At 41.6% G+C, this 235,860-nt stretch overlaps 3 protein-coding genes and 3 long non-coding RNA genes across 8 annotated transcripts; 5 read left to right on the top strand and 1 right to left on the bottom strand.

Annotated features, from left to right (window-relative positions):
- The first annotated feature begins 403 nt into the window (after positions 1 to 403).
- On the top strand, positions 404 to 78,922 carry PLB1 (phospholipase B1). The gene is made up of 58 exons (XM_048299612.1): positions 404 to 529; positions 4,297 to 4,334; positions 5,436 to 5,499; positions 5,981 to 6,039; positions 7,471 to 7,502; positions 8,383 to 8,426; positions 9,378 to 9,462; positions 9,958 to 10,009; positions 11,155 to 11,241; positions 11,726 to 11,788; positions 13,095 to 13,177; positions 15,575 to 15,641; positions 16,296 to 16,400; positions 17,883 to 17,972; positions 22,244 to 22,312; positions 23,124 to 23,204; positions 24,695 to 24,761; positions 25,440 to 25,498; positions 26,566 to 26,639; positions 28,134 to 28,177; positions 29,024 to 29,132; positions 30,019 to 30,070; positions 31,997 to 32,077; positions 33,610 to 33,675; positions 34,372 to 34,472; positions 37,188 to 37,269; positions 37,922 to 38,026; positions 38,677 to 38,772; positions 39,224 to 39,295; positions 39,913 to 39,972; positions 40,372 to 40,432; positions 41,154 to 41,212; positions 43,046 to 43,113; positions 44,111 to 44,154; positions 45,386 to 45,494; positions 49,183 to 49,234; positions 49,380 to 49,460; positions 50,567 to 50,632; positions 51,034 to 51,134; positions 51,991 to 52,072; positions 52,494 to 52,598; positions 54,247 to 54,342; positions 55,451 to 55,522; positions 57,114 to 57,185; positions 59,445 to 59,505; positions 60,216 to 60,274; positions 62,774 to 62,832; positions 64,024 to 64,067; positions 65,277 to 65,376; positions 66,768 to 66,819; positions 68,580 to 68,660; positions 69,622 to 69,687; positions 70,241 to 70,335; positions 71,509 to 71,590; positions 72,920 to 73,024; positions 74,125 to 74,220; positions 77,710 to 77,784; positions 78,251 to 78,922. The coding sequence occupies exons 1-58, from the start codon at positions 481 to 483 to the stop codon at positions 78,470 to 78,472; spliced, it is 4,401 nt and encodes a 1,466-aa protein (XP_048155569.1). The 5' UTR covers positions 404 to 480; the 3' UTR covers positions 78,473 to 78,922.
- Positions 78,923 to 94,889: 15,967 nt separating this feature from the next.
- Positions 94,890 to 95,734, top strand: LOC125324073. The gene is made up of 3 exons (XR_007202785.1): positions 94,890 to 94,979; positions 95,073 to 95,139; positions 95,578 to 95,734. It is a non-coding gene; the product is annotated as an uncharacterized LOC125324073 (long non-coding RNA).
- Positions 95,039 to 112,849, bottom strand: LOC125324074. The gene is made up of 3 exons (XR_007202786.1): positions 112,785 to 112,849; positions 108,904 to 109,029; positions 95,039 to 95,357 (listed from the first exon to the last, which is right to left on the bottom strand). It is a non-coding gene; the product is annotated as an uncharacterized LOC125324074 (long non-coding RNA).
- A 6,682-nt stretch (positions 112,850 to 119,531) lies between these two features.
- PPP1CB (protein phosphatase 1 catalytic subunit beta) lies at positions 119,532 to 150,629 on the top strand. The gene is made up of 8 exons (XM_048297596.1): positions 119,532 to 119,842; positions 133,716 to 133,847; positions 137,209 to 137,439; positions 137,787 to 137,891; positions 142,661 to 142,732; positions 145,812 to 145,963; positions 147,518 to 147,652; positions 148,273 to 150,629. Exons 1-8 carry the CDS (start codon positions 119,791 to 119,793, stop codon positions 148,375 to 148,377), a joined length of 984 nt encoding a protein of 327 aa, XP_048153553.1. The 5' UTR covers positions 119,532 to 119,790; the 3' UTR covers positions 148,378 to 150,629.
- An 18,170-nt stretch (positions 150,630 to 168,799) lies between these two features.
- Positions 168,800 to 217,085, top strand: LOC125324097. 3 transcript variants are annotated; one of them, XR_007202802.1, is made up of 4 exons: positions 168,800 to 169,304; positions 191,596 to 191,752; positions 200,730 to 200,890; positions 216,636 to 217,085. It is a non-coding gene; the product is annotated as an uncharacterized LOC125324097 (long non-coding RNA). The 3 variants fall into 3 exon arrangements; XR_007202803.1 differs by lacking the exon at positions 168,800 to 169,304 and adding an exon at positions 173,295 to 173,631; XR_007202804.1 differs by lacking the exon at positions 200,730 to 200,890 and having other exon boundaries at positions 168,807 to 169,304.
- Positions 217,086 to 221,989: 4,904 nt separating this feature from the next.
- CALM2 (calmodulin 2) lies at positions 221,990 to 235,520 on the top strand. Its single transcript, XM_048297262.1, has 6 exons — positions 221,990 to 222,164; positions 226,507 to 226,537; positions 231,475 to 231,618; positions 231,691 to 231,797; positions 232,670 to 232,805; positions 234,268 to 235,520. Exons 1-6 carry the CDS (start codon positions 222,162 to 222,164, stop codon positions 234,294 to 234,296), a joined length of 450 nt encoding a protein of 149 aa, XP_048153219.1. The 5' UTR covers positions 221,990 to 222,161; the 3' UTR covers positions 234,297 to 235,520.
- The last annotated feature ends 340 nt before the right edge of the window (positions 235,521 to 235,860 follow it).

Consider the following 235,860-nt stretch of genomic DNA (forward strand, 5'->3'; position numbering starts at 1 on the left):
GAGGCAGGTAGGGAAGGAGACAAAAGGAAGAGCACAACCTTCCTCTTTGGGTGGGTCTGGGCTGCTACATAGGGTTCAGTTGACCTTGTTGCCTCAGGAGCAGAGGCTCCTTCCTTGCCTGGCAGAAGCAGGCTAATGCCAAACTAATGTGTTATGTATTGCCTGAAGAGCCTTGACCCTGCTGGAAGCTGACTCATGTGATCTTGGTCCTTAGATTTGCTGAGAACTCCCCTGAAAAATGGCCACCTCTCTCTGAACAAGTGAGAGAAGCTGTACCCATTCTTTGACCCTTGGATGGGCAATGAAATGAGATATTATTGTCGCTTTGCTTTCCAAAGGTAGAAGCAAATAAGTTTTATGGCTGCTGAGTTATCAACTTTTAAGATATAAAGGAGGGAAGAGGAAGAGAATTTCTTTCTTCTCAGCCCTAACATCTAACACACAGCACTCCAGGATTATCAATTCATAGAGGTAGTTATCATGAAGCTGTTGTTAGGTGTGCTGTTCCTTTGGTTGCTCTCCTCAGAAGGTAAGTTTTGAAAAGTCCTCTGAAAATTTGCATTGCACAGTATTTGGGAACCTCTATTTTTAGTTGTTGCAAGGTGGGTGTGTAGCAGGAGTTTTAGAAGCAGGATGGAGAAAATCTGTGAGTAAAACTGTGATCTTAAATGCAGTTTTGGGTATATTTGATCATTTTTTGATAAAGATGTATGCATTGGTTTGCACTGTTCTGGGGATAGAATGTATCTTATGCACTAAAGCTTTCTGGTGAGAGAAACATCAAACAATTAGACTAGCAGTGAGATCTGTGCCAAAATGGTGCAGAAATTCAAGCAAGGAACAGAGGTTTTCTCTGAATTTGTAACTATGATAATCTTCAGTGATAGAAGGTTATGTGAATGGTTAACCATCATCCTGGCATTCAAGGCATTGTTCAGATTTCTGTAATATTCAGGGTAGGCTGGAGACCTTGTTCCCTATACTAGGTCTCTAAAGTCCACGTTTGGTGCCAATGACAGTTTTGTAGGTGCTCAAGACTGAAAATGTTGTGTATGTTTTGGCTTTACTGGCTCTGTGCTTCAGGTCTCAGCCTGTAAGACAATAATGATAACTAGTAATAGTGCTTTACCTTAGCAGAAGGCTGTGGTGTCAGTGTCTTCAGAGGGTTATAAGGTGCTCTGATAAATAATAAACTGTTAGGTTTTGGTTCCTAAAGTAATCAGAAGAAATTATCACACCTGAGCTTTTTAACTTAGGGAAAAATATGCATGGTGACTGCAGTTCCTCTGAAAACTTAATCCAGGAAAAAATATGTTGATTGATATGAGCCTGTAAGAATTGTTCATTGAAACACATTAACGATAAGAGCAAGGGAGGAAGGAGTTAGAATCTTTCTCCCAAATTTTGGGAAAATTGTCTGAAAAATACTTCCTTTTTTTATGTCAGGAAAATTGAAAACACACGTTAGAATTATTCCATGGTATAGTAAGGGAGTAAGTATAGTACTGGGAGTAACAGGAGTTTAAAAAGTTGCCCTATGGAAAGTGTAAATCCAAAACAAACTAAGAAAACTGGAAAGGTTAAAATTTGATCAGCTAAGCCAAAAATTAATCTGAAGAGAAACAATGAATTATTGTTGAAGGAATGAAAACCGACACATCCTCTTTCAAGTTCTTCTGAAACATGGAGTCTGTAGGACTGACTGATGTATAAAAGAAGGCTGAAGCCTGACAATTTCTTTTTTTCTTTGGTGTCCTTACATAACAGCTTAAAAAGGGCCTTGCACTCCAAGCCTTTCAGCACAGGGGTCAAGAGGAGTAGTGACCAAATCCTTGAACAAACTGATGACAAATATAGAAGGACTGCCAGGATTAAGTGATATCCACCCAAGGGAGTGAGCCAAGCAGAAATATGAACATGTCCATTTCATTAACTGTGATGTTCATATTGATCGGTGTTGGGATGTGGGCTCTGCACGTGTTCAGAAGTGGTCTGGATGAAGGGTGGGTTCCAACTTGCTGGTGCAAAACTGTTCAGGATGTTCAGAATGAAAACTTAAACTAAGTTTTCCCCTTGTATATTACTCTTATCTATGTGTACACTATGGTGAACTCTAAATAGATACTGCTTGACCTCAGAACACAATTGTCTGAAGACATCCGTGCTAGTGACAGAGAGAAATTAATTCAGGAGTTAGCGAGAGAACAGCATAAAAACCATGTTGCTGCTGCTGTGTACAGGGCCACAGTTCACCTGCATCTTGACAGGCATCTGGATTTTTCCTCTCAAAAAAGATGTGGTAAAATCTAGGAGGAGGGTAGAGGGGGAGAGTAGTCAGGCTTATGAAACAGCTTCGACATGAGATCAAGGAAACTGACTCTTCAGCCTGGAAAAAGTAGGGATAAGTATATTATAAAGACATACAGGCACATGCAAAATGGCAAATTTTGCAGAAACAAGGGAATGACTACTCTTTATAAGAGCAACAAGGAAACAATCAGGTCATTAACAAATGAGGAGTACTTCTTTTCAACATGCAGTTAAATGATGAAGCCCCTTTTGCCGCAGGACTTGGGGGAAGCCAGAAGTTGTGAAAGTATTAGAAAAACAAATAGGCAAATCCATGGAAGAAAGATGTCAGGGAGTTCTTCAACATTAAGTAATTGCTTGCTCAGGGAGCACAATAGTATGGATAGCTGGGTGGGTAGAACATGGAAGTATAACTGTATTTTCCTTGTTCTTTGCCTAAGCATCTGTATTTGGATATTGTCAGAGGCAAAATCCCAGATTAGATAGACTTTCAGTCTGACACGTTATAACTGTTCCTCCAACTCCCTGAATCCTGGAAACTGGGATTGGATCCTCTTTCTCTCTCAATGTAACCTAAGGAACTATTCTCAAATATAGTTGAAATTAGTGTTAAAATTCTCAGATACTGAGTTTCTGCAGTAGATTTATGTGATCCAGACAAGTCCCTCATTGCTTGTGCCTCCAGGAACCCAAACAGAGTTGGGGTTCTGGTTATTGCCCTGAGTAAAGCATCATCAAAAACCACAGATTGAACAGGCAGAAATTTTAAAAATATGTCACACAACAGCCAGGAAGCTGTTTCAACCTTCTACAAAGTAATGTAAAAATAATATAAATTTGCAAGAAGCTCATGGCTGAAATCCAAGTAGGGGAAAAAACCGCATGTGGAAGTTGCTGACAGCTACTGAGTAAGGTCATGTAGTGTGGCACAGGTGACAGGCTGAGGTGGTCATGGGGGGCAGTAGTGGTTCTGTGTCACCTCACTGACCTGTATGCACAGGTGCCCATGTCCCCAGAGGCTGCCCAGTGCCCCCTGCTCATGCCAGGCACATCTCCAGGCACATCTCCTGCAGCATGAGCACCGCTGGCTGCCTGACACCCAAGGATGTCTCACCTGCTGGGCTGAGCCGGCTCAGCTCTTACTCTGTCATTGACATGGAAAGAAAGGTGTACAAGCCAGAAGTACTCAGAAGGGCTAAATATTCCAAAAATAGCTCCTGACTCTTAAAGGACAATTTTTAAAATTCTGTATAAGACTTGCTGGGTGCTGATGGCTTCGGTGTGGCAAGCAAGAACAGCTGAGAGAGTGCTTTGAAGTTCAGCTGACCTAGGCTTTGTGGAAATTTTAGAATAAACCAAAATCTGTTTGTATAAATCCAGGTGTATGCTCAAGGAAAGAGAATAATTCTTCCTTAACAGGAAACAGCTACAGGCCTGACTCCTGGCTCCACAGGCTATTTTGTCTGCCAACACTCTACTAAGAGAAGAAATTGCAGCTGTTTCTCTATTGCTATGGCAAACTCACAACAGTGTCATGCTGCTCCCTGACTGTGGAAGATGCAGATTAACGTGAATTGCTCCTTTCTAAGGAGTTTCACCTTGTATCTGTTCAAATTACTCTAAATTTGGACAAAATAAGACTACAGCAGTATATGAAATGTGCTGAAGAGGAAAACAGGTAGAGAAGACCTGTGGAGAATGGGGTTGTTTGAGGGGATGTGCACGAAGTTCATCACCTATTCCTATAAATTCCAGTGATTTCAACAGATGTCACCTGTTTATAATAACTAAAAGCTTATTCTAGTATAGCAAAATCAAAGAAAATGATTTGGTTGTTGGGATGAGCCTCATCTTTGGAAAGCAGGGCAGATGAGAAAGGTGCCTCCTCTCCAGATTCTGTGCTTTTAGGTATATTGAGTCTTATGAAGCTTTTTTTTATCTAAGGTAAAAAAAAAATAGCATAACCATTTCTTTAATGTTTTTAAGGTAATGCAGATGATCTGGAAGAATATGGGGAACTAGAGGTAAAGTATGAGTACAGCTTTGGTTTTTTTCCTGTTTTCAATACCCATCATTACCTATCAGGCTGTTGCTTCCTCTGAGGCAAGCAGTAGAAAGAATACAGCTTTTTGCTCTAAACTGCTTCTGCAAAGAAGAAATGCAAAGCCAATGAGTCGGCAATGTGATAGTGCAGCTGCAAGATTACAGAATGTAATCAGGAAATGAGGTTTTCTCCGAGCAGTGCTTGTTATTAGGTTGCTATCCTGTTCGTAGGTCTTTTGTGGTTAGCACTTGTTCCTAGATGCTCTGTTGCTCTTTTAGAAACACAGGATTAAACTCTTCTTTGCTTTATAACAGTGCAAAGGGTCTGCACCATTAAAGTCCTCCAGCTGGGCTCTAGGGAATGTATGTGGACCATGGTGGCCCTTGTCATTATACAGATTTCACCTTTAGGTACTGGTGATGGTCAGCCAGCCACTCATGGTCATTGCAATGAGGGAACTCCTTGCCACCTCCTGAGGAGGTGAGGATTGCCTTTCATGCCCCTTTAAAGCACTCAGTGAAGGGCTGTGCCTACCGTAAGGATATAGGATGGCATTAAACAATGTTCCTGCTGGTACTGAGCTCTCTCTCACACTGAGTGAATAACTCACATCCTCTGATCACCTGGCCAGGTGTTGCTAAGGAGCCAGAACTGGTTCATCCTGCCTTTCCTGTTGCATACTGGAGATGTAACATTTTGCTATGTCAGTCAGATGCCCCTTGGCACACAGAGATGCCTGCAGTAGCTGTCCTTATGACCTCTTCCAGATTAAGCAGTCACTGCAGCAATGGATGTAACAGGATGTATTCAGCACATTTCACCATTTGCTCAGGCCCAGTTCTATGGCAATCAGTAAGAAAACTGAGCAGAAAATATCATGTTCTGGAAGAGTTAATTGAAAACACAGCTGTCCATATCTGTGTTCCCATGTATTTCTAACAGAGGTGTAATCGTTCTGTGAAATTGTTTACGTGAGTAGAATCTTGGTCCTGTGTGAGAATGGAGCCCATAGGACCCCTCATTCCACAAATTTCCTTGTTAGGTCTAAGCAATCAATCGTATTTATTTGTTTATCTCAAAGGCTCTAAGAAGATTGCAGTTTTCATGTGAGCAGGTGGTGTTCCCTGAGACCCCTTCATCTTCAGGTTTGTGTTTGATATTGTCTCCGCAGAGGCTTTCCCTCCCAAAATTATTTGAGAATGGGCTGGGGCAGAAATCAGATGTTTGCAGAGATGCATATGTGTGGGATTGACTGAAGTGGAGCTAGGCTCTACAAACTCCTTAGGTTTTTGTTCCATTCATGATTACTTTTCTACCTTTGTTTCTTCAGCTGCTAATTGGGGATGCCACTATTACTTCGATCATTCCCGGAAGTGTTTTTTGATCTTTTCTTGCTTGATAGTTCAGCATATCAGTGCCTCTAAACACCCAAAGTATTTACTGAACACCTGAGTAAAGTTTCCCATCCTTTCTGACTTATTTAAAACCTCCAATCAAAGCCATCAGTATAGACTTCTTACATTTTAGACGACTTTGTTATGTTTTAATGTACTGCTGAATGTAACTTTCTGTTAGGGTTACTGTTTTGGGGTCTTTTGTAACCTGAAGTCTTTTAATTTTCTGCAGTTCATGCTCTAAGGCCGGCTGACATTAAAGCAGTCACTTCAATAGGAAGTTTGCAAAGAGTAAGTACAGGCAGGAAATGTGCTGAGCGTGACCCATTTCCTCCGTTGTGATGATGAAGTCAGCTGATGATGTAGTTTGGGGTCTCAGGCTGTTCAGGACTTGAATCTTTCCACAAGCATCAAAGAATTCTGGTGAAAAAATGACTGGAAGTACCTGCTGTTCAGTGTTGCAGTATACCCTGAGTCTAAAAATAGCCAGCTGACTTTGTGCAGGAGGAAATGTGATCACAGTGCTCTTGCAGAGAACCATGATATTTGATTAGAGCACGTTAGATTTCCTAACAATGAGCATAACAGATTGAATAACTGGAAGAAGATGCTGGGAAAATTCAAACTGGAACAAATACAAATTATTGAGAAATGCAGTAGATTTTCCACTTCATTAAGTGTTTTCTGTAGAGACTGGTTTCTTACCTAGAAGGCAGGAGGTCTACAAGGATCCCAAAGATATGCTTCTGATGTATAGATCAGTGGGTAAAGTTCTCCTGCCTGTAATAATATAGTCAGATTTGGATGATCTTTATTTGTCTTAATAGTTGGAAGTGGATATCTGAAATAGATTTGAGGCCGAATTAGAAGCATTTAACCACAATTCTCAAGCTTTGAGGAAGTGTAGAAATGCCTCTAGAGCAAAAATTGATAGCCATTGGAGAAGCTGTAACTGTGAATAATGGGGTAGAGTCTCCCTTATTACAAAGCAACTTTCAGATTTGAGATGGTATCCAGCAAGACATCATACTTTTCCTTTAGAAAATCAGCACTTCTGGACTCCTTGCGAGTACCTTTTCTTTTGAAAAATTTATTGTCTTGAATGCAAAGGTGCTTCACCCATATCAGATACATGGCCCTTTAGAGCAAGTCTTCTTTGTGCTGGTGTCTTTGTTGCTTGTGGGGGTGTCATAGGAAAACATGTAAGTGATCTTTTAAGGAATGTTTGCTTTCCTAGAGCAAACATCTGTCACTGTCACCTCTTCAAACTCTCTGAAATCAGTGAAGTTCCTCTATTGATGTTCTTTCTTGTTAACAGACACTCTTCTGTCTGAGTGCCATCTATGTAAATTATCTAAATGACTTCAGGTCATGTCCCTTGTTGGAAAGGAGTAGGAGTAGATCCAGAGAAAGCTGGTCTAGAACAGCATTTCATTTTATGGAATTTGATTTCAACTAGTCAAATTTTATTTTACGCCATATGTGAAAAAAAATCATTAGTGAAAGCAGTAACTAAGAAAGGATTACCAGACTATGAAAATGCACTGTAATAGAGAAGTTCTGGAAAATAACTTAAATCTGTGAGTGATTACAACACAATGGAGAAGAGTATGTAGAAAACAGTACTGTCTCTAACAGGAGTGGAATATGGTAGGGGAACAACATATGTAGGTCTAGTTTATGCTTTGCTTAATCTTATTCTTATTTCTTCTTTGTTCACAGACACCAGAATCTGGTGAGGATTTACTCCGAAGGTAACAAGTTAGCTTTTATAAGTTTCATTATCCCAACCTCTATACTATCACGGTGCAGGAATTATGCCCAAGCAATATTTTTTATTGTTCTATAGAGAGGAGGAGAAAGCTTATGTAAAATGGAAAGTATTTTGAGACACTGTAACTTTCCCTGGTCTTAGGTAATAGAAATTTTTTGTACTTATGCAGCATATATAATTACCTTAGGGTTGCAATACCATTGATAAAGAATCATTATTGCATGATAAATCCTAGGTAGTAATCATCATAATTCACTAGTTAGAGACCAGAAATGAGGGATTTATCAGAGCTAGGAAAGAACACGGTAATCCAGATACCCTTTCCTCTGCTTGGCTGATTCCCAGTGCTTCAATGGACAAGCTTTACCCCGTTTCCTTCTTCCATGCCCCTTCAGAAGATCTAGCTCAGTGAGTGAACACATGGCCAAACCTTGTAGTTGCAAGTCTCTGCAGATCTTTTGAGTCATAGCATTCCAGATGAGGATTTAGCACTGCACAGATAAACTTTAAGAGACTAAGTTTCTTTAATGGTTGCATAAACATCTGTGTGCACTTGTATGTGGGTATACACGGAGAGGCCCCTGCATCACTTATACCTGTGTATAAGCAAGCACAAGTACTGTAACATGCAGAGGGTACAGAGACAGAAAAAATTGAGATGAGAGACTATGTTCTTACTCAGCAGTAGCTGATGACATGACAGTTTTGGGGAAAGAAAGGCCCCATTCTTACTTGCAGCAGCTGCCATGAATTTACATTCTGAGATGCAGCATAACTGATAAGAATTTGTGGCTGTGATGTAATATAATTTTTCTTTGAGAAATAGAGTAACAGAAACTTCCTGTTTTCTCTTTCTATAGCACAGGAAAGAACTTCCTTGAAGTAAGCATGGCAACTTTAGCAGGTGTGTCTTGCTGTCACACTAAAACTTCAGAAATGAATTTAACAGCTTGCTAGCAGGAGCTCCAGGGCTCTGCTGGGCTGCTGAGCAGGTGCAGCACAGGGGTGTAAAGGAAGCCTGAGAGGTGGTGTACCTGGGGACATGAGTACAGCCAGCTTGGGTTATTGTGCTGGCTTTAAAGAGACTGTCTGGGCAGACAAAAGGCAGTGAAGAAGGGGTGTGACAGATGGCTGCAAGATTCTTAAATGCCCAACAGGGTTTTTTGGCCTGTTATTTCTACCTGCTCCACAGTCTCTGCTGGTGTGTGCTTGCGGCCCATGCTGGCCTGGTGAGCTCTTGTGTGGGTTTGCCTGCCCAGAACTGCCATGTGCTTAGGATTTATGCTGGGGCTGCCATAGATGCACCACATCTGTGAATTCATTGTCTATTGGCTGTCTTTGAAGGCAGCCTTTACTTGCTTAAAGGGCATTGCAAGTAAAACTTTCATGCCCACTGAAATGCTGTGTAAAATACAGCTCCAGGGTCCTCCCATCCAAATCATCTTCCTAATATCTTAGCTCCTTGGTGTCATGTCCATTTCCCTGTAAAAGGGGTTTAAAACATGGCAACTCGTTGGTGTTTCATGAGTCTCCCTGGGTAGCCCTTCCCAGTAGCTTCATTTCTACAGCTACCTCTATTTAAGCCTGCCTCACTACTTGTGGCTGACGTGAGATGGGGATGGAGGTTTTTGACCTGAGTCTGGAGGCAAACTCAGACATCAAGCCTTCACTTCAGAAGGTGAGGAACAAAACCAAGAAGAATAGCTGCAGAGGGGCTTGGGCATACCTCTCATGCTTGCCAGGAGGTGCTCAGATTTTACATGTTCTGGCTGTTTTAGTTCCGTTGTGTTTAATGAATCAGCAGAGTAGCAGTCTGTTGGATGCAGAAATGGCCTAACCTGTGTGTGTCATTCAGCTCTCATTAGCACCTTCAACCCCTCGGTCCTGCATCTGTCCCCTCCGCCTGGCACGGCAGGAGCAACACCAGGCAGTCAAGCCAGGTGAGTCTGAGGGGCTTTTGGCTGGGCTGCTGATGTACAGCTGGCGACGGGGAGGATGGAAGTCTTTGATTCTGGAGCACTTCACTGGGCACAGAATATGCTCAGTACTGCCAGAGGCTGCCATTGTGGCTCAGTTGGCACCTCTTGGAATCAGGAGGAACAAAGCCCAGCTTTGGGGTCTGATCACCTGAGTTAACGTCAGGTCTCTTTATAGCTGCAAAACAAACTTTTGGCTCAAGTAGAAGTTGAGATGTGCCTACTAAGGTGCTGTTTTCATCTAAGTGCACATGTCTGAAAGTCAGAGAGCTGAATATGAACTAATCACCCAAAGCTCTCTGGGTAGCACAGTCAATTGTCTAATCTTAACACATTTAGGAGAGAAAAGATTAATCCAACCTGAATCCTCAAATGTTGTTTGATTCAATGCTAAAAATCAGCCAAAGCTTTAACCTTACTGACGCCTTCATAATTTCTCTTTTCCTTTCTGCTTTTCAGAGACCTCCTGCATCAAGCTGAAGAAATAGTGGAGCTCATGAAAGAGAATCAGGTTTGTTTAAAGCAAGGACAATTCAGAAAGCATGGTGTTGAAGCAGAAAGAGGCAGAAAAGTGGTTTAATACTTTAAACAGCACTCAAAAATCTTTTCAAAACAGAAAATGCCATTTCTTGAGGTTAACGGACTTTGGTCTTTCTGTTGTAAATAAGAATCAATTCTGTGCCTTTCAAGTGCAGAGTTTTGTTCTGAAAGTATCCCACCTTTTTTTACTTTTGTGAAAGCGGCTGAAGAGCTTGGTAGGGAAGCCAATATGTTTGCTTTCTGTTGGCTAAAGATGTGAGATTTCTGCTAGCTACACTCTGTAACTGTGCCAGTATTTCTGAGAAGCCAACCCAAAATAATAATTCTCAGTATTTGTCTCTTCAGTTCCTTTTTGGTCTTTTGGGAACATATTTTCAAAAAGGACAATAAAGACTTAGATATGCTTTGGCTGATGCTGGTGAGAGCTTGAATGCTCTCTCATGGCTGAGTGCTTTTTAGGTCCCATCCTGGAGCTTTAAGCATTCATTTCTCCTTTATTCTTAACCATGAGGCATGTTATTTTGTAAAATAGTCTTGAAATAATGGGAAAATGTAATTGCCAAGGCAATTCTGATGCTGCCTCTTTACTCTGTAGGGATTTAGCATGCATGTTTGTGGTTCTCACCAAGGCTCTTCAGGATTGTTGAGCATTGCCTAATAAACATAGCACAGCTGAGCAGGGCTCTAGCTCTCAGATTTTTTATTCCAGTCTTTGTCCCACTGGTGTGACTGCTTCTCAGCAGTTCATGTACAGTAATCCTGTTGGCAAGATGCAACAGTGATGGAAAGAGGCAGCATCAAGTTCTGTGCTGAGCTGTCCATGCCTGTCTTTTCCAATAGTCTCCTACAGCAGCAGCAATTCCAGGCTCTATCCTGAGCTTTTTGTAGGTGTGTGTTCAGCTTTAATTGCAGCACTTGATGCCTAACCACCCATTTGCTGTCTCCTCTAGGGAAAAGCTGGGTGGCTTGTCAAATGGAAGGGATCACGGTGGCCAGGGCTGGGCCATGGACTGCTGCTTGGTCTCACTGGTTTTGAAGCCATAGCAAATTGTGTGTGAGAAAGGAAAACAGCAAATAGATCACCTATCATCCTATTCCTTTATTTTTTTCTCCCAGATGACGGATTTCCAAAATGATTGGAAACTGATCACAGTGTTTTTTAGTGCGGAAACCCCATGTTCCTCCTATGCTCCCACACAACTGGTAAGCACTTTGTGGGGTGGTTTCACAGTCAAGGCAGGTAGTTCAGACATTTTCCCATGCTCTGCTCTCTGCCACAGTGAACCAAAGGCATAGTTAAGTCTGGGATGTTGGGACACCTCTATCCAGTGATGTAAGCTCCTGGCACATGATGTGTTTTGTATTTATAAACATCTGTGCCTTATTTGCCGTCGCTAGTCTGAAATGTCTTAGTGGAACAACTGTTTTCCACCTCAAGTATAAAGATACTTTTCTTCCCTATCCCTGTCTTTTTTTCAATATATGTCAAGTTGTCTATTTATAGGCAGCTAAATTACAAGACTAGTTCCCATGCTATTTACTTGTTGCTGGCTAAGGCTGAATTTAGAAGAGAGTGGTTCTTAATAACCCTTCTGTACACAGCTCAATACACAGGGTTTGTGACTTCTAGGAAATGGATAACTGGTTTTTCTAGTAGTTTTGATGGCATTTTTTTTCTCATTTGCAGAAGGACTGCATATCAGAAAACCTGGAAAAACTTACAGCTGTCTTGGATTTTTTGTATGAGAAGGTAAGACGTATTCATCAGCCCTGAATAGCTGAATCCTTTGTGTATTTTTCCAGTCTCCCTTTCTAGACTAGGGCTTGTACCACTCTTCACATGGCTTAGAACACCAGTCTCATTGACTTCAACCCACTGGCTCCAAATGTTTTCAATAAGTGCTTTACTCCTGCTTTTAAAAAGCTGATGCATGCAAACAGAAAGGATGGATGGGTAACTGCTCTGTTTTGCAACACAAGATAATCTCTCACAAGATAATCACTCAGTCTTTGGGTTTTTTAAAAATGATTTCTGTGAAAATTGGAGTACATCTGTCTAGGTCTGAAAGTCATGTTTAACAGGGCTGTTGGTGAAAGTAACTGGTATCTAATTACTGGTGTGGAACACCTAGGCAGTGTACAGGCTGCTAACTAACTGGTGATGACCTTTACAGACCAGGGAAAACACCCACTAAAATATGTATCATAGATCTTCTTTCCTATTTTGTGTTCATTTTAAAATCTCAGCCTTTATAAAGGTTTTCTAGCTGGCTGAGCTAAGAATTATCTGCTTATCCAGGATGGTTTCTGGGAAGTGTTCTGTGTTGTGCCTTGTGAATAGTAGACTAGATGAGGATAGATTACTACTAAAGCAGACTATAAACCGTTTAACTGAATTATTTCAATAGCATCTTCCAGTAATTTTGTTTTGCTGCATTGAAGGCCTACAGCATATTCTAAACCTGCTACGGTTCAGTTGCATCAGGCCATAACCACTCGTTTTTCTCCAACTGACTTCGACAAATGTTGTGTTTGGGGGAAGTTCCACCCCCACATTCTCTTCAGATTCTCTCCACTATTATTTCCAGAATCTGTTTATGTGCACTTGTAAAAGTGATATGTCATTATGTAAATGAAAAGCTGCTTTCTGCATGGGGGAGAGGTGTGGTGGGTTGCATGAGTGCTTGTGCTGTTACACAGGATGTTTCGTCCCCAGCTTTGCATTGCTCTGTTACCACAAAAACAGTAGTTCCAAGTTCATTTGAGTTCAATTGAATTGGCTGGTGGCCATTCTGGTTATGTAAAATGAATTGCTGTGTCTCAGTCAAGAAATCACGGTCATAAGTACTTCATAAATGATGATACTACATAGCAGGCCTATATAGGAGCAGGGTTCAGGACAGAATTGCCGAAGACTTAGATCATTGATTTTATGTAGGCAGAATCCCAGGCCAGAGGTAATACATGTGAGGTTGTAGATGTAGTTTGCCATAATTGCTGCTTGCTGATCTTTAATTGCAAATCTAGCATGAATACTTTTTACTTTATTACTTCAGGTTCCCAAGGCCTTCGTAAATCTAGTGGATTCCACTGAGCTCACAACTGCCTCTCTCTCATGCCAAAATTACAGTAATGTCAGGTAACAGGTTTCTTTAACTTCTTGTCGCTGTCTCCTGCTGGTGTTCAACAAACAGCTATGTATATGCATTGACTTTATGACTGAGCCACAATCTTCTGAACTGTTTTTCTGCCCTTAATACAAAAGTATGTAAAAGATTTTAAGTCTTTGCTTTGTTTCTGATATACTCTCTCTGAAAGATATATTTTTACTAGGAAGCTAGTGCTTTTAATCCTGTCATATTGGACAGCTTATTTAAATATGGGGTCAGAGTGCGGGAAAAAGAGAAAGCCTCAACACTGTACAGGCACTGTTCACCAAGATCCAGAGCACTGGTTTGTTATCAACAGTTTTAGCCACAAATCCAAAACACAGCACCATATGGGCTGCTATGAGGGAAGTTAACTCCATCCCAGCCAGACCCAGCGCTGAGATTGTGGCCACAAGATTGCATGGTCTAGCTGCCCCCAGTTTTTTATTCAGTGATACTTTTGTTTTGCAACTCTCAAGTCAAAAGCTTCAAAAGTTTAAGTTTCTACATATCAGTGTTCACAAAATGGGTAACTGATTTTAAAGGACGTTATTAGGCTATTGGAAAGATACTACTTGGGCTTAGGGTATGCAGGGTAGAAAACATCCAAGCTGCCAGTTCCTTATGGTAACTGCATCTATTTATCTGTCTTTCTCCGTACTTTGTAACAAAAGTGTGAGTAGTTTGTGTCCCGATTTAGTATGGAGTAGGAGTGTGCACATGAGCAGTTATGATGGAGTAGTTTACAGCTGGTGAGATTACACTCCATCTTACTCCACAGTAGTTTTTTTTCCCTGTGCTCATGGCATAGGACACCATATGTACTAATATAGTCATCCTGAAGCGTTTCACAAGCTTTGCAAGTACACAACCTTGGAGACGTTCTGATGGAAGAGGGGAAGAGGTCTGGCTGCTATGTAACCATGTGCTTAACAAATACAAGCAGAGGAAAAGCTTTCCTTGTCAAAAGCAACTGCATGGGGCACTCTAGCTTATTTCTCCTGCACGAACATGAAGGGGAAAAATGTGAGAAATATGGAAAAGATGCGTTTAGGAATATGGGCCTTACCATATATAAAAGACCTTAAAAAATAAAATTAAATAGATCTATTTTTCTTTTCCTCTGAGGAATTTTTATATTTCCTTTTGTACTTAAGGCAATTTGCTTTCTTATTGTCAGCATGCTCTCATAGCTGTGTTTATCTGGTTGAATGGTCCCACAAGTTTGCAAGTCTCGGACTTTACTGCTTGTTAGACAGCCTGAGGCCCAGGTCCTCTCCCAGATAAGGACCTCCAGCATTTGGTTACTAAGTTGTCATTATGAGGTGTGCTCTGAGAGAAAAATATAAATCCATACCAAAATGTGAAATTTCAAGAGTCAAAGAGGATAATAGTGGTTGACAGTTTCAGTCCCATGTCAGTACTGAACTTTAGGCATTGAAGTTTGGGACATAATGGGGATTTAAAGGTCCCTCCTTTACTAATTTCTTACTTACTAGAAGCATCTGCACTAGAAGTAGTGCATGAACCCTATCTTTAGGCATGTAACTCTCTTCATGTATTTTATGAGGTTCTTTTGTTAGGCTTGGGTAAGATTCTGGTCCTGAGTTCATATTTCTTTCACTCACCAGCAGTGATAATAGCACTTCATCAGAAAACTCTTGTTTTATGGATTTAGCTAGAGCTCTGTGAAAAGGATCCTGACACATACTTATTGCTTGTATCTGCAAACCCCCCAGAAACTTTCTCAGATTCCAGTCCATCTAGGAAATTTTAAGGGAGTATATCTTTGCTGGAACCTGACTAATCTTTTGTGTATCTTATATTGTTCCTGTCTACAGCTTTGGGAACTCCCAGAGTTCTCCAGCTAGCCTCAAAAATACGCAGTATACACATCTCACCTTGCAGGTCAGAAATCTGACTGTGCCAGTCATCCTTTAGCATGTATAACCTTCTGCAGCTTCCATCCACATTTCTAGGTGCAGGTCTTCATGCCAAATACTAAAGAAAAAGTTCCTGTGGATGTATTTTGAGTTTGTTCAATTTTTCTGTGTGACTACAGAAAGGGAGATGTTTGAAAACCAGTGCAGCTGCTATTTTAGGCTTGAGCATGTCGCTAGCTTGTGAGATCCTGTGCTAATCTAAGTCTGGCGTAGTTGTCAACTGACTAGGCTTTCAAATCAAAAAGAGATACAAAGCTCTGGATATGGGAATATATATCATTCTATGTTTATATCAAAGATTAGCATGTTCCATGTAGCCTTTTCTACCCATAAAACAATTAAGTCTTTAGCATGTGCTTGTCAGTGGCTCAAAAGAAGTCATGCCATCCACCTTGTTTATCAAAAGTTCATAATGTCTTTCATGTTTTTAACTCTTTTCTGCAGCAATCCAGGCAGGAATCAGCTCAGTTGCTCTGCATTAGGTGATAACATACTGAGGTGGTCCTATCAGGTACGGTATCTTTGGTGTTGTTTGGCTCTCATATTGCTAGACATCTCTATTCATTTTCCAGATTGGCCTGAAGCAAGGAGTTAAGGGAGGAATAGCAGTGAGGAAGTTGAGTGACAGCCTTTCTGTCACATATCCATAGCAATCCTGATCCCATTTCTTACCTCAGGAATATTGACAATAGGTTCTCTCTATACCTGAGTGATCTTAGTATCTCTTGAAGTTTTAAATGTCTATATAACTTTTGGCAACCTAGGATTTTTTGTATCCCATCAGAGAAATGATCCATCTTGCCCAGTAAAATGCCACATGATTTAGAAGAGGGAAACCTTCTGTTAAGACAAAGACAGTTGTGCTAGAGTTTCTTTTAAACGTGCCAGGGTGGCAATAAACATGACGTTTCATTGCCTTGCTAAGCTTGCCTCCCTTTCAAAGAAAATGATGGTAAACCATCTTTCTTATAGCTACAAGGATTTTCCAGTTGTTGTGTAACAAGATTTCATGTAATTACTGTCTTTGTTCTGAATTACACAATTTTATTTCTGTGGTTTATTAGGAATGGGGATAATTTTAATTTACTTTAAGCCCTGACGAATCACACATACATTACACTCTCTACCTGATAATACTTATCCCATTAAATGGTTGTCTACTTAGGATGCTTTGGAAAAACTGCTGGAGTCTGAGAGTTTTGATCAAAAGGATGACTTCACTGTTGTTCTTCAGCCTTCTCTCCAAGAAAGAAATCTGCTGCTCAGACTGGTGAGTAAACTCAAGCTGCTGCATTCTTTCTGGTTTGGGTCTGCTGAGACTGAGTGCAATATTCAGCAGGCTTTCCTGTCCTAGGCTGTGTAATGCTGGAAGACAAGGATAGTCAGGCACAGGAAGAACACACCTCAGGATCAGACATAGAAGTTCTGAGAGTGGAACTTGATTTAAACAGCACCAGTCAGAGGTCCTGTGTTTTGGATGCTATGCGCCTGGATAAATCAAGCTATGACACCTCTGCACCTAAGGTCACAAGTGTGGAAACTGTCAGTGCTGCTGATTTTTCCATATCTTTGTAGTCATCACCATATTCATCCCTGATTATGCTCAATGTGTTTGACAACAAAGGCAAAAAGTGGGTAATGTGAAGTATTTGAGAGTTAGAGGGACAAAAGATAAAGGTGTTTGTAAACTATATTGGAAAGTATGGTTATTTCCCTGCAATGAGTCTGGGAACTTGGGAATTAATATTTCCTGGTGTAGCCAGTAGGGAATGAAGATGGGATTGCCTACAATGTCAGGCATGGTTTTGTCCTAAGTGATTTTAAAGGGAAGTTCAAAGGTCAAGGTTGTCTAAGATCTGGCAATGAAGAGGGAGAGTCTTACTTTTTAGAGAATGGCTCACTTGGAGTGAGGTATCAAAATCCAACACATTAGGTGGTTTTTTGTAAAATAGGTTGGTAGTGAGTCATGGTCTGGTTTCTGAGCATCATAATAGCTCCATGAATTTGAGGTAATTCCATTGCTCCCCTCAGCTCAGTATCAGAACAAAGTGAACTGGGAGAAGAAATTTTTCTTCCAGGAAGAGCAGTGTCTGCTATGTTGCAAAATCATCTTGTTGCTTCTGAGGTCATCTTTTGCCAGGCTTTTTTTTTGTTGATGGCTTGTCCATATGCAAATAGCAGACTTCTAACTTTCATGGCATTACTTTTTATGTCAGTAATTTGCTCTGTTATTTCTTTGAATGCCATCATATGTCATAGATAGATTCTCTATTTCGTATGATTTGTGGTATGCCTGCAAGCCACCATGTGTAACCTTCCAAACTCTTCCAACAGTTACATTTCATTTAAAATTCAGCATGCTCTCTTAAGACAAATTCTGCGTGTTTCTAATCTTTAAATGCATGTTTTGGCTAGAAGAAGTGTTGTTTGGAATCATTATTCCAAATGATTCATGTGTTCACACCTGTGTCTTCCTGCTCTACTGTGTGTCACTACTGCGATCATGCTGTGCTGTTGCTCTGCTCTTCTTCTCCGGTTGATGTGCAACAATCATTTACAGAAACAGCATCTTTCTGTCTTGACACACCAGTAGTAACTGGGATCAATGGCAAGTGGCTCTGTGAGAATACCAAAGATTGATTTTCTTGTGGATATGAATATTTTTTTATAGATTGAGAACTTTTGTGACTGAATATCACATCTTTCCATACTCTTAATTATTTTATGATGCTCAAAGTACTTTCTCTTTCAGGGCAAGGATGGTTTGATTACCACATCAAAGACAGAAGTGGAAATTCTGGAAGATTATCTTTTTGTGGCTGTGGGCCTATGGAACAACATGGTAAGCAGTACCACAGAGACTGTTTCTTGCTGAACTTGCCACGGATGCCTGGTAGCAACCCTGCACAAGCCAGGCTTTGAGTAGCAAAGGGGGAGGGGAAGGAAGAATATAACAATTATCCCATGACTGCTATCTTCAGCTGTGCAGGGAGATTGCTCTTGAATAATGCTAAATGCCCCACACTTCCAAGACAAATCTCATTCTGTTCATTGGCTGCTATTTTCTACCAAGGACTTTTTAGAAAGGTTTTCAAAGTAGCCCTTTGGGAAGCTTCGCGGAATAAATGAGCTGTGACAGGTCCTTTTTTTGCTAATCGTACCTCTTTGACAGCCCAGCACTGGGTGACTGAGGCTTGTCCTAACCTGAGATTATAGCAATTATACTCCTGTCTACTCTGTCCTCTATCCTGTATCCCCCCACCATTCTTACTAATGAGTCTCAGACCTCTGTCTCCTCCTTAACCATCATCTTTCTGCTGCTGTTGCTCATAGTGAAAAGGTGATAGACAACCTTGAGGAGCTCTTGTTACATCCTCAAGAGCTGGATGTCCTATTCAGCTGAGGAAAGCCAGCAAATTGTGTCTTCTATTAGGTGAGAGAGGTTGTCTGAAAGAAATGTGGACTCTCTGACCCACTTGACTTTGAACACTATGACCAGTGTTCTGTAGGGGGCTGTTTCCCACTGCAGGCTTGAGCTGCTGACACATAGCATTTGTGTGTGTGAGACTGAGTGGATGCATGTACAGCTGGAGGAGTTTGCATTTTAAAGTTGATGATAGGGGCAAGTGAAGAAATGTGAGCTGCTTTTCAATATGAATGAGACAAAAAAGCAGGCATGTGGGTTTGGACTCGACGGAACGAAGCAGGATGTTACTGTTTGGATATGCCCTTACATCCATTGTTTTAGACAAAATGTTGATTTTACTGTTTCTTTTTTAAAACTTTCAATGTTTCCTGTTTCTTTTTCTAGTAACCTTAGAGAGCACATGCAATCTCTTTTTTAATTATGAAGAACATTTAATGGCCAATTAAGTTAGATAAAATATAAAATACTTTTTTCTTGTTTTGCAGTCCATGTGTTATTAAGGTTTTCTTTGGAGAGTACCTGTTATTCCTGTGTCTGTCCAAATTATCCTAAGCATGAAGGAGAAGATGTCTATACTGCAACCACCTTTTCATAAACCACATTTTAACATAAATTCATGCATATTGGCATGTTCTTGTTTTCTTTTATGCTAATTCAAGCAGTAATAATGCTGTTGTAGCCCTGATCATTTAAAGAAGCAGAATTTGTAGAAAGAGGCTTCTCTTCCACCAGATGATATATCTAGAAGAACAATGCAGTCACTTTAATAAAATACATTATCTTTTAGTTAAAGTTAGTATGACTTTAGTTAGTTAGTAGAAGGCAAGGAGGTAAAATTGGTAAGATGTTGCAGTGGTAACCTTGGTACAGCCATGCTGTTATCTCCTTTGCTGTTATCTGTGATATTCCTTGTGATGATGTCACAGTTCTACCTCAGTTCTTCCATGATAAAATAGATGCCCTCTCTTTCATTCTTCCGTCTCTTAACCTTTTCTGCACAGACTTTATTTGTCCTCCTGTGCTCTGTTCTTGAGCAACCCATTCAATGGCATGTTACCCTTTTCTTGTCACTCTAATTCCCAGGAGCATTTTGTGGAAACAGCAGAGATGAAAAACCATAAGCAAAACGAGGCTGTGCTTTTAAGGCTGTCTGCAGCAGGGCCAGTTACCCAGACTTGGGTGGTGAGCATGCTGTGGAGCCACCAGGACCAAAACATTGTCATAAAGGAGACAAATACCTACTTCGTTTTATTTCAGTGTTTTTTCTCAGTGTGAGGCAATTCCTCTAGTGAGGGAACAGCCTAGGTAATCTGGAGGAAGAGCAAAATGTGGCAAAACCACATCTTGCCACTGGTTTGAAGAAAGATTGCAGGAATGGTAACATTCCCCTCAACTCGTTTTGCCATCTTTTTTCCTGACTTCTCTTTGATTTAGTGGAGTTTTCATGGTACATCTGGCAGTCATCAGAAAGGGGCCTTTCAGGGTTGTTTCTTTGTCTGCCTGTGATTGTCTTGTCTGCCTGTATTCTGCCACAATGTAAAAGCAGATATGAAAGACAAGTTCAGCATAAAAAGGACTAGCAGGTGTCCTCACCTCATAAAGGTCACTCCAGTTCTACTGGGAAATCCAGCCAACAGTTTATGCTGACTTCTTTAAAAACTAAGAAAAAAACAACCTATTAACGCAGTCTTGGGAGCTGATAGGAAATCAGTTGGCTTGCAGAAAACACAGCAGAATAAAACTGCATTCAGAGGTTTCCCTGCTGCTCTCTGCCAGGCTGTCCTTACCTTGTTTTGAAGTTTGGTTTTCCTGGAATAATTACCTGCTTATTGGCCAAAGGGCAAAACCTTGAAAATCTAGTGGCAGTTGGCCTTAGGGCTGCACTGCAGCCTGGCAGAGAAGGAGCTGTGCCAACAGATCCTAAGGGCTTGTCCTAGGCAGGGCTGCATATTTCACCAGCACACTTCCAACTCTTTAGGATCAGCAATTGCAAAGCACACCAGAGAACAGTCAACTAAATGACATTGGAAAAGCTGAGAGAGGTTGGCTGTGTACTTGGACAGCTTCGATGTTTACCACAGAGAGCCTGATCATAGGCATTTGTCAAAATTAATCAGTTTTACCTCTGGCCATTTATCTGAGGGCAAAGCTCCATTCGTGTATGTAAAAAACTTCACAAGAGTAAGAGCTTCTTGTCTTTTGGCACTCTTTTGTGTAACAGAAATAAACCCCAACCCTATCGTGCAACCAAAAGAGAAACTAAACCCAGGCAAGAACCCACAAGGGAACAGCGCGGCAGGAGGCTGCCTGTGCCTCTCTTCTGTGTTCAGGGGTTTGTGCTGCCTCAGACCCTGCTGAGTACCAGGGCAGACCCACACACTAAGTGGCCTGCATGACAGATGTGCTGCAATTCAGGGGAGGCTTGGTGGCCACCGTACAGCCCTGGTGCCCTATTCCCTGACCAGGACCGGGCAGCTGAGCTGCACGGGAGCTGTCAGTCTTTGCTGGGAGAACAGGGTGGCGGAGCCAGCTGGAACTTACTGCCTTCTCGAGAAATTTGTTCTTGTCACCCAACTCCCAACAGATGCAAGAGTCTAATACTTGTTTGATCTTAATTTCTGGTCAAGAAATACCACGTTGTAGATATCCCATGTTTTGTGGGATGATTCTGTGTTGGAAGTATATTTTCTTTTAAGAATGGAATTAAATAGCTACTTTGTTTCATCCTAGGAGGATGGGAAAGTATCCCAATGTATCTTTCCTCTGAGCTTCATTATTTTGCTTATTTTGGGGAAATTTGTTTTATTTCCCCCTCCTGTCTCAAAAAAGCAGACTGTTTCTTCAAATGTTTCTCTCAAAGAATATAAACTCTGTAAGCCTCTTCTCTATTTCTCTGAATTTTCCCATTGTTTTTGTTGATGGAACAATCAAAATAGAATATAGCATTCCTGCCCAGAGTGTATTGGTGACATCCAGCCTGCTGCTGTTGTATTTTCTAGTCCCTTCCATCCTGTTTCTTGTGTAGGCTGCTGGTCCTGGCAGCTGCTGATGCCAAGCTGAGCAGACATGCACTGAGGGATCTAAACCCTCAGCCAATTCCTCAGTGTGTGATTGCAATTTAATTAGCACTCAGCAAGCTGTCTGAACAGGTGAAGTGATTATTTTTGGTATTTGCCCCTTTGTGCTGTCAGTATTTTCTGAATAATTCCATAATTTTTCATTACAATAATCCCCTCTCCATCTTGTTTCAAGAAGGTCAACAAACATAAATGTTATTAAGTCTCTATATGGAGTTGGAATGCACCTTTTAGTGTTGCCTAACATGTATGAGAGTGTAGATAATGAAACAGTTCTGAAAGGTAGGGTAAACGATCAACACTTATAGAGTCAACATTCCCAAAAGCTGAATTAATGTTCGGATGGAAGTTTTAGTCGTGATGGGAAGACAGTCTGCTCGCGTGAGAGGACTTGTTTTCAGTTCCTTGCTTTGGAAGGTATACGTGTGGTATATTGTGTCTAGATAAATATTTATCATAAGCAAAATAAATTTTTAAATATATGTTTTTAGATATATGTATATGAGCCTGATGGAAAACTCCAGGCACTAGAGCCTTCACATTGCTGCTGCTCTCCCTTCCTTCCCACACACAGCATGTGTACAATTCCTCTGTTCTCTCCCATTCTAGATGCAGCCAGTTGGACAGAAGCAGCCTTATGGTGTCACAAAAATTGTTCAGGTCCAGTGTGCATCTCAGGTAAAAGGGCTTCCTTGTTATTCTGTGATTTTATTTACTCTTTGCAGAATTTCCAAGTTTTCAAATACTGTTGTTGTTTTCTGAAGTTCTTGGGAATGTGCTCTTGCCCAAGTTATTGCACTGTTAAAAACTGAGTGTTCCTAAAGTTCATTGACACGGAGTCTTTATTTTCTACAGATGAAACTCTGAAAAAAAGAATTTCTGACAAAATTTAGTTAAATCATCTTTGTCAGATATTTTTTTGGTTCAAAATACATCTAGCTAATCTGAATTTATTAATTGCAGGTACGAGGTTCATTATCAGTATTCAAATCTGTGTCACCAATAAAATCGAATCCATGTATTTTATATACTCTAGCTTTTCTAGATTTGCCTCTGCTGCCAGATTTTACTCATTCGGTCCCTGGAGCTGTCAATAGTCAGGACTGGAGCATCTCATGTTGAAAGAGAAGGTTCTTGAATGCTTTTGCATTTAAGCTCTGACTTCAATAATTTGATAGTGATAAAATACTACTGGCATCCAAAAGCTTCTGAACAGCAATTAAAATATCAAAGAAATAGAATTTTATGTTTTGTTTGATGTTAGGTTTAAGGCAGGAAGTGGTGCTGTGCCTAGAGCATACCTAGGACCGGGCTTCAGACCAGGGCTTAACTTTCAAGTCTAACCTGGTTTACTTCACTAATGCAATGTTCATTCAAAAATTAATACTGTAAAGTTTTTTTTCCTCACGTAAAATATAGCCAGAAGACTTTAACATCAGCTGACTGTGTTTCCACTAGCATTGGTAAACATACTCTCTTCACTCTGCAGGAAAATCCGTATTTGTTTACATATAGAAATAGTAACTACTCATCTTCCCTGAGGACATCAAACACCAGAGAAACATCTCAGGTACAGTAGGACTGTTTGCATGAGATGGACTGAGTGTATTCCAGGGAGTGGGGCAAGTGGGTTAGAGTGGGTTGTAGCCTAAATAAACAGTGCTACCTGAGAAAACTAAATGCAAAGCTCCAACTTTTTACTTCCATGCTTGACTAAATAGTCAGTTTAATATCACATTTTCTCCTTGGTGGGCTCTGTAGAGTTTGAGTAAGGTAGATGTGTTCAACTAGCCTGAAGTGGGTCTTGCCTTCACTGGAAGAGCCTATGTTAAACATCTGGATGAAAGTGTTATTTTTCCTGGGATAAGAAAATAGTGAAAATGGAGCTGTTTAGTCCTACCATGGAAGAAACTAGATCAGATCCAACCACTGTGTTTACACAGTGATTCATCTGTGTTTATGATTTCATCTTATTTATGCCACAGTAAAACTGAAGAATATGGGTTTTTCTTTTTTTTTTCTTTTCTTTTTTGTGAGGTAGTTTCAGATTAGATGTGTGGAGAAAAAGACCCATGATTGTGTTTTATAAGTCAGAGTACTCGATTTTGAGCAGAAGTTGATGTTCTCAAGCAGTTACAAAGTGAGCTGATAATGTTCATTTTCATGCCTCAGAACACAGTGCCTGGGCCACATCTAGACAAGACGGCCTGTTCATCACTGGAGTTGTAATATGCATTTCTGCTCACATTTTAATGTAGTGTCATCTGTTTTGTTAGTTACCTGGGGTGTACAGACCTCTCCATGGGGCAATGGTACCTACCACTCTAGTTTTTGGAAATAGCTGTAGTGTAAGGAGGTGTTAAGGAGGTAAGGAGCAATACTGTGTTAATGTTTGTGGTTGTTTTGTTGGGTTTTTAAATTAAAAATTAAAAGCCCAATCCAGAACAATGGGACAAGACATACAAGTATCTTTTCCTGAGGCAAGTTAGCCTACTTAAGGAATTCTGCAGAGAGATTTGGAGCAAAAGCACATCTTTGAGTCTTGTGTGGTGGTTTGCTCTGGTATACTGATGGTCAGCCCTTCACTAACAGTAGACTTTGGGGGTATTTCTGTCAGTAGGCTGCAACCCAAAAGAGCCAGGAGGGCAAATCCCTGGCTGCACATACAGCACTGCGTACGGAGAAGGCAGGCTCATGGCCTGCTGACAGAGGTATGGTTTTGTGCTAGGATATTCCAGAGATGGTCAGTTTCTTGCAAAAGTTGTTCAGGGTATGGGCACACCAAATGTTGCATAGCTGAGCACAGCATGGCTCAGAGTCTAAAACGACTGACCCCACTGGTAGGCAGGAGTTGTGCGGCTCTCGTAAGGCTGCACGACTTCCGAGCAGGCTGAGCTCGTGTCCACCTTCAGAAGGCGCACTCTGAGGGCAGGCCTGCTGGGTAGTTGTATGCAAAGTACGTGGGGATTTCATTGATCTAATGCTCTGAGATGTAAATGGTTTATCGTGCCCAGAGTACAGTGAGACTGATGTGAAATCTCGCCCTGTCTGTCTTTGCAGGAGAGGAGTTATGGAACAAATATTCCCTGTAGTGACCGGGTTCCCTCTGATACGGTTCCGGTTTCAGGTATGGTACTAAGCCTTTTTGTCACAGAGCTACTTCATTTGATGACAGAAGGAGAATAGAGCTGGATTTGCTCAGGAGCTCTGGAGAAGTGCACTTTGTTGGCTGTGGCTTTTAAGAGCCTTTTTGGAACAATGTGAGTGGTTGTGTAGCAAGATGCGAGTTCACTACCTCGAGGGTGATGCAAGTTTATGCGACTGCGTCTTCCGTGTACAAACCAAGAAGTGACAGTGGAAAAGATAGGAGGCAGTCAGGTCTTTCACTCCCAGGGTGGAAAAACTGTAGGGGGCTCTTGTTAATGCAGTCTGAGGTACAAAAACCCTTATGGAGTTCTGTCCTTGGGTAGGTTTTGTCTTTCCTCAGAAGCGGTGATGGTGCCAAATATCCACCCTGTGCTGGCACCAGAGCTCTGCCTGTTTTTCAGTCATTTTCACCAGTTAAAAGAAATTCAAGGACAAACAAATGCAAGACTGAAGTCTTGCTGCCTCCTTTGTCTCTGTAGCTACTGCCCAGCTATGGTACCAAGAATCATTTCTGATTTGATGAGCTGATGCTGTCATGAATATTAAAAATACTGTCTTTGCAATGCTTTATTATACTTATTATGAGGAAAACTTCTAATAACCATCATAATTTGTAATTTTCTTTCTTTCCTTTACGCTACCTTTATTTTTTTTTCAGTTCATAATTTGAAACCCGCAGATATTCGGGTGATTGCTGGCCTGGGAGATTCACTCACAGTAAGTAAAAATCACTGGATAGCCACTGATAAAGCTAGCAATTAAATTTCTTATTTTTTAACCCGGGAAATGGAATATGTACAGTTATGCCCTATTGAGCCAAACACGTTTTTCACTTTTTTTTTTTCCATACTCCACCTTGGCTGGCTGATTGGTAATCAGATCATGAGTCTGATCTGAGTGCACAGTTCCCATTTAAAGTCCACAAGAGTGCCACACAAGGAAGAGATGTAAGATTAGATTGTGCAGCAGCAAAACTAGTCTGCTAGAGAGGACTTGCAGCAATTGCTTTCCTTTACTCATTTTTAGCAGCTCCCAAGGTATTGGGACTGAAAGCTATCAGTAAGCAGCATGAAGAGAAAGAAAAAGTTCTGCAGCTGATTGTGTGTATCTCTATATCTATGTAATATGATAAAATATATATATGATAATACCAAAGCCTATAAAGCCATAGTAATTTATACTAACTAAATATATGATTAAAATTGCAATAGAACACCAGATGTGTCAAGTGTAACTTACCTTGGGAATTTTTTTATTTTAGCACTATTCCTGGTACTGTGTAAGCTCATTACCCCTACAGTGGCGTGATTCTCCAATCAGTGGTGACTGCTTCACTGCTCATGTCATAATTCATGTTTCCTATGTGTTCTGTGCTAATTATCACATTAAATCCTTGTAGTCTTTCCTTGGAGAAACTGGGAAGGATGTAAAATCACTGTACAACTTTTTAATGTGAGGAACATTATAATGAATTAATTCAGGACCACTGCTATCTTATTTACTCCTTATGTAAATTTAGAATTATATGGGTATTTTGAACATTCTCAAGAAATTTTTCCCCACTTGATCTAATCACAAAGTTGGTAGAAGAGGGTAATTCACTGAAACAGACTTAAAATACCTTCAGCCTTTGATCTTCTTGAGAACAAGGATCTGTTCTATTTTGGGAAGATGACATAGCTTCCTTCATTAATATGCTTTTTAATTATTCTCACTAGGATCAGTCAGAGAACTAGTTACTGTAGCAATGCTTATTTTCTGAAGGTGAACTCCTCTTCTTCCAGGCAGGTAATGGGGCAGGATCCAAACCCCATGATGTTCTGGATGTCCTGACTCAGTACCGAGGTCTTTCTTGGAGGTGAGTTGCAGGAATTTTCCCCCCAGTGGGAGAGAATCCATTGTCTTCAGTTTTGACCTATATAGTTGTTATTGTAGCAAATGGAGGCTTGTGGAAACTGGATTTGATGTCACATTTTGCATGAAGGCACATGGCTGTACTATTACTCATGATAAAGAAAATATTCAACTAGTGGCTATCTAGAGTACAATGTGGCATGGCTGGAATTCACCTGGATACGTGGGAAAATGGGGTTCTTGTTAAGAAGTTCTTTTCCAATCTCACAGTTGTAGGAGATCCTGGAAAGGGGTCGTCTAGACTCCATTGCCATTACATCACTTGTCCATTCTGCATTTCTGTCCCTGCTCTTTCTGTATCCTGTCTGCTCTTGCCCAGTGTGGCCCACATCACCCGTTAGTCTCATTTAAAATTGGTGGTCTACAAAAAAATCTTTTCTGCTGTTGTTTCATATGCAGTATCTCTTTCCTTGATCCTTTTAAGTACTGCTTACATCATGGAGAACAGTTTATCAGTTATGAGTCAATACAGGCTTTTACATATGCAGCATGTTGTTAGACACATCAAAAAGGCTCTGAAGAAGGGCAATCACGTTCACATGTTAATCTGCAACTGCATGATTTAACACCAAACTTGTCAGGCTGATCTTCTGTTCATCATTTTTTAAGCCACTGTAACTCTAGAAGAAGTTTGGATATATTCACAGAATCGTAGAATGGCCTGGGTTGGAAGGGATCTTAAAGTTCATCTGCTTCCTACCCCCTGCCATGGGCAGGGACACTTTTCACTAGATCAGGTTACTCAGAGCCCCATCCAGCTTGGCCTCAAGCACTTCTAGGGATGGTCCTAGTGCACCTCAAAATCTGTTCCACATTAAAGGGATACAATAGAGGTGTTCTAAATCAAACATTTAATATTTTTATCTTTAATAGTAATCTATTGACATTTTTTTGCAACAAGTCTACTAGTATTTTCTTCAGCATGAAGGAGAACAAGGAGCACACAGACATAACGGTCAATTTCACCAGTCTAGTAGTATTCTTCAAGCTGAGTGAAATGGGAGAGGGGGGAAGGCAATGGGGGAAGGAAAAGGTACTGGTTTTACTTACCACTCTGAAATAGATGTTTTTAGAACTTTTTGTTGTGGTTAGATTTGTTAACTAAAAATGGAAGCTATAAATATTTTAATAGGTACAACAATAGCAAAGGTGGCAGCCTTGAAAAAAATCGCATTTCTTTCAGCTCGGTTTGAGCGTGTGCCAGAACACATGAGAGAGCTGGAAGGACAGCTGTTGTGCAGGGCTTCTAATATGATTGTTCTGCTGGTGCTGACAGTGTCTCTGATGTTGTGACCCGCTGGGGACAGGCCCCCAGAGTCTGGGTGTGCTCTGTAGATGTGTGGTAACCCCAAAGGGGCGCACTCTCCTACCTTGTCTGTTGCCTTGCCGAGTCCATCATACCTTGGAACACTTTTTTCCTGTTCTTTCTTTTTAACAGTGTTGGAGGAAATGAAAACATAAGCACAGTCACGACACTGCCAAGTAAGTGACTTTTCCTGTAAATTTCACAAATATGTGGTGCTGTTTATTGTTAGAATACCTACTGTTATAAAAGGAGACAGGAGAGAAGGGTTAAAATGTGTAGCATGACACAAGCAATCTCTTTGTGTTCAATGTCCAGTGCTGAGTAAAAGTTGCAGAACAACCAGGCTGTAATATGCTGTGCATGACTTAAATATGTATTTTGTAATTCCTAGGTTTTGGTTGTTTCAGTGTTCTTCTGCTGGTTATAGTTCTGTCTAAAATGTGTTTGGGATAGATGAATCAAAGATCTTAGGTCATAGCCTAAAGAAACCGTTTTGACTGTATGAGAAAGTTGTTTTAGGCAGAAGCAGAATCACATTACAAGATCAGATTTTACATGCTTTTTAAAGGTCAGGACACTTTACATCTGAGGTGTTTGTAAGGCTGGTTTGTAACCTAAGATCTAGAAGGGAATCTGGGGTCTTTGGGGTTAATACATCTGGGGCCATCAGGCTAAAGGATTTGATTCCAACCTGTCTGCAGTTAGAGCATGATGGCATGAGGATCTCCTGCCTGAGTATATGGTTACCCAGCCTTGCTTACCAGGCAAAATGGCATTGCTAGCCAAGATGGTCATGTTAGGTCATGAGATCTCTGAATTACTGAAATTCAGGAATCTCGAAGGCGGGGAAATGGTCATATGGTGATGAATCTCCATGTTTATTATACTTAAAAGGTCAATATTTTTTTGGATAGCTATCTCCTAAAGCTTTATAATGGTCTTTTGCTAAAGTCTAATCTTTATTGCCTCATTTGTTAGCTGCTGATAGAAGCAATATTTTAGGGTGCTGTCTTTTTCTGCAGATATTCTTCGTGAGTTCAACCCATCCTTGGTAGGGTATTCCATTGGCACTGGAAGAGAGAATTCAAACAATGCTGCATTCAACCAAGCCGTGGCAGGGGCTCGTGCAGAGTAAGAGGGAAACTTTTAACAGAAATTTGATTTTTTTCTATAAAATTCCTTGTGACTAAAAAAGGCCCAAGCCCTGGACTTTGGCAGGAGCACAGTAAGTCTAATAGGCAAACCCAGAGACATTTTTTATCCTAACTGTAGCACGAAGGCCAAGAAATGTGATGAGGACTTTGCAGTGTTTCTAATCTATGTCAAATAAGTTAGGAACAAAAGCAATACTTTCTCTAGCATTTTCAACCAAGAAAGCCACATCATTTTACAAGCACTACTCAGAAAGCTTTCCTGTTGTGAGACAGACAAAAGATATCTCCACTTTATAGGAGGTATATTCAAGCCTGCTTGTCCATCAGGACCAAGAGTTCGTGTAGAGACTGAGAAAATTGTGGATTGTTTAATTCCTGGTCTGCCAGAGCTGGGAATTAACTAGAGACTGCTGTGCACTGTCTTCAGTGCAATTCATATCCTACTTTTTTTTCCACTGGTAACAGTTCTTATAAGACCTACTTCAGTGCCTTGAGGCTATATAATAACATTGGTATGAGCACAGATGCTTCAGAGCTATGTCTATTGATAGCATCTGTCTGATGGTGGGAAGAGAAAAGTGCATTTTCTATATAGCTTGTAAAAGAGTAACTATGCAGCATTTGCAAAGTAGCCCAGTGCCTGTTGGATGCTAATTATTTTCTCTTTTTTCTTTTTTCTTCACTGTCTCAAAATATGGGCTTTGTTGGCTATATCATATATTCCATTCAATTAAAAATGGACTTTCTCTGGGGTTTTTGGGTGTTTGATGTCCATTCATCAGCTTTCCTCTTTGCTGCTATCTATGCAGGATTCTTTCTTTATATTTTTGTAAATTTATTTTATGATTTTGTTTTATTTTTAGCGGTGTTCCTGAACAGGTTAGGAAACTGGTGGACCTCATGAAGAATGATTCAGTGAGTTTAACATGTCATTAATATCTTTAGAATGAAGTGACATGGCATCAGTAGTTTCTAACAGACCAAGAGCAGATCTCAACAGGGAATGCCAAACTTTAAAGCTGTAGGTAAAGCAGGGTACAGTGTAATTCTTCTCAGTGCAGAGTGTAAGTCAGCACAAAATAATCTATAATGACTCTTAATCGAATTTGTACCAGGCTATGATAGTTACTATCAAACCAAGATAATTGTAATCTTCTCATCATTTTTACTGCAAGTGCTGTAAATGCTTCCCCTTCCAACCTGTGTCACCCTGTAAGATAACAGAACCTTTTCTCTGTGAGGATTTTGCTGTGGTGCTGTTAATTATCTTGTAAGCAGGTGGTTTTTCCAGCAAAAATGATACATGCTAGGATGTTGAGGGCAAGCTTTTCAAGTAGCAAATCATGTGGAGTGAACATGTGAAGTGAGGAAGGGACTGTTTTCTAGAAAAACAAATGAATCCCTTCTTTCATCTAGTCATCAGCTGATTTTTGACTTACACATTTATTGTTAGGAATTATTTGATTAATGGTCTGTAAAATACACATTAGGTTGAGGATTGCTTGCATATTTCCCACCTCAGTTCGTCCTTTCAGTGTTTGCTATTTGTAATTTGACAAATGTGCTATGCAATCAGTGACCTAAATTACATTTTAATAGTTTGGCTTTCCAGTTGTGCAGCTGGAAAGCAGCCAAAAAGCCTTCAAGATATCTGTGTGCATGTTTAGTGTGAATACTTTGGTGTGTAGATATTGGCAAAAATATTTGCAGTACCTTCCTTTTTGGTTCACTTTCTTGTAAACAAGATTTCAATCTGATGGCTGCATCTGAAGTGAGATTAAAAGGAACAGCAACTAACAATGAGGGGTTGGATGGTTTTCATTCAAACCATTTAAGGCTTCTAAGCATTAGTCTGTCAAATTTATTGGCTTGAAAATGTTAACAGAAATTAATGGAAATATCTTTTATTTAACTAATAAACATTTTTATTTAGCTAGTGAAGTCTTTTCTGACTAGAAAGCATGCTCATAGTAGAGGTCATATATCTTTGATTTAAGAGATCCTTTTCCCCCCCTCTTTTAAAAACACTTGTTGAGTGCAGGAGGAAATTTTCCCCTCTTTTTGATTTTGTACATTTTGAGACCAAACTATTGAACAAGGTGTATATGAGCTGGGATATGTTGCCTCCTGCCTTTGAAGAAAGATGTTTTCAAACAGCTTGAGGCTGATGCACTATTGGTGCTTTTTTTACTGGTGTTTTACACTGAAATTAAAGCATTAGGATATTGAGCACAACATCCACAACATGGTACTAAGCATATCTGAACCTTACCTCAAAGCTAAAAAGGTGTTTATTTACTGTAGCACAATTACATTGATTTAGCTAGCTGTCCCTTTGCAAAATCCTTGGAGAAAAAAAAAGTGCTGTAATGTTTTACCATTATTGTTAGATAGAGTTAATATTGCCCCACTGTTCCTTGCAGTTTGTCTCAAAGCAAGACTGAAATATACAGTGCTCCTGGTTTTTCCAGCAGGATAGCTGCATTATTTATGACACAGTAAAACACGTACCATAATTTTTGCCATGAAGATATGCTTCTAGGGCTGCAAGAGGAATCACTATACACAAGATATTACTAAGAGCATACAGATAGATTTTGAGCAATAGTTTTCTGAAGCAAATAGTTTTCCAAGATGCCATTGATATTATAAATCTGGTTTAGATCATAGCAGTTTCTACATCTTCAGTCATGACTGCAAACTTGTTTTTGTTCTGGATGCCCAGGGAATGATAGCCATGTACTCTGAGAAATGGGAAATTTGTGTTTAGTACGTTGCCTGCATCTCCCTCCTTTTCTTTTTTAAACTAGTAACTCCTGTTCCATCTCCTCCTCTGTGTAGAGAATAAATTTCCAGAATGACTGGAAGCTCATAACACTTTTCATAGGAGGAAACGACCTCTGCAAACACTGCGAAGATCCAGTAAGTTCCCTGCTACCTGGAGCATGAACTGGGCCAGTCAAGTCACACAGTCTTTATGCATTGCAGGGGGTGAGAGGGAGGAACTTGGTGGGCGAGGCCAAAGTAAGGTAGGTCTGAATTGTGCAGCTCTGGAATGTAGCTGTACTGAGACCTTCAGGTGGCTCAGCATAGTGTTTTGATAATGTTAGAGATACCCTTAGATCACCTGTAAATACATAACTGTTGCAACTTTGTTTTGCTGTTTACTAGGGTTACTTTTTGTTGCATGGTCACTTTATCTCCTGTGGATAAAAGGTCAAGAGCTTTTACTCCTCTTTGCCTTGCCTTGCCAGTCACCCTCCTAAGTCTTACTTGGTACTCTCTTAATATTTTCAGTGCTATGGGAAAAGTTCTAAGCACAGCTCATGCTAGTTCAGTTATATGTAATGTGTACATATTGTGTATATGTAACGTATGTACAGTGTCCAGCCTTTGGTATGTGTGACTCTAGATGAGGTGAAAGGCTGTGGCAGACTCCTCACTTAGTGATGAGGGTTACCTACTCACAGGCAGTTGAGCACATGACTGTCATTATCCATGATTCATTTTGGATCAGGAAGAACAGCAAAGCAGCACAGTAAGATGGTTATAAAACAAGGAAGGAGCAAATTAACCATTCCTACCTTCTGCTGTCAGCCCAAACGCAAAGTGCCTGTTCATGTGACTGGGGTGGGTGACAAGGAGAGAACGTGTTTGCATCCAAGGATCACAGTGGTCTTTGTGTGGCACAAGTACAAACAGTGCCAGCCACAATGTTCTTGCTGAGCTGTGACTTAGGAAATGAGTAAGGGATCTGAGCTGTCTACTTCTATAGAGTAAGCAAGTGGAGCTCTCAATGAACTTCTGCTTGAAATTAAATGAGAGAGAAAAAAGGCTGAAAATAAGACAGGCATTTCTCGTAAGAAAGTTTATTGGACTGTTATAGTTCCAAAAGTGAAAAAATAAATGTTGGATTACTTGAGACAATAAAATTAGAGTGTTTAAATCACTAAAATGGAGCAAAGAAATTATGGCGCTGAAAGACAAGTATATGAAGTGATTTTGTTCCCAGATAAACACCTAAGTTTTGCCAGTTATTATTCGTGGCAGGCAAGGAGCATATGGGAAACATGTTCTAATATTCCATACAGCAGAAATAAACTTACTTTTACACAAACTGTTCTCTCCCAGATATGGCCCCTGTTAGCAAGTTGTTAGCCATGCTTTTAAGACCAGCCCAAGCAATCCCGGGAGTTGAGGATGTTGTGATGTCTGATAATACCCTGTGAATTTTCACCCTCACTGGTATCCAGTGGCTGCCAGATGTTTTCTTGCCAGTGAGATAGCTGTGATGGGAAGGAAGAAAAGCAGAAACAGGACAGTTTTGCCTATGACTCTGTTACTTTTGACCCAAGAGTAGGAAACATGAACACTACTGTGAAAGACACTAGCTAGTCATTCTTGTCCCTGCCTGAATAAACTAATAATAAAATTCAAACCTCTTGCTTTAACAGGTACACCATTCTCCTGAAAACTACACCTACAACCTGCAAATAGCTTTGGACTTACTTCACAAAGAGGTAAGTCAAACTTTTCTAGGATGCGGGAGCAGGGATTTTGTTCTGTTAGCAAAGCAGTCACTGATTATTGATTAAGAATTTATTTCCTTGCTTTCATCTGCAGAGTACTACTGTATGCAGAGGTGTTTGCTTGCAGGAAAATCTTTGTGAAAGGCAAAAAGGGCTGGAGAAGTTTTTTACCAAAGGAATAAGGATGTTCTTAGTTCTAGCTGATGTGCTGTGGACAAATAATAAGAAAAAATGTTATAACAAAGTTAAAAAAACTATATTAATTGACTAGACAATGCTTTGCTTGTTTTTTAAACTGCAAATAAGTATATTTTTGTGGTCATTAAGAGAGAGATTCTAATATTCCACATAAAGGTAAGAATGATGAGAGTACTTGAAGGGTTAGCAGATGTCTGAGTCTTGCTGGGACCTATAACAACTTGTTTGGACATTTTTGAAGCCGTCATTTTCAAGTGACCAGCTATCAACATTTAGAATAGAACTAGGCAGTGCAGGCAGGGGCTGTAATTTGGTATTGCTTGTGTGGGGGATTAGTTATTGAGAAAGCACTTTGAACACCTCTGTTATAAATAATACATGATGCTTCTATCAGCAGGCTGCTACCAGGGTCTGCTGTGGCTGTGTAGGGACAAAAGCAGCACTCTGTGCTCCAGGAGTTTGCTCTGGATTTGTTTGTTCTCTTGGCAGGTTCCACGGGCATATGTGAACCTGGTGACGTTGCTTTCCATAGAAAGCCTCCGGGAGCTGCATGCATCGGAAAACAATAGCTGCCCAAAAGTGCTGATGAGGTTTGCAGATGATTTATGTTACAGATCTCAGTGTTGTCACAGAAGGCTGCAACGTCTTCTTGGGAAGTTTTGTCGTAAAGGGAACAGGTTCTAGTATTTCAGACCACCAAACATCTTTCTCTGTGCATGTGCATGTACCTACATTTTGATTCCAACACAGCATTTAGAATAAGCTCTCTCTGTCACTGTCTCTGTATCTGAGCCCTGTTGTTACCACTTCTTATGAAGGTGCCATTTTTGACTCCTCACTTAACCTGCAAGTGAGTTCAAGCCAGAGCAGAAAGAGCTCAGCTGGGCACTCTTTGGTGCAGGTGGAGAAGACACTAAGACACAAGGTTTTCTAGTTGCATTTACAGATTTACTTTTCTGCACTTAAAACTCTCCCTCTTGTTTCTGCAATTTTCAATCTCTGTAATCTCATTGCTGATAATTAGTTTTAGCTCCAATTAGTCTCTCAAGTAGTTGTTTTGGATGCTTAATTATGCCACCTGCTGCTTTATGGCTCAACAATCCTTTCAGGCCAGTGTTAGTCCACTACTGAGGTGGCAGGTCTGCACCCTCAGTGGACTTTTGGTGACTCAGATAGGGTCCAGCATTGTCCCCTGAGTCGCTTCTGGCAGGGCCTGCTTGTTTTCAGAAAAGCAGATCTCTGCTCTTCTAGACAGATGGGGAGAATAACCTTGTCCTGTGAATGTAGGCAGCCACTGGCTTTACAAGAGGGACAGAGATGCAACCCTCTTGCTGTGATTTAAGGGCTTTCTCGTGGCTGTCAGTGGAAAGTTGGTTTTGAAACGCAGGGTGCTGGTGCTCCCAGTAGCCAGTTGTAGTTTTATTTATTTGTTTGTTTGTTTGCTTATTTTTAACAAAGGTTACTGGTTAGAGTTCACAGGTATCTCAAGGTCCTAATCATTGGACAAGGATAGTTAGTGAAGCCTTTAAGATTATATTATCTCATGATAGCTGTAACCTTTTCCCATCATTTCAGGTGCCATGCTGACATTTTCCTGTCTGGCAGCAAGCCAAGTTTCCAGGGTGATAAGCAGACCCTGTGTGGGATAATAAATGCCATTCCACTGAATGGAAGAAGAACTGAAGGAAGATTTTGATCTTGAAAGTAGTCTCTTTTTTCCTGAGAGTAGCAAGCAACCTGAAGAGAAGATGTTTCTACTAATGTTGCCTAACTTATGTTTCTGAAACTTCTGAAACCACGATTTAGATTTGTATTGTTCTCATATAGATGTACTGTGGAAGTAAAATCTTCTGTTAGTTGGTCTCCATTAAGTCAAGTTTGGACATGGCAGGGATCTGTGTATATTTTACATGTATCAACTGCATCTCTGTAAGAGGTATTTCTCTAAGAGCTCTCTCAGGGATGCTTTACTGTGGTCATACGGTCAGGATTTTTGAAAGGAGTCCTTTTTCTAATTTGGATTTCTCAAGTAATGATGATACATGCCCAGGAAGACAGAACATCCCAAGAAAAATATCCACGTGCTAGGAAGACCAAAACTTCAGGGGAGGGATAAAGGTGACCAACTGGGGTTCACAGAATCTTAGAATGTCTCAGGTTAAAATGGCTCTCTAAGGATGGAGAATTCAGCATCAGTCTGGGTGACTGTTTTGGTGCTCTACCAGCCTCACTGTGAAACATCCTGTAACCTCTGATTCTCTCAGCTGATTAGAATGAATTTGTGGGAGCTCCATCTTGAGGGGTGCTTGCACAGTTCTGCTGAAGCAAGCCATGTTGCACAAGTGTACTTATGAGTAGTTTTTTGTGGTGAGTTGGCCCCACGTGCCAGCCAAGCACTCCACACAGCTGCTCATTCACCCCACCCTGGAACCATGGGGAGAAAACAAGGATTGTGAGCAAGAAAATTCATGGGTCAAAATAAAGGCAGGAAAGCCACTTATTTACCACGTATCACTGCAGGCAAAACAGACCTGATTTGGGGAATTTAATTGTATTTGTTTTCCATGAGCATAAACATTTAATTACTGATTCGGGTATTGGGAAATGAACAAACAAAAAAGTTGAACAGTTAAAGCACCTGTCCTCCCTCCTTCTCAGGGTTAAACTTTGCTCCAAGAACCTCTCCCTCCACCCTTGTTACTGCTGCAGGGTACCCTCAGTCCCTTCAGTGAGGCATGGCTTGGGGTCTGGGTCTGGTATCTCTCTGCCACTCCTTCCTGTTCACTCTTGTCCTGTGCTCCAGCATGAGTCCTTCAGTCATGTCCATCCACAGAGTGCCTGTTCTGCCATGGAGCACCTCTTCCTTGCTCCTGCTGTTGTTCTCTCCTCTCCTTCTCTGGTGTTTTCTGCCCTTTCTTAAGCAAGTTTTCACAGAGACACCACCAGCTTGGCTGAGAGGCTCAGCCATGCCCTGTGGTTGGTTTGCTGGAGCTATGTCCAGAGCAGGCAGCCCTGCCCCTCCTCACAGAGATCACTCCTGCTGCTGAAGCCTTGCCATGGGCATATGGCGTGGTTTTTGCTTGCATGGAGCCTTTTCCTCACTTTCTGTTCATTAATTTATCCCCAATAAATGTGTTTCTGCTCAAGAATTGAGACTGTGCAGAAACTCAGGGGTGAGAGGTAATGCTCTCATTCGATGGCCTTTCAAAGACATCCCTCTTAGAGCTTTTAATCCTGCAGCTTGTCAGCTCGGGAGCAGGGGGAAAAAGAAGAGCAAATCTCAGTGCCATGCTCCTATTCCACAGGATGCTGTGCCCTTGTGTCATAAACCCTAAGGACAATTCCACTGAATTAAAGAAGTTGATCTACTTTAACAGAAAGTATCAGGTAAGGCACATTGCATTTGTTAGAAGTTTAATGTCATCCTTCTGTTGATCAAGGGGACCATAGATGGGCTAATTTAAAAGTGGGGGACAGTTTCCACTCATTCTAATGACATATTTGTAGTTGTGATTTTAAAAAGTAGGATCAAGATCTTTACAATTCTGTTTCACTAAACCAACAAAACAGATGAGAAGAAAAATTGTAACAGAGCCATAGAAAGGAGTGTATTTTTGTGGTCATTAAGAGAGCCAGCAGAGAGCCAGCAGTTTTTTGATCTGTTATGTTATTGGAAATCAGGTTAAGCCAAACAACATGGTAACTCAGGAACAAGCTTTCAGGCACGGCATGTCAGCCAAACCAAAAACACTTCGGTGGTTCTGGAAGGACATCTTTTTGACAGAAAACCTAATCCCTGAGCAGGCTGTCAGTCCCTGTCAGTCAGGCAGCCATTCCCAGGCTGCCCCTCTGCAAAGAAGACCAGGATGAGTGTCTCAAAAAGGCATCTGCATTGGCTGCCTGGCACAAGCTGAAAACCATGGTCATGTCTGAGCTTCTGCAGGAGGGAGGGGCAACCCCGGGTGAGGGGTAAATGGGTGGAACAACTTGATGAGCTGAGGATAGAAGGAACAATGATGACTTTTCCTTGACTATTTAGGAGAGAACCCGCCAGTTAGTGGAGAGTGGAAGGTATGACACGAAGGATGATTTCACAGTGGTTATGCAGCCATTTATGACTAATATGGAAATGCCAAAAACACAGGTAAAACAAGAAAACCACACCTACATTAAATCCTGGTACAATGCCTTTGACTTGTCAAAATTTTAGCTGTAAATGTAGCCAGCAGTTTTCTGACATAGTAATTATTATATTCAGTTACCATCCAAAACTGCAGAAAATGTTTATGAAATAGTGGAGATAATGGGCAACAGGAATACAGACCTTGATTTGGGGCACTGCACTTGGACAACCGTGAAGTAGATATTGTAGTTCAAAGTCTTCATCAGGAAGCACTTGCTCTAAGTTCCCTACACATCAACTCCTTTCCAGTACTTTGGTAAATGACATTAGGTATGAAAACCCACATGTTTCAAAGCACCGTAATGTGTAAATCTCAAGGGAAATAAAGAAAGAACACAGTTGATATCTGTGCCCATGTATTTCTGTACTCAGAGTCACAATGGTCTGTATTCCTTATTACTTTGGGAGTACTATATTAAAGAGTTTTAAAAGGCTTCTTCATTCTGAGTTACTAACTTTCTCTGGCCTGGTTTAATTCTGTTTGCCTCAGAGGCCTTTGCAGATACTTTGTTTAGGAGCCCGCTGGGTTATCTCACAGGAAAAGAGAAGACATAATGCACAGCTTGTTGCGTGTTTGCTGCCTCTGTGACAGCACCTATCTTGTTTTCTAGGAGGGGTCACCAGATTCTTCATATTTTGCCCCAGATTGTTTCCACTTCAGCCAAAAGGCTCATTCCCAGGTTGCACGTGCTTTGTGGAACAACATGGTAAGGTTTTTAAAGGTTGTGTTGGTCCCTCCTTGTTCACTTCATCCTGGCCTTGGCAGCAAAAAAACCCCAGGGAGCTACTAGGTAGCTAGCCATATCTCTTGGAACAGTGTTTACGAAGGAAAAGTGTGATCACAAGGAGAAAGGTCGCCTGAATTGTTAAACCAGTCATGTCACACCAGTAAATCTTGGGGTGTGTTAAGGCTGGGTGTGTTCAGGCTCTGTCCCTCAGGAAGATGATGCCTGCCAGGCACATTGATCAGCAGGCCCCATTCAAGGTGTATGGGAATTAGCCTCTTCAGCACACAAAGAAACAGTGCATGGAGGCAGCTGCCAGCACTGGTGCAGTGCCCTGCAGTTGTCTAGTTTCCAGTGACTGGCAGCACAGCATCACCCACTGCTCTCTGGTACTCATCTGCTTTTCCTCTGTGCACTCCCCTTTTTCCCTCAGCTGGAGCCTGTAGGGGAGAAGACAGATAGTCAGCCCATAGAAGATGAGATTGTTCTCAAATGTCCATCTGAGGTAAGGGTGTCTGTGTTTATGTGGAGGTTCTGGGGGTGACTGGGAGTCTGTGTGAGTCTTTCCCCAGTGCCTGGAGCTCTGTCTCTGTGAGGGTGATCTGCTCTTCCCCACACAGTTTGCGCCACTGCCACCAAGAGCAGTATGAACACTCACCCAGGAGATGATGGAGGGCAAGCAGGAGTAAACTTCCTCACAGTCACACATCACAGCTGGCCAAAACACAGGGGCAGGGTGTTTGGCCTACCTAATCAAATCATCAAGTACCCACACTGATTGACAGAGCTTCAGTGGGGGGAAACAGCAATGATGGTACCACTCAGCACAACTCTGCAGGAGTTACTGGGAATACCTTGCAGTGAGGCCACAAGCTTCTTGTGAGCCACACACAGCTGGGTATTCTCTAACTTCTGTTATAAAAATATAGCCCAGATTTACATTGTTGTTATACAGATTTTAAAAAGGCCTTTTATTATTATTTTTTTTTTTAAATCCCTGGGGTTTTATTTGCATCAAGCTGCTAATCATCTACAGACGTCTGAGAATGGAAGTTTGGAGAATGGAAATCTCTGCGTGTTCCTCTGATGCTTTGCATTGATTCAAATTGCTTTGTTTTGTAGGCTCAGCCGTTCCTGAGGACGTATAAGAACAGTAATTACACATACCCTAACCAAACTCCAGTAAGTGTCAACATCACCATCCCACTGTTACTCTGCTGCATCTATTCCTGTGTGGTAACCAAATGAGTTATGTTCTGCAGCACAGGGGAAATCAGTCTTTGGCCAAAGGGGCTTGGGAGGCTGAGTGTGTGGCACAGAGTGGGGACATACTCCCTGAGTTAGACAAAATGCCTCTGGAAACACCTGTAAGAACACGTGCTCAGACAGCACTGTTGTCAGTACAGGACGCTGTGCTGTTCTGAGCAGTTCTGAATATGACTATTGAATTGAGCAACCTGTCTAGTTAATTACATGCTAAAGAGGCTCTGGTTTATCCACCTGGCCTCTGCTGGGAAGATCCTAGTTACTACTGACTGTATTTGCTAGCCAAATGCTATTCAGCTTTCTTTTTCTCTTTAGAATTATGGAAGCCAGCTGCTATGCGAGGACAGGTCTCCATCCTCCCCTCCTGCAACTTCAGGTAGTCTTGCCTGTTTTATGTTAAGAAGTTGCATTACCTTCAGCCGTCCTTCAAGGTGATGTTAATTTTTGCTGAAATGACTGCTGGACTGTGAAAAACACTGCTCAGAAAGGATGTCATGTTTTTCAGCAGATGCTTAAAAGATACAATGCCACATTGTCACGCAAGGTAGCATTCTGACTAAGTAGCTTCACTGAACTCACTGCCAGTGGAGAACTTCAAAATAATTTGTGATAAAATCCAAATTCGAGTGCTGACATAGCTTATAAGATATTCTACCTAAATCTTATGGAGAGAAACTGGAAGTACAGCTTAATTCATGTTCATCTGGAATTTTGCAATATTTGATTTTTCAAATAACTTCATGCTGTCTTCTCCTTAGTCTTTTTATATCTTCAATGTGCTGCTCCTGCTTTGTGTAATTCTGCATTGTTTTACCTTCACTTTGGTGCTGGATATTGTTTGCCACTTACTGTTATTTGCTCCTTGCTCTTATATCAGTTCAGTAGCAACATTAACCATTGAAATACTGAATAATATGCGTACGTTGGTGCTACAATCACAGGGGATGAGCTGGAAAGAACTTCTGATTTATCACTTGGGTATTGCAAAAACAACGTGACAGAGCATCACAATGTGCAATGGAGTATTTCACACACACAGTAGAGAAAAAAAATAGCTATTTCCTAACCAGGTTCAACTGTATCTCTTTCCTTTGCAGTGCATTCCCTAAAGCCAGCTGATGTGAAAATTGTAGCAGCCCTTGGGGATTCTTTGACGGTAAGAAGACAGTGTTTTTACAGTTCTCTTGGTAAAGCTACAAACATGTGTGCACTCCGGTGGAGGGGAAATAGCTCTTGTACCCAGAAGCAAAGATCTGTTCATTCATGGATGATAACAGATAGATCTAGCAGCCAGATCCAGAAAGAAGGTGTCAGTCTTCCAGCACTCCATTTCCCTGACACACATATTCATGTGCTTTTGAACTCAGGCAAAAACACAGGCAAATCCTTTAAAGAGGTGCCTAAGTAGTTTGCTGAATTGGAGCCAGAAGAGATCAGATGCTGTTGAAATGAATGGGACGTAGCACAAGGCTTAGGTTACTGTGCTTTCCAAAGTTTTTTTCTGAATGGGAATGGACTGATGAGCCTGTTCTTCAACCTTGGTTCTTTCAGGAGCAGAATGCAACTAAGTGGTGTTGGATAATAGCATTTTAATCATTTTAGCATTAATGAGATAAGGAAGTATGGCATGAGAGCCCTGTGACTCAATGCATTTCAGAAGATATTTAGTCATTTTATTGTGCCTATTTTAACTACTAACTGATTTCTTGATCACAATATAGTTCTTGCTGCTGATGGTTATCTTCGGTAGCCAAGAAGGAATGTATCTCAAAATCCAGACATCCTCAATTCCAGTTATGCCTTTCTGCCTCATATTTTCATACTGGTCAAAGACTGAAACTCTACAGCCATGTCAAAGGAAACACTGGACAGAAAGATGTAATTGGAACATAGCTTTCACTGAATCTGAGCCTTAACAACAAAGACATTGTGTACACAAACCATGAACCTTTACAATGCTCTGGCAGACATTGCTACAACTTCTACACACAGGAGGCTACTGAAACAAATAGAAGCATTTTGATGTAAACCTGCAGTATTAACAAATGAAAGATATTCTGTATATGTTTGTGGTTGCTGTATTGTAATATCTAGGGTGCTGTATTGTAATATGCAGGTGCTTCTGCTTCTAAGTATAGTCTGTAGGAGCTAGGAATAAAATCTGCTTTCGTAGAACATGCAGTGGTTTATCGCCTAGTTATTCTGGACACCAATCTTCTATTATTTCAATAAAGTTTATACATAGGAGAAAATGTAGTATTTTGGTTTGATCTAAGGTAGCAGCAGATAGGCTGCCTGGTCTTGTGCTGTACTGAAGTACTAACCTGCACCTAGATTCAGAATGAAAATATACAATCACAGCTGGCAGGAACTCTGCTTCTGAATTCTGGAGGTTTTAGGAGGGATGTAGTTGCTTGTACTTGTAGAGGAGTAGCTTGCCTCTTTCTTCAGGGTAAGTGTAGAGAGTGCTTCCTCCTGGCTCCAGTTCTGCTATAAGTCTTTCCATATCTAGCACAATGGTTTTCAAACTGGTATGTATAGATGTTTTATGGTGCTTCTTTCTGATACATGTTTATTTTCTCTGCTGAGTTCATATAGTGCTTCATATCATTAGCCAGAAAGTTTGATGTGTTTGAGATGTTTTCATCACTGTTGAGTAATGCAACCATAAAAAAGTTATCTATCTCATCTAGACCCACGTCTTTGTTCCACAGCTCCATCATACACTTTGTGTGTCATATATACAGTATGATGCTTGTAAATAATTATGAAAGGTATTTTGTTGTGTTCTTCAGGAGAAAGGTTTGGGAAAAGTCAGATGCCTTTTAAGGCTTTGGAAGACATCCATTCAATTCAAAAGTAAACAAAACAACTATGTAATTCTATTTAAATTAGTAAATTGTATTTGTTTATGTATTGGTGTTACAAGTTACTATTGCATTAGTAATTGTGCTTTAATTTCATTTGGTTATTGAAAAATAACGTCCAGGCTGGTTCGGGAATTGCCTCAGACACCCTCCAGGATGTGACCACTCAATACCGGGGACTGTCTTGGAGGTAAGTCTTCAGCCAAGGTGATGAAGAGATGTGTTTGGGGTCTTACAGCTGTCAGAAAGTTGAAAAAAAAAGTTACTTCTCAGGCTAGCATTTCTTGAATGTGTATCATGATCCAGGATTTGTCATAACAGTAGCTTGACAGAAAGCATTTTCAGCAGTGGATTTTAAGCAAGCTTTTTGATCTCTCTCGTGCTTTTATTTTTGGCTGCCTGCAACAGTTTGCATTTTTATGTTGGGATGTCAGGTTGGAAATCTACAAAACTGGAGAAGAATCACTGGAACAAACAAGTCAGAATTGGTTGGTTTTGGGACTTCTTCTCAAAGTTTTCTATTTCTGAACTTTTTGTAGTGTCATGGAAGATAGTTTGGCCAGAGAACTTTTGCCACATACAGCAACACACAGTCATAAAAGACTAAACTGTTTTTCTGTTGTGATAAAGCTCTATTGATATTGACTGAAGCAGTTCTGTGCTGTACTAATACCTCTGTGTATGCTGGAGTGTGGCCTCAGTATGTCCTGTCAACACAAAAGCTGGAGAAATATATCCCTGTGCAGAAAGCAGGAGAAGAGAGTGAGGAACCACTGCTGAACCTCTCTGGTCATTCAAGGGCTGTCTGTGTTTGGTGTTGCCTTAGAGTGGTTTCATGAGGCTGGAGTGGGCCTCAAAGTTGACCTTCTAATCTGCAATACTTAAGGCTTGATCATTTAAGTATGAAGCTATGTCAGGCATTTTTCTTCCACTTGATAAATGATTGACTATTGATCCTGTACATCTGCAAGAGCATTAAATCTTTCTGACGGGCATCTTCACCACTGAAACCTCACCTGTTCTCCCCAATAGCACTTCCACTTCTGTCCTCTCCATGGATTCTGACCAATAGTTACTAAATTAATAACCCTTTGCTCTTCCCCATGATGTATGGCAAGTTTTCACTTTGTTTATTGTGTGTGTCCAGATAAGAGATGAGTGACTGGGATTTTCCTTTCTCATTTTAGTATTGGAGGAGATGAGTCGTTGGAGAATGTGACAACTCTACCTAGTAAGTAAACGCTTTGCTAGATATAAAATATGGCAAGATCGAGGAGATGCAGTGGGCTCATTTCTGATGGATTTCTAGAGAGCTTTTAAGTATCTCAAAGCTGGTTTAGTGTAATTAACAAGAACTACCTTTAAAAGAAACAGTATCCTACGATTAAAAAATAAAACGTTGCCTTCATCAATGAAGCTGAGAACCTGATAGAAATTCCCTTACTTCCTTTTCCCTCTTCCTTTTCAACTCTTTGTTGAGTATTATTTGAATTTCTAAATAACCTTGCTATGTCCGTGCTCATGATGTACTTAATATTTGCTTTTAATAAATATTCCATCACAATTATTTCCAAAAGAAATATTTGCATAGAGTAGGCCTCTTTGGTAAATAAAGCTGCCTACTCATACACGTCTTTTATATACATAATTTTAACTTCCTCTTCATTGAAACCTGCAACTTTTCATATCTCAGTCTATTGTTAATGTAAAGCCTCTCGAGTTTCAGTTTGGATCAGCTGCAATAATAAACTTCCATTCGAAGAGGGCCAGTAAACTGTTCTTTTGTGTGTTGACCACTATTTTAAGCAGAATGTAACAGGAATATAATTAGAACAAGCAATTAATTGATTCATTGAGTCCTATTACATTTGCTAAAGCCCTCATTAAGACGTGATTAAACTCAGTCTTTGAGATTAGAGTAGATTTTATAGTTTGCAATGTGGCCATGTTCACTCTCAGCTGTAAATGACTGTCAACTTCCTTTTGGAAACTACTGTGGAGAACATGGTGGGACTTCATCAGAACCATGCATCTAAGGCTTTGTTCCTCACATTTGTCAGTAGCATGAGATTTTGCACAGCAGTGAAGAAGACCCAGATCCTTTAGCCGAAAACCAGCTCCTGCTGGGCTGAAGGACCCTTTGCACTCACTTCACAAAGTCAACATCGTATGTCTGAGAATTTTATTTTAGGCTTTAACCACTACAACATGAGAGAGAACTGCACGTGGTAGTCCTCAATTCTGCTCATCTTATCTGCTGGTGCCAGTGCAGGGCACTGCAAGCACACTGCCGTCTGAGTCACTGCCAGCTGGTGACCCCCTCCGCACTGCTTGGTGAATCCATCTAGCAGCAGCAGCTGTGCTGTCAGAGACAAAACTGTGGCAGTGCTGGTGTGTGCTAGTCCCTGTAGGCAGGGAGCAGCTGGAGTCTCTTTGCCTTCATTGCCACCTTTGTTTTTCAGACATCTTTCGAAAGTTCAATGTTAAGATCATGGGCTACTCTACTGGTACCGGGAGTGAGAATGATTCCAATGCATTCCTTAACCAAGCAGTTCCTGGAGCACAGGCTGAGTATGTAGCTTCTTGTTTTACATTTTTAGGTGATGGATGCTTTATCTAATTGCCTTTCAACTGTCTCATGTGCTGTCACAGCTTGCTCTGAAGAGCAAGCAAAACCAGTTGAGTTAGAGTTGAAAATTGGCTCAAAACATGTTAAATGTATGGGTTTATTTCATAGCTGAACTTTCAAATGAAACTAACAATCCTGGTTATGAAATCCACAAACAAGAAACCGGTAAGCTCTCTTTGGAGGTTTCTACCCTTCCTGTTCAATATCTATTCATTTATCTATTTATTGGTCAATAAATCTCTGAGAACATGAATGTTTGTAGAAATTGAACATGCAATGAATTGATAAAGAGAAAGTAGGAGTGAAACAGGATGAAATCTTACATAATTATGGCCTCAGGTTTTTGGATAAGCAAGCAGGAGAGGACAAGAAAGAGGCAGGGAAAAAAACAGTCTGGAAGCTTAAGAAAAGAGAATTACTAATGGTCATACATGGGTTTTGGTGCATTGCAGACCTGGTGCAGTTGCAGCCTGTTCTGCCAATATAATAGGGATTGTAATGTCTTGCAGTCATCTGAATTTGGCTCTTTGCTTTTAGTCACACCTGGGAAGCTCCATGAGTTGAGCTTTGCTACATTGCTTATCATAGAAATCCCTGGATACTTATTCAAAGTCAGTGATGTTTAATTAACAAAACAGATGGCTGCTTGAATTCAGTCATAGTTTGGGCACAGAATCTGGCAGACCATGCCTGGATTTGACATTGTGAATTGATATTACCCAGACCTTAATTTGTTTGTTTAAAGAAAAATTCGTCTTGCTTTCTGAAGGAGTCTTGGAAGTGAAGTTCTGAAGCCAAGAGAGGTGTTTGCATTTGCTGTAGCTAAACAAAGATTATTAGGATTTATCAGGTTTTTTTATTGCTCTCCTGTAGGCCTTGAGTAACTTCTGAGTCATTCTGGTAATCTCAGTAAATACATGGATTTCATGACAGAAATAGGGTACTAGGTCCCCTGCTATATCCTACAGCCCCCCCAGAACTGAGAGAAGGCCTTTTTTTACCTGGTGATGACCAAATGTATCCATGTATGTCAGTGAAATGTGCATCAGCCATTAATGAGACTGTATTAACATACTGTATTCAGCATACATCCAGATTACCTCCAGCTTTTGCTTGTTGCATGAAAGAACGAGATAGGTGCTTGTCTTGCATTCTTTATTGGCTAAATCCCTAAAAAGTCTTTTTGGTTTGGTGGGAGGACTTGAAGCAGGATACACAACCTCTTAAGTCACCATTATGACTTAAGACAACTTGTATCAGCAGCAACCCAGGCATTGCTATTAAATAGCTATTTGTTAGCTGTTTGAAATGAGTTGATCCATGCCAGTCTAATGAAAATTGCTTACTTCATCTACACCAATTAATTTTCTCTCTTCCCCTGCAAGTGACTGGTCTGGATAAACATCATGAAATCGAGCTATCTTTGTTTTGTAACCATGTTTTGTAAACATTCAGCAAGGAGACACAGACAACAATCATGCCAGACTTCTGCTTGTCTTCTGATGTTTCTCTGTCTCATAATTGTCTGCAGAAAGTTGTGCAAAAGTAAAGTCTTGTAAACTACTAGCCCTGAGCTCTGAGATACTCCTTTTGGGGCTCTGTTGTATAATGTTTTGGCTCTTGATGTACCTGAGAAGATTAATTCATCTACTGGAATGTATTGCAACATAAGGAAACTTTTCTCCTGCTTTAGGTATTTGACCCGGGAATGATGATACAATCCAGCATTTATTCTCTGTCAGCCAAAACCATCCATTTTCCAGCGATTCACAGGGCACAAGAAGTCCACCAGCTAATGCTGGTATTTAAGAATTGTTACCTGGCCTGTCTTGCTTTATGGTGCTAATCTGGAAAGTGCTTTCCAGAGGTGCTGGGACATTTCTGAAATCAGATAATTTTGCAGCCTTACCAGTTTATGGAAACCAGGCATAAGAAATGGCATGGCTGCTTTGAAGAGCTCTTTATTGAACTAAGTGAAAATGTAGTAATGCAGGTCTCATTCAGCAAAAAAGCCTATCTGCATTCATTAATTACATGATAGAGTTAAGTATCTTAAGTACTTAAGTACATGACAGAGTTAAGGAAAGATCTGAATAATGTTGCTGAAGCAGAACCTGGCTGAGGGATCTGATTTCATGTGAGAAAAAAAAAAAAGGAGGTTAAGAATTTAAGAGAGAGGAGAAAACAGGTGACAGGAACTGTGAATATCTGTATAACCCTTTAGCAAACTTTTTCCATTGGTCAGGATCTAAATTTGGTTGAAACTGCAGTTCAAGGATGGATGATTGCTGGCACTACTTCATTCAAGATGTTATTGGATCTTGCTGACTGCATTGGCTCAGGATGCACCAGCACCTCACTGACTGCATGAGAAATCAAATATGTTGTGGACTGTCAGATCAAGAAGTGATGTTTTCTTCTGTGTCAATATTGAAGTCAATGCCCTAGCTTAGGGGTTTCCACAGTAAGAACAGAAGGAAATTGTGGTGGCTTGTGATAGCTTTGGGATATAAATAAGTAGGTTATGGCATTGGACAAGGGTAATGGTGATAAGAACTACTACATGCCCGCAGTGTCTGTGTCACAAGTAGATGTATGACAGGGCTCATTCCTTAGTAGATGCTCCCATGCCAGTGTTAGATCAGTATTCAACTGGACAAGGGTGGTGAGAGGCCTCTCTTTTTCCTACAGTAAACAAAGCATTGCAAAGGAGAGCTAAACTCTGGTTGCCATACAAAACAAGTGTCAGCTGATATGCTCCCAGAAATGATAGACAGCTGGTGTCTTTAACAAGAGCCTGGAGGGAGATGCAGCTCATTCCAAACCACAGACCTGCCTGGAAGGTCAATGATTTCTGACCCCATTCTCTTCTCTTCTCTATGCATATTTGAAGACCAATGTGTCAGGGCAGTGAAACAAAGCTGAAGCATTCAGCCTAGGTAACTCAAAACTCATTGCGCTTTAGTTATCTATCTATCTAATCTATCGATATATATGTGTGTGTACAGAAAAAAGAGAAAGAGTGCTCACCTGGCTATTGGAAAGCAGCAAGGCTGTCATCTTAACTTGTCTGAGTAATCTTGAAGGGTTTTTTGATTTTTAATTACCCTGGAAAAGTTGTGTGCACAGAGCTGTTTCACATAGTTATGTACTGATTCTGGGTGCAGACTACAAAAATGAGGACAGTGTGCACAGTGAACTCTGAAACGTAAGTTTTTCAGGGGCATGTTGCTCAGGAGGTCAGCTAAATATTGGGACTGGGGATTCCCTTCTTTTAGTCTACAAAGAATAGGCTGGTAGCAGCCTAGCTCTGCAGAGGCTCTCTGTAACAACTGTTGCCGTGTCTGGCTTTTCAGCTGTTTGAGGTGCTAAGCACTGTAATAGGAGCTGAACTTATGGTTCCAGATAAATTACTGAACTTGAGTAAAATCTGTATTCAAGTTTGATTTGATGTTGATTTTATCACCAAAATGTGAACCTGTAATTTGATCACAGCAACATGAGTATTGTAATGTGTCCTCACTCAACCCTTCCGGGATCTGATAACTTGACTTAAGATGTCTGAAGTGTGGTAATGTTGATCTCTCAATACCGGAGTTTCTTTCTCTCACTAGTTCTCCTTCTTTCCAGGCACTTGCCAGCCCAAGCAAGAAATCTCGTGAGACTTATGAAAACTGATCAGGTAAGTTGTCTGAGACCCCTTTAAACATACAAGTGTGAATAGAAATAGGTGTTGCTTGACACAACAGATGCACCTGCAATGACCCCACATGCATATCACAGAGTTAAAGAAATTCAGAGTCGTCGTTTTCTTCTTTATTGCACAGAGAATTGACTTCAGTGCTGACTGGAAGCTCATAACAGTGCATATTGGAGGCAACGATCTGTGCAACTATTGCAAAGACCCTGTGAGTAGTGGAAGTGGTTGTCTGAAACAGGGATGTCGGTGTAGAAACACCTCGAGGGAAACCTATGGATCCATAAAGGCTTCACAGAGATAACATGAGTTATAGATGGGCTGCTCTATGTTTTGACAGGGGTTGTTGCTGGCAGTACCCTGATACAAAAAGTTACCAGCAACAGAGTAGGATGGTTTTGTTTTCTCTGGCTTACTCCAGGCTAAGAACCACTGCTTTGGCTACTGTCTTTTGATCATAAGCAAAAAATGGAAGGGAAGAAATGCCTCACTCCTCTGATGTGGTAACTGCTCTGCTGCTAGCTTGGCCTCTTTAGACATCCAAGAATGGTAGTGGTAGTTCAAAGCAGTGCAACCCTACAATTGTCATCACCCCATAATTCACAGTGTAGGGAGGTGCTAGGAGCAGGTGAGGTGTATGTACAAGGGGAGTTGCTGCAGTGCTCAGTCATATTTGAATGTTATGCTTCTCTGGATTGTGGAAAAGCCTTTAGGGCTGCCATAAGGAGATCATGGGAGTTGAGTGGGCAGGCGGCAGGGAGAGGCCACCTTTCACTGCCAGCTCTCACTCTCTTGCCTTTAATATGCTAACTTCTTGTGAGCATTTTCAATTCTCCTGCAACCCCTTGTGCTTGAGAAATGTGCTGCTTCTGCAGGAGCCTTGCTAGGCATCTTTGCTGCTGCTGCCAAGTTTTATAGCCTTATTTATAGCTATGACCTTGACAAGCAATGATTTCCCATAATTTTATGAGAGCTTATCAGTGGCTGTGAGCATGCTTATGGCTGTTTGGTTTGTGCTGTTCAGCATGCATTCAGATTGGGCTCCTTCCTGCATTTTTATGTGAAGGGCCCAGTGGATTTGGGTTAAATATGCTGCTACTCAACAAGGCTTATTTTAAATCCAAACTTTCACCGAGCCTCCCTATGTTTTAGATTAATTGCAATGTTTAAAATCCCTAGTCTCTAGAAAGAAGCAAGAACATTCTACTGACCACAGCATTGTAGGGCAGAAGAGGAAGTGAATTAATGTGATTCTCCAGCCTCCAACCTAAATTCTTCATGTCTCCATTTGACAGTAATCTCTTCTGTTTCTATCAGGTTCACTACTCAGCTGGGAATTACATCAAAAGGATTCAAGAAACTCTTGATATTCTGCACAAGGAGGCAAGTAGTGTGAAATTATCCCAGCATTCTAGCTCACACTGAGATATGACTGACTGATGCTAGCTCTTCTGTTTGTTTGATTTTGTGGGGTTTTTTTTCCATTCTGGTACCAAACATATGCTGTTGACTTCTACAAAAACCATTTTCTTTTGTCTTGTCTATCTGCAGTAGTGAGATGCAGTCTGAAATGACAGATAGTAACACTGAGGTATGGTGTGGGAAAAGAATAGAAAGCTGAGTTGGGGGAGTTTGTTGCTTTTTCATTCTTTTAAATTTTTTTATCCTTCCAGTGGTGGAGAAAGGGAAGGGGTGTGTCAAATGGCTGGACCTTGGGGTAAAATAAATGCACTGTGGGCTGTGTAACCTGTTCCTTCTAAGCTAAAGTCTGACTTGCCTTTCAGGTTCCAAAAGCTCTAGTGAGTCTGGTCGATGTGATGGACATCCTCCCTCTAAGGCAGTTATTTGTGGACACTCCAGTTCAGTGCCCCACTTACTTGGCAGAGTAAGGCTTGTCTTCCTTTTGTCCCATTTGTGTTTTTATTCCATGCTTCTCTCATAATTTGAGCTGATGTTTAAAGGTAGCAGCACAGTCCTGTGGACTTCCCATGCAGTGCTGACATCACCCTGCCTGATAGCATTTCCTTCTCTTGGCTTTGACCTGTGTTCCATATCTAGAACTGTACATGATGTACACCTCAAAGGCTATGGTTAAAGTTACTGATACAGGGTTCTTCAAGATGGGGTTGAAGTGCACAAACATTTGAATTTGCAGGCCTTTTTGTGGGAACATGGTGTATTTCCAGAGTAAACAGGCTTCTTCTGTTTCAGAGGCTTTAGTGCAGTTGGTAATTTGCATTCTTTGCTGACCTTTCAGACAGAGAGAAATTCTCTGTCTTGGGAATGCAAAAGGAATTGTTGATTGGAACAGTATCAGCTCAGAGGTAAAGCAGGCAGTACATTTCAAAGACCTGTTTTCTAGTTCCCAGGGGGTCTGGTGTCAGACCTCTGTCAGTCTGCAGGGCCTTTGGATGCCAGGGTGTAATTAATAAAACAAACTGCCCTCTGTGCAGTGTGCACTATTTTGATATATCTGGGTGTGAAACCAAAATTCCTTAGAGTATTATCATTCATGTGAGGCAGAAAATAAGACTAAGTAGCAAGGACAATAAAACGTTTTCACAGAAACATGACTGGAACCACAGGCAACATTATGCTCTGCAGTACCTTCTGCACAGCTGTGAGTTCTGAAAGGATCAAGAAGTAATGTCATGAGGGCATTGGGTGGCAAAGGGTGGCTTCTGCATTATCAGATGTTTAACTGTCTCTATTCCTGTTCTCTCCTCTAACCTCCCCCACAGTTATCTGTGTAGCTGTGTTCTCACAGGAGAAGAAAACTCAGAAAATTTAACGATGGTGAGGGATGCCACCAAAGCTTACCAGGTATGACTATCAAGAGTGGTACAGTTACTTTATTTCCAGTGGAGGTGAGCTCTTAATTACCAAGTATATATCATATTAGTATTTCATCCAAATTATGAACTCGGCAGGAGGTCATTTGCTGCTATCCAAACCTATCATGTGACCAAAACGAGCAGCAGAGGTCTTCAGAAAAACTATGTTTCCTGGTAGAGGTTAATCGGTGGGGGTTTAGTCACCAAAATCCTGTCCCTGACAAACAGTTTCAGTGTTCCAGCCTTCTCAGCCCCTTTGCAACATCTCAGCCCTCCTTTGGCAATGTCTGCGGCTATTTAAGTTCACAAGTAAAACTTCCTTTTGATTCCAGGGCTTTCAGAAAACCCAAAGAAAGTAGTTGTGATGTAGAGATGTTGAGGTATGGCTGATGGTTTTTTGTTTCTTGCAGCTTGGCGTTCAGAGACTGATAGAGTCTGGCAGATATGACACTCATGAAAATTTCACAGTGGTCATCCAAGCTTTCCTCCAAAATCTCGAGACTTCTCTTGATCAGGTATGATCTAAAGGTGACTTCTGCATTTAAAGGACTAAGGATGGGTCTCTTACCTGTAGAGACCATATGCAAAATAGTTTCACTTTGTTCTGTGCTTTTCTTATGAGAAGTTGCTGCTTTTTGGTATAGTACAACAGATTTCTTCAGATAGTCAGAACTTCTTAGTTTTACATGTTCTGTCAATACCAATTACTCTTTTGGAAAATGAGTCAAAACCTGATTTAAGAGGTTTGTTTGTGTATGTTCTTTAAGGTACATAAATATTTTTATTCCTGAAAATACAACCTGATTAATAAAAGAGTTATTAAGTTACACTTCTTAAAGCAGCATAGCTGCATTGCTCAGTGGAGACTATGGTGTTAGCTCCCCTTTATGCCACATAACTCATTTTTCTGTGTCTGACAGAAAGGGAAGTTTACCTATGATCTCGTGGAAGTAGTTTTATGTAGTTAATATGTATATGTTGATGTATATTTCAGTTCCTTGAATGGCAAGTTCCAGTAAGCTGTAAATCTAGGAAAAGACTCAAACTTTCCCTAAAGCTGAAACTATTTTCATATGTACCTGGAGCTAAGAGCAAATGGGGCAAAATATTGAGCAGGGATTGCTCTGGCATAATTGAACTGGTCTGATTCTGAAAATGTTCCCAATAGCTGGTGAAATTTTGAAAAACCAAGATGCTGCTACAGGCAAATTTGGAAAACTGACTGAAAACTTCACAGGCCTTTTGTCTTGTTTGTTTGTGCATGAAGCTGGTGCCTATGAAAAGTCATCCCTAGGGATCTTGGTACTGAGAGTAGGGAACACAGAAATAAAAACAGAAGCAGCAAAATATTTTTGAGCCATTTTTTGTAGTCTCACAAGCATTCGTTCAGATTTTAAGAAGTTCAGGATGCTCTTTTTCTTATCTCACACAACATTCAGATGTTCCTGAACTGAAAACTCTGTCTCTAAACATGGCAAAAGATATGGTGCAAATTTTAGTAATAATCCTCTAAAAAGCAAGCCAAACCACACTGAAACAGAACCCGCTCAAGTTTTGAGGAAGAACTTCTCTGACCAAAAGTGTTGTTTCGGTCATGTGTGACCCTAATTTCGGTATTTGTGTGATATTTAAATATTTAAATTTTCAAACTCCATTTCCTTCAGACCCTCCAGTGCTGTATTAAAGTACAGTTTTGTTCAGAAAGGAGACTGCTCTGGTGTGCCTGGTCAGCCCAGCTGCCTTCCATCAAACACTCGCTTCTTGATCCTTTCAAAACTCACAGCTGTGCAGAAGGTACTGCAGAGCATAATGTTGCCTGTGGTTCCAGTTCTACTGACAGCTGGAACCAAGGAGAGGAACCCATCCTAACTGCAGAACCTGAAGAGGAGCTGTACCTGTAATTGAAAATGGTGGTTTTGCTGCTTCTGGGTGGATCTGCCCATGGAGGCATATAATCATCTCTAGCTAAGTGTTTCTGGTAGCTCACGGGTCTGCTGAAGTACAGTTTGTATTACCAGGTAACCAGGATCCTTCCTGCAATGGAGCAGGGACAACAAGTGACACGAATCTCTCTTTACTGGTTGTGATTTGGCCTCAGCAACTCCAGGTTGGAACCGTGGGGATTCTTCTACACCCAGATGTCCTTTGTGCTTTTATTTGTAGAATGGGAATCCAGATGTCTCCTACTTTGCACCTGACTGCTTCCATCCGAGCCAGAAAGGCCATTCTCAGCTTGCCAAGGCCCTCTGGAATGCTGTGGTAAGGTGACAGGTTCTGCATATAATGAGATCTTCACCTAGACCTGACTACCATTAAAATGATCTCTGTAATAATCATTGCAATTAAGGCCTGGGTAGTGCTGGACCTTGTGTTTGTCTCTTCTTACCTCGTTAAACACCCTCTTGGCTTGGCACTTCTCTCTGCCTAGAATCTCTTGGTTCTTAAAGCATGTGGGGTGCTGCAAGTGCACAGTCACAGTCATTTTGTGGCTTCATCTGGGCAGCTTCATCTGTCATCTGAGTCGTCTTCATCTGTTTTCATGCAAGGCGGGATAGCATTTTATAAGGATGATGTTTCTATGGGCTGCTATGGGAAACCACCAAATAAAGAATTGTAACTGCATCCGTCAATTTAAAATGGATTGCTTAGAAGTTTGTTTTAAATCCATGTGTTCTTAATGTCTCATTAGGACTTAAAGTGGCTTTAATTCAGTTCAGTTTTACTACTTTTGGAAATGAGTTAAGCTCAATGAAAATGAGTCACTAAAGACTGCTTAAGCAAACCCATTTTACTTAGCATTGCAGTGCAGGAGTACCCAGCAGTCAGAGGCAGTATCTTGGATCCTGAACAGTAACTTCCATATACTTTGGGGTAATATTTTAACAGCTGACATGATTGCAAGCAATCATCAAGCAGTACCTCTAATTAGATTTGGTATTATCTTCTACACATAAACAGCCTTTTGTTGGAGATGCCATCATGCATCTTAGCTATAAAAAATTGAGGGACTCTTAACGTCTTTTATGCAAGAGAAGAAAGTTTATGACCTTGCTTTCTGGCGAAGTTCCAAGGTACTTCATGTGCCTGCCAAAATCCTCCAGGAGTTTAAACTGTTCTACTGTAGCTTTCCACTTCCCATTTTAAGCTTCTTTCTAGAGCTGCTCTTTTGTTTTGCAGTTGCCATGTTCTTTCTGAGAAGTAGATGCCTTTCAGCCTTGGCTGTAAATCTAGGTCTGTAAATGCAGGCATCTTTATATAGATTTGAAAGGTATATGTATGTCGGAGTTTTTAAAATTAGAATTGTTATGCAAATTTAAGATGAGCTGACATGGTTAAAAAAACAGGTTCGTTTGTCTTTGTTTTGTAGTTACATCCTGTAGGCCAGAAAGCTAACTCATTTGATTTCTCGGCTGACATCGTCCTTGGCTGTCCAGCTCAGGTAAATATACCCACACTTTGGAAGGTGGCTATCAGGAGGCTGTACTGCTTGTGCTTGCTGCAGAGAGCAGGCGTTTGGTATATGTGGAAGCAGTTTACTTAAAGCTTTGTTCTCTGTTTACCTCTGAGTGAGCAGGTGTTCTTATATACCTGCGCTGGTGTCCCATGGCCATTTTGCTGTGCTGTGAATACTGATTGACAACATGCTGATTTGTGTGTTTGCAGTTGTAGCAGAGGTTGTTTTTTGTTGTTTGTGAAGTACAGAGGCAGCTCAAGCAGCAAACAACAGAATATGCTGCATTAACTTTCCCGTCAGAATCAGTGGGGTTTGGGCACCGCAGCAGCTTTGAAAACAGAGAATCTATCTTGAATTAGTGGCAGGCTGGTTTTCCTGGCCTGATCCATAAGAGGGATACTTCAGACTCTTTGGAAGCTGCTTCTGCAATTACAAAACAAGCTGCTGAACTTGCAGTACAGTTGCTAGGTACCAGCACGTGGAAATGACCACTGCAGGCAGCAGTAATTGGCTCCCTTTCTTCAGCAGTTTCAACAAGAAGGCCAAAGAACTGAACAGATCAGGGAGCAGAGTTCTGAGTTCTCTGAATTCTGGAGACAGGCATTCAACTTATACACGAGGCTTTTGTCCATACTGTGTCCATCCTGTCGGACGAGGAAAATCTGCTGAGTTATTAACCAGCATATTTCAGAAGTCCTCAGATTCACTCAAATTGATCCTACTTCATTTACCCAGCACTCTTTCCAAGCAGCTTAAATTAACTCAGCAACTTCTTCACTGCCAAATAATGTGGATTTTATACTTCTTTCCCTTTCTTCACTCTTACTCAAAGATGTCGTTTTTCAGAAGTAGGCAAAGAAAAGTTTTATATGCCTTGAAAAGATGTATATAGATCTTTTTGCAGAAATGGTAAGCCTTTAGTAAGCCTAAGTGCTATGAAAAGTTCATTGATGGAAGTGCCAGTAGCCACAGAAAATTATTTGTTTTGAGGCAAACTTCAGTACAATAAAAGCCTGCCTTCTAATTTTAGTATTTTTTAAGACTTCCTTATGCAGATACTGGAGTTCCTCTCAATTGAGGTAAGTGGGCCTCCAGGTGAAATTTTTTAGCCTATATGATGTGCGTGTCTTCCTGAATGCATGCTGCATCAGTAGGGAACAAAAATAACGATGAAATTTCTACAGCCTCCCTTGGAGGGAAGAATGATGTTTTCAGTAAGCAATCTTTCACCTCCCTGCTGCTGACACAGAAGATCTGCCCAGTTTTGTCTAGATTTTAATTCAGTGCTTTTTGAAGGGACTAAACATTTAATAAAGTCTAATTTGGAACATTAGGAGAGGAAAATGTTAAGCTGCAATTGGCATCTGGCATATGTAATTTTTATGATAAGGTTCTAAAAACAAATGTTAGGAATTTTAAGGAAGGAGCATGGTTCCGAAGTCCAGAATCCAATTTTACAGCTTAGGCAATTACTTTCTTGGTTATATGATACGTTGGTATCACTTGCTGTGGTTTGTGCCATGTCCTTATTGCCTAGTTTCTCTTATTTCTCTGATTTTGTTTCCTCTTTCTCCAGAACAGTCCATTCCTGGGAACATACAAGAATAGCAACTACACACCTGTGGAGCCCACTAGAGAGCCAATAGAGGTAATTGTTACACCATTTGCTGCATTTTAGGCAAACTATGCAAAGCTGCATCTTGTCTCTTAACACATCATCCTGAATTTATAGATTACATAAACTATTACCAGTTTTTGGAAAGAGAATTCTGCCTTACATTGCACTTTTTCCAGTGTAAACAAATGTTTTCCTAAAAGCCAAACAAAATTAATTACATTACTGGTGCATTTGTATCAAAACTGCAACCAGAAGTAAGTAACCTAGAATGCATAATTAATTTAGAGAGCAAGTTCCTCTCGGTATGGAGAAGTTATCTTAGAATCCTGACCCCCAAATAATCTGAGGAAGATTTAGATATTCTGTTCTGGAGGCACCGTTCTTCCTTGCACTCAAGTAAGCTTAACCTGTAGAGGGCAGTCACCTTTACATATTGGATGTGTGACTCTGTGCAAAGGTGATAGGAATCCCATTTTCAAAGGGACTTAATTTCCACCATGATTGAGCAACTATCATGAGGTATGTTAAACAAACTGCAAAAACAAACGTTGTGTGTAGGACTTGAAGAAATGGAGCAGTTATTTGCTTGGCAGTCAAAATGGGCTGGGCTAGTTTGACATACTGGGGGTGCTCATGACTAACCCAATTATCAAAATCTTTGTATGTCTTGAGGGTCACAAAGAACAGCAGTTATTGTCTTAGAAAGCCATGGTTTTCAGGATTGAAATGGGATTTTTATCTGTAGAGCTAGAGTTATGCTTTTAATAGTGTTATAGGTTAGCACAAACTGAACCCGCGACAAATAGGTAACTCTTGGACTTCCAGTGAATCTGAACAGCAACAGCTTTTGAAGTGATAAAGGAAAGAAGTAGAGAGACGGTAAAGCAGCACTTTCCTCTCTGATCTAAAAATAAGCCTATCTGTCCTTTCTAGCCTCTGCAACCACTTTAATGATTGATAGCGGAGCCTATTTGCACCATTTTTTTACAAGAACAGATGAATTTGTTGTGATGTTTTTTAACAGCAGCCATGCTTTCTGAAGACCACTGGTCCATGTAGTTTTAGTCTGGTAGAACTGTGCAATCACAGAATAACTGAGGTTGGACTCAGGACATCCCTAGCTTGACCTCCTGCTTGTAGCAGGGCTGGCCCTTCGATCAGTGTACACAGCTCTCATTGCTCTTGCAAGGGCTGGCCACTATAACAATTGTAGTTTTTCCCTTGCTGCCTTCTTGGCTAATATGGTTGCTTGTTACCAAAAAGCAGCAGGGGACATTCATCAGCTCTCTCTGCTGGTGAGCTAAGGTGTTCTGCAATGTGTGTTTGATTCCATTTCTTCAGTTGGTGGAATATACATAATAACTATTATGCCACCAACAAATGTATGGTAAAGTACAATTATTTAGAGCCTGACAGTTTTCTTTACTGGAACTTTTAAAGCCTTGAAGATTTTTCAAATTTTATATTCAGTAAAAGCAAGCCCTTTTTGAAAGTTTCTAGGAAAATAATAGGGTCCTGGCAAGGTATGTGGGGAATGACAATATAGTAATAGAATATATAAGGTTGTTCCAATGTTTGACCACTCTTTCAGTGAATAAATTTCTTCTAATAGCCAACCTGAACTTTCTCTGTTGCTACTTGAGTCCATTTCCCCTTGTTCCTTCACTAGTTGCCTGGGAGGAGGCTGACTCCCACCTCACCACACCTCCTTTCACACAGTGGTACAGAGTGATAAGGTCACCCCTGAGCCTCCTTTTCTCCCAACTAAACAACCCCAATTTCCTCAGCTGCTTCTCGTAGGACTGATGTTCAGACCCTTCACCAGCTAATATAATAATTTATTAATAATATAATGCATTAATATAACATTATAACTTTGCAGGGAATTTTATTATTGATTTTTATTTGCTTTTACATCTCTTATCTTTTGAGATAGAGCAAAACTTCAGACCTGGAGACCCCAACTTCTAGGTCTTGGCCAAAATTTCTAGGCTGCAGAGAGGGAAAAAATAATTCTTCTTCTGGAACTTTGTCATAAGCAGTATTTCAAGATGAAATGTTTTACCTTTGGAAAAGTTTTATGCTTTGGCTAGAAAATGTCACCAAAAGTAATTATTGTTTGGACTGTATTCCACAAAGAGGTGCAAAAGACTGTTGAGCTACATAGGCGCCAAACTAGGATGTATGTTTTAACTTGGTTTTGCCCTTCACTGTACAACTAAACCATATATGAATTCCACATTATCTTTTAGCTACAAGATGAAACAATTTTGTAACTTGTCATTTCAGAATTGGGGCAGCGAACTGTCGTGTCCCGGACATACTCCATCTAGTCGTGTCCCAACATCAGGTGGGAAAGAACTCCTAACCTAAAATCACACATAGGAAAAATTTCATCTTTTGTTTTTAAAGACAGTAAGATGTTGAAATTGCACATCCTAGATGGAAAGTAAACAATAAAAGCTGATATATTTAGCAACAAAGGGAAAAAGTCTGTCTTGCCATTCACAGTAAGTTCTACATGACAGCAGGTATGTCTCTGTGGATAAATATGATCACATTTATCATATGCATATATAATATACATCATTTATCATATAGCAACATGGCAGATTAAAATTGACCTTTTAGTGTTTTAGGGGTGTTAGTGACTTAGCAAGTTGGAATTTACTCTGATAAGCAGTGCAGTGCAAGTCCTGTGTGTAGTTTAAGACTTTACAGGGAGATTTTAATAGGAAATATTGATCTATGACCCAAACCTGTAAGCCAATTAAAAGTGATTGAATGTATGCATCTGTAAACATATCTAGTCTGTTTCCATTTTTTACCTAAGCTGTTTTAAGGTCCATTTCTTTCCATGTTAGTGTAATATATTGTTGCAAGCAAAGGCAAGAAGTTACGCATTTTGCCTAGCTGACACACAGAACCTGAGGCTTTTTCTGCCTTAAAAGTCTGCAAAAATGCCATCAGATTGGAATCTAAGACTTGCATATTTCTTCTTCTAACCAGTATTTTGTCAGTTGTCAGTAATCCTGGTTTTATTCTTCTCCTGTTTTACAGTACATGAGCTCCGGCCTGCTGACATCAAAGCCGTTGGAGCACTGGGAGATTCCCTGACTGTGAGTACTGCTGTATTCCCACATTTAGAATGAGAAGAGCAGTTGTCGTTTTCCACCTAGATGTTGTCAAGTCAGACATCATCAGATAGAAAGCAAATTGCTTTGGCTTGGCAAAGCAAAACTCATCTTCCTGGTTCCCTTTGCAAAGAAATAGCCTCCAGGGGTATGAGTGACACTGGCAATTGTGTAATCCAGCAATGAATAATTCAGGCCAGGACAGAAATGGGATCCCATTCTCTGTTGCATACAGTTTATTCAAGTGTTTTTGAAAAGGGAAGTGGCTGTTTTATAGGAACAGTCTCTTCTGACATGAGGAAAAAAAAAAAGTGAAAGCAGTTGATATTTTTGATGCAATAAGACATTTGCTGGAAACTCCCATGGAAATAATTTATTGCAGAATGAAGTGCTTCCCACTTGAGATAAGTCTGATACTTCTGTATTTCAGAATTTTGCTTTCAGTTGTTGCTTCCTGAGTTAGATGTCTTCCAGTTAAAGCTCTGATGTATTTCAAGTACTAAGAAATGGAGGTTGAAAACAAAAAAGTAGATACAAAAAAAAAAAAAAAAGGCCCTAGAGAAGAATAGCAGGGAATACTGCAGATCTGCACTGAAGTTTTCTGAGAAAAAGTTCTAGAATTCCACAGCCCTACAGAATTGTTCTAGCATGGGATGAAAGCAAACATTTGCATCAACAGTTCCTATGAATTTTAACTCCTGAACTAAACCAGTGCTCATTCTAGCAGCTTCTGTTCCTGTTGGGTTCAGAGGGACTTGAAGGGTCTGAAGCCCTTAAATGATCAGGCTTATTTTACAGGCAGGTGTGCATGTCTTCATTATGCATCATGCACCTTCTCATTAGCTCTGAGACTGATTTTGCTTGACCTGCTGTAATCCTGGCTTTCCCCCTGCTGCAAAGCTTTGAGCTTTTCTTAGAAGAAATAAGTGAAGACCCTACGAGTCTCCCTCCTATCCATTGCCATGACTCTTAAAATTAATTGCTTTATTTCCTTCCCCATATTGAATGCTAGGCATGACACTATCCCATACCTCTTATTTTTAAAATATAAGTTCTTTTAGTATGTGAAATGTCTCAGAAAGCCATAGTCGTAGGGGCTGGATTATGATGCTTGAGGTCTCTGGTCTCAAGAGCTGAGCAAAGTAGGTTCTCATATTGCCATTGTTCATGCAGTTCCTACCAGTTACACTGCCACAGTAAGATGTGTTTTGGGGTTTTATAAAGTGAACTATTTGTGGGGGCCAGAAATACTGGCAGAGTGTTTCCCACATGTGTACACATACTCATACCTCCCACAGCAGCCACGTGCACTTCATATGGCATCCTTGACACAGGGGGACTGCAGCAGCCAAGTCCACCAAGGCACTGATTGTCCTCCTGGTACTTCCCACACGATCCCTGAACGCAGTCAGTGTTTATGGCTGAATTGGTACCATGGCTTTTTGAAGAATACAAAATTAGGTGAGACGACTAAAAAATTGTAAAGCTTCAGAAGAACCCCTTCTCACAGCTGCTGCCCTGAATGCGAGTCAGGGTGCTGACCCTGCTAGAGGTTTGTCCCCATCCTGTGAGCTACTCAAATTCAGCACAGAGGTGTTTGTTCTGATGGCTTTATGTATTTATTTAATTTTGAAGGATATGAAAGTTCACAGTGCAGGAAGGAAGGCTGTCTCAGTCTAGATACAGTTGGAGATTAATGAAACATTGAGCAGTTTAGTCATGTCACTGGTTAGAATTCATCTGTCTGACTTCTCAGCCCCAGTGCACAGTGAAAGCAATAGACACACCAACATGCTTATCTATACTGGCCAAAAAAATCCTGTCTACACCTCATCAAGTTTGTGTGTTAGACTAGCAGACTGGATCCAGGAGAGGAAAAATGGATTGTACACCAAAGATTTGTTTTCTTGGCAGATTAAAAAGCAGCTCCTCTGATTTATGTACAGCTAAAACTGGATGGGAATTTTTCATCAGTGTTTGGGGCTTTTTTTCTGGATTATTAAGTCTCTCAAAATCATCTTTCTTCAGGAAATGCCAGGATGAAGCATTTTCCATCAGAAAAAAATCCAAACAAATACAAAGCTGTTGATGTTAATCTGGGTCCCACTGGGTTGCTAAAACAGTATGAATAGTAGCTTTAGCGTCTTATGTCCTTGACCTTACAGTCTGATGTCCTCTGCCTGGACTATATCTCCTCTGATGCTCCATGGTTTACTATCTAGGTGAATTCCTTTTACATATGAGGAGAAGCCCAGAAAACTGAAGTATGGGAGATGCAGGGCTGCCCACAGGCCAGTGTGTGGTGGTCAGTAAGGACACGGACCACTTATGCTAGAACTGGGATATTGCAAAAGCTTGGCTGGATGCAGAGTAATGTTACCAGATTGCTTCAGCACTTTCAAAACATGATGTCTATCCTACCTAAATTCATAGGGCTTTTTTTTCTCTTAGTATTTTATCAATTGTTATTTCCATCTTTTCCAGACTGCAGTAGGAGCCAAAGTACCTGACCTACAAACAGACTGGAGGGGACTTTCCTGGAGGTGAGTGAGAATGCTCGTTTTTTTCTTTCTCTATTTTTGTGCACATAGTTAAAAGTGTGGGTCACCTGGTTGTGTAGTTACATCTTTATGTATGTAAATTCAGGGCAAGGATGCTGACACAGCAAGTATTGTTTGGTAAGGACTGGAGGAGGCAGGACTGGAAGAGAAAAGGAGTGATTCTTATGGCGGGTGGGGGGGGTGGGTTGTGTTTGTTTTTGTGGGCTTTTTCTTGCTGCTTTTTTTTTCTTTTTTTCTTTTGGGGTTTTTTTTGTGTGTGCGTTAACCAGACCTGATTGCTACAAGCGTGGTCCTCTGTCACAGTACCTTTTAGCCTTTTGCTAGTCTCTCTGGATCTTATTCAAAATGTTGTTGTTGCTGTGATTATCTACTGCAGTGTCTAATGCTAGAAGGTCTGAGTGAGTGTGGATTGGCATGAACACGGTGAGAGCACTGCATACATACATACATACTCAGTGAAGACGCTCCAAACACCTTTGCTATTGCAAAGTGGGCAAACAAGGCACATCAGAGGCTGTGAAGCTCAATATCCATGCTAGAGTGGAAGGAAACTGCCTGCTCCCTATGGGCAGATGGATGGTTGATAAGTGTGTGCATGTATACATTGTCCTCTTTGCTCTTTTTGCGTCCCTTTGCATGTGTCTGCAGGCATGGATATTTTCAGGAGGGGCTGCCAGAAGTGGTGCAGGAGTGTATTGGCTCTGCACACGGGCAAGTTCTGAATGGCAGAGGCAGAGGCTCTTTGTCACTGGCATTGCAGAATTGCAAATAGGTAGTTAATTAATATTTAATGGAGTCTCTCCTATGTATAACTGCATGCAAATGTAGTTTCAGCAAGGTAACATGGAGCAGCTTTAGTGAGGACATATGCCTTTCAATGATAGGTATCCCTGCATGTCCATATGAAAAATCAGTTCTTCCAATATGGTCTGTTCCCAGCCTGAAGGCATAGCTTCTATCTTAGCTGCTGCCCTGCTTTATTTAATGTGAGTTATCCTTTCACTACTTTCCCTGAATTCCTGTGGTTTATCTCCTTAGTACTGTTTGAAGTAAGTATTTTGGGCGGGGAGGTTGTTTTTTCCTTCTTGGGCCGCTACAACAACATATGGTGACAATAAGACAGATGGCTGCAGGATTAACCCTACTGGGTGATTTTGTTCTTTCCCTTTGTAGTATTGGAGGTGATGAGACCCTGGAGATCCAGGCTACTTTACCCAGTGAGTATCCTAGAAAAGCAAAAGTTGGGTAGTACACTGAAAGTCGTTTAAGTGGATGCTAGGAAACATCTGGAAATGGTCATTCTCTCCTTGCAAACAGTGGGGATATCCGTCTGTTGTGGGTATGAGCAGTTCATGTGAGTCACAGACGAAATCCAGACTGACCTGATCAGCTGTAAAGTTGATTCACCCCCTCTGCATCACAGGACCTGCATGTGATTGTACCATCCTTTTGACCAAAAGAATTAGGAGTAAATGTGCTGAAGTTGACAGAAGTTCATGGCAGACCTGCTCCTCCCTTATTTTGTTTTGTGCTTTCTAGTGACTGACTGTAATGTCTGTGGACAAATGAAGGGTTATGAAACAATTAGCAGTCCATCTAGCCAGGGTTGTTGACAAAGCTGTGGTTCTTCCTGATGATTTCAAGTTGCTACATAGCAGTGAAAAAAAAAATCTAAAAATACTATAATTTTTTTTGCCCTAGTAGTTGCCAGAGAAACCATTAAGTGGTCAGTGTGACAATAAATTGGAAGGGACTTGGCTTACAATGGTTGATCTATTTGTATGTGATCTATGCTGTGGAGCAGTTTGACAATACCTGACATTGTTAATAATAAAATCTGATGTGCTTTGCCTTGTACCAGGCATATCACTGTGCTTGAAGAGAAATAGAAGGCGCAATTCATTTATGCATTATCAATGAGATTCTATAAAGAGTGTTCAGACAGCACCACAGACACAGTAACAGTAACAGTTTTCAGACATCGTGCTTCCCCTCTGAAGGTTTCAGTGAAATGTAGAAAAATGAAAAAAATTCACTGCCACAAGTAGTATTATCTAGCTGGAGGAGTGAGAGGTAGAGGGCCATATTCAGGGCATCTGCTTCTGGTACATGAAAGAAAGTAACCACAAGTACTCTGACACTTAAATTCAAAAGTGGTGATGTGCCTGAGATCCACCTGTGCATCTCCTGGGCCATCAGGCCCTGACTTCTCAGGCCCATGGGGAGAAATAGTTGCAGTGATGAAATTTGGACAGTAACTAGAGTCTTCAAAGCAGCCATGTCTCTAGCTCCTGTGAAGTCACACGAATGAGGGGAAAACACAGGTCCGTATTCTCACCACTCAACTGGCTCCTGCTTCTGCGCGTGGGAGGCAGCGCTGCTGGTTGTACTGTGAGTGGTTAAACACTGTGGCTTTTCTTTTTAAGACATCCTGAAGAAATTCAATCCGAACCTCTTTGGCTTCTCCAGTGGCAGTTCCAAGGAAACAGCTGGATTCAATGTAGCAGAGAGAAATGCCACAGCACGGTAAGGACAATTGCAAAGGAGTGAGATGTGATGGACTGGCAGGTGACCTTTGTGATGCATGTCAGGGCTGAGGTAATGCTGGTGACCTGCTGGTACTCGGCATGCTTCTGTGATCTGATGTTTTTAGTTGTGAGTTTCGGGTTTTTACTTTTTAAATTCAATTCAGTATTTGGGGGATTTATTTGTTATCTTTTTAAAAATTAGACACAAGCTTCCTTTCTTTATTTGATTTCTGCCCATAGTTTTTGAGCCAATGCTTTAGTTATGCTTCTAATTCAACCAGTACCTCTTTCTGTCCTGTCTTCAGTGTGCAGGTCCCTAATTCACTGTCAGGCAATATCTGTAATGAGAAAAAATTCATGAGCATCTCTTTTATTCCTTGATTTCTTGAAAATGTGCCTGAAACTAACTAATAGAAGCCCACTGCTACCCTAATGGCATTAAAAACTATACCTGTTTGCAGAGCAAAGGGGAAAAAAAAAGAGCAGCTGGGAAATAATTCCTTTCTCCTCCTGAAGAAAAAAATCTGCTAGTCTGTTAAGAACCAAAAGGTGAAAGAATTTGTATGGCTTACCCTGTGCCTGTTCCATGAATACTCACAGAATTTGTTTCCAAAGCTTTTTGTGACACCTTTAACAACCGTTAAATCTGCTGCAGGAGAGATTTAGGATAGCTATCAAAGCCTGTATAGCTACTAAATATTTCATAGGTACCCTGAGCAAAGCTGACTCAGCGTGATCAATATGGTTCTGGGAATCCAAATAATGTAACTGCATTTGTGTAGTTGCTGGAGAGAGGCAGGGCTTATTAGCTCAAGCACAGTCTTATTCTGGTATATCAGGAGCTCATTTCCATCTGGTGTCTCAGCATGGTTTTTTGCTTTGGCCTGTTGATGTTGCATCCTGTCCAGAGCTGGACTGGGACTCTCCAGCCTGGCAGTCCCACAATGTAAGCAATATCTTCCAGCCATAAGACAAGCAATAGGAATTTAAGGCTGGATCAGGAAGGCTGGTTAGGTGCCCAGCTTATGTGTCAGCACCAAACTCCCCCAGCAGATCTTTGAAGAGAGTTATGCAACTCAATGTCTCTGTGCATCTGGGCATTAGTGTTTTTTCCAAACAAAATGCACTTAAGCCAACTCTGAGATGGGAAGAACTCATACCAGTTGCATGCCACTTGGCAGCCATCCCAGCTGAAAAGCTGAAGGCTTTTCAGATCAGATTATTCACTTGTGCAACTTGGTCCTTCAGTGTTTGCTCAGCCTTTTGAGGCATCACTTTCCTTATACTGATTTCTGCTGATCCTGAGATCCCCTGAAAGGAGGAGTGAGAGATCAAGAAGGTGACGTGCTTTTAGGGCACACATCTAAAATCTTGCGTTCTCTCTCCTAGTGATATGCCAGCCCAAGCACGTGCGCTGGTGGAGCTGATGAGAAGCAGCTCGGTAAGTGGGATTTGGGCCACGCCTCAGTGCTCCCGTGGTCTCTGGGAGATGACTGTAATTAATGGGAAGCTTGAGTCATGAAGAGTGCTTTACTGATGAAAGAAAAGTCCTTGTTTCTGCTGTGCTTTCCAATGAATGTACCAGATGAATTACCCCTAATGTAGGGTGCAGTGCAGCCAGGAGATGTAAGGATGGTAGTGAGGAAGGGGAGAAATCTGAAGGCTCTGGTGAGATCACAGGATTGCTTTGTTGAGCAGCAGCCTTCAAAGTGAAGGTTGTAAAGGTTGAGTGTAAAATTGCTGGAGCAGGTACCTGCAGACCAACATGAGTCACGATATTCACAATACTGGGAAGAGGGACTACTGAAGTCTGCAGGAGAAAAAGCCCTCTGGTTTTTTGAAAAGTCTGGTTTTGAGCAGGCAAATAATTAATCAGTGACCAGAAACCTCAGGACTGGGTGAATCTCTGTCACACCATAATCTTTTAGAGAATTAGAGGGGATCTAGCATTGTGGACCAGTCTGCTATGCCAACTCCACTGAGGGCTACAAAAGGCATCAAAAGTGAGGAGGGGAAGAAATCTATGAGAAACTCAAAGCTGCCCTGCTCCGAGCTTTGGCTGAATTTGAGTGGATGACTGGGTGTGAGCTGCTGGTTCAGGGAGAGCATTCCCTCTAAGGGAATGGGAGTGCCTGGTGCTCCTTGGCTCAGGCTGAATGGGAAAGGGAGGCACTGAATAAGCAGGATTTGTCAAAGCATGTGTCTCTCCATGCCAGAACTCTTGATGGATGCTGCATGCTCACCCCACTGTCAGTTGCTCTGCATTGCCAATTGTTTGGCAGAGTGAAGGGAGCTGGCGTGGCTTTTCAATAGAATAGAAGAGCAGAGGCTCTTGTACTTTGTTTTATTCACAGCTTTTAATGCATTTTTTTAAAAAGCGAGAGGGCTGTGTCCTTGCCATAACATTGCATTGCCTCTTCATGAAAGTCCTTCTGAGCAAATTGCTGGTTAAAGAGGAGAATTCAGACCTGTGGGTGATTCCCAGGCCCTCCCTCTATTTGTGGGATCCTTTCGCAGATGTTTGTTATGTCAATGCACCACACTAAAAATAGTTGCCTTTGATTCCTTTCTTTGTACTGAATGTTACAAAATGTTTTGATGAGATCCAGCTCTCAGCAGCACCTATTGTTAGCTTGTGGTGACGTGGATGCTGCAGCTGCCCTTATATGAGCTCAGTGAAGTCACCAGCCTCCTGGACTCTTCTATTTTAATCCAGCTGTCTGTTCCCTGGGGCACCCCTTGCCCCTCCTGGCCACGGGATAATTCTTGCCCAGCTGGCAGGGATCCCCAGCAGCTCCAGTTCCACAGCTTCATGAGTCACTCCAGCCTCCACTCCCACACGGCTTTATCCCCACGCTGCCTGCAGTGTGCAGCCATGGCTGGCAAATCTCTCCTGTCCATCCCTGTCCTGACATTCATGTAGGGATGCTTGCTGCCACAGACACATTTCCATGCTTGGTTACCCTGACAGAGCTTGTCTGCTGAAGGGAATTTCCTCACAGAAGCCAAGGTGAATTGCAGTAGACTAGCAAACAGTTCAGATTTTCCCCCTGGAGAGATGCTTTTCTTCTGCCAGCTTAACTCAGCATACCTCCTTTGTTCTGCCCTACTGTCTGTGCCCCGTTTAGCCCAATTTGTGAATGTTACCTCTGCATGCCTAAGCAATGGGTGCTGCAATCTGTTTATTTTATGTGCCACTAGAAAATTAACTTCAAGGAAGACTGGAAGCTGATTACCGTCCTTGTTGGAGGCAGCGACCTATGCCAGTACTGCCTGGACAAGGTTTGTATCTCTGAATCGAGGCATTTGGCAGGTGACCAGCCCTGGAAATATAGCCTTTCTCTCTCTCAGGGAGCCAAAGTTCCTCTTTGTTTAAGAAGTGCTTAGAAGTCCTGCCCCTTTCATCTGTATTGTATCAGAAACAAGTACACAGCTTTTAACACCGGGGCACTGCAGCTCTGGAGAAATGCGTTTTTTAAATACTGGGAACCTGCCCATACTGAACAAAACACCAAGATTAAGATGAAGAGCTCTCCCTGCTTAACTGGACAAAGCAATCAGTGTGGTATCTTAGGCATGTTATGGGACACAAGTGAAGTCTTCTGGAAAGCATCTCCACACAATAATTACTGAGGATGCCCAATTCTTGCTTCAGAATGACACTCAAAATAATATCAGTTTATAGTGAAAAACATGTCTTTTCTTTAGCTGTCAGTGGTCACCCCCTCTGAAACAGTTCATGTAGCACAGGTTGGGGGTCTGGACCCAAGCTTGTTGAAATGACCAGGTGCTTTTCTCTGTTTTGCTCTTTACTTTATAGGCTGCTACCTGGAGCCTTTGTCCCCACAGCTACATTTCTAGAGCTACAGTCACAAAGTTGTTTTGCTTATGGGCTTTGTGGGGTCTGACTGCCTTCATATCAGTTTCTCCAGACTGGCAGTTTGAAAAAAAAGATGTTGTTCTGTTCATAAGACAACGCAAAATCCAAAAATGTGATCAATATAGTCATTATCAGGGAAAGGCTCTGGCAAGATACCTCAGGATTTCCTACAGAGATTAGGGGAATATATTAATGACATAAAAACACAAGCACTATATAACCTCTGTACATGGGCCAATAAACTTCTTGATCTGGAAATATATCTGCCAGCAAAAGAAAAAAGGAACGTTAAGTCGGTGTATCTTTTCACAGACCACCTTCTTGGTTCATTAAAAAGACTGATTCATTTTTTTTTTTAAACAGGAAACCTATTCGGTGCAAAAGTATATAAAGCACCTTCAGGACACTCTGGATATTTTCTATAAGGAGGTAAGCTTTTCAGATACCCTAGCAAGTTATGTTCCTGGCAAGTACACTGATGTTTTTCTCACCTCTGACAGACTGTCAGTGATTATGTTTCATACAAGATCATCTTTCAAATAGCTGGAGTCAGACTGTTCCTCCGTGCTGCATTTCAACAGCTGTATTAGCTCATGCCCTGAGAGAGGGCTGCAGTTTCAGAAAAACTGTGTTTCACCATATTTATGCTGTGGACCAGACATACCATGACCCTACAGCCAGTTTTCATGGCTAAACCAACCATAAACAGTTTCATTTACCCTAGAGCAAATGGAAATGTCCCAGGGAGTGAAGCAGCATTTCGGCTGGTTTGTACTAGCTGCTGGAATTTTTTTGGCTGACATCCACTGTATGTCTCCCTCCCCCTCCTTTTATACATCATCCTTGCACATGCCACTGGCTGCAGCCAGTGCAGTTTGCCCTGACTCCCTGACCTACGGATGGCACTTCTCCCTCTTTGTAGTGGTATCATGTTCTGTTATTTGTAACATGTCTGTATGTCTGGTTATTATAATCCTTGCAGCTCCCAAGAGTCTTTATCAACATGGTGGAGATGCTAGAGTTCTCTGGACTGCGTCAAATCACAGCAAGCTCTTCAGAGTGTGCTTTGAGAGCAAAGTAAGTGAGCAAAACAGCTCTTTGCCTAGAAAGTGATACTTTTTTGGCTCAGTCTCAATTTCTACAGGAGGACATCCACACTGAGCTTTCCAAGCTTCTTGCATTGCTGCCTTTACCGGATGCACTAATTCTCATCAACTTTCTATTACTTCTTCCAATATTTCAACTAAAAGGCAGAGTGGATAGCAGAGTTATCACTTCTCAGCTCTAAGGCAGCATAACGCAGCACAAGTCAACAGTCAACATATGATTGTTGTGCTGCTGAACTTTGAAGGCTATTTTGCCCAGCCATCCCCTGGTCAGCAGCACAGGCTGACATCCCTGATGCCTCTCTTTGTATCCTGTGCTGCATTACCTCTGGTGCAGGCTGGGCTGCATACAGCAGAGCACAACCAGGAACTGCTCCTCACATCTAATGAAGGAGACCAAAATCTTAACTCAAAGAAGGTCGAGGGACTTTATTTAGAAAGCAGCAGTGTCTTTAAAGGCATCAGAATGGACATGAAAAGCCTCTTTAGTCTTGCAGAGAAAGGTGTAACAAAGACCAGTAGCTGGGAGGTGATGCCAAATGAATTCAAATTAGGTTAGGCACAGATTTTTAATAATACAAGTGATTAACTACAGGAACACACTGGAAGAGAAAATAATGAATTGACTGTCTTGCTTGATGTCTTCATATTCATTCCAAGGACATTCTTAGAATATAAATTTCAGTGAAGCACAAGTTATTACCTCTTGTTATGAGGGTAACATAATAAAACAGAGTGGTGCGAGGACTCAGACTACATGAAAAATTTGTCTTTTCTAAGTTCAAACTCCCAGATGTCTAAAAATCTGCTGTAAGCCCATTCATAGGGTGGGTTTTCTTCTTATCCTAATACATGTGATTTCCTGCTAATGTGTGGCATACTAAACACTTTTTTGTTTGACTCAAGAGTTGTGGATCCTGCAGCTCTTTCTGGCTGCAACAGGTGTTTATTTTGAAAAGTAAGTCAGTAGAGATTTTTCTTTTCTGAAGTATCTGTCCACTTGTAAGCCACTGAGGTGGCTCTCCCTTCTGCATGTGAGCTTTGAGCACCTATCCTGCGCTGCTTGAACAAACACACACTGCCAAAGAACTGTGAATAGGCTATTCTAGACTAGCTTTTAATTCTAGTATTTCTTTCATTGAAGGAAAGTTTGCCCATGTTTCTTAAACCCAGAGGAAAATTCGTCTGAATTACAAGAAATTAAGAGAGTTAACAGAGATTTTCAGGTAATGCTTTGATTCTGTAACTGGTCATCTTCACTTGTGTCTCTTTGTATTGCTTCCCTCACTGGCCTTCCTCTCATGCATATCTTCAGCACTACAGAGAGGGATAACTGGAAAAAAACTTGGCTACAGCCTAATCAAAACCCTACCCAGCTAACCAGTTAGTAGCAGTGCAAGTCTTTCCATGTTGCCTTACGATTTGACCTCGGTTCTGAGCTGGATGCAGATGGAGACCAGCTCTGTTTCCAACTGCTGTTTCAACAGCCGAAAAGGAGTTAGTAATGATGACTGCTTTGTTGATATGTGTTTGTCTGTTATGAGCCCAGTGAGTAGCTCACATGAATTAACATGTCACTGCAAGAGTGACAAATGACCTTGCATCAGCTGTTTCGTGAAACAGCTTAGCAGAAAAAATTAAGTAAACCAACCATGGGCCAGCTTAATATCTGAGAGTAACTTTTCATAGCCTCAGGCGTAAGATTCACTCAAAATTAACAGAAGCTATAAATAGCCATTGGAGCAGAAGCTTTTTCCATCAATGTTCTTATGAATACAGGAATCACTGTATCAGATCACATTATGTTCTCCATTCTGGCTCTGGCAGTGGCTGTTGTCCAACGACTCTGACAAAGCTCAAGAAATTCACCCTGGAAAATGCTTGTATAAGCCTACTAGAGGGGTCATTTTTCTTAACTAAGGAAGATGGATTAGGAATGTTTTGAGATACCACTGGGAGCATTAGCATTTGTAGCCATAAGATGGCAAGTTACAATGAGATGGGGTTTTTTATTTGTATGAATGTCTGTGACCATAATTTTTGAAAGTGGCAGGTAATTTTTCAATGTTTAAGTTTTATTTTAATTCAAGCACACCTTTCTGAAAAATCAAGTGCACTTCAGCCTCAAGTTGGCATTCTGGACTCATTTGTCACTTCTAAAAATGTTAGCCTTATTCCTCTTTTTAAATTTTCTGTAAATTTTAATCTCATTGCAATTGTGCAGCTTTGGTTTCTATCAGTAAGGTTTGAACTACTTTTTTTTCTATTTTTTTTCCTTTTTTTTTTTAATTAAGCAATCTATATCTTTTATGTCTTTTTTTTTTCTTTGAATTAACCCAGCTTCTGGGCATTTTCCTCATGAAAATCTCTTCACGAACCAAATTATTTTCTCAGCTGTTTTCTTGACTGCTTTATAACATTTAGCTGGATTTACACTAACTATTTACAGCTTCCTACACTGAAAGATGTGTAAACTGCATGTTTCTGATAGCTGACAAATGTTAGATGAGCCTTGTGAGTAAGTCTTCTGTTCTCACTACTTCCACCGCATCCAGGCTGAAGCACTGCAGCTGATCAACAGTGGTCGGTACGAACAGCGGGAGGACTTTGCAGTGGTCATGCAGCCATTTTTCCGGAACACCTTGTTGCCCCTGGATAGCGTGAGTCCTCTTTTGCTTTCCCATTATGCAAGGGCCAGTATCTTGATTTCTCTTAAGCCAGTAAGATCCATGCCACAAAGGATTGTGTTTTCTTCTCTCTGCACGGTCTAGTGGCGCAGCGTGGAATCTGTGGGTAAGAGTGAGAGAGGAGAAGACAGGAAGTCTCACAAGAAGGCAAGAGGATTCACAGTGCTGCCTGTGAATCAAAATGGCTTTAAGAAACATTCATAGTGTGCACCCATAAACGAGGCACCCTCTAACTTCCTCTAAACTGCATGTTGCTTCCCCTGTTGAGGCGGTTGGTTAGCATTCACCACAGTTTCCCGATTTAGGTTACGGAATTTGTTCAGGTTTTCTTCAAATGGAGAGCAGCACTTGAATCTGTGACTCATCCAAGCCTAGAAACAGGAAGCAGCCTTTGAAACCAAACACTGATTCTCCTTTTCTCAAGCCTTAGCATTATGTATGCTGTGTAGTTTGGGATACAAATATCCAGCATGAATCCTGGTCAAAACAACCCAGTTTTGCATAGTACTGATCCTTTTTATGTACCATCCGCATTTTTTTTTTCTGGCAGCCAGAAGATCAAACAACAGTCACCATACAGGTAGTGATGAGGCAAATTCCCCCTAAGAGAGACATTTGCCACAGCTGGATAAGCCCACCATTTTTATTGTTATCTGAAATTCAGCAGACATTTCAACACCTGAAAGATTGTAAGTCTGAGTCACAGAAGTTTAAAAAGCAATAATAAGCAGTTTTCTATCACTTCTGTACAACATGGAATGTGGGTCAATGGCAGTGTCCATATAACAGCTGTGACTGTTGGCTTAATGACAGGTTTAGTTTTGTTATGAAAATTTCTATGTGAAGTTGAGCAGGCTACATTACACAGAAGGTCTCAAGGTGCAGTAATCAGCCCATAGTTAGGAGCACCTGAGTTTATTTTTTACCTAAGTGTGAAAACATGAGCATATTGCCTTTAGGAAGATACCAAAATTGTGAAGTGGGTATACCAAGTACAGTACACTATTAGATATAGTATGTCCGATCTCAGAGATTGAAATCTGATGAGAAATACATTTTTGCTTTTATTGCAGACCAGCAAGCCAGATATGAGTTTCTTTGCTGCAGACTGCTTTCATTTCAGTGTAAGAGGTTATGCTGAGATGGCCATGGCTCTCTGGAATAATATGGTAAGGGGTTACAATTTAGATCCCTATGTGTTTGTGGTAGCAGTATCTACAAAAGATCATGAGAAAGGTGTCTGAAACAAAAGAGTAAGCAAGACATAAAACTGATATCCTAACAAGAGGGGGTAGCTCAACTCTGAGATTCTTCTCACTCTGCATTGCTTAGGAACGTAATCCAAAGTGATCATGTTGCATGAAACAGTGTAAGCCTTTGGTCTTTCAAAATGGGAAGTCCTGAGAGTCTTAATATAATGAAAAATTCCTTTCTGATTTGGTAAATAACTTGCATTAAAACAAAAAGTCAGTCTGAACAGTTAAACATTCAGTTCTGTAGGTTTGCTGAAAATGTCTATTCAATAAGCTTGCCCTTCTTCTGTGTATTCTATTAGGTATTTTATTAGGAAAATGTATATGTGACTGAATTTTTGCTGCCATTAATAGTGTGGACATGTTGTACCACCCACTCTTGTATCTGAGGCAGTTTTAGTAGAGTCACTAAAAGTAATGGGGGGCTGAAATTAAATGTATGATGCTTGTAATCACATTCCATCTGTCATTTTGGGGGAGATGATAGCTTTCAAATAGTGTTGGAAGAAGGTGTAAGAGGCACATGCTAGACTTGATAACTCCAAGGTCACAGTTGCTTTCAGAAATGTTTCCCCATGTTGGAAGGAAGACTATGGCATTTTCATACCACAGCAACATTTCCTCCCCTTGTCTTGTAAACACCAGTACCCAAACACATTGTGCTAGCAGAACTCCTGCGTTCCTGTTTGTACAAGAAACAAGCATAAATGGAGGGGAATTTCTTTTCCATCCGAGTAAAAGTTTGAGCAAGACAAGAAACTTACAGGATACCCCAGAATGAGCTTGAGCAGAAGGACTGGAAAACTCAGGGCAGGAATCTGTGCAGCTGCCCAGTATGGCATATGAGCTGCAGGTCCAGGGTTATAGAATGTACAATGTACACACATGCTCAGAGTAATTGATTTGTGCATGCACAGCAAATCTGCCTGTGTTCCAGCAGGCTTCCCTATCTGGGACTCCAGGTGACAGCAGGCTGGTACACTTCGCTCTGCTTCTTAGTTTAAACAGGGCTAATGGTGGGCCAGAAACTCCAGGAAAATGTAGAAAAATTCAAATTGAGCATGGCTGAGGGTTTCAAGAAAAAAAAAAAAGAGGCAGTACCTGGGCATATGGCGGTCTTAAATTGGGTTTCTGTTGCCATGTGGTATTCCTACTGGCCATTACTCATTCCTGAATCACCATCAGTCTTTTTTCCTATGCCACCAGTGTTTTTTTCTGTCCAGACTGTCATTCATTTCCTACGCGTATAAGGATATCGACACAAAGCTTTCTACTGAGGTGGCAGGGATGGGGTTCTTACTGATGCAAAGCACAGCTATTCCCTCCCATAGAGATCTGTCAGTCTACGCCAACTGAAGATGTTACTGTTTACTATTTAAATCTCGTTCTTGTGGCACATCCCTGCTTTTCCCTCGCAGTCCTTGTACGGCAAGGCTGTGCAAGCTTACTGTAAGGCGGTATTGTTTCCCTGTTCCCTGAAAAGCTCGGCAGGCTGCAGGCTTGTGGCCAAATGACACGGATTCTTGTCAGTGCACATCAAGGGCCAGACTGTGCCTGGCCACTGTGTGGGTATGCAGGGTTTGGGATGGCTTACGGAGTCTCTCCTTTGCCGTAATGTTCTTTGCCCTTTTTGCTTCGTGCAAAACAAAGTGTGCTCCTGCTCTCTCAAGTCAGAAGATTCTGGCATCTTAAGGGGTTTCCACTGGTCCCAAACCCACCTTGTCAGGTCTTTGGCCAAGATGAAGAGACACATGGACAGAGTTTTTGGCTTGTGTTCTGCCTCCATGCTTGCCACATGCTCTAGAGGAGCTGTGGGTTTCTTCCAGAACTTGTCCTCTATGCTCATGGACTTGAGGATACTGTCATCTTCAAAGCTCAGAAGCTAATGCTCCTGAAGAACAGATTGCATAGAGATGAAGTAAGCAAGTATGGTTACAGAATTTTATATTTTATCATCTTTTGTCTGGGCTCTGTGCCAGAATCCTTACCAAGTGCCCTGGCATGGGAAGAATTACAATTTTCTACAAATAACCAGTTGCCCTGCAGGCAGAATGCTGCAAGATATGAGCCACGCATCATACAAATAACTGTTGTTCCCTTTAAGGTACAAAAAAACGACCAAATTCAGTCTTCACTGCATTAGCTGGTGGGTGGGCCAAGTGATTAGGAGTCATAAAAGAGTCCATCAGGACCCTACAACAATCAGCAAAACTTGGCATCTTGTTTTGCTTCTCATCTTCTCTTCACTTGCTAGCTTTCTTCTCTTCCCTAGTTATATTTTTCTGTGGTTCATATCTTTTTATTTTACAGTCTCTGCTAGCTTCTTTCTATTTTTAAAAATTTTTTATTAAAAATGAACTAAAGAGAGAAAATATTCCCTGTGTTTCCATATGAGAATCTTACAGATGGAATTAGTTTTTTCCCTGTTGTGTTGGGCTTGTTGCTGTATTGTTTCTTTTCAGCATACAGCTGACACTTTAATCTCTTGAGGACAGTAAATGCTTTTATGGACAACAGCAGAAGCAACAGCTGTCCTCTGTGCTGTATTCCCAGAGGTGCTGGATGACAACTTTGCAGTTCTCTGTGGACCAATCTTGAAGTCATTACTTCAGGCATGTCCATACAACTGCTGTAAACACTTCGATTAACATGACTGAGCAAGCCTCTACTCGTTAGCTTAACTATGGCAACCGGTGGTATGTGCACTCCTAGCCAAGCACAACTGCCTGCTATTAGCCTGGGCATATTTTATGTTGAGTTGGAAATGGGCTCGGGGTGAGCCTGTGGTCAGCTATTGCAACTTAGCTGACAACTGATAGTATAAAAGGCTCTGTTTAACTCGCTTCTTGCAAGATTGTGAACCCAGCCTCAGCTAAAACTCCCAGGGAATTTCTTGTCTGAGTGAAGACTGCAAAGGTTGGCGCTGTCCCATCCTCTCTCGCTATCTCTGTCATTTCTGAAGCAACTCCCATCACCGTGACACCTAGGCATCTTTCTTTAAGTAATGTGCTAAGTCATATGTCTAACATCTGTCATGTGGGTTTTATCCTTTGTGGTTTATACTGCCAGTTGAGATGAGTAATGGCAGAACTGGGTGTAATAGTGAACTACTTCACTTTAGCGGAACATTTAAAATATGTTGTATTCAGAGCAATGCAAAAGGAATAAAGACTTATCCTATTCCTTGCTTCTGAGGGAGTTAGTCTGCAGCCAGTACATTAGATTGTCAATGTCTTCAGTTCATGACTGTTAAAATGTTTGCAAGCTTTCCTGTGCTCCTTCTACCACACTTCTTCGTTACTGCAAGCACCAAAAGATTGGATAAGAAGGTGTAACTGTCTGAGTCAAGAGAGTCTGAGAATAAAAAATTCATCATTATGTTTAACATTGCTTTTTCTTCTTCAGCTGGAGCCAGTTGGTGAAAAGCAGACTTACAACAACTTTACCCATGACAGATCAAAACTCAGGTGTCCAAACCCTGTAAGTAAAGGTCAAGGTTCTCCCTCCATTGATTATCTCTATTCTTCTCCTTTTTTCACACTTGTAAAGCTCTTTAAAAGAGTATCTTTGTGAGGGCTACAAACAGCTAAAATATACTCTTGTTTTGTTACAGACAGGGAAATCTACTTAAGATTTAAGACAAAAAACTTTATCCTCACTGGAGTGTAAAGCCTCTCATGAAAGCCAGTTCTAATGAGTCTATGTATTTCCATTTGGTTATTTGCAGCAAGGAAATTGGGAAGAGATGCCACCACTCCTGATTATGAGGTGGCTTCTATTATGTGTTCTCAGAATTTTCAGGAAATAGAGCAGGAGAATGTTTGGGCTAAGACAGAGAGAAGGCAAAAAGAGCAGATTGTCTAAAGAATGGGCAGTGGCCTATTGTTGTAATACTGCCCACATTGAGTGGTCTGTGGTCAGTAAAGCCTTTGCTCTCCCTTTGTAGGAGAAACCTTTTCTCTCCACGCGAAGAAATAGTGGATTTGGAAATTCAGATCTCAACTTGGAGAAAACAGAATCTTCAGTCCCCTACTGGGCTGTCATTGTGACTGCAGTAGCTGGGGTCCTGGTGGGTTCTTTACTTGGCTGGGTTGTGTCACGAAGAAGAACCAAGAAGCGCCAACGTAAGGCTGACACAGAAAACAACCTTAAAACAACCCCTCTGTAACACAAGTGGAGCAAACATCTTTCTCTGACAAGGGTGCTCTCTGGCTCGACACAGAGAGCAGCAGAATGAAAAACCTGTTGGATATGAATGAAGCTTCTTGGTTGCCCAGGGATTTTTGGGCCAAATAACATTGATCAGTAATGTACTGTAGAGTTATCTTCTGCACACCAGTCGGGTGGAGGATGAAGTTCAAAGTCTGCTGTGGTTTCACATCAGCTGGCAACTGAGTACCACACACCTGCTCACTCAATCCCCCTCAGTACCCTTCAGTGGGATGAGGAGGAGAACTGGAAAAAGGTAAATCCCATGGGTTGAGATAGGAACAGTTTTAATAACTGAAATAAAGTAAAATGTAATAATTGTAATGAAATGGGAAGTAACAAAAAAGAGAGAGGAATAAAACTCAAGAAAAACAAGTACTGCACAATAAAATTGCTCATCACCTGCTGACTGATGCCCAGCCTATCCTTGGTGAGTAATCAGCCCCTCCTGGATGTCTTCCCCCCGTCTATATAGTAAGCATGATACTTTATGGCATGGAATATCCCTTTGGCCCGCTCAGGTCAGCTATCCTGGCCATGTTCTCTCCCAGCTTCTTGTGCTGTCAGAGCGCAGGAAACTGGAAAGTCCTTGGTTTAGAGCAAGCACTACTTAGCAACAACTAAAATATTGATTTGTTATCAACATTATTCTTGTACTAAATCCTAAACACAGCACGGAACCAGCTATTATGAAAAATTCTAACTCTATCCCAGCTGAAACCAGGACAAAGGGTTAAAAGCTTTTTCATTCTGGGGTCCAGTTCCCTGTTTCATGAATATTGCTCAGGATGTCGATTGCACAAAGCAAGAACACCTGTTCACACATCTTGGCTTCTTAATTGTGCACCTGTCCTTTTCTCTTATAAACCTGTATTTAAAATGTTAGAGACAAGTCCGTGATTGCAACCTGGTATTCCACAATAGTAAGGTGTAAGTGAGCTAAAGAGCAGCTGCAATTTCACGTGTTAGATTCCAGCAAGACCATCGCTTTGAAGGTGCTAAGGTGATTCTACATGGGCAAGCACAATGCCATGGAAACATCTTTAAGCTAGCTTCTGAGGAACTTGGATCCACATGGCATTCCTGACAGAATTGATGCCTGGAAGTGGCTGCCTGAAAAGAGAGGCTAAAGATTAAGAGAATAAAAGGAGGTATTTATTTGAAGGGCCTTCAAAGGTACAGCCTGGGCAGTCAAAAGACCACACCCAAGATGGACCCTGGGTCACAGGTTCTTCACAGTTTTTTAAGTTTGGTTCATTTGCATACCAGGGTTAATTCTCCAATTATAATTTCAGTTAATGATGTAATTACCCCAAGTTTGCCCTCCCCCCCCCCACCCCTGGCTTTAGTTTACGCATTTTGGGGCTGGGGACAACACGGTGTCCTTGAGTTGAGGCCCAGAGAGGGTTTGTCATGTCTAACCAGCATGAGAGAACAGCAGCTAACAGGCTGTATGAAGCTTCAGAGTTACACACTAGAGCAGTACAGGATTTGAGAAATATAAAAGTTAAAAGCTAAGGCATCAGAATAACTGCAGGCTCTGTACCCCCTCGGACTCCAGGCTCCTCCCATCTGGGATTGGATGTGGAGCTGGGCCATACCTGTCACTTCTCCTCCAGGGCTAAATAGCCCAGGGACAGTCCTGTATCCTCCTGCCCTCCCGTCTCTGGGAGCTGGTTCCAGAATGACCCTTCCTGTGATGAAGGAATTTCCTCACTAGCATGTAGTAAGGGGGTCTAAACAAAAATGTGGTACCTGCAAGCCACCTTGGCTTAACCCTTCTTATAGGACCTCTGTTGAGTTCAGGTCTCCCAGGCTGGACACTCCACAGCTATTATCTGTAGAAGAGCTTGCAAAGTTGTTTTTCACTTTTTGGTTTGGTTGGTTTGGTTTGGTTTTCTTTAAAAATTCTGATCAGGAGTTGAGAGATCATCCTTTTTGGAAATTGGATTTTCCTTGTTTTAAACCTGCAGGCCAATTCATATGATCTATTAGTACAAAAGATAGTTCACATGTTCCACATGATCTTGTTTCCCAATATTTCTTTTTTTCTATGTTAAATACTTTACATTTTAATTTTATTGAAGCCAAAGTGAGATTTGCACTGGTGCAGTTTTTTGTGTTGTGTACTACATTTCCATTCCAGAAATGCAAATGAGTAGAAAATTATAATGTTTCCAAGAAGAAAGTGTTCTGGGTTTCCTAAATTTACTATTATGCACGCAGAAGCTGTTCAGACTCCTCTTCTCATTTCACTCCTGTCATTGTCCTTGCTAAGGTAAAAAGAGCTGGGCAGAGTACAAGTTACATAGTCAGGATTCAGAGGCTGTAGTTGCTCTCAGCTCTTCTTTGATCTGCTCTCAAAGGTAGGGCTATTAACAGTAGGACTTTTATTTACCTGCGTCTTACCCACAGATGTGTGTCTGTGACCTCTACAGGCAGCACAAAATGGGGATATATTTAGAATGTAAAACAGAAGCACTTGCATCTTGTTCCAGTGCAGCACGGGATGCTCTTCCTGTCCCTGTCTTCACTGTGGGTCATTAAGCATCTACCTGATATTTATTTAGCTTGGGAAACGGAAGCAAACATGGCCTCCAACCAAGGGACAAGATTTCAAGTCTATTCCATAGCACCTACACCTCAGACACATTGGGAAACATAAGCTCATGTGAGGAACCAGAGCAAGTATCCGAAGGCTACTATCTCTTCTCATCCCTAAATGCTGTTCTTGTGGATCGTCTTCCCTACTGGGAACTTTGATAGCCACTGCTCATACAACTCTCGTTTTGGGAAGAAGTAAAAAGGTAATAGTTCTCTACAGAGCCTTTCATCAGTACTAGGTATCTCAAAGAAACTCAAGAACAGTAGTTCAGCGCTGATTTACCTTTCCAAATCATGTGTGCATGCAGGAAGTGGCATGGGAGTCCTGGAGCATGAATTAGAGTCACAAAATGCTGCAGCCTCTCACATCAGGCTTGTCCTGCCTAGAGATGGGTACAAGCACTTCTTGGGTTTCATGTTTGTGCCACCTGCTAGAATAACTAAACATCCCCTTTTCTTACTTAGGATGATAAACTCTGTTCTAAATTTTAAGACGTGCAGCCAGTTGGGAAGTGAGAGGAAAGATGGTTCTTAGCATGGTTCTTAGAATCCTGAAGGATTCTAGAGTGGAAATAATTCTTGTGCAGGAGCCTGGGTGATTCTGCTTTGGAGTGCACTTCCCTGTGGCATTTAGCCCTGTAAGGAATGCTGCCATTACTGATGCTTTTGGGAAACCATCAAGCTTAAGTTATATTGGCTCTGTTCTGCTAATGCAACAGGAGACTTCCCCTACTTTCTGTAGTTTTGGTGTAGCTTGAATGCAGGAGCTGGAGCAGGAACTGGCAGGTTTCTTATTTAGTCTATGGAAGTATCTTCTGGCATCTTTCTTCTGTAGACTAAAGTAAGTGATGAACTGCACCGGCATTAAAAAAAATAACTCAAGAATTGTGCAGTTTGCAGCTGTTCCAGGAGCAAAATTATTTCTGTGAAGATGTTACTGCTGAACATTCCCTCCATGCTTATTAAGCAGAGGTAACATTAATCTGGAATGAATGACAACTGATTAGGTCTGGATACTTTGCATTCAGTATTACATTAAATCAGGCAGTAATCTTACCTGTCAGTTGTCCATCCCTCTTTTTTTTTCTGTAATGACATGCCCTTGGTTTCAAATGCCCTTATGGCATTTTGCCTCAGTGGATGCAGAATAGACAGATTGCCTACTGAAGCACAAAAGAAGAGAGGCTTAGAAGGAACTTCAACTCCGTATGGAAAAATGGATGAATTGGTTGCCATTTTAGCCAAGAATTTTGTTTTGACCAATGGTGGTCTTGCCCACCACTGAAAAGCACCTCTTCTGTATGAAGTGATTGTCTAACACCTTGAGAAAACAGCCTTTATGAATGCTCCCTCTGGAGAAGAGCCACAGCTCAGCCTGCATGAGTGGCCACAGTCCAAAGGACCTTTGTGGCTACTGGCCAACAGCTCAGGTTGTCGAGAAGGACATTGGGAGTAAATGTTACAGTGTTCCCTGGTCTTGAGAAATAATCTGTTCTTCAAACAGGGAAGAGATGAAGCCTGACAAGTGTTGACAAACATTTGCCTGCAGCTTCAGCAGTTCTGGAGTTTAAATTCTGGCCTTCTTTGTTACTGCTGAGGGACATTCCTTTCATCATGGTACAGTGCCTGCATCCTGCTTTGAAAGGTCTAGGGTCAGTTTGCCTCGAAGTCCAGTTTAGGTGCTCAGTGAACTTAGGGAAGAGCGGGAAAGTTCAGAAAAAACAACTGCAGAGAATTTTGCATGGCTTTGGAGACTGCTAAATGTTTCCTCCCACCATCTTCTAGGTGGTGAGATGTGCTAATGACAAATGATGTCATTTTAACGGCTAGGCAGTATGTGATAGCCTGGGACATCTGGGCAAGAATTTTGTTACTTTGAGGGATATTTAGCTAAACTGTTGAGCTGAAACCACCCCACCTAAAGAAAGGAAAAGCTCTGGATTTTTACAACTCTTCATTTTTGTGATTCATGCTCCCCGGAGTATTTAAAGAATTGCTATTGGAGGATCATAGGTTTGCAATGCTTGCTCTTCCTGCCCTCCCCCCACCTTTTTTTTTTTTTTTTAGAAGGAAGGTATCGGGGATTTTGGGACCAGTAGGACAAAAATTCTATCCATAAAGTAGTTCATATATTAATTAAATAAAACAAGTTTTCTGGATATCATGGATCCTTGAGCACAACAGGGAAGCATGCTCCTGTGAACTATTGTGTTAAAACTAATTCTGTTCCAAGGACCCAGTTTGCTCAATCAGGGCCTGAGAAGCATCTCTAGCAGGAGTCCAGGAGTCTGTATCTAAAAAGGGGGAGGTGGAAGAAGGAGAAAGAAAGTCTGGCACATTTTAGCTTATCACATGCTGAGTATCTTCCATTTACCTGTCCTTGCCACCACTTAACTTTGGTGGACATCAGATGTTTCACTGTCTTTCTGAGAATGGTAGATTTCTCCTACTCATTTTGAAAATTATTAACTTTAGCTGCTTTTGATGACCATTACAGCACAAATGAAAAATTGTTCTGGTTTTGACCACTGGAGACAACAGTACCCCAAGGGAAAAGACAGAAAAGCACAGGGCTTGAGCAGTTTTAGAAAATAAATCAAATTAAACACAGGTGAGCTTATTTAAGGGGTGGCTGGAACTACTCACAGGCTACAGGAAGTTTCCTTATGTCTTTCCATTTCTGTGACCTATGAAACTGTCACTCATGATGAAGTCATAACTACATTAAGTTCACTGAGAAAATGTCGTTTGCTGAACTGTGTGGGTTTTCCCTAATTGCAGGCCTTCAGCAGGATTGGTAGAAGCTGGGTATGGAAATGTGCTAATGTCCTCTGTTGGATGAAGTATGGGATCCATGAATGTGTTTCTATTGTAGAGTGTTTGTAGTTTCCAGGCCTTCTTCTTCCCTACAAGAAGGATTTAATAGTCCCTTTGGACTAGGGGTGCTGCAGGGACATGGTTCCATGAGAGGCAGTCAGGAATTCCTGCTGCTGACCCTGGAGTGAGTTATTTCAGCTGGAGAAACCAGCTGCTTCCAAACATCTAAGAGTGCTTTCTCACTGGTGTAAAATTATTCTGGCTATGAAGAAAAGGGGCGTGATACCTTCAAAGTATCTCTATCATAACCATCAAAGATTTTATAAAAATTCCTTTTGGTGTTAAAAACTAGCTATGGAGGAAAACCCTTTAGCTACCATTTGTGTTGCTTAGGTGACACAAAGCACCACCTGAGGGCCCCAATGGGCTTAGGCAGTGATAGGAGATAATCCCCAACATGAAACAGCAGCCAGGGTTGCTCAGCAGTGGCTCAATTTAACAACGGCAGGGAAGCTGGGCCTTGTGTAAGGGCTTCACAGTGGGTGGATGAGGCAGAAGGTACTTTCTGTGTTCTTGCACTGGTTAAAGACACGGGAATTGCCTGGTTCAGCAGCTCTCCACCCATGAGGGATTTACCTACACAGGTAGGATTTACCCACAGGTTGCCCACAGGTATCCTCTGAATCAGCTTTCAGACCAAAGTAAAACACAGGAGTTAGGAGTAAGTGGGGAGGACACAGCTGGGATGGATTAGACAACAAAAATCAAGGTTGCATCTTCTGAAAGTTTCTAGGTTCTCTCTCTCCTTAGCTGTCTCAGCAACCATCTTATATTACTTCAACATAGACTTTGGAACCCTCAGAAACCTTGCCTGTCTGCAAGTACAGCCTCTAGGGCCTGGGTTGCAGCAGCTACTAAACATCCCACAGCCAAACTGAGTGACTGTATGAATCATATAGTGTCCCTGAGTATTCATCCCAGACCCTCTGGAGATCAGAGGCGCTGACACACCCAGGCTGTGCTTCCCAGACAGCCTCAGGTGGAGGACAGACAGTGAGATGCTCACTGTAGGCAACAAAAATAACACCTCCGGGAAGGCACAAAAGCAGAACTTCAGGTATCTAACTGCTTTGAAAGTCTAAACCCAGAGTTCAGCGTGTACTCTGGAGAAATGACGTGGGACTTTGTGGAACATTTTTAACAGGATTAGACACACGTATTGCATCACTGTGTCATCTGCATAAGCTGCTTGTGCATCTGAGCTGAAAATGCCACCAATGCCACTTAGCCTTTGACATAACATTTATCTATCACGTACTTGTTTTTGTGGCGGGAGCTGACCTTTTCCTGCTGCTGCTCCTACTGCAGTAGCCAAACAATCTCTTCACCCTTTCCCCTACCTGAGATACCCTTTTGCCAGAGCTACCAGAAATCTCTGGTACAAGGTGAGTAAATAAGCCAGCCTGACAATTAGGACATTCCTCTGGCTGTTGCTTATTCAACAACAAAAAACTTAATGCATTTGCCGAAGCATCATCTAGAGAATTTCACAAATATTTATGAGGGTAATTTGTGTGTCCTAACATTCCTGTGGGATAGCCTTATTACCCCCCAACTAAAGATGATGAAATTTATGTGCAGAGGTGAAATGATGTTCTCCAGGCTACGTGGTGAGTCAGTGACTGAGCAGGAGATTAAACCCAGCAGTCCTGGCTCCACAGACACAGCCCAGTTGTGTAACCACTGCACAATTTATCACTCAATCACTAACACGGAGCAACTGGTGGCTCTGCCAGCTTGACGCCTGTTTTTCGCCTTAGATTGAATGCAAATACGGCAAAATATTGGCAGCTTGTTCCAGGGGGGAGAGAGGGGTGGGGAGCAGCGAACTCCACTGAGTATCGGGTCCGCCCCATGCTCCATTTACACGCAGAGACACTGAGCGCTTGGCAGCGCTGTGGTGGCAGCCCGGGCCGTGAGGATGGCGGGGTGGGGAATGGAGACGACAGGGAAGTTCACTGCCCTCCCATCGTGCTCCCGCTTGCATTCCACACCCAGTAATTAGCTGACTGGGTTCCACCTCCAGCCTGCAAGGTGCAAGGCTGCAGGTTGCACTAAGCTCTGAAGGGATCCTTGCACACTGAGTAGAGCAGGAAGGGTCAGGATTTTCAGGGATCCGATCTCAGATCTGTTTACATGGTGGTGGTATGTCCTCCAGAACAGAAAAAAGTGGATGCTATTGAGAAGAAATTAGGTTCATGAAGTGGAAATTTTTTATTGTGCTGTTGGTCTGTCATTTTTTATTTGATGAAAGAAAAATGATGGGGAAAAGTGGACCTAAAGTGAAAGTTTTCATTTCAGAATGTTATTTCAAAGGCTCTTTAGTTTCAGAATATTTAACAATGCAGGATGTTTGCCTTTTGACTTATTTTCCAGTTGAAAGCATATAGTTGAAAAATACTGCTGATTTGGAACCTTTTGATTTGTTTATACTGCCATCCTGACTTTTGAAACGGGAACTAACACTAAATCATCATCATGTCTGAGGAGGAGGAAAAGTTGTTTCTTTTGAATAGTTCCAGTAAATGCAAAGCTGTTATTTCAGTGTTTAAGGGCCATTTCACTGCCAAACTAACTCCAGTATTGATCAACATGAGCTGTCTCTACCGAGTAATTTTGCTAGCTAAGAGAGTGACCACAGACCAAAACCACTGTTGTGCGCAATCACCATCCCTGCTGCATGACAGTACCAGTTTGTAGTTGTAAAACCAAATTATCAGTAGCCATCTCCAGCAAGAAACCCTGCAGTGTAATTGTTGGAGCAGTTGGAGCATGTGTGTGACCACAGTGATTGGTTAGCCTTTCCCACTGACTCCAACCGCAGCTTAGAAATAACATAAAAGTCATGGAAAGAGGGAGTTTGTGGCATTCCCTGTGCTGCTCAATCCTGGGGAAGGGGAATCTGCTTCAATAGGAAGCCTGGTACTGTCTGTGCTTATCCTCTACCCCAACCATGGAGTTGGGGAACTGCTTTTGGGTGTCTTCCCACCAGACCATTTTTGGCAGAAACCTGTAGCTTTTTTGAGTTTTGAAACATCATAACTTTATATTAAACAGTTGTGGGTTGAGGTGAATCTTATTGATGGGAAACAGGGTTGTCCCTGCAAGTTATCAAATCCTAAGAAGATGTTATTTACCCATGTGCCCTCCTTTGGTCTTCCTTTGAGCTGCCCCAGCTGACTGTTTGCTATGGTAATCTAATTATGATTTAGTTTGGCCCAAGCTCCAGCTGCCTTCGGTTTCTTTTATCTCACTGAACTGGGCAAGCAGAAGTTAGATGTTTCAGAGCCTGCTCCCTGTGTGAAACCGAAGGAATTCAGAAGTGTATTAGAAAGGCATTAGCTTCTCCTTTTCCCTCTTTTTTTTTTTTCCACTGGAGCCCATCCAGATGGAGCACAAACAAGGAAAGGATAAATGCAAAACGCTCTGCCACCCTGAAAGCACTCGCTGACGTCAGCTTTCATGAACTGGCACTTTAATCATTGCATGGGGAATGTTTCTCTCTCCCTCTGCAGCCTCCCTTTGGATTTCTCAGTGCACCAACATTAGCATTTATGGCAAGGAAGATTTATTTTCTTTGCTGGATAAAAGGGTAGTAAATTCAGAATGTTTTCACAAGCTGCTAGACGGAGAGCTCTGGAGACTCAAAATCCTGTAGGCTCAATCTAGGTGCATCAAGGGCAGCAAAAGGGCAAGCTTCTTCCTGGATGTATTTCCACTTGCATTAACAGCTAAACTGAGAAGCAGGGGACTAGTCCATCAGCATACACAGAGAACCTGTCAGCTTCTCCAAGCCAAACTGCACAAAATGCTTTCAGGGACGAAAAAAGTATAGGGTACCAGATGCAAGGGACAGATCAGCCAGGAATCTCCAAAGGTCTTCTTGAGGCATATAAGCTAAATTTCTCAGAATTAAGCACTGAAAAATAGCAGACTCATTTTCTGTTCATGTGTCAGGCCTCAAAGAAGCACCTTGCTCTCTTCCTCTGCCCCAGTCTTCCTGAGAGGACAATGGGTCATTGCACTCTGACACCCTCTCAGAAGAGCCAGGAGTGATGAACTCACTAAAGTGAGTGAGGAGCATTTTAAGCCTGATGAGGAAGAGCTCTGTGGAAGTGCCTTGCATTTGTTGTTATCCTTCTGCTGGGATTGAGCATAGTCTACTCCTCTGCATCTATCACTGCCTAGTTGTATTTTCTGTATTTCCTCCATGTCCTTCACACATGAGGGAGCATGTGTGAAGCAGGAGTAGGATGCAGCCATCCTTTCTTGGCTGTTTGCCATAGGTGGGCCCAGAGATTAAATTCTCCCCCCCATACCCAACATAGTGGCCATCACAACACAGAAATTCAGGGCAATTCTCAGCATAGCAATTCTCTAAGGATTTTGGTCATTATGGTGTGGGAGGTTACCTCACCCTATACATTCAGAGATGTGCTGGGGTGGGGGGGAAAATGATAACAGATATTAATGATGCTATCAGGCTCTTGTCAATATAGATGCAGTCAGCTGGTTTCATCAGCTGCTTTCATTAGGCTGCCTGCTTCACAATATAGTGGTTTCCTAATTACAGCCTTCACTTCACACTCTGTCTGTCCTCCACGGTCCTGTGTCATCCAGTGCTGCTGCTCCCTTTACACGTGCTGGAGCTCTCTGCAGCACAGAGCTGTCTCAGCGTTAAGGCCCCACTGGCCTGTGTAATTAAATGAGGATTAAAGATGAATTTGCGGCAGCTACATTCCTATTTTTACCTCCTGCATGTTGTGGCTCTTGCTTCGTACAAGGGCCTAGGTGACTAAAGGGTTGCAGACATTTAAAGTACACATATACATATATGTGAATATATGCACACATGGATATGTGTATATATATCTCAGTTAGTGATGCATTTCCCAGGTGTCCAAAAACTTCTGTAGTGTCATGTAAGAAATATATGAAAAAGATAGGGAGCAAGTAAAGATTGTCATGAAAGCTAGTATCCACTTTTAGTCTTTCTCCTAGCTCCATCCCTTAAACACACAAAAAAAAGCCACATGAGAACTACAGCTATTCCTTCCTACCAACCACACAGCCACTGTATTTTAGCCTCTTATCTTTAAAAACAGATACCTGCTCTTAGTCACCTTCCCCTCAAGAAAATCAAATTTTCTCCAGTTGAGCAGCCAGCACTACCAGCTCAACTCAGACCATCACACAGCATGAGATGTGTGCTTGAAAACCCTGAGTTTGGGGGAATTTAATAATTAGTTTGATGTGCTTTTTTATTTATGTTTTTTGGTTTGGAGTGCTTGGTTAATGTTTTCTAAACTTTCAAGGCTGGAAATATTTTTTACGTTTAAATGGGAATAGGAATGTTCATGTAATTACAGATTTGCAGGAGCAAGAGCTGTAGGAATCTGCACCAAATATTGTGAAATTCATGATATAATCATCACCGTGTTCCTGACATCAGTTCAGAATTTGACTGGCTAATACTGGAACCCAGTTTTGTGTTCGTGGTCTCTCTCAACCTTCTGCTTGCTGGCCAATTTAAAATGCAAAGTTGTTTGAAATGACCACTCTGCCCCTAATCTAATATTTTCACATTGCCTACTGCTTCCTAGAAGAGATTTGATGGTACAGCTCTTCCTGCAGTTCTTTTAGCATAGGCTCACCTGGTGCCCACCAGCCTTTTGCAGATCTCTCATACCATTCCCACAGAGTGAAATAAACTACATTTACCAACCTCACTCTTTTGTCATTACAAATACATTATAAGTACATTTTTGCCCATATAATACCATGTCGTTTTTCAACACACCTTGTTGGATATTGCTATGCTGATTAGAATTGGACAGGAAAACAATAACCAATTATAGCTATAGCAGGCCAGTAAAAAAATACAGTTCTACAGAAATTCATGTTTTGCAAAGTTTGGATGGTGGTGAAGTGTCTCGCTTTCACTTTTGGGGACTTTTTAGAATAAATTTCTTTCTTCCCTATGAAATGTTTGTTTTCATGAAGACACAAAAACTCCATAGGCAGACTCAAAAAAATTGTTTCTGCATTATGATCAACCCTAAACAATTATTTTCCAGGGGGTTGCAACATTCAGATTTATTACAGTGTGAAAAGAAAATGCATTCCCAACTCAGCATTCACACAAGATAGGTCTTATCCTCCAATAAGCTCTGTTGGTGGCAGATATTCTTGCTAAACTGGCACCATTCTGCTCAGAGCTGGTAGCAGCAGAAGTAGAGAGTGCAACAGTACCTTTCTGATGAGGGCAGAATAGCTGGTGCAATTGAGGTCTTTGGGTTGGATGGGACCTTTAAAGGTCATCTAGTCCAACCCCCTTGCAATGAACAGATAAATCTCTATCCAGATCAGGCTGTTCAGAGCCCTGTCCAAGCCAGCCTTGGATGTGTCCAGGGGTGTGGCCTCTACCATCTCTCTGGGCAACCTGCTCCAGTGTTTAATCTCCCTCATCATAAAAGAGACTTCTGCAGTGTTACGATTCTCCCCCAATATTCAAGCTGTTTAGACCAAAGGCTGCCAAAATTTAAGTTGCTAGCACCCAAAGTAGCTTCTGCTGCAGTGCTGAGCCTTTGCCACTTTCATGGGTTTGTGGCACCCTTTGGGACAGAGGCCATGGTGAAGGAGCTCAGGCAGATTCTTGTTCAGTTTTCCTGCAGTACTAAGTAACCTCAGAAACACTTGATGACTTTACTGCAGCCAGCTGTGACTGTGTAAACAGTTATCTAAAATACTGTGTCCTGAAATACCCATGTCTTGATCCAGGGAAACAGTCATATCCCGTTGCTGTGCAACACCATATAATCAAGGGAACTGCCCGGCAGGTGACAAGCATGGTGTCTTCTGGAGTCACATGGACCTAAACAGGCATCACTAGAAAGCAGTGGAGAAGTGGTTGTCAGCATTTCTACCCTTACTGACTCCTGCTGGGTAGCTGGTGCTCCAGGATGATCTCATGCCATCAGTCTTAACTGACCATGTTGGCATTGGACTTTATTGGCACCTATATGCTGGCAAATTTATTTCCAAGAGCAATAGCAGCTGTTCAGCCAGAGCTGCAGACTAGTTGATGGCTCACCCTGCTGAAGCTGGATTCAGATCTCTCCTAACCTGTTCCCAAAAACTGAATGCCTGAAACCTTTGTATCAATCCTGCCATCTGCCTCATTTGTGTTCCGTGCCTTAGGAGAGAAATCCTTGTTCCCTTCTCCTCGCTTTGACAGTTTTTCTGGATGAAAGAACTCCAGGAAGAGTGGGACCAAGCAGAAGTCACTCGTGCTGCACGTGCAGCTGTTTGCATACTCCCTGCACCTGTTTACTCTCCCTATTTCTGGCCATAAAAAATCCTAGGAATTCTTCACTAAAGGGTTTGATTTTTTTCATCAGCTATCTCCTGACAGCAGCCAAGATGGCAATCTGTCTATCCAGAGGGAAAAGAGAATTGGGCATGGTGCTTTTCTTTGTTCTGCTGTTCCCCAATCCATGGCCAGAGCTCTTTCTGAAGGTGTCCCCAGTTTCTGCTTTGATCTGGGCCACTGCGTGCAGGCTGCTGCTCGGGTTCTGCTCTGCGTCTTTCCATGTGACACAGTGACCTACATACCTGTCCTTGTCGGTAATGGGTCATATCCTGGCTTATCTGATCCACCCTTTTCAAGGGTGATAAAGAGAGATCTTTAATTATCTGGTGGTTTCCACCCACCAGTCCCCAAGTTAAATGTGGTGCTGTCCTCCATCCTTGTTTGTGTGTTTTTGAATAAGAACTAGCTAACCTAGAGGGTTTCCATCCAGGCATCTCTGAGGAGTCTTAAATCTTAATCCATCCACAATCTTAACTAATTGGATTTGTTTGTAGAAGAAAGGTGACTGTGGTTTGACTTTCTGCAGAACAGTTAAAAAAAAAAAAAAAAAAAAGAAAAAAGAAAGAAAAAAGAAAGAAAAAAAGAGGGGTTGAGTAAGGGATAGAAACAAATGACATTAATGAAGAAAAAGCAAACTGCATCACAGCTTACCCTGTTGCATGATAGGTATGGGCATTGCTTAAACTTGCAGTGGAGATTTTGCATGAATAAGAAAATCAGTGACCTACATGGTACTTAATATTCCTCCACGCTTGTAGGTTAGTTATGAAGGGAATAAGCAGCATTACTGCAACTTATGCCTTATTACTGCTTCTAGTACCATTGCTCCAGTAAAACTCAGAATGAAAAATGCTTCTTCTCTTGAGAATAGCCTGTAAGCGCTATCTTATTTTTGCACGCAGCACTGACGAATTGGTAAACACAAATAAAAACATAAGTAGCCAGGGAAACCCAAACTCAAGAGGTTAAATAACTTTAAATAACTCATTTTAGACCTGAGAGTCAAAATCAGGATAACAATATATGTATCCACTGACGACTGAGGTACTGTGCCTATCATATTGCTGGTATACTGGCACTGCCTGCTGCTATCCCTGTGTCCTTGGCTCTGGGACATCTGCTACAGCTGTGTAAATTAGGTTCAGATGACCAAAAAGCCAGCTTTAGCCAAAGAAACTGCACCCCTGTGAGCACTCCAACAACTGCCTCAAATGCCACCACACCGAGAATGAAAAATACTGCGTACAGCTCATTTAGCAAGGGCTGTAGCTCACATATGTTTTCTGTTTGTTGCCTCAGCCTCCCCCCGGCTGGAGGCAAGCGGCGGGCGCCCAGCTGTGCCCAGTTATGGTCAAAGACAAGGAGGGGCAGGTTGGAGTTTAAAAACGGAGCAAGAGGTCAGCTGTTTGCCTTGGCTTAGAGATAGGGCTCTGTTCCTGTGCTGTCTTTTGATTTTTACCAATCCTGAAGGTTGTGAGACTGATTTTTAGTTTATTCTACACTAATTCTGTACTGATGTTATGCCGCTGAATCTTGTTTTGTGAAGGTAAGGGAATTGTGAGCCCTGTTCCCTGTAACAGAAAAGGTCAGTCTGAGCTTGCTTCCTGCTGTCTCTGTTCTGCTCTTTGATGGATACCGGTGTCAGGCGCTGAGCCTCAGTGTGAACCAAACCCTGCTGAGCATCAGAGATCTACTTGAAACCATGAAATTCAGGAGAGGGTTATAGTGATATCATCTTTTTGAGCTGTTTTTAGGAGTCTTGAAGAGCACTGATCTTTAAATGGATTTTTATTCAATGCATTTAGGGTCTCTGTAATTGATGGTGTCTATGAATAACATTTAAGCTCACAATGGAATTTTTAACATGCTGTCTTTGGGAGGTGGTGAGCCAGGGTTGCTGCCTTGCTCCTGCAGCAGCGTCCCTTGGCTGTGGGGTGACCCTCTGGGTGGCATGTCCTTGCCACCAGGAACATGTGATTCTGGGGTTCCTCAGCATCCCCTCCCCCCTTGTTTTGGCAAAGTTGTTGTCCAAGGAGCATGCTGGGCAATTGAGGTACACAGGGCTACTTGGAAGGGCATCAGGGGATTTCTGTGCCCACAGGACAACTCCAAGTCATGGAGAAAACAACCCAGAGGGCAGCACAGGCAAATGGGACAAGTGCCTCCAAGCAAATAGTTGTGGGACGCACAAAACAGGATAGGGACAGGGAGGAAGAGGTAGAACTTCTCCCCATCCTCTGCAGCCCTTTCTCAGAGATCTTGATGGGTTTATTTATAATATTAATGCTCTTCTTGGGGAAGGAGGGGAAAACCATTTGATAAGAATCTGATTATATGTTTCTATATTTAAGAAGGGAAGCTTTCTGATGCTGAAGTAGGAAAAAAATAGTGGTTTACTGTATTAAATTTGGTAAGTACTTAGCATAATCTAGTGATTAAAGCAGTCTTTTCCTGGTACACTTGTAAATCATAAATTCCCACTGCAAAATGGCTCCTGTGGCATTTTGCCAATTAACCTTTGTGTGCTTTGATCTCACTTTGACTCCAGAAGTTCAGGCTGTTCCCTGGCTTGTTTAGCTGTTGCTGTTAACAAAACTCTTGCCACTTGAAATACGCAGTGCTTAGCATCCATGTATTTCTTAGCCTTCAGGTCTCTGAGCACATGCAATATTGATGCCTTGTGGATCATAGAAAAAGCCTGACTCATTAGTGAAGAGATATTAAATAAACATCCCCAAAGAAAGCAAACAAGCTTGGCCATTACGAAGACTATTTTTCAGCCTGAACTGTGCTAGCAGAGGCATAGGAAATGAGGGCTTAGTGAACTGGAGAGAGGAAAGAGGAATCATGGTATGTTCTTGGGGAGCCAATCTGTGTAACCCCTGCCTGCCTTGCAGACTGGCACTGCAGTCAGCACTGGGGTGCAGCTGGGAGGAGCAGGGACCCGCTCTGCCTCCTGTCCTGCCTTTCCCAGAGGTTAGATGCTGAGGATGGGGCTTTGCACAAAGTCTTCCTGCCTGGTGTCTGGCAAGAAGCAGGCAGCAAGCACAGCCTTTCTGCAAAGCACTGCAACCACGATGGCTAATGTGTGCACAAGTCCATCCTCATTTCTCCTGGGTCTCGTCCAAGTTCTGTCTTTTGCTTGCCCCTTTTCTTTTCTTCACCTCTCAAGAGTATAATGTATGATACTTACCTTTCTCCTTCCCTCCCGTAGGCAATTCTGAGGCCAAGGGCTGAAACCACAGTTAAGATAAAAATACTCGGAGGTAAAAAACTTACCGCAAGCATTAAGTACTCTTAAATAGGCTGGATATATATTTTGCAAGCCACGTGATGTTTATTATTTATAACTAATGACTATCTGACAGTTTAGAAATATGAAAGACTATTTGCCCCCCATGTTCAGGGACTCTCAGTTCACGTGAGTCAGTCTCAATCTGGAGTCTAAGAAAGGTCACTTTGCAATCTGTAAGCAGCTTTAAAGCCTGCACAGGCCTTAAAGCATCAGGCTTAGCCAGTGGGGAAAAAACTCTCCTGGAACAAGGTAGCTATGACAGCAGAGAGCTAGAAAAGGGAAAGAGCTGATATGAGCCAGCTTGTGCTCTTGATGCAGGTAGAGGAAAAAAAGCAGCTTTTCTAGAGGCAAAGCACACATGTCTGATTTGTCACTGCTTCAGCTAACAATTCTCACATTTATTTATTCCAGGACCATCTTCATTTGACCAAATGGAAAATGTGACATTGCCTTATGGATACGTGAAACAGCCAAACCTGTGAGTAGTCCTAGCTCCGCAGAATCTTGTACTCTGTCCTGTCTCTATCATCGTGGCCTACGTATCCGTCCATTCAGCCACCAGCACCTGTTTACTGCTGCTTTTCAGTGGACCCACATCAGCCAAAACATGCTACAGAAGCTCTTTAAATTTGAGGTTTCTTTCCATCCAAACCTCCAGTATCCACCCATGCAGAAAAGGGAGAGCCCAGATGTCTCCTGTAACACAGAAAATGTCAGAAACATGTTGAGATGTCTCTCAACACACATTAACTGCCTTTCCCTTCCCCATACTGAAAAGTGCAAGCATTTCACTTTTGTAAAGAAGGTCCTGAAAACACAGTCCCTCTCCAAGACCTCCCCTCCCTGTGGAGGGTGTGGGCAGACACCCCTTTTGCAAACAATGGAAAAAGTTACTGTGTCTCCTGACTTTCCACAGGAGCAGCTCTCCACCTGCTCATGTCTGAATTTATAAAGGAAGCTTCCCCTTGCTCCATTTGGGTTGAGGCAGCAGGATTGTTTCCATGAGATGCTCAGCTGGAAGATGAGCCCCAGGCTATGGCTGGAGTGAATGGCATGTCATGGGGCAAGGCCAGAGGCAGGTTAGTCTCCTTGGATCAGCACTTGGATCCAGGGGTAAACAGCTTGTCCATCTCCTACTAGATCCCTTCAAGGGGAGTTTCCCCCCACGCTGCCTTGTACATATAAGATGATTTGGGACCAAACCCCACCTTGCCACCTTCCTCCTGGCTGCCCATCCTTCCTTTAAATGCCTTGCCTGGTTGCAAAGGAGGTGCAGCTGTCAGCATTGGACTGTGACTAATGTTGATTTTCTTGCACAATGGAATGCTCGGCTCTTTATTACCTAACTTCAGCCTTTCTGCCATCTTCTCTTTTTCCCATTTATTTCATATATCCATTGCAAATGATTAGCTCTTAGAAGTAGGAATTGCTAGTCTGGTTTCCTCAGGAAACAGGGTGGTCATGTTCTGTACATCTTCAGATAACTGTTGAACACACCAGTTGATTTAATTTGGCTGCTGGAGATGGGCTCAAAGCTAATTGAATTTCTGCAAGTTTTGTGCAAGTAGGCAGCCAGCTGGAGCAGAGAGGAACCCTGAAGTCACATGCCAGAAAGAAAAGTAGCAGATAAAATGTATCTTAGTAGATACCAAAAAATTCATAAGGGAGGTACAGTAGTTAGGCATCAAAAAAAGTGCCTCAGTTTGTACCTCTGAATAACCATGAGAGACAAACCCGTAAGAAACCTGGACTCTTCTAGTGTTTATTAAGTTACTTCTAGGTTGTTTGCACTGCGATTAGGACAATAGTTTTAGATCCCTGAGAGGGATTTTTAACGTGTTACTATAGACCATGAAAAAAATAACTGTAATAATACTGATAAAGGCAGACAAAAGAAATCTAATCACCAAAGGTTCATCTGGCAACTGCAGGGCACAAAATCTCACCCCACAGTTCTGGGAGTTTTTTTGCCGGCAGCAGATTCTCAGCCCTCACCCACTCTATTCCCTTTCCATGGACAACTTTAAAATTAGCCAGATGATGTAAAGATGTGTAATCCCACAAGAAATGAGCTGGTTTGGAAACGGCAAGTGCTGGATCTGAACCTGGCTCCAGGTTTCCAGCTCCTGACTGCTTACACAGCAAAGGTGGTAAGTACAGTACTGAAATCAGGGTGATTTGCATGGTGACACATGCCTGCCCAGAAGTGGACAAAAGGGAGGATTTAACCACAGATTGTCTATTTCTTTTCTGTAAAAAGGCATTTTTCCATTGTAAGGTGATTCCATAAAAAGTAAAAACGGATAAAAATGAAAAGGTTTGTGCAGCAGTTCAGCTGACAGGTTTCATGCAGTAGTGCCGTGTTACAGAGATAAACATCAGTGCTTAGCTTACAGATTGTCTCAACACCTGGAAGGCTGTTACAGAGACAGGTTTAATAATTAATTGCTGTTTCTCTGAGACAATGTATCCTGGATCTCTTAAGGGGCACGCTGCACACTAGGTAACAGGAGGAGTAGGCAAAAGAGACAAAAGCATTAGAAAAGATAAAAAGACTGAGATCAAATGACATTATTCCTCATGTCGGTAGAAATGGGGCTATACTCAGCTGATCCTGCATGGAGGTTGCCTAGAGGTGTTTTGATATACTTGAGGTCAAAATACTTGAATTCCAAAGTTGCTTTTAAGTAAATGACTCTCATACAGCTGGTGGCAGGAAAGAAGATGCAAGCAGATCAATTCCTTGATACTACTGTGTTGGGTTTATGTCATGTCTCCATGCACAGCTGGAGATATTGAAGAGTTATTTTATAATCAGAAAAATATGATATCTGGAGATGATGTTGAAAGGTCCCTACAGGATATGTTTTCTGTATGTACTATATATTTTGTCATCTGTGTTTAGCAGGACATTTTTCTGCGAGAGCTATAAACCTAACAAAATTGATGCTACAGTGAAGGGAAAAATAGGAAAAAACATCAATCTGCTGGGCTCCTTAACAACCCAAACCACAAACCTGGGCTGTATTCTGGCAGCAGAGGAGCACTAACACCAATTCTATCTGTGCCTCAGTTACTCCCCATGTCAGCTGCCATCACTTACTACTTGCTGGGGCCCTGTGTGTTATGACAGGGGCACTGAGAACAAAAGTAATGGCAGCTGATGGCGCAGAGCTGCACGTTCTGGGAGCAGTGCTGTTCTGCAAACTCCAGTACAGAGTGTAATCTCATCATACAAGCTTATTTGTCCAAATGTGTATGTTTACTGATGTGAACATTCTCATCTTAATGAAATTGATGAAATGAGGGAAATTATGAACCCATTTAAGATATCTACAAGGACAGGACTAACTGCTGATGCCTGCTGTGCTGGGTTTAGGCTGCCAGTGATCAGTGTGTCTTTTGTCATTGAGCAAATCCTGTTGACATCCTGGGCAAGATGCAAATCCTCTCTTTCCCCAGGTTTTTATTGCTGAGGAGGATCTTGATTTCAGTGAGTCAGATAGTGTTCTTTTGTTAACGTGTCAGCTCAGATGGCTTTGAAAAATATGTTTCCTTATGAATTGAAGCTGGCTCTCAAGCTTCTTTGTTAAGCACAGTACACAAATTGAAATACTAATCATGGATCTGTGTAGTTAAACTACTCGTGCAGATGGATCTGATGCTGTTGGTTGCATTTTCACATTGCTGCTGCAAAAGGAAGGAATTCCTGAGCTGGAACAGGGGTTTAATAGAGGAAATTATTTGGGATTGCAATGGCCTCTCTAAGAGACGGTTGCTGAGGAAAAGCTCTGTTGGCAAGCTTCCTCTTGGTTTGTGTCCAGATCCTCAAAGTATAAGTCAACCTAAGCCAACTGAAGAGTACTTTTATACTACCTGAGCTTCTTACCCTGTGCTTTATAATAATTTCTGGTAGCTTTCATCTGTTAATGTGCAAAGAAAAACCATCCTAGGCTGAAGCACAGGACTTATCAAGCAAGTTTGTAAATCTCCATAAGACTTTTGGACTAATTAATTTTGCCTGGCGTAGGGATTTTAAAATATGTAATGGCAAGTTGTATGTGAAGAAGCAGTAAAAGCAAGATTGAAGTGTTTGTGGAGATGAGGGAGTCACTCTCTTGCTTTTGAAAAGCAGCAAATAGGTTGTGTGACTTCACAATGTTTTAAGTAAGTTCTGGAACATGCAATTGTGAAAATTTGTAAAAATATAACCCCTTTCAATTTTGGTTCTCTCTCAATGAAAGAGATTTTTTTTCTATCTCTCCCTTAGCTAAAAGGGCTGGCACTCTTACTATCCACCACTGCTCCAGCACTAGTGATAACATTCAGCGTTTACTGAGTACTTTACATATTTCCTCTGTTGGAAAAAATATTAGCTCATTAAATCTTCCAGTATTTCTGTAATAAGAGCAGTCATTAGAATTGTCTTTACTTTATGGGCAGGAATAAGGGAGAATGGAGAGTTTAAGTGACCTAACCATAGCAAATTAGCAGCAAAATTTGGATAGTTCTACTGATTTCTGTATATCCTCTAATGACTCATGAAAATTATATTCCTTACTCATTCAGCTGAATAGCTGAATAACCTTAAGCTTTCTCTTAAAAATAAACAGGACTAGTGTGGACTTGGGTCTAATAGGTAATGGGATTTCAAGTTCCTGGCACAGATTTTTTTTTCTTCAAAACTCTTAGACACTAGCTGTGAGGCACTGGAAAAATGTTCAGGCTGTTGAGTTTTCATGTTTTACTTTGCTAACTCTTGAATGGAGTAGCAAATCCATTCAAGGACGAGTTACGGGTCTTTGCACATCAGTGCTTGTAAAGCACACTGTTCCTGATGGAGCAATGGGGGAAGCTCAGTGGTGTGGCCACTTTCCCATGGAGTCACACTGTGTGTGTGCTATGCCGAGTGGTGCTAACAGTATGGGAAGGGCAGTATGGACTCCCTTGGTCCTGGAAAACCTACCCCCCTACACTGAGCCTCATGGATGGGAGGGCTTGGGACAAACCAGCTTCGTGTTCATTCACTGCCCTCACCATTCCAGAGGTGGTATGCCCATACCAGATCGTGGCTTCGTGTCATACATTTCCTTGGGAGGCAGCTTTTGATAGGTGCCAGACTCAAAGCAAAGGCTGGATTGGATTTTCTGTGTTGTCACTCATCTGACTCAGCCACTGGCATGTGTCTCCCTTATCTAAATCACAGTTGCCCCGGGTGGGCTCTTCCTTGCATCCTGAAACCACTGCTAACTACATTAAACCAAAAAATGTTTCAAACTGTGGGAGCACTTCCAAATCAGTCCAACCTTTTCCAACTACCCACCTTGATGTTTCTGTGAAACATGAACTTTTAAAGTTTGATTGCCACTCCAGGGCCATCTGTATTTCACATTGAGGCCTGTGCAGTGATTCACTTTTTACCTGGTTGGTACTGATAAGAAAGGACCCTCTTTAGAATTTGATTTCCTCTATGGAGTTTTCTAGGAACTGGAGGTTGAGTGATTAATTTTATTGGTACAGTAAATTCTAAAGGAAAGACTATGTCATTCTTCAACAGTACTTCTTTCTGAGATGACAGCACAATAAATTGCAGGTGTACAGCAAATTCCTAAATGCAATCAGTTGACTCATTGTGCTGGGTGGATGGAATAAGAGCAGTGGTGAAGGGTTGGGTCACTGAAGTCATGTGGAAGCTTTACCACTGCCTTAAGTCAGCACTGAGTGATCTACTTTTGACAAACAGTCAAAATTAAAGCTCACACTGAAAACAGTTTCTTTTGTCAAAGGCAGCTACTCTGTGTGTTTTTGACAAAGAATTCTTCCAATCTACCATATTTTAAAAAGTTTGCCTTGCAGGATCAAGCCATTAACCTCTTAAGATTTTAATCTTTTTAAGTGATAGGACGAGGGAGAATGGCTTTAAACTGAAAGAGGGCAGATTTAGATTAGATTTTAGGAAGAAATTCTGTACAGTGAGGGTGGGCAGGCACTGGAACAGGCTTCCCAGAGATGGATGCCCAATCCTTGGAGTGTTCAAGGCCAGGCTGGATGAGGCTCTGAGCAACTTGCTCTAGTGGAAGGTGTCCTCCTGCCCATGGCAGGGGGGCTGGAACTCAATGATCTTTAAGGTCCCTCCCAAAGCAAATCATTCTGTGATTCAGACTAGAATAATCGTCAGTGTCTGAGGCTTCAAAGAAAAGAAAGGAAAAAGGTTTTAAAAAGACTGGAATCAGTAAACACATAATGTCCCACTGCATTTATCCCCTGTCATACATTGATTCATGGATATTAAGTCCAGCAGGGACTGTTACGATCATCTAAGCTGAACGTCTGCTTACATTGTATAATTTAACCTTTTTTCCTGCATCGGACTGAACAACCTGTGCTGCACAAGTATTTTTAGAAACACCATTAATCCTGATTTAATAATTTCACATCATCAAGAATTCTGCAAAAAAGCCCCAGCTTTGGAAAGCCATTCATGGGATTTTCCTAAATGTAACCTGGAGATAATGAGTGTGCCCAAGGTGATGCTAGAAGTTGTTAGCTAAGGCCAGGGAACAGAACCAGGTGAGCACACTCCCAGCCCATGCCATCAGTATAAAAAATCCTTCCACTCCAGTGGCCATAGGGTGTTCTCAATCAAATTGAAATACACAATTTGTCTTTCTTATACCATTGGGTGTTAGTTTCATTAAATGCTCCTGTATGTGAGGCTTCACTGTGGAGTCTCTTACTGTTCTGGACTGTGTTCTAAGGTGAAAAGATGCTTTTTAGAGAACTGACAGCCAATGTAAGACTAGGGTTCAGAAAAGCTTGACTGGTTTTGTTGCCCTTTAAATGGCTGAACAATTAAGTAGCTGTGCTGCAGTCTTCTTTAACATCAGGCATTTTGGATGTGAGGAGGCAGGGGACACAGCTGCTGGCTTCTAGGCTTGATCCCCTAGTTTGTACTATTTATACTTTTGAACGAATTAACCATCATAAGGCGTGTTGAATGCAGGGCAGGTACTGATCAAAAAACAGAAATATATTGGTACTCTTTGTCTTACTCAAGCAGATTTCCACTGTTTCTTATGCCAATGCATCATAATTTAGCTCACTGGCTCTGCTTTCTAAACAAATGTAAACAAGCAGACACACTCCTCTTTGTCCTTTTAAGGGGATATAATGTGTGTTCTTAAGAATTTGGGCCACAGGTTTTGAATAGAAAATCTGCCTAGTGGCCTAGATATTCCTAAAGCTGCTAGCAAATATAAAGAGAGAGATGAATGACAGATGTTCAGATGCAGTTAGGAGGAATTGTTACGGGCATGAGAGTTGTTTGTGGCTGAGTGTGCTTCCCTGCTCACTCAACCCACTTGCAGTGTGCTCTCTGTAGGGTTTCATGGGGACTGAATGCGTTTACTCCGAAGTCCAAGTAACAAGTGTTACAGGGTGAAGGTCTTTGATACCAAAGCTAATAAGAAAAGGAAGGGGGAAGGAAAGAAAGACAGGCGTATCAAAGTCTCCATGTATTTATTATAGTCCTAGCTTGAGAACCCTGAGCAGGAGCTTTCCCTAGCCCCTGCAGGTGAGATCTCCTTGACAAAGCTACAGAAGTGGCCATCATGTTATGGTTGTGGGCGCTTAGTTTCTCTCACACGGAGGCAGTTTTGGTGTCTAAAGGCAGGTATAGTATTTTAGTAATTTAACAAAACCAAAAAAACCAAACCAACCAACCAAAAAAACCCTACAACCAAAAGCAAGCAAACAAACAAAAACCCAGCCAACCAAAAAAACCCCCCAAAACCCCAAACAACTTAACTCATGATTTTACTAATTTAATTATTGGTCAAAAGTCTTTGTCCAAAGCACCAGCTGAGACACTCATTTTAAACCTCAAATCTTTTTCCCACTTACAGGTTTGAGACTAGACTAGCCTACCATCTTTTGTATATGGGCAAGGTTCTTTAATTAATTTTTTAACCTCACTGTTTGCAACATTGAAATATATATTATTTCTTTATGCCAGCTTTATCTTCTAGTAGTGATACCGTTATAGTATTTTCACAGTCTTTGAGTGTTTGCTGCAGAGAAACCTATTCTGAACCATTTTTTTCTCCTTCTAGGCTTCTTTATGGTTACTTACTAGGTAAATCAGAAGAGAAAAAACCTTTCCCATACTTAACAGGCTTTGATAAGCCATAAATTTAGACTCACCTCAAGCTTTCAGTGTACTGGGAGTGAGGACTCATATGGACAAGGGACTTTGAGCCACAAATTTCCTTTTCCTGGATTAATAGTGATAGTAACACAGAGATTGCTATTCAAAAAACAAACATTCTTAAAAGTAAGCCATCATAGGGAATGCATGTATGTCTATAAAATAACACTAAATCAGTCACATCAGGCTGTATACTTTTTTTTTCAGAGACTGCCTCCAGACAGTATAAAGAAATCACTGCATTTATCTGATTAAAATTCTCTCCAGGAGCAAGTAATTTATTGTATTGTAAATCTGGCCACCTACCAGCAGTGAAAGCCCGGGCTTAGAGGAGCCCAGATTTCCAAAGGACTCAAAAGCTGAGCTGGCATGCTAGTTCTGACTAGGGTAAGTGTTTGCCTTCCTTGGAATTAGACCATAGGATCAAATTTTATCATTGTTTCATCTGATGAAGCAATATATAGCACAAAGATTGTGAAGCAAGTATGTTTAGTAATTCAACAAGCTGCAAATGTATTGTAGGATTTGATCCAAAGCCTGCTATAGTCCATGGAGAGGAATGGTTTCTCAAACACAGCTTGAATGAGAGAGAGGGAGTAGTAAAAATAGTGGAGAACTTCAGTAAAAGAAGAGCAAAGCAAAAAAGCAGAATAAAGTCATGTGCTAATCAGCACTATGTCACAGCTCTCTCTCTTTAATCCCAATGTACAGTGGATACTATTTATATTATTTTTCATGTATTTTGTGTGGCAAGGCCACAGATAGGACCTTGCCTGTTTCTGGAAGAGAAGGCCTCTGCACTAAGAGCTTGGGCAGCTGCCTGTAAGGTTCTCCTGTCCACATCAAACCTTGAAAGAAAGACCTACCTACTACTTTCCCCTACCTCAGACTACCCTTGACAGGCAAATGGTGATGCCTTTGCCTCTCCTCAAGCCTGCCCCTATCAGTCTCCTCCCAGGATTGTAGGCTCTTCATTTGTCTGCTGTTGTGCCATAAAACCTCTCTTTTGTCCTCTTCTCATTGAGGATTCAGTCATGGCTCAGAAACAGAGACAGCCAACCACTTTCTGTAGGAGTTCAGAACTAATCTTAACATAATCTGTTGGCACCAAAAAAATAACTTTCTTGAATGAGACTGAATAAAAATTAATGGGAATGCTTATCTGATAAAGTACCTTTTTTGTTTATGGAATTATTCTTCAAGTCTTTGCAAGTTCTCAATTTGCCCTTCTTTCAAGCTGAAATTCAACCCAGGTCAAATAACTTTAACCTCCATTACAATCACCAAACTTTTACTTCACTGGACTTTTTTTCCTTGGAGCCAAAGTTGGTTCTGTGTTTCAGTGAATTTTATTTGCAGCTCCAGTCAAAAGCACCAAATCTTCTTCAAGCACACAAAACATATATTTGGTCCACTGAGAAGCCAGAGTCACTAATGGTTATGGAATTGCTCATTGACAAGATGGGTGTTTGCAAGAGAAAATGCTGTTGGGAAAAGCGACATGTTACTTGAGTAAATCCCCCTTCAGGAGTCTGGGCTGCTAAGCCCCTGCAGAAGTAGGGTACTCAGCAACAGAAAAGCTTTTGGGAGGCTATGTGTGATCTGCCCCTTTGACATCTGAGTCAGCAGATCAATAGGTCCCTGTGCCTCTCCCCCAGAGTAACATTTCTTTGCTGAAAAAAGAACCAAGCAAATGCTGAGAAACTGCATAGCTCTGTGGCTGGGATGAGATGCTTTGGGGTTTTATTTTTTGTCTTGTGTGTTGAAGGCTCTAGGCAGGTGAGAAGGTATGTGGCACCCCATAAACATGAAATGGCAGAGATGGAAAAGAGACATTAGAGGATCTCATTTAGGAATACCAAAGGGTAAACATGGTGCTGTTTTACCAGGCTGGCCTGTGCTGCTCAGATTGACAACAGTGCAGGCCGTGAGCCAGCCATGAGACATGGCCCCCATGTCAGGTCTGTCTCCACCTCATGTTCTCCATGGGGAGATGCAAATCTTCCTCTTGCCCAGGCTCTCTCCCCAGCTTGTCTGGGTGCCCTACAGCACTGAAAACACACCCACAGCTCCGTGGGTGTGCGTGCCTCAGAGGCGTGCTACAAATGGGGAGTTTGGCCAGCGGCCTCATTCACGTGGGTTTGGTGTCCCCTCCTCTTGCCCACACTGGAGCAGAGCTGAGCCACTGGGGCATTACGGCTCACATCCAGAAAGCCAGGGCAGGGAAACATGGGTTTTGTATTCATGTTTGGAGGAGTTTGGGGTTTTTTCATCTGTTTGTTAAAACATTCAGTAAACATTCATAAAGCTCATATTCTCAAAATTATTTATCATTACTTTTTATTAATTATAGTAACCCCTGTTGCTTTGTCATATGGGAAGTAAACAACTGCTTTGACTAACTAAATACTCAAATCAGGTTGGAGATGGTCTTAGTTCATCTCATTAATCACACCAGCTATTTATTGCTGTTCGTGTGATATGAAGGAGCAGAAATGGCTGTTCTTAAGCATGAGACTGCACCTGTGTTGCTTCCTTCAAGACAGTTAAAAAAGGTGTTCTGCCCATGTATTGAAATATGTAATGACAGGTGTACTTTTTATTAGGTTGGAGTTTAGAGTTCTTAGATTTTAATACCACTAATACCTGGTGTATCATTTGTTGGGGACACATATCGTCCACCAGAAGCAGAATGGGTTATGTGATTTATAGAGGCAAATTAAAAGTTTGCAGTAAAATGGGAATTCTGAGTGTACTGTAGTATGTCCTGTTCTTATCTATCAAATGTTGAAAAGGACAGAAATATCAGAATTTGAGACTGGATTAATGAATGCACACACAGAAAAAAAAAGAAAAGAAAAAAACCCCACCCCACTTTGAAAGTACTTTCCCAGCAAAAATACCATAAGGCACTATAAAAAATCTAAACCCATGTGTTTTACTCAAATGTGCTGTAAAATTAGTGAAATCTGGTATAGCAAGAGGGTGGAAAAAATCCAATGCATTGGATATTGATTGATTGCAAGTGATTTGAGAAACATATTTTGTACCTTTAAAAGATGGGAGAATTAATCTACAGTAGACATATATAAAAAATGTATGTAATGCTCACAAAAAATCTGCTGGCTTCCATCAACGTATATAAACCCTGTTGGGCCAGCTCCTCAGCAGCACAGGCGATGGTAATCACTCTGAAATCAATGACCCAAATGGACAATTTGCACTGCCTACAGGTCTGCCTGTCCTCATTTTTCATACAATAAGTGCAGAAAGGGCAATGGTAAGACTACTTGCCATGCAGGGCAATTGCTTATCTACCCCAATCAGAAGGGATTATTCCCAGATCAGAGTCAGATGATTAATCTGTGCACACTGTTCTGTCCAGAGTCTTTGTATTGTGGTCAGCAGCCCATGAAAAATCTGAGTGGGATGGAACACCACGTCTTCTCCTCTCGTCTGCCAGGTAGTAACAACTTTCTGTCACTACTCACCTGGTCCTGATTCACACAGTGGCCTGGAACTAAAAGATACATAACCACTAATGAATCTTTGGAATTGTGTAGTTCCCACTTCTACACTTGAATTACACATTTAAGGCTATTTCCCAAAATTACACAGTATTCTTTGAAGATGAAAGTTTCTGCTTTTCACAGGCATAATTTTTTATGTCCTCTCTTGGAAAATTGCAGGTGGATTATGTAACTGTTTGGGTGTTTATTATTATCTGTACTGGGAAATCAATTGGTGCTGCAGAGGATAACAGTAAACACTTAGAGCAAAGAGGAGATGACACTCTCCTGTGGTGATACAGATGACAATGATAGATGATAAATAGATGGTCAGAGAAAACCCTACTGTTAGCCTGGCAGGATTGACCTTAAACAGCTATGTAGGCTCGTATGTGTTTGCTTTCAGCTAGCCACCAAAGCAAAAGTAATGGGTGCAATACACATGGAGGCTGTGTGCCAGCAACAAAATTGCATTTGCTTTTGTTTGTGTTTAGAAAAAATGCTCTTGGGTCTGTTTGCTTGAGTAGTGAAGCAAGAATTTCATTATTTCAGTGTGAGGCTCTGGCCTGAAGTGGAATATCAGCCAGTAGTCCTTCACTGTTTTTGCAGGCAAAAAACAATGAAAAGTATATCCAAGTGTTTGACTTTCTCATGGTCCTCTGAAAACCTCAGTCACTGTGTCTATTTAGTATCCCATGACTGAAAGCATGTGCCAGTGTTCTACTGCACTCCTGGTTCCTGGTTCAGCCTTTCAGTTCGTCCTTTCCGTAGCTTTAAGTGCTGGTGGCAGGGATCTCTCCAAGGATTATCATCACATAAAGTCCTACAGAGGTCACAGTGACACAACAGACTCTCTTTGCCAGACGCAGTACGAATGCATCATGAGCCACAATACCTGCCTGGGATGAGGAACAAACCCTCTCTGTGGCAAGCAGGAAAGCCCCAGTGCTTTCTGTAAGAAAGATACAATGCCTGGTTTAATTCCAGCTTGGCTATTTACGTTGTCCAGTCACATTTGCCAGTGGAATCACCAGGATATAGCATTGTGCATTTCCTGCTTTGACTGTTGCTTAACAAACTGTTCCCTGGTCACACTGTTAGCTGGTACTTACAGCATGGTCACGGGTATTCTCGTGCCTGGGAAATAAGCAGGGCTGGTTGATCTGGTCCACATCACACTGCAGAATTAATTGCATCTCAGAGAAAAACTAGGTTTCTCTTTTACTTAGTGTAAGCCTAAATCTACCTCCTCTGAATGCAGTAACAAACTGTGATTGATTCCAGGGCAAATCTGGCTCCAGTCCTTCATTAGCAGATGGACTTTGGGTATCAGTGAGTGAAACTTGCACTGCACGTGTAAGATAGTATTGATTTTCAATGGGGCCTAATAAATAAGTTTCTGTGACTTCTTCAGGACTAGCCTTGCCAATTATAAAAACTTGTCATTGTTTTCTGAAGGGCAGCATTAGCATTGTTGGGGAAAGCTAGCAGCATTCATGTGAAAGAAAAATAATTAAAATGTGGTAGACTATTAGAAATGCAAGATCAAATTACTGTCCACTGGGGAAAATGAATCTGAGTGTGCCTAATGACATCCTTTAGAAAGTGATATTCAGCTAAGAAGATTTATTGTCATTTGTATTGATAATCTGCTATATTAATGCTTGAAAATAGTTTCACTTAGGCGATGAAAAAATTTTAGGGGGTCTGCATTTAAAGAGTCAGAGGAGTATCAAAGTGACAGATGTTTCTTTCCCATTGGGATCTCAGATATGCTTAGAGTTCATGGTATCAAAAAAATGGAAAATAAAAAACACACTTAATTGAGATGACAACCGAAGTAATGGATGTCAGAATAAATATGTTATAATGCTAGTGAAAAATAAACTGGAATAAAGCAGATTTCACTCCGGCCCTATTAAAATTTAATATAGTTTAAAGCAAGCCAAACAGTCCCTGTCCAACCACAGCTATGAAAAAGTCAAATTAGATTATACCACTCTGCATATATGGTTAGCTCATATAGTGCTGAGTGGGATTTAACTTAATCTCTGATGACTGTTCATTTGTGGTCAGCACATTCTAACAACTTTACCTTGATTTTCCATAACTGTATTTAAAGCATAGTAACATCTGGCTGGGTAGACAAGGCTCCAGTTTGTGCTTGAAGGTTTTGTGTTTTGTAGGGTGGTTTTTATAACATAACTGCTTCAACAAAAGCCCTTACACAGACACAAATACACCAGCAAAAAAAAAAAGAAAAAAATGTAAAAAAAAAAAAAAAAGTGGTGGTTTTGATGTTATGGCTTATATCACTTGCCAGACTGGAATGCATCTTATAGGCAAAAAGCCTCTAATTATGTAGGAGGAGTTTACTGGCAGAACTCTACCAGCATGACAAAACTTTCAAGCGTAAATGCGAGCTAAGTGCTTATTTAAACCAGCGTGTCTTCTAACCACTTAACAATGTATAATTTGTTTTCCGAAACCTCCCCTTCCCCAGCCACACGGTGGGTCTGACTCTCACCCAGTTCAAGTCAGCACAAGGATGCCAGCCTTGTGGAGGGAGGATCAGGCCTGATCCTTTAGAGGAAGGCTGCATTAATGGGATTCCCCCACCAGCAGAGAGTGGTGTGATGAGACAAGCAACACCCTGGGAAGTACAAAAACATGCGAAAAATTAGTCCTGCCTGTCCTACTCCTACTTACTTGCACATTTATATGACTTTTCACTCTCTCCTGCATAACTCATGCCAGCTCTAACTTCCTCACTAATCGGTGCATGGGTGCAGCTGGGACAAAAGGGATTTAAGAGAAGATGTTATGGGACACCAGGCAGGCTGCGTCCTGCACGGAGCAGGTTCTCCCTCGCCCCATACAGCTGCTGGCTCTGGCTGCCTTACCCAGCTGCAGGAGACTGTTTCCTTGTCTGTGGATGGGCTGCTGTGGCTACACTGCATCTGTGTGATGCTGTGTGAGGAAGCCTTACCAGCTCGGGTTGTTGATAGCTTGGCTCATTCTTCCAATTCACAGAGCAGGTGTGCCCAGGAAGGCTAGGCAGGAGGTCAAATTTAAAGAGTTACAGCAACTGAGCAGTACTCTAACTGCCTGTTGTACTTCTGACTGTTGACATCACTAATTTAAATAAGTTCTGCCTGTACCCTTTCCACTCTTCCCCTATCCAAAAAGAATCAACATCAACTCAGACATGAAAACACCTATTTTGTACTTTTTCTTGTATTTGGGTTGAAAAGGGCAAAAGAAAAAAAAATAAGAGAGAGAGAAAACTGTAAGATTGCATTCCAGAAATATTTTGAAAATCCACAGGCTTAATGAGAGAAAAGAACTAAATGCATGAATGTTGTCACTGACAAGCCATCTGGAGCATGCAAGTGAAAAATACTTTCAAAATCTTGAAAGTAAATGATCGTGCAAAGGCACGGATAGTCGGCACTTGAGGCAAGAGGTGTTTAATTAGAATGGGAAAAGTCTTTGTTCTAAGTAATTAAAGGCAAAATTCCAGAGTAGATGAGAGAAATCCAAACTCCTTAAACATTTGACAGTTTTAAAGAGGAATCTGCAAGGGTTCAGGCATAAACCCACACAAGGAGAGGCAGAGGAGGAGGCCAGACTGCTAAGGCAGCTCTACTGAGACATTGCAAGGGCTGAGAAGTCAGTCCCTGTCCATGTAGGGTGATTCAAAGCACTCAAGTCAGGCATACAGGCATTCCCAGCAACCATAGAGTAGAATAAGCAGCCTCCAAAGGGTGATGAAAAATCCCACATGCTCATCAGTGAGCTGCCTTGAATTAGTCAGGCACCTCAGCTTCGGTCCTTGCTCTCAGAGCTGTTAATGGATTTTATATTAGATGGCATCTACTTGACATAGGACACAAATAATCCTGGCATCAGGGACACACAATACAGCCAAAGGAATGATGAGTTCAAGGAGCCTCATGAAACAAAGGAGTTGGAGTATCAGTACTGCCTGTGCTGGACCATCCCTGGATGTTCTGAAATGACTGCAAGCACGTGGGGGATGTCACAAATCTGAGATTCACCAACCAAAGCCTTCATTTGGAGGCTGGTAGGACAACTACAGGCATTAAGATTTTGGAATTTGGCATGGCCAGAAGGAACTGTCTAAGGAGTGAGGCACCCCCATAATTTTGGAAGTCTAATTAAAAAGATGTACATACTACAGTGACTGCTTAACATGACAAGAGGTTTTATATAACATGGTCCAATTTCCTAAGTGAAAAAAACAAACCCTGGAAAAATCCTCATTGTGCTGTGAGCTGAAAATGTTCTTTTTTCTTTTTCATTTGTTCTGGGCACACTAAAGTTAGGTATTAGTAGTATAATCTTTTGATTTCAATTGTTTCCAATAAAATCCACACTTTGCAACAAGTTTAGCTGAATGAATGTAATGACTAAGCTTTGAATAATTTGGGTTCTATTACATTCTTAATAGCATTTTCCAGTTTAGTGCTTTTTCCCTTCTCTGTAATGGTTGCCATTATAAGTTTATAAGCAGATTTCCCAGGAAGAGGATTTCTTATCACCCAGAGCTTTCCTATGGAGACACTCATCAATATTAGCAACCATTTTTTGAATTATACTTATGACACAATTATACAGCTACCAAGTGCCCGGCATTTCGCCTCATTACCAAGATCACTCATGTTTACTGAATTTTATTTAATTGAATTTATGGATATAAGAGAGGACACTGTCAAAAACTATTTTTTCTCAGTGTTGGCCAAGACAAAAGCTTTAAGATTCTATTCCAACTTCTGACCAGCATGTGTGAACAGACTCATCATTTGCTTTGAAGCCTAAACCATTTTCTAGCTACATATTTTAAAAGAGCTTTCCAGAAGTGGAAGTGTGATTACCTAGGACTACGTAGTGCAAGCTAATCATCTAAAGCAGGTACCAAATTGTAAGAAAAATACACAGATGGTTACCAGGAATCTTTCCTTCCTGGTGGAAGAGTTAATTTATACACTAGCAAAGAGAAAGTCATCTCACTGCCCTCGGAAGAAAAAAGACAAATGTTGAGTCTTATCAAAGTACTGCAGCGTGTTTCTGACTCTCAGGAAGGAGTTAAAACTACCCAGTGGTGGCTGAAAGCCTGTTATTAAGATCCCAGCCAATTACAGTTTACTCTGATCAGAAAGTGCTTTTATTTTAAAGGATGAGTACATGAGATTTTAACTCTGTCACACTAACTTTTCTGGTCATTTAATTGGAAAGAAGTTGCTCAAGAAAGTAATTAATTTTTGTGATTCCTGGGGACAATCCCAAAGAAGAAGCTCAGCTTTGAATGAGGGACTTGCACTGCTTAGCTCTGAAACTCAGCTTGTGCAGAGTGTTGTTTACAGAGCACCAAACTCTGCGAGGACCACACCTCGCACAGGTGCCACAAGTGCCTGCACTGCAGTACACAGCTAACATCTACAGTGCACAAACAGAAGTGTCCTACCCAGCCCTGCGGTGTTAAACACAGCCAAAGTTCTTGGGGAAAAGTAATAGCTTTTTGCTGGTTTGTTGTTTACAGTGTTAGTTTGGTTTGGCTTGGGGTTTTTTGCTAAGTGTCACTGCTCTCTCTTTTTTTCTCTCTCTCTATGTATCTCAATGCTTTCCTGTTGCCTCAGACTAAATGTTTTGGTTTCTGAGGCCTCATTCAATGACACAACTGCCTCTGTCCCAGGTACAAACTTTTTTTGGGATCCCTACAGGGGCAGAGGGCTGCAATGCTTGTCACACTTCTGGCTTTGGACTTTACACAAAATGCAGCTCTATCCTTTTTTCTTTTACCCCTGTGAAAGTCACGGAAGTGTTTGCAAGAAAATGTTTTCTCTTCCACTTGTGATAGAGACTTAGTAGATCAGTTGAAATTGCCTGGATATTCTAAACTTATAAGCATCATCCCACCAGAGATGTGTTCTTGAATGTTAAATTTAGGCTAATTGGAGGCATATCCTTTAATTTAGCAAGCTGAGGTTACTAATACAGATCAAGAGCTAAAAATTAACAGTGGAGCTGATGTATGCTAAATGCCTAAGTGATATCTTAACCTATAATTATACAAGTTCTGTTAATAGTGAATAATTCAAATCTTCAGGGATTTCAATAGTCTAATGGGCTGTAGTTATTTCCAATTTACATTATGGTTGCTAGGTTTCATTAAAATGAGCAAAAGGCTGCATAGCGTAGCAGAAGAAAATTGGTGTTTGAAGTTATCACCCAGAAATCAAAACATGAAATTTAAATTAGAAGGTGTCCAAGCAACACAATGACACCAAAGCCAAGCACTGGTAATGAAAGTAGGAAGACAGGGAGTTTGCAGGGATTATTAAAGGAAGACAGCACTACTAGCAACACACTCCATAACAGCAATACCTTAAATTCCACTCTACTGTATGTAACGAGTCCAAAACGTATTACAAACCTCCACTAAGCCTTGCTACATTCTTCTGAATTATTTAAATTTTGTTATCACTGATTTGCAGGTGGCAGGCTGAGGCACGATAAGGCACATGGCTTATCTGGAGTCATGGGATGACTCAGTAGGATGTGAGAGCCGCAGCTGGGGGCTGTAGCCTCCCTGCTAGCCCACTGATGGTACAGCCACCCCACACCATCGCTCTGGGGGACAGCTCAGCCAGCCCCCTCCACCAGCAGCCACTGCCAGTTTCAGCCTCATACCACAGTCTCCAGTCTTCAGCCGGGCTGAGACATGTGTCTTTGGGAGGTGTGCTATACACCAGATCACCCAGAGCAACATGGGTTAAAGCTACTGCTTTCCAGAGAGCCAGAGGGAGTTGTTATTCATCTGGATCACTGCAGGCACCTGACTTTCAGTGCAATCCCACAGACACATCAGCACGGTGGCAAGGGTGGCAAATCACAGTGGGGAGGGAGAGCAGGAGCTTGGAATGACCACCTGCAGCCAGTGCTGCCACCAGGGAAAGCACAGTGTGGCCACCACGGCCATGTGTGTGTCTGCAGACCTGGGACACGCTTTTGGGAGACCGTGGTGTACAACCCCCAAACACAAATGACAGCTATGGCCTCCTCTGAATCAAGCCCATCCAGGCTTTGAGAGTAAGGCCAGGTTTTGCTGACTCAAGGCCTAAACCTGTCAGTGTGACTCACTGCTGTGGTCTCCCCATCTCCTGTTCTTCTGAGCCGTACTGTATGCAAGTGAACTATTTTTGGAACAACAGGGTTAAATTAGGTTACTTAATAGATAATAAAAATGCTGCATAATTTAATAGGAATGAGAAGTGTTTGTTACAATTGGGTAGAAGTCAAGCTGTCTGATATATTTTGATATCTAAATTTTACTTTAAATTTCTTTTTAGTTCTTCTGGAGTGTACTTTAAATATAGAGTGTCTCTGCTTCTTATGAGCAGATTAACGACTAAAATAAGTGTTCTTTCCTACCTAAAGATTAGCTATTTCCTTAATGTTTAGTTAGTTGTTCACACTGCTTTTTCAAAATTCAACCTCAAATTCCCCATTTGTATATAATTTCAGTTTCTGAACCTACATTTAAGTATCTGAATTTCTTTAAAAAGACAGAAGTACAGACAGGTTTTGTTTGGTCTTTTTTTAAAAATTTAAACTCTTTGAAGCTCTGCAGTTTCTATGTTAGTGAGTAAGCCATGGGATGAAGAGTTATAATTAAATAGTTATTTCTTTATAAAATAGGTCTTTCCAACAGCTTCTTTTTATTTCATTCTGAATCAAAGTAACCTCTTAGATCTCAGTCTGAAATACACATATCCATTTTGCAACATATTGCTAAATATCTCTAATTTACATAAGAAGCAACAGCAAAACGCCACGTACATTATGTTAGTTAAATTATTATTATTATGTAATTACATAATGGAGAAATAGCAAATTCAAACTCTCAAAATGCTGATCATGAAGTATATTAAATTATAGCATTGCCTCAACTGCAGGACAGGTGTGCTCGGTGGCACACCCTCCATCATGCAGACGATGGGATAAACTGGAGCACTGCACAACTCTTCTCCAGGAAACTGAAGGAGATAGTGCAGGCCTTTGCTGTCTCCTGATCCAGGACTAGAATCCCTTTAGGGCTTATGGCTGTAGGTCTAAGAAGAAGCAATACCTAGTGATTCACAGTAAATACATATTTCACAAAGTTGTCCAGAAAATGCTTTTGTGGGAAGGTTCCCCCTGAAATTGCAGGTAAAAAGCAATCCTTCCCAAGGCTGCTTTTACATGCAGCAGACAACAGGGAGTTAGTCAGCAGGGGCGGGTTTGGCTCAGGAACTTGTGCTGCATCCATCAGTGACTGTGATGTCCAAAGCTCCCGTAGGCTTGCCCTGCAAGGTGTGAGTACTCTTGAGCAAATCAGCCTCCCAGCAGTCCAACAGAACAGTTTACCTCTAAGAATCACACACTTGAATAATTCACTGGCTGGAAAACACTTTCAGATTGATAGATACCTTGTTACTACAGTCATGTTAAGCAATAACAACACAAATCAATAAAAATCATCAAATAATTAAGAATCTTCAGTCACTTAACACCCACTGCAACTGCCACTAGCAAGAGGTTTGAGGGCTGCTCATAAATCTCTTAGCACATTATAAATTGCCCACAGAGCACTCAGATGCCCCAGCTACGGTGATCTATGCTGCATACACTGCAATCCTGTCCCTGTGCTATTAACTGTAATGGTTTCACATTTAAAAACTGTGTCCTGGGAATATGGCTGAGGACACAGCACACTGGAGACACATTAACAAGAAGAGACGTGGACAGTCAGAGCATGCAGGAGACCAGACTGTGACTCACCACATAACCTGGAGGAACTTATTTACCTTCTCATTTTAAGTGTAACCCTCTGTGAGAAATGTGTGTCAAAATTTAATCACTTCATAGTCTGATTATTGATATTTAGAGAGCACTTGGAGATCCCTGGATATAGGTTTTGTCAATCTGTTTTTTCTGCCTTCAGAGCTTTCATTTCTTGTGTCAGGTCCCAGAGTTTAAAGGAGTTCTTTCTAACTCTCTGCATGCACTTTGTGAAACTGGCTGCTGGTGTCAAATGCCAGCATACTCACAGGGCGTAAACCATCTGGTTTTGCTGAAACTAAATATTCCCATGTTTGCCGAGGAAAATAGATGCAGACACTTTCAGTTCTTGCAGCTGTTTCTTCCTGGGAAACAGTAACAGAAGATTTTTTTCTCTCCAAAGCAGAGTAATAGTAAGCTTGATTGACATTCTGCAAACTGCAGATCTTGCAGGCCCAAATTATTTTCCTTGTTTTGCTTCAGAAGTCCATCCCCCTTCCTCACTTGGGGAGTAACGCCTCAGCAAGTGTTGTGTATTTCTCACAGTTTGTGGGCAGTAGGACAGGCTGTCAGGGGAATTGAAATTGTATCACATGCTAATAAACATAATTTAAAGAAAATAAAATAAGACAACCCTTCTCACACTTTTAAGTGTGACACAGAGAGATGAAGTAACCTGTTGATACATACCCATGGTTATGCCTCACCTTGTCCTTATTTTGCATGCAGCTCCCAGGAGGCTCTCTCCTGCCTTCCAGACTCTCTAACCCACCCGGGAGCTGTCAGAATAGGGCAGGGGAGGTGCTCTTTTTTAAAAAACAAGATTTCAATATAGGTCTTAGTATAGCTATTCTAATTTTTAAAACTGTTTCAGCATTGGTTCTTGACATAAACAATTTGTTTCCCGGGAACATCTAGACCTGCCCTGCCCTGCCTTTAAATATGCATAGAAAGCAATGATGGCATAACTACATTCACAGGAATCAAGGGTCAGTATTAATCTACAAAACCATCTTGTTCTTCAAAAAATCCTATTGCCAAAGCGTTTGTGTATCAATCAAAGACCTCATGATGTGTTTCAAACAAAAGCTGTATCAAGAGAGACAGAACAGCACTACGGGGCATTCACTGGACACAGACCCAGACTTGAGTCCCTGGGCCATTGGGTATTTAATTATTATACCAAGTGTTGCAGTTCCAAGCAGGGATACCAAGAGAACCAGTATGGATGTAGCAGTTCAGAGAAGAGTTCTTCACATCCTTGCCTCCAAATGCAATCCACTGGATACTTTGGGACTCTCCTCCTTAATTTCTCAGGAAGGTTGAGAAAGTCTTGGTTTTAGCTCAGTGTAGAAGAATGATTATTTTATTTGTACATCCTAAAAGATTATAACCAAAACCAGCTATTTACCCAGTTTTAGTGCAAATACTGAGAAACAAAAGAGGGTCATAAAGTACTACATGGTGGGATCTGTTAGTTTTTCTTCTTCTATCTCTTAATCTACACTTTTTGGGCAAAACAGGGATAATTTATCTGCAGATTTTGTTTATTTTGAGATTACCTTGATACAGTTTCTTGCCGTTTCTGACTAAAGAGACAGGATCTATAAATATTTGTAAACAAACTCTCCTAAGAAAATACACTGTCGATTTGGAGATTTGGATCACTAATTTCTGTTTCAAGCAAGAAGCTGGAAAAGGGCGCTGAGGAGGCAGCAGTGGTTTAGCTGTTGCCACTCAGGGAGGATATGCTCCTAATTACACACTGGAAAACTAACCACATGGCTCCTACTGGCCTCTCCCTCCCATCCACATAAGAGCTGCAGTTAGCCCTGAGTTACAGTTTGCCAACGTGATAAAGTACATTAGAAACGAGCAGTAGTGATGGGATAATGCTGTAAAATACTACCATGTACTGTCTACCCAGGTAACTGATGACACACCTAGGAGGGCAATGGTTTTTGAAAGTTACAATGACATCGTAAATAACATAAAAGTGTATGTAGTGCACTAAGTTTAAAATGCAGAGAGTAGCAAAAGTTCTGTCTGAACCAACATAAGGTTACCAGGAAAGAGTAGGTAACAGCAGAGATGCTGAGTCAGTGCTCTGTAGCTGGGGAAGCAACTCTCAAATTCGCAGTAGCCTAAGTGAGAACTCAGGTCTACACAGTCACAGTTTAGGGAATGACATTTGCTAACACATAGTTGTTTTGCCATTTTTCTTTGGAAATTTCTGTCTTTCAGATCTGACAGACTGAACAGAAGAGCAGTACAAATCAAAGGACCTTGAAACAGCATGCGGATAAGGAGAGGAAAGTTGACACAATGGGGTATTTAGGGTATTTACTGAGACCAAGTAGGGGAAGGTTAGGAGCAAAGCCATCTTGGTGGACATGAGAGGAATTTTCAAAATAACTGTAAGACAAGTTAGAAAGGTGAGCATTATTAATGAGATTTTGACAAAGCATCAGTCCAGTTCCCCCTTGTACTTGAATCACCAGTTAGCTGTCTTTGGCCTGTATCTGTGCATGGTACAATGCCAAAAATTACTGACCATCTACCCTTGACCAAAGAAAATGCATTCATTCCACATTAACTATTTCTTTCTGTATGGCAGAAGACAATGAGCCTCATTCTCTGATCTTTTAATTCTGTTTACTGTACTTGGATTATGCCAATGGGACACGTCAAGTTTTAACCCACTGAGGGAGAAACACACACATTTGTGTCCCTGCTCAAGCTACAAAGGAAGGGGGGTGCAAACTTTACAGGCTTATGCAGCACAGTGAGGTGACCTTCCACCCTCTTGACAACCCAGGTACAGCTGGGCAGTAACCGTCACCCAGCCACGTTCCCAATAAAACAAGGCACTGGCATAGAATCTACATGGAAAGAAGCGAGTTATTTTTTGCAGCTAGTTCTTTTTCATAGCACCTCTGCTTATTAAATTATTTTGTTGTTATGATATGCTGCTGAATTGTTTCTGGAACATGCTGACATGCCTAGTAAAAACAGTTGTTAGGGGATTAGGTTTTGCTCAGTGTACCTGAAAGTGTATCGTTCTGTGGCACTTGGGAAGATGTATTAATTATATTTTTATGCCACAGTGAAAGATAATTTCATATCCCCGTTTAATTGTCAATGCAGAATGTTCTGCGATAATGTATTATTATGTCTGAACCTGATGTTTTGATGGCTTAAAATAACCTTCAGGGCAGTTCGGTTGTGTGAAACAAAACTGGGACAATTCCTAAAAGCTCAAGAGGGACTGCAGATCTATTAGTTTTGGCAGCAATAAAGTAGTTGGGATAAGGATGAACTTTTAAAAAGTGGAATAATTATTTTTCCTAGTTTAATGAAAAATGAAACAAAAACATTTTAGGATCTTTTTATTTAGATTTCCACTACCACTAGCAGAATTTGAAAAACAAGAAAGGATAGCTGTATGTGCTTTTAGCAGGTGAGTTGAAGTTATATTTCCATATATCCTGCCCACCTGTGTAGGCATTTCAAAAGAGTGTTCTTTCACCTGACTGTCTGGACACCTAGCATCATCTGATACCTAATCATGGCCCCACCTTGTCCTAATTGCTTTTGTTTTGCTCATACTCATTTTCTTCTAATCAAGAGATAAAAAACTGGGTTTCGACATTATATAAGGTGGCAGGACTTTGCTGGCTTAGACGGACTGATGGAAAAATTCAAGTTCAAGCTCACAGAGATAAGTTTCTACATCAACGTCTATATTTTGGCATATAAAGGAGAGGTCTGTTTTTTCTAGAACATCTGCACTTTGTTACTTTGTCAACATACATGTATTTATCTGCTCTCCGAGTTCACAGTGGGCTTTCACCACCTACATTTTAAAGCACTTCTCTGTCCATCCAAGGCAAGCATCTGTTGACAGAACTATGTAAACATGTCTTCAGAGAGCTCATCTCAAAAAAAAAAAAAAAACAACTTCCAGAAATCACCAAAAAAGTACTCTTAGCAGGTCCAGCCGCAGTGAAACAGGACCCACGGAGTTTTCTCTGGCAACTGCATTAGAAGAGCACTCTAAAGAGCACGACTCGTCATTCCAGTTATGACAGATTTTTTTTTAATCTTTAATAAACGGCGAGATCTCACAGGTGCGGTGCCAGCAGGCGCAGGGGTGACCCTCGGGTGACGCGGAGGCTCCCGGCACTCGCTTTCCGGCGGCCCGCCCGAGGCCGCGGGCACACGCCGGGCGCACGGCGGGCACCGGGGCACGGCCGGGCCCGCTCCGCGCCTGCGCCGCCGAGCCCGCCGCGCCTGCGCGCTGCCGGGGCGCGTAGCGGCGGCGGCGGGCGAGGCGGCACATGCGCCCTGGCGGCTCCTGAGGAGGGGAGGAGGCGCGGGGAGGAGCGGTGGCTGCGTCCCCCCATTTAGCTGCGAGGGAGCGGGAGAAGCCGGGCGGCCGCCGGGGACCGCCGGAGGGGGGTGGGGGGAGCTACTGTCGCTGCGGCCGCCGCTCCCTGCTCCTCCTCCTCCGTGGAGCGCCCTCCACCCCGCCCTCTCCCCGCCCGGGACCGAGTCTGGTGGCCACAAAATGGCGGACGGGGAGCTGAACGTGGACAGCCTCATCACCCGGCTGCTGGAAGGTGAGCGGGGCGCCGCGGGGAGCCAGAGGGCACCGCCGCCGCTCCCCGCGGGAAGAGCCGGGGCTGCCGGTGCGGTGCGGGGCAAGCGGGGGCAGCTCCTTCCCTGCGCCGGCGGGGCCGGGGTGGCGGCCGGGAGCGGGCTCGGCGCGTCCCGCCGGTGCCCGGAGCCCCGGCCCTGCAGCCCCGCGGAGGGAGGAGGGGCTGGTGTGCGCGGGGGTGCCCGCCCTGTCTGGCTGCCTTCCTATTTAACAGCAAAAAAAAAAAAAAAGCCTCGTTTTCTATCTTCCCTTCTTCACCCCGCTGCAGCTGCCGGGCTGAGGGGCGAGCTGGGGACGCCTCGCTAGCTGAGCTCTTGAGCGGCCTTTTCACCCCCGCCCCTCCGGTCGGGTTGTAGTCACAGTCCTCCGTGTGTAAAATTACGTCTGCGAGCTGCGTTAGGTGTGGGGTTGTGTGTACGTGAGTGTCGGTGGGAGCAGAGGGATTTAGTGCGCTGACATTCCTCAGCGTGCCTACGGGGCAGTCTCCAGAAGTGGCTCTCGTGATGTAGGGTTTTGTGTGTATTAAATAGTGATTTTGCCCTTTAAAGTAACGAAGAAGCTGACTTATTGCCTGTTTTTGGAGAAGCTGGGGAATTACTGCTAGCGTTTTCCTTTTATTTAAGTTATGCCGTGAATGTTTAGTCTTCTTGGGCCTCTTCTCCCATTAGTCTTTCTTTCCACATTCAACAAATAGCTGGTATGCTGGAGGTGAGACGGGGGTACTTGCATGGGTATGCGCTCTTCATTTATTTGGTTGCTGTACTCCTTAGATAGTTGGGTCACATTGCAGAAGGCTTATAGAAAGGAATTTATGGAGCATGTATAGTTCGGGAAGTGAAACAAGTTTAGTAAGGCTGAGTTTTGTTCAGCCGAGTTACTACAAAGCAGCGGGTTTAGGGCTTTAAGGACTTGTTAGTAGCTTCTATCTCCTCTTTTTCGATGTGAAAATTATGAGCAGCAAAATTAGTATTTAAAAATATATAAAGTCTTTGAACAGTTGTGCTTATATTTGTGATTTAAGGTGTGTAGTGTAGTATGAAGAAACAGGTATCAGTTGAAGTTTCTCTTAGATTGCTAATGCAGATAAAACTCCCTTTTTCTGGATGTTGAAACCCAGATTAATAGGTAGGCTTTTAAGACTAAATAATAACCGAGTAAATGTTGACTTTTTAGGGCAGACTTTTTAGGGGGACATCAAGATACATATATATTTATGGTTCTGGGGTTTTTGAGACACTTTAAATAATATATCTGAAAGGTACTTGTTCCACAGTAGTGTAGTTATTTAAATATAGATAGCTTTAAGTGGAGGGGATTCTGCAGTGTTTTGGCATGCAACTTGTTGGATTGTTCTGTTCCCTCTTAAATATTACTCTGCTTTTTTTTTTTTCTGAAGACTTTTAAAGACTGTATGTGTTCCATACAGTTTATATACGCCATAAATACTTGTGTTGCAACTTTGTAGCTTTTTGGGTTATGATTCTTACCTTGTCTTTGAGCAGCCTGTGCTTTTTGTCTTCCATAGTGCTTTAACCGTTAGGGATGTATGTATGTACAACTTCTGAACCAAGCCTTGCTTATAATTTTTCTTTGCTGTTTTTAACTGAGCAGAGATTAGGAAGATTTTTAAGGGGAATGGGGTGTTTTCTCTCTTCTTGTCATCTTCTAACAGTAGAGGAGTGTGTTGTACAACTTCTTGTGTCTGAGACGTAATAGGTAATTCTTACAGGTTTTGTTTGAAAAAAATTGCAGCAATTAAAGGAACGCATTGTGTGTGGATTATTTTTCCTTTTTTACATCTTTTATTTGTTGCACTGCTGGCATATAGCATTCTAAGCTGTGGTTCAAACAGTAGTGTTCCACAATAAAGCTTTTTTCTTTTTTCTTTTTTTTTTTTTTCTTTTTTTTTTTTTTTTTTTTTTTGTACAATTGGCAGCTCACATTCTGGAGCTCATGCTGTGTTGCTTAGCTGACCTGTTCTGGTAAAGTGAGTATGAATCCCTCCCCACGCTGGTTGCGCAGAAAAATATCTGTTGACTGTTATCTCCAGTTAAATTGTTCGAAGCAAGTTGTTTGGCTCCATTACTCACACTTCAACTTTGACTTAAAAGGATAAGGAAACATGGCTTTTGTGGTGTAAATGTAAGCACAGTGAAATAATAAGAAGACGCTTTCATTAAATGTTGTCATGCAATATGTATTTAGTCCTTTTGGTTGCTTTAAGTGAAATGTATGGCTTTAAGTTTGAGTAACAGTCTACAATTGCCTCTAAGTGCCTGCTACGCATAATTTTTCAGAGGTAGCAAATACGTATCAAAAGCCACAGCAGCAGGAAACTTCACTGCTGTCATTGGGTTGCTGGGTGGTGACACCTGTTTCTAGCCTGTGATACTAACTGTCAGGAGATCTTGCTCCTACTTTAATAAGGTTACTCTAACTGTTTTTATCCTTATTACTTCTAGGTTATATGACACATTAACTTGCCTTTTGTTTGGAGTTACCTACTTGGATTTTCTTTCTTCATGTTTAATTGTGATTTTGTTTTGGGGGTTTTTTTTTGAGATACCAATATGAACTGGCCTACAGCTGGGCTGCTTGGGAGAATTCATCAAGAACATCTTCCCAGTCCTCAAGGAGTGTGCCTGTATGCTTATCTTGAATGTACACTTACTTACTTTGGAGATCTTTTGAGTCCTGAAAGACAGATTGATTAACTCTTGAGTTGAATTTGGGGAGTTTCGTAAAGACTTACTTGAACCAGAGTGTGATGCATGTTGATTGTCTTCTAGGACACTAGCTTTTAATTTCCATGTTCTTTTGCACATACCAAGTTCTTACCCTCTTTTCATTGGTTAAGTGGTGAATTTAGGAATGGTAAGAGCTCTTTTTGAATTCACTTTCTTTTGCAATGTCTAGTACTTTGTCACTAGTTAGTGATATATAAATAACCACTCTTTGGAGGAAAGTAAAACTCAAGTGTATACATAAAGTCTGAACATAGCAATGCTTTCTTTTGTTTTGTCTCTGTCTACCAGGTACTGTCTACCAGATTTAAAGTAATTCCTGTTGCTTTACTAGAAGAATGAGGGAGATGCTGGTGCTCTGACATGTCTGCCTCACTATCTTGGAGACACTTTGACTTTTATTGTCTGTCATGAGTCAATCTGCAAAGATTTACAGGTCATTCAAACACAGAATTCCACAGCTTTGCTAGAAGACTTCTAGAGTGATAAGTGACCATGAAAGTGAATAAGCCAAATTTGTTTAAAGAGTGTTTCCTTCTTGTACTGGTATTCAGAATCACGGGGTAGGTTTAGCTATGTTATGTTACAGTACGCAAAGATGATGGTCTTATTTTTGCTTCAGTGTGTGTACTTTTTTCGTGTTTTTATTTTTTCCTTCCTACCTTCCCAGCTATGCCATCTGGTGGATAGATTTTTTTCCCAGTCCATTCTAGCTGTGGATAGCACAGGAATATGCACACACAAGACTGCCATGAGTACGTCAGATGTGGAATACAGAATCATAAAATGGTTTGAGTTGGAAGGAGCCTGTAAAGGTCACCTAGTCCAGCCCCTCTCCAGTGAGAGGCACAGCTTCAACTAGATTAGGTTGCTCAGAGCCCTGTCCAGTGTGACCTTGAATGTTTCCAGGAATGGAGCATCCACCACCTCTCTGGGCAACCTGTTCAGTGTTTCATCACTGTCATAGTAAAAAAATTTCATCCTTATATCTAGTCTTAATATTTTTTTTTTTTTTCAGTATAAATCCAGTCCCCTTGTCCTATCACAACAAGCCCTACTAAAAAGTCTGTTCTCATCTTTCTTATAAGCCCTCTTTAAGTATTGGAAGGCTGTAATTCAAGAGTCTTCTTGAATAATACTCTCCAATGTGAACAGAGAAATTTTTTTCTCAATGTAGTTTTTTCTCTTGGACTCTGCAACTGAAATTGCTAGTTGTGTTTTGCCTAATCTAGAAATACTGTGTATCCCTATCTGGGATGTGCCCTGAAATTGGCAACAATGCTGAGCTAAATGGGTGCACTAGGTTCACATTTAAGCCAGATTCTGAGCTACTTTAAATTTAGTGATGTGTGGAAAAGATTGCCTCTATATCAAAGCAAGTATACTGGAATTGGTGTAACCTTGACTTGTAAAGAGTGCTGTGAATGGTGTTAAGTAAGACTTTCATATTTCTTTTAGGGTGTTGGGCTTCCTGTACTGTCTGTTTCTTAAAATTTCTGCATGTAAGGCAGCCCAGCTGGAATGAATCTCTGCTCTTTTAAATTTATAGGTGTCTGTCTTCGTAAACACTAGGGAGTTTACCATATGGAAGAGAGGCTGTATTTAGGGAAACCCAGACATAGAGTAACCTTAGGTACAAGATGGCTTTCTGCACTGAGGCTTCATTTATATTGCTGTGCAAACAAATTTGCCTTGTCTAGGCGAGACTCCTTGCTTGCCTAAATCTAGCTAACCTAATCAAAATTACAATTTGAATTAATCTGACTGAACTTAATGTGGATCTTTTCTAAAACAAAATTATTTTGGGTGAGACTGAGGGCTACTAGTTCTGATAGTACCAATGCACCAAGGAAGCTAGGAAGTACTTACCCAAGAAGACAATTGTCAGAGTACTAGTAGATGTAGAGAATGGTTATTGCTTCAATGTTCAGCTAAAAGGGTGATTTTTGTGATTGCCTTGGTGTTCTTACTGTGTCATGTGATGTCTTCTAAGAAAGCTGCAGGCTTCATTTTCTTGTGATTTCAGTGGCCTTACAGGTTGTGATAAACATAGAAATTTGAATGTAAGTTAACTTTTAAAATGAAAGTTAGATTTTAAATTCTTATGAAATAATTGAGATTTTTCCTTACTAGTTTTAAAGGGTATCGAGCATACTGGTCAAACATGCTATGGTCAATAACATATTTCTTATTTTGTTAGTGTCCTAACTAATTAATATATCCAGCCAGCCTGACGGTGTGGTATTATGATATGGTAGTAGTGCTTGCAGTTCCAGGCTCTGTAACTGATGCTGAAAAAGAGAGGCAGTTGTAGAGAAGAAAAATAGACATTATCGATCTCTTGCAAAACAGTGTAAACAAACCATGGTGATGAATCTTGAATAAACAAGAGTTATTACCTGGCTTGGTGTGAAATCACTGGATAATTTGTTACTAGAAAAAGAAAGAATAACTTTTAAAGGAGTTTCTTGCAAAGGATTTTTTTTAATATATATATTGTTAGTTTTTAAAGAGAGAAAGAAAATCGATGGTTTTGATGTTTTTCTAGGAGGGTAGGTATTGTATTAACCAGAGAGGAGGGACAGAAGAATTAAGTTTGTTTCTGGGTTTGTACAGCAGTGCAGATATCAGCTACTTCATCTTTAGCTTTAGAAGTGCATGACGAATTGAATGGTTGGCTTGAAAAAGTGCACTGGAGGCCAAGAGCCCAGCATCAGGCAATGTCTGCTGGGATTCTTTATTCTATCTGGCTATTTGGCCACTTGAAGGCTGCATGATTCAGTAACTGTTTCATTTAGATACTCTGCAGCACAGGTTTTACTTGAGTCGTTCAGTGTCCTGCTCACTGCGCAGCGAAATGATAGTGTAAAAGGAGAGAAACACTGTTCTAATTTAAGATAACTGTAACTATTAAGTATTAAAGTTGTCTTAAATGCTCAGTAGTTACCAAGAAAGGTAGGTATGTAACTTTTTTTTACAAGGGAGGAAAGCACCCTGCTAAACCTCAGACTGTGGAGAAGGCAGCATACTATATTTGGCTGTTACTCAGTAAGGTCAGATGCAGTACATAATGAAGGGGGATGTATAGGGGAATCTACTCTTAACTACGGCCTGAGGTGCCTCTAGATGTAACAGGTATCTGGTTTATAATTTGAACATTGAAATGAACCTTCTGTTGTGCGATTTGTCTTAGTACACGGCCTAGGACATCTTAGTTTCACAGCACCATCTTTTCTGTGTTTTTTGGGGGTTTGGGGGGGTGGGGGCTGGGGGAAGGTATTTTGTGTTTGTTTGGTTTTTTTTTTTTATACCAAGCTTGATACAAAGCTCTTTGTGTTTATATCCCATGTAACTGTATTGGTTAAGTACCAGAGACAGTGATGTTCAGAAGTTACACCAAGCTTTTTGTATCATAGCTTCAGTAACTTCTCTCTTTGGTACTTCTCAGAAGTTATGAAGTAACTTTGTAATTTACCTTTGCTTTCCTTGAATTTTAGGAATTTTATTAGTCCTGTTTTAGGGGAAAAGAAAGTCAGCCTTTGAGAAAGAAGCTAAAATTCTTTGTTTCATGAAATTTTTGCGCTAGGTTAGCTTTCCAAGTAGAGTAGGACAGGAATTGCTATCACTGTATAATACAGCTGTAGTGGTTTGGTCCAAGATACTCATTACTGTTTATCTGCTGTGAGATAAGAATTAGGAGAAATGCAAAGCAGGCACCAAACTTGAAAGAATATAAAGAAGTTTATTAACAGACCTAAAAGAAGGAAAAAAAAAATTATACCACCTTCAGAACTCTCCTCCTCCTCCACCTTCCTCCCTTCTCCCACTGACAATGTGAAAAGACAACCCTTAAGATATTCAGTCTGTTTACCACTGCCATAATAACCTTGTTCAGTCCATTTAGAAAGAAGTCTCTTCTTGCTCATGCTATGAAAACAGTATCACAACGAGACAGCTGCCCACTTCCAAATATTGTTCAGTCCGTTTAGGAAGAGGAGTCTCTCTGCCTGCATGAGTCCCTTCCCCCGACTTGCAGCTTGTTCAAGGTCACACACACACAGATAGCAATTGGTTTTCCCACGTTCGAGGGTCCACTCTTGAAGTTTTTTGGGGTACAATTTTAAGGTTGAGCCGTTCAGAAACAAAAACAGAGGCCCTTCTCCTTCCCTGGGAGCAAAGGGTCTTCCTCATCTTCATTGTTAGGACTATCTCTGGGAGCATCTCTAGGAACTGAGGTTTTCTCCTTTCCCATTTGGAGCAAAAGTCCTCATCAGGTTCATCTCTAGGGACTGAGGTTTTCTCCTTTCCCGTTTGGAGCAAAAGTCCTCATCTGGTCCATCTCTCCCTGTCCAAACTTCTCATGAAATTACAGCTGCGTCAGCATCTGCCTATCTCAGCGCAGGTGCTTTTGCTCATGAGCTGAACACTCCACCCCCCATATCTTCATGGAATTACAACGGGATACTCTGATATATCATAGCTTCACAACAGAATTTCAGCTTTAAGCATCTCCTCTCTCTCTTCCCTCAGGTTTTCAGCTCTTCACAGCAATAAAAAGGGTTAATCTCACCTCGGCCTTGCAGCTTTGCAGCTGGAATGTTGAATTTTTCTTATCGCAGTGGAGAGGGGGGAGAGCCGAGCCGCTCCAGCTGCCCACGGCAAGGCAGTGGGGGGGTTCCACGGTTGGAACAGGTCCATGGCTTCAGGATGGCCGTGGCCCGGCCTGGCCTGGCCCAAGCAGGGCCTGGCCGGGCCCGCTGGCCCCCACACGGGCCCTGCAGCCACCTGTCCCAGCGCCGGAAACGAGAGAGAGCTTGGAGGGGGAGTTTGCCTATTCTTAAATGTGGATCACAGAGGCGGTCACAACTTTAAGTGGCTTAGAGAATTGTCCATATTCAAACTGGCCAGCTGATAGGTTCTTTCAGTTCCCAGAGGAAGCTGTAAGCACCCCTTAGCAAGGACATCCCTTCCGGGACTATGCTTGCTAACCCATGACAACAGCATAGTGAGAGGCTTCTACCTTCTGTTTTGCTGGTTGCTTGAGTTTTAGGTTCAAGTGTACTTAAGCAAACAGTAAATGCAGAACATGTGATCTTGTCCTTCAACATTGAATTCAGCAATTCTTGGAACCATGTATGATGCGGAATGACTGGGACATCAGTTAGTTTATGGATCTTCTGTGTAAGGAAGCAGGTGGTCCATGAAAAGCTAAAGGAATGGGTAAAGGTTGGTGTAGGTACACTTGCATGTTTTCATGGGCTTACTGGGGCATCCCCTGAAGCAATTTTACATTCTGCTCCATGAGTATCAATTTTGCTGGATAGTATGTATTTTAAGAATGTAAATTCAAGTTTGGGTAGAACAACGCCACTTCATTGCTAGGGGTTTGTTTTTTTTTTCCCATTAAAGGCTTGGGCTGTCTCTTACTCTGCAGTGAATTTGTGTTTGATGTTAAATAAGCCTGCTAAAATGAGTTCACAGGCAATTGCTGTTCTTCAGCAAAATACTTAATGTCAAGGTCATCTGGTGAAGGCAATTTTAGAAAGACTTTAAGGTTACTTGGATATAAAAGCACAGTTTTTCAGGAAAAGTAACTCCCTAGAAGACTGATTGTTTTATTTTTAGTGGGAAATTTGGGTGATGTATGGTAGGAAGGGTACAGGGCTTTGCTGGGTACACTGCAGAAGAGCTGTGTATTCAGCAATATGTTCCTGCTGAATTGAGCAAAGCTCTAACGGGTTCATTTATATTATTGTTGTCCACCAGTGTAACTCGTGAATGAGAGCCATTCTAAGCTTAGTTCTGTCACAGCAGTTCTGAAAGTTTAAAACTTGTGTTGCTGGCTTAACTCTGTTTAGCTGCAAGGTAGGGAGTGGCCGCTTCTGGATGGCAGCTGAACAAGTTAAATAACAGAAGATATTTTGAGGGAGTAGAAGTTTTGCTTTCAAAATTGAGAGCTGCTTTTAAAACCCAGTATAGGATTCCTGATTTAAGCTCACAAAAGTATGTAATTTGGATGTTAAAAATACTGAGAGCAGATAACTTCAGAACGTGCTTCCAAAATCAGTGTGAGAACTGCTTGTTTTTTTTCCCAAGTCATAGGTAATGCCACCTTTAACTTCCAAATCTGTTCTGCTCCTACTACTGGCAGGCTGTTCAACATTTGCCAAATACTCCAAAGTACTTTTAAGTACAAAGAAAAAAAGTTAAATGTTGGAACTGTTAATCACCAACGATTACACATGCCACAGAATGGGGGGGGAGTGTAAGCTCAAGGGAATTGCTTGTGCGCAATTTGTAAAATTGCATGCTTGCAATCTTGTGTTGTAGTTTGGGGTTGTTTTTTTTTTTTTAGATCTGCTCTGGCAAAATAGATTCCTAAAGCCATGATTTCAGAAATAAGCTTGACTGCAGGTACTGTGAAAAGAAGCAGAACCAGCTGCTTATTCTTTCACTAGCCCCAGCTCAAGTTCACAGAGGATGTAGTCTTCAACTTGGGGAACTGTTTAGATTACACTTTTGATTTGTTGTGTCTTTGTTCTAGAAAGAAAATATCAGTTCACTGATGCAGTTTACTGTGTGGCTACTGTGTGGCCACATAAATGCCTGTCTGCAAAAAAAAAGGAGAGTATAGAGAAAGGAGAGTGCTTATTAGCAGTAATGCTGACCCAATTCTTTATGATACTAGGGAGGAGTCTCTGGGTTTTTATGTTATGGTAGAATTGTCAGTGTTACGTCTAGTAGGCGGGGTGCTGCAATCTTGGAGACCAACACCATGTAAATGCTTAGGGTAGCTGTGCATACCACAGCTGACTTAGTAATTGAAGAAACTACTAGTGATGGCACAAAATGAGCAACTTAGTTGCTTAGAGAGAGGCACACCAGAAGCTGTATGACAGAACAGGTTAAATAGATTTTTTTCCATTTCATGAAAGGCTATGGAAAGAAGCGATGTAAGTGGCACTTCCAACAGCCTATTTTTGACCCACTTTCCTTTTTCTTTCCAGTATTGGCTTACATAATCTACTACTCTCTGGCATGAGTTTGGAGGGATTAAAAAAAATATGTTCTTTTTTGTCGAAGTTTTTCTTACCTGCAGCTGTGCAGCTCATGTCTTAGATTGCTAATTACTGTTACTGGACTTCTTAAGGTTGCTTACAAAAGATTGTGTAGATGCAGAGATTATTCTAGTATCAATTATAGCAGCTTTTGGATGACTATAGGATCTGTTGTGCTAAAATAAGTCTCAGTATTCAATGCATATATTTGCTTTTATTTCTTTTAATTCCTTGCTATGTCACTCTGCTTGAAGCTCACTTCAGGAAAGGCTTGTTCTGTCAAAGCACTATGCACATGTTTTTGTGTATTTCAACAGGAATTGCTGTCCCTACTGTCCATATCAAAAGGCTAATTTATGTAAATCAAAGCTTGTTTACAGCATCTGCATTTTAGATTAAAGAGAATTAATTTACCTTAAATGTTGATACGGTATTTCTGCTCTGGGTAACTGTCAGCCGTTAAAAATGGTGGTTTTCCAAATGTTGTTAAAGGCTTTTTGTGAGCTCCAGATTTTGCAATGTGTGAAGCTATGACTTGAGTGGTTAGCTATAGTAATTTGTAAATGAGTATGAAAAACATCTCTTACACTCTTGATCTGGTTCTTAGAACCTCCCCTTCAATCTGTTCTTGGGGATTTGGCTTTTGAAAAACTAAATGCAGTGTTGTTTACAGTACATACAAGGCTCAGTTTAGTCAGGGGAACTTGAACAAAATTCTAGTTGTAATGTAAGCTGCTGAAATAAGTGCTTAGTCGTACTTGTACCACAGCTGTGGCACATCTGTTCCAGATGACTACTTGGCAAACCTTTCAGTGTCTTTGTGAATCCAGTGAAGTGCTGAGGCTTTCAGGGTCACAGGAGCCTCTCATTTTTCAATATGTAGTACCCTTTTTGCTGATCAGTGAACTGTGGGAGAAAACTGCTTTTATCTTAACTAGTATTGATGATTATTCGTCATGAAGCCCCAGGTTTTGTATTACTTCAAATGTAACTGAACTTATGTGTTTTCTCTGGGGCTGAGGACTGTTTGGGTGGAGAGTGCCTTGGCAAAGGTGCGAGGGCTCAGATCTGCACCCTTCCCAAAGGATGGAAGTGACTGATCATCAGGTGTGTGTTGCCTCCTCTTCTGAGAGTGATACACCTGTCAGAGTTGTAGAAGTGTCTCTTAGCCTGGAAAATCTGAAGTGAGGTAATAAGTTACTTGGTTGATTTGTCTGTTGAGGACTTGCAGCATTTAGGGCTTTACTGTTAGAAGTAAAGAGCTAGCATCAAGGCACTGACTGGCGGTTAATTATGAAGTCAGGAGCTGCATGTTCACTGTGTCTTCTCATGAAAAAATCCAGCACCACTCAAAGCATCAATCCTATAAAGCAAATGTTCCAAGTTTAAACCTCCATGTGAGTTTCAAAGGGAGCTAAAGGCTGGTGTTGTAAGAAATATTGACTGGATCCAAGTTATTTTAAGTATTTTGGGTGCCCTACATGAACTGTTACCTCAATTTTGATCTCAATGCTTAGTCTGGTGCTGCTTCTGGTAACATTGATGTTGTACATAGCGGGCTTTCCCAGGTTTGAGTTCCAAAACTAGAGTGGATATAATAAGTGTGCAGTTCCACTTCTTAGTTTTGATCTGTATGAAATGGCATAATTCTGGTGTTGGAAAACATAATGAAAGTAGTTAAATACAGAAGAGAATGTCATTGTTTATGGTTAAAAGAATCCACTGTCTGTAGTGGGAAGACATGACTGGAAAGCTGGTTGTGCTCCATGGCTCTTTGGTGTGACTTTTTTGCAAGCTATGGGTCTAAAATAGAGCAATTGTTTAATTAAAATTATAGCCATTGTAATATGAAGACTCTGCTTGTTCAGGTGGGAGCTTATGTATAAAGGCAGTTCATTGTGCCTATTAAAAGGAGTTTCAGGTCTCCGAAGGGGATCGTTATAAGCTATTGGAACGTAAGCGTTTGAAATGAAGTTCATTGGAACATTTTGGTACCTCACAAATTGGATCGTCACGTCCTGTACAAAGCTGTCAAGCTTGAGTTTTCTGGGGTTTTTTGCTAGTAATGGGGCTGAAGATGTGCCTGTAAGAACATTGCTCGGATGTTTGAGGTGTGATGAAATGGAAGCCTGTAGGCATATATTGCTTGCAAGCCACCTTGATTATTTCTGACTTTGTATTCTTCTAATATGTAACTCAACATCTTAATGCATGAAAAATAACAACATGAAAAGTGTTACTAAAACGCTGTTTGTTTTCTCAAGTGTAGTTGAAATCTTAATTAGCAAGAGCAATGTGACTTACCATGTGTTAACTATCACCTGGTAGTGATTCAGAGCTTCACTGAAAGAAGTCCCATATGCCTCAGCCTTTTTCTTGTGAGGTTCTAATGAGCTAAGCATTTCCAATATATCCTCAACTTCAGGTAGACTGTTCTTTCTGCTGCTTTGGCACTCAGACTAGCTGTCCCAGGATCTAATTTCACATCTCTTCCCTGCTTTTGAAAACCACTATTCAGTTCTGCCTTTTCACACATCCCCATGACTACTTCCTAACTTCTGTTTAATGCATGTCTGGTGTTTATTAAAAATAAATATTTATAGCACTGTGTTGGCCTGGTCACATGTGCACTTACACTGGGACAAGTATGCAGTGATAACCAGAGCAGAGCTTTTTGAGCTTAACACTTTGGACTGTAGTACTAGGTGACCTAGGACAAACCATTTTCCCTCCTATCCTTTCTTCCTCATTGCACAATGTAGATAATGCTACATGTAATTATAGTGATCTCCTATATAAAGTAGGTTTTCTAGGAACTAAGCAGAAATAAAAGGAAAAGGTTGTGTTAATTTAAAAAAGAAGTTGCAAGCTTACTCTTCTGTTTTGGAGAGAATAAGTAGGTGACCTAGGAATTTGCTGTGCATGAAAAACTAGTTTTTGCTCTTCTGTTCACAAATTTATTAGACTAACTGAAGTTGCAGCTAAAATTTTTATGGAGTAGTGTCTTACTGTGCTTGAATTTGAAAGCATTTGGATTCGAGCTGCGGAAGTTTCATACTACTTTCCCTTGTAGGTACTACCATGGTTTAATGCTGAATGTTCTTTTCATCTAAAACAGATGGCAGGACAGGATGTTCGCCTGTGGTAGACAGCAATAGATTCTGGCTTATTACTTTGAACTCTGAAGTTTGGTTTATGCTGAGATGCAAGACTGAACTGGATCGGCCGAAGTGAAGACACATTTGTTCTATTTTGCTGCCTCATTAAAGACACATTAAAGCCTCTGACAGAGGAATCATACAGATACTTGTAGAAAGAAGCAGCTGCAGATAAACTTGCCAGAGGATGTTGGTTGGAGTGCAGTGACATGAGAATGCTTTTGAAAACTTATGCTAAATATAGGTCTTGAGTACCTGACTTACAGGTTTTGTGAATTCAATTTCATTCTAATTAGAATGTCCTTGGCTGTAAAGGTTTCAGTTATTTAAGAGCCATTATATATGAAAGTTTCATATGTAGTTTTAGTGTGATGCTCCTGAAAGCAGCTGAAAGTGTAAACATAATCATGCCTATGATTTTTTCTTTGTATTTAACTAGTCCTGTTGAACTTAACAGTCCTAAAGAAGTTTACCTTGTGCTAATGCAGAAATGTTTTCAGGTTTTCCGTTCTCAAGATTTTTCTTGAGAATTTTGTGAATTTCTTGAGTATTTTGTGAATACTCTAGCATAAAAGGGATTGTTAAATTAAATACTTCTTAGAATTGCTATTTATACAGATATGGACAAAAGCACAGCTTAAATTGTTCTCTTCTGAGAACCTGGATGCATAAAGATCTTTAAGCACAGATTACACAGTATCAGAGATTAATTTTACAATTCATTGGACAGCATAATTCCAAGGTATTTGGTACGTATGTGGAATGTGATGCTGGCTTTTTGTCAAATACAGGTTTTATGTACAGATCATCTGCATTTAGCTATTGCTGTATATCTGTGTGGTAGTTACCTTGAACTGTTAAATATCTCATTTCAGTACGAGGATGTCGTCCTGGGAAGATTGTTCAGATGACCGAAGCAGAAGTTCGGGGCTTGTGCATAAAATCACGGGAAATATTTCTTAGCCAGCCTATTCTTCTGGAACTAGAGGCACCTCTGAAAATTTGTGGTATGTAAACTTGATATGTATGTGTTTTATGTAGGTGTTTTAATCTAGTTCTATGGTCGGGGGATTGGAAGAATACTGAGACAGGCAAATGATCTTGAGATTAGAGGGAGGTCTTCAAAATCTTGAATATAGTTTTCAATTTAGATTGGATTAAGTGAGGAAAAGGCAGCTAGCACTTGGTAGATTGCTGATGCTCTTCACACTATTCTGGAGCAAGTTTCCTTGACAGTAAGGGCTGCTTGTGCCCTCATGTAGTACAAATTTTGCAACCTGTCCCTTGCTTGCACAGAGCTGCTGCTCTTCTGATCACTATTTCAGAAAGCAGTTAGGTGCTTTTAAAAAACTCAAATGTTGCATGTTGCAGTTGCTCACTTCAAAGCATCAACAAAACAAAGGCCTTGTGAAATGAAACACTTAAAAAATTGAAAGCGTTGTTAGTCTTTCAATTGGGAGAGTAAAACAGAATGGAGACTATTAAATTAGGTTTAGTTACCATGTAACAAATTCCTTGTGCTTCACAAGTTTTAGCAAACATCAGTATTACTAAGAAACACAAAACTAAAACATGGGTGTTTTTTACCTTGCTAAGCCTTTATAAGATGCTAGACTTCTTCCGAAGTACACTGTAACTACAAGCTTGTAGAAAATGTTGAAAAAGTGTTGTAAATACCAGACTGTAATCATCCTTCAACTTGCTTGTTAACAATAGGCAATGTCTTCGAAAGCTTAGTATTCCTTGAATTAGACTTGTTAAAGTGTCATAATATTAAAGGGGAAACATTCTTTGTATTCGTTACTTCTTACATCCTCAAACATAGATTAGCTTCTTCCTGGCAGATGCAATGTCTGCAATGTTTCTTACATTAAGAGAGGATATTACCAATTAAAAAAACCAAAACCCAAAATAAAACAGCAAAACCCACAAACAAACCACTAATGGCAAAGTCATTTTTAAATGACTAATTGCTTGGTAGGGTGGGGAGGAAAAACCAGCCCAGCTAGCCTAATGACATAAAGTTGAAGGTAAAGTGCAGCTTTATCACATTGTGTTTTCTTTAGACTTTTCACTGTAGTATAGTCTTATTGTATTCCTAGATGAAGAAAACATGGAAACTCAGGTAGATTGTACATAAGTCAAGGACTGCAAAGAATAATCGGCCTACTTCAAAGTTAGCTTTTCCTCATCTGCTTAAATGGAGGCAATTGAAAGCATTGTTAGGTGTGCAATAATAGGGTAGCCAATGCACAGTTAAATAGGGCATTTGTTATCTTTAAATCGGATTCCAAACACAGTGAAAGCACCAGGAAGTGTCAGGTGCATCTAAATTTAATATTAGAACAATTGTCAAAGCTGCATTTCGATAAAAGTGAAAGAAAGATGATTGCTTTCACCAAAAGCAAAAGATGCAGCTGGTACTGCTTTGAACTATTATTTTAGTGTGTTCAGGCAATGCCTGAGGAACCATTATAGGATTGTCTTGTCTTACAATCAAGTCAGTTCAAAATAAGCTCTACATCTTCAATTGGCTGTGTTTTAATGTAAGATGAAAGGTGCTCTTATGTAAATGTCCATTTTAAAATAGATGTGGTTTTTAACGTAAGTCTTTATATCTGGCAGACTTCAACTTCTGCTCACACGAAGCTGTATTTTAAAATGCTAAGTGCCTTGAATGGAATGGTAAATGCCTTGGTCCCTTTATAAAATCGTTTCTGTAAAATGTTTTTACCCATTAAGTGTATTTGTCCCTTTGGTGCACGTGTGTAACTGAAAGTAGTTATAGACAACACAATGATAGTATTTTCTGTAGTGTGTTTACTTGGTAGTTAATTCTGTTAGTGCTGGAGTCTGGGGATTTGATAACATGGTTCTGGAACCCTAGACTCAGCATAGAAATGATTCGTTGAGGAGTCTTCTGGTTTTGTCAGGCTGTGACCTGGAGACTTCTAAGTATCAATTAGAATACGAATCATTCTTGTTGCAACATATGTTTGAAAAAGATTTTAGACAGTGAAGCTTCAAGTTGTCTGAAATTGAGTAGTAGATATTGATCACCTTCATTAGAAGAAAATTGGAAAGTGATTCTTCTCCCCAAGTGAGAAATAGTTATGGAAGAGTGCTGCCTAAAGGAAGAAGTACTGCATTTTTCATGGAAAGTTTAAAGGAATGTAATATAGCATGTATTCTTCTTACCACTGTATGCTTTAAGAATTGAACCAGGGAGCATACAGGTTTGGGAACCTTTTTTTTTTTTTTTTTTTTTTTAGGGTGAAAAAAGTTGTGTGGGTTGTTCTTTTTCCTCTTTTGAGGCCATAGTAGCTCGTGCTCTACTGGAAAATAACTCTGGTGAGCAAAGTCAAGATTTTGCCACTGAACTAGCAGCAATAGTGAAAATACATTTATGTAGTGCTTAGTGTAGAGTACCAGGAGGTACTGAATCTAAATAGCATACAGCTTGTACTGAAGGCTTTTGGCATATCTGTTTTGCATCCAGTCACTCTGGTAATGAGTTTTCCAGTCAGCTGGAATATGCTGCATGTGTGCTGCAAGTTACTGTAGAGCCACTTTTGCATCTTCACCCGTGGGGACAGCTCATGGATAGTTTAGCTTTGGCTGCTCTGATGTGATACACTGTGGTGGTATAATTGCCACACAGAGCTGTTCTGTGGAAAGCCTAGTTAATTTTAAAGCTGGAAGTGTGAAGAGTAGCATGACAGGTATTTTTCCTAAGAACAAGCTGTAGGGTTGAGTATCTTGTAAGGGATGGCAGTCTTTGAGTCTCTGTATTGCTTGTTATGTGCGTCAAAGGAAGATTTAGCCTAAATGCTGGGGGATGGGATTCTTAGTACAGCACTGTTATGGGAATTGACCTTTGAAGTAAGTGTGCTTTGCCATCACAATGTTCAGTTTCTCTCCAGTCTGTTTGAATTCTTTCTGATCTGTTTTTGCAGTAAATAATGTGACTTTTTCCTGATACAGTTGCTTCCTGGTCATATACCTGTTCAATTAGAGGTTTTTTTTCTAACTTTGTTTTAATTTATACAAGTTAAGGCTTGGTTAGAAAGCTTATGCTTTATTGTAAAGACTTCTGTAGCTTTTGGGTTTCAGATTGACTTCATACCTGACATAGCAGTTCTGCAGATATGGCAAGTTATTTATATCCTGTGAGTACTTCAGCTTTTTAATGCTAGCATGGTTCTTACCTTTGTGATGCATATTGCCACTTTTTGAAGGTAATATTAGTGCCTTTTTTAAGATCACTGTTCACTGAATAAAAACTTAACTAGCTGGCTTAAGTTCTTGACTTGTGTAAGTCTTTATGTTGTTGCACTAATCTTCAGTACACATTTTGTTTTTATTCAGGTGATATCCATGGTCAGTATACAGACTTGCTTCGATTATTTGAATATGGAGGATTCCCACCAGAAGCTAATTATCTTTTCCTTGGAGATTATGTAGACAGAGGCAAACAGTCTCTGGAAACGATTTGCCTATTACTGGCATATAAAATCAAGTACCCGGAAAACTTCTTTCTCCTAAGAGGAAATCATGAGTGTGCGAGCATCAATCGAATCTATGGATTTTATGATGAATGTAAGAAAAATACTATTTTTGAAAGACTGTAACAGACTAATACTGTGTTTTGGAAACACTTGTAGTAGTGACTCTTGTATTGCAAGAGTTTCAATATTCTGTGAACCTGCTTTGAAACTTTCTAAAAATACTTTCCAGCCAAGGTTAAAGTCACTCTGGAGCATTACTGTTTTTTCTTCTACTGTCCTTGAAATGCTGTTGTAAGAGATTGAGACCTAAGTATGCTAACAGAAATAAAACCCTATGAAGACAGTTTGCTAACATTTTTGTTCAGGCTGTGATATGTATTACAGGTTGGCTTTAAAAAAACAGCTTTCTCTTCCTAATGTCACACACTGTTCTCGTAGGCAAGCGGAGGTTTAACATTAAGCTGTGGAAGACCTTCACAGACTGTTTTAACTGTCTGCCTATTGCAGCCATTGTGGATGAGAAGATCTTCTGTTGTCATGGAGGTAAGCTAATGGCTTCTTTTAAAGGCTGTGTCTCAACTGATTTTGGGTTAATGCTATACCAAAATGGAGTGTGGCTGTGCATACGTGATATTTAGCTGGAGATATTTAACCTTGTATTGTCTGTAAAGGTCACGCTTTTCTGTGCGCTTGTCAGTAGACAGGTGTCATTCTTAATGATACACGTGGCCCTCTTGTGCCTGAGGGGAAGTGCATCTGTAAGCATTCCCTCAGTGTATCTCTCTGAAGGATACTTAATGATAGAATTATTGCCTAATTTGCCACATGAGCTGTTACTGTATATCAGTGCAGCCTTAGCTAACACTAGCATCCCCAGCAGTGAAGAATGGCTTTCACAAGTAACCTTGGCTCTCTACTTTTGGGTCTATACTTTTGGCCTGTTTTCACAACACTTCCGTGGAGGGGACCTCTGAGGTTACACAGTCAAGCCTGCAGCCTGAAGCAAGACATTTGTTAACATTGGAATGGACATGGCTTGCATGGACTCCATAAAGCCTTTGCTGCTAGACAGTCTGCATTCCATGGGTACCTGTCCCAGTGCTGCTCTGTTCTTGTACTGAAAAAAGTGTTTGATGTTGATCTGACTGAGGGCTGTGACTTGTCTGAATACTGGAACTTAGTTGGGCTCTCTTCTTTGTAGAACAGGCCTCCCCATGATTTTACAGGCAGTGATGCTTAACTGGTTTTCAGAAGCTTGCAGTGTCAAACAGTTGTCAAGAATTTGAAATTACTTGTAGTAGGAGCCATCCTGCCAGTTTGCAGCTGTATTTGCAACTGCCTCCATTAATAAGCCTTGCACTGAGTGATCTAGAAATGGTTTGGTAGGTGTCACACCTGTGTTGCCAGTGAAATGGAAATTAGTGGAAATGAAAGCACTGCAGAAACATCTAGTTTGAACACCTCCCTTTGGAATTAGAAACAGTGTTTGCCCCAGATTTCCTGAGCAGACTCTTCCAGACTTCATGAGGTTCTGTTGATGGCTGCCATCCTGCCTTTATTAATTACAGGTATCAATGCAAGATATGCCTGTATGGAATGTGCTTTAAAAATGATCTGGAGTATTCTTGCATCCTGTATTGAAAGCTTCTGCCTTTAATGCCTGCTAGAGAAAGCTAACGGAGTTGTACACATAATATGCTCTGAGATGTTAAGTCCCTGTAAAAACATAATTAATGCAGTAATACAGTTCGGTCTGCCAGCCTCTGGGTAGCATTGACATGTTAAAATACTTCTTTTTTTACAGCTCATCTTTTAATCTAGTTCTCAAGCAGTGTGGTGGTGGGTTTTTTTTGAGAACTGATAACTATCTTAAAGACTAGATCTCATAGTTTTAAGAATGAGATATAAAGTCACTTCTGCACCTAGGTAGACAAGTATCAGTGGCTAAAAACCCATGTAATAAATTTGCCTCCAAACCAGCGTGTAAAAGAATTACTGTTTTACTATCAACATATGTTTTTGAATTTTGGGGGGTTTTTTGGAAAACAGTGAAGGAATAGCAACAAAATACTGTAGTGTTTCAGGCAAACATTTAAGTTTAGGTGGAAGATAATCAAAGCAGCTTAGCAGGTAGAGCAGAATGCTATGACAAAACTGGTAGTTTTGTGTGTATGCATTTTGAGACCTGCACTATGAGAAAGAAGCCTCGAGAGCTATTTTTCAAGAAAAAAGATTTAAAGTTTCATTGTAATTGGGGGGGTGGGAATTAAGTTTTCCTAATTGACTAAAGAAGAGGTTATTTTGTGCGTAGTACGCTTTAAGGATCCTCTTAGGAAAAAGCAGTATTTACTTCCTTACTCATTGCTAATTGCCCCTTAAACTTGTACGGGCTTAGTCTGTAACTGAAATTATTGTCAGTCAACTGATCTGCAGCTGTGAAGTAAAGTGAAAAGGTTACTAATGTGCTGTGTGCTCCTAATAAATGGAAGTGGACCTTCAGCACAGAAATAAGTTTTGCCCTTTTTCCACTCTTCTCCAGTCCTATCCAAACTGCGTTCCAGATCCAATGAAGTAATGGACTGTCAACGCCTTTTCATGATGTTACTACTCTAATAGACACTGAGGCAGCAACACAAACCATTCAACTCTGCTGGAGGTTGAAGCTAGCATGTAGATATAAGGTAGGTGCCTTTTTTACTATATTGCGCATTTTTGCATAGTTTATTTTAAAAATATTGTCCTCTGGGATATAATAAAACTTTGCAAAACCGCATAACATAGTAAAACAAAAGGCACCTAACTTCAACCCCTAGTAGTAGGCTATCTACAATAGCTTCATATCCTGAGTCATCTCTTTTACCTAAACTTTTCTGGGCATCTGTTTTGAGTTATCCATTTTACAGTATAACTCAAACCACTCTTGCTATCCCCGTCTCTAAAAGTTCATGCTACTGAAAGATCTTTCATCTTATCTTTTCCATCACCTCCCTCTCTTCCCATGTTCCTCATACATCTCATAATTTGTCCTCTTTTTAAGGCTGTCCTCTCAACTAACTTCTGACTTTACTCTTTATCTCACTTCATTAAAGCTTATTCCATAACCATTCCTGACTTCTTCCTTTTTTCTCTGCATTGTATTCTGTACAGCTTTGGTCCTCTTATCTATGACACCACTCTCTAGCTCTGATCTTTAGAGAACTTACATGATTAGTTTCAAGTTTCTATAAACGAAGTCCATATTGTAGTGTCATATTGATGGAATACATTGGTCTTACCACATAGGATTTAAGCTCTGAGATGGGAGTTGTGTTTGTACAGTAAAATACTGCATTTATGTAGTATTTTCAGGCTCTGGAATTTTGTTTTTCTTGTGGCATTAATGACAATGAAATGGATGTTGATGTTTAACTCTACTTGATTTACATAGTATTCAAAGATTACACAATAAAGTCAGTACCCATCACACTTACTTTACCAATTCTGCCCAGTCAGAGTAGTTCAAATCAAATTTGATGAGTCTGCCAGGAGTAATGACAATTTTTTCTGTTTTCCCTTAGGGGAGAGGTGGTCTTATGCTTCAAAAAGATAGGGTACTAAGTATACTGAAAGATATTTATTCTGTGCTTAGCTGTTGTGACAAAACAACTTAATAGTATACTTTTAGTACGCTGTAGGTTTACAGCAATCACTGTAGTGGCAGCAGCTTTAGAGTGAGCTTTAGCTTGTGTTTGCATTCTTATATCCTTCATTTAACAATGATCATGTAGGACTTTTCTCTGTAGGTATGAATTTGAGACATTAGCCATTTCTTTTTGTGCAGGGGGAGTTAGGAAAATACTTGGGAAAAGAAATGGTTGCAAAGAAGCCTGCCAACCTGCAGGCAATTCTGTAGGGTTTTGTTATTTTACAGTAGTGTAAAATAGCACAAAAATCGACAGCCACAGGGCTGAGACATGGTTTGTAATAACATTTGCTTTTAAAGAATCATAGAGTGCTTTGAGTTGGAAGGCACCTTAAAAATCACCTAGTTCCAATGACCCTGCTGTGGGCAAGGAACCTTCCCCTAGACCCGGAAGCTCAGTTCCATCCAGCCTGGCCTTGAACACTTCCAGGGATTAAAGATGTATTTTGGGTGCAACGTGAAATGCTGAGAGCTGTAACGTCATAGAAAGTCACAAACTAGTTGTGCTTATTTCACTGAGACTGCCCCTTACAATCTCTGGGTATGGTGCTGAGTGCTAATGTAATGTGTGTGCAAATAGATCAGATCTGGGGAAGGGGAAGTGATACATTCAGTACAGTTTAAAAGCTGTTTGTCTACTTGAATTTACATTATTATTCCTGTATTGCTGTGTTTATAGACTTGACTAATACTCCCTTTAAGTAGTTCACTGTCAGATTTCTGCTGTCCTTGCAACCTCAAGGTAATAGCATAGACAGCTTTAGCAAGCTGATGATGATAGAAGGCTTTTACCATAAGACTGCTTCAAAAAAAATAATCTAAAATCTTCATGCTTGAAGAAAAGTTCCTCAAGTCTGTATCAAATGCTTTGGTTCCTGTCAGATATCATTGTTCTTGTAACATACACATTGCCACTGTGCAAACTAGCTGAAATTATTTTACATGGTGACCCCTTTCCAATGACAACTTTCTTCTGTCCTGTTCAGAGTTCTGGACTGAGTCAGATGGATATGGTTTGTTAACATGAAATATGTTTCATCACAAATTAGGTCTTCATGTTCTATTTTCAAATTTGCAGCTTTCTTAATTAGATACCTTGGCCTAAGTCATTTAAGACACCTACGACCCTTATTTAAGGACATGTTAAGATGCTAGGGCATTTAGTAGGCTCTCTTTTATGCCTGTATGCCCCAAGCAGAGGAGCTTTAGGGTGTGTAAACTCTTCAAAGGGTGGCTTTGGAATTCCGTGCTTTAGTTGCAATTAGTTGTAATTGCATGTTAATGGCTAAACTGTAGAAAGATAGCTGTGTCTGTACTAAGTGATTTTTTTTTTTTTTTGAGTAATCAAAGTACTGTGATTTTATAATTGACTTAAGCAGCTGAGCTACAGTAGATGACAACTTCCATGGCTAAAAGGATGGTAATTAGAACCCCTTGCTAATTTCACTTGCGTTATTCTCTGTCCCTCTATTCAGCAATGTAATTGTCTTACAGCAAACTGCCTTTTGTTTATGTTGCAGTGGAAACAATGGATGCAGTGTGCCTTTGAACCTCAAACCTTGTGTTCTCTGGAACCCTTTCCACAGGTAAAATGTGTATATGAGTCACTTGTTTTCTTGTACTTTTACAGGACTGTCTCCAGATCTCCAGTCAATGGAGCAGATCCGGAGAATTATGAGACCTACAGATGTTCCTGACACAGGTGAGTGACATGGAATTTACTGTAAATAGGTCTTAATGGTGAAACAGGTTTGATCAATTTCTGTGCAAGCAATGTAGTGACTTAACACAGCCTCTGTTCATAGTACAGTATTCCTTGGTGCCTGTGTAGGGTGTGAGTCTTGTTCCTCATGATGGCTATGTTGTTGGATATGTTCAAAGCTGTTGTATGTGTTGTTGTTGTTTGTCATAACAGAGTAGGGTATGTTTTTCAAGTTTGGATACATTATTCACAAGTTTCCCTAAAAACATCTTAGAAATCTAATGAAAGATATAGGAAACTGAATAGCTAGTCCCCTTGCCTTGGCTGGGCACACAGAAATCTTTTACTCTATCCAATAACATAACTGTTCAAAGCTTCCTGAGTGTTGAAGTACCTGGGATTCTCTTTATTTGTCTCCTTCCTCTTTAATTTTGAGAAGTACAGCTCTTACTTCACTGCAGTTGGGATTTCAATTGCATCTATCAATGTATTAGTTGTGAAATTTTATTCTGATAGGTTGCTGTTCTGTTTATAAATGTTGGGTGCAAATTGCTAGTGGTTTCTGTGCAATGTTCTTTTGAATGGTTTAATCAATCTTGCTCAGTGTCTCATGTATTACAGATTTTTTACTAGTGGATTGAGAAGACTATTGAGCAGTACAATGGGATAGTTTTTAAAGTGATGATTTCAACAGTGGTCTGAAATTAACTTTAAGAGGGAGATACAAGATCTAAATCTTTTTTTAAACATAAGTTACAATTACAGTTAAACTTTGTAGTAGAAGAATTCTGTTTCCTATAATGTTCCTTAATATTGATGCATGGTAGTAATTCAGGGACTAATGTTAATATATCTACTGTCCCTTAAACAACACCACTTCTGTGCAAGCCAGTATATACAGTCCTGACAGTGAGAAGCATTGTAGACTGGTGAATGGTTGTTTTGGGAGTATAAATTACTACACTGCTTGTCCTTTTATGCTACTTATTCACTCAATGCATAACCAAATAAATGTCAGTACAAGCAAGCCAGTCTTTGCATAGATCAGCGTTACCAGAAAAGATGGTTCTATTCAGCAGGCGAATAATACTGCTTGAGCCACCCCCACTTCAGGAATGCCCTTACAGAATGTAGTTCTTGTTTCCATGGACACTCCACTAAAATCATCTCTCTTCTTAGTACCTCCTAAAAATAGGTATAGAGATTTTTTTTTTAAAGGCTCTTGTTTTGTGTAGTGTTTTGTTGTGTTAATTTTGCTTTCAGAAGCAATAGCTGTGTGTGTATTGTCAGAGTGAAAATGAAATGTCCCATCAGAGGCATGTGTGCTATGCTACAGTGACAAAGGTCTTCATCTTTTATTTAAGGAAACCAGTTTTACGTAATGGAAGTAAATCTCATGGAAAATGAAAAATAAACTGAAGTAGTCTCACTTCCATGAAGGTTTCAAGCCCTTCAAAGCTATCCCTTTGTGAAGGAGTGTCACTCAGGGAATGTTTGTGTTGATACAGAAGTTTTGGTAGGTGTTCATGTGGCTGTGCCAGGATTAGATCATTATGATGGCTTCTTCTAGCCTGATGAAAAAAGCCTTTTCAACTTCAAATGCAGTTTAAAGATCTCTTAGGACAGATTTGCGTATTGTTGTGTATGACCCTAAAGATGATTTGATTTTGGGGAGAGGATAGAAGAGGAAGCACTTGCTAAGCAGCTGAGACAAGCAGCTTCTGTCACTTGCTGGAAATTCATGGTAAGAAACCATTAGGGACTGCAGTGCAACTATTGTTTTGAAAAACAAGTTACTCAATACAGAACTACATTTCAGTAAAGTTAAGTTTTTGTCATGTACTGTCTGTATTCAGTAGTTTATTTCTAGATAGAAATGTTGCCTAAAATGCAGTTGTACTTGTTCTGTTCTTTGTCTTCTAAAAACAAATAAAATCTTAGCCTGTTGTTAGCGAGGAGCTGTGTCTGGCGCCAAAGACCATTTGATAAACATATGTAAATATGAAATGGTCTAGTTGCACAATAGGTTTCAGACATTGGTTTGCTTGATTACAGCTTGAAGGATCTGTTATTTAAGAAATAACGTCTTCAATATTTTGCTTAGCAAGTAACCAGATGTAAATGTAAATCAAACTTCTGATTGTCAGATGAAGGAGATTGTGAAACAATGCTGTTAAGTACTTAAATACCTATGGGTCATCACAGGTAAAGAAAGTACAATTTCATGGAAAGCTATGAAATGCCTTTCAAACGTTTGGGGGTTTGTTTGTGTTGTGTTTGGATTGGCCTGGTTCTTTCTTATGTGAAAATTCATAGAAAGTTCTATATGTGTAAAGGCATTGCAGTTGATCTAGAGAAATCTTTTTAAATAGCCAGTGTTAACTCCAGAGTTAGCTGACCTTTTGTTGGCAGCAAAAAAAAATATCTTGACCAGTGCTAAAATGCCAGAGAGGCTTATTGTTCTAGTTTAAATTCCAGACTGGCTGTCACGAGGCTTTTTGAAAAAGTCAACAGGGGTCCAAGCAAATTGACAGCGCTACCTGAAGCAATATATCAGTGTTTTGCTGTGTTACATTTTGTTTTAGTCACCTAGGGTTCCTCCTGAATGGTAGGAAAGGTAAGAATCAAAGCTGTTCCATGTTCATAAATGTAATGGTACAAATTTACTTGCTGCATTTGATTGGCCTTGCATAGGACTTTTAAATTTGCCGCAGCTTTCACACTAAGCTTTCTTTGTGAGCTGTGAAATTGATGGTTGCCTTTTAATACACATGCACTTCAGTATTTTTAAACTCCTCAAATGTTCACTGTAAACACACTGACTATTAAAAAAAAAAATTATTTCAGAGAACTGTTTGGCTCTGACTTTTTTCATCTAAAGGCATTTTCAGTGGTGAGGGGGAAAACTCCAAATTGACACAGACTGTACTCTTTATTTGAGTTGCAGTTTAAATATTGCTGCATTTATTGTTAAGGCTTATTTTCTTTAGGAGAGTTACTCTGGTAATTACAATAGAACTGTTTTACATCATAAAATATCTCCTAAGACTGGCATCTTCACTTGTGCTATCTTTCAAAGGTTTGCTCTGTGACCTGCTGTGGTCTGACCCAGACAAAGATGTGCAAGGTTGGGGTGAAAATGATCGTGGGGTCTCTTTCACTTTTGGTGCTGATGTGGTCAGTAAATTTCTGAATCGTCATGATCTGGATTTGATCTGTCGAGCTCATCAGGTATGAATTTTGCTGCTGTTGCTTCTTAAAACCTCTCCTGCTCCTTATCAGTAGTATATATTTGAAACTTAATTTGCACTGTGTTATTTCTAGAGAAAAAAGGTCTTCCTGATAAAGGGTCTGTAAATGCTGTGTCCTTCTGTTGGCTCACGTTGAACTGTGTGTCTAATGTCAGTGGAGTAGAATACTAATGCTGGATTTCTCAACTGATCTCTTCCTTCTGTACTGTTAAATGTTAGACGGATGTATGTGAACATCAGAGGTAAAGTCGCCAGGCTCTAAAGAGGCAGAGTGACTTGAATTTGAGATTTACACTGAAGTTTGAGTTTTTCAGTTTCAGCAGTAGACAGTTCCCTGGTAGTTCTGGCTTAAACTACCTCTGCTTCGCTTCATTGAAATATTAAATGCATTTTGACTGTCTCTACAAACAATTCTGTACATAAAAACTTTCACTGTTGCTTGTATTTTGGTTCAGCCATCTGGAGTACTTTGGCATGGATTGTTTTTCTTTCTGCACGTTTCAGTCAGGCTGTTTTTGCATTGTCAATCTTTAGTACACTTTTTTTATTAGGTTACTTTAAGCAAGAGTGCTAGTTAGGTGGACATCAGGTTTCAATTTCCTGTATAACATTTCAGTTCCATTATTTAGTCAATTTTAGAAGCTTTCCCCTGCTGTGAAACAAAAATAGGCTCTTTATTCTGTGTCACTGTTAGGCTTGGGTACACTATTAGAACACTTAAATATTTATCTTAGTAATTTTACTGCTAAAACATTAGAGAAGATGTAGTATTCATTCCATATGCTGACTGGATTTCTTAATTGCTGATTAAGATTGCTGCCAATTTCCTATATTCATGTAGTTGATTCAGTTATTTATAAAAGAAGGTTGATGTCTTATAAAAGATCATGATGATTGCACCAAAGTAAGCAGTTGGGTGCACTAGTTTTATTACATTGTAACATGAAGCTTTTATTTTGGGAAAGAAGGAACATCCTTAGTTGATGCGTCGTACTACTTGCATTATTTTAAAGCTGCATTGTGCTCTTAGGGAAGATACGGCAGAATCACTCTTTTTAAAAATAATTTCGATGCTCTAAAATCACCTACACTTGAGGTTGTGTGTAATCAAAACCAATGTAAGCAAAACTTAATTGTTACAAGTTGCAGTGAAGGTGATATCCAAATCTTGTGTGCTCCAAACTAATTAGGTCAAACATCCACATTCTGTGTATAAAGCATAAAATGCTGGGAATCCTTACACTGGCGGTGCATAATTGGACTTCAACTATGAAAATACTGAACAGTCAAGCTGATGTGTGTTTAACATTTGAAGTGTCAGATATGGGCATGGGTATGTTACCTGGTCTGGCATTCAATGTCAGGTAAGACAAAATGAGTGAATTTGTCCTGTCTGAAAGTCAAGACATAAATCAGCTTTTTGATGAGTTCCTGCATCTTTCTAATATAAAGTCCAGTTTTCCTCAAGATTCTTTTTTTTTCTTCAAAATTACTTTGCTTATGTAAGCCATATTGTTTACTCTGGTGTTGACAGGTGGTTGAAGATGGATACGAATTCTTTGCTAAACGGCAGTTGGTCACCCTATTCTCAGCTCCAAATTATTGTGGAGAGTTTGACAATGCAGGGGGCATGATGAGTGTGGATGAAACTCTGATGTGTTCCTTCCAGGTATGGTATATGTGGGCATTAAGTATGACTGTAGGTGGCGGGCTGTATGGACCGAGTTAGTGCGCTTGTTGATGTGCTGATGGTTAGCATAGAGCAATATTCTTAGGTTACAGCAAGGACTGCACAGGAGGCTGGCATTTGTGAACAACTGGAACTGCAAACCAACTGTTCTCCAGAAAACTGGGATTTGATGTTTTCCAAACTACTGCATATTAAGTTATTAATTCTATTCAAATGCTCATTTCAAAGTTTAATATTTAATTGGGTGATTTTTTTTGTCATACCTAGTGATCGGAGTACACAGTTATGCAAACTAATGGATTATAGGGAGCCTTTTAGTATGGCTGCTTTGTTCAGATTTTAGTTCCTTCCTGGATATGTTTTCAGCCCCTTTTCTTTCCCCTTCCCACCTCAACATAGTGCTAGCACTAGAATAATTTAGAGTTAGTATTACTGTTGCATGTAGAAGTAAGAAATTTGCAGGATTGCGATGTGATTTCCTCTCCCCCACTATCCTCACCCCTCTTGTTCCTACTGAACAAGGTTTCATGTGGGCTTAACAGTATTTGAAATGTTCTTAGTTGTTGCTGACTCAAAGGAACTTCTTTATTTTCTCTAAGATATTGAAACCATCTGAAAAGAAAGCCAAGTACCAGTATGGTGGACTGAATTCTGGGCGTCCAGTCACTCCACCTCGCACAGCTAATCCACCGAAGAAGAGGTGAAGAAAGGAAATAATGTAGAAAACACCATCAGATCTGTCAAGGACAAAACTCCATATTACAGTATATAATAAGTGTGCACTGTAAAACCATCCAGCCATTTGACACCCTTTAAGATGTCACACGTTTAACTTAAAGAGACGGGTAAAGGATCTTTATTAATTTTTTCTAGTAGAAAGATGTGCGACACTGTATTGTAACAAGTATAGCTCCAAGTTCTAATATCCAGCATAGAGAGGAAAAAAAAATTAGGAAAAAACTATTGCAACTACATATTCACATTTACCACGGTTTTTAAAGTTGACCAACATCCCAATTAAAACTTGGTGTCATAGTTAAACCAGATGAGAGCATGATGTTCCATTTGTGTAATGTGGTCTTATTGTTGCTTGATTGCTTTTTCTTTGGTTATTTTGTAGCTAGAATGATGCAAATATGGTATCTAGTCTTATTTCCTGGCTCTTTGAAATTGGTATGAGGAAGGGGCTTTCTAGAACAGCCATTGATCTCTTATCCTCCCCCTAATCCCCTGTTTTTTCATCATAATGCCATGTGCCCCACTATAATGCAAAGTTTATAGTAAAGTAGTGATTGAAAGGCAAACTGAGTCCCAAATGCCCAGACTGGACAGCTGGTCAGCCAACATACATCAAGACAGAAAAACCTGTCCTGACCTTTTAACTTAAACTGCCACACAATGAATTTGTGCACTACACTATTTTAAATTATTGACGTTACACTGTGCGATGGCACTTCATTTAACTTAGATAGGACAAAAATGGTATTGCCTATTAGTTGGTAACTTGATTAAGTGGTACCTTGGCTTTAGTTTTTATTAGCATGAAACACCTTTGGCATGCTTAGCTTCCAGGTAACTTCCTACCTGTATCAAAATTCATCTTACATAGTTCCACAGAACATGAAGATCCTTATTTGCTAAGCCTTTGAAAGCTGACATTCTTTTTCATAAGAGGGTGTGTTTAAATGGTTGTTCATCAACATACAATAGGCTAGATGATGGGTGGTGAGCTGAAAATGCTACAGGAATGTCCAACTTACTGTAAGGCTTATGTCACCGAAGATTCTATCATTTGGATTTTCATGATCAAATTTCATATACTATTGTATAGACTTCTGCTTTGTAGTGTACTATAGTAGCAATAATTTCTGTATGTGATCAAGAGTTATGCAGTATTTCTTTTCAGTTCTCTCCTTTATTAAAAGAGTTAACATTGGCAAATGGCAAGGTATAGAGAAGATACAAAATATATAGTAGGATAAATGAAGGGCACAGGTTTGTGATGCTTTAGGATGCAATCCTTATTGGACACAACTACAAAAGCTTTTACTGAATACTGTCAAATTTGTAAGATTCTTTGGGGGAAGGCTGCAGATTTATACCATTCTAAATGTGCATCAGTAGATGTAAAACTCTTGACTTCAGTATTGTCTTTGAAAATGTTAAATTGAGGATTCTAGTAACTTGCGTTTTATGAACTGGCACATTATATAATGCAAGAGATATATTGATTTCTGACACAGTGAGCAAGTTCTTTAAAATGGATTTAAGTCTCTTTTCTAATTCCATTTTGTTTTAAATGCATTTTAAATGTAGGTTTTTTCATTTAGTAAAAATTGTCTAATTCATTTGAATGAAGTCTGACTGGTTATTTTAACATACCTGACTGTTACTCAAAATGTGTGGAGTTGATTGTATTTTAAAAAAAAGGAAATCTTACAATATATCTATGTGTTACTGATTTATACTGGGTTGGTCTGTGGTTTTGAACAATGGTTTATTTTACCCCACTTTGAAGCAAACACCATTTTCAATGCTTAGAATAAAATGTCGAAGTAGATTTCTTTTGATGTTGTTCAAAGACACTTGTTCTTGAAAGTCAGTGATGAGAGCTGTGTGAGAGTAACTGCAGTTTGTGACGAGGTAATTAATGAAATCTAACCTGTAAGCATTGACATGGTAACTTCCTGCTCTAAGTCATTGCTTACTTGAGGTTTACTTTTGCAAGTTTTGAAAATGCTGAGTTTTACCAAGTGCCAGCCTCTGTGTAACCAAACATCTGGATTAACACTTTTCCGTTTTTTTCTTTAGTTTCTGGAGCAATGTCTTCTGTATCATAAAATGTCCAGGTGTAAAGCTGTATGTTATGTGAGTACCTAACATGCTCGCTTGTGTTACAGATGCTATGTCAAAAGAAAAATAAAGTCTTCGGGCCTTCTTCTGTGTCCTAAAGAAATAGGATATTTTTAGTTTATTTTATGGCACTAGTAAGCCACATCTGGTACTGGTATTCTGAAGAATTGCTATTTTTATATAGCAGCAGTCATTTGGAAATTATTTGAATGCTGTTTTGATTTCTGGAGAGTTGGGATGTCTGCTAATATCCCTCATCATCCTGTATGGTGGAAAACACACATGATGTAATAATCTCACCCCTACAGATATGACTGATATTCCATACTAAAAGCAAGTCTGATACATAATAGAACTAGCCATTTCAGCTTACATTTGCAGGGTTAGTATAGATCTCTGCTTTTAATATTGTCCGTTCTGGGAGAGGTAGAAAAGATAACCTGAAACTAATTCTACTCAGATAAAATTAACTTTCTTCCATGGAAGTTGCTAGTGGTCTAATGGCTAATAATTTTTTTTCACATAAACATCTTGTCTGTACAAGCCTTAAATGCTGCTAAATAGCCCAGTGTAGTGTGCTGGGAATAAATGGGAGGATTCTCAAATGGGCTGTTGAGAGGCATATAAAACATTACACCATTTGAGATACGTTTTGGCATGTTCTCCCCCCCACACCTTTATCTGACAGTAATATTCATTCCCTATTTATAGTAGAGTACACATGGCACACAACCTCTTGTCTTGTTCTTTTCTGGTTGATGAGCATTTTGTGATTCCCAAACACTAATTTAAGCTATGCTGCAAGGGATGCTGTTTTGGTCTCTTTTGTGTTGATTGATACAAGATTCTTGTTTTACATCACTTTCTTTGTATGCTTTCTAGTGCTCAGTGTTTTCTATGCATTAGTAATTGTTTGCTGCTTTAAAGGAGGAAAAGGTTTCATATAGTTGTGATTGTGCTGCTCTAATACCTTGAACACTATTTCTGTTGAGGTAGCATTGTTTGTACTGATCTGATGTAGTTTCAAAAACTGCTGTAGAAATAGACTCTGTAAGGGGCCTTACATTGTAAGGGGTCTTAAACTAGTGGGTTGTGTTTGGTTTGCTGCATCTAGACACACAGGAATACTTGTGGCTGCTGAAGTCTGAGTTGGTCATTTTTCTTCCAAGTTGAGTGTGATTAACTGTAAGTGTCCTGCTGCTGGGTGTCACCAAGTTTCAGGATCCTGTTACGAAGACAATCTCCATTTGTACTGTACTCTATGTTGAGAGGGAAGCCAACAGGTAGGTGTGACACAGTTTGTAGCAACCCAGTGTTGTGCATTGCTGTGTACTTAAGTGCCTGGGAAACTGATGGAAATACTTCAGATCTGCAGGAGGAAATTGCTTGTATTGTAAGTAACCTACATCCCTGTTGTAAGCTTGTTTGATCACAGAAATCCACCGTGCTGTTTCTGCCAGAGTTGATGAGCAGAAAGGTATCTTTTACATGAAGAAGCATTCCTGTCAGTGGCTTATCTTTCGATAAGTCTAAGTGGAAGCAGATTAAATTGCTGGAGCTCCATATGATTGGTTCAGGGCTGGGAGACACATTTTTTTGCTCTGTAGTAATAGAAATAGAAAAGACACTATTGCTGTCAAGTATGATTGAACTGAAGGTGACCTGAGAGTAACTGTTCTGGATAGCTGGAATCTTCAGAATTTGTAGATGACAGACACAAATATTCCATGCTTGTCCTTTAATGTAAAGCTCAGAGGTTAACAGAAAAGGGATTCTGCTTTGTAGAGGTTTATGTAGATAATAGTTGCAAAAGCCTAGGCTTTAACTAGGTATTGAACTTCTTCCTGGCAGACTATTAATTTTTGTGTCCATGGCTGGTGTTTCTGGGACTGTCCTTGTCAGGTTAGTAGAGATGAAGATGCCTTATACAAACCTGCCAGGTAACATTGCAGCTTAGCAAAGAGCAGAGACAGTGGTACTGTCAATGTTGTATTGCTTTTGAACTCATTTGAATTGTAACTTGGTTCATTATTGGTATCCAGCTGCTTTGGAATGTACATGAGGATAAATGTGAATATTTGACTTCAAATGCACTCCTGAAAAAAGCAAGGACGAGAGAATGTCTCCATATGCTGGGGCAGAGATGACAACAGCGCAATCAAATGTCTGAGTTCACATGGGCTAATACTCTTTAAAGGGCAGGGAGGGTTTTTTTAGTACAAGTCAGAGTTTGCAATAAAGTTCATGCACATAGCTGTTTTTGTCGATAAAAAGGAACTCGATTAACCAATACCAGGGTTGGGCCGTTTAGGCAAAGCCCTGGATGTTTTTGTCCTGCTGTCATTATTTTTGCTTCTGCTAATTAGCAATAGAAGCTTTCCAGTTCACTCTCAGTGCAGCTGTATACTTTTTTCTCCTGGAAAAAACCCATGGATTTTGTTTGCCTTGTTCCTAAGGTTTATCAAGGTTTTGAGGACAGCATCTAACCAGGTGGCTGTGTGCAACTCATGGGCTTATAACCAAGCGTTCTCACTGCATGTACGAGATCATCAAAGCTGAAGGAGCCTCAGGCCTTCTTGGGCTGAACACTGGAAAGCCATGTGGCTGTAAGTCAGTGTTGGAGCAATAAATAAGTTATGCAGGTAAGACACAAGTTCAGGTACTTGTTTTGGGTTTGCCAAATTCTCATCTTCTATGGATTTTTGGAACTGGTAGTGCCTGAGCATCTTTCCTGCAGATCCCTCAAGGTGTTGGGAAACCAGCTAAGCTGTCTGGTTACTTGTTTTGTATCTTCTTGTGCCCTGTTAAAATAAATAATAATGTTAATGGGTAATAAGGACACTTCATTCTTTTTCCTAGTATCCTGTTTCAGCTCGTTAATCTCTGCATCTCTGTGTCACAAGAAATGAGACTTTATAAGAACAATTCAAAATAAATTTGCCACAAGCCCTTGCCAGTACATGACTACAATAATCTTTTCCAGGAAGAACTTAGTGCTGCCTGAAACATTCAGAACAGGTGGAGCTTTAAGCAGAGTGTATGCACTGCATGTGGCCTAGCACAGCCCCTTTCCTGGGTTCCACTGCCTTTGCTAACAGAATCTGCAGCCCAAGCTTCCTTTTAGTCTGCTGCAGACAAAGTCTTAGAAGCAGCCATATCAGAAAGCAGGTGATAAAGAACAACAAAAACTATTTTGTGTCTTCAGGTGAAGATGTAAGCTTTATGTGAAAGATAAAAAGCTCATAGGCTGAACTGTAGAAATGAGCACCGCTTGAAAAAAATCTTCTTTAAATAGGTTAGATGTGCCCAGATGTTAAGATTGTGTTTTAACTTCACCCAAGTTACTGTTAAATGGAGGAGGTAAAGCAAATAGAAAGGATTATAGTTTGTCTATTCTTACAGAGGGCTCATATTCAAAAAATAGTAAATTATATTTGCAGAAAGCAAAAAAATTAAGCTACTGATTTTTCTTTTTGGTAGAGAGTTCTCCATGTTCCTGTTGCTTTAAAGGTTTGAATCTTAAGGGTGCAAAAGAGAATGCTGTGGATGGATCCAATTAATTATTGAAAAGGCTTAACCAGAAAAAAATGGTATCTTGAGGATAAAACTGGTGCAGCTCCTGATGTGAAGCAGAGGAGTGTATAGCCTTGATGAATGCAGAGGACAACTGTGGCGAGTGAATATATTCCAGTGTAAGTTTTTTTCCATTGTTTTGAAGTCCCAGCAAACGTAATGTGAAAATAGTTACAAGTATTTCATGTTGCTCCTTCTGGCATCCAAGCAGCATTTCTACAGTTCCCCATGTAGCTCACTCGCTGTCTTGTCAAATTTCTGGGCATGTATAAATCAGTAGTTTTCCATTAGCTACCCCAGAATATTTCATTTTTATATTTCGGGTTCCTGTTCCTGGTGACCATTCGCAACTTCCACAAAGATGGAATGCGTAACACTTCCGTGGAATGCTGTGAGAGGGAACACTTTAGGAGAATTACATTTTAATAGACATCTTAGCTGCACTTTAATTGCATCTGGTTTCCAGGAGGCTGAGTTAAGAGAATGAGCTGAAAGACCTAAGGCCCTTTTCTTGAAGCAGAACTGGAGAACAAATACCGTATTCATTCCTACTCAAGGCTCTTACCTAAAGGTACGATAAACAACTGACATGATAGGCTTAGAGGCTCTTGCCTTGCCTTTACCACTTAGAGTAAGAACACATACTTTCTAACTTGGTCTGACTTGTTTATACTAATACTATACAAGGATTTAACACAGTTATTTAATAAAAAAAGACCCAATGCAGTTGATGTAACAACTTTTTCTTGTTAGAATTGGTCTGGCATGCAGGTGCCATCTAGTGTTCGAAGGATAGTGCATGGAAAGCTGTTGCTACAACTGCAGAGCTGGCATTTATTCCGTGTTTATCCTGCTCTTGTATCTTGTGAAAATCTTATTCCATGATCAGTACTGAAGTATGTGTGTGGTGCGTGGCTTCATAACCAACTCAGATCTTGCTGCGTTGAAACTAGGCTTACCCCAGTTAGATGTACAGATTTATTTCCCATAAATCTGGCAGACTTTGTGAAATCTCTTAAATTATCTGAGGATTCTGAAAGGGGTGTAGTGAGGGGTAGAGAGAATCAGAGCTCCCATGAGAAGTGTAGAAAAGTTAAGCTCTGTCTTAGGTGAAGATTTCTGAATTTCTTCCCCACTCTGGCATCTTCTGTTTTCAAGTCTAACCAAGTATGGTGAAAATATAGATTAGCTGTATCGTTTTCCAGTGACTGGAGAAAGACTGGTGGAAAATACATAAGAAAGTATGAAATGTATTTAGGTCTGGTGTAAATCAAAACTACAGAAAAGAAATAAATATTGGGCTTAGATTTTATGTGGGGTTCTAATTGGGAGATGCTATCAGAATAAGGCTGGTATTAAATTTTAACAACTTACCTAACCAAATATTGTATTATTTGTGTTTGTTTTAGTTACGTGGTTCTTCATTCTACTTATGGGCTTGGTACTACAGGCATGTACTGCTGAAAAGAGATTTGCAGAGTTTAGACCTGATTTGAGGGAATCACTGGATGTTTAGCCAGGTTCCTCTGGTTGTCTACAAACACTAGTTCAGGGCAATTTTGTGGTGTTGAAGTGAATCCTCCTGGTTGTCCTCAGGTACTGGTTTGGATTGCAGAGCTTCTGCTGTTGTATGCAAATTGGACCTTTGGGTTAGTTTCATGCAGCAGAAGTTTGTTCCGAGTGTATGCCCATGGTGTCAATGATCCAAACTACTGAGTCCCACTGAAGTCTGTTACTCTGCTGTCCTACAACCTATACAACATTTTCCTCAACATCCTTTCTATTCTTTTTGTCATGCTTTCTTGTTGCTCTGATTGGGCAGAAAAGAAGGGAGGGACAATGGTGGCAAAGTCTCTTTGCCTTCCTAGGTATTGCAGTATGGTGGTACCTTAGGCTGCAGTGAAATACTCATTTTTCAGTCTGTCATGAGAGGGGTGAAATCTTTGGCGGTTGGATAACCTAGCAGCAGTAGGAAGAGGCTGTGCACTTCAGTAGTCCCTGACTACCAGAGGACCAGCAGTTGGGGTATGGGGTACAGTTCAAGAAGGATGAAGAAGCCTTGAAGACCAGGGCAACAAACACTTTGAAGTGTCATAGCATTTGTCTTTACTACAGTGATACTGGAGAGATCTCTTCAGAAGCGTTCAGCTTCCTGTGCAACTGAGATTCAATCCGGGTTGTTGTACTGTTTTCTTATCCAGCTTGTTAGAGTGGAGGAGGAGGACAGGCATGTGAGGCTTCATATGGAACTGGTACATGGGGCCTTGTGTGAGAGATGGTGAGTTGCTAATCTGAACAGGAGGGCTGCTTTAGGCCTTTAAAAGCTATTTCATATGGCTGTGAGGTGTAGGAGAAATCTACCATGAAACAATTTTGCCTCAAAGTGGTCACTTCCTGCCACATGATGTCTATTCAAGGAATTACATTAACTGCGCAGGAGGGTAAGGGACCTGTGTAACCTTCCTCAACTTCCAGAGACAATGCACTGTCTTCTCCTCTCTAAGTGCTGTAGGGGATGAGCTGAGAACACTGAACGAAATCCTGTGAACAGTAGCAGCGACAAATACTGGTTGAGGTGTCAGTTTACTTGGAATGAAAGGCAGTTACCTGCTGACACTGTAGTAATGTTTTTTCACTTCTACATTCCAACAAGCCCGAAAGGTTTCACGGCTGTTGTTCCTTAATCAGGCCCTGGGAGCAACAGCATGAAGTTTGTTCTAGAGGAGATGCCTTGAATCACTATGTGGTCACTTCAGGATTAGAGACTTGGATGTCAGGTATAAAGCTGCTATTTCAGTAGGCAGCTGCAGTCATGGGTCGGTTGTGGGCTAAGTGCCCCTGGGGTGGCAGGAGAAAAAGGATGTGTTGTCCTGCTTGCTGACATGATTTTCCAAATATGTAGCAGTCCAGTGGGAGGTAGACAAGCAAGTATTACAAGAATTGCAGGTGTTGGTTACTAAGGGGAGGCCATGTTGGAAGGTGTGCTGTTCATAGCTGCAGTCTAAAGTAAAAGTGAGAAGGGAATAGAGAAGGAAGAGCTTGTAGATAGCCATGGTCACAGCTGCCTAGAACTTAGAGCAGGCCTGACAGCAGTTCTTGGACAGCCTGTGTGCTAAACTTATTACAGCTCAGAAGCAGGAGACTGGGAAGGTGGTGGGAACACCAGTATCTTCAGGAGGCATTTGATTTCCCTCCAGAGTTCTCACATCCTGCTTTTTGATAGTGAGTCGTGAGCCAGCTGCAGGAAGCAGAGGTTGGTCTGATCCTTCGAGAAGCTTTCACATGCTTCTGGCCATCAGATACTCTCATTATTCACGTGGGTGAGCATGAGGTCATGTGGTGTGGAAGCACAGCCTATACAGACTGCTTACTGGTCCTTCAACCTTCCTCAACACTGGGGTGTATATTTGCCCCTTATGTTAAGCTACACTGTTAAGGTTGGGCTGTTAGTCCCCAGAGGACCATGTTCAATCCCTGTGAGAAGCTTGTATTAATCCATTCATACCTATCTGTTTCTGTATCCCTGAAGTTCTGGGCCCCACTGGCTCCCTGAGAGCCCTGTCTGTGCTTATCCACATGAGGATTATGGGGTCACTTCTCCCAGAATACAATTTAGACTTTGCTGAGCTGTTTCGGTTCAGCCCAGATATTGTAATGTGAGGTGCTTCCACCTCAAATTACCTGACTTGATGACTGGTGGTTTTCTAGCGTACAGACTGAGCCACGTGTGAAACTAGAAGGGCATGATAACTCCAAAAAGGATGCTTCAATAAAGGCTGGGCTCAGAATAATTGAGTGTCTTCAGCCTTCTGGTGAACTATTGGCTCAAACATCTGCATGGGATGAGTATAGCATGTACTTGTTCTGGCTACAAAATATATTCAGTTCTTCTAGTAGTAGGTAGTAGTTGACAACAACAAATAGCTTTTGCCCTCAGGGCTCTGTAGTGTTGAACTGAGGAAATGAAGAAGCTTTGAAGCTTATGGCCAGCATGTGGAGGTAGGATTGAGCATACCTTGTTGGGCACCTCTGGTAATCATGCAAGAGCTTGACTGTCACATACTTGTCAGGCTTCAATTTATTCCCATACAATGCTGTGTATTCTTTTTGTAGGTCACAATAGAGAAATTTTAATGGGCTAAGTATTTTTGCGCTCAGATGACCTGCTTTCGTACCTTAAAGAAAAACCTCAGTAAAATTCAGTAGTAGAGGCAGGAGTTTGAGTTAGGAAAATGGCCAGGCGGTGGCATCAGTGCACAGCAAATACACATTTGAACCTCACTTAAGGGAGACCAGGACTTGTTTTGTCACCCACGTCTGAACAAGTGGGCTTAGATAGGTGAAGTGCAGCTTTTTTATGTAATTTATCAATAACTAATTATTTGTAGGCATTTATGGTCAGCTATTTTTAGGGGGTTTGGATGTGGTAATTTTTGTACCCAGTTACTCGAACTGTATTTGTGTGCCAGTTTGTGCATGTGGGTTTGTTACAGCTTTGTTACGGTAATCTCTTCAGCCACTGGTTTTCATGTTCTAGTCTTCAAACTGCAGAAGACTTTTTCAGGGGGGGCTGAAGTTCATAATGTTAGTGCTTTAAGAAAAGAAATGTTTCTCTGTGCTGCAAACATCATTCATTCCTATCCTGCTTTTATGTTAGCGTAGCCTCTAATCTACAAGTATCAGAGCAATAAATCTGCCTCACAACCTTTGAAGGTAGATAAGTATGATGGCAGAAAACAAAAATAGCGAAGGACTTTTTGCCAACAGTGATAGTAAGGATTAGAGTGAAGATGAGAGTTCTTGATTCAGGCCTGCAGCCAGGGTTAAACTCCTACTAAAAGACGGTAATAGTGTCCTGGGTACGGTACTGGCAATGCTGGCCACTATTTCCTAATAAAGGATTCTGGTTTTTTGCTTGGAACAAAGCCAAAACTCTAGTTCTTCCTAAGACTTTGTTTTATCTGACTGCTTTTTTATATCTTAATTTTATCTTATTCAAAGAAAGAAAAATAATCTTATCCCATATCAGAAGCTGCTTTGTTGTGTTTTTGCTGTCCCATAAATAACCCTTCTAAGCGGTAGCTGAAGCAAACACTGCAGTTCCTCGATCACAACAGTGTTGTCATATTGACAGTAGCACTGTCCTGCTGTGGTGTTGATGTGCAGTGTTTAAATTGCCTTACATTGTTGGCTGCTCATCTCCCTGTGCTGATTGCTGCTAGATGCCAGCCTCGTCTTTTTGTGTTTGGAACTGATGCCTGCAATTCTTAGAGTCAGTTCAACAGAGGAAGAAGCATTGTGAGACAAGAAAAAAAATCATGACCCTTGCTCAGCTTTATTACTAGCACATCCCAGAGGAGGACATATGCTATGCTGGACTGATGCTTGGGTATGCTGCAGTGGTCTTGCATGTGGCTTTGAGAGATGATTCATATGAAGACAAAGGTATCTGTCTGCATTCCTCCCATTGGAACCATCTGTTAGTACCTGTGGAAGATCCCATGTCAGCATGTTGTACATGAGGTAGCAGTTGGACTTCTGCAACTTTACAAGATGCTTCTTGCTATTCCTGTCCTCAAACTTTGTGTCTGTAATTCTCTAAAACTCAGTTGTGCATTTATTTTGCATGTGTCCCATTTCTTAAAAACCCAGTACGTATACTTAAATTTCTAATATCACAGGCTAATGTTATGGAAGTCATTTTACATCTGTCCATGTAGGCAATAGTACACACTGTCGTGTGTAAATTAAAAGAGAAACAAGGGGAGAGCAGTGGAATGACACACACACTGCTTTGAAATAGGCATCTGAGCCTACTGCTAACTTTTACTGGAAACCACTCAAAATTCCTCTCTGAAATAACGTTGGAAAATCAATTGCTTTTATCCATTTTTCTATAGGAAAAGCAGAAGTGGTGTGCTGCAGTTGATGTTTACCTTGTTTCAGTATGACTGGCTTTTTCATTTTCCAAGAAAATGGTCCACATATGACTTCATCCAGCTTTTGTATTTCCATTCTGGGAGTACTAAGCGTTGTAGGCCTGGTGGGAAATAAGCTAGTTGTATAGTTTCATACCCACTTATGGTGGTCTTTATGTATCCACTTTTTTTCAGTCTGAAAATCTGCTTTTATTGTTGTTGCTTCTGCTTCACGTTTATTAGTTTGTGGCTTCTGCTGATGTCCTTTCTTACATCCTTTCATACAGCTTTTTGTGTGTATATATATATACATTTTCAAATATCCTCTGACTTCTTGGCCAACCTCTATCCCACTAGACACCCAAGCTCATTAAAAGCAAAACTAAAAGAAGCAGTTTAATTGCAGTAAAGGTTAACATACTCTGGTATGTTAGCATGTTCAGTGCTGCTTTAGCAAGTGTTTTCCTGGTATCCAGGCTACCTATTTTATGGCTATTCAGCTGGAGGTGCTGATGGTTGGTAACACTGTTTTATAAACAGTACAAGTCAGTGTGAACAACCCCAAGAAACAAGTACATCTTTGAAATGTGTGATGCTGCTGGCCAAAGAGTAGACAAAGTGGCCTTTCATTCAAAGTTAGAGATAGGCCTGTACTGACTTAAATGTGAACTGCAGTTATTTAGGAAAATAGCATCTAGATGTTTCTTTTGCTACCTAAAAGAATCTTTCAGTTGAGTTCTGTAATTTATAACAAAGATAGTGATAGAATTTATATCATGCTTCTTTCACTATTTTCCACAAAGCAAGACTTTATCTGGCACAATGATGACCCCTTAAAATTAGTATTTCTCAAGAGTTCAGTGTCACTCAGCAATAGTCACTTGTATTAGAATGTCTAGAAACAGAAAAAAAAACCCAAACTGTTTTCAGTGGCAGGTCGTCTGTCTATCAAATACTTTTCCTCCTGGCATGATGTTCTTAAGGACTGTGGAGATGCTGCAGGGAGATTGGAGGATTGAACCACCTGGAGTTCAGTCTATGTACCCTGGACCTACCATATTTCTAAACTTCCTTGGCTTGCTCGTCCAGAGTTGAACTCTTGAAGATGCTGCCCCCTCATGCTTTTATTGCAACAGTTCACACTCTATTTATGATGTGAGGTAATGTGAGACTGTCTTTTTTTTAAGAACTCCAAACTGCCACAGATTGGAACATTAACTGCAGTCATGTACCATCTGTTGTTGTCTCATGGCCATACGGGCATGTTCCTGAAGGTCCCCTGTGTCAATATCCCATGTTTGATAGGTAGAGAGATTTAACTATTTGTTGATGAAGCACCTGTGTATTAATATCTTTTTAAAGCAAGTGATTGTCTTGCTTTAGAAGGAGATTTCCCTGTATCACACGCTGCTTTAATTCAAACCATTGTTGTAGCAGGTATTTTAGAGAAAAAACTTGTAATTTGCCAGGCATATTAAATGTTCATTGATTTCAAATTCATAAAACTCAGAGTTACAGAATATAGCTGTATCCACAACCAATGTATTTCTGTAGTTATTGACTTTCTCAAAATGCTATTTCACTAATAAGAGCAAATGTTGTTCCATAAAAAGCAAGGAGCTTATGTTGATCCCTGTAATTACTCTTTAAACAGATGGAACATACACGTCCAGCTCATTTCAGAAGCCCCAGGCACAGCAGTTTTGCAGTTATGAGGATTTAGTCTCACTTCCATGAAAAGGAATGGCTATAAAGATAATTTGTTAACTCTTCTTGATCCCTACTGCACAGCAAATGTATTGTTGAAGGGACATGGAAAGCCTTGGAAAAGTAGCTAAATAGAAATGAAAGCTGCACAAAGTGCCCTGGGCACTGAAAAATGCTCTTTTTCAATGTCAGCCATTCCCAGTGTGAAGCTTTCGGTGCTGTGATGGCTGTACTTTGAGGCAGGCCAGCCCTAGTGAGTCAGCTTTTCTGGCCAGAATCCCACATGGATCATTAGCAAGTAGTATCCAAAAAAAACCTGGAAGGCAAAGGTTTAGTCTCACACTGTACAAAAGCCATCTATTTGGGATCAAGGTTTATCTACTACTGCATGGAATTAGCCTTTTATTGAATATAAAAGTCTCATTTGAAGCTTGTCTGATGATTTTTATCTGCAGACTGTCGTTTGTTGGATCTCAACAAAAAACCTGTCGGGTCGTGTATTAATTGAAGCATGACAAGCAACTGATTTTCTCATGGATGATGGCAAAAAGGCAACAATTTAAAGGCTACAGTTGCTAATTTGGAACTAAACTGAAAGATAGGATCTGGATTTCTTTCTTTTGGCTTGTACTTTATCACTGGGATTTCTGAAAGCAGCTGGAACTTCTGCTAAACAGAAACAGGCTCTGTCTGGCTTCAGCTGATGAGATGTTGCACTGCCTGTGCCAGCTGAGCCCTGTGTCCCAGAGGAAGAGTTCTACCCTGTGGGAGGGCACATGGTGGTAGTGCCTCCTGTCCTTCTGGCTCTGCCGGAACAAAACCTAACTTTCTGTGGGAGTCCAGGAGAGGATGCCCAGAACTTCTGCACTCTTTTTTTGCTCTGGCAACAGCATCCTCCTTTCTGAGCTGCCTCTCTGCCACAGGTACTGTTGCATACCCCAGGGCTGCAGCTACCTCGTTCTATGATCTCCTTTCTCAGTTTCCAGTGATACAGGAGTAGGGTAGGCACAACCTTGCTGGTGAAAAGGTCAGTGTCCTCTTGCACCTATTCACTTCCCACTGATTTTGGTGAGAAGGCACACCCAGAGAAGAATTGCCACTACTTAAGGGTTGGATTTGATGATCTTAGAGGTTGTTTCTAATGGAAATGATTGTATGATTCCACATAACCATGAAATAATAAACTAAGCTTAGTTGGTTCCTGTAATACATACCTGTACATAATGAGTCTTTTCAGATCAAGCAACTCACCTCAGTCCGTTTCTCTTGTCTTAGGTATTTTATCAAGTATTCACCAAAGAATGTCTGTAGTAGGATGTAGGAAGTCCACATAACAGAAATCTTCTGCCCTCTCACTCTTACAGTAAGTTCTTGTGCATTGCAAGGTCTTTCTTGGGCAGTGTGGAAATGGATGTACATGGGGATTTACATGTTTGTAAATGGCATTTTGGCATGGGTGAAAGTGTCAAGGTTTATGCTAAAAACTAAATAATAGAGCAGCTGTGTGATAGTGCTTGGCCCCAAGGCCAGGCCCTCTCTAGTTTACTCCTACAGACATGTCTGCAAGTCCTGCAAGACTGATAAATGCATCCTGAAGGAAGCTGCACAGTGACTGTTGAAACCTCAGTGAAGCTCTTTCCAATAGCTCCTCTCATTGTAGTCATCCTGTTCAGTATCTAATGACTGTATAATTTGAATTCCAGGAAAGTTGCTCCAAAGCCTAATCCTGTATTTATGGAAGAAAGGTGACCTGGAAGCCTCAGCAACTTGAAGTTTCATTTAGGTTTATCTCAAGACTGTTACTAATGAAGAGAAAGCTGCCAGCTGTCTCCTGAAAGGAAAGGGTGTCCTTTGAAGGGAAAATGGCTTTGGACAGGTGATATGCAATAGAGCTGAGCTAGTGGAAGTAAGAACTGCCCTTGGAGATTGTGTACATCGTATTCTGTAACCCTCTGCTGACAGGGCAAGAGCAGTCTGCCTCAGTTTGCCCCTCAGGAAAGTGTTTGAGATAAACTGCTCACATCTCCAGGGACTGTGTAAGATGCTGGAACCTGTGTAAGATTATATGAGGAAGAGGAAGATGATGCCATGGGGGCTTCACCCCAATACAACCTGAAGAAATTGAGTTCTCACTCAAGCAGTCAACTGGCTACTCTCTTGTGAGACTGTTCTCTAAGGAGGAGGAAAGAAAACTCACAATAAACATGGCTATCTTCATGCTGCTGACATGTCCCAAGGAGACACTTTATTATGCTAATGATGAAATAAGGTGATACTGCTTCTTCTCTCCTTCTGATGTTTTCAGCAGAGAGCAGGTCTGCTTCATCTGACTTTTGCTCATCAAGGGTTTTGGGACTTTGTTGGTGAAGAAGTATTGTAGCCATATGGACTTTGATTTTGCAGAGTCTGAAGGCAGTAGTACCTATCAGTTGTTCAGATGGATTTGTTTAATCAATCAGATTAACTTGTGAGAGTGAGAGGACAGGTCTTGCCTTCCACCTCTGTGGAATCTGGTAATCAACCTCTGTGGAATAATTTGTATGCCAAGAGGAGTAGTAAATTATATAAGATTTGAAATAGTATATAATTTAAGATTTGCTGAGTCTGTATTCTTTTCTAGGGAGTAAAATAGGTGTTACAAAAGAGAAGGCTTTGTGCAAACTTGAGAATTAATTGGAGTTGAAAGCAAAACCAGAAACATTCTGACATTTCTTGTCATACTTCCACCCTGTGATTTCAGTACTGCTTTCAAAGCCAATGGGGCTTGCTAATGTTAGGGTTCTGCTGGTTTTGCTTTCTCTTTTAGAAGTTTTGCACTATTGAAAAGTAGTGTAGAACAGTAGTTGTACTCTAGCCTTTCAGATCAATTTATTCAATCACATTCTTCAAGTATATAACCTAGAAGGAAGCTTTTGTATGGATTAGCAGTCCTTAGTCCTTTTAAACACTGATTTAGTGGAGAACCGAAGTGTGTACTTAATTAAACACAGTGGTAGTTCCCTTTCAGTCATTAGGACTATTTGTGTACTGAACTTCATGGAAGTGTTCAATCACTTATCCAGATCAGGATCATAAATAGTAGCTCTTTGACATGGCAGCAAAGTACATTAATGCCAGCTCTGATCTTTCCTTGTTCACATGTTTATCCTGTTCATGCATACTTTCTGCAGTCAGTAATTAGAACCTCTACATGTCTGATCCTTTCTTGAGAAGCTTCTTTGTCCCTTGGGGTTTAGCTAAGCAATATTTTGTCACTCATTCAAGTAATTTCTTCTTATTAAAAATAAAAACCTGATTTTTTTTCCCCATGTTCTTTGACCTCAACAAAATTGCATGGTTGTACTTCAAAGCAGAATGTGGCTTTTGGCCTGCTATTTCATCCCCTAAATTTTGCAATTGCTTTTAATTTCACATATATACTGTGACAGAGGAATAGTAGGCTCTTCTGTCTTGTCTACTGCTAGTTAAGAACCAACATCAGATAGGAATCAGATGTTCTCCAAAGCTGGGGCTAAGTGTCCCCAGTCCCTTCCCATGTAGTCTATACATTATTCACAGAATCACAGCATGGTTTGGGTTGGAAGGGACCTTAAAGACCATCTCATTCCACCCCCCTGCAGGGGGGCACCTCCCACTAGATCTGGTTGTTCCAGGCCTCATCCAGCCTGGCCTCGATCACCTCCAGGAAGCAGTAGGATACTGTGGCTCACCCGTGAGCTTCTTGCAGTGCTGACACACACATACAGCCCCAGCTGCTGGCAAAGCACAGGTCCTGGCTACCAGAGAGCCCCTGGAATCCATCACATGGCTGTTCCCTTTAGCTACTGTGCCCAGCAGGGCTGCGGTCTCTGAGGTCCAAACAGACCTAAAACCATTGCATCAAAGACAACCAACCTTTAAGCAGAGATAGTTGGGCATCATTTATCTCATGCTGCAATTGAAGGCAAGATGTTTTGCAATGTCCTAAATAAGTTTACATGGGCAAGGGTAATCCCTATACTTTCTGACCATTATCTGTCTGACTGACCAATCTTTTAATTTTTTCTAATGCTGACTTCTGACATAATTTCCTATGTTTTTACAAATTGTGATAGAAAGGAAGAAAATGGCAGAGATGGCCCCACAGTTATGCCAGAGCACAGGCATATGGGGGGTAGCCCATCCAGGCACCAGCTCCAGTTCCTGAGGCCAAGGTGACCAATCCTCCATAAAGAGATGGGGAATTGCCCATGTTAGGGCACTCTTTCCCCAAAGCCACGGCCTAGACTCCACAGAAACTCTGTTCCAAATTTCTAGTTCAGTTTTCAGAGCCTGTTCTTATTTGCTGGGTGTTGTTTGTTTGGTTTTTTTTATGTGGGATAATTGCATTTTTAATCTCACCCAGAAAAATTGTTGAAGTGGGACTTTTGTTAAGATTTAAAAAAAGCCCTGAAGAAGGCTCAGCTGAAATCTAAAGGGTTAACAGTTGGGTATGTAACAGGCATCCACCTGCATATCTCTATACTAGAGACACAGTTTAAGAGCAGAATCAGATCTTAAAAAAGATCCAGCCCATTCCTTGAACATATTTATTCCAGTCATTTGATATTATTCTGAAAACCTCACAGAATCACAAATTTCACTAGCATTTGTGCAGTTGCCTGCAGGCTCTGTTCTGCAGTTTTTTTCCCAGGATTTCCCATAACTAAAATGTCTCATTAGGTTACTGTTTGCCCTTTTCATGTAAGTTGAATGCAGGCCTTAAAAAATAAATAAGAAATTGAATGCCTCAGGCCATTTGAGAGCTGTAATTATGTCCTCCTTTCTTTGAAGGGATAGCAGCTCATACAGGAAACTTGATCCAAAGTTCAGAGAGGGTATTAGAAAGGCAAGGAATCTTGTTAGCCTTGTATGAGGGTGTAGATATGCAGGTGTGGATTTATCTATGGGTCAGTACAGTGTCCATATGTTGCAGCCTTGACATAGACTTCTCTCTCTTAAATACAGCAGCTTGCAGAGTTAAAGAAAAGACTTTGGGAATGAAATTACAGGAAGAATAAACGTTGGTGTCACAAACTGTTCACAGAAGAGGCTTTCAAGTCCACTAGAGGGATTTGCATGTCCAGTTCCTATTCCTTCTAACAGGAAGTATGTGCATACCCCAATGGCATTGAGAATCTCAGCCTCTGCTTGTATTTATGTGGAGCTTCTCTATATGTGACAATATGTTTTACATATGCAATCTTTCACACGTGCATGTTGCCAAGCTGAAATTGTCATGTTACGGTAGTGCTTCCTCCCATCATTGTGATGTCTGTTTTATTTTGGGAGGGGGAAGGGCTATGGTGTCAAACTAAATAGATGCATCTTGTTTACTGCCCCTAAATGTATCTTGTTTTCTATAGGAAGTGATTTTGTTTGCATGAACAGTAGAGGCAAGAGTAGAAACACGATAAATCACAGCCAGCTTCGGTAAATTTAGTGTTGTTAGTGTTTGAATAGTAAAGGAAAAGAACACAGACAAAAATGAATTGTTCAAGTTTTGCTGTATAAGCCTGTAGCTCTGTAGAAGTGTCCATAAGTTGTAAAACTTTCAAGGAACATCAAGAACTACTGGAAAAACAGCTGAAAGAAATTCTGTAAATATGGATCAACTTGCAAATAGATGCCAGTGTTGCATAGTGACCAGCTTTCTTTGTTATTCATTACCTGAGTGATATTGCTGTCTTATATTAAGATGATGAATCAGACTTTTTTTTCTCTTTTTAAAATATATATAAGCCACTCGGGTTGTCTAGTCAAAGCATCCTGTTTTGCTGCGAGGAAAATTTGGTGTGTTTCTGGTGCGGCAGTGATTGTGCAGTGCAAAAGAGGCTTTGGGCAGCTTCACTGGAACATTTTGCTAGGGAGATTTACCAGTAATTTGGTAGAGCCTGGGTCAACATCTGGGAAGATTATATCCACTTCAAGAATTAAAAGCAGCAGCAAGAAACCAAAGCCTATTGTTTTTAACTGTCTTGTTCCACTGCCCACAGTTTTAGCACAATCTGAGTGTAACACCCAGTGTGCTCGTCAGGCGGTCGTGCTTGGTGCTTCCTTCTCAGAAGCCATAAAAGGATGTTACAGCAGAGGGCAGTAGGAACCTACCTCTGCTTAAAGTTGTTTTGGATCACAAGCATGCAAGTATCTGTTTTCTCCCCACTCTTTTTCCCTTCTTTAATGATATTCAAGGACCAGATAAAGCTTAGAGATGGGACCCACTGCAACTGTTGTCACTGTATTTGTCATGGCGAATACAAGGTGTGTGTTTGTAGCTCCATTTCTAGTCAGTGAACTGACTCTCAAGATTTGATGGATGCTGCAAAAAATCCACGCCCAAGCTGATGGCAGCAATTGGGCAATTTTTATCTCAATTCAGAATCCTTTAACAGTTGGTAGAAGGGAAATGATGTGACAAATTATACAGCTTATCATCACACATATCTTCCTGATAGTTGCTGAAATATCGTACTGTTCTGGAATGCTGTTTCTTAATTTCCCAGTACAATAGCTAGGATTTGAAAACCAGAGACTTTAAAAGTGCATGCATTTAAGGGAGGGAGAAAAAGCCAATGGTGCAAAGTAGCCTCCATCTTGGAACCTTTCAGATCCACACAGCATGATGATGTCAACAGTGCCAGGATTACCTTCCCCTCTGTGCATCTCCTCACTGTGGTCTTTGCTCCCCCTCAGCATCTTCTGCCAGTGCTCAGAAGCCACTGTAGTTCACCTGGATTTGGTTGCCATTTTCTCCTGTTAATTCAAGTTGGTGTTCCAGTACTGTAAGCCACCTGAGTAGGTTTGGGGTTTCCCTGCTATCCTGTTTTTATTCCCTGAAGGGGGACATGCTCATACATGTTCTTCTCTGGCTCAGCAGACTTGTGTCTCGGCAGCAGGCGCAGCTGTCTCTGAGCATAATGCCAGTTCAGAGCAGAGAGCAGCAGAGGCTTTGAACTTGCTCCTTCCTTTAATTGGAAGTAGCCCGGATCTGATGAGCTTCCAGACAACATTGCAAAGCTCAGCTTTCCCCCGCCCCCGGCTTCTCCAGGCGTGTGAGAGTGTAGGTGTGTGGGAAGGAGGGAGTTGTCATTGTGAAGAATTGTTCAGGAGAGTGGGGAATTACTCATTTCCTAGTTTACTGGTGAGGATCTGCCTTATGTATTGCTACACCTAGGATGTATTTTTAACTGTCCTGTGGTAGCTATAGCATACGTACAGATGGACCTACTGAAGGATAGATAAAACATACTACGAATTACATAGACTGTGCACAGGGATACTAGGAATGTGGCTGGCTGTAGAAGTACCTAGCTCTTGCAGTCACTCATGTTTTAAATTGAGACAATACTAGATAGTCTGGTTTCTTTTTTGTCTTTTTTTTCTTCCTTTGTTTGCCTATACGCTTGTAAAGGATAGGCTGAAATCAGGACTCACGTAGCAGAGGTATTCACAAAGTGGGTTGCTTCTGAGGCCAGACCAGTCCCATCTGTAAAGGACAAAGGCTGCTCACTGCATGGTTGTTCAGAGCTATTCAAGGATGGAAAACGCAAGGAATCGTAGAGGTGAGCTGCAACTTCCGAAGATCCCTTATATCTTGTTCTGGTGCTTTTCTTTCCCTATTACTCAGATTAAGTCCATGCCAGGTGAAGTCCCATTTTGGGCAGAGAACTGTCTTGTAGGATAAGCAGCAGGAGGGGGATACAGGGTAATGAGTTAGTAAGGTATATTGCTTTGGTGATGTCTGCAGCTTTCACATTAACTCTAGCATTGCATTACTGCAGCTCCATGTTCAGAGGAGCCCTCTGTGCCATGCTGTAGTGCTGCAGGGGATCATAGAATTCTTGAATGTTTGCCTGCTTCTCTGAGAGTTGTGCCCAGGATGCTCTGATACAGGAAATATCCACTAGGTACTGGGTGGAGAACACACATCTCTCCGGGCTATCTGTGCTTTCAAAGCTAAATATTCCTGCAAAATTCCTTTTAGAAACTGTTTTCACTATGCCTAGCTATAAAGATTGCTTTTTAAAAGCTATATTAAAAGGCACTCAAAATTGACCACACAATGATTAAGATCATGGTAACATAGGTACTTAGTTAATGATTGTTCCCCTAAAATATAATCAGGTGGACAGATAAACATGTATTGAAAACATCTATAAGTCCAAATTTCAATGCTTATACCTGAAGTAACAGCAAAGGGTGTAAAACAGACCTGTGCAGTTTTACTAAGTCCTTTCTGCTTTGTCAATATGATTTTTAGTGTGAATACTTGCCCTAGTTCTGTTCATGTCTTTTTAGGGGAGACCAGAATCACTGAAACTCTGCAGCGAAAAGCTAAACCACATTATTCTTATCTAATTCAGAGCCCTGCATATGTTGCGTGGTACCACTGAGGTAACTCCTTTTCCATCAAGTCATGCTGCAGTGGTACCTTGTTTATGTTTAATTATGTGCTGTTTATTAACTGAAAACAGTGAAAACAATCAGCTGTTCAGGGAACAGGAACAAAATTACTAAAGCAAAACAGCTGAAAATTTTCAAGCAAACAGGTTTGGTGTTGGAAATTGTATTTCACATGCACAGACACATTCAGTTTAAAATTCCAAGGAAAGTTTTTGAACCTTTTTTTAAATTTGACAAGCTAAAAGCCTCTTGTTCCAATTATAATTTTAGATGTTGCATACAGTCTAAGTTGGTACAAAGCACTTTGAAAAAAAATTTCAGTATTTTATTTTGCCATTTTTTGTATTTTTAATTATAAAGCAAACTTGAATGTTTTGACATCTTCCAGAGAGGATGGAAAGCCTGTTTTGAAGTTTGTGTTGCCTGAGGTTGGTCAGTATCTTATGCAGACATGAGATCAGCACCCTACACTGTTGGGCGGAGGGGTTAGATTGCAGGAGTTAAGAGAAACTAGAGAAATAAATATTCACATTGAAGCTGCACAGCCTGTCTATTTTAGCCTTGGTTAGGCTTTAATGGATGGCTGTTTGAATGTGCCTATCTCTAGCTGCATCTGAACCAGAGGAGTGTCAGAAATGTTAAAATTCGTAGTGCAGGGTGTTACGACTTCATCGTTATTGGGCCTCCCCACATGGTGGAAGTTTTGAGTTTTGATCAGCTGTTACTGATACAGACATTTAGGAAAGATTCAAAGAGGTTTCAAAAAAGACAGGATTGATCCAAACACAGGGAAAAGCAGATTAGAGCACCCAACTATTGAGGACCAAGATAATTGGCTTCATTCTATATGCTTAGAATACAGTAGCCTAGAGGAAATAATCCTGTTGCTATAAAAGGAGAGAAGTGCTACATTGCCTGATAGGTCTGGTTTTCAGTGTCTGAGATCCACAGTCAGCCCTCTTCAAAGTGGTAAGGGATGAAAAAGGAAAAGCAGGAGTGGTTACCTGGTTCCTCCTAGTGGGCATGAATTGAGAGGAATTTGGGCACTGTCACTCTTTGAGGACTAAACTGCTAAGCAGTAAACTCTGTGTCCTAGTTCATTCTCTGGTCTGCTCCTGGCAGAATGCTGAAATGTTACTGGCTGGATTTGTGACAACACAATTGTGGCAGTACCCATAAGGAAAAGTACTGAGGCAGTGATTTGTCACACAGGTCACTTAAATATCCTTAATAAGAAGCTTCTGGCACATGATTAAGAGAGAAGAAAGTAGCAATACAATTGCTTCTTTATATTCAACTGATGTTTCCCAAATTAAGTAGTAAATTCTTAACACCTACACCATGAGCTAATCTTCCCTGCAGTACCATCCTCTGCTATCTCAGAGTAGTTATGGTTATTACTGTTACAGGAATACACAGGTGTGTGAGGATCAAGGTGTGCAGCACACAGCATGAGGGGCCACCCAATGGTAAGATTCAACCTAAAATGGAGTGGCTGATACCCCAGAGGGCTGTGCAGCCCTTCAGAAGGGCCTCAACAGGCTGGAGAGATGGGCAGAGAGGAACCTCCTGAAATTCAACAAAGGGAAGTGCAGGGTCCAGCAGCTGGGGAAGAATAACCCCATGGACCAGCACAGGCTGGGGGCTCAGCTGCTGGAAAGCAGCTCTGCAGACAACAACCTTGGGGTCCTGGTGGGCGACAAGGTGTCCGTGAGCCAGCAGCGTGTCCTGTGGCCTGGGAGGCCGGCGGTGTCCTGAGGTGCACTGGGATGAGCATTGCCAGCAGGTTCAGGGAGGTGATCCTGTCCCTCTGTTCAGCCCTGGTGAGGCACACCTGGAGCGCTGTGTCCAGTTCTGGGCTCCCCAGTACAAGAGAGACATGGAGCTGCTGGAGCACGTCCAGCGGAGGACAACAGAGATGATTAAGGGACTGGAGCATCTTTTTTACCAGGGAAGGCTGAGGGAGCTGGGCCTGTTCAGCCTCGAGAAGATGCAACTCAGAAGGGACCTCATCAATGTCTTTTAGTATCTGAAGGGGAGTGCCAATGATGCCTTGTTGGGGCTACCTAAAAACTGAGGGTAGATAAAATTGAGAGGATAAAAGTGGGTATTTATTGAAGGGCCTTCAACAAGGTACACTTATGGGCAGACAGAGCCCTAGGGCTACACCCAAAATGGACAACAGGTCATGAGTTTTTCACACTTTTGTAAGTTTGGTCCATTTGCATATTAGGGTTAATTTTCCAATTACAATTCCAGGTAATGAAGTAATTACTCCAAGTTTGTTCCCCTCTTTTTAGTGGCATGTTTACATATTCTGGGGCCTGGGACAACGAGGTGTCCTTGAGTCTCAGGCCTTGAGAAGATTTGTCGTGTCTAACCAGAACAGCAGCTAACAGGCTGTAAGGAGTTTTAGAGTTACACACTAGAGCAGTACAGGATCTGAAAAATATAAAAGCCAAAGTCCTAAGGCATCATTCCCCCCCTTCAGCGGCTTGACAAGACCTCTACCTTGTTGAGTCTCTATTCTAAATATCTACTAATAATATGTATCTAACAGCATTATATATCTAACAACAGTATATATAAACAAGAATTATAATTGCAACTACTATGAACAGTAGTAGAGGATGGAGGCAGGCTCTGCTTGGTGGTGCTGAGTAATAGGATGGGAAGCAATGGGCGCAATGAAACACAGTGTTTCACCTGAACATGGGGAAGAACTTCTTTACTGTGTGGGCGACCGAGCACTGGAACAGATTGCCCAGAGAGGCTCTGGAGTCTCACTCTTTGGAGATATTCAAGAGTTCTTGCAATGTGCTCTAGGATGACTGTGCTTGAGCAGGGAGGTTGAACCACTGTGGTCCCTTCCAAGCTTACCCATTCTGTGATTTTGATTCTGTAAAAGGAAAGACAGATGAAGGGAAGCATTGCAGTATGTTTGAGTCATGTATTATCTCACTGATGTTTGCTTAACAGGCCTTATTCTGAAGTACAGGTTTTGCTTTGCCCTGCTTTCAAATTCTTTTAAAAAATCCTTTCTAGAAAAAATTAGGCAGAGGTTAATAGTAGCTTTGCTTGGAAATCTGCTTATGCTTTACATAACATAAAAGCCTGCCTGTCTAGGTTGGATGTCTGCTTAAATCTGTGCCACCTTGTATGAGCATAACAAGTAAGACTCAGTTTTAAACAACAGAAGGTCAACTGAATTCTAGTTAATCCATTTCTTTCAGTTTGCAGAAAGAGGGGGAGAAAAAGAGAAGTCAGTGCAGAATAGGATGATACTCAAATGGTAAACTTCTCATGTAAATTCAGAGTTCAAACAGGAAAATTTAGCCTGTTCATCCACAGTCTCTACTTTGGGATCAAGTACAGCCTTTTCCTATTCCAAAGGAGAGAGTTTGCCTCATTGGGAACACCACTGTGGCCAGCAGACAGCATCTAGCAGATCTTGTAGCAGCTACAAGGAACACTTCCTCTCTTCAGGTAAGTGTAACCAGCCATGACAGTCTGTACAGATGATTCCTGGGTGTTGGGGTTTTTTTTCCCCCACAGCCTTTCTTTCTTTCATGGGAAAGCTTTCCTGGATGGAGGACCTGCATTGTAGCTGAAAATTAGTCTGGGTTTGGCCAGCTCTAGTGTTGCTCTGATGCCACCTGCTACTGAGGTAAAACATTCTACTCCTCTGAGATCAAATGGGGTGCCAAGCAAACATGGCCATAGAGGTTTTGGTTACACAACTGACTCTTTTAGAGCCAGCCTGAATCACTTGGCACAGCACCACATCATGTATATATGTTTGCAGCCCAAAATATATTAGCTTGCCTAGCTGCCAAACTGCATGACACAGTCATACCCAGCGAGCTCCCTGCTTTCACTTCTAGTTCATTTTCATTATCGTTGCTTTTCAGATTTGTCTCTGGGCTTACAGGAGTATCTGTAGCTTTGTTTGCTACAGAGAAAATGCTAGTTTGAATGCCTCTCTCTTAAGAAAGGTAAAAAGCATCACTGAGTCAAGGGCTTTCTATCCTTTCTATTCAATAGAGTTCAGGTGAGGTCCTAAATCCGCTTGTGTTCAACTTTATTTCTACTTTAACCACACTTATATTACCTCCCATGTAATATTTCCTGGCCCTTGGTAGCACTTGAGAAAAGTTCCCCTCTAATACTGAACATGGCTGTCATTAATGTGCCAATGACTGTCTTCCTTATCACCGAGGGAGGATGCTGAGAAAGATGCCTGGAGACATCCCCCTCTTTTCATATTTCAAATTCATATTTATTTGTACTGTTTATAATATTTGGGGATACCTTAGTTTGCATGACCTGGCTCATATCTGAGACATTTTAAATCGATTTTGGGAGGAAGCTGTGCGTAAATCATCTTCTACAATCTAACCCTACATGTGATGCTTCTTCTTTGGTTCCTGGTGGTATGTCTAAAATGAAACAAACAGCAGCAATATAAGCAACTGAAATTAACATAAGGTTTGTGCTTTAGAGACCTAGGCAGTAGATTACTCTTACTTCTCTTATCCTCTGTATGCCTATAGATTTTTTTCACCTCTCAGAATTTGTTCCTTTTCATTTTATTGGCAATAGATGCTGTCATAACTGCCTCAGAGAAGAGCTCAGCAATTTTTCAAGGATGCTTTGCTATACTGCATTTTCTGTCCCAAGATGGAAGTCAAATTTGTTGGCAGAAATTTAGCAGAACCCAAGAGGCACTCCCGCACAAAGAAATTAGATGCAGCCAGATGGTTTAGCAAAGGTGGTGGCATAGCTCTGTCTGAGTCTGGTGATCAGCGGGCACCGGGAGCCATCCCTTTCACTGAGGTTTCCACAGGTGCTGTCGTTCCCAGTTCCCTGCACACGATTCAGTATTTGTCCATGTGAGATGTTTGGTATCTAAGTGTGGTGGGATGGCCATGGCTGGCAGCCAAACTCCCACCAGTTGCTCGCTCGCTGTCCTCCATAACAGGAAGGGGAGAGAGAATGGGAAGATCAGGAATGAGAAAACTTGTGTGTTGAAATGAGGACAGGGAGATCACTTTCAGTTACCATCATGGGCAAAACAGGCTAGACTTGAGGAAAATTGAATTAATATATTGCCAATTCCTTATGCATGAAATTAATTATTTGGGTATTGGAAGGCAAAAAGACAAACACTAAAACACTCAGAGAAAACATCTTTCCTTCCCCCCTTCCAAGGCACAATTTTTCCCCTTCATCCTGGCTCGTCTCTTCATCCTTGTTATCACCACAGGTTACGTGTGATTGGTCCCTTGACCAAGGCAGAGGGGTTATGGTCAGCATGGAGTAGCTCATCCCTGATGCTCCCTTCTTGTCATGCTCCTCCACTCTGGTGTGGGTCCTACCCAGATGCAGGGAATATCACTTTCCCAAACCATCAACTGATACAGGATTCAGTATTCCAAACACCCAGGGCTGGCCACTGTGCCTGCTGCTGGGTCAGGTCTCCTAGGAGTGGTGGCACTGGGCCCTGTGCTGAGTGCCACACGGAGCAGCAGCCTCAGGAGGAGACCATGAGGATGTTCAGTGTCTGAGGAGCCTGCACTGGCCCTTGTCTCAGTGTCCAGGGGTGAATGTGAAGGTGCTCAGCACATTCCAGCATAAGGCTATCAATAATAAACCATTTAAAATATCTCAAAAGCAGTGCTGTGATGATAGCCCAAGTAATTAATTACTTTACTTTTAATAGACCCTTCAAACACTGCCAAGTCAGTGACATCTGCTGCAGTGTGGAAGTACCTTCAGGGAAGAAAATTCTTAATATGGTGATACCTCAAAAGGTGGGCCATAGAATGTTTTAGTAGACTGTTAAGCTCTCCTGCTTATTGCTCAGCCAAAAAAATGACCATTCACCCACTTACTGATGGATGATTTAATTGCAACCTACTTCTCAAAGCACATAGCCTGTCTGCCTAAGATGCATTCAGCACTTCTTGGAGAGGGGCCCATTCTCCTGCACCTTATTTCTGGTTTTTATCATATTACTACTGCTCATTTTAGTGTAGTTGTCTTTGACCCCCAATCCAGGTGAGGCCTCACCCTCAGCTGGTGCACAGTCTTGCCCCAGAACAATGAAGAGCACTGATTAACAGCAGCAGAGTATGTGGAGCTGGAGTTTTCATAAAAACATCATTCACTTTCTGCTCTGGTTCTCTTTGGGGAATAATGCAAAAGATGTTATGAAAATAGGGTTTGTTTATTGACCTTCTCTAATTTCCATGTTCATAAAATAATCTTGTTTATTAACAAGTAATCTTTGGCTGAGATGCACTGTGTTCCCTGAAACATTTTGTGCAGAATTCCTGGATCGAAGCTGGAGAAACTGAGTACCAGGGAATTAATTTCAGAGGATATGATCTCATAATCTCACTATTTATCTCTGGAGATAGAGAGATTTTGGCTAGCAGCTGCAACCCTAGAGATAAGTGCTCTTATTTGAAGGAAATGGAACCTTTTAAAAAATATATTTACCATATTACATTTTTATGCTTGTGTCAAGTCTCAGGTAAAGGCCATGTTTGTTCTTGTTTTAGTGTTTGTACCTGGCCCACTCTTATTAGGTGGAGTTAATGTGGAAATACATAGCAAGCTAACTTTATGATCCTGCTCCAGTGAATTTCAGGAGGACTGGTAGAAACGCAGCTTCCTAGGGTCTCTTTCCAAGCCTTCATGGCTCTCTGCACCAAGAACTCTCTGCTGCAGTGGCAGTGCAGGGCTGGTGGAGTTGGCTTCATTTCTCACACTAGTGGACTTGTATATCTGATTTTTTTTTTTCCTAGAGCCAGTCTGCAGCCCCTTCATTCTTTGTTAGCCATGGTGAATCACTGATCCTGCTGTGCTTCAGAAATGGAGCGAGGGAGAGCAAGTGTCCTATGCCAGGTGGAAGTTTTTATTGTTTAAAAATGTCACCATGTAGAAAACAGTGGAAAAGTTGTGTAAAAGCAGCAAGGGAAGACTGTTCAGTGGATCTTTTTTATCTCTGTGGCATGGAAAGAGAGAGCTGGCAGCAGTGTTTCAGTGGCTGGAAATCTCCAAGGTAATTTCCAAGATTTGCTGATAGCTTACATGGAAATTGGACAAATAATTTCACAAAACAGTACTTCCCAGTTAATTCCTCTTCTCTCTATGCTGTTTCCTCAGTAAATGGCTGTTTTATTGCCAAGATTTACTTATTTGGCGGCAATGTTTGTACAATCTTCCTTTACACATTATGTGCCTAAATTTCAGAGATTTCCAAAGGACTCATGATTTCCCCTGACATTAGCTAAACCTGCTGGAGTTCAGTGTCTGAAAAAGGAGGGTTGCTATGTTCCTTTAAAGCAGCAAGCAAAAGCTCAGCCTCCAGCATTTAAATCCAGATCCAAAGCTAGTTCACACCAGCTCTGATGCAGTTAAGCATTTAGGTAGGTGAGTAGGCAATGTCACTACTCTGATTCTTGGGGGCTGCTCTCATGTTTAAAGTTAGACACGTGTATCTGCTCTGCTGAGCTGCAGCCCGTGTCCTAGAAGCTTGGGTGGAATGAGCACTTGGATGCCAATGGGCCAAACCATCCCTTGTGCAGATCATCCTGTCATATGGTGAGCTGGACCCCTCAGAGGAGCAGGGGTTCAACCTTAATTCTGCTTTATTCACCCTAGGTGAAGGGAGCAGACAAACTCATGAGAAGGGCAATGTCTCTGGCTAGGAGATACTGGACATGCACTGAAGATCTGATGGTGAGGCCTTTAAGGAAGCAAGGCCCCTGTAAAGGGGCCTGAAAGCCTTGGGCTGGGCTTTTGTAGGTAGCAGTTTTGGGGAGCAGTGTGAAAATGCCAGGTGCAGAGCATGATGCTTTAGAAACAGTGGCTCCTAGGGCCCACAATTGGTGGGAGTTACATAATGCTGCTGATGCTGGTTTTCTTGCCAGGAAGGAGGAAAAGTCTTCAACCCAGCTGAAGACTGATAGGGTATTTTTTTATTTTTCTTGGACTTTGATTCTGAAAGCTATAGAAAATTAAGTCACCTCAGATGGGTCATGACCCTGTGGTGACAGAATCTGATATAAATGAGCCTATGACTAAGCTGAATAATCCCTTCCTTGAGGAAAAGTTTTCTCTGTTCAGTGTAGTTATAGTAGATGTAGTCACCTTGCTCTGCACTCACTGCTGTGTGAAGCAATCCCACCACCTAACGTATCCAAAGTTACGATAAGTGGGAACAAAAGTCTTTGTATGATGTGGTGAGGAAACAGCATTTAAAAAAATGTGAGTCACCTTGAAATGCCGATCCTCTGCTGAGGTGTTTTGTGTGTCGCAAATCGCAAATAGATTTTTCAAAACTGAGAGAAGAAAGAGCAGCACCAGAAGAACACTTGCAAGAAGGGCTGTGCCAGACACTGAATGTGTTCTCATTCACAGGCACGCCATGAGTGAGAAGTGTTGCCTGAGATTACAGGGTGAAATTCAATAGGTGTTAAAAAAGGAAAAAGAGATAATTGAGCCTCCTTTTTGATGAGCTTTTGCCTGCCACAAACTTCATCACGTAAGCCTAGTACTTCTGGCATGTTGTAGCTGAAGTGCTGCAGTTGTCCTTAGCACAGATTAATGTGTGAAGAAGAGCAAAGGTGAGCCACCTCGCAATTCGGGGGAAGAGTGCTGGTGCATCTGTCAGAGGTTAGCAAGGATTAAACTCTATGGCAGCAAATGCCACAGAAAGAAGACCGGTAAGAGGACTGTCTTCTCTTTTGCCTTCTGACTGATTGCCCACCAGGTTAACTGAAATGCTTGAAGGTTTTTGGTGATGGTCACTAATTTGTTGAACCCAAGAAGTCCTTTCCCATCCTAGCTGTAGAAGATTGGAAGATGCAGAGCTCTTGTGTGAGTTGCAAGCATGATTTCAATGAGTGCTTCCATTTATTTTCACTTTGGCAGCCGTGGGCCTATGGGTTGTTCTGTAACTTATGTAATAGACTCAAGTATTAAAATCCTTTCTGAAAAAAAATCACCTAGAATGAAGTAGATTTTAGTAAAACTGCACAAGCTGGGTTTTGTAATGGCCTATTTCAGTGCCCATTGGAATCCATAGAAACGTTTCAACTGATTTTGGTGACTACTGATGAGATGAGGTAGGCAGCTTCATTGAAAACCTGGAGGAGAATGGTGATGATGCTATATTAAGACCGTGAACAAAACCCATTTACTCTTCCTAGCATCAGTAAATGGGGGAAGAGGTTTTGGGGGGTTTTTTTGAGTCTTTTTTACAGTGAAAGAATATAAAGGTTAGGAAAAAAGAGGCCCTGGAGCAAAGAGAAATATGAGAATGAGTCAGAGCTTTCAGCAGGACCTGACTCTGGCTGGGGTTTTCATCTTTGTGCTCAAAATGAAAACAGTGTACAGAACAACTAATGAAATCAAACTTAAATGCAAAGTAACTGAAGTGGGTGAATTTGATGCATGTGATGTCTTAATTTTTTGATCTGCAAAATAAAATGTGACAAACTTTTAAAGAAACACAGTCATCCTTGTTTCAGTACTAAGTGTTCTGTGGGAGGTGGAGCACAGATTAAATTGTAGTCTGTGGATGTCAAGGGTCCATTTTTGAGTGTGACTGTGAGAGTTGATAATGAGATTAAACTCCACACGGAAAGCAGGTGGTTCAAGGGAGCTGAACTACAAATGCTGCTTTCTGCACTGTGTTCTGTGCCCTGCCCAAAGGTCAGCTGGTACAGCAGACCTAGGAGAAAAGCAGCAAGTGAAAGCCAGGTTCTCTTTGCCCTGATGCAGAGTAAGAAAGAAAACTTTGCCCTCTTCATCTCAGTTTTTCCACAGTGGCACTGCTTTGGCAAGGGAGATACAGGTACATAGAAATCTGGTGTTTTGGGGGTTTTTTGTAACATGTAAAATTTTATTGATGGTTTTTGCTGATGTGGACTCCATGTGCCGTGAGCTCCACATCTTTTCTAAGCCACAGTGAAGTCAGGAAGCTCTATACACATGTGGAGGTATCCTATGCAGAGACCTGTCACTATAGGGTTTTAAACACTGCATGACATAAAGATATTTGCTGAACAACAAGAAGTTTTGTGTTTCAACATGTTCCAACAATATGACAAAGACTTCAAAAAAATTGCTCCCAACTTTAATTGAAGAGGTAATTGCTAAGCAGAAAAAAAAGGGAGCTACTGCTTTCCTTCTGGGTTACCTTCTTAGTTGGCACATCTCCAAAATCTGCTGATACAAAGATAAATCTGCATTTTTTGAGAAAGCCATAAGTAAACCCAAATCATCTACTTGGCTATGCATTCCCACTCCACTCAAATTCCTTTCTGAAGTGATAAACATACAAGGAACTTGAATACAGTGTGGAGGAATAAATGCTGCAATAATTTAAAAGGGGGAGGAAAGCCCACGAGGCATTCTGAGCTATTTTCCACTTATTGGTTAGATTTCTTTTTTTTTTCTGAAGCTGTTGGATTGGTTTCCTGTCGTTCCTTTCTCTGCCTGCTGGAGGATGAAATGAGCCCTGGTGAAAAGAGAAGTCTATGGCTTTAAATCCTGTTCTATGGATTGAAGTGGGTCTTCGTTTGTGCTTAGACTTTGTGCCAACCATCTCCCAAGAGAATTTCATTCATTTAAAAAAATACAGCTTTATTTCTCTGTTTTATGCATATTGGGTAATGTTCAGTCCCAACTACTGTTTAGCTCAATGAAGGAAAGTTTTGTTCTTCATTAACGCCCACAACTTAATCAGTGTTAGTGGATATATAATTTTTTATTTCCTCTTTATCTCTTTTTTTAGCCCACCCATATTAGATGAATGATTTTGCCACTTCCCTTCTTAAGTTCTTGTTTTTCCACCAGGCACTGTGGTGTATGCATGTGACAGAGAAGGATGGATTTGCCAGGCACTCGTGGGGAAAAAAATCCAATTCCCTGCCTTTTTGTTAACCAGTATGATGTTTTTCAGACAGATCCCTAAGTATTTTTTTTCCTAAATGTCTCCCTCAGTAACTTGGTCATACCAGGATCCATTCTGAGACAGACAGAAAATTCCAGGTAGGTGTGGCCTATCTGCCACCAATGGGCCAAGGCCACCCTGCTCAGAAGTACACAATCCCACACCAATTCTCATCTACTGTTCCACTTTCTTCCTAATTCTCTAGTCCAGAAAGTTCTTCCCAACAGCTCAAGGTCAAAAAGTGGAATGCCGTTTATAGCCAAGACCCAAACTGAGAGAAACCAATGGGTCTTTTGTGCAGGAAATGTGAAATGCTGCATGGTTCCTTCTCTGACTAATTATCTTTGTGACCCCAGTTGTATGATCCCCTGCATGTGATATGTGTGTATATATATATTTTACTTTCCAACAGAAGTGATGAGATGTGAAATTTTGGGGGAATGTAGGCAGGCAGGCCTCTAAGACCTACTTGAGTAGTGCAGACAAAAGCTGGCTCCCAAAATTCATGTTATCAGCTTTTTCATCTGCAGAAGCTTGGTCTTGTTCTGAGGCAGGTTTTGAAATGTTGTTACAGTAAATGTAGGGCTCTAACAGTGGTGCTGAGCTGATAATCACGGAAACCAAAGATCTCAGCCTGTCCAAAAACCCTAGCACAGGGCAAACAGCAAAAGCGGATGCTTCCCCACCCTGGACCCTTCCTGGTAGGGGAGAGCATAGCAGCCTCCCTGTTCCCAGTGGGCACTTTGCCTGCAGAGCTGCTAGTAATAGAGTATTGACTCACTGCCACTTGAAATATCTCCATGCTGATGTTACCCAGAACCCAAAGTGTATTACCTCTGCATTAATTGAAATGTAGCTTTCAGCAGCCCTCATAAACGTGCTCGACTGCAGTGTGAAAGCATTTGTTTCCAGCAGAGATCCTGATAACTAGTGAGATTCAGCAGCGGTGACTGACCTTTGATCATCGGCTTTCAGCTTGGCTTGCTGCCGTGCTGGGAGGAAGAAGGGAAAGTTCTTCCTTATAAAAGCCAACTTCATGTCAGTGTCTCCTGTTAACATTTAGTTTGTTTAGCTAAAAACACACAGCTTTGAAACTCCCTTTGTACTGAACTGCCTGTCTCCTTTTCCCAGTGATACATATAGCTCAGAAGTTGTCTTCATTTTTAATCCATATGTGACTTAAATTTCGATGAATATTGCAGCTGCTGCATTTCCAACTTTGTCTGTCTCCTAGCTTTCCCCTCATTTCACCTCAAAAATTTTCCTCAAGGCTGCCAAAGACAACTTTACCTCCTCCTTGGAACCTCCTTAGCCTCAGTGTTCAAGGACAAAACCTCTTGTTGGATGCTGCCCAAGGGCAGCCCTGGCTGTGCTCCCCCAAGGGCTGGCACAGTAAGAGCCAGCAACCCTGCAGGCTGCTGCAGGCTTTTGCAGTCCTTGGACTTCCAAGAGAACCAGGGCTCTCATGCCTGCAGCTCCTTCAGGATTTGTTCCCGTTCATCCTCCCCTGATGCTTTTTCTGATCGTTCTTCATGGCAGGAGGGTCAACTGACACCTGTTCAAATCTAGGTTTTAGATTGCTGTCTGCTATATGACCTGGTTCCTCCTCTGACTTTGGAGCCATTTGTGAAATCTGATCTTGACTCCATGCATTTCTCTGAAATTACTCTGATTTATCCTGGTTACACAAAACCCCTGTAGCCCATGCCACAGGTAATGTAGTTCAGAGCTAGTGGAACAGTAGCAGGTAAGTATGTTTGGCTTCCACCACACACAAAACCAACACAAAAATGAAAACGTACTAACACCCACGAGGCAAACTTAAAAAAATGAAATGCAGAAAGGGAAGCAGAGAGGTCACAATACTTAAAATAAATGCAAATTGAATGCACAAAATTAATGCATCCCATGATCTGCAATGGCAGCTGCCCACTTTGAACTTTCAGGGTGCACTGCATTATTACACTGCAGGTAAATAACCACAACCTCAGGTCAAGGGCCCATTCAGGAGTATGCCAATCTTATACTAAGCCATTGTTAACAGGCAAGATTTAATGGAAGTGACTTTTGTTGGGATCTAGTCTCCTAAAGAGATCTTAAATCATTTTGATTTGCCTTATTAGAGGATCAGTTCAGTATTTCGGGCACTCTTCTTGTTGGAAAATATGTCTCATCTTTAAATACTAAGAGGGATGCTGGCTGTTGTTTGTTGTTGTCCTCCTCTGCTTTAGTTTCATGTTTTCAGGTATTTGACAAGGTCCATACAAGTAGGTGTGCAGAAAAGGGGGGAAGGAGTGAGCGAGTTAGCTCTGGGATGAGTTTAGAAATGTAATCATTTTCCATTTTTGCAAATATTTTTGCAATCAACTTTAATGGTATACATTGAATCTGCTTTGTTGTAACACATCAAAAGACACTTCGCATTTTTCCTGAGCCGTGGATTCTTTGGAACACCTGTGTCTTCAATTGGCTAATTATATACCACTGATACATAGTTTCCTAGAGAGCACCACATTTTGATCTGGTATGAACTAATACAATTCTATTGGCTTTACCACTGCTGCTTAATTTTTATAGTAGTATACCTAAGGGATATTTTGCATTGTACTTATGAGAAGAGGCTTACAAAGATCACCTGCCTGGGAATCTACTGCTTTTGTGGTCCTTCCCTTGGATTTTGCCACCTGCCTTGGGTTGTGGATCTGCTGAATGTGCATCAGGAAACATTAGGACAAGCACCTTCACCACATGCCTGTTATTTCTGAGGGCTTATGTGCCACAGCAATAGCAACCAAACTGTGAAGCCAGAGAGCCTCACTCTCAGAAAAGGAAAATGCAAGGACATTCAAATTCTGGATTTAGAATCATGTAATAGGTCAGTGAGCCTACCAGGATCTGACATTTGCATATTTGTGTATTCTGGTGCCTTCACATTTTAAATGTGGGCTCACACCAGCTTTGCTCAGTAGCCCACCAGGTTCCTTCATTGGGCTGAAACCCAGCCACGTGCCATCCTTGCCCAAGTGGAATTTCTGGGCAGAGCCTGGGGTCTGACCTGCATTTTGATGGCTTAAGCTATGGTGAGGCTCTGGACTAAGAACCATTGCTCTTTCAGTTGGCAAGAGCATTTTGAAGGTCTGCAGCAGGAGAGCATTTAACAAGCCTCTGCTGAAACGAACACCAACAGATTGTAAATTGCGAAGTGCAGTGTAATTGAATCTGATCTCTGGCTTTTACAGACTGTAGTAATTGGAAATTGCCTGTCTTTTAAATACATGCCATTCCAAGGATGGCTCCTTCTTGAAACTGTGATCTGATCACTTGTAAAAGCACAATGATGTGAAAGAAGAAGTAATATGGAGTCCCCTTGGTACTGGTGGAGAATGGGGAAGGAGAGACTTTGGGAGCTTTGTGCTGTGTCACTGGTATTAGAAACGAAGTCCTACACTGTAATTAACAGCTTTGCAAATATGAACTAGTCCTTGAATAGCCACGGCCTGCAGCCCAGATATCAGTGCCCTGTTTGGGTCCAAGCAGATGACCTACAGCAGGGCTGGGTGGAAGCAGTCCCAGCCGGCCCTTGGCAGCAGGAGGCAGAGCACCCCTCCTGCCAGCTCCTGGGCACCTCCGGGCTGTCCTGGGTACACTCTGCACACCTCCTTAATCCCAGCCTCTGGCTGAGCACTGCCCTGCACAGTGCCTAAGCCGTTCTCTCTACAATGCAGGGGGGGTCTAAAATTTGTCCTCAGACATAAAAATACGACGATTTCTCTAATTTTTTGTTCCTGTATGTATAGGAGATTTAAAGGTAAGGTTGGAACTTAAGAAAACAGAGCAAAACAGATGAACTCTAGACCTGAACGCTGTATTTTGTAATGTTGTAGACTTGCTGTTTAAACTGCATGCTCCTTCTCCTCATATGCCCCTCTTCTGTCTCAATATCTTTTATTTTGTAACTGATACTCTAGTTGCCTAGATATTGATTAAAGATTTCACAGAAAGCCACAAACAGATTTGAGGCCTGGAATCTTTAGTAGAGAGCCTGAATGGAGAGCTGGTTGAGCTTTATCAGGAAGAAGATTAGAAGCTGACTTGCTCAGTATAAAGTCTTACCATGGTAAGATGTACTACCAAAAAAATGATTGAATGGCTCAAGAGCATGTGTGGAGACTGGTGAAGTATGTCGCAGATATCTGGAACCTGAGGGTAAGTAAGCTCAAATTAGAAACTTGTCTTAATTTTGAAATTATTATTATTACTAATAAAAACCTCCTAAGGAGTGATTGTTCATATCCTCTTCTTTCAGATAAGAATTAATAACTTTTCAGGAGACATGTTTTAGCCAGATATTTACTTACATAGATGGCTAGGCATCTAGCAATGATGCATTAGGCATGATTATGTAGTTCTTTATGGAGTTACTGAATTGAAATTAAATACATTGGAGATTAGAAAGGGTGATTGTAGTGGTCCATTCTTGTCTTTAACTCTCTGACTCTGTAACAGACCCATTTCTCACCCACGTGTGCCAGGTAAGCAAATACTCAAAACTGGCTTTAGGTCCAAGTAGAAGCCATGAATTCTAGAAAATTCAGGATAGGATGGAGGGTAAGAACTTCTGTGAACCTTTCCCCACATCCACCTACCTTTTCCAAAGGGGGAAGAAACATTCACAGTGCTCTTACATGGTGCTGTGGGTAGAAGTTGGTTATCACCTTCTCCTTGTCCTTAAAACAGTAACAGCTTAAAAGTTGTTTAGTTGTCCTGGCTGATGATGAGGACATACCACCACTTCTGTTGTTGTGTGTAGTGAGTAAAAGGAAATAACCTCATTATGAGGTGCTTTGGAGGGTCATCATGGAAGAGGCTGATCAGCACCTACTTGTTGTAAAGGCCGAGTCTCTTTTGTAGTTTCCAGGTAGTTCAAAGCTGCCATCCACCTGCTCTGTCTGCCAGTCAGGATGATCACGTTCTCAACTTTCTATTTCATTTCCATTGGGAAGTGCATGAGAATTTGGGCTGTGAAGACAATTATTACCTGCAACTGCACACTGCCAAGATGCAGTTACAAGCTGGGTTTCAGTTTCACATTTCTTCTTTGCTGTAACTATTTGGACTGGCTATGGCATTTTGCTCAATGTTTTTCCTTCATGAAATCCATCTGCTGGTATCGTCTTACTTAAAAAACATATTTTGCCTGCAAGTCCCCAAATAGCCAATGCTTCCCCAGCTCCCACCTTTTTAAGGAAATACAGCTTGAGTAGCCATTTGTGCTGGGTAGTGGTGTTTGAAAAAGCGGGAATGTGTTACTGCAACCACAGAGAAGGAGATGGGACTAGGTATTGCCCCTTGCTTCCATTATCCCAGTTGGAGTTAGATGGAGGTGTGCAAACCTCTTGGAGTTGGGTGGTTTCGGTGAGGCACCTGAAATTAGAGACCACTTTTAATAAACACTGTATAAATAACATTAGTATGAAGGATTAAAGGAAGAGCACTGAAGGAATTTAAGGGCAAGGGCTTGATGGGTTCTCCTTACAACACTCTTCAGACCTGTGACCAAATCCCACCATTTACCCTGCAGTATTACTTACTCTGCTGTGCCAAGGCAGTTGTCCCTTTTGGAAGAGGTAACAGTTTCACATATGTACCATATTTTAAGAATGAGTGACTGGCTTCAAGGAATCGGAGTTTTAGTTACACCTAGGTAATTCTGCTAACTAATAAATATAGTTAGCACTAATCTCTTCATGGATACTCAGAAGTATCTGCACACACACTCTGAAGGATTCTCCGTGCTTTTAACTAGGTTTTTTTTCCCATGCTCATGTCAGCATTGAGATTCTCTGTTCTCTCCGAAAGGCAGAAGTAGCATTTGTTCTTCTTTCTAGGACACAACATTCTGCCTGCATATTTCTACCTCTGAATGCACAGCTAGGCTTCACCCAGAAGGTACTGATATAAATTATTTAAATTTGTGTTTTGAAGGTTCCCTGTGATCATATAAAACACATTCCATTTGAAAGTGTTTCTTGTAATCAAATTTGCTTTTAGCATTTAAGCCATAAAGCTGTGTCGAATGCCCTTGGATGGAGCACACCCTTTCAAGTAACTTTTTTGTTAAGAACCTTAAACCAGATCTGTTTAACAAATGTTCAATGAATGTGGTCTCTGCTGCTTCAGTGTTGGGATATTCTATGGAAAGGCACACTGCAAGCAGTGGGGACCTGAGAGTGGTTAGCAATCTGCGGAACACAAGTCAGGGGCTCTGCTGTGAATTCCTCTACAAAGCTGTTATGTGATCCTGAGGAAGTCGTATTGCCTGTTCATTCCTGCCTCTTCCCCATGTCTCATCTGCTGACAGTACTCTGCTTAAGATGTTTCCTTTGGAAGGTAGTAAATATAGCATTTTAGGGTCCAAAACTGCGAATTTTTGGACTCATTTTATACTCATACAGCACCAGTTGGATTAGACAAGACATATAAAGAAGAGCTTGGTCTTCACCTGTTGGTATCACACATTCTGAACCAGACTTAAAAAGGAATTACCTCCTGCATAAACAAGCCACAGCCATATCACTTGTGACTGTCTTTGCTCAACAGTGTGGTTTTGAAAATCCAGCTCACTGTCTGCAGGCATTGTGTTAAACATGTCTTGCTCTAAATTATCAAGCACATTCAAGAGGACAATTACAAATTCCCATGAGAATATAAAATGTTACATCTTACAAAAAATCCCTACCATAAAACTTCTACATTTGGTACTGATACTACAGACAAGGACTTTTTAGTTGGCCACTGACCAATTCTGCTCAGAAAATTAATTTTAAAGTACTGTTATTTATACCTTCTGTTTGTGTGCATGATAGGAGGTAATAGTTTAATTTTGACTGACTATACTGTATGTCTTGTGCTGCAAAGTAGGAATTGTGTTGATAAAGTTCCTCAGAAAAAATTCCACTAAGTGCGACTTTAAAAATCACATGTTGAATGATTTTAAAAATGCAAGTTTGCTTTTCCTCAAGTTTAATTACAGAAACCATCTAACTGCTTAGACCTCCCCCAAATCAATCTTTCCCTAATAATGTATAAAGATTCTGCTCAGTATATATGCAATATATATGTGTGTGTGTATATTTGCTTACTTAAATTGTTCAGGGGAAACCTTATCTTCCTTGTGTAATGTGACATGATATATAGTCACCAACACATGCCAGTAGGCTGTGCAGTGGAGGCAAGGCATTGCTAGCTGCCCTAACTTTCTCTGAAATGAGGTGGTATGCACTGCATTAGTCTGTATCTGCACAATCTGCCACAGAGAACACAAAGAGCTTCATCTACAAAATGTATTTTACAGAGATTTCCATGGGGAAGGAAACATCTGAATACCTTAGGAGCTCTGTAATCAAACATATGGCAATTCTGAGATTTTTCAAACAGTGCAGTATTTGCTTCCTTTTGGAAGTGTGGCTGGACACTGCCTGTGCCTGTCTTTCAGACAAGCAGCTATTCTGTCGAGCACTGCTGATCATGCGGATGCGATCCAACAGCAGCGCTCCCGCTTGGCTCTGCTGTGCCACACCACAGCCAGAGCTGGACTCCTCTGGCTGTCATATCTTCCATCTTCTGATCAATGCCGTCCCACTAAGCACAGAGAAATACAACAGTCATAGGAAGGGACAGAGAAAGCAAGGAGCTATGTCTCCTTCTCAGTGATGCCAGCATGCAATCAGGAATGCAGACACCAGCATTTTGGTCCCCACTCTCCTTTTCTGTATGCTACACATGACCCAGCATCTAACAGAAAAAAGGAAATCTCTTTTCAGATATCAGATCCTATATTTAGAAATTAGCATCAAGTCCTGTTTCTGTGCCAGGCAGCTCCTGGCTAGCTGAAGAAGCTATCTTGCTACTCCCACCTGTGGATCTTGTGTTATGAAACTAGGTACAGATTTCTTTAATGATCTCTTTAAATGAAAAAACAATCTTCTGGGTCTCCTAGAGAGACTTTGACAGCTCAAACGTCATTTTTCATATAGGATTTAGCCAAGACATATAATCTACTGTCTGCAAAGTAAGTGAAAGCTTTGGGGCCTTAAAATGACCATTAAGTAGTATCTGCAAACCTCAATTTTTGTCTCAGATAAACAGCTGTGGATGCTGCTGCTCCCATCATTTAGCAGCACGGTGAAGCACTGTCTCAGAAATTTTACTGTTGCATCACCTCAACTGAGCTGCAATTGCAGATTAAACAAGAAGGAAAGCAAAGCTTCCTCTACATGCTTTGCAGCTCACACAATATAAGCTTTGCAAGGATAAAATAAATGGGGGGTGGCAGTGGGAAGGGGCTATGAGGGTGTCAGCAGTAAGTGTAGCTGTAAGCTTGCTTTCTCTGTGCATTTCAATAGAGATCTCCGGCTAACTGAAGCCTCTGTGTGGCTCGGTAATAGCCTCCTCTGTGCTGCCCTAGCCACAGCTCACCCTTTGCTGCACATCTAGCGCTGAAGGCTGAACCCTGCTTCCTTACACAGCGTCTTAACCTTGCCTCGCCCTTCCACCCCACAACAGCCGCTTTGTTTCCTTTCACTAACAGTCAGACATCACAAATTCCTTCCCTCTAAAGCCATTAACACAGAACCGGCACCACCCCAAGTGGTTTCAGAACTAACTGATTTAGATGCTGGAGTCTGCTGCAAGGCCAAAAATAACTCCCTATTTCTTTCTCCTTCATTGGTGAAAGTAGGAGAGAAAGTGGCCAATGACAGAGACACAAATCCCCCATAGGCATCAGAGACAAATCTATTTTGTGGCAGGAAAAAAAAATAATAATGCTCTTGAAAAATGTTTCTTTGCTCAGGCCGATAGATACAGACCTGCTGCATGTAATTTTGCTGAACCGATGGTATCACTTGAATGGCTCACGGACTACATAAAATGTATTACATAATTATATTTTTAAACACTGTCCCCAGCTGTGCTGATGCACATAAAAGCTGTGTTTACAATGGACTCCGCACATGTAATTATTTTGTGGCACTAGCTCTGTGCATTTCCTTGATGGATGCTCCACGGTGCATAAAATTGTAGCTTTTATCATAGATTCTTGAATATATTCTTTGGCTGTTTCAGCTTTAAATACTCTGTTGTCCTCGCATGGGTGAACAGGACTGATGCCTGGAAGGGCTAAATTATAGCATCTGAGGGAACACCTGTAAGTCCTCTGGGAGCAGCAGAGAGGGAAACATGATGAGTGTTGGAGTTGAGGCACCAGGGTCACGGCAAGCACTGAGCAGCAGAGCCGGCTGCTCCTCTACGAGAGGTTTCCCGTGCTCTCTTGGGGATAGAGCAAGGGCCCTGCCCCTATTTGGCCTGCACAGATTCATCCCAGCCTGACTGATGCTGCACCAACCCAGCTCTGTAGGACGGGGAGGCTCAGTGATGCCGTATGCCTTGTGAATGCAGGAGCAAAGGGGCTGTTGGCTGTGCAGAGTCAAACAGAACATGGCCCGGACTGCTGGGATCAAAGAACAGCTTTGATTTATCTTCTTTTCTGTTTGTTTACAGCCAGCGAGCTCCCAGCATTTCACTGAGAGCTCTCCCTTCTCTGTTCTCCATCCAGTTGTGGAATACCAAGCATTTCTTTATCCTAGCACAGTAGTTGATGCATAGGACCCAGTGAAGAGTACAGTGGGATATTTATTTTAGATCTGTTCCAGTGTTCTTGAGTATTAATAACACTGTGAAAACCTAGATGCTGGAAGGTTTGGTACATAACACAGTCCAAGAGTTTTGCCTGCCAAGCAATAGCACTTGGAAATAAAAAAAGACAAAAAGTAATACAATATCCTGAAGAACAGCTTCAAAATGATGGAAGAGAAGCACCACAGGTAGCTACCTTTCTTTTTTTTTTTTACTATTGCTGCAAAGAACTGGCAGACTTTTATTGTCAATAAGCAAAATGGTTTGGCATCTTACCTCTAATCCCTGGCTAACCTTAGGTATAAGACTCCACAAAGGAAATGAGGAGTTTGTGGGAAACCATTTTTTAATGGCAGGTGTTTGGTTGGAAATCAGGTTTGCTTTCTGGTAGTAGATATAACTTGAATTCCTTTGTTATCATTCCTTGCCCTTTTCAGTCCTGTGTTTAGTCATGGAAGCTGGAAGCCTACACTTCCCCAAGGACAGTTGCACCATGTAAAGTATTAATTGGTCTAATGCCAACAGTGATCAAATTATTCCAAAGCAAATGGCCCAACTGTTGGTAAACCAAGTTTTCCACCCTCACATGAATATAGGCTTCTCCCATCATGGAAACTCTTCAGCTATGGATGTCCTTAGCATTCCCTATGTTCGGCATGTGAAGTTTACATACCAGCTTCTAGCCTGTTGATGTATTTTGCACCAGTGTCAGGTGATGGAGGAACAATCTTTGGAGTGGAAAAAATGTGGAACTGCATTAGTTCATTGTATGTTCATTTGCATAGTCTGCCTTTCAGATAAACCTTATCCCTGCAAGTGTACTGGTACTTGAAAAAGAGTCCTTGAATAACCTGCACAGAAGCTGAACCGCCAAAGAGGTGCTACTTTGGAAAAGCAAGAAGAGGAAGGTACCTGAAGCAGTGCAGAGGAAACACTTCTGAAGTAAGCACCTTCTTGTATTGTTCATATGTGTGTCTATCCTGTTTCTGCAACACAAGGTGCTGTTATTTCATTAGAGATAACATGGCTTGTACGTATGAAAAAAGGGTACATTTCTCACCAGGTAAGACATACTTCTTTCTTGCTCACATTACTGAAGTATGTGAGTATTATTTTCTAAAAGGGCTTATTTCCTTCTACTCCCTTACTCTAGTCTATCAGCCATTTAGGCCAAAATATGTTTTACAAATGTGTGATCATCGTATACAAATCAACATAATTCCACATGCTTTGATAGAGCTACAACTTAAACCAGTGGAGGATCTAAGTCCTGGGTGTTTTATGTAACATAGATAAACCCCAAAATTTGTGATCAGAGAAGAAATATTTCTGGGTAGAACATGCTTGCATTGTTACTCTTCCACATTAGTTGCAGTCCTTTGCTGCAGCCACTTGTGCAAGACTTTTCTGTTTATGTACATGGAGATAAGAGTTGCTCATCTTTTGCATAACATTAGGTGTTGCATACAGATGAGAGTAAGAATCCACACTTAAGTTAGTGCAAATTTTGCAGTTCAACAGGAAAAAAACAGTCCTCTTAAGGCTACTGTTTGAACCCTGATCTTTGCCTTTTATGTCTAAGTCACCAGAAGCTTCTGTGTCCAATGCTTTGAGAAGTCACAGTTCAGTGTAAGTGATGTCATGGCTATAGGAGTTGAGGCATCATCTCTGTCTCATTAAGACCCTCTTGGAAATGTCCAATAAAACCAGATGGAAAATGGGACTTGTTTTACTGATTTTTTGAGCACTTCAATTCCATTCTTGCTATATTATTATCATCTGTGAGAAGCTTTTTCTTTTTTAATTCTATGAAGTTCTATCACTATATTATCTAAGCAGCTAAGTGCTCAGATTATGTAAGTTGTACATAATAGGATGTCTGTAAAACTTTGCTCCTTCCAGCTTTGGAAATTTCTATATTGCTCTTCTCTGGTGACTCAGCTAAAGATCTCCCATGTGATCTAGGAGAATGTGTGGTAGGGTGGGATTCCCACTCCTTGAAGGAATGTATCCTAGTCCTCAGGTATGACCACAGCTGCAGCGTTGCTCTCTTCCCACATCCCCTGGACTTTTCTGGGCAATCTTTAACCACTGATCAGTGGATGCATGCTGTAGTCCCAGCCATGCATTGAAGTTCTGTCTTTCTAGGAATATTTACCTAATGTTTTCAAAGAAAAAAAATCTACCTTTTGATTTGCACAGCAGGAGCATTTGCCTGTTGTACCAGATAGCAACCTCAACATGTACTTTCACTGTCTGTTTCTTCTAGAGGATATTCTTGGCCCATAAGAGGTGTTTTAAGAATATTTCTACCAGTACTATTTTTATGGTATGTCTCTCTTCATGGTGCGTTGTTAACCATATGGCCAAGCACAGTATATGCAGCTACATGGCAAGGTTTACTGCCCAGCAGGCATGAGAAGCATTTATTTTGAATAGATGTACACTGAGGAAAAAACCATTCTGCTTCAAGGGTATAGGCTTAGAACTTTTATTTCTTCTCTTGGTTCTCCCTTGGTTTTAAATGAGGTTCAGCACCTCTCCCTTGGAATCTCACTGCAATAATGTGGGTTCAGAGCAGCTGTTTTTACTTCACTTGCTGATGGCTGGCAGGAGATAAAATATGGAGGAGTAAATTCTGCCTGGTTGCTACAGGTTGCATCACAGAGTCACTGACTGGTAGGTCTCTGAGAATTGCTACTGATAGATTTTATCTTGGTAGGGGTAAGAGCTCATGAAACAGGATGACTCAAGGAATGACTAATGAAAGCTTTATGATGAAACTTTGTCCTAAGGCAGATAAACTGTGACCAAAAATTATAATCAGGGAGTTATTTGACAGTCTAGGGTGAGTGAGCAAATGCCCTGAGTCCAGCTTCTTGTGGAGATGTCTTTTCAATGTAAAATCCACTAACTCAGTTTGTATCAATAAATGTCAGTGGGGAAAGCCATAAATGGTGATGTGGCATGGTGGTGAACTATGTAGTTACCCCTCAAGTGGCTTCACCCCTTTAGAGCTGGGCCATTTAATGAGGCAGATGATATTGCCATTACTTTGTTTTTCTCTTTTGTAAATAAATCACTCCAGTCAGATGTACACACACAGCTTTGTTTTGTGTGTTCACACGGAAATGCAGGCTCCAGGTCTCTCAGGAACAGTCCCAGCTACCTGAGGAACAGTTCCAGCTACTCAGCTGGCACTACATTATCAATATTGGCATCCCAATATTTAGGTGGGCCTCCTATGCAAATGTCATGGGCAGTCCCCCTGCGTGACTCTAATTTATGCCTCTACCAAAACATCTTTCTTCAGCTCCTTGATCCCAGGCCCTGGAATTCACAATGTTTTACAAGTATCTTTGCTTTTCTCGTGACACCAGTAGCTCCTCTACAACCCCATATCATTAGTCACACACCTAAGTCAAAGTGGAGGTGTCACCTACAGTTTTGACTCAGCAGTGCTCAGTAAAATTACCTCCTGCCTTCCTGTGCCAAGGGTCACATTTTCTGTACAGCAACATCTGATTTCCCCATTTCTGCCATAACGCATCATTTTCCCTGGAGAAGAACAAACTCCCCCTTTTGGGCAGGGTACAAATGAGGCAGGATGTGCTCAGGGTGCGGAGGCGTAAAAAGGAGGACATTTGCAAGTTTTGCTCTGGGCAGTCAGGAGATGAGATGGGGATCAGTGAAGTCAGAGCTGTAGCCTTGGCTCCGATAATGATTTTCTGTGTGGCCCTTTGTAAGCTCTTTCATGTTTCCACATCATTTTTCCCAATCCCAAAATGGAGTTCGAAATCATCACTTCTTAACACCTCCCCCTCCACACACACACATACACACACACATGGAGTTGTGAGGAGGTTTAATGTTTATCTCAGAGGCTTTGAACAGTATCATATATACAGGCATTTAGACCCCAGAATGAGCTTTAGAAAAATATCAGTAAAGAAAACAGCATTTATATTTTAATCATATTAATCACAAATTTGGGATTGAAACAGAATAAGTGATTAACAAACCTGCAAAACGAGCTTTATTTCATTGGCTTGAGCTGCTTTCTAGTTCTGTTTGTGTACGTCAAAGTGATGTTCAGTCTTTTTAAATGAGTCACAGGACTGGAAGAACAAAAATATTTGATGGTAACATATAGCAGCAAAACAATTACTCTTTTTATTCTGTCAGGCATCATAACCAGAATAGCAAGTTAGAGCTAGAGGTCTAGGCTGGTAGTTTCTTTCCACATATCAGGGATTTTAGATCTGCTTGCAAGACAGTGAAACAGAACTGAAATGTCAGAAAAATTAAAAGATAATGCTAGATCAAACAATAAAAGCAAGCATGCCCATTAGGATACAACTATTTACATTTATAAAGGTGCTACTGATCAGTGAGTCCATGCAGTATTCTCACACAGCACAGCCTTGTCTAGCAGTTTTCTGTACCTTTATCCAGAGGAGACTCCTTTCCACCCTGCTTGCTGCATTGCACCACTGATTTAGTGAAGACATCATCCTCATAAGGATGCTCTTCTAACTCACCTCTGAAATCCGCTTGCTTTTCTCCTCTGACAATTAGGTTTAAATGTGCTGCAGTAAAGTACTCATCCTTAGCAGTCGTATGGCTTTTTAAGTGATAAACTGCATTAGCAAATTTCTTATTAGATAATCTATCAAATGAGGTCATACATAATTTTAGCAGTCTCATCTTGATTTATAGCATGATCACAGCAAATTATGCATACACAAGCCAGCATGCTGGCTGTCAAAGTCAGGTATTTTTACTCTGCTAAAGAAACTATTTCCAGGCCAGCCCAGTGGCCTACTGGTAGCACTCTGCAAAACCACCTTGCCCAGTTTGCAGGACAGCCCTCAAGCTCACCCCCTCACCTCTTATTAGGACTGATGAGAGTTGGAGGCGGTAGGCTGAATCCTTGCTTCGTACTTCCTAACAAAAATCCTTACTGGAGTTTATTCTGACAGGTTTTCCATATTCCCCTTAAGTGAGGACATGGGCTCGCTGGAAGGGTGAGCTGATGTATGGGGAGACTGTGTCTGCAGGGTGCTGATCTGCTCCCTGCCTCCCTTCTGTGTTCCCAAGGGAATGAAAAGCGAGTTGGAGTGAATCATCAGGCAGCATTGCGCACGACTGTATCAGAGTCTGCTTCCCAGCCGGGGCTGCTCGGGCCAGCAGAGGCTTGGTCGCCTGCACCCACGAGCACTGGAGGAGGCAGCGCTCCCACATCTCCTGCCATCTGCACTGGGGAGCCATGGCACCTGCCTCGCTACAAGCACACGTGAGGAATACAGGGAAAAATGGAAAGAAGCTTCAGGAACAAACACAGTTTCTGAGCGGCCCTTCACTAGTGCTGTTGCACTGTTGCTCCCTGTACCCAGGGTCTAGTCCCCACACTGCAAGTAAATTGCTCCCGGGATCCAGGAGGGACACGATTCCTATCCCCTGGCTTCAAACCTCTGCAGATAACTTTTCATCCATTGAGATCTATCTGTAACTACAATATGGAGACCCACAATAAATTATCTGATCTTGCCTTTCTCTTCGTCTTCTCTAGCCTCACATTGCTGTTTCCAGGGTTTAAGCAGTACCGAGTGGCCAGAGTATGTGTCATCTGCATGGCTCTGGATAAGTTTTGTCTTTCCCACTGGACTTGTAGCCAAAGCCTGTCCATAAAGGACCAAGCGTGATGGAACAAAATGTGTTCCTCAGCATTCCATGCATCTGCCCCTAAACGAAATCTAAAACCTATATGAAAATCTGAATAAAAACTTCCTCAGGGAATGTAAGATCATAGATGCCCAACTATCACTACATGGAAACTTCTTGAAACAATTAGTACATAGATCTCCATGTTGTCTCCACAGTAATATTCTTGGAGTGAGAGACTGGAAGAAATCAAAATCATTTATCAAAGCGAGCAAGCAAAGGGCATGCTTTCAGTGGATGGCACTGCTGTTTTGCACACGCTATGGTAATTTTGCCTAATCCTACTGAATGAGCTTTTCATGCATATATATGTGTGTGTATGCATATCTGTCACGAGTAAAATCTATTGTATCCTCAGCTGACAAGCTGTGTGTGGCAGATTGCAGCAGGCTCTGGGGAAAGAAATTCATGACCCAGGCTAAGAGTAGAGTATAGGACTTCCCTCTGTGGCTCATCATCCAGAACAGCAGCAGCACTACCTCCCCATGCTGGTACCAGTCTGGGGTCCCTCTTCTCTCCCCTCCTTTTACTCCTGCCAGGGTGGCTGAAGATGCAGCAGAGAGGACAGTGAGAAGGGGCTTGCTTCTTTGGGGCACAGTTTTACAGTGAATATTTGGCAAGTGATGGAGCCACCCGGGTTGTGCCAGCCCTGCAGTGAGGCTGTGCCACAGGATGGAGAGGGGTGAACGGGCAGGCGGGAGTAGAGAGCTGGCTGCAGAACAGGTGAATGGAACCCCCCAAGCACCTGAAGATGAGTGCTGAGAGAGGGTGAGGGGCTCTGCAGACACCCCCTCAGGCCCCACAGCACCACCTTGCAAACAGCAGCCTCTCCCCTGGCTCCGGAGCAGCACCGACTGAAGGCAGAGCTGGAAGCAGGGCAGAAAGCCTCCTTTGGTGCAGCGGGCACTGGGCTCCCCGAGCGCCCTGCCTGGGCCCCGGACAGGGACCCGCAGGCGGGCAGGGCAGGGGGCACAGCACCATCTCCCCACTTTGCCTCCATGGGGGTCCCTGGGGGAGCAGCTGTGGCACCCCCGGCTCCGTGGGGCGATGGGGCCCCCCCAGCAGCCCCGGGTTGGCCGCTCCTTCTGTAGACCTGCCTCTGCAGAGGTGTTCGCAGCCATTGGCACGGGCGCTGCAGCGCCGGTTGCCTGGCAGCAGGAACGCGTCCTCTTCCCCATGACAAACATCTCCATCGACCCAGACCACCTCCCGTTTCAAATGTCTGCCCAAGCCGGAAAGCTCAGCAAAAGGAAATGCAGCTCACCGAACTGAGCTGAGGAAGCCCGGTTTCATCACTGGAATAGTGCAGGGACCCTTACACTGATCGGCTGCCCCACAGGTGAATTCATCCAGCACCACGAGCAAAATTCCGTGTGCTTGGCCATTCAGCCCAGATTAGCACTAAGAGAACAAGCTCCCTTAAAGAAATACATGCTAATCACATGAATATTTAGCTTTATACAAAACTGTCAGAGGAAAAGTAAGTGTGAAGCTAAGCCCCGGGTCTGCCTTTTTGTGTCTGGGTGTTTGGGTCCTGCTGAAAACACATCACCGTGCTTGATGTGCTGAAAGAAGGCAAAGCGTGGGATCTGATCAGAAGCACAGCGTTGCTCTAGGTCTCTGTGCCTTACAAAGCATGTGCACCGTGTTGATCTGCGTGCCACTCCGTCTAGCTGCTGCGCTGTGGGAACTCTGGTGCTGGTACTGCAGCAATCACAGGATTATGGATTTGGGAGACACAGAAATCACCAACTTCAGAGATATCCATCTTGCTTCAAAGAAAGCAAGCCGTTATGAGTCAGGCAGATTATCTGCCAGCAGCCCACTGAAGAGAGCTGTCTTCTGCAGAGGGGTGGAGGACGGGAGGATTCCTGATGAGTGCAGCAAGGGCGAGGGCACAGGCTGGCAAGGGAAGGGGAGAACACAGCAGCTGCAGTCTCCATGCCACGGTGCCATGGAGCACACGGGAGAAGAAGTTAGGGGACTCTTTGCCCAGGGGACTGTGATGAACTGCAAGGATGTGGATTTGGGCTGCTCAGGCTCTGTGAAAAGCTGGGTTTGATGGAAGTGCAAAGGTGCCCAGCAGTGCTGAGCTCCACACCACCACAGCTGACCGCTGCATTGCAGGGCAGGGTGGGTACCTCTACACTGGGGTGCAGTTATTTGTAGAGACAGAGTACGATGAGACCCTCTCCTCTTGCCTGCAGGAAGGCTGAAATTGGTGTGGCCTCAGTCATTTGCTCAGTCTACTTTGAAAGAGAAGATTTGTCTTGAGGAGGCTCAAGCTACATGAAAGCAGTCACAGCAGGTGCAGAGGCAGCTCCCTTCTGACTTGACATGATGTGATAATACATATCCTGCCATTGAGGAGCTGCAGCTTCATCCTCAGCAACATCAGCATCAGCCCACCCCACCTAGAGCTGTGGCTCACGGGAGCCAAAGCCAGGGCAAAACGAGAGGGGCAGAGACCATCTGCAGGGAGGCACCTGGCAGAGGAGCACAGCAGCTCAGGTGAAGAAGGAAATCCGTGGGGGGGAATGCGCGAGAGGAGCTGTGGCACTGTTGAGGTTGGGAGGAGGGTAGGGAGGAAGGGCTGCTATTTAATTGCCAGCCCTGGTTCCATCAGCAAATAGGAGGACGAGCTGTCACTGGTGTGCAAAGTAGCAGATGGCCTAATTGTGAGATTTCTCCCTTGCAAGAGCAAAATGCTATACTGTTTTTAACATTCTTGCCTAGAGCTAGCTTCAGATACAACCAAGATATATTGTGCTAGAAATGTGCTCTAGTGATAATCAGGAGAAAGCTGTGCTTGAAGTGACATTTAAAAAATAATTATTATGGCCTATTGCTGTTAGTCACACATCCCAAAAGCTGATCTAGCTAAAAGAGCTTTCCAAAGCATCTTCTGCTCGACAGATCATCTGGAAATTATTCCATCATTGTGTCACCATGTCTCGCTTTATAACCCCCAGGACACTGTCTATGTATGCACACCATTTCTTCCCTCTTCTTGGGGGAAAGTAATTCTCTCCAGCTTCTGATTTTTCTCATGCAGCTTCAGCAGGTTTTGTGCAGTTTCTTGTCTTGGCCATTTTGCTGGAGAGCACAGGGCTTCCTTTCCCAGAGACAGCTCAGAAGCATCGCCACCTCGTCTCTCCTTGGGTGCCTGTAAGAGCTCAATGCTCTGCAGAGCTCCGGGCCTGCAGGCAGAGACAGCAGAGCTCGCCAGTGCCACACTAATATCAGGTGCTTGAAACTTTATATTGAAGGTGCAGGGTTGTTACTGGTGAGCCCTTATGGCAGGTGCATTTTGTCAGCTTCAGCTCTGATCTGAAAGCAGGGGAGAGGGCAGCATTTTTCCCAGCTGGGTCAGGTTTGCAGGGAAAACTCTGGCAAGGACTTATGTGGAGAGAAAACTTTGACTAACCTGTAAATCTGTTAATGTTACTTATCAGCGAGGGCAAAACTTAGGGCAAGGATCAGCTTGGAACGGAATCAAGTGAATGCTCTGTTTGAGGATAGCAGCCCTTGTTGATTTTTTTGCAGGCCACTGACCATATTTTTAAGGACATTTGCCTGCTGAGTATGGCATGAGCTGCCTCTTTCTGGCAGGCCTTTAAATTCTGTGATGTCTGTTGGGGTTTTCTGGTAATAAAGGGGCTTTAATGGGTTATCCGTACGCTCCTAAGTATCTCCCAAGTATGGGGATGTATTCAATCTTCTTTAAATCTACCTTTCCCTTACTGTCCATCTTCAAAAGACTCTTATCCATGCAGTAGATGGCTGTGCTGCAGCAGTCTGTCCTTCCCATCCTCTCCTCTGACTTTCTTCCCCTGCTTGCTCAGAAGTCTCCTGCTAAAAATCCCCCAGCTGTGACATACCAGCCCATCTCCCAGATCCCACTGATTTCATGTCTCTCTCAGCCTCCATATAAATCTCCCTATCTTCCCCTTCAAGGTCCTCTGTAAGTTACTTTGCCTTTAATCTCATTCCTCCCACTCCTCCTCCTGTCTGTATTCTCACAGTCATCTCTCTTTCTGCTCATTTTATCTTGTTCTTGGATGGTTCAGTCTTGCTTTTTTTTCTTCATACTCCTCAGACACCTCACTCCATCTCCCATTTTCTGTTAGCCAAACACTTTTCCTCTTGTTCTGTCAACTCTACCTTAAATCCCTATCTTTTTCTTCCTTGCCAGCATTAACACACCACATGCCCTCATGCAGAGTCATCTGAGCTGCTGTCCCACATGGTTTTCCTGGAGTGCATGTTTTTCACACCAGGTATTTGTAGTTCTCCTATAGTGCACACCCCACGGATACAAACACAGGCAGGTCTTTTGAAGAACAGCAGTCACTGGTAAGTAACCATGCATTATTAATCCCATTGCTTATATGACACACAGAAAACTTTAAACTTTCTGTAGCTGGCTAATAAAGGGACCTTTTCTGTGTTGATGTGAAGGCACACTTTGAATGCTCCAACTAGGTAAATGCATTAAAATGAGTGTTATTTAAACTTAGAGTGACTGAAGCTTCAAATAGGCAGCAAAGACATATGAGGGACATAAGAAGCAGACTATTAGAAGAGGTTTGAGGTCTCACTTCTACATTGTTTTGCACTAGCACATCATCAGTGGCTGCATTCAGGTTGCCTTTAACGTCTTTACATTCCTGCACATGACAAATAATAGGGACAGAGCAGAGGAAATACAGCAGCAAGTGTCTCACGTCCATTTCTCAACTGTCATCAAATAGCTTTTATTCATGGCATAGCACAAGTGTCAGCCAACTGGCAAAGGCAGCCTATATTAAAAATGTTGGGGATTATTCATGTCAACAGACACAAGGGAGCTTTTCTCAGTCAGTGGATCTGCACCAGCAGTGGTATGAAAATGCAGCAGGTTCTCTACAGTAATCTCAAATCTGAATAACTTTAGAAGGAGGCCAGCAGCAGACTGTCATTTCCAAGTACAGTTAAAAAATTAATCTAGCACAGTTACATGAGAGCTTGAATAGGTGAGAGGTTTAACTGTGTGGTTAGATAGGAAAGGCCATAAGGATGTTATCTAGAAAGATTGAGGTGATACTTTTAAAAAAGTGCTCAGATTGAAGATGGTCTGGAGGTTGTGAGCTGATGGTGGCTCTTCAGGTTTGTTTCTGATCACACAATTAGCTGTTAGGTCTTTAGCCTGTTTGATTGCAGGCATTTACTGCACTCTTTTGAGTATGATTTCTATAGGCCATGTGATTTGTCTTTTAGGGACAAGGTGCAATTTGGAAATGGATTCATTCTTTCTCCTTTTAAAAGATTAAAAATTAACATCCCTGTTTAACTGAAAATAATGTTTATTAAATTTTTGAGATTTTTAATAGGAAAAAAAGTAAGATGGACACAAGCAGTAAAATTGCTTACCTTTAAAAACATCAGGTAAAGGTGGAAAAGGGTGGAGGTTTCAGGTGTCTCAGGTTAACTATTAAGGACAATTCCCTGACTGGTTATTTGAGTCCCACTGTATTTGCAGAAGAGTACTATAATCTGTCATCTTGCATTTTGAAATGGTTGCTTTTAAAACATATGGCCTGCTTCTTTTTCCCCTCAATTATTTTTGACTAGTTTAATTTTCTGAACTCCATGATAACAGTGTGGATATGAAATCGGGAGCAATTTAAGTGGAAAATAAAAAATTAAGGCCTATGCAAGTCATCATGAGTAAGGTGACCTGATCTGCTCTGACACAGATCTATGTTCCACTTATGCTTTGGAAAACTTCGGATACTGTATTTTTGTCAAAACCTAATTTCTGTACAAATGTGTGATGCAGAAGGAACCCAACCAGCAAAATCCTCAGATGAATTCCATGGCATCTCCATGACAACATATAGATGCATAGTCTGCTATATGCATCCTTACTGGGAGACTGACTGCTCCTAGCTTTTTCCCACGCTGAGCTGAAAGGCAGACTGACCAACAGGCTGCAGAGGATGTTGCTGGGATTTAAATGTGGAAACTGTAGATCATGTTTCATTCAGGGTAAACCAGAGGCAAATGGAGCAGCCTTACAGAAGAGGTGAGCCTTGCACCACAGCTTCCTTTGCTGAGGCTGCTTGGTCAAGTAAAGGAATGGGTACTGGCAGGTCTCCACTGAGTCTGAAAATTCATGTGGAGGACCTTTGCAGGGCTCTGCAAGTCTTGCCAAAAGCTTGTCAGTGTGACTTACAAGCACGATGAGATAAGAACGGAAGGTAATTCGGGTTAATAAGTTATCCTGAGAGAGTTTTTTTTCCCTGCACATGGAGAAGGAAAGGGAGAGTGATCCAGTCCTCTCTCTCTGGTGAAGAACTCTGAACTCTGTGGCAAGAGGTTTTCTTTCCACTCCCTGGCAACGTGTAGGAAACCAGGGGGGGCAAGCCGGTGGCATGTTTCATGTTAAATCCAACAGTAAATGTGGCCATGTCATTCTCTTGGCTCCCAGCACAGCCAGGAGCATGACGGTGGGGTCAGGAGACTGTCCCTAGGGCTGCCCTGCAGAGCATGGAGTGACCCTGTGCAGCCGCAAATGCTGCTCCGCACCTGCCCTGGGCACTGCTGCTGCAGGGCCCCCGCTCCAGGTGCACGCGGGTTCCAGAAGCGTGGGATGGATCCAGTAAATCCCCCCTCTGGGCTTTCTTCCTCGCCTGCTCTTTCCCCTGCTCCGTCCTCCTGTGCCGGGGTGGGTGGCAGGGCTTCGCTGAAGGGTCAGCGGCCTCGCCGTGGCCGTGGCGGCCGGGCCCGCGCAGGCCGCTCCCGCAAAGCAGCTGAAGTGCTGTAATTTCATACTCCGGCTGACAGCACAGGAACTCCTTCGTCTGCCTGTCCCCTGGCGTAGGGGTGGCCCTGGCTGCCACAGGCGCTCCTGGCGCAGTCGGTGGAGCTGTGTCAGTGTTTGCAGTGTTTGGGAAAGATTCCTACTGCAAACGGGGTAGTGGGTGTAACCACGTAAGTAAAGTACAGCTGGCCCTTCCGTACTTCTGCTGTTGGATGGAGAAGTCTTTTGCACTCCTACAGCCTTCTAAGTAAGGCTCCTTAGGCACCTTTACCTCCACTCTGCTGCTCAGCTTTCCGAGGAACAGAGATAACAATATTGACCTTCTCAGTAGAGTACTTTCCCATTTTTTTTATGAGATGTGCTACATAAAAACTGATTGTCAGGTTTTGTTCAGCTATAAAAATTCCTTAACAGTGGGGCATGGTATGTTATCAGCCATAAAAAAGCCCTTATGTTGATCTTTAGCATTTAGGGATAGACCTTTGTTCTGCTTAGTTACTTATAATCTTTGGAGTGGTTTGGCCTGAGTTTGGTTGTGCGGTTTTTTTTGCTGCTTTCTGTGTGCATATATATTGTGTACATATGGTTGACTTTTGCTTCCACTAGGGCCAAAGATCACTTGGTTTGGTTTATTGTACAGATGTCAGCCAACATCAGTTGAGTGACTGGCCTGTGATCTGCCATTCAGCACATTTCCTCTGAAATATTAGGGAAACTAGTTTGCTAACAGACAAGAAACTGGGTAAAAACCCCACTGAATAAAGAAGGACTATGATCCCCTAGAAATAATCTGCCTTGGCTTCAGCATCCACTCTATGAACATTTTATGCTGACAGACAGAGCTTGTCCATTCATTGCAAATAGCCTTTTCCTTTACCATAATAACACACATTTCTCTCTATGTAGCCTCTGAAGAAGAAAAGAAATTCCCTTTTTTTGTCCCTAGGGCAGTTAAAAGCTTTGTCCCCAGCCTGGACAGCACAGTGCAAGGATGGCCGTGTTGAGGAGTGCCCAAGTTCATGGAAGATGGCATCTAGGCACCCAGGAGCCTTAGGTAGGTTCCTAATAAACAGCATTTCCAGTGCAATATCTAGCTGTGAATACCAGGAAGTGTAGATGGACAAAAAGCCGTCACAAAGAATATTAGTTCAAAGTCATGATCATAGAAGAAGCAGCAAAGCCAAGCCCCAAGTAGTTCCCATGGCCTAATACATCTTGCTCTGGCAATGCCAGAGCGGTGTATAAAATGTGGGGAAGCCTTGGTGCTGGGCTGGCTGATCCTGGAGCCTGAGCTCTCTGGTTACAGTCTTGGGAAGTGGCAGTGGTGGTGGGACAGCACCTACAACAGTGATGATCGAGTTTAGGGTATTAACCATTCTTTGTCTTAATAGATCACTGAAACAATTGGGGCTTCGAAGGCTCCCTGTAAGGCTCTTCAGGAATGTGAACCCAGCAGCAGGGAGGTTTGGGACTAATCTACCCATTCAGGTAGAGATCAGCTTGAAGGCAACAATTTCCTTGAAAGGTGGAAGAGAGGCAGAAAGACAAGAGAGCCAAACAGGCTCAGGTGTAGCTGGAGGAGGCCTCAGCAGTGTGACCCCAAACAAAATCTGAGAGAGGGATTTTGGGCCCAGTGCTTTCAAGAAAAAGACACATAGAATTGCAAACAATCTTCTTCCTTCTTGTTTGGCCTTGGTTTTAAAAGTTCAAGGACAAAGAGCTTTGTGCATTCGGTGTTAATCAAGAGCACTGATATAAGGAATTACCAACTCCATCAGCATTCTCATCCCAATGGAACCAACCCAAAATAACTCTCACCCCAAACTGATTGGGGCTGCATAACTGATATGGGCTGAAAATAATAACGGTTTATATATTTCTTAAGAGAAAGTTCTGATTTTAAAGAGAGTTGAAGGCAGCAAAGAGTTGGATAGGCTATTATTCTCCAATCAATTCAATTTTTAAGTCTTACTTAAAGAATGCTAATTTTAAATGAGATATTCTTCTGATCCTTTCTACAATTGAAGGGATGTAAATTCACATTCATAATGAATGCTTTTTTTTTAATATTTGATTGCAGTAATCCAAATGATCCTATTTAATATCAAGGACAGAGCTGGTATCTATTTTTTGATAACTGCTTTGCATAGCATACTCCATACAGTTAAAATTTTTTGAGAACGGTTTTAGAAGACACAACCCTTTGGTAGGACAGTCCTGGGGGTGGCATGAACAGGCTTCTCCTGCAGAGCGCTGGCCATGGTGCCAAAAGTCGCAAATTCCAGGTTCTTTGTCCTAATAATCTTTTACTGCCTTGTTCTAATCTCAAGCATGACCTGCTAGGACAGAGCAGAAAAGGATGTGATCATTAACAACTGTCTCCTCTTTTTAGCTTTCACTTTACCCTGTTGTCAGGTCTTAGTTTGGTTGCGAGTCTTCCTACCCAGTACCCTCTCAAGTCTGAAAACAACCTCCTTCAGCCTTGCAAGGTTCATTTGATTGGCTTCTCATCCTCAAGGTGATGAATTTAAAACATCACAATCTTTGGAAATGAAACGAAATCTTCAATTCTCAGGACTTTACATAGAAAACAGTTTCGGAGGGCTTTTGACCAATGCAAGTCAGTCTGATAAAATTCCTTAGAACAACGTAGGTTTTGTGAGAAAGTGTAAGAAATGCTATTTGTTTTTGTGTCTAATATAAATAACAATCATTAATAATAGAATAGGGAAGAAGACAAATGCAGATGTCATAGATATGTTGGTGATAATGGGCTGTTCATAACAGGAATACTTTTGTGTGTTCCATGAGGTAATATATAAATATTTTAGTTGAGTGGAGTTTTAGGTCAAATATAGCTTTCTTAGGATTTATTAAAGATCAAGAATCAGATTTTCAGAAAAGCAGCAGTTGAGCATAGTGCAGATGAGATGCAACACTGTCCACTGCGACACCTTCAGGTATCCTGAGCTGAAAGTGACAGCTAGCCAAGGTCACATGGAGTCGCAGGTCAGTGGTGTACCTGCTAGCCACTACAGTGCTTTATCATGAATTATTATGGTTCAGATACTATGTTGCCTGCAGTTTGTAGATACTGAAAGAATTTTAAGAGGGACATAGTCAGAATTTCTCAGTATAAGACCAGAAGCCAAGCATTTCACTTCTAACAGAGATTTGCTTCATGGCTTCAGACAAAATACCCACTCTCCCTTCATTCCCTCTCTAAATAAGGGCTAGGATTTGTGTCTCATGGGATGTTGTGAGATTAATTTTTTCTTGTATGCATAAACCGTTTTGAAGGTGGAAAGGTTCAAGTCCCTCTTCACAACAGCCTTGCATTTACAGTACAAATGGAGCAGACCCCTTCCCTCCTCAGAAAGGGACAAACAGCTTGGAACTCGGCAAGTACTCTATCCAGCTAGAACAAATACAATTTTGCAGTCCATTGATTTCCATTTACAATGCCAAGTTTTATTTGATTTATTTTTTTTAATATCTACATGCCACAACACCAACTTCCTTCCCCCCCCCTCTTTTAAATGAAGTGTGACTGGCACGTGGTCCTCATTAGCTGAGAGATTTTGGGTAAGTTAAGGATCAGCAGACAGACAAAACAGGGCCATTTTTGGAAAGTGTTGATGATGCAGCCCCAAGTTGTTTTCTCCTTATGTGAGAGAGTTTAGGATTTCTGAGCATATTGGACTACTGTGCAGCTGTATGGACCATGTAGGGGGGCCTCACACATACACAGATAGGGCCAGAGTTACACACCTGCATCCTAGGTGCTGTTTTTATGACTCTCAACAAATAATGGTAGCAAATGCACGACTATTACTCAGAGAAAATTCTGTCCTCCTGTGTGACTCTCCCTGCACTCTGTGCTGCCCAGCACAGTGCTGCAAGGCATCAAGCCAGAATCTTCCTGGTGTTGAAAGGCTGGTGCTGAGAGTGGATACTGGCTTGGGATCCTCTCCACAGAGCCTGGTTTGGGGCCCTTACACCAAGGGGGCATGCACCCTTCCAGCTTCCCTTCAGCTGCTGTATGGGTCGCTGTCGCTGTGACCGTGACTAAACAGTGCCTGCCACTACTGAATGGCAGAGGAGCCCGAGGCAGGAGGGTGCAGGTGGTGGTGTCTCACCCAGAGAAAGCAGGCTACGGCTGCTGCCACAGGCACTAGGAGAGGTGGGGATGGCTGGGAGGGAGGAGGGAGAAGGGAGAGAGAAGGAGTGGCTACTGTCAAGAGGAACCATGCACTGATACGCTCTAAACTGTGGGAAGAAGGAAAGTTCTGGCTGATAATAGAAAGTATGCACAATACTTAGGGGTTACAAAGAGAATTTGACCCATCAGTGAATTAAATATGGGGAAACTTGCATTGTCACTGCTCACTCTGACTGGTGCTTATGGGTGAATGGAAGATTGGACTGTCAGGCTGTCAGCTCCTATGAGTCCCAACTTTCCCCTGAAAGGGAGATGGCCATTTTCCCAACAACGGCCCCAGCTCTTTCAGTTACAGCCAGTCAAGTCCCATGACATCAAATATTAATCTGGCACAGAACTTGGGCTGTCCGAGTACATTTTATAACCAACAGCATATCAAATCCTTTGGACCTGATGATATTCCCTTCTTTGTTGTCACATCAGTCAGTCACTTTAACCCAGATTCTCAGTCAATTCAAAGGAAAGAGAATGGCACTTCAGAGAACTGACTACTGCAAAAGTACTTTAAAAAAATGAACAGTAGGAAGGCAGGGCTGAACCTCATCACAAAAGATCCCACCATAAAATCAGGAGAGCAAACAAGAAGCCTTAGATGACCTCGCAGCAAGAGGCTGTGTTGCTGTTTTGCATACATACATACTTTCTCTGCAGGGGCAGGCCTTGGATCATCCCAAATCTAGTCTTTGGGCTCCCAGTTAGTTAAGAGCCTTGGGCCTGATCTTTTTGCATAACAGCATTTATATTCACTTTATAACAGAATTTCTGTCTGTATAACAGACATTTCTAATTCTGTGAAAGCAAACAAAGCTCAGAAATCAGATTTCCCAGGTGGAGCATGGAAAGGCAGGGCCAAGGTACTGGTCTCTTCTAGTTTTTGTTGCCTGACCATGACCTCTGATCTGGCAGAGAGATGCTACACTCAGAGGAGCTCTGTGTCAGGCAGCTTCTGCCTATGCTTTCTCTCTCATTCAGAATTGGCATGATGCTTTGATCCGCTTCTAGTTTTGCAAGGAAAAAGCAATGCTTAAGACAGCAGAGGGCTGAGCATACAAGCATAGCACATTAACAACACCATTCCAGAGGGCTGGGGGAGGGGGCAGGAAATGACAAAAATGAAAAGAATTTCGCTCTTCTCTACACAAGCCTAGAGACGGAAAGAGAAAATTATAACTTGACCCTTAATTATTCAAAGGAAGCAAAGAAAAAGAATTTAGGATAAAGAAGATTCCTTCCTAATAACTTGAAACAAAAGCCAAAGCACATTAACATATGAGGACTGGAGGGTTTAGAGAAATAGCTGGAAATTGCATGCCTATAATCTTGGAGGAAAATATAGGAACTCCCTTAATTCAGTAATACACCTGGCATGCCTCAAGAAAGGGAAGGTATCGGTATTGGCTCTACTCCTGACCTTGTTGTGTGCAGAATAGATGGCTCAGGGGACAGGTAAAGGGATTGTGCCATGGAGTTTTCTTTCAGAAGGTTTTTCTGAGTGGGCTGGAGTGGGAAAAAGGATCAGAAGTGCAACATGATTATTCTCAATTTTAGAATCATCTATTAAATGATGGTTAGAGGCATAAGCTACCTGAGCTATGCGCAACAGTGTACTTCAGGGTTCTCTGAAAACTGGTAAGAGCCTTTGGTATTTCCAAAGCTGGGTACAAGTACCTGAGCCTGAGCTGTTTATATTTAAGAACAAAAAGTTAGCAAATTAAAAAAAAAAGAGACCTAAACATATTGCTTAAGGATGTCTTGGAGAACTCAAGAAGTCACGTGAAAAGCTACTTCTATGGCAATGGAGTACAAAATCCAAATGAATTGCTAAGGCTCAAAAGCAATTACTGTCTGGAAGGATTGATAATCTTGTGCCTGTTCTAGCAAGTGTTTGAACATGCATGTGGACACACAAACATCCACAGCCCATCTTAGTTGCTGGTACCCTTTGGGGCAGCTTCAGCTGCAAGGACAAAAGCAAAATAAGCACAGGGATGGGAAGACCCTCTCAGTCCTTGGTATTTCCATTACAGGAGTTTGCAGCATAGTAGTCAATGCAGCAGTTATTCTGCAAATGGAGAGCTCTGGTCTAGGGCTGTCAGTCTCACACCCACTGTTCATGAACACCTACATTCCAATTAAAAATAGAACTGTAAGACCTGTGAATACAAATGGGCAGAAATGTTACTATTTAAAGGGAACTTCTGGAGAAACTGTGTCATGTATGTAGCTCTTTCTAAAATGCCAACAGCGCCCAGGATTACTTGTTCTGCAGCCTCTGCTTTCTGTGTCCAGCCAGTAGATGCATGAAGCTCACATCCTGCATGGGACTACCCCTTCTCCCAACTGCCTGCCTCCTACCATGCTCCACTTCACTACTGCTTAGGCAAAAGCAGTAGCCAAAGTTGGGAAAGGACTGGAAATCACTTGGGTTTGCAGGTGGCAGCCTTAGTGGTTGCCTGAGTGATCAAAGCTGGTGGCTTGGGGATGAGCAGCAGGAAGTGAAGAAGGTGTGCTCGCTGCCTCCAAGGGATGCTCCAGCAAGGGAGAAGCAGCTGGAAGGAGAGCGCTGCGGGCCAATGCCACCCAGCGTGGCAGCACAGCTTTCTGAAGCTCTGGTACCTTCAGACAAGTGGGACATGGATTGTCACAGGCTGTGACGAGTCATGGAGGTGTGAGAGGAGCGGAGGGAGAGCAGGATGATGGACGATGACAGTGGAGGCACTAGGCTGGCTCTGTGGTGTCCCATTCAGAGGTTCAGGTGCTTTCTCAACCAATCCTTTGCTCAGTGTATGTTGGCCAGTTTTAGTGGGTGTTTGCACGGTTCTCAGCTTTCTGAAGAAGCGAGGTGACTCCCACTTAAGCATTACTGTTATTTAAGGAGGAAAGCAGGGTGTTTGAACAGGAATGAAGGCATCAATACCTGGTATCTCTTTTGCCAGGTAAGCCAAGAGCATGAATGGATGTTCTGCCAGTCTCAAGGCATTAAATATTTCTGCTTTGACTTACACCATCTCTGAGCTGTTGTCAGAAAAACCATTAGCTGCTTACATCCAGACACTAAGCCAAATCCTGGCTCCAGTGAGGCCAGTCATAAAACTCAGATTGATTTCACCAGCAATAGAAATTAGTCTCCTAGGCAGCGGTCAAGAAGGAGCAGTTGGATGGCAGTTTGCTATCACCTAACAGTACAAGTTTATGTTAAATTCACCCAAGGTTGTGACATACTGAAAACTGGTGTGTGAGTGTGCATACAGCACCAGGGCATGGCAGTACGGCACTAGGAGACCTAGTGTTGGTAGCTACTGAAAGTGATTTCCAAACTTTTCTCTAAGTACCGATGACTATTTTAGGAATTGAGGGACATGGACATCCTGGCCCCCAGCTGTGCATGACTGACAGTGTATTGTCTATCTCATATCGCTTAGCTGAAAATCTGTTCATTTAATTAGTCAGCCAGACAGAAATATTAAATGGTGTTTCAGAATTCTTTATTATGGTATATGCTTTCCAGTAACTGCCTCACTTGTTCTCTGATAGCAGTGGGGGAAAAACCCTCCCCCTGGGTTTTTACTGCCTGTAAGAGTAAACACCTCTTAGAAAGAGATTTTGTTCTTTAGCCCTTTTCTGTGTCCATCTGCATTTACATTGGTCTCAAGAAGATGTGCAAATCACTATGGATGCTCTTCAATGTCCATTTAGATTTTCCCCTTGCTTTTAAGGAAATGCTCATGGACCATATTTTTTTATTTCTTCTTTTCTTTTCATTGCTTTGTAATTTCCCATTGTGACCACTTTTTAAACACATTATTTTCAGACTGCATTCTGCACACATATGAAATAAGTTATATTTTGTTCTGTTCTAGAGCTAAATTTTACATTCACCATTAATCTTAACTATTTCCTCTTAGGCTGCATAAGAAAATCTGCAATTCAGAGTCCTGTGTGCTGTCCTGTGGTAATTCAAGTCTTAGATTTATTATATTCACCAACAGTAAATACTGTATTCGTTTTTAGAGAATGATCCAATCTGCCTGTATTTCCTGATCTTCCTTCTCATTCCTTTGTTATGATATGCTTTTTGCCTCTTAATTGTTTCCATATGAAATGGCCTCAGTCAGAGTGGCTGCAATGAATAATGTCCATTTCAAACTCTCAGGGTTTTGATCACAGCAGATAACCATGAGCTGGTTACTCCCTGCCTACAGTAGCACTCCTTAAGGACAAGTAATAAGTTCTGCAGCAGTGGTAAATGAAAAACACCAAAGACCAAACATCGCAGGCAAAAGACAGCTCAATGTGATTTCTGCCCTTTCAGCCAATAATCTTGATCCCATTTTTGAGTTCTGAACAGGCATGAAATTTTATTTTCAGTATGGCTGAATAGCATTAGGAACCAACCTAGGTTGTTTAAAATGTCTTTTTTCAAATAACTTGGGGGGTCCCTTTTATGTTTTAGGTACTGAGGCTGCTTTATTGAAGCATAAATCTGAGCCCCTTCAATGAGGCAGAAAGCTCTGCTGGTTCTTCTGCATTTCATGGCTCAGTACAGGGCTGGATGCACTTAACTGGGAGGTGTGAAGGAGCATCCTGGAAGAGATGGAAGCTAAATATATTCTGCTACAAGATCTCTTCCATTCCACTCTCCACCCCCAGAACCCAGAGACTACAATGGCTTATGCAGGGTTTTACATATGCAGCTAATGGTGGAGGGAGGAGAATTCCCACGGATAAAGAGCCTTAGCCCAGTACCAGCACAGCACACAGCCTGAAGTGGTGCTGGGGTGGATTCTAAGGAAAAACCTCCCATCATTGCTTCCAAAGAGAGGTCCTACACAATTATTTTTAGGAAAGGATTCCTGGCCAGAAGGACATCCTTTCCTACAGCTTTGATATAGGCACCTGGACAAGGTGGAGAGGGGATGGGATTTCATCTAGACCCCCTGCATTTAGTGTTTCCTCTTATTTAGCTCCAAGGGGCTTCCTGGTTTGGGGAGTTTATTTTGTTTCAAGCCCCCCTCCGACAGCCAGATGTGTGCGTGCCTCACATGGCTTGCAAGGCTGAAGTGCTGTGGTCATCCCAAGCCCAGGTGCCTGTCAACCCACCTTCCAACTCTTACAAGAGCATTGCTTGTGTGTAAGGAGCCCAACTCCATAAAAATACAAAAGAGCAAATAAGAGTTTCCTCTCATTTGTCCCTGATTTTATGCTTATATAATTCCACTAATTTCATTTGCATGAGAACAAAACCAGACCTCTAGTCTCTTGCTAGAAATTATTTTACAGGGCTGTTATCCAAACCAGGAGGCCGAGCTGGAGTCTACTTCTCATGCAGAAACCACGACAGCGGAAGTGACACTCAAAGTGGTTATTTTATTCTCACTCTATGTTTTTATGCATGTTTATGTATGTTGATTGTAGTGGGATGGGGGCAGAGAAGAACAGCCAAGCAGCCTTCCCTCTTCTGCACATGATTGTCTAGCTCACTGGTTTTATCTCCAGGTACACAAAAGAAAATGAAACCATTAAAAAAGATACCTGTGAGCTGTAAACTCTGAGAGGAAGAAATTACTGTCGGTTTGTCAGGTTTGTAGGTGAATTACTTATTTATGTAGTTCAATAGATTTAATATTACTCACAGATGAAAGACACAAGTTAAACATGCTTTGCAAACACACGCAGTGCCCTCTCATTTACTTGAGAATGGGTCAACTTAAAATTGCTCCTGGACAGGCACAGATAATTGAGTGGGGGAGCAGAAATGAGGACCAAAGGAAAGCAACCCAAATTGCTTTTAAAAGTTTTAAATAAGTATGCTGCTGGAAGTGCTATAAAAGATAACACAAAAGAGCCAGCTAAAATTCATGGCTCAAGCTCAATTTTTTGCAAGCAATCATAAATCCTAACTTCAGCAGCTTTGTGTTCATCTAGGGGCACTGGACAAGCGAAAAAAAGTTGACCTCATCATCATGTGAAGTTTCCTATTCCTGTCCTAAGTTGTCATTGGTAAAAGCCTGCAGCAAAAATTCCAGTTGTAAACAGCGATGTGCTGCCAATGTTGCAGCAAGGGTAGCCCACATTTTTTCCTTTCTGCAGCTGTAGCACAGCTTGTGCATAAGGGGCTCCATGGCTCTGGAGGAGAGGGATGCAGACCAGCCCTCCCAGCCCTGCCTTCGTTTGCTTCTCTGGTGAAACATAAATGCCCTTTCTCAGGTGTAACTAAAGAGGGAGATGCTGTAATTTGGCAATGAACCTTGAGAGTCACCAGGTCTTGTTTCTAGGGAACTGCTCATGGAAATAGGAGTGAGAAACCCTTACCCTCCAACTGCACCCCCTCCAACTGCACAGCACAAGGATGCATCTGCAGGTCTTGCACCCTCGCGATTCATTCTCAGAACTTGTGGCACTTGTCCGTACCATCCTTCTGGGAGTGAGGCAGGACGCTTAATTTTTGGGTGGCTGACCAAGTACCATATGGGTGATGCAGCAGCCCTTCCAGCAAGCAGATATTCCTGAAATGTGGGGTGAAATTCAGCTCACCCGGACAGCTGTGGGTTAGACTTCGCTGCAGAGCTGAAGGACGTGATGCAGCAGAACAATTAGTTCCCTTCCAACACATGTGCCAAAGGCAGCAGGCACGTGCCTCAGCATGCAGCTCCCACTCTTACCTGCAGGATGGCTCCCTCAAATTTAGTTTTAAAAATATGGGGATTAGCGACTACTTATTAGGTGTCTCACTACCTGCCCAACAGTTTTCCTTGGTGCAATTAAAAATGTCTCCAGAATGTATAATAAGAGTCAACTGAATTTTTACAGCATCATGTAGACAATGTACACCATGTGGAAAAATACACTTGGGATCTGGTAGCCCATGACTGAAACAGACAAAAAGAAAAAAGCTCTGGGTAAAGGAAATCAGAAAAAAAAGAGCTTTGGAGAGAATTTCAGGGATAGTAACCTCCCTTTGAAATGTGTCTGTGCAGTCAGTGTCTTGGAGAACCTTGAGAATGTTTGTATTCTTTTCCTGCTTTATGTCCTTAAAAATAACCCCACTCATTTTTTCTTCCCCTCAGGCCTAGTCAATATTGTCATTAAGCAACTGAAGGACCTTTTCTAAACAATTGGAAAAAATGTGCTTGTAAAACTGTGCAAATACCTATTTCCAAAAATAACTAAAACTGCTGTGGTTTCAGGGACACAAGTGATGCATTTTGAAATAGGACTAAATGTTTATTTACATGAGAGAGCATGCTAGCTCTGGTCCACTGAGAAAATAATGGGCATTAAACCCTTTACAGCATACAGTCCAGTGAATAAGAGGTAGATCAGAGTGGTTTAGTGATCTACCTTTTGTTTTTAAGAAAAACAACTCACTTTGAGGCTGAGCAAAAGAATAACTATTTTGTTAACAACTTATCTCTTTTGAATTTAAAACTTTTAGGACTTATTTTAAATGTAATGAAAGATAACGAGAGGCACAGCAAGAAGAAGGTTTCTTGTGCCCTATAGAAAAGTATCAGTCCAAAGGAGGATTGTCAGCTCCTTAACTTGGTCTTCTCTGTGTCACTGAGTTGATGTGATGAGGCTTTAGTACAGTCTTACCCAGCCAGTTGTGGATTTCCTCTGAGGCACAGGATGTCCCCAGAGGTAAGAAAGCTGTCCCATGCCCCCACCTGCCTTCATTGCCCAGCGAAGGAGATGGCACGAGAGGGAAGAGGCAAAGAGATGCAGCCTAAGCAACAGAGGGCTGTGATACTTGCCTGCTCGAGCAGTTCGCACTAATTTGAGCAGCCCAAAGGTGACAACTATTTATGCAGATAAAAGGTCAATGGCGAGCTGGCATGTGGCTGCAGGCTATCTTGGTACGCACTTCACCCGGGGCACTGGTGCAGGCTTCCGATTCACAGTTTGTCTTTCTGCATGAACTTTCAGGCCAAGCTTTGGCTGGGAAAATAATCTCTGCCATGGGAGTTGACACAGTTAGGATCCAGATGCAATTTTTTTTGTGGCTCAGGCTCATCTGTAGCTAAATCAAACCTTTGAATCACTATTTATAAAAGCAGCCAAATTCTGAACTGTTTGCTCAGTATTTAATTGGCCCTTGTGTTGGATAAACCCCTCTGAAAGCATGCCTGAGTGCAGATAGAGGAAAAAGTGAGTAAGATGCTCAGGATGTGACCTGCTGAAAGAAAGCCAGTGAAAAGCCTACTGAATTCAACAGAGGTGGATTCTTCAGCTGTCAGTGTGTGTGGACATAAATCTCTTTAAACATGCAGGATCTTAGAGCACAAAACTAAATGACAGGATTTGAATTTCCAGAGCAGTTTCAGCTTGGGTGAAACAATGACTGTTTAGGTGAAAAAGGGAAGTAAATATACTTTGTTAATCTAGTCAGATTCTACACTGTATTTGAAATTTTACAGTCAATAGGTGCTTCACCCTTTGCTGTCATTAGAAGATTAAAATATATTTTAACTTTCAGTTCCAGCAGCTAGCTGTCTACCTGCACTGATTTTAAGGAAAATCCTTTTGACTTCTGCTGTAAATCAGTCCCATATGCCCTGGTTCCCAGTAGGAAGTATGCAAAATATGTTGTGACATTTAATTACTCCAAAAAAGGTAATGGGAAAGCATCATTACATCGATTTGTTTTTCATCACAGAGGTATTTGGCACCATGCCCTAATTAAGGTTGCAGCAATAACTCCATTATAAGCAGTGTTTGCCTCCCCTGGGAATTTTTTAATAGGAGTTACCTATTATTCTGCCATTTTTGTTTGTTAATAAAGAAAAAAATACGTTAGGATTAAAATCGTCCATGTAGAAAGCCACCAAAACTAACAGTCTTCAGATCCAGAAAAGCATATTTTTCCTCTAGCCATTTCTTCCTGTCAAAATGGAGAATTACCAAGTACTTCCTTGACCACTGTCTCCCTAGATCTTCACGAGGGGAAGTTTAAACAGTGCTTGGACGCATTTTGTCAAGTTGTGATGATAATAACTGGGTGGTGCTTCTCATGGATGAAGGCTTCTGCCCTACAGGTGGGAGAGCTGGTGACTCTTGATGACTTTTTCTTACAGCTCGTCAAAGGAAAGAAAAAGAAGCCTTTGCAGAACCTGAAGATATTGGAATACATTCTGCAATTTCCTGGACTTTATGCTGCCTCTTGTAAGTGTTATGATATTATTTCCAGTCCCTAGAAAACAGAACTGTACAATAGATGATGACTGTGGGATTTCTGTTATCTTGGAGCAAATACGGGGTTTATGCTTTCCCTCCTATTAAGGTATTTTAGAAAATGAAACACAGAAAAAGCAAGATCTTGCTCAGTTAGTGTGAGGGCTATCTATTCTTGTACTTCAAGAACATGGTTTAGAAATGGAATCTCTTACTGCCTCTGCCCAGACAGCATTCTCATCTTCCAGAATGATACACTGGTGAAATGAAGACCTGGAGCCAGGTTTGCCTCAAAAGAACACAGAAAATACTGTAGGTTTATGGACAATATTCCATCAGAAATCCTCATAAAATTGAAGCAGTTGTTTACCTCTTTAAAATAATAAAAAAAAAAAAGACTGCATGTCCCACTGGCTTTTTACTCTTAATCCTAGTCTAGAGCCGATGATTAGATACTGTGTCTTTCTCCAGCCCCCCAGTTTTACATGAGGGCACCCATCTGCCTTTTTTTGACTCTCCTGCCTTGTTTTGTGTTAGTGAATGGTCACAATACGGTTAAAGAGTCAGCTTTAGGTCACCTGAATCAGCTTTACAACATCTAGCCTTGAGGAAGAGAACAGTGTAATCCCCACAACAGAGCTCTGTATCCGCTGGCCGCAAATCTGCCCAGCTTCTCCAGCGGGTCTGGTGCTCCGTGGAAGGCACCACACTGCTCAAGCTACCTTGGTATCCCTGTCTGAATTACCTAAAAGCTGATTGGGATATGCCTGGGTCACCTTCAGCATTGACACAGCCACGGCATATTCTGAAAGCGTGTAATGCACTCCCTGCTGCCATGTACTGCTCTTGTCTGTGCACTTCCTACAGAAAGCGAAGTGTGGGAGGAATCACCTGTCCATATTCCCTAGGGGAAGAAATGTCATCCTTGTGATTCATGGGCACTGTGCAGTCCAGGTGTGAGTGCTCCAGGGACCAGGCACAAAGGACAGGACAAGGCTTTCAACATGCAAGGAGAAAGTGCAGTTATTCCCACAACCATGTTTATCTTAGAGGAGGTGTCTTCCATCCACCACCGTCAATAAACCTCTGGTTTTTTCTATCCACTGCTGCCATCCAGGTGAGGCGAGGGTAGCCTCCCAGTTCTCAGCATTCTGGATTGTTTGATCAGTAGATGCTCTCAGAATACCAGAAACTGAGATGTCTCATTTAGCACCTTAAAACTTTGTAGACAACTAAGTTTTTCCTTGCTGAGGGCTGAATGGGCCTTCCAAGTACATCTGGGTGGATAAATATTGATTTCCACCTTAGTTTTATGCCCATAAAGCTGGAACTGGGGATAAAGGCCTGTCTCAGGGGGGCAGGTTCTGTGTTACAGAAAAAGCTGGAAAAATCAGACCCATTATGGAAAAACAGCCATGAGCTATTTTCCTTCTGTATGCAGCAGTTAAATGCTAAGTGTTAGTACTTGTGATAAGTAGAGAACTTTTTTCTTCTTACCTCAGAAATTCACTTATAAAATTTGCAGTTAATTTCTAATTAGGTTGTTCAAACTATTACAATAATCTTGAGGAAGCAGCTATAGCATTTTGTACCATGGCACAGCATTCTGTGTACATCAGTCCAAATGATCCACTAAAGTATTATTAAAATTATAGAATAAATTGCATTTACACAATATTAAATATACAAAAAAGGGTAACTGTGAAAATTGCTGGCATATGCAGCTCTTCTAACCTTGGAACCCAAATTGCTTTTCTAATTTGCTGCCCTAATCCTGAGACTGGACTTCTATAAAACTGCATTTCTGTGTTGAGGGAAAAAAAAAAAGCACAGATCACAAACATTGACAAATCTATTAAATTACATAGCAGAGAGAGAAAATATCACGTTAAAAAGACTGAGGTGGTAGAACTATACCTGACCATTGCAACAGAGGAATTACCATCATTTCCCATTATTGCTCTGTCAGAGGTGTCAGAGTCGCAGACTGCAGCTGGGGCTGGTCATTTGATGTATTTTCCTGCTTCTCATGGCACATGCAGGCTGCAGAGAGTGTCAGCTAGGCTGCTGAAAAGCAACTCTGCCTCTCTAGGCTACCCCAGTATACCTGAGGATCTGCTGGTTTGCCTACCTGAGGTTGCCAACAACCCGTTTGTGCAAGGGGCAAATTCCCCCCTCTCCCATTAATTTCACCAGGGTGTTCGCTTTAACGCTTAGTAATGCCACTGGAAGTGTTGGTGTAATTTCACGGGTAGTGTAATTGCAAGTTAACTTCGTGGCTGATCTCTTCAACAGATGGAAGCAGGGTGGGGGTGGTGATGAAACCCACAGGAAATGGGTGCTGCTGAAGGAAAATGCAGATGGAAAAGAGGAGACACATAAGAACAGAGAAATGGAAGAGAGAGAGATCAAGGAACCAGGGGACCTAAGAAACATACGGCAGAGGGAGGATGCTCTGAATGACCATTTCTTTAGAGAAAACGGAACATAACTAAAAAGAGTATGAAGAATTTAATATAAATTACAGACACCAAATCCTTTAAGGGACATCCACAAAAACATACAATATGGTGGTCAGGTTCTCTGGGACCCTTGCATTCAAGTCCCTGCTCCTCAGCAGACCCTTAGGCCATAATTAGCAAGCCTACCTCTTATTCATGCTGTGGGCCTCAGGTTTCCTAAAGCCTCCATGCTCAAGATGACCAGGGGCAAACTCCAGGAACAGGACTCAGACCTTGCTGTCTCAATACAGCCCTTCCACATACTTCTCATCAAATTTCTCAGGACCAGTTACACAGAAATGCTGATTTACAACATCTCAATAGATTCCTTGAGCCTGGGCACCTGAGCAACCCAGGTGTCACAATGTTTTGCCTCTCTGAGGTAATTTGAGGATAAAAGACAGATGCCAAGGAAAGGTCTTGGCAGATCAGGCCCAGCACCATGCACCCGTGGGTGTTCTGTTGCCAGGACCCAAGCTATGGTCTCCACAGCAGATGGTTTTGCTCCACAGACGCACCAGCACTCTGCTCTGATCTGCTCCAGATTTGAGGGTGTGACAGGCATGCACCCTGAGCACTGCTATGCCACTTTTATCCCAGCTCTAGAGCAGGTGATGAATTTTTTGGTCCAGAACTTTTCTGCACAGATTCACACCTCTAGAAATGTAAAGAAGCTGGGAATGTCAGAGCAATCCTTAACACTGAACCAAAGGGGGCATCAGGGAGGAGGAAAATTCGATTGAAGCTCCGCTGTCTGCATCCAGCACAGCCTGACCACAGGCAGGGATTTGCTCCTGCTTCCTGTGGCAGTGGTTGGAGGAGGCGTGCTCAACAATGACTTTGGCAGTCACTGCCTGCTCTGGGAAGTATTTTATTCATCTAGGTACACATTACACATTGAAAAAAATGTTATCAGACTTTGAATAGACAATAGTTCAGATGTGCTGGATTTGTGGACTATAAATACACGTAAGGGGAAAGGAGGCCTAACAAACCAGTGTATCACAAAACAGTAACAGCAGATAGATTTCAAGGCTGGAGGCCAGCTTTAAGTCTGTGGTGTTGTTTTCTGTACTTCCTATGACCACAGAGTGAGGAAGCGAGGATGAGGGGTGCTGTACTCAATAAAGGGTATAATCCTTGATTAGTTCAAGAAACTAGGCCTTCTTCTGGGTTTTTTTCCCCCACTTTGTTTCTGAATTCAGTGGACACAAAATCGTCCTTAAAAGAAAGCAGACCTGAGAATTTGAATTAATGCTCAGGGGGAAAAACTCACAGAATTTTTCTTTTATGAGTTTATTCATGCCAGTCCCCTCCTAAGCACATCCTACTTCTATGGCCTATAAACCAAAGACTGCAAAAACCAGAGACGAGTAAAACCTCTTTAGTGTGCAAAGTGAGAGCCATTGCTCTAGTTTGTGTAGTAACAGTGGACAGATAGGTATAAAATACTATTTGTTTACATACTGCGTAAATACCAACTAAATAATTCTTGCAATAGATGTGGAAGTAGGTAATTTTTCTTTGAAATGTGATTGGTATTGTGATTTGTGTTCAAACTTAGGTCAGAAAACTTTAACTCAGGCCCCCAAAGTTTAATAATGTATTTATGGTCCCAAAAACGAGTGTTGTGGTTTTCACAGAAGGCAGGTAGATCCGCTGTCACTGGGCTCAGCCAGTGTTGCAGCTCTCTGTTGAATTACCTTTGAAAATACATGTGCAAGTTTGAAAATTGCACTTGGAGTTATTTGTCCAAATGCATCTTACAGAAAACCCTTACAAGACTCCGGATTTTAGCTCAGAATTGGTGGCCACGTGTCCTTAGGTACAGGACCAGGGCATATGTGATTCCTAACAGGGGAAATGGTGGGGGAACAGGGAAAATGTCTAACTGGGGAGGTTCGGGTTGGGCGTCAGGAAGAATTTCTTCACAGAAAGGAAGATTACACATTGGAATGGGCTGCCCAGGGAGGCGGTGGAGTCACCGTCCCTGGAGGTGCTTAAGGAAAGCCTGGATGTGGCACTCAGTGCCATGGTCTAGTTACATGGAGGTGATTGCTCACGGGTGGGACTCGATGATCTCAGAGGTCTGTTCCAACCTGATTCTCTGAAATCTGTTCTTTTAAACAACGCTACCAAGCGACGAAGCACCTCTAGCTTGCAGCGCGGGGTGGGAATTTTTCTGGACTGTGCTGGATGCACAGCGAATCTCATTTGGTAACTCCGTGTGGGCGAGACTGGCCGGAGCACAGCACGGAGATGAAGGCTCGGAACGTTGTGGCAAACGCGCTCCCGGGGACGCGGCTGCCGCCCTGGTCTGGGGGGCCGGGAGGGCGCGGGAGCGGCGGCTCCGCGGGACTGCGGGGCCGCTCCGGCCCTCACGCACTGCGGGCGGGGGGAGGGGAGCCCGCCTCGCCAGCCCAGACTGTGCATGTCCGAGTGACGCATTGCAGGTACGAACCCACCAATCAGCGCCCTCCGTATGGAGACCTCACACTCCTCGGCATTTTTTTCCTAAAATCCTCTTCCGCGCAGAGAAATAGTCCCCAGCTCCGGTCCCCGCCTCCCTCCTCGACCTCCCCCCGCTGCCCCCGCCGTTTCACAAGCGCTGCTTCCCCCTATTTTCCGCACCTCGCCCGTTCCTGCGGCGGGGCTCTGGGGCAGAAGGAGCGGCACGCGGGGTGCGGGGTGCCCTGCCGAGGAGAGCGCGAGGAGCCGGGACTCGTTTCGCAACTCCGTTCACTGTCGGGGGAAGGGAGGGGGGAGGGAGCGGCGCGGAGCGATCCGGGCGGTGAGGCGGTTTATGAGGCGCCGCCGGCGGGCGGGCAGGGCTCAGTGTGAGGCGAGCCGTGCAGCGGGCAGGTTGCGCAGCGTGCGCCCCGTGTAGCCTTCAGCTCCTACCGCACCTCGCAGCCAGGCCGGGCCACCATGGTGAGTCCCTGGGCACGGGGCAGATGCGGGGTTCGGCGGGCGCCGCTGCGATGCGGTGCGGGGGTACGGGGGAGGCTGAGTTCGGTGCGGATGGAGGACGGGGGGAGGGGGGTTGGCTGATGTGGGGCGAGGTCGCTGGCAGAAGGGTATGGGGATGGATGAAGCTGTCGCTTGCCGCGGCCGGCGGGCTCAGGCTGGGGCGGAGGGTCCCGCTCGGAGGCGCTGTTTGCGTGGGAGGAAGTGGCGGCGGCGGCGGGTGCCGCCCGGGTCCCTTTCCCGCCCTGGGGCGTTGGTGGGGATTCAAATCCAAACGGCCCCTGGGTCGGCGGGAGCGCCGTGAGGCGGCGCCGGGCGTGTGCTGGGGGCAGCGGCGGCTAGCGGTCCCTCCTGGGAGGGGACGCGCGGTCTTGGGAGGAGGGGGGAAAGGAGCTTGCCACGGTGGCATCAGCTCTGCTTTCTTATCGCTTTCTCCCTCCCTGCTCTCGGCATGTGCGGCTGAATGGGGCTGAATGAGGCAGCCTAAGCTGTCCGGCTCGCTAGCGAGGTGTGCTGCGCCTGGTCATAATAATGCACTGCGGAGCCCTGCAGCTTCTGAGCAGCATGATGATGAGGGGCAGGCTGTGCCTCACTGCACCATCGCCCTCCTCGCTAGACCTGTTGTCAGCTCGCGTTGGAGTCCCTGTCGGTTCCGTGGTAGCGCCATGCTGTTGGTGGCTCTGTTGGACAAGGGATTATTCGTGTTCTTTTTTTTTTTTTTTTTTTTTTTTAAACAATTTTTGCTTCCCGTTTTGGTCATTGCAGAGGACAGTCTTGCGTTTTTAATATTACTAGAGATGCATTTAGAAATGTAATCCACTGTCGAAATAGAACGCATTTTGTGAAATTGGAGGATGGTTTCAAATTCAGTCTAAAGGATGTGAGTTTAGCGTTTGTGGTTTTTTGTTTGTGGTTTTTTTTTAAATTAAAACAAGTGGCTACAGAGAAACGTACAAAAAGGAGCAATTCTGTTGTGAAAGCAGCACCAGGGACCACTTAGTGCTATCTCTGCATTAAGAGAAGATGCAGTAGAGTGGAATTGTCTTTTCATTCATTATGTTCTTAAGGAATCAAATGACTGTCAGCTCGTCATGTCTAATGTGAACGATGGCTACTTAAAATTTAGGATTTTTTGAAATGCTGTCTCTGGGCAAAGAAATTTGGTGAATAGAAGCCTGAATTTATTCTTTAGTTTGAATTATGAACTTACACAGCAAACCATCCGTAAAGCAGGGGGAAAAAAAAAACCAAACCCAAAATGAACGTAGCAGCAAAAGACTTACTGCATTTAGTCATCATCTGTACAGAACCAAAAATGGAGTATCTTCAAGCAAGGTCTGTGTAAAAATGGGTGTGTCCAGGAGGCACAGTGACACTTTGAATGTGGTTAGAGTTCGTCCTGACAGACCAGACTGGCTCAACCTGTGACTGTCCAGTGTTCCCCATGCTAGATAAGCCAGAGCGATTTGCTCCCAAAACAAGCTAACCTATCATAACCCTAATTTTAGTCTATATAGGCTAGTCTGGTTGTTGTTCTATAGTTAATCCTGCCAGAACAGAAGTGTCCCTTCAGTTCTGATGCTTGTGAAGTACACCGAAATGCCAAATTTTAGAGGCAAGCAGTGTCACCTGCGCTGCCATTCGCTGGTAGCTCTCTATTGGGCAGTGTTCGTCAGCTCTGTGGAGGAGCTCCCAGACTGGGTTACTGCAGAGCAGCCACGGCTGTAATGAAACACTACCTCTAGAGGCTGCATGTGCCACAGAAACGGCCGCACACGCAGCAGCTCCCCTGCTTTCCTGGGAGGTTTGGATTCTTTGTCAGGCCCTCCGCACACTCTGGGGGTGGGGGATGGGAGCTATTGCAGTGAAAATGAAAGTGCTGCAACGTGAATCACAGAATGCCACGTCAAAGCTGTGATGGCATCAAATGAGGGTTTCAGGTGGGTCTCGGCCACAGTAAAGGGGATGTCAGACCTTCTGCATGGGCACCTTACAGTCAGCATTTAACCACTGGGTCTGGAAGCCGCTTTGAACTGGTGAAGGTGTGCACACTATGACGTGTATGGTGCACCATTATCCAGAACTCCGGGAGGCCCCTCTAGGAAGGCCACAGTGGCGTGTAAGTGGCAGTCATGGTTCCAGGCTGATAGCCCTCCACCTGGGTGGCACGGGAGGCAGGGAGCTGGCAGGCTTGCTGGCTCCGCCTTTTACTGCTGTTGCGCAGCAGTCCCTGCAGAGCCCAGCACTGCAGAGTACAGATGGTGTTTGTTCAACCTTGCCCCACCTCCCCGCTTATCTTTCAACTGCTCCATACCTGTGCTTTCTAATAAGCTTTGTGCTCTTCTCAAGCACTGTACCTCTTACAGGTATTGTCAGAGGTCATCCAAATTCATCGTTAGGATGTGTTAAGTTGCTGGAAGAGTTACAGAGAAGGAAGAGTTTGGGAATGCTTAACAACTTACATACTGCTATGTCATGTCTTCATATAAAATTATTTATATAAAACAGTATGTGACTCAACTTGGTAACCCATAAGTATTGACCTAAATAAACTAGATTCTTGCTGCTTAAATCTGATCTACAGCTTTCTGTGGATATAACTATCTTATGGAAATGTAGCACATCATTCTCTTAACCCAAACAATAAAAATGTAAATAGCATGCAAAGGTATGAGTCTGTGTTAATGATACTCTCCAGACAAGTGAAAATCTGTTAGGCTTCTGCTGAGTGACCAGCAGAACACTTCCATCCCAAAGCTTAGTTTTGAATTGGTTATGTTCTCAGCAGTGCTGCTGCCACCCTAGTCTTTTTTCTTGGGTTTTTGTTTTTTTTTTTTTTTTAACAAAAAGTGGAACCTGCATGAGAATTCTTCCTACAGCAGCTGAAATGAATCTGTAGCTGTCAGTACCCATTGGCTGCTGATTTAGAAGTTGCTCAGTAGCCTAGTCTTGATTCTTAAAGTAGGTGAGCTCCAGCCAGTCTGTGGCCTTTATCTTGGGCTGTTGCTGTATTGTGTGCGTAGAGGGTTTTGTAAGCAGTTCAGCTTTTGTATGACAGCTTGAGCAGCCACCTTCACTTCTGTTACAGGAAGAATAACCTGCAGCTGGTAACTTAAAGTTCACATGCAATATAAAAATGTAATTCAAATTGAAATTGGCAAAGTAAAAATTGACAGGTATTGTAAATACACTTTCCTAAGTCTTTCCTTGACAGATGCTAATGTATAGAGAGACTTCGGTGGGCATAGTTAATGACTGAAACTTCCCGTCAGTATTGCAGTGATTATAAAAAGATTGCTGCTGAAATGGTCACAACAGGAACAAAGTTGAAAAAGCAGTGTTGAAATTCAGCAGTGAATGTATTTTCTGTATTTCAGTGGTTTTTACTCTTCAGTGGGGTACTATGAAGTAAAGGGTTCAAGAAGCTTCCCTGAAGGAAATGCGTTGCCTTGTTACTGCAAGGCAGTACTCAAGCTATCCAGAATTTGTTTGAAGAATTAGCTGATTTGAGAACCTAGGGAGAGTATTTCTACAGTCGTCAGACATCTTGGTGTTCTTTCAAGAGCAAAGTTCATTTTGGGTTTGGCCTGAAAGACTGATGATTTTTATTGCTGTCAAATCTAATGGATTCAAAACCGGTGAGAGAGGAAGATGAAGTATAAACTGGAGCTTACCCAGCTGATACAGAAATTGTCTTAGACCACAGAACCTTTCTCTAGTGGCCCTATTACCTTATGCTGACTGAGTCAATGTAGAAAGTGGTCTGAAAAAGTGTAGACAGCTGTATGCCACTGAAATAACCAGTTTGAACTGAAGCTGGTATCTTTTACAGCCAGATCTTGGACATGAAGCTTCATGTTCATCAGGGGATGGTTTAATTCTAGTGAAGAGTATATTTTTCTAATTTTAGTTAGTTGCCATAAATTTGGCATTTGGAGGTTACTGCTGCATTACTGAGACCTAAAGTACTCATTTACACAGCTTAGTGTGCCGTGTAAATGAGTTTTTTAAACCAGTCTGTGGTTTTAAAGGGCTCGTGTGCCTTGAGCTTGCTAGTGTTGCTTGGGTTATTGGTTGATACACGTGGTAATCTATTACTTGGGTGTATTTGAAATTACAGGGTCTGGAAAGGATGATAGGCTGCCAGTTCTTACTTAGCAAGCAATCCTGATGACTTTTGAGCTGTATTAGTGCTATTTCAGATTAGTCCTGAAGAGCAGCTACCATATTCAGAGGCCTCTACAAGTATGTTGCATTTTGCCTTGAACTTTTGTTACAACTGTAATTGTATTCTGTTTTATTGCAGGCTGATCAACTGACAGAAGAGCAGATTGCAGGTGAGGTTTCTGTGTGTTGTGTTGCTGCTACTGCTTGACCTGGCACATCTCTTAATCCAGTGGCAGTCTGTGTTACACAAGATATTTAGCTTTCTTAGATACTAAAGTAGTATGGTAGAATGTTTTAATTTGTCACCTAAGTTTTAAAGGCTTATCTACTGTAAAAGCACCGTGGATATAATGAATGTGTAGATAAAAAATCCTCACAGCTTTTCTAGCTAGTAGACTTGCGCTTATTCTTCTCTCATGACTACAGAGGTGTCCCAGGTGGAGACTGAAAGAGGGGTGGGGCACAGGGGATGACGACAAATCTGGTGAAGGCTTGGAATATTCAGTGCTTTTTTAACAGACGGCAAAAATAATTTACTTTGCTGTCTCCTGTCAGCAGAGATGTTTGAGTGGCTCTTGATGACAGCAGAGACTGGCTTCATGATGACAACTCTTGATATTCCATATTTGGAACTGTATTGTGTACTTGGACACAAGTGTTGTGTATGCTGTTCTGATGGTCTGGCACTTGCTCTGAAATGCTTAAATAAATGTGTATCTGTTGTATCTTGGTATTGGCCCCCTAGCAATGGGTTATGTGCACTGACAGCCACCTACTAATGGCAAAAACTTCTGGTTATCATGTCTTCTACTTATGCAGCCTGCACAAACTTATATGTCTCATTGCTCTTGGTACACTGATTTTAACTTGAATAATAGATGTGACTTAAAGCTGGTGATACAGAATTCAGCTTTGCCATAGACATTCAAGAACTTCATGATTTTGATCTGACAAGTGTATGGTGTTAATACTAGAAAGTCTTGATGTGCATAATTGTCATGTGAAATTATTTTAGTGGATGTTAGGGTTCTGCTAATCTAATAGTACCAGGTCAAGCATACAAGGAACAGCCTCTGAGACACTACTGTTTAACTATGGTGCAGCTCTTGAAGGCACTGTATTAAACAGAAGTGTCATTATGAGCCGGTTTATTTTTGCCGTAATTGCCAAATCTGAAGTTTAAGAACATTCTTCTGTAGCTTTTAGACTTCAGAAGCTTGCTTTTAGTCAAAGGAGACTAATTATGGTTTTGTGGAAAGTCCTTAGTCTATTTACTTGTTGCCATGGTACTGTCTTACGAGTAAGCACAAGCCAAATTTAGTTAAACTTCAGATTTTTTGGGGTGGGGGGGTAACTGGCCTACATAGCTTAAGGGGTTTGTGATCATTTTAGTTAGAGCATGATTTATCAATTGTCACTTCTGTCTTTCCAGTAACGGTTCATTGTTCCAGTTAATTGTAGAAGCGTTATTAGTTGATGTAGCCAATTATGGAATATAAACAGGAAGTTTATTAACACTACCTTGGGATTAGTGCAAATTTTAGCTATTCAGTACTGATCATACAGTCCTCAGAGCCAAAACTAAGTACTGATGAGCCTGTCATACTGGAATAGAGGCTTTCATCTGCATGGAAGGAATAAAAGTATGTCTTGGTAGCCAGTGTAAAATGGCCTGCCACTTTCAGGGCAGTTATGATGTTTTGTTAAGCAAATGTATTTGCAAGTAAACCGTGTACCTCAGATGTGAAGACATAAGCCCACTGCTGGTGTGTGAAGGAATCATTCTCAGTACTGCTTAGGAAAGGCTGCATCTATTTATTTTTGCTGTTGAAGGCCAGTGATCTTGCATGTTAAGATTCTTAGAGGTACAATTTGAATGTTCTGCTGAGACTGGCTTGAAAAACTTGAGCCACCACCATTCTAGTTGAGCTTCCCTGGAGATACCTAGCTTTTGGTTTGAAGGCAGACTTAGGAAATGGTAGTGCAAGGTAGAGACAACATTTATCTTTCTTAAAATAGAAGACCAGACTACTTAAAGCAGCCACTTCCCCAGGGCTTAAATTCTTCCCCCTCTGCTGTGAAGCACCAGAATACAGTTGTTAAAGGTTCCAGGTGTCATTTCCTGTGGAACACATTGATCATATAGGACTGAAGCTTCTTGTCAGTGTCGGTAGGGGTGGAAACCTTCCCAGATTTTGTTCATGTGAAAGACTGATACTGAAAGCCAGGTAGCTACAGAATGTAATACTGGCTGCAGTTTCATTCAGGAAGAATTAAGTTGTGAAGTTAAGTGGCTCTCCCTTTGGTTAAGTGTTGTGTTACAAAGATACATAGGTCAGGACCTTTTGGGTGGTCAGATGGGAGAGCAGCCTGAAAATGCTTTTGTCCCAAAGCCAACTGGTGTAGTGAGCTATCCTTCCCCTGGACTGGAGAGTTCTAAACGGGCTCTGTGTACAAGTAGGCCTATGTATGGTGTTCATTGTCTTGTTCCTTTAGTGTGCTGTGGTTCTCTGTTGGGGATTTGACTGCAACAGTGATTTAAAATTTGTCATTGTAGAAATAGACATGTTTGAGCGTTGAGGTCCTGGTCGCTGTGAAGAGAACAATTGACATTCTCCTATAAATATTCCAGGCATAGCTGGCTAAATTGCATACGAGTGGATATGGTAGTCCTGGTTCACTGAACATATTAGGTCATTGAAGGCTGCCACTCCATTTGAAAAGGTGATGTGGTGCACAGATGCCTCAGAAGCTATGGTTAAAAGAATATTTTGAGCTAGGTTGTTGGAGTTCACATTCTGTTGGATTAATCTGTCTTTCATGGGGCCTGTAAGTAGTTTTTTCTCATGATGCAGGATGCTTTTCAGAAGGGTGAAAAGGCTGAAACCTTGTAACCTTAGAACAGAGTTTTTATTTGCAGTTTGGTGTGGAGAAGTGTGGAATAAAGAGGATTTGCTTTACATGCTATATGGAGTCAAGGCGTTTTAAGTGTACGAGGTGTGTTTTATAACCTTATGTTGCAGGATGCCAGAATTGAGTTGCTCATTAACCTTCAGTATTTCATAGGTGCCTTCACTAGCCATGGCTGCAAATCTACCAAAGCTATGCTAGGTTGTTCTTGTTCTAGTCTAAACTGCATCTGTGTAGGTTGTTACTCCTTTGTTCTAATTACTGGAGGTGGTTCCTAGAAGTGGTTAGAGAGGTATTTTAATGGTATTCTTGATCCAGCATTTCACAAAGGAGTATGCTGCTAATCTTCAACTTGTTTTATTTTCTTTATGATTTATAGCTGTTTGCTTTTTAGCCTACAGCATCTTTGAGTAAAAGAAGGGTAGAGTTGTCCTTTGAATGGTTCGAGAATACACCACTGAAAGGCCCATGTTATAAAACACAAGTCTTTGAATTTTGTGTAAGAATTAAGTATTACCTTTTCTAAGCAGGGTCACTGCATTACTGTGAAGTTTGCTTCATGTTCGGGTTAGTGATGGTTGACTTTCACATGAAGGATGAAGTGGTTAACAGCTAAATGTTTTGAGTAACACTTGAGCACTTTTCATGAAGATGCAACCTTCCCCTTCTGGGGTTCTTCTATGATAGACTATGAACTTCTCTACTAGGATTGACCCAAGAGCATTTTCTTCTCTGGTGTAAGAGTTTAGTCCCAAGAAACCTGTTTGTTGCCTCCAAGATAACTGAAACCAGCCCCCCAAAGACCCATTTGGACGTGACTGTAGGTATACTGGCTTGAAACTGTTTCTACTGGTCCTGTGGTAGCCTTGCTCTGATTCTCATGGGCTGAACAGGGGAGATTGGCTCTTGGAACACTTCAAACTGTTAAATGTAGAAGAGTAGGGGATTTTTTTTTCCTGGATGGGACTTTATTGCAATTCTGGTGTTACAGCTGCATTCGTGAACTATAAAAACCCTATTTTTATAGTTGAATTTTTGATATTTGCCAGCTTGTAGTCACCTCAAGGGTTTCAGAGTATGAAGTAAGGCTTCATTCAGGTCATGTGAAAATGCAACTTTTCCTGTGACTAATTCTGGTCTGGGAAACCCACCATCTGGAAAGCTGGCTGCATGGAAATGTTGAAAAAAACCAATTCTTGGAAGTATTTGTGATGCAGGAGTACCCTTGAGCTGATGAGTTGTCCAAAGCCATGATCTCAGATGGCTCAAAAGCTGTAAAGGGATCTGAAGTCTACAAGGGAATAGAGAAGATGTTTGTGCTTAACTGTCATGTGTGCATGAGCTACTGCAGTCCAGTGAGCTAGCTTAAGGTCTGTGGCCAAAGACAGATGGCATGGATTAAAACCAACTCCATTTTTGGACTGGACAATTAAACATGTTATGCTTGTATTAATATTCTTGGCTACAATACAGCCGTTGTAGGGGGTTAAGAGGTAGTGTTGAAACACAGCAGAGCAGCCTTAGAACTAGTCAGAAACATTTCTATGAAGGCTGTTTCAGAGTACAGCAGGGCTGAAGCAGTTTTGTAAGCAGCTTTTCAGGAACGATGACTCCAGTGACTTTCCTCCTTGAACAATTGTGGTAGCATACACTGTTCAGACATCTGTGTCCAGCGGAAGTGGGTTATATTGAGAAACTTGGGTGTAGTTTGGTCTGATTATACCTTTTTCTGTTGACTCATCTCCTCTATTAGTAATAAAAGTGCTATTAAGCTGTAGCATATGTATTTTTAAAGTACCATTTTCAATTTTCTCATAGCAATTCCATATTGTTTCCTTTTGAGATGCAGTTCCTACCAAGGGTGTGAATCATTGTAGTTACAGATAGCCATTTTAGCTCCATATTAGGAATCCTTATTCAAGATAGAGAGTAACAAACATCTGAGGCCTTCGGAAATGGATGTCCTTCCATCTTAACTTAGGTCAACATGTGGTTGATTGGTAGACTGGTGGGTGTTTTTTCAGATGCTGATGCTGCCATATTGGCATTGCAATTATAGCAGGCTGAGCAGTATAGCAAAATTTTCATGAAAGATTGAAATCATATTTTGTAACTTGCAACAATCAGTAGCAGTGAATTTTTTACTACTGTTAACATTTCAAAGCTTAAGGGATTAACTTCCTTCGTTTTTGTGCAGAATTCAAAGAAGCTTTTTCACTATTTGACAAGGATGGTGATGGTACTATAACTACAAAGGAGTTGGGAACAGTGATGAGATCACTTGGTCAAAACCCCACAGAAGCAGAGCTACAGGATATGATCAATGAAGTAGATGCTGATGGTAAGATCTTTACTAACAAGTAATTTAATTAAGTGCGTAAGCCATTTTTCTAACAAAGTAATTCTCTTTCAGGCAATGGTACAATTGACTTTCCAGAGTTTCTGACAATGATGGCAAGAAAAATGAAAGATACAGATAGTGAAGAAGAAATTAGAGAAGCGTTCCGTGTCTTTGACAAGGTACTGTAATGTTTACCTGAAATATTTCTGTTAAAAAAATTTGGTCTGATTGTAATGTGCTTTCTCACAGATCTGAGGGGTATTTGCAGTCCTGTCATAGACAGCCTCTAGGTTGGCCAGTCACCCTAAAGCTTAATTTACTGTGGTTGTATGGGAAAGTCAAATGAGTTACCAGGATAGTAGTGAGTGACACTATTTTAAGTACTGCTTGCTGTGATACTGAGATACTTGCACATGACTGGCAGGGAAATTGTTTTTTAAGTACTTAAAATGTTAACGTTTTAAGTCTGTCATGTAGTCTTTGCTAAGTAAATTGCTAAAAGAGTCTAAAATTACTCAGCTCACTTAAGATTCACCTTAGAGCTGAAAATATGATGTGAGGTGCCTTGGGGAGGGTGGGGAGGAAAACATCAGTTGAGTTATATACACTAGTGCTTCAATATTCAGTGTCCCAGCTAGTATTGGAATATGTGAAAGTCATCTCTCAAGGCCTTGTGGCTTTGTGCTGGGCTCCATTAAACAGGCAAATCAGATAAGTAGCTTCTGTTCTAAGAAATCACCACTTGAACCACAGTCACATGATTTAGTAGGCATCCGTCACCTAAGAAGTTGCAAAAGGTGCCAATTGCATTGTTTGTGGTTTAAAAATGTGTCGGAATAAGACAAAGATTATAAGATGGTATTACACTGTCCAAAGATATTGGAGAATGCTGAAGATATTGCTTACAGCTCTCATTTTCCTTGTGTAAGTGCTAGTAGTTAAGGCTGTGTTAACGTCTTAATGTTCCATTTGCTCTGCACCGTTCCTGAGTTACAGTTAAGTTGCTAGGCCTTAGGCAAGTCTACTCGAGTGTTCCTTTTTCTCCTCCCAGGATGGTAATGGTTACATTAGTGCTGCAGAACTCCGTCATGTGATGACAAATCTGGGGGAGAAGCTAACAGATGAAGAAGTTGATGAAATGATTAGGGAAGCAGACATTGATGGTGATGGTCAAGTAAACTATGAAGGTAAGGGGTTGTTAATTGATTCTTTTTATGTAGCACTTCTCATGCTTGTTCTTGTGTGGGTGCTGATAGCCACACTGAGTTTAAATAGGGCAGTGTTCAGACAAGTTCGTCTGAACGTACACAGTGTTCCTTTAAGCTAATGTTCAAATAGTATGTACATTGTGTACCTCTAAATGGCTTTAAGTTTTGAGTGTTATTGCTGCCTTTGTGCCAAAGGCAAAAAAGGACTATTCAGCTGTACAGTGTAAGAATTAACTTTATAGATCTAATGATGTCTAATGACCATTAGAATAAGCAGGTTGTCAGACGTTCACATACTGTTTGTACTGTTCTGTTCACTAATTCATGTTGATCTGACTGTAGGAAGTCACTCATTTGTCATTAATGGTTTTAAAATTACTTAGCAGTCAAAAGGGGAAAGTTTTTAAAATATGCAGAAACTTCAAAACCTTCAAAAGATATTTTAAATACATTTATTTCACATAAATCAGCTGCAACAGTAACTTCTTTCTATTTCTTCCTTTCTTCCTGACATTGAAACATAAATGAAGCCATCCAAGCAGAAGTTCTTTTAGACAGTTGTTGGCAGCTGAGACACACTAAGCTTGTTCATTTTAAATTTTGAACATGTCACAGAAAATTTCTAGGGTATTTTCAGATAACATCTGTGCTGTTTCTGAGGTGTAGGTATGCCTTCCCTTTGAGGCCTTTTTGATTGTGGACTAAGGATAAGCAGTCATCTGTCAGTGAAAAGTCATTATTATGTACAAGGCTTCATCACTGTGTTTACAAGTAGGCTGTTCAGAGACTGGCACTAGAGAGGGTCTGTGTCCCTATTGTTTCCAGTTGCTCTTTTGAAACTTGAGCAACCAGTTAATGCCTTTTAGGTTCCCGGTTTCCTGTCATTATTGTACCTGAAACTATGTTTCAGCAAGATAAATGAAGAATCATATTGTGGGTTCTAACTTAAAATGGGTTGTGACTAAACATTGAATCAGTTGCTTAAAGCCAGCCAGGCAAAATAAAATAGTAAGACTTAAACTGTTCAGCTCTGGAAAATAAAAGTTCAAACCAACACAATGTCTTGCCTTGCACACTGACTTAGTTGATTGTCAGTTCAGTGTGATTTGTACTGATCTCTTAGTGATTTTTGGTTATCTTGTCCCCATCTGTAAGTCTGTGGGCATGGGATCCTGTAATGTTTTATCTTGGAAGTAAGGCTGTTCCCCAGTTCACTGAGAGACCAACTTCTATGGAAAAGTGAAGGCCTTTTGCCATTAAAAATAGGAGGAGTTTAGGTGTGATTGGTGGAAAAGGGGACTGTTTTGAAGATGCTTTTTTGAGTGTAACTGGAAACGCAGTTTTGAAGCAATGTTCAGCACTGGTAAGGCCACTTCTCAGATCTTGCAATTCAGATTTTTTTTTTTCCTCAAATAACTCATGCAACTCTTTCCTTTTACAGAGTTTGTACAAATGATGACAGCGAAGTGAAGACGTTGTACAGAATGTGTTAAATTTCTTGTACAAAATTGTTTATTTGCCTTTTCTCTGTTTGTAACTTATCTGTAAAAGGTTTTTCCCTTACTGTCAAAAGATTATGCATGTATAGTAATTAGAAGGCCATTCCTCCATGTTTTTCTCCTTTATCTTACTGTCATTGTTCTGATTTTTGGAAAATTGATCTAAGTAACAAATGTTGCATGTGGCTTACTCTGGATATTTAAGCCCTTCTGCACATCTAAAGGTAGATGGAGTTGGTTAACTGAGGGAACATCTGGATTGTCTATTTGAAAAAGTAGCTTTCTTTAGGAAACTTAGGTATGACTAGCGTGACAAGTTACATAAGGTAAGCTAGGGTTTACTGTGCATTAGCTGTTCCTTAGTTAAAGCAACATGCTGGTTCTAGTTCTCAAGTACATAGGAGTTTTTCCTCTTTCTGTGATGGGAGGATAAGGACTTTCGCAGCTTAACTGCAGGATAAAATGATGTGAATAGTATGTATCATGTGGCTAATGCACTGTAAAAGTCATTCTCCTAGCTTACTTCACAGTAACTTCTTGGTGGCCATGCCTGTAACATGTTGTTGAAGTGTGGAGTCTTAACGTTGTAGACGATTTGACAGTCAACAATATGAAACTTAAGTTGCACTAATGCAAAACGGGTGATTTATCCAGGTACTCGTACACAAGTTTTTTTTGTACTGCTGGTCCTGTGCCAGAAAACATTTTCTCCTCTTGTTACTATGCTTTTTAAACTTTGTTTAGCCACTTATTTTAAAAAAAAAATCTGCTTATGGCACGATTTGCCTCAAATCCATTCCAAGTTGTATATTTGTTTTCCAATAAAAAATTACAATTTACCCATACTGTTTCAATGTATCCTTGAATTATTTACAGGAATTGTTCAATGCAGTTGCTGCTCTGTGTTTCAGTATGTAGCAGTTTGGTTTGCTTATGCAATGGATTGGCTGTCTTAAAATAGCTTGGAAGGTGAAAACTTAGTCCTTAAACTCTGGCCCTTAATAGTATTGTTGACTTGAAGAAGCTTTCTTACTAGTAGTTTAAAATGTATTTTACAGTCTTGTGTGGAGCTTGGTGCTTCAATAAACTTACCGTAGTGACTGGCTATGCCCACTATCTGTAGACATTGTGAACTGGATGTTGACCTAGTTCAATAGTTGACCTAAAATTAAAATTCCTTGTTCGGACAACTAAACCTGTTTGCTTTCTTTTAATTATTTTGGAGTTTGTTCCCTGTCAGCTGCTACATTGGGGTAACTTAGTCTCACACTTCGGTTTTTCTGAAACTGCCATGTCTGAGTTGCCATTCAGGAAGCAGTCAGCTCAAAGTACAGAAGGAAAACATTCTCTTCCTCATTTGTTATTGAGCATGATTGTGCTTCTAGCACTAGTTTTTTGTCAAGGTTTAAATTTGTTTTAAAGTGGAAGACAAACCTGGTTTCTACCAAGGACAAATCCAAGAAGTCAAAAGAATGCCAGCGGCTGCTCATGCCCATTGCCTCTACTCTCCTGGCAACGACTAACTTGACTGTACA

Source organism: Corvus hawaiiensis, chromosome 3 (assembly GCF_020740725.1).
Source record: "Corvus hawaiiensis isolate bCorHaw1 chromosome 3, bCorHaw1.pri.cur, whole genome shotgun sequence".
Classification (NCBI taxonomy): domain Eukaryota; kingdom Metazoa; phylum Chordata; class Aves; order Passeriformes; family Corvidae; genus Corvus; species Corvus hawaiiensis.

Coding starts and splice junctions, on each gene's coding strand:
- CALM2 (XM_048297262.1), top strand. Junction 226,538..231,474: donor GACAGAAGAGCAGATTGCAG/GTGAGGTTTCTG, acceptor GTTTTTGTGCAG/AATTCAAAGAAGCTTTTTCA. Junction 231,798..232,669: donor CGTTCCGTGTCTTTGACAAG/GTACTGTAATGT, acceptor TTCTCCTCCCAG/GATGGTAATGGTTACATTAG.
- PPP1CB (XM_048297596.1), top strand. CDS start 119,791: ATGGCGGACGGGGAGCTGAACGTGGACAGCCTCATCACCCGGCTGCTG. Junction 142,733..145,811: donor TACAGATGTTCCTGACACAG/GTGAGTGACATG, acceptor TATCTTTCAAAG/GTTTGCTCTGTGACCTGCTG. Junction 147,653..148,272: donor CTCTGATGTGTTCCTTCCAG/GTATGGTATATG, acceptor ATTTTCTCTAAG/ATATTGAAACCATCTGAAAA.
- PLB1 (XM_048299612.1), top strand. CDS start 481: ATGAAGCTGTTGTTAGGTGTGCTGTTCCTTTGGTTGCTCTCCTCAGAA. Junction 44,155..45,385: donor GAATGTGACAACTCTACCTA/GTAAGTAAACGC, acceptor TTTGTTTTTCAG/ACATCTTTCGAAAGTTCAAT. Junction 68,661..69,621: donor GCCAGTACTGCCTGGACAAG/GTTTGTATCTCT, acceptor TTTTTTAAACAG/GAAACCTATTCGGTGCAAAA.